The 288,358-nt window shown below is 40.1% G+C and overlaps 1 protein-coding gene and 1 non-coding gene across 2 annotated transcripts; both read left to right on the top strand.

Moving 5' to 3' along the window:
• Positions 1-81,409: 81,409 nt before the first annotated feature.
• Positions 81,410-277,775, top strand: LOC134331899 (inactive N-acetylated-alpha-linked acidic dipeptidase-like protein 2). Its single transcript, XM_063013437.1, has 13 exons — positions 81,410-81,897; positions 124,020-124,278; positions 130,741-130,860; positions 136,745-136,895; positions 169,307-169,450; positions 180,280-180,372; positions 187,140-187,345; positions 189,853-189,978; positions 206,415-206,558; positions 220,803-220,898; positions 253,744-253,837; positions 266,354-266,552; positions 277,589-277,775. Exons 1-13 carry the CDS (start codon positions 81,410-81,412, stop codon positions 277,773-277,775), a joined length of 2,307 nt encoding a protein of 768 aa, XP_062869507.1.
• Positions 277,776-286,974: 9,199 nt separating this feature from the next.
• LOC134331982 (U1 spliceosomal RNA) lies at positions 286,975-287,138 on the top strand. Its single transcript, XR_010015208.1, has one exon. It is a non-coding gene; the product is annotated as a U1 spliceosomal RNA (small nuclear RNA).
• Positions 287,139-288,358: the final 1,220 nt, after the last annotated feature.

The raw sequence follows: 288,358 nt of genomic DNA, 5'->3' as shown, positions 1-288,358 counted from the left end.
TGCAGAGAAATAGATGGACTACAGTCAGTAATTGTAGAATTACAAAGTGCTTCTATATGATAAGTGAAGCTGATAAAATGGACAGTGAGTGTAGAAACAAGGAGGTGGTTTTAATGTTATGGCTGATCGGTGTATAACTGATTTATAACTTCCCCTTTTTAATAATAGAGCTGCATTGCGGTAGACTACATTTCTTGTTGAAGCCGTGGACTTGGTTAGGTGACAACAGATTTCTGAGGTAATCCAGAGCACATGTGGTTAAATTTATCACAGTACCAGGATGGTTTCTCATGTAATGCTGACCGAGGGCTTGAAGGTCATGCCCATTCAATAGTGGTTTGCAGTTTGGCCTACATAAACTGATTTTTCTAGATTCCCAAAATCTTATTACAATAGTGTATAAGGTGGATGGTAAAATACCTGAATTATTTGCCTTAATGTTATAAAATGTTCTTTTAAAACTGATTGAAAATTCTCTCATCTTTGCTTGGAATACTAAGCCTCTGGTAGATCTCCTTTTATACCCAATGTTCTTATAAAATCTCACTTTTAATGCATGGATTTTTTTTACATTTAGCTCTTTTATTTAACCTATTGCATCTCAGTTGAGCTTGATTGAAGTCTTTAAAGCTGCAGGTATTGATCAGACAGAATCCAATGCTGAAGAGTTTTAGCTCAGACACTCCCAGGACTCTTTAATAGAAATGTATTACCATGAATTACAAGCTCATTTTGCGTGATTGATTATGTTGCGTGCCATTTACAAGTCACTGGCTACAGATAACAGGCAGAATTAATGCACATTTCCTTTTATAGAGCAACGACTGGTGGTTGATTATGTAAAATGTGCAACTTTGGTTTCACAGTTTGAAAAAAGAATATTTGAAACTGATCAGCTGTAGAAACAGAGATATTTTATTTGTTTATTGTTCTCCAGTCTGTGATCAGGCTCAGTACTTAATCATTGGGGTTCTATTTGTGCCTGAGAATAAAACCAGACAGTGTGATTTTATGTTCAGTAAAAACTGTTTACTGTTTAAGTTTGTTTGAATTCCTAGTCAGTCCAGTTATCTTAAATCAATAGAGATGGTGCCGTGGTAACTGGTAAATGATGAATTAATGGTAGTGTTTTTCATTAGTGGTCACACAGTTCATCTGTATGGTAGGTTTAGCTTATGAAATAATCACAAGAAATGGCAGATTGGTGCCTCTAAGTGTGCAGTAAATATGCACTACCATCCAGTCAGGGGGTATGCAGAACTAGACTGGCACTGTGTGCGCTGTGCTTGTGTAATGTGTTTTTAATATTTAGTGCCTTGACTGTATTACTGTATTCGGTAGCATGATTGGTATTGTAGTGGTTTGTCTATCACGCTTCTTCTCCACCAATGCCGATCCCCACTCTGATTGAGGAGAACGAAGCTAACCCACGCCCCCTCCGACACGTGGGCAGCAGCCGTATGCATTTTGTCACCTACACGTTGACGAGTGCAATGCGGATCAGCACTGGAGAGACACACCCTGACAGCACTCTTCTCGTCTCTGTGCAGGTGCCATCAATCAGCCAGCAGAGGTTGTAATTGCATTAGTTATAATAGACACCCTATCCAGCTTAATCCCACCCCTATCTGAACAACAGGCCAATTGTTGTTCAGGTGGCAGCTCAGCCCAGACGGCAGGCAGACCTGAGACTCGATACGATGTATTTGAGATCCCAGCTCTGGTGTTCCAGCGTGTGTCTTTAGCTCTGCGCCACTTTGGTTAAAATATTTTTTGAATTTAAGTTTAAGTTTTTTAAACATTAAATTGAACATTAAATACCAACAATTTTGTAATATATTTATAAATGATCCTAAATAAATTCTCTAAATTAATGTTCTTTTTAAAACTATTATTATTATTATTATTACTATTATTACTTACTAAACCTTCAATCAAGTGTATTGCACACAGAAATGTATATTAAATGTTCCTGATCATGAAAAGAAAACATTAATCAGACAAAGGGAATGAAAGCCAAAAGGGACAAAACGTTAGTGTTGTTTTAATATCTATAAAATGTGTATTATTTGTAAATACACCAACAAGGCATAATATTATGACCACTGACAGGTGAAGTGAGTGACACTGATTATCTTTTCATCTCGGAACCTGTTAGTGGGTGGGATATATTAGGCAGCAAGTGAACATTTTATCCTCAAAGTTGATGTTAGAAGCAGAAAAAGTGGATCTAAGGATCTAAGCGAGTTTGACAAGGGCCAAATTGTGATAACTAGATGACTGGGTCAAAGCATCTCCAAAACTGCAGCTCTTGTGGGGTGTTCCCGGTCTGCAGTGGTCAGTATCTATCAAAAGTGGTCCAAGGAAGGAACAGTGGTAAACCGGCGACAGGGTCATGGGTCGCCAAGGCTCATTGGTGCATCACCTGTGTGGTCCGATTCAACAGACAAGCTACTGTAGCTCAGATTGCTGAAGAAGTTAATGCTGGTTCTGATAGAAAGGTGTCAGAAAACACAGTGCATTGGCAGCAAAAGGGAGACCAACACAATATTAGGAAGGTGGTCATAATGCTATGCCTCATCGGTGTATATTTCAATGACATTTTTTCTGCATTCACAGTAAATACATAACTGTGTGCTGTGTCTGTGTAATATCAAACTAAACTCTTTTATGGTGTTTACCCATCAGCAGAATCAAAGTTACATGCCAGCTGTCCTGTAGTCACAGAAATGAATCCACTGCATGACTGGCACATCAGATAGAAACTGCCTATCAAAAGTTTGGTGATCCATGGCCTTTGAAGTAAAATATGTTTTGATGTATTGCAGTGAAAACAAACCAGTTTTATACTGAGGAAAAATGACATTAAATATCCTGAGACATATAAGCAATTGTCCAAAATATGTGGACACCCAAAGTATACTCACTCACTCACTCACTCACTCTCTTAACCGCTAGAAAATGTGTTTATATTTTCATTTCCAGTGACCTCTTCACAGCTGAGCTGTTGGTGCTCCTAAATATGTTAATGTGATGGTACCAGCGTTTTTAGTTAACCTGCACAGTTCTTCAAGGAGAACATTTGGCAGACTGAGTTCTTTGAAATTGCCAGTGTGTCTGGTACTGAACTGTTCAGTACAATCTGTATTTTTTATTTTTTGCATCTGATAGTTACCAAACACACTAATTACATGGGTGTTAGGGTTGGGCGATATTGCCGATTTTCATACCGTCATACCGTCTTCATAAAATACCGCGGTATACGGTATTACCGTGGGGTGGGGGTTGGGGGGGGTTGTGCGGACGTCTCTCTGTTAGTAATGGGTCATTCGCGAGCGATCCGATTTTATTGAACGGCTCTTTCAAATGAACCGAGTCGCATCTCTGGGAACCGTTGTATATATGTTTTATGTGTTCTTTTCATTTTTGCGCCGTTCTTATTGGCTGTAATACACCCATTCTGCTTCACATGAGCGCGACACACACACACAGATAATATTATATTGTATAAACTTGCACAAGTGTGTTTTTTTTGCAAGTTCGGGCTTGTTAGTGAATGTAACCGTATTCGGTACTCGGAGATGTTATGTTGACATGCTAGCGCGTTGTGCCACCCCATCCCATGGTTTTGAATGGCAAGATGCTAACTGTTAGCTTAGCAAGCAAAACCCGATGGAAATGCTGTCTAAGTAGCGCATTCGAATAACCTGCCTTATAATAAGTCATTGACTTATTAGAATCCTCTCTACTGAGGCAGCTGCCTATGTAGGCAGTAAGACAGCAAGGCAGCTCACTAGGTGTTTGAACACACCCTATGTAGAGCGCTCCCTAGCTTTTGTGTTATCACCTCAAACAGTGAGCACCTCCACAACCAATCAGTGAGCTCCAACCACCTACAACTCCCGCCCCTCCCTTATTGTGGATGCGCGCAGGTCTTAAAGTCTCCGTTTTCAAGGTGGACCTTAAGCAGAAATTTGGCGCTTCACATTTTTTAAATACCGTCACCATTTTTAAATACCGTCAGCATTTTTAAATACCGCGGTATACCGTAATACCTTCATACCACCCAACCCTAATGGGTGTTCATTTAATGTATATTTCACGCTGCCTCGTTCTGACTAAGTTCAGTGTGACTACTCTGAAACATACAGTCATGGTCATGAACATCATTTACTGCCTGAGAGGTCGCCTTGCCATTTAGTGCTTGCGTCACTGTTGGTGTTTGTGACGGCCAGTACAATGACAGATGCCCATGAGCCAGTAAACACGGCTCAGTAGAAAATATTCTGAAATGCTATTTTTTCATATATATATATATATACATACACTGGTCAGTCATAACATTAAAACCACCTCCTTGTTTCTACTCTCACTGTCCATTTTATCAGCTCCACTTACCATATAGAAGCACTTTGTAGTTCTACAATTACTGACTGTAGTCCATCTGTTTTTCTGCATGCTTTGTTAGCCTGCTTTCACCCTGTTCTTCAATGGTCAGGACCCCCACAGGACCACCACAGAGCAGGTATTACTTAGGTGGTGGATCATTCTCAGTACTGCAGTGACACTGACATGGTGGTGGTGTGTTAGTGTGTGTTGTGCTGGTATGAGTGGACCATTAGCATTGCTGTGTCTGATCCACTCATACCAGCACAACACACACTAACACACCACCACCATGTCAGTGTCACTGCAGTGCTGAGAATGATCCACCACCTAAATAATACCTGCTCTGTGGGGGTCCTGACCATTGAAGAACAGGGTGAAAGCAGGTTAAAAAAGTATGTAGAGAAACAGATAGACTACAGTCAGTAATTGTAGAACTACAAAGTGCTTCTATATGGTAAGTGGAGCTGATAAAATGGACAGTGAGTGTAGAAACAAGGAGGTGGTTTTAATGTTTTGGCTGATCAGTGTATTTGTATGAGCTAATTTTGGATGCACATATTTCTCCTCATTTTTACTTTAAGGGTTTTGTGAGGTTGTTCCTGCTGCTTTCAGGTCATCATTTCTCAGCATATCTCTCTGATGTCTTGTGTTGACAATGTGGCGTATACAGTGTCCTGTCCGCGTCTTCTTCCACGGCTAAGACAATGTCCTATCTTTTTACAAGCTAAGATCTACCCTTGCCTGAGGGGAGACGTGCTCTGCCAGGCAATAAATCATTTTTTTTTTCAATATTACCATTAAAAAAAGTTGTACATGACTCCAAGGACACAGAAAAGTATTTCACATATGCAAGGTGACATAAGATACGGCTTTTTGCAACTTTTAGCCCATGCTGCGACTTCTTTTTCCCACTGGTGTGTCTGGTTTCAACAGGTGCACGTGAAGTGTCACAGGGAGGAGAAAGCAGTGTCGATCAACGGCAGAACAGGTTGGATGAGTCCAGGTGAGGCAGGAAGCAGTTCAGGCTAATTTCTTGACTTTACAGGAACAAGTCTGTAGTGTTTTGGTTGAAAAGCGGGAAGTCGTCGCTACATGGTGACTATTAGATGACGTGTTCTGCTGGATAATAGGAGTCGAACAAGGATTTCATCTCAACTCGGCCCTGGGAGGTAAAAATTGGCATTTTTTTGTTTTTTTTTAATGTAATGAGCATGTCTTTTAGTGGCGGGTTTAAATAGATTGTGCAGGTGCAACAGGCTTTTGTTCAGGGCAGGTCTATATGCGAGATTCACACCGAGTACCATCTGTTTTAAATGGCTTTTGCAATGAAGCCTCCTGTGAGGTCTTAAATAACGTTCATTAGGTTAGACGCGGGATGGCACTAGCTGCGGAACAGCTGGTATTTCACTTTCTCTTTGTCAGAGTACTCTGGGTAAAGTCGGTTTGAAAACTGTAGTTCTGACACGTAGTGGTTTGTGTACGTTTCTCACAGATGCCAGTGTTGTTTTAGAACGCGGGCACATGGTTCCAGGCATTTCTCTGCAGTAAAACATGTGAGGGCAGGCACCTCTGGGATATTACTCGCAACTACAGGGTTCTTGCCAGCAAACATTAGGACAAAATAAATAAAACATGATGAATGTGACACATTTGTAAACTTTGGAGCTTTCAGAATATCTGCCTTCATTACCTGAAGCCAAAACAACAGGAAAACACATTTTACTTAAACTTCTAACACAAAAATTGTACTTTGCATGACATGTTTAAACACATTGAATATTCCTTCCCTACCCAGACTAACAACTTCTGTTCCACCTATTAAGATTAAAGATGTGGGTTGTTGAGGTGCCCAGCTCTATACAAAGGCCTTTTTAATGTTCTTCCTAATCAAAACAAATGTCTACAGTAATAAAAGTTGTGTGGTAAAGTACGTTGCGCCCACCACCGCTGACATTCAGGAATCCTGGGCCCAGGGGTTCGAATCTCAGCAGTGCCATTGGCCGGTCATGCATCTGCATGGACTTGAGATGGTTGAAAAGGCCTAGCTACTGGGAGGTGCACTTGTCAGCACGCTTCTAGTACCGAACCCAAGCCCTGATAAAATAAATAAATAAATACAATGGTTCATCAGAATGGTATCCAATGTAAAAACTGTGCCAAGTCTGGCATGTGGACCTTTTCTCCTTCAGACCAGCTTACTGAGTCTGTAGAGTGCCTGGTCGGGCCACTGGCAACGCTGAGATTCGAACATGGGCACTTGTAGGTTACGTTGCTGGAGCCTTTTCAATAAGCGCAAGGCACACAGTAATGGATGTGTTACTGGATGGGGCGCCAGTCCATCGCAGGGCAGACACACATACCCATATAGGGCAATTCAGTGTCTGCAATTAATCTGACTGCACGTCTTTGGACTGTGGGAGGAAACCGGAGCTCCTGGAGGAAAACCCACGCAGACATGGGGAGAACATGCAAACTCCGCACAGAAAGGACCCGGACCGCCCCGCCTGGGGATCGAACCCCGGACCTTCTTGCTGTGAGGCGACAGTGCTACCCACTTAGCCACCGTGCCGCCCCACTGAAATGTCTCAGAGGAAAAAAAAACAACATAAAACTGTGTAGAGTAAAAACCACCATTACCATCACATTTACCTCAGAGGTTACTTCATAAATCTTTTAACTGTTTCTTACAGAGGTGTTTTCTTTAAAGAACACAATTACACATAATAAAAAAATACAAATAAAAATAGATAAGAAAAAAAACAGAAAAGGCAACTAAAACCATAATAGGGACCTTAAACGTGATAAATAGAAGACGAGGGGCAATTAAGAAGCGGGTTGAAGGTGGTCTCACCCCTAGCTGGATAACAGAGTGTGTGTGTGTGTGTGTGTGTGTGTTTTGCCCTTTTCTGTTTATAAGACTCACCTTGTCCTTTCTTGTTAGATTGATGAAACACACCATTATCTTTCTGCCATGTCACTGCAGGTCAAAGGTGCCACCCTGATCAGTTTCAGCAGCCATATTATCTTTGTACCGTGTATTTTACTCTCACAGTTAACTCTCACAGTTCCAGCAGACTTACTGCGGTCCCTGTTCAAAATAACATGGTATTTTACACAAGCTTACAGGCAGCTAGCTGTTGTAATTTAAGTTTACAGTTAAATGCTTTTTAGGGACATGTGGTACCCTAGTGGATAGACTCGTGGGTTATCAACTGGAAGGTTGTTGGTTCGAATCCTGACTCTGCCATGCAGCTCCTGTTTGGTCCTTTTGGTTTCAGGGGCGCCAGATAATATTTGACCCTGCGCTCTGGAAAATCGTGTATATGTTTATATGTCGTTTATATGAGAATAGTCCACCAACCAAAAATATATCCAGCCAACAGCGCCCCATGGGCAGCCTCATGTGACCACTGATGAAGGTCTAGAAGATGACCAACTCAAACAGCAGCAATAGTTGAGTGATCGTTTCTGACTTTACGTCTACAAGGTGGACCAAATAGGTATGAGTGTCTAATAGAGTGGACAGTGAGTGGACATGGTATTTAAAAACTCCAGCAGCGCTGCTGTGTCTGATCCACTCATACCAGCACAACACACACTAACACACCACCGCCATGTCAGTGTCACTGCAGTGCTGAGAATCATCCACCACCTAAATAATATCTGCTCTGTGGGGGTCCTGACCATTGAAGAACAGGGTGAAAGGGGGCTAACAAAGCATGCAGAGAAACAGATGGACTACAGTCAGTAATTGTAGAACTACAAAGTGCTTCTATATGGTAAGTGGAGCTGATAAAATGGACAGTGAGTGTAGAAACAAGGAGGTGGTTTTATGTTATGGCTGATCTGTGTATATACTAATTAACATGAATAAAATCAGAAAATAACTCTATTCATTAATCAGGGTGTTATAAACAGCCACTTGTCTTTTAAGGTTTTATTATTAGGAATTGAGCTCTTGGACCTGCAGTGTGCCTGGGGGTGGGGGTGTAGATAGTTAAAGTCTATCCACCGAACACGGTGCTGTTATTACAGTTGATGCATGGTTACACGTCTGATGTGTAGTGAACTGAAACAGAGATGTAGTCCTCCATACAGGAGCTGTCAATAATAAAAGGGTACCACATTTCTCTCACAGTCTGACCAGACGTCTGCAGGTGAACCAGTGATGGAGAACTAATAACTTCCAATAAAGCCAACCCTGCCTTTATTTTATTTTATATCTATTTTTTGTACTCTCAGTCTGACATACGGAGAATCACATCATTCTTTTTTTAGCGTATCATTTCTCTCTTGTTCACATTTTCCTTTTGAAACCTGAATGTGTGAATCACAAAGGAAAGCGAGGCCCATTGCTGCGTGGTATCACAGTCTTGGTGGGCCGCCCTTTGTTATTTGGCCTCGGAGCGTTGTTCATTATCATCGACCCTTGAGCGGGCTTTGGATGACAATAGCAAGCTGATACCTCGATGTACCGCACTTCCTGTACGTCCGTTTCAGCCGGTCAGGCACACACAAGATGAGGGGCCTCTATGGTGTATGCTTCCAACCTCAAAGCAGAAGAGAGCATCTCTGCATTGAGCCTTGAAGAGATTAGATGCACTATATGATCAAAAGTATTATGACGTCTGACCATGGGCTTGTTGGACATCACATTTCAAAAACATTCATTCATTCACTTTCTGTTTTGGTGGGTACAATTCACCGAGTGAAAGGCCTTGGACAGGGTGCCAGTTCATCACAGGGCAGATACACACACATTTGCACACACAGACTTACCGGTAGGGCAATATTAGTAGCACCAGTTTACCTGACTGCATGTCTTTGGGCTGTGGGAGAAAACCGGAGCTCCCAAAGGAGAACATGCAAACTCCTCTTAGAAAAGGACTGGGATTCCAACCCAGGACTTTCTTTCTGTGAGGCAACAGTGCTACCCACCAAGTCACCATGCCACCCCATTTCAAATTTCAAACAAATAGTATTAAAACAGAGTGCCCTCTATGTGATCTTTTCAGTTATAACAACAGCCACTTTTATGAGAAGCTTATCACAAGATTTGGAAGTATGTCTGTGGTAATTTGTGCCCATTCAGTCAAAAGAGCTTGACATGGAAAAACATTGATGCCTTTGAACTTTGGTCCAGGTGAAGACTTGAGATTACAGAGGATTGCACAAAAGACCTAACCTCTCACTCACGGCCCAGATAACCAAGCTGAAGCTCTGTGATTTTGGACACATTATGAGAAGAAGCAATTTATTGGAAGAGACAATCATGCTCGGAAGAGTTGAAGGTAAAAGAGGAAGAGGACAGCCATCAACAAGACGGATAGATACAATTAGAGGAATTATAGACAAGCCATTAAGGAGGCTGATGTTCTGGAGAAAACACTATCCATATTGTCACCGGGAGTCAGAATCAACCTGAAATAGAAGTCATAGAGGGGCTGTTACCAAGAAAAAGTGGAAATGTTTTGACCTCCGTTTTGTTGATAACCCCCTCATCCTCCTTCTCTGTTAAGCTGAAGGTAGTAATTTTCTCTTTCTCGCTTGAGAGGCGTTCTTCAGCAGCACTTAATTTAATTAACTTTCTCTCTCCCGGTGACCAGCTAACTGAGTGCCTTGAACCATGCCCACATCTCTCACTCAAACTTATTCACACTCACTCGACTCGCCGACGTTTCGCCGGATGCATCAATGGTGGCTCTTCAGCAGTAATTAAGAGCTGAATAATGTATATGACTCAGATATCACACCTACGTACACTTTAAACAAACACGGAGCTTCTCTAACAGCTTGTACACCGTGTTCCATATTCACTGCTGGCTGAGTGAAACTTACATTATACAACGACACATGGGGAAGTTATTCATCTCCTGAACCGGTCCTGACCAGTCTGGTGGCCTGTGTGAGATATTTACTGGTGCTTTATTCATTTATCAGTTGTTGTGTTTATAGACTCACACAGACAGGATAAAGAAACTGTATTAACAGTAAAAACTTGATTAAAGAATTATATTAATACACATTATTATAAAGTACACTGATCAGCCATAACATTAAAACATTAAAAACCACCTCCTTGTTTCTTCACTCACTGTCCATTTTATCAGCTCCACTTACCATATAGAAGCACTTTGTAGTTCTACAATTACTGACTGTAGTCCATCTGTTTCTCTACATACTTTGTTAGCCTGCTTTCATGCTGTTCTTCAATGGTCAGGACCACGACAGTCAGATATTATTTAGGTGGTTGATCATTCTCAGCACTGCAGTGACACTGACATGGTGGTGGTGTGTTAGTGTGTGTTGTGCTGGTGTGAGTGGATCAGACACAGCAGCGCTGCTGGAGTTTTTCAATACCTTGTCCACTCACTGGCCACTCTATTAGACACTCCTACCTAGTTGGTCCACCTTGTAGATATAAAGTCAGAGACGAGCGCTCATCTATTGCTACTGTTTGAGTTGGTCATCTTCTAGACCATCATCAGTGGTCACAGGATGCTGCCCATGTGGCGCTGTTGGCTGGATATTTTGGGTTGGTGGACTATTCTCAGTCCAGCAGTGACAGTGAGGTGTTTAAAAACTCCAGCAGCGCTGCTGGGTCTGATCCACTCACACCAGCACAACACACACTAACACACCACCACCATGTCAGTGTTACTGCAGTGCTGAGAATGATCCACCACCCAAATAATACCTGCTCTGTAGTGGTCCTGTGGGGGTCCTGACCATTGAAGAACAGCATGAAAGGGGGCTAACAAAGCATGTAGAGAAATAGATGGACTACAGTCAGTTATTGTAGAACTACAAAGTGCTTCTATATGGTAAGTGGAGCTGATAAAATGGACAGTGAGTGTAGAAACAAGGAGGTGGTTTTAATGTTATGGCTGATCGGTGTATATAGAATACCTACAACATATAAACATAACATGGTATAACACAGAATATTATATTAATACTATACTATATTAATACTATTTTCTTTACCCTGTCCTTGTTGTTTCTGCAGCGAACTCATAATGGCCACTTAAATTTTGTTTATGTGTCCCAAAAACTCACTGGCACTCATTGGTCATTCTAGGGGCACCCTGATGGAGCTGCGGGATAATCCGCTTGCACACCAGTGCTGGGATTTTAATCTCAGCTCTGCTACCAGTCAGTTGAATATACCCTCCTTGAACTCAGTCGGCATCCCCAGCAGTGGAAGACTAATTGGCTACGCTAAAATCGGGAGAAAAAGGGAGAAAATGCTTAAATAAATAGGAAAAAAAGATGTCCACAAGATTTTAAAGTGGACCTGGGGAAATGTGTGCCTGTTGATGTTGGTTTGAGGTCAGAGCTGTGTGCAGGCCACAAAGCAAACTGGACGAGCCATGTCTTCATGGACCTTTAACTTTACAGCTGAAGTGTCCACATACTTGTGGCAATAGCATGTACATACAACTCTAGTCCGAGTACAGCCAATATCGCTTCAGCTGGCCGCCGATATACTTATAAATGCGTGCGGCCCAACCGCAGCACACACGCCGACATGCTCGATCGCTAATAGATCCGAATGATTCTTCTGCAGAGGAAAATCGAAGCAGACAGACCTGAACGTCTATCTAATTGTTGCAGATCTTGCAATTTTACTAAAGAAGAAACGTGAATGACGATAGAAAGTCATTTTCATCTTGCTTTTCATAGCTCTGCTTCAAGATCTGCGCCTGCAGTAATTATTAGAGAATGTAGGAAAATGTGGAGGATCATCAGAGAAAATTGACTTTTTTATGGCTCTACTGAACGCATTTTAGAAGTATGGATTCATGAAAATGAGCTGCTTCTATATAATTGATTAAGACGCTTGAGATTTTCATCTTTTCATGTAACACTAATTCTGAAGCTCTTTTAAATAAGGAGTAATTTGTGGGTGATTTATAAATAATAACTATTTAAGTCTACATGTTGATTCATTCAGTCATTTATTCATAGTCTGTTTTACTCCATTATTTTGGTCCGGGTTGTGGTGGGTCCAATGCATTGGGTGACTCACAGGGCACAGACACACTCATACTTAGGGCAGTTTAGTAGCTCCAATTAACCTGACTGCACGTCTTTGGACTGTGGAAGGAAACAGGGAGAACATGCAAACTCCACACAGAAAGGACCCTGTCCACCTGACCGGGGAATTGAACCCAGGCCCTTTTTGCTCTGAAATGACAGCACTATCCACTTTGCCACAGTGCCGAACCACATGTGCAATAAATGAAGTATTTACATGTGCTTGTTGTTTTTGGTAGCTATAGCACGCTTGGCTCTACAAGAGAAACAACTGGGACCCAGGAATCTGGGTTTAAACCTCTTTTTTTGGTATTTAATCATGCTGGGAGGTGGATTGAGTATCCCTCATGGGAGTGTTTGTGGATGAATCAGTTAGTGTTTGCTTGCTGCACTGCCTTTGACAGACATCCTGTAGTGTTTGACAGACATTAGTGTTCTCCTTTAATGTCTATTGATACAAAATGTGCATTAGATTATTATTCGCACTTCACTTCTATTGAAATCATCCAGCCACCATTCTCTTTATTATTTATTGTCACTTGCATTAGCAAATTTAGATATAATTATTAAACTTCAGTTCAAATATAGCATATACGTAGATCTAAAATGAAGGCTATTAAATTTGTTAAATATTTTTTTACATCCTGCATGTTGGTAAAAAATCTAAATGAGCAATATTTTATATGCTTAGTATTTTATTATACAGTATTTTATTATACATTTTTGGTAAAGTGTGGAAAACTGGTTGTGAGTGAGTGAGTGAGTGAGTAATTATGTAAATAGGTTCTGCCTTTAGTTTGGGTGGGTGGGGGGTAGCCTGTATTTACTTGCAAGGAGTCCTGACTAAAACTTTATTGCAAGCATTCAGGCCTTATTGTCCACCATCAGTGCCTGACTTTACAAAAACTCTTTTGACCAAATGTGCAGAAATTCCCACAGATACACTCCAAAATCTAGTAAGTGCAAGCTATAATAGCTGCAAAAAGTGCTGGCAACCCAATAAGAATGACCATGGCTTAGACATACTGTCCAAAAATCTTATAGTCAGGTGTTCATATGAGCAAATGTGTTATACTGTACATGCAAACCTTAGTAATGCAGGACATCACACTGACCCTACAATTTAATTAAACGATTAAAAAAATGGTGTTTTCAGTTTGAGGTGAATCTTCTCTGTGGGTGAACCCTGGGAGTCTGTGTCTAAAGCAGTTTAGCATTTGCTTCTGCCTGAGCCAAATTGTTCAGCCCATGCATCTTTCATGCTTTTCTGGATCTGGCTTTCAGAAAGGGAGAGGCTATCAGCTCCTGCATGCATAATACTGAGCGCACTGATAGTAGGATTTGACTTCATTTACCCAATAGCCAGGGGGGGAAATGCAGTATTTCCAAGATAGCACCCCCCCATCCCCCGTAAGTCTCTTCAGCCGTGACATAACAGGACTGAATTTAACACCTAGGTTCTCATAAATTTCAAGTGTGGTCCTAAATGCAAAGTAATGTAATAGTACCTGTGGGTAAAGTGTGTAATTTGAATATATCAAAAGTAAGAATATATGAGGGTTCTTTTAAAGTTCCAAATTTTTTATAACTCTATTTATTTTAACATTTTGACACAGTCACCTTTCCCAGCATCGTACCAACTTTTTAATGCCATCAGCAAAAAATTTTTTGGTTGAGCAGTACCCACTGATGCAGCGCTGCTTTCACATCATCATCACATGAAAATCTTTTTCCCCTTAAAGCTTCTTTGAGCATTTAAAAAGGTGGAAATCAGACGGAGCTAAAGCTTCTCTCAGTCTCTCGGACACGACCGATTAATGCTTGTCCCGCCCTCACCATGTGCAAATGTGTCATTGAGTATCAAAATCATTGAATATAAATAATTAAAGTCAGTGTTTAATTTTTAAACAGTAAGCATTCATTTAGGTAGGGGGTAGAGGGGTGGTGGTTCTCTGTGAGACAGTGAGAAAAGATACAGCTGATAACTATGTGTGTGTTGGTGGGGGGAACTAATAGTCTTCTAATAATACTAGTGTTCTGGACATGACCTTTTAACAAATATTTTAAATAAGCTATTTTATTAGGAGTTTACTCATTTGCCAAATACTACTTATGGAAACTTTTATCAAATATCAAAAGAAAAAGGACAGTTATTAATTACAATGTGAACTGAATTATGCAAATGATCATAAAATGGCCAATAATGGTGCATATTAAATAGGTGAAACCCAAACAGTTATATAGTCCAATTTTGACTAGATGGTACTAATCATTAACGTTTTATGGGTTTGTTCAACCATTTTACCAAGTAAATACAGGGCCAGTATCTCCGATACCGATACCAATACCGATACTTTTGAGTAATTAATGTAGATGCATCATTAAATTGCTAAATCTGAATGAATTTTCATGACCTTTAGGTGTATTATTGTAATACATACAGGGGTTGGACAAAATAACTGAAACACCTGGTTTTAGACCACAATAATTTATTAGTATGGTGTAGGGCCTCCTTTTGCAGCCAATACAGCGTCAATTCGTCTTGGAAATGACATATACAAGTCCTGCACAGTGGTCAGAGGGATTTTAAGCCATTCTTCTTGCAGGATAGTGGCCAGGTCACTACGTGATGCTGGTGGAGGGAAACGTTTCCTGACTTGCTTCTCCAAAACACCCCAAAGTGGCTCAATAATATTTAGATCTGGTGACTGTGCAGGCCATGGGAGATGTTCAACTTCACTTTCATGTTCATCAAACCAATCTTTCACCAGTCTTGCTGTGTGTATTGGTGCATTGTCATCCTGATACACGGCACCGCCATTGGATGCACATGGTCCTCCAGAATGGTTCGGTAGTCCTTGGCAGTGACGCGCCCATCTAGCACAAGTATTGGGCCAAGGGAATGCCATGATATGGCAGCCCAAACCATCACTGATCCACCCCCATGCTTCACTCTGGGCATGCAACAGTCTGGGTGGTACGCTTCTTTGGGGCTTCTCCACACCGTAACTCTCCCGGATGTGGGGAAAACAGTAAAGGTGGACTCATCAGAGAACAATACATGTTTCACATTGTCCACAGCCCAAGATTTGCGCTCCTTGCACCATTGAAACCGACGTTTGGCATTGGCACGAGTGACCAAAGGTTTGGCTATAGCAGCCCGGCCGTGTATATTGACCCTGTGGAGCTCCCGACGGACAGTTCTGGTGGAAACAGGAGAGTCGAGGTGCACATTTAATTCTGCCGTGATTTGGGCAGCCGTGGTTTTATGTTTTTTGGATACAATCCGGGTTAGCACCCGAACATCCCTTTCAGACAGCTTCCTCTTGCATCCACAGTTAATCCTGTTGGATGTGGTTTGTCCTTCTTGGTGGTATGCTGACATTACCCTGGATACCGTGGCTCTTGATACATCACAAAGACTTGCTGTCTTGGTCACAGATGCGCCAGCAAGACGTGCACCAACAATTTGTCCTCTTTTGAACAAAATATTCAAAAACTTACAATCTTCCAATGCCTTCCAATGTACTGATGGATTTTAACAACGTGACGGCACCACAACAAAACACAGCAGAGCAGGAGGGGAGGAGCCAGGTGTGCATGTAAGAAATGAGAGGAGCGGAGTCTGTAGACATGGTCTTTACTTCCTGACAAAACGGAAGAAACGTGCTGAATGTAGCGGAGAAAAAGTCAAACTAAAGTATCGATCCCATCACACTAGTATCGATCCGATACCAATACCAACGTTGGTATCAATAATATCGATATTTGGATCAATCCGCCCACCACTACTAAATACTACTAAAAAAAGCTGTATTTAAATAATTTTCTTTGAGATATATCTACTCCTTGGCTGATACGTGTTAAACTTAAAAATATTGGTAGATGACACTGGTTTTAAGAAAACAGCCTTTCTAACCTCTCTAGCCTTTCTAGCTCAACTGTTTGGTGGAGGCTTTTTTAAAAAAATACTGTGTGCACTAGTAAAAATATTAATTGTTTGTTTTTGGTGTAGTCCCAATAAACTACAAAATGCAAAGAAATAATTTTTTAAACATTATTTTGTTGGTTGGACCATTAAAGTGTTAACAAATTCTGTGTGACTGGTAATAAACACTTAAGGACATTTATAATATGGCTCTTGGGTGTTATCTTTTCTAAATACTCTAAAAATTCTTTCCACCTCTTTACAATACCAGCAGGTAGATTGGCTTCTATTAATTGCCACCAGAAGTTCATTGGATTGATTTAGGACACTGGCCAGAAAAAAAAGGAAAAAAACCTATAAGATAAACCCGTGAATAAATGAATGAATGAACTAGAATGGCATCTTTACTCCCTTTGTCCGAGAAGAAAATGGCTCATTTGATTGGTTAAAAGCAATTATAGTTCCATCAAAAATTCCCCGTTAAAAATATACTTATACTGTATATGGCATATATTATGAATGTTTTATTTAAAGCCCTCCAAATGACCCGCCTTTCACGTTAAACTGTAGGATATTATGAGATATGAAAGAGCGATTGGCCCATTATTCAGTCAGATTGAGCGGTGCGTGCCAGCGTGCCAGGTCAAGCTTTACAGCACCAGAAACTGATTGAGTCTTAGACCCGATGTTAATAATTCACATCAGAATTTTCCTGACCGTTTATGACAGGACGTTAGGATGAACGACACCCTCCGGGCCAGACGAGAGGGTTGACCAGTGCTCTTTGGCTGAACACCTTCAGGTTGTGGTGTTGAGCGTTAAAACTTGTGACACTTGTGTATTGGGCGTAGAGGACATGCTGCACAACACCAATAACTGAAGGAGACAATTTCTGTTTCCTCTTGATTCTTCCTGTTTATTGGAAATATGGGTCACCCTGTTCAATTTTATTTTCATGCTGTCTGTCCCTTATGCATTTGTGCCCATAATTTCTGAAGGACGTCAGAGCAAAGGCATGTCAGACCCAACTAGAAAGTTTCTTTTTTCTTTCCCTTAGGAGAGTCTGAATGAAGCTTCACATGCTGTTAAAAACAGAGAGTAGAAAGTATATTGTCCTCACACATGTTTTTGAAATAGAACACAGTGTTTCAGGTATTACTGTGCAAATGTAAAATGATAATCTGAATCAGAATGTGTTTGCACACACAAGGAATGTGTTTCCAGCTGTTGGTATCTCTCTACATTACACAGACTGTACAGTATAGAGACACAACAATATTGTCACGAATGGGCTAGACACACACGCAGAGATGTTTAATAATAACAAAACACAAGACCAGACAAACACATGACCTTTGCTAATAGCTAAGCTATCCGTTAATGCTACTCTAAACAGACATGAGCAATGCTAAAGCTAATCTAAATGCTACACTGCCATTGTTAATCTAAACACACATTAACAATGCTAACGCTAAACATGAACTAGACTACCACAAGACATGATCAAGACCAAACAAGACTTCTTAGCAAGAGCGTAAGCAAGAACATGAACATAATCCATGACATGAGCATGAAAACCAAAATCGTCTCTGCCGAAGGATCCATAGCTGCTCCCATAAATGCCGTGAGCACTAAACCTGAAATGAGGAGCAGCTGTGGATCATTAGCTTTATTGACCAATCATTGAGAAGGGATGTCTCTCCAACATGTGCTCTTCTGCTGAGATCCAGGGTTCAGGTCTTAGCTATCAGTTGGTCGGGTGTCTGTCCAGTCATGATTGGCTGGTATCCGAAGCGAGGTGGCCGAAACAGATTAATTGGGCGGAAGGCAGGAAACACCCTGGATAGGCCACCAATACATCACAGACCATTGCATATATATATATGTATATATATACAGTATATATTAACCAAGATTTTACCCAGTGCAGCTTGGGTCACTGTTTTAAATCAGCAACAGAGCTGATGAAACAATGGGATAAAAGCAAATATAGTATAATAGTAGCTTAAAAACAGCATCTGAAATACAAAAACTGGGCTTGTGTGTTTACATTTCTCGTGCTAATCACTTTATAGACATGGTCTGTAAATGCACCACACTCTTAGCTGCTTACAAAGGAAAACATGGCAGACTCTTTTGCTTTATGGTAGCATTTTGTGATACTACGATTGTGAGGAAAACATCTAATTTCAACTCTATGCATATTAATGAGACACATTTTAGCATTCTGTTCTTAAAAGGGAGTAAAAGAGAGTCACATCCAAGTGACGGACTAGAAATCCCAATATATTCCCTATGAATTAAATTGTAATACAGTGGTACCTTGAAACTCAACGTCAATTGGTTCTGGGACTGGCGTTCAGTTTAAAAGGCGTTGAGTTTCAAGGTATTTTTTCCCATAAGGATGTTAATGCGTTCCATGGTCCCATTGACTTGAATATATTTTAGGCTGATGTAAAATAATGGGGTTGTTTTTGACACTTATACACTGAAAATAACACAAATATAATATAAAAACACAAATAAAAAGCTGATTCTTACAATGTCTCAGAAGCTCAAGCTGTAACACAGGTTTAAAGGTGAAACAGAGGAAAATCCAGATAAACACAGACACATGTGGAGCTTTCAGAGTTAATCTGACGGTTATTCCACACAAATGTAGATTCGTCTCATATGCACACTTTGATTGTTTTACCACACCGCTCAAGTAGAACACTGAACAAAGCAACTGTTAATTTGAAATTAAATAAATACATTTAAAAAAAAAAAAACTGAACATGTTGAGCTTAAGGGAAACGTTGAGTTTAAGGGTACAAATTTCTTGACGAAGGGCGTTGAGGTTCAAAGATTACCACTGTAATTGTTTTTAACAATTGTTTTGAAAATATGCCATCAGCAATTTTTGGCAACTGTACTTTACCCCATCATAGGCTTTGGTCATACCTCGCTGACAGCTTTTTTACTTCATGGTCTGGAACTCCAGTGAAAAGGCTGTCCATGAAAGCAGTGCTATCCCCTGAGTGTCCAGGTATCCTCACACAAAACTATCCCTATTTTTGATCACACACTGTCAATCACACTCAATCCTCTTTTCACCTTTGTGGAGATGATGATTGGTTTGGCGTGTCTCAGGTGAATCCTATAACCCTTGACCTAAATATTTTGGTGGCTGTCAGACTTCTTTCATTCCGTCCGTCCTCTTTTTTTTTGCATTGACAGCACTTCTAAATTACAAAAAAAGAACCCTGCCCCACACAATAATACCAACCCCTTACAATGATTGACAAGCCCAGGTAGAAAAATATGTATCACACTTTAGCACCGCCGTCCTTTTTCTGAAATAGAAAAGCCAGGGAAAGCCTGTCCTTATCTCCTGCAAGCACCTGTGCATGGCCTACTTTGGCATTCAAGAGTTCACACATAAATATGTGCAAATGCTTTCCGTTGTGCTCTCAGGGCCGTCGCAGACTTTAGATACAAACCGTTTGTGACATTGTACCACACTTTTTTTTGCCATTCTCCTCCTTCTTCCGTGAAGACGACTTCTTATCTGCTGCACTTTTGCTTATATTTTATGCGGCGCTTGGTCTTTATTTGGCATGTAAATGGTTTAGAGCTAGCATGGTAAAGTGAAGGGTCACAGCCTCCGGCACACACAGAATCTGGATCACAACACCTTTGATAGAAAATCATGACGGGATTTTTCACAGGTGTTTGAGCGTCTTAAAATAACAAACGCTTTTTACATTAATAATATAATCACAAACTGATTTTTAAACCAGACATTACCATCGGGATCCGAAGCAATGTACTTCTTTAATTTCATTCAGGATCATTAAAGTATCTGTCTGTCCATTTATCTGTCTGTCTGTCTGTCTGTCTGTCTGTTTGTCTGTCTGTCTGTCTGTCTGTCTGTCTATCTATCTATCTATATGTCTGTCTGTCTGTATGCCTACCTATCTGTCTGTCTGTCTATTTATCACTTACCTACCTGTCGGTCTATCTCTCTGTCTATCTATCTGTCTGTCTGTCTGCCTGTCTGTCTGTCTGTCTATCTATCTATCTGTCTGTCTGTCCGTCCATCCGTCTGTACATTTATTTATTTGCCTGTCGATCTATCTATCTGTCTGTTTTTCTGTTGATCTGCCTGTCTGTCTGTCTATCTGTCTGTCTGTCCATGTATCTATCATTTACCTACCTACTTACCTAAATACCTGTCTGTCTTTTTGTCTGCCTATCTATCATCTACCTACTTACCTACCTACCTACCTGTCTTTCTATCTATATCTACTGTAAGTCTGTGGCTCTCAAACGATTATCACTGGTAGAACTTGAAACCCCCCTGTGTGGTACTCCAGATGACTTGTTTACAGTCTTGTTAAATCAGGTCATTTGAATACAGATTTTCTTTTTATTCTATTTTAATAAATGATGTACAGTTTAATATAAATCCTGTACGGGCTATGCAGTCACTACTTCATTAAAATAGTGCATTACGATCAGACATGGCCAAAAATACTTTTACACTTGTATTTTAAACACATTTAGGCCAGATTGACAACAAATGATTGGTGAACCCCATGGTGAAACACGGAGCAAGCTCAGTGAAATATCGGGGTTGCTTTGCTGCCTTAGGCATCTGATTCTTCGAATCTGTGCAGGGAATTAATGAAATCAGAAAAAGTTTTTCAACTCCAGAGTCTAAAACTTATCAGTTATTGTACAGCGCCCCCGGAGTCAAGAGAGTTTATTTATCTTTTACCTTTATCACCTTTATCATCTTAGCATTCTGTTCTAAAAAGGTGGTAAACTAGAGTCATGTCCAAGTGACGGACTAGAAATCCCAATCCCGTAAACATAATGAGCCCGGACCGCTCCACCTGGGATTCGAACCCAGGACCTTCTTGCTGTGAGGCGACAGTGCTACCCACCAAGCCACCGTGCCGCCCTTATTGGACACAATGCATGCTATTTTAAAGATCAACTAAAAGCGAAAACTGACTCAATGCTGCTTTAAAGTTTCATGTGTATTAAATGGACCTTGTGTTTACAGTTTAACATATAGAACGTGACGAGGTACAGGCCGGTAATAAACAGCCCCCCAGATTGGACTTAAATACAGTAAGCTGTAATCAGGGCATCTTTAATGATATTTCCTCTTCCTGGATCAATACAGTTATTTTTCTTACCCATCAATACAGTAATGTGAGTCAATACTGCGGTACATGTGGCATTTTCGGTGGTGTTGCAACACAAATGCTAAATAATTAATCTGAAAACCCACAGCAGTATATTTTAGGTCTGTTGTACTAAATTGCCGGCAACCTTAAAAACATGTGTATTACCCAAGTGTGGTGAGTGACATTTAGGTGTAAAAACTTTGCACTAAATATTTGTTCCCCCGTGTCTTTGTTTTTACTCAGTATTTCAAGTCACATACTTAGAAAAGGCCACATCCATGTAGGTTTTCCCCGGGTACTCATGTTTTCTTTTTCCTTCCAAACACATCTAAAACTTTTTATTTAAAAAAAACTTTACATTTTTTTACTCCAAAAAAAAAATCCAGAACTTTTTACTTAAAATAAATAAATAAATAAAACTCAAAAAGTTTTTACTCCCTAAAAAAACTCCAAAACTTTTTATTTAAAAAATAAATAAATAAATAAAACTCCAAAACATTTTACTCAAAATAAATAAATAAATAAAACTCCGAAACTTTTTACCAAAAAAAATTTAAATAAATAAAACTCCAAAACTTTTATTCTCAAAAAACCTCCAAATGTTTTACTCAAAAAATGTTTTTACTTTAAAATAAATCTCCAAAACTTTTTACTTAAAAATAAATAAACAGACCTCTTAAACATTTTACTAAAAAAACTTTTTACTTAAAAAAAACCCCTTCAAATCTTTTTACTAAAAAAAAAACTCCAAAACATTTTACTCAAAAACACAAATAAATAAATAAAAAAACATTTGCTCAAGAATAAATGAATAAAAACAACCAAACTTTTTACTCTAAAACAAAACTCCAAAACATTTTACTTAAAAAAAAAATCTTTTTACTAAAAAAAATATTTTACATGAATAAAAAAAATCCAAAACAGTTTATCCAAAATAAAAAAAATTAAAAAAACGTTTTACTTAAAAAAACCTCCAAATCTTTTTACTCCAAAAAAATAAAAAATAAATAAATAAATAAAATTCCAAAACATTTTACTAAAAAAAACCCTCCAAAACGTTTTATTAAAGAATAAACTAATAAATAAATATTTTTTTAAAATGCATGCAGCAATCAAATCATAATAATTACTTGCTTTTATGAACTGAATGTTCGTTTTAAACATTATAAGCAAGTAAGTACAAGTTCTTTTGTCACTTTTTATATGACTCGTGCTACCAAAGATCTATTTTTAACCTGCAGAATCTGAAGATGTTTTTTTTATCTTTTCTCACTCTGCCTCACATCACTACTAGTTCACAAACATAATATACAAAAAAGTGGTTAGTGGAAAGATCTGATTGTGCATAGGGTGTAATTTAAACGTTACCTCCCCATAACTAAAGGAGTTCAGTTTCCTCTGCTTTGTGACCTCGTCTCTGTCTGTTTTTTTCTGTGCATTGGTAGGTGCTTTGCCACCCATCAGTTCTGCCAAGAGTGGCATCACACATTCGACCTTTTGTTTTCATCCTGTGACACTGCCCCCTCCAGCCTCAGCGCTTCACAGGCTAGTCGTGGCTACAACTCCGGTCCTGTTTGTATCCGTCTGTTGCACCTCTAAAATGTCATCGTGGTTTCATTACGTTCATGTGGACAGATGGCAGCGGACGCTTTATAAACCGAGCTTCCATGCATGTAGGTCTAATTAAGTAAAGCACAGGAATAGTAAAATATATAGCCGGTTCCCAATTAACAAGAATCTTGTAATGGGGATCATATCTTCAGGGCACCACTTATTTTTATGCCGGTTACTTAAATCTAAGTGTTCCCTGGAAACTCGGAGAGATAAAGAATCATCCTGTTTGTGTTTGCCGTGGCTTTGGCAGGCGAATATTGCGCCTTCCTCCGAGACGTCCTCTTGACATCCGAAAACGAGCATATCAGGCTCCGACAAGCCCGTTTTATGACAGTGACTATTATGAGTGGGGTAATTTTATGATAATGCCGCCGTTCGGGTGATTTTCTGGAGACAAGATATGCACGGCTTATTGATGTATCTGTCTTCTTTTCTGTACCGCGACGCTACATATCTCCTGAAAAAACAAATAATCATTTGTACAAGTAATAAATCTGCTGCTGGAAAAAAGGCCAGTGAAACAATGTAATGCGCTTTGTGAAAGTTTACTTTTACAGCACTTTCAATCAGCTCCTTGTTTTGCCCGTGCGTATTACCTGAGCTGACTGGTCGAATCTGTTAGCCAATTTGCACGATTTTTAATCAGTCTGACTGTAATCGGATTTGGCCGAGTGTTAAATTAGAACTCGGGCTAATGTTTTTGTTCCTCTCAAATTAGTGTCCAAGTTCATCTAAACACTTATGAACTAGTTAGTGTTTCAGCCGCCAGAAGCCGGGGTTTTGATATTTAATAGAGTTGTACAGAACTGTGGGGGCCTGGATGTAAAATAATAATGAAAATATATATTAATAAATATGAAGCTGCACCTTCCGTACAGATTATATTTGTGGGTAAACAATTACTAATCTAATTCCAAAAAACTGCTATGACATGGTAGGGTGTGTTGTATTGGTATGAGTGTATCAGGTACAGCAGTGTTGTTGGGGCTTTAAACACCTTAATGTCAACTTAAGAGGAGAATAGTGCTCCAACCAAAAAATGTAAAGCCAACACCTGATAGACTTATACCAGAACAACACACATACAAGTTAAAATCCCAACAACACTGCTGTACCTGATACACTTGTACTAGCGCAATACAAACGCATGATAAAATCCCAACAACACTGCTGTACATTTATATTTTCGGCATTCAGCAGACACCTTTATCTAAAGCGACTTACAGAACTGTGACAGTATATTGTCTAAGCAATTAAAGGTTAGGGGCCTTGTTCAAGGGCCCAACAGTGACAACCTGGCAGTGGTGGGGCTTGAACCAGTGACCTTTTGATTACTAGTCCAGAACCTTAACTACTTGGCTACAACTGCCCTATATACTGTATCAGATAGACTTATACCAGAACAATACAACCAAAAGTTAAAATCCCAACAACACTGCTGTACCTGATGACTTAATAACATGTTAGTGTCATTTCAGTGCTATGAATGATCCCTCGCCCAAATAATAAACGTTTGGTAGGGTTCACGTGGGGGTCACTTTTGATTGTGGTGCAAGAGATTGGCAAAGTGTACAGACTACCAGATGGGCTACAGGCAGTAACTGTATAACCAAAGTGCCTGGTAGGTGCAGCGACTTCAACATGAGCTAGTTGGAGATGTAATTCCAAAACCACATAGGTGAGGTTGTTCACTCATCTGGCTCACAATCAAGTGTTTTTAAGGTTGAGATTGGGCTCTTAATTCACTCCAAACTTGGCAAACCGTGTCCCCATGGACCTCACTTTGTGTGACTCACGGGATCACAGACGGGCAAGGGCCCTGTCTAAACCGTTGGCACAAAGTTGAAAGCAGACCATTTACTGCATATAATTAAGGCCCTACCTTATTGAGACCCGGCCCTAAATATAATTCAACTATACACCTCTTGGGTATGGTTGAGCCACTTGAAGTCAATAAATAGAAGGGGCGTCCACATACATTTGTTCATAAAGCATTGTTATATCTCATCCTAAGTTTAACTGTCAAGGGTGAGAAGATAAGATAGCATGATATACCCGCTTCTTCTCTTTCATTTCTTTCAGCAAACTTGAAAGTAGCGGTACAGAGCCGCCCCGTACCCGCGGGGCCACGCTGCGGATATGACGCCGACCACAGTTGCGCTCGTAAGCAGCTCTGTACACATTCTGCATCCACAATAAGCCACCGTGAGTGATTAAAGTGGCCGGTGGTGAGCTGCGATATGCCCTGGGAAAGCATTAATCTTGCAGGTTCCTGGCCTTTCCCTAAAGAGCTCTGATCAAAGTGCGGCGCCGAGCTCAAGGACGGCCGAGGACTTGCTTGGAACCGGGTTGCTGAGAGGAGGCAGCCGGGATCAGCTGTAAGTTTCGGTGCTCGGCTTGTTTTAGCAAAATGTCAGAACTGTAAAAAAAAGCTTTCATGTGCCATCAATCATGTGCGGCCACCAGTCCTGAAAAAGTCAGGGGGTGATGGAAATTAGACCTGTCTGCTGAACTGTAAAGGTAATTACTGCAGCTTGGCTTGGGCGACTTCCTTCTTAGGGGAGCAGAGGGCAGCAAACCAGCTTTCGGCGTGCCAGGTGTGTGCAGAGTGCACATGGAGAGGGCTAGCTTCATTAAATAACATGTATACACGGGTATACACTTATATGGTCAAAAGTATATGGACGTCTGACCATGAGCTTGTTGGAGTTCCAAAACCATGGCTGTTGATATTATGGGAATTTGTGCCCATTTGTTTATTTGTTGATTTATTGATTTACTGCCTGCTTGTGGGTGGGTGCTACCCACCAAGCCACCGTGATGCCCTGTACCCATTTACTGAGTTTGTTGGACATTCAATTCCAAAACCATGGCTGTTAATATTATGGGAATTTGGAGTTTATGGGAATTTGTGCCCATTCATTCATTGTCTGCTGTATCACTGCTTTATCCTGCTCAGGGTTGCTGTGGGTCTAATTCACTGGGTGAAAGGTAGGAAACACCCTGGTCAGTCCATCACAGGGCAAACACACACACACACACACATACACAATTTTTCCATCTCTAATTAACCGGACTGCATGTCATTGGGAGAACATGCAAACCCACACAGAAAGGACCCGGACCCATCCACCTGGGAATCGAACCCAGGACCTTCTTGCTGTTGGGCATCAGTGCTACCCACCGAGCCATTACCCACACACACATACACACACACATCTAAGTGCAATTTTGTATAATCGAATTAACCTGACTGCATGTCATTGGGAGAACATGCAAACTCCACACAGAAAGGACCCAGACTGATCCACCTGGGGGTCGAACCCAGGACCTTCTTGCTGTTGGGCATCAGTGCTACCCACCAAGCCACTACCCACACACACATACACACACATCTAAGTGCAATTTTGTATCTCGAATTAACCTGACTGCATGTCATTGGGAGAACATGCAAACTCCACACAGAAAGGACCCGCACCTGTCCACCTGGGAATCGAACCTAGAACCTTCTTGCTTGAGGCGACAGCGCTACCCACCAAGCCACTGTGCCACTCTGTACCCATTCAGTCCAATAAAAAACACTTGGTAGGTCAGGTACTGATGGAGAAGAAGGCCTGACTCACAGTTGACATTCTAATTCGTCCTAAATGTGTTGAACGGAGTTCAGATCAGGGCTCTGTGCAGGCCACTAACGTTCCTACATTTGTTTGCTGGCTGTTTTAAAACTGCCACATTTGCTACCGTTTTTATAAATCTCTTCTTAATTAAAGTTTTTATTTTGGGGGGTTTTGTACCGCGGTGCATGTTACCGAAAGCCGAAAACTTTAGCAGTTACTCTTTTGAAGGAATATGTTCCAGTCATTGTGCTGTTTAGTCTGCCTTGTGCGCTGCAGCTGCAATTTCCAGTTCAATCAATCTGCAGAAGTTAGAGAGAACACGGCTTACCTTCGTGACTGAACGGATTACGTTACTGTTGGAGTAATTTCTTTATTTTTTATTCCACCACGGTGTGAGATTTTATTTGACATGCAGAGTGTTCTGGGCTTGCTTTACCGTAAGAATATTTTAGCTTGGTTTTGCAATACAGGAAGGCTGGAAGATTTTATTATCAGTTTGTGCTTAGGTTGATTAAGGAGCGCTTTACTGTGGCGGAATCACATACTGACGTCATGGCTTTGATTTAGCATTCAGGTCAGCTACTGGTCGCATATAATGGTAAATATTTTTACTTCTACCTGTGTAGTTTATTGTGATCGCTCACTATTTATTGACGCCCACATAACTCACATTTATCTATCCTACCTGTTCCTTAAGTGTTACGTACTGTACATACACACTGTGCCCTACATTAGGGTATTTTACTTTTTTTTCAAGCGACCCACATTTTGTCAATGAGCAAGGCATCAAAACGAAACACAAAACGAAATATACTTATTTAATAAAAATTGTGGCAATCTGGTCCCACTGTAGTTTACAAGATGTAACATAAAGCCTCCACAAGAGGGCATTTATGTACAAGTTCATTTATTTATTATTATTTTTTTCATGTATTATATATTTTATGTAGAATATGTATTTTATTATTTATTTAATTATTATTATTTTTCTCTGGGACAATTTTTTGGCTCGCTACCCAACCAAGGGCCTCGAAATTAAATAATTACTACGTTTTTAATCTGATGGAACAGTCTGGATGAAATCCTACCCTGTTCCAGCATGACTGTGCCCTGTGCACAAAGCAAGGTTTACAAGGACATGCAGAAGTTTGAGTCTGGTGTACACAAACTACAGTGGCCTGCACCGAGCCCTGACTTCACCCAATTAAATATCTTTGAAATGAACTTGGACATGGATTGTAAAACAGATGCTATAGGCTATGGGGACAGTGGTAGCCTACTGGGTAGAGCTTTGGGCTATTAATCAGAAGATTGTCAGTTTAAATCCAGGTTCTACTATGCAGCCACTGTTGGGCCCTTGAGCAAGGCTCTTAACCCCTTCTGCCCCAGGGGCGCCGTACAATGTCTGACCCTGCACTCCTTTAAACAATTATGTTTATTTGTTTTTTAGGATTTGAACGTCATGTTTTACACTTTGGTTACATTCATGACAGGAACGGTAGTTACTCATTACATAAGGTTCTTCAGTTCACAAGTTTATATCAAACACAGTCCTGGACAATTTAGTATCTTCAGTTCATCTCACCTGCATGTCTTTGGACTGTGGGAGGAAACCGGAGTTCCCGGAGGAAACCCACGCAGACACGGGGAGAACATGCAAAATCGAACCCAGGACCTTTCTGCTGTGAGGTGACAGTGCTACCCACTGAGCCACCGTGCCACCCCCATATTTTCCAGAAATGGGGTTTGTACATATAAAAATACGCACCTACGCAGTGGTTTTATACTAGTGTTTTTAGTCGTTTACACACCTAAAAGGATTTATCAATTCCCACTCTGTACCTTGTACCCTAAGAGCTTCTAATTTTACAATTTTTGCACCACCCTTCAGAACTAAAGGACGTTTTCGGGACCTGGGAGTGATGCTGACCTCCAGTCTCTGTCTGTGAGGGGTTTGGCTTGGCCTCTATTTTTTTTTTTCTTAATTCCAAAATCTGCAGAAGGTGAAGTAGCTGCTCTTCATTGCTCTTCAACGATGGCTTGGGAATGTACTCTGGTTTCCTCATATCTCACAAAGGCAAAAACGTAAGCAAGTAAAAGAGTGTGTGTGTATCAGTATTGGATGAGCATCAGTTTTGCTCTTTTCGGCTAGAGGGGTGTAAGAGTTTGACTCAGACTATAGGTACAAGAGGTAAGAAGGAGAGGGAGCCACACTAGTGAAGATTATAAGGAGCTGATAGGGAGAACCGGGGACTGGTAATGCCACAAAGTCTTTGTGGTTTTGCAGACACACTCGACTACACACAAACAGAGTCTCTCTCTATGGGAGAGGATTAGGCTTTGCTGTGGTACAAAGCACTTCTTACCTGATGAGCATGGGAAACCTGACCCCCGTCCTTCAACCTCCGCAGTAATACTAACAAGAATCAGGGACTATTGTGGGGACTCATTACGTATAATCTGCCTCGCTGCTTTCAGCCGGCTGTTACCTCAGCAAAGTGGGGTTTATACAGGATAAACCTTTTAAATCATCTGCGATGGCAGAAAAAAGAGTTTTTGTTCAGTTATGATAGAATAAATGATAGATGTCTGTGAAACTTCTCAATTAAGAGTAAATATTACAGATTCATAGCAAGCTGATGGAGGAAACGTGTTGAGAAATCACTAAACAGCTTCTAAAACATTGATTCTTTCACTCTTCAACAAACAGCCGCAGTGGCTGCATGTTTTCATACCAAGGAGACTGGAATTTCACCAGGTCTGTCTGGTCAGTGCTTGAAGACCAATAGCAAATCATCAAACAGATGAATTAAGGTAAGGCTTGTGTTTTGGGTTCTTAACTGGCACAATTGTCTGACGAAAAGGAGGCTGGATGGTAATTCACCTCTTGGTAACTCATAGTTCAATAATGACTTGTGTTGTCTGGCCAAAAATGCTGGTACAACTGGCCGAAATGTGTAAAAATCTAGATGGGTAGGAGCATAGTCCCTGGGTTTTGGTTTTGTGGTGTTGCAGGCAGAGGTTGCAAGCCGACGTCCACTGAAAAATTTGAGCAAATTCAAATTGAGTGTAAAGAAGGACGTTTGTGCTGCTCAGGTGGCGCAGCGGTATTAACACACGCTGTGACCAGAGCTGGGATGTCGAATACATTGCCGGCTAGGCTGAGTGGCCACATGAACAACAATTGGCCTGCTGTTCAGATATGGGCGGGACTAAGCCGGATGGGGTCTCTCTCTCTCATGACTGGTGCAATTATGACCTCTGCTGGCTGATTGATGGTACCTGCACAGAGACGGGAAAAGAGTGCTCTTAGGGTGTGTCTCTCTGTACACGGTGCTGAGCTGCACTGCACTCGTCAAAGTGTAGGTGATAAGATGCACACAGCTGCTGCCCACATGTCGGAGGGGGCGTGGGTTAGCTTCGTTCTCCTCAATCAGAGCAAGGATCGGCATTGGTGGAGAGGAAGTATGACACAATTGGGCAATTAGACGCGCTAAAAGGGAGAAAAAGGGAGAAAATGCATAAAGAAAAAAAAAAAGAAGGACGTTTGTGAGGTCAGTCATTGACGCTGGAATCAACATTCCAGTTTATACTAATGGGGTTTTGTGCATGCTGCTGGAGTTCCTCTACATGGTTCTTGTCAAGCCATGTTTTTATGGAGTGTGCTTTGTGTAAACGGCAAATAAGTTCAACCCCAAATCAGAAAACCTGGCACACTATAAGAAATGTTTCTTACATTTACTGTGACTTTTATTTCATTGCAGACAGTCTGAACCCATGATGTTTTAGGTTTTGTCTGGTCAACTTCATTTCATTTGTTAAGATACATCCATTACTGCATTTCAGGCCTGTAACACATACCAAAAGAATTTGGGACAGAGGCAATTTAGAGCTAATTATCAGGTAAAAAATAACTAAATAAATATTATGTGATTTCAAACAGGTGATTGTAAACATAATTTGGCACAACAGCAGTATCCACGAAAGGCCGAGACCTTGAGAAGCAAAGATGTTCTCCAGTTTGTCAACAAAAGTGTAAAAAATTACTAAAATGTGTAAAAACAGCGTTCCCCAAAGAAAGACTGGAAGTGATGTGCATACCCGTAACTAATTTGTGGTTGTAAGATGTTTTTATATAATTGATTATACACACCTGTTAGCAATGGGTGTAGCTCACTCACTCACTCAGTTTCTAAGCTGCTTATCCTAATCAGGGTCGCTAGGGGGCTGGAGCCCATCCCAGCTCTCAATTGGCGCAAGGCACACAGTAACACCCTGGACAGGGTGCCAGTCCACACATACACATAACACGCACATCTAAGGGCAATTTTAGCATCTCCAATTAACCTGACTGCATGTCTTCGGACTGTGGGAGGAAACCAGAGCTCCTTGAGGAAACCCACACAGACATGGGGAGAACATGCAAACTTCATACAGAAAGGACCCTGATTCCCCCGCTCCACCTGGGAATCAAACCCAGGACCGTCTTGCTGTGAGGCGACAGTGCCACCCTGGATGTAGCTAAAACATCTCAATTGAATAGTTAGTACAGGTGTCCACATACTTATAGCTACTTTTGGCCATCCATTACAAGCAAGATGAAACCTTTGACATTATGTAGCAATGTGAAATCACCAATCACTGTAGATTCCACTAAAACAAACCCTGCCTGTCTAGCACGCAAACGTTCTATTTACATCCTCTGTAGAAATGTCAGTGCTGGCCAGTAAACAACACACATCCTCTTCATCTCCCGGCCACAGGTCAATCATAAACAGATATTGAATTGAACTGTGCGTTGCGCGGCTCTGTTGCGCGGCCCTGGTACGCGGTAGTTACTGTAGCATCCGAGCCGGATTCACTTCAGTGCATCAGTGACCTGAAAGCAGAACGTAAGTGCCCGCATCAGCTCGTGAGTTACTGGACTGTACGCCGTGTGCCGCTGCCATGATTTATGACCCCCCCGATCCAGTCAATAACGGCCTGGGCAGAGACGCAGAGCTCCTGAGATTGGATTACAAGGCTCGGCCCTGTGTTTAGGCTTCTTCATTAAGGGATGTCAGCATCTTACAGGGAGGCAGTGTGCTTTTACATTAATCTGTTTTCCTGTGAGGACTTCACTTACAGCCTGGTACACTCTGTGAAAGCCAGTATATATACACAGCTGTATGCATAAGTTTGTGCACCCCTGGCCGATCCAACCTCATTTTTTTTAAAGTGCAAATGTTTTACCACCACTTTATCTTGGCCACTGTTACAGTGGATCCAGTTTCCCAGAAATCACTGGGTGCAATGCAGGACTCCAACCCATCACAGGGAATCACATTCCCCCACCTAGCCAATCATGTCTGCTGGGGATTAGTGTAATTCACTGATGCACCATTCAAGTGCCCTATTATTAGTAGTAATAATAATAGCATTGGTGTTGTTTTGTTGTTGTTTTATTTATTTTGTTATTAATATTATTATTATTATTAATTTTCATGTTTTACCACCACTTTATCCTGGCCACGGTCGCAGTGGATCCAGTTCCCCGAAATCTATGGATGCAATGCAGTAACACACCTCAGACAGGACCCCATTCCATCACTGGGCCTCACATTACCCCACCTAGACATAGCCAATTATGTCTGTACGTAGATGCCCAACCAGCTGAGGATTCAAACCCTGGATCCAAGCAGAAGTGGGTTAGTGTAATTTACTGATGGGCAATTCGGGTGCCCTATTATAATTATTATCATTAGTAGCAGTAGTAATAGTATTGGTGTTGTTGTTTTATTCATATTTATATTATTATAATTATTATTAGTAGTAATGATAATAGCATTGGTGTTATTTTGTTGTTGTTTTATTCATATTATTATTATTATTATTATTATTAATTACATTTTAATTTATTTAATTATCACCACTTTACCTTGGCTATTGTTACAGTTGATCAAATTTCTCAGAAATCACTGAGTGTAATGCAGTAACACACCCTAAACAGGACTCTAATCCATCACAGGGCCTCATATTCCAATCATGTCTATATGTAGACGCCCAACTAGCTGATACCACAGCTGGTGATTCGTACCCTGGATCAAACCAGTAGTGGGTTAAAGTAATTTACACTGCACTGTTCGGGTGCCCAGGATTATTATTATTATTATTATTAGTAGTAGTAGTAGTAGTAGTAGTAGTAGTAGTAGTAATAATAACATTGGTGTTGTTTTATACCAGGATTATTATTATTATTTGTAGTTGTAGTTTGATTATTATTTTGCAAATGTTAATGTGCAGTTTAAATGTGAAAATGTTTACTGTCAAATTATGAGGTAATATTACTTTTTAGAATACCTTAGACGCTCTCTGAGGGCGTACAGGGCCTGACAGCTCCCCTCTGGTTTACACTACCTGTTGGTTGCAATTAAGCTTAATTTCAGATCTTCAGTCAGCTGGTGATCAGGGTAAATCTGACTGTAGGAACTTGGAACTGTGTGGCAACAGCTCTGCTGTCTCACTTTGGCACCAGATAGGTCTTCTAACATTCCTGAAGCCCATATAAAGTTGGAAATACACCCTGAAAACAGTGGCGGCTGCTGGTCTTTCAAAGAGGGGAAGCTCATTGTTGGCCTACATCATAAAATTTGTCAATTTATTTATATATAAATTCTGCCCTTTGTTCCTTTTCAAGAAAATGAAGTTCCCAGTGATTAAGTAACGGTGTAGATCTCAAAATAGCTGTCAATCAAAATGGGATTCAGCCTTTTGACTGATCCTCCAATCATCTTGCAGAAGCTCAGCGTCCAGACCCGCCCACAGCTCCATTCACCCCAGAGACGCTCAGCGTCCGGGGGCGGGACAAAATCGTGGCATTTATCCAATGACCGGTGAGTTTCGAAGCCATGAAAAAAAACCTCCCATGCAGCTCCATTGAAGTGAAGAGACGCTCAGCTTCTGCAGCAAATGCATTGATGCTCCGGGAACGTATGAGTTAAGTTAACAAAATCGAGTCGATTCGTGATAAGTAGCTGATTCTGAACGAACTCGTCTTCGAGATGAACGTGTTCTAACGCATTTGTAGTCAATTAAATGTTAACACAACTGTACATATTTGACAATTTAATTTTTAAAATTTTAGGGGAAGCTGAGCTTCCCTTGCAGTCTTAGAGAAATCGCCACTGCCTGAAAAGTATTCCAGTCCATACCATCACATCACACAATTAGTCACTTTTCCCAAAGGGCAAATTGGAGCTAGACTACTTACTGGCATGCTAATAAGTTATACTTACTCCCATGGGGGATCAATTATAGAAGTTAGTCCAGCATCCAGCATGGAAGATAGAACCTGAACCTTGGCCTTGCTGCTGTAGGGCACAAATCACTACTCCTATATCACTGTGTCACCCCGATGACATACACATAGAGAAAATCTGGAGGAAAAAAGTACATTCGGAGTGTCAGAGAAGCACCAGGTACTGTGGGTCCTTGAGACCTGGGTTTGATTCTCTTTTTTAAAGGCATGCAGACAGTAAAGTGTATTTTATGAATTGTCTAGGTTAGAGTGTGTGTGTTGCCTGTGATTGATTAATGACCCATCCTGTGCATCCAGGTGGCAGCAGACGCACTGCGATCCTGACCAAAATCAAAATCCTATTAAAAATAACTGAGTGAAAGAATACGTGAAGACCTTGAGCTCATGTCAAACAGTTTCTAGCAGCCACCTAGCCGTAAAAATGCACCGTCATTAATTCTGCTGTAAATGGCATTTATGGTTCATTCAAAATGGCAACCCATTTATCCAGATCAATGACCCACACGCTGGATTATTATGGTAATACAATGACTTGGCCATTTTGCACTATACACATCATTGTAGCTGGTTTGTAGCTCTCGTGTTAATCTCTAGAACATAATGCTTGTTGCTGTAATAGCTCTCGAATAGTCCTTTGTCTCTGTGAAGCCTCATTCAGTTCGGCCCCAAAAGCTGGCAGTAAAGCTTCCTTTTCAGCATGCCTCGTTTAGCTGCCACCAGTATGGCAGATGTTCAGGGACACGTGTGGGAAAGTGATAAGGGCCACTGTACCGTGGTTATGGCAGGCATTACCTTGATGATTTGATTGGTAGTGGCTGACATGTCGAGGCATTTGACGCTCTCGCCTCGTGATGGCTGAACATGCTGGGCAATTAGATTACTGGCAAATTACTGACCCTGTCTGCCGTGTTTTCAGATAAGCAGGGGCCGCCTGAAATAGGTCCAGAATGTAGACACTGTGACCCAGAGTGAACCGATAGGATTTGTTGATGTTGTGGTAGTAGTCGGCTCAGCTAGGTTCATGCTACAATCGTACCCGCCAAAAAATTATGGTTTTTATCTAAAGCGACTTACAGTAGTGTGACAGTGTACTGTCTAAGCAATTGAGGGCCTTGCTGAAGGGCCCAACAGTGACAACCTGGCAGTGGTGGGGCTTGAACTAGCGATTATTTGATTACTAGTAAAATTTCTTTTTATATATTTCCTTTATGCAGTTTCTCCCCCTTTATCTCCCTTTTTAGCGCGTCCAATTGCCCCACTGCATCATGCTTCCTCTCCACCAATGCCGATCTCTGCTCTGACTGAGGAGAACGAAGCTAACCCACGCCCCCTCCGACGAGTGCAATGCAGCTTAGCCGCATGTACGGAGGGACACACCCTAAGAGCACTCTTATCATCTCTGTGCAGGCTCCATCAATCAGCCAGCAGAGGTTGTAATTGCACCAGTCATGAGAGAGAGACCCCATCCGGCTTAGTCCCGCCTATATGAAAAACAGGCCAATCGTTGTTCATGTGGCCACTCAGCCTCAGCCGGCAGGCAGAGCTATGACTCGATACGATGTATTTGAGATCCCAGCTCTGGTTCCAGCGTGTGTTTTTATCACTGCACCACCTCCCTCCAAGTTAGAACCTTGCAGCTACAACAGTATCCGCTCTTCTGAGATAGCCGTGTGTCTGTGGAGCTTCATATTTACTCAAAGCATTTGTGAGGTCGGGCCCTAATGTTTTTTTACAATGTACTGTCATTTCTCCTATTGCTGTTCACTGGGTTCATATATTTTCACATATTTTTGGTGGTAGTAACATTGCAGTTTTAATTAAAAACATCATTAAGAACAGTGCAATGTGCCGCTCAGGTGGCGCAGCGGTCAAAACACACGCTAGCGCACCAGAGCTGGGATTTTGAATACATTGTATCGAATCTCAGCTCTGCCATACGACTGGCCACATGAACAACGAATGGCCTGTTGTTCATATATGGGTGGGGTATTGAGCCGGACAGGGACTCTCTCATAACTGATGCACTACTACCTCTGTTGGCTGATTGATGGCACCTGCACAGTGGCGGGGAAAGAGTGCGGATCAGGGTGTGTCTCTCCGTACACAAGGCTGATTCGCATATATGTAATGCTGCTGCCCACGTGTCGGAGGGGCGTGGGTTAGCTTCGTTCTCCTTAAATCAGAGCGGGGGTCGGCGTTAGTGGAGAGGAAGAGTGACGCAATTGGGCAATTGGACGCGCTAAAAAGTTGGGAGAAAAAGGGGAGAAAATGCATAAACAAAAATAATAATAATAAGCGCCCATGTGTAATAATAAGCTCAGCGGGATGTTCCGCTTGCACACTCAACTCATCGGTTCGAAACTCGGTGTTGCCTTCGGTTGGCTGGGAGGCATCTAGTGGGCATAATTGGCAGTGCCTGCAGCAGATATTAATTGGCCACCGTATCTGCATGGTGGGGGCCGGACTATGTGTGGGTGGGTGGGTGGGTCTTCATACGCTGTGTAATTACCCTGATTGCCGGAAGAGATGCCTGTGCAGAAAGCAGGGGTTAGAAGAGGAGGGCTGTGCACGTGTCAGAAGAGGCGTGTGCAGCGATGTGCTCTCCTCTGATGCAATCTGGTATCTCTCAGCAGCGGAAGACAAAATTGAGTGCGCTAAATCAGGAAGAAAATGGGGAAAAAATGCATTAATAATAATAATAATAAAAATAATAATAAAAATAATATAATGAAAGAACAGTGTAATGTCATCTGTCCAGAAAGTAAATATAAGGCAGAAAATTTTAAACATTTATCAAATTAGACATCCCAGTGTCTAAATGCACACAGACTTTGGGTTTTGGAGCTGGCTCGTCAAATCCTTGTGTGTAATTTAATAGAAATGCTGTGGTGAGACTTAAAAACAGCTTCTTTGTTTAAAAAAAAAATTTGTTTGTTTGAAGTTAGTTTGGAAACAGTGGGCTAAACTTCATCTCCAGTGATGTGAAATGCTAATATTAAATAATATAAAGCATTTAACTGCAGTAATTTTGTTGCTATTGGTGGTGCAATTAGGGATTTTTTGTGTTTTTGCAAATATTATGTGAATTGAGGAAAAAAAATCTTACTCATAATTTACAGAACGCCTTGTTTATACTAAACTTCCCTCTGAATATTATCATGATTTGTTTTATCATCTAAAAATCATTCAGTGTGACGAATATGCAGTAACAGAGGCAATTATACCCAAAATGGTACAATTACTTTTGTTAATAGAAACTAGCTGCTAGTTCTGAGATGTAAAAACCAACAGCATCTTTAATCTGAAGTCTGTTGCCTTCTAAATTTCTCTTTCAAATCCAAACCACTTAGAAATGTCATACAGATCTTCCCATTTAAGAACCTGACTTGATCATGCACTGGTGTGGATCTGCCGTATGCCACTGTTGTAGATGTGAATCATTTCCTTTCCCCTTGGAGCTTGTTCTGTTGCATGTGAATGATCGCTGCTCTTTCACTTGTGGGATTCGGTGGCCTTTAGCGAGTCGATTGCAGGATGCTGTGTGTGCCAGATTAATTATCTGTCCTTGATTGGTTTGTTTGTTGTCGTTTCGAATGAAGCAGATATCGAAGCCACAGTGTTTGCTAAGCCATAAAAACGAGCTCTAATGGGTTCTAACAAAAGCACACCGGTAAACATGCACTAAAAGTATGTAGACACACCTCGTAATTATTGAGTGTACATCGAGGCAAAAATTTGGAAAAGGCTATTTCCTGTTCCGTCATGCTCAAACCAAGCTCCGAGCACCAAGAGATACTACGGTATAAGAGAGAAATCCACTTACTGTAACACAATAGGCGTGAATTGTAGCTTTGATGTTGGACGAGAAGACATGGCTAGCAATCACTGACTGACCCCACAAAAGCTATTTTGACTAAGTGGGCTCAGACACACTCTGAAATCCTGTGAAAATTCTTCTTGGTGGAGCAAAAGCCATTACAGCTGTAAGGGGGAGTAGAGCAACTTCATATTAATGCTCACGGTTTTGGAATTGGATGTCCAATATACCTACTGTCCATTGTCCACATACTTTTTTTTGTTGAACCTGTATGGATTAGTTTATTAGAATAATATATTTGTGTTAATTAAAATGAGTAATGTTGTTATCTTTATGAATGTGCTTTATCATCAGGGGTACACGAAAGAATACCTGGTCACTTTGCCAAGATCAAAAACCAGAAAGTGGTAGCTCAGTGGTTAAGCTATTGGACAAAAAATCAGAAGGGTGCTGGTTCAACCTCCTCCACCACCAAGTTGCCACTGTTGGGCCCTTGAGCATGACCCGCCATTGCTTGCTTTGGATAAAATCATCTGCTAAATGCTGCAAATGTAAAAGTAAAACCAAACTGCCACCCTATGCTAAGCAAAAAATGTCTCTTGATGGTCAACTGTAATCCAAGAACTACTAAAATGGGTCTTTCATGAATTAAAGGTGCCACTGTCCAAAATGAAGCAAGCTGTACATCAATCCTACATCGTCCTAGCAATCCTACGGCAATTCAGTTAGCAATCGGTTAGTCAAAATGTCCAATATCTATATCAGAGGGGGGTGTCAAAAAACTATTAAGGTAGACTGTGCATTGTAGCTTCCATTTATTTTATCATTCAATTAATGAGTGTCATTTAATGGGGCACTTTTCTTTAAAAATCTATGAAATCTGTGATTTTTTAAAACAATGTCCTTGCAATGAAGCATATTCAACTCTGCGGGTTGAAGATATTTATTGTCCCTCTAGACATTACACACATCTTTGTTCTGCTGCGTCTCTCACTGACCTCTCTAGCATGCTGTGCAGTGCATCACCGAGTCCCGGTGCATGCTGTGGTATGACAGTGTGCATGGATGACGTGCCACATGCTCCCAGCACTCAGCGCTGTCGGGGGTACAGACTTCCCTCCCGTCAGATGACAGGATTGGCGATAATGCGGCCAGAAGATGTAAGGCTGGTGTAGTCTTTTGGTGAGTTGTCAAACAGGGATTACAAGGAATAGTAGAGTGGCTTGAGCTGACAAGAATAGAGATAATGTAGTGAGGGTGTTGTTTGTCAATATAAAAGCATGAGCCGTTTAGGATTGTATATAAACATTGTGGATTTTTTTTGTTGTATCACAGCATTATAGAAACCCAGAGATCCACAAAAAACATGAGGTGAAAATGGCAAAGGAAATGTTCTAAAATACATAAGCTAAAAACCTACAAAGAAAACAGGGTCAAGAGGGTCAACACCAGTTGCTTATGTCCAATTTTTATACTAATAAAGAAGGGAATAGTATTGTGTATAAATATATATTAAAATATAGAATCTAAACCTCTACACTGATAATCCAAAACATAATATCCATGCCCCCAAAATGTGCCTCTCTACATTTTCAGCATTTAGCAGATGCTTTTATCCAACTAGACCTCCAATTATCATTGAATACAATTCAAGCAATTGAGAGCCTTGCTCAGGGGCTCAACAGTAGCAACCTGGCAGTGGTGGGGCTTGAACCGGCAACCTTTTGATTACTAGCCAAGTACCTTAACCACTGAGTCTTGTAACAGTGGTGCAACTCACAACTGTTGGGCTGATCACAGTTATTCATAGTCCAGCAGATATGAAAAGGCACAAAGACCTGAGCGACTTATGACTGCGTTGAAGTATCTCCCAAACATCAAGGGGTTCTTAGAGGCTCACGAACCACTGACTGGTTGTCGGGAGGCTAAGACTCATTGGTGCCAGTGGACATGAAGGCTATGGCATCAGATACCAACATACAGAAGGGTTACTGTGGTGGCACGGTGGCTTGGTGGGTAACACTGTCACCTGACAGCAAAAAAGTCCTGGGGTCTGGGTCTTTTCTGTTTGAAGTTTGCATGTTCTCCCCGTGTCTGCATGAGTTTCCTTCTGGAGCTCCGGTTTCCTCCCACAGTCCAAAGACGTGCAAGTGAGGTGAATTAGAGATACAAAATTGTCGTTAAAATTTTAAATAAATAAATAAATAACCCATACATTCTTTGTTTAGTCCTTATAATGTCCTGTCAGGATGGGTAGCCAAATTCAGCAGAGGTATTTCACCAAGTTCACTTGGTCTTAAAATCTAAATATAATCTACGACAGATTAGCGACCATTGTCATTTCTTTAGATAGAAAATGGCTTTTAGAGAATTGTGAAGATAAAAGTAGGGCTATTTTTTGTACTACATGGTCAATAGTATGGAGACTTAACAACATTCCAAAATCATGAACATTAATATGAATTTGACCCCCTTTGTTTGCTGTAAATACCTTTATACTGTAGTTCTGAATGGGCTTTTCAATACATATTGAAACATGTTTGGAGAAATTAGTTTATTTTTTATGCACAACAGCTTTAGTAAGGTTAGGCATGGATGTTCCAGACTGTAGTCACCATTGTAATGGTTCCCAAAGGTTCTGGATGGTGTTAAGGTCAGAGTTCTGTACAGGCCAGTCCTTGTATTGTAATACAGTGGTACCTTAAAACCCAACGTCAATTGGTTCTGGGACTGGCGTTGAGTTTCGAGGTATTAGTTCCCATAAGGATGTTCGGGAAACCTGTTAATGCACTCCATGTTCCCCTGGAACTGCATATATTTTAGGCTTATGTAAAATAATGGGGTTGTTTTTGACAATTACACTGAAAATACACAAATATAATTTAAAAAACACTGAAATAAAAAGCTGATTCCTACAATTTCTCAGAACCCCGAGCTGTAACACAAGTTTAAAAGTGAAACAGTGAGGAAAATCCAGATAAACACAGATACATGTGGAGCTTTCAGAGTGACTCTGACGGTTATTCCACACAAATGCAGATTCGTCTTATATTCGTCTCATAAGGGACGTTGAGTTATAAGGTACCACTGTACCAGCAAAGTATTTGTATAGAATGAAAAAGCTTGCTGCTTTTCTGCCAAGCTGTTCCCTCCTAGATGTTTCCTCTTCACAAGAACGGCACTTTGAGTCACTTCCAGTGTGTGTTAATGAAATTGCATGGCTGTGCGTTTGATCGTATGCTGTGGCTATGGCTCTAATTTGAAGGATACCACTGAATAAACAAGGGCCGGATCTGTGAAAGACACAAGATCCATGTAATAGAGGCCTGCCAGACCCCCTGCTATGCTTATTAATAGGTTAATTCAGAGGGGGGCACCGCTGTCATTTGGAGCTAATTTCCACAGGACACCGCATGCACGTTAAGTGCAGTAATTAGAAGCAGAAAACATCTTTGTTAAGGCGTCCTGACTGACAGCGCTTATGCTTCTGCCAACACATCCTTATGGTCATGTCTAAAAGCCTGGCAAGATGGAGGCGCATTATAAGCCACCTAATGATAGCATAAAAACAACAATATAGGGTCATTTGTATGCAGCGAGGACAGATACTGTATATGCATGAAGCAGTACTGAATATAGTTTGCCCACAAAATCACACATCCTTAAGTGAAAGTCAGCATATTGAATGCTCAAGGATGGGATTATTATGGGGGATTTTCAAATATTTCCTGTTTTTGGCTGCATAATAACGAGTCTCTGTCCCTGCATCTGAGAAGCTCCCTAATAGAATCATGCAGCCACCACCATGTTTCACAGTAGGGATATTATTAACAAGGTGAAGTGACTCTTTTTGCTTGCTGTTCTGCACTTAGAGTTCAGTTTCCATCTCATCAGACCAGATAGAATCATTTTCTTTCAAATTCTGATTAGCTTTACATTTATCTGCATTTATTAGATGCTTTTATCCACAGTGACTGAAAACAATCCAATCAGTTGAGGGTTAAGGGTCTTGCTCAAGGGCCCAACAATGGCAACCTGGAGGTGCTGGGGCTTGCAGCAACCACTGAGATTCCACTTTTGTTTAACTGTTGCTTCCTTCTTGACCGGTTGCTCAATTGGCCAGACAACAACTTGAGGAAGGTTCAAGGTTGTGTCAAGCTTTTTCTGTCAGAAAATAATTGAAGTCTTTGTGATCCTTGGAACGCTCAAAGCTTAGATGTTATTTTATTGTCTTGCCCCTGAATTTGATTGCACAGATACACAGGCGCTTTATTTGAGTTTACCTGTGTGTGCCTAAGAAACTATGGCCAATCTTCTTATATTGTCATTATTTTAGATGTTTTAGCACTAAAGTGCAGGCGTTTGTTTAATCAAATAATGCGAATTATAATAATAAAAAATAAAAAAATTAATAGCTTTACAAACAAAAGCAAAAAAAAACACATCTTAAAGCTATTACTTGTGCCGGCTGGGCTGAGCGGCCAGATGAACAACGATTGGCCTGTTGTTCATATAGCGGTGGGATATTAAGCCGGATAGGGTCTCCTCGTAACTGATGCATCTACGACCTCTGCTGGCTGATTGATGGCGCCTGCACAGAGACTGGGAAAGATTGCGCTGATCAGGGTGTGTCTCTCTGTACACAGTGCTGATCCGCATATGCACTCGTCAAGCGTAAGTGACAAGATGCATACAGCTGCCCACGTGTAGGAGGGGGCATGGGTTAGCTTTGTTCTCCTCAATCAGAGCCGTGGTCGGCATTAGTGGAGAGGAAGTGGGACTGAATTGGACGCGCTAAAGTCGGAAGAAAAAAGGAGAAAATACATAAAAACAAAATAATAAAAGCTATTACTTGGACAAAGTATCTTCTAGAATGACTTTTTTGGCAGCCATGTATCTTAAGCCGTGAGAAATATACATGCGGGACATTATTTATGTCCAGGCTCAATTTGCTATTTAGAATATAGCCAATTATTGTCTGTTCTTGGTACAAACATATTATAAAATAACTGCTGGATAATAGCACGTATAATACTCTGTTTTGTGTAATTTAGAAGATCTACAGTGTGTATTCTAGGGAAAAAAAGCTAACTCAGCCAGTAATGCACATACACTGAGATATAACTGTTTATTTTCCCTACATGGCCCTATAGATGCTTGGATACAGAAAGCAAACTGTTAACATTGTGGAAAATACCAGATGGGTTAAAAAACCAATAGTAATTTATTTAGCGAATAGGTCATTTTTGCAGTCCCTGTAAAAGCAACGTTATTTAAGTAAAGCATTTGTTTTGATTTTACCTATAAACCTGAATAATGACCGTGAATGATTAATGCAGGTAATTTAGTGTGTGTCATGAGGGGACCGCTTCAGCGGCCAGGCGACACAGATGTTAGGCCAAGAGCACAAAGTAATTAATAGATACTGCAGCATATGGACCACTGGACTAAACATTACTGAAGTGTACACTACTGCCAGCTCGGAATACATTTTTCTATTGTTTTACGCAGTCAAACTCAAACGTTTACATACACCTGTAGGGGACATGTGCACTACAACCAGATGAACTCATCATAATTGTGTCCGACATCCTATTTAATGGTTATTAATAATAAAATTCTGCACATATTTGCAAACGCCTCTACATATGAATTCACCTGATTTTGGAGTGTCTCAGTTAAAGGAGCATTGCGGTCAGGCATTGATGACAAATATGGCTCGCAATTAACATTCAGTTTCATCCCAAAGGTGTTTAGCTGGGTTAGGGTGCAGGCCACCGGAGCTCCTCCACACCAACCTCATCAAACCATGTCTTCATGGACCTGTTTTTCTGGAACATGAAAGTACCTTCCTTAAAGTGTTGCCATGAAGTTAGAGAGCATATTGTTCTATTTATAATATTATGAAATGTAATAAAACTTTAACAAAGGGTGTGGCTGAAACAATGAAACTTAATAGTGAAGTAGGGTGTCCACAAACTTTTGGCCATATAGTGTATGTCATGGCAATCATTGTCGCCGCACAGCAAGAATGTCCTGGGTTCGATCCCCAGGCGGGAGCTCCGGTTTCCTCCCACAGTCCAAAAACATGCAGTCAGGTTAATTGGAGACACTGAATTGCCCTGTAGGTGAATGTGTGTGTGTGTATGTGTGTCTGCCCTGTGATGACTGGCGCCCTGTCCAGGGTGTTACTGTGTGCCTTGCGCCCATTGAAAAACTGGAATAGGCTCTCCCCTCCCCCCGCGACCCTATTTGGATAAGTAGTTAAGAAAGTGAGTGAGTGAGTGACCCATACAGACACGGGAAGAACATGCAAAATCCACAGAGAAAGAAAGACCATTACACAACGCTCACATAAATAGGGCTTGTTTCACTGCACATAATAAGCGACTTTGGGTCACAATATTACTTGTTCAATCAGGGACTTACTGCCAAAAGTGAGACAGTAGTAGCTCAGTGGTTAAGGTACTGGAGTAATCAGTAATCAGAAGGTTCAAGTCCCACCATGACAAGTTGCCACTGTTGGGCCCTTCAGTTGCTCAAACTGTATTCAGTCATAATTGTAAGTTGCTTTGGATAAAAGCGTCTGCTAAATGGCACAAATGTAAATGGGAAGATGTCTGGATGGTCAGATGCAGTCCAGGAACCATTAAAACATAGTCCATTATAAATTAGAACCTGCTGAATGGCTTAGATATGACTGTCTTCAGTCAAGCAAGCTTTGCATTGCCATGTGTTTAGTGAATGCCACACAAAAAGAGGCACCTGCTAAAAAATCAACAATAGTGACTGTGGATACTGGTGTCTGTGTTTCACCAGACTCTAATTTATGACAGACCTGTTGTTGGAGCTTTTGGAAGTTAAACATTCCTTTAAGCAAAAGGTGAGTTTAGGTTTAATCCATGAAACCAGCAATTGCAAGCTCATTGAAATTCAAAGACCGTGCTGTATATGCTCCTACAGCTGCTATTAGAAAGATGAAAGTACTTTCTGGGGAAGCTTTTAAAGACTTTTAGAGATCTGGTGTAGCTTCCAGTGAGCGTTCAAATGTTTTGTGGGCTGAAATAGACTCTGGCTGATGGATATGATGGGTTTTTTTTTTTTTAGTTCTGCATCATGTCGGCAGTAGAGAGAGTACTGGAGGGTGGCTAGAACACTGAAGTATCAGTGGACAATTGCAGTTGTTGTAGAGTCTCATGGGTTTTCCACCTGGATGCATCGGGGCTATAGCAGATGAGCTGATGAAAAATTCACAAGCTTGCAAATACAGGAAATAGATGTGTTCGAGTGGCCTGGGAATTCAGGATTGACTATAATGGTGAAGGAAAAAAGAGGGGGAAAGAAAAATATAAATACTTATATACTATTCAGTTAGTTACCAGAGGTTCTGCAATTTTAATGAATTATTAATAAAGTCCATAAATATATGAACATTAAGCAGTTTGGCCTGCTCATGTTTTTTCGTTACTATGACACAAAAAGACTATCATTTATCATTTATTTGTACTAAACATCTACAAAAAACCCTGATGTTTATATAAAAAAGTATGTGGGCACTTCACCAGTTACTGAGTTCAGTCGTCTTAGCTGCATGAAGTGAGATCCATAAAGACATGGAAGAGTTTGATGTAGAAGCTCGAGCTGATCCCTGATCTCAAACTCATTAAACATTGTTGGGTAGAATTGGAACATTAATCATGTCTGTGCAGGCGCCCGACCGGCTGATAGCACCTCTTCCAAATTCCTTGGTCTCAGCGGTAGTGGGCTGGAGTACTTTTTACTGCTGCGCCACCCGAGTGGCCCGAATAAAGAAATTAGTAATTAAGCTAAATAAATAAATAATTAAAACATAAATAAATTAGTCAATTAATACATTAAAATAAATGAGTAAATTAATAAATAAAAATAAATTAGTCAATTAATACATTAAAATAAATTAGTAAATTAATAAATAAAAATAAATGTGTCAATTAATACATTAAAATAAATTAGTTCAATAATAAATAAAAATAAATTAGTCAATTAATAAATAAAAATAAATTAGTCAATTAATACATTACAAAATTAATTAGTAAATTATGTAATAAAATAAAATAAAAATAAATTACATTTAAAATTTCAAAACTGGCCAGTGGTAGTTTAATTGGTTATTGTACAAACATATTGATCAGAAGGATGCTAGTTTAAGCCCTACAACTAGACTACCAAGGCACCACTCTTGGGCCCACGAGCAAGGCCCAAAAATCTCTAATTGCTTGAATTGTAATTTGCACAATTGGAAATTGGAATGAACTTACCCTGTCTGTTCGGTCAGACAGTGAACATCTCTCACCATTATCAAAAGACGGTTAAAGACGTTCATCACCCCTTTACTGAGCACTTAAGCTGAGACCTGACATGCACTTATCTTCTAAAGCATCTTTTTATAGCACAAAAAGGTCTTCTACTTATTCGTTTGATCTAACAGGGTTCCAGAAAGGTCAGATCAGTAATCCATGAGCCACCAAAACCAAGCGTACCATGAATAAGAAGTTGGTGGGACATCACTGACACTAGCCACCACGGGTTTAGCACCACAAGAAAGACACCGCTGCTCCAAAACGGCACCTTAAAGCTCGAGTGAAGTTTGCTGATAATCACATGTACAAAAAAGAAGGAGCAAGGGTTTTTCATCCATCTGTAAAAAAAAAAGCCCCACTGTGCTAGCCGCAGCTTTTATCCGGGGTTGACCCTGACCTTGAGCAGTCAGTGTTTCCCTGCAGCTGTTAAAGATTGAGGGTCTGATAGTGGAATCAGATCGAGGGAAGATTTGTCCTTTTGTCCACTGTCACATCTTTTCCTTCACTCACAGCAATGTCACCTCTCAATTCGCCTCCAACTAAAGCGATCACAATGTGGTTCTTGCTGAAGCGGCTGGTCCACCAGGACCGTCTCTGAAGAGGAATGATCGATAGCTAGCATTGAACAATTGTCTCCAAAGTGAAACAGATAAGCAGTCCTTGAGCAGCGCTAAGGAGGCCACTTTGGGGAGTATTTAACTGAGAAGATCTAAAATGGTAATGCTTATGACCAGCTGGTATTGGCATGTGCTTTTGCTTTTCGCAGTGAAATTCAGAAGCCAGGGGATTTTCTCCTACACTAGCTGTTTTTGTTTTGGAGGTAGGTTGTTTATTTAAAACTGTACACTGATTAGAGAAAACATTAGGACCACTGCTCAAAACGGGAATACATTGGGAATACTATTTCGGGGGTCAGGGATATATTAAATACTTGGCTGATGGTTAGCTGTAGTTAGCCCACATGTGTTGAATGCAGCATATTTAGGTAACATAACATAGATTGACCATACATCCTCTTTTTTCCGGACACGTCCTCTTTTTTGGACCTAAAAAATGCATCCGGCCGGGATTCCTAAACCATCAAAAATGTCCGGGAATCGTCTTTTGTAGTAAGCTCATGCTGCCATTCTGCCAAGTGTCCTTTTTTTAAAAAACTTTAATAAGGTCACCGTACATAACAACCTGAGTAACTTTGATAATGGCCAAATTATTATGGCCAGACATTTGCGCTAAAGCATTCTAAAGCACCAAGAGGTGTCACAGGCAGCCTTAGCTGGTACCCACTCACAGTGGTCCAAGGAGGGACAAGCTACAACCCACTGACAGGTTGATGAGTGGCCAAGAGTCATCGATGCCAGACAGTAAAGACCACCGGAAGGGCTACTGTGGCTTAAATAATGGTGCAGATTATTTTAATACTGGTGGTGAGGTGAATGCATCACAACACACAGTGCATCAAATGGTCTGTGTAATCGTAGGCTAGTCAAAGTGCTCAAGCTAATTCCTGTCTGTCATTGGTCGAAAGCATCTATATTGGGTATGCAGGCATCTGAACTGGACATTGGTGCAATAGATGAAGGTCAGCTGGTACACTGTATGTATATACGAGAGATCTTCAAAAAGTTTCCTCACTTTTATATTTGAATAGAGTTGGAAAAAGTGCGGAAACTTTTTGAAGAACCCTTGTATATATGTACATTCAGAAGTATGTGGACACTAGACCATCAGCTTGTTGGACATTCCATTGTAGGACCATTGGTACTAATATTAATATGTAGTCACGCCTAAATTTGGTAATATAAAAGCGCCCCTAATTATTCCTCCCAATCTAGTCGTATCCAATTACTCAATTTGTATTTCTGCCTCTACTGCTGCGAAACTCCACTCCTGACCAAAGAGTGCCGTAACAAAGACACGCCTCCTTATACATGTGTGCAATGGCAGACCGCTTCTTTTCACCTGCATGAGGCCGGTTCATAATGAGCTCAGAGTCACGCACTGATCTCCATTATCCCCCGTCTCTCTGTAGGCACCATCAATCAGCCGGCAAGGGTTGTTACTAGAACAGCGTTCCTCCCTCAGACTAGCCAATCATTAACCATGTAGGTGTCTGACAGCCAATAGCAAAGCTCAAATTTGTGTAAAAATAAATGAATAAATAAATAACTGACCCCCAGTTAGTCAAAAGCCTGTATTTTATATAATTAATTTGATGTACTTGTTAGCAGTGGGTGTGGTTGAAACACATGGACTGCAGCACTAGCTCCTGAGTGAGCCAACATCACTCGGTAAGACCAATAATCTCAAACTTTTGCAAACCCACCCACTCTATCCTTAATTATTTTTATGTTTGGTGTTTCGTGTGCTTACGTCTTCATCGCACATCTCATCTGGAGTCACTGAGCTTAAAGGCAGAGCAGATGCTGTTTAGTTATGTGTCAAAGAACATCTGGCATGTGCTCTCCATGTCCCTCATAGGAGACTAATTAAGTCATTAGGACTGTATCATTAAAAAACGGACCAAAAAATATTAAGAAAAGTCATGCTAACCTGAACGTGTCACTAATTAGCCACCGTCATTCTGTTAAATGAGCTCTCTCATCGGCCCGCGGGGACGGAGCCGGTACAGGCTGCTGATACTGTGAGCGCTTTTACTTCGGAGCTTGTCATGACGAGGAATCGCACTCAGACTTGTGAGAAGTTTGGAACCACCAGCCTACATGAGAAGAAGGTTTCACTGTTCTACTGTAGTGTAGAATGAGCATGAGAGTGATGAAGTATAATCTGATACACACACAAAGACAGAAACATGGTGGTGTGATGTGATGTGATGGCATGAGGCACATTTCACATGAAAATGAGTGTGCCACACACTTATCTGCATGAATGTACAATGTCAGGCATGAATGATGCCACTGTTTAGTATTCGCCATGCACCAGCGCCACCATACAGCTCCTGCAGAAGCCTGTGATGTTGGGGGAGGGGGGATTTGAAACCATTAACCTCTTTAATGATTTGCTTTATGTACATTATGTGGTCTGTCTGAAAACTGATCTCTCTACATAGACACTTTCTCCCAAGAAGAAGGCTGTCTAAATTCTTTGATACCTTGAAATGCTGCCTATTAAGGTGCCTTAATTCAAACGAGGGAGCGTCCGATGCTTCCTTAGTGATGAAGGCAATCCCAGCATTCAGTGCAGCACAAATTTTTTCTCCAAAGATTTTGATGCGGAGCAACAAATGAAGTTCTTCTCAAATGTAAATAAATTCTCATTGATTTTTAACAGGGCGTCACGGTGGCTTGGTGGGTAGCACTGTCGCCTCACAGCAAGAAGGTCCTGGGTTCGATCCCCAGGCGGGACGGCCCGGGTCCTTTCTGTGCTAAGTTTGCATGTTCTCCCCGTGTGTTCGTGGGTTTCCTCCGGGAGCTCTGTTTTCCTCCCACAGTCCAAAAACACATGTGCCCATAGCACATATGTAGTCACCTGTATTTTCTTTTCACATATTAGAGATGGAGTCTCACAGAGAGCCGTATCTCGTACTGAGAGACACACTGTGCTGTGATTTGGCACTCTGCTGATTTGGCAATGAGAAACACAGTTGACCTTCCTCTTTCCGACTCCTGGCCAGGTTGATAGCACGGCTGATATTCAAACTCAACAGCTTGAGATCGCAGCATTGGGATCTAAGTGCTGTAGCACTGGACCGCTGTGCCATCTCAGTGCCTAATAGGAACAAACTCAACATAAAACTATATTAGTTATATAGAAGTGATCATTGAGATAGTGAATAGATGTCATAATGGAAAGAAATGTCTGGTTTTGAGTTGCACTTGTACAACATTAAGCCACATTAGGCTGTTAAAACCAGAATTACACATGATGAATAGATAAATAGTGTTTGTGCATTAAGGAAATAAATGAATGTATTAAATATTAAAGCTGCATGGCTACTCAGATGATAAAGTATATTTTTAAAGCTCCTTCTTGAAGGAACAGTGTGAGTGCTCTTATGATGTTAGTTTGAGTACTGTTCATTGTTGCTTTTCATGTAGGGTTTTATTCAAATGTTCCGTCAGATTGGGCGGTTCGTGTAAATGAATAAATGTAGCTTATAAGATATATAAGGGCCAGAGTGTATGGTAGATGTTCCTAATAAAGTGGCAGCACAGTGCATAATAATAATAATAATAGTAATAATAATAATAATAATAATGCATTTTGCACAAGGCAAGTTCATAATGCGCACAGATAATCACACACTGATCCCCATTATCCCCAGTCTCTGTTCAGACCATCAATCAGCCAGCAGAGAACAGTTATGTGGAAACCCTACAGCCTTCCTCCCTCAGACTGGCCAATCATTGTCCATGTAGGAGGCTGGCGGCCAATAGCATAGCTGATTTTAAAATTTTGCTGATATTCAAAAACAAGTCCCAAATTTATTCATGATGTTTCCATAATAATAATAAGTATTAATAATATTATAAATAATAATAATATAATAATTATAAATAATAATAATATAATAATTATTATTATTATTACTATTACTATTATTATTAATAATGTAATAATAATTATTATTATTATTTTATTTTCATTTATTTATTTATTATTATTATTATTATTAATATAATAATAATTATTATTATTATTGTTTTTATTATTTATTTATTCACTTATTTATTAATTCTTATTATTATTATTATTAATATAATATTAATTATTATTATTATTATTATTATTATTTTTTTTTTTTTTTTTTTTTTTATTATTATTATTATTATTATGCCTTTTAAAACTGTAGCTTTGTCTGGATCACATCAGCGTTTGCCCTCGCTACTTAGATGTCAGATGAGGATAGTAGTTTGTGGTCAATACAGCACTTAAAGATCACAAATCTCCGACTTAATCTGCAACAGGGGGAAATACTTTCTCCAAAATAATTAAATGTAGCATTTTATTCTTGGCTTGCAGACAAATGGCATGGGCAGAGCAGTAAATGAAATTGATCTCCACCATCAGGAGTTTCTCCATCACTATAGCAGTCTGAGCTAGCAAAGAGAATTGATTATTTGCAAGATTTGGCCATCATTATATTCCTTCCAGTAATAAAGGCATGAACTACAGTGAGTCACCGAATGAAAATAAGCCGCCCAATTAAGGCCGTCTAATCAAGCTTCGGCTTACGATCCGGCGAACCGGAGAGGTGTAGTAAAGCTTTCAGGACCGAGCACATCCTATATGAAACAGTACAGTAAAATGCTTATTTATTGCTGTACCTGAAAAGAACCATCATTCACTGTGGACTATAAAGCTTCAGCCTCCTGAGAGGAAAAGTTTTAAACTGTGAACTCATTAAACAAGCTGCTGGAATGAAGGCCAGAACTCGCCTGTAAGAACAAAATCCTGGTAACCCAAAGGAACAAGGCCTTAGGATTAGATTTAAGATGTACAGAACTTTATTAACCTATATCTTTTTTAAACTCTTAATACTATTAAATTGTAAGTGACTGATAGTACATGAAAACCCTGTGGTGTTTCAGTCACACCCATTGCTAACAAGTGGATAAAATCAGGGAGATACAATAATATGCTTTATATTTATATGTGCTATTAGTTTAGGTACGATTTGATTCCTAAGTGGAGCAGCCTGGGTCTTTTCTGTGTAGAGTTTGCATGTTCTCCCTGTGTCCAAGTGGGTTTCCTACGGGTATTCCGGTTTCCTCCCACAGTCCAAAGACATGCAGTCAGGTTAACTGAAGATACAAAATTGCCCTTAGATGTGTGTGTGTGCCTGTCCAGGGTGTTTTTGTGCTCCCATTGAGAGCTGGGATAGGCTCCAGCACCCCCTATGACCCTGATTAGGATAAGCAGCTTAGAAAGTGAATGAGAGTGAGTTTTGGTGAGACCGTTTCCTGTTCAGGCACGTCTGTGCCCAAATCGAGGTCCAAATTTGGAGGATCTTAAATGCTAAATTGAATGCAACTCTTTGAACACCTTAATTGCGAGCCATGTCTTTTTGTCCCACGTGAGAAAAACCCTAGTAAATTCATGGAAAAAATGTGCTTAATTTCATGGACCTCGTTATTTAGTGATTAAATATTTAGTTATTTAGTGGTTGTTTCATGATGGTCATTAAATTGAATGATTGACTAAATGGAAGCTACAATACACAGCACAGCTATCTTAATGGTTGAATGTAAACCTAGAACATCCAGCAATGGTCTCAAAGATGAAAATTCTTGTCTGTGTTTGGACACGTCCTCTGCATCCACAGAATTGGTTGTGAGTTTTCCAAACTCAGTTACATGGTTCGTGTTTTAGCTGCTTTAGGTTTCGACATTTTGGACATTTTGACTAAGCGATTGCTAACTGAATTGCTGTAGGATTGCTAGGACGCCTTATAGTGCAGATTAACCAGTAAATGTGAGACACTTGAAAGCTACACGAATGAAAAATGTTAAATTTGCGAAAGACACAAACCTTAAATTTAGATTTTCATGGCCGTGAATTAGGTAGGGCCTTACTCATAAGTATCAGTGCTTGTCCCCAAGTCTTTGCCCCCTTTTATTTGGGCACAGATTTTAAACAGATTTACTTTAAAATCTTGTGAAAAGTCTTCCAAGAACTAAAAAAGACCTAAAAGTTTACACTAATGAGCCATAACATTATGACCACCTCCTTGTTTTTACACTCACTGTCCATTTTATCACTTTGCAGCACTTTGTAGTTCTACAATTACTGACTGTAGTCCATCTGTTTCTCTACATACTTTTTTAGCCTGCTTTCACCCTGTTCTTCAATGGTCAGGACCCCCACAGGACCACCACAGAGCAGGTATTATTTGGGTGGTGGATGATTCTCAGCTCTGCAGTAACACTGACATGGTGATGGTGTGTTAGTGTGTGTTGTGCTGGTATGAGTGGATCAGACACAGCAATGCTGCTGGAGTTTTTAAATACCGTGTCCACTCACTGTCCACTATTAGACACTCCTACCTAGTTGGTCCACCTTGTAGATGTAAAGTCAGAGACACTCTGCTGTTTGAGTTGGTCATCTTCTAGACATTCATCAGTGGTCACAGGACGCTGCCCATGGGGCGCTGTTGGCTGGATATTTTTGGTTGGTGGACTATTCTCAGTCCAGCAGTGACAGTGAGGTGTTTAAAAACTCCATCAGCATTGCTGTGTCTTATCCACTCATACCAGCACAACACATACTAACAAACCACCACCATGTCAGTGTCACTGCAGTGCTAAGAATCATCCACCACCTAAATAATACCTGCTCTGTGGTGGTCCTGACCATTGAAGAACAGCACGAAAGGGGGCTAACAAAGCATGCAGAGTAACAGATGGACTACAGGCAGTAATTGCAGAACTACAAAGTGCTTCTATATGGTAAGTGGAGCTGATAAAATGGACAGTGAGTGTAGAAACAAGGAGGTGGTTTTAATGTTATGACTGATCAGTGTATATTACTGTCAGTAGTTTTGGTATGGAATATTTATAGACTGAGTAATGAATTGCTGTAGTAAAGTCTGGTGTCTGTACACAGATCTTAACATATTACTGTGCATGCATCACATTCTCCAAACTTATGTGACATACCCCCCGGTAAAGCTTCAAGTACCACCGATAGTACCCGTACCTCAGTGAAAGAACCGTCGGAATACAGAGCGTATTAGAGGTGGCAGGTAGGGTCAATCTTCTTTTGCCTACTTACCTCGAATATACATTACTTGGTTGTTCAAACAGTTAAAGCCATTTATTTTGTCAGTATTTGATTAAGGCACACATACACTACAGCTCTCTCCATCGTCATGGCAACAGCTGCTGGCAGGCAGGAAGTGAGGGATGACGTGTTATGTGTGGACTAAAATATTAAAGCCAGCGAAGATCTAATCCACCCCCATCGAGCTCGTTCTCTCCGGGAGATTTCATTACCGCTCCCTTGTCTTCTTGCTTCGCCGACATCTTACGCCGGTTTGAAGTCGGACCGCGTTCGTCTTCGCGCCGTTGTCTCTTCGGTTGCTGTTTATTCAAATGTATTTTATATAGTGTAGCTACAGCAGATTTCTGTCTGTCTGACACACTGTCAGTTCAAAACCTTCGTGAATCATTGCAGAAGTTCTGGTTCTAATGGGCAACATTAATTCCCTTTGTTGGAAGGACTTGTTTACGTAGATTTTACAAACACAGACAGAAAGTCAGACAAATATTCAAAGCAACACTTTGGTTGGATAGATTTTTCCTGTTGCTGTGATGCTAGATGCTAGACAGTTTTGGATTGTTCAAAGTTTATTATGAAGGTTGAAACACTGGCCAACATTGGCCAACTGGTATGTTCAGCTAGACCAGGGGTTTACAGGGGTTGTTCCAGGGGTCATGAGCTAAAAAATTGGTCGCAGAGAAACTTTATAATAATTAAATAAACAAATTTTATCAGCCACATAAACATAAAGTGAACTTGACACGTACGCCCTCTTGTGGAGGCTAAAGGTTACACATTGTAAACCACAGTGGGACCAGATTGCCACCATTTTCATTAATTAAGTATATTTCAGTTTGAGTTTCATGTTGATCCATCGTTTGTGTTCCCTAGGTCACAGTAAAAAATTGTGTTTTTTTGTTTGTTTGTTTATTAGGATTTTAACGTCACGTTTTACACTTTGGCTACATCCATGACAGGAATGGTAGTTACTCCTTACACAAGATTCATCAGTTCACAAGGTTATATAGAACACAGTCTTGGACAATTTAGTGTCTCCAATTCACTTCACTTGCACGTCTTTGGACTGTGGGAGGAAACCCACGCGGACACAGGGAGAACATGCAAACTCCACACAGAAAGAACCCGGACCACCCCACCTGGGGATCGAACCCAGGACCTTCTTGCTCGCAGTAAAAATCATAGACGACATGCGGGTCGCTTGAAAAAAAAGTTCTGAAAATCCTGAGCTAGACAATGGATGTAAGTCAGCTTGATTAAGTTTATTTGAACTCACTGTGACCCTGACCAGGATAAACTAGTAGTAAAAAAGAGCTCTGACACTACATAATTAGCATTCAACCTAATTTAACACACCTGATTCAACTCATCAGCTAAACACCAGGGCTGAATTCAGTGTGTTAGCAGAAGGAAAGCAGAAATCTCTGCAGGGCGTCTGGAACCTGGGTTCGACGCTCCCGCTCCGGTGAATAAAAGGCAGTGGACTTAAACAGTGACTGACACCAGCTCCCAGTTGAACAACGCAATTTCTTAAACGCATTGCTGAGTGATTAAGTGCCTAAATGCTGTCATTTTGTGCTAGGCACGGCATCTATGTTTTCAGTCCTGGAGGGCCCCAGCACTGCAGTGTTTAGCATTTGACCTCATTTAACACACCTGATTCATCTCATCAGCTCATTACCGAGGTCTTCATGAGTTCAATTTGGTGCATTATGCAGCATTCACATGAAATGGGAGTAAATGTAATTACCACCTTCCGAATGTGAAAAAAACCCAAAAAACATTAGCATCGACGTCTGGATGGCAATTCCAAGTGGGAATTTAGGGAGCTTTCTGTCTTGATTGCTTCCATCAAATTTGGAACTGGGTGGCAATGTGGTGCAGTGTGGAGAGTGGTTGACACATAGTTCGATCCTTGCATCTGTGACCACCCACTTGTTGAAAACATGCAAAAGGTAGGTTGGCTTGTCTAATTTGGGTGTATCCTGTTGTCCAATGTTTCTGGAACTATGACCATGATCAGGATGATTAAAATGAATAAACATCATCATCATCATAATCACCATTATTGTCATCATCACCATTATTATTGTTTTTTTTATTATAATTATTATTATTATTATTATGGTTAATATTATTATGGTTATTTTTAGTATTTTTATTATTAGTGTTTTTATTATTTTTAAAGTTTATATTATTATTATTATTTAATTATTATTATTATTATTGTTATTATTATTATTAGTTTAAGTATTTTTTATTAGTGTTTTTGTTATTAAAGTATATATTATTATTATTATTGTTATTATTATTATTATTATTATTATTATTTTAGTACTGTATTATTAAAAATGAATAAATTGATAGTATTTTAGGAGAAAGACCAACTTACTAGTCTTTCAAGATAAAATGATATAAAATAACTAAGTAAATCATTTCAGTTTTTACTCTAGTAAACTAATCAATTAAATCATTTTTGTTCATTATTTAAAACTGCTTTATCCTGGTCAGGGTCTGGGTGAACTGGACACACTGACTGCAGAACAGGAATACACTTTGGCCAAAACATAATCAGAACCTACCTACCTACCTACCTACCTACCTACCTACCTACCTACCTACCTACCTACCTACCTACCTACCTATCTATCTACCTACCTACTTACCTACCTACCTATCTACCTACCTACCTACCTACCTACCTATCTACCTACCTACCTACCTACCTACCTACCTCCTTCCTTTCTTCCTTACCTCCTTCCTTCCATCCGTCTGTCCTTTCTTCTTTCCTTACCTCCTTCCGTCACTCCTTTCTTCTGTCTGTCCTTCCTTCCTTCTATCCTTCCGTTCTTTCTTCCAACCGTCCATCCATTCTGTCTGTTTTTCCTCCCTCCCTCTCTCCCTTCCTATGCTTCAGTTATGTTGAAGATTTGAAAGAGATGATAATGTTTATTAGCTGTATGTAAGTACTGACCAATTGTTTAACCTTTAACGATATTTAGCTTGTGACTCAGGATACTGCTAGAGGTTTTTTTTATTTTCTTCACCCTCAGAATTTCTCCCATTTCACTCGAATGTGGCATTCCAGCAGGGCGACTATAAATCTTTGCAGGTCTGTGGCCATATAGGCTTCAAGTTTGGCACGCATCATCTTGAGTGCCATTCATCTTAAAGACAACAGTAATCAGAAAGAATCTATAAAAGAATGTATATATACAGCCGGTCTGCAGTAAAGAGGAAAAATCCATACATTGATATGACATGACATCAGTCATGTAGAACAGACAATATGCTGGAAGTGCATGAAAATCCAGGCATAGGTCACCCTGAGGGCTGAAATGCACCTCTTCTTACTATATGTTACCAGGACTTTAAATTTTAATAGTTTGGACAGTGAGCATACTTTGCTATTTTACAAGCCCAGTTATTCTCATATAAAACTATACTGTTCTGTACAAGCTGTTTAACAACAGTGGTGTAAAAAAAAGTCGTCACCTGTTTTTCTTTGGTATTGTATATGTGTCATCATAAATTATTTCAAATAATTAATTAAAACCTGCTTATACACAAAGATAACGAGTGAAACAACACAGGTTTTAAACATTTTTATCTGTTTTTTTTTTTTTTTTACTGTTTCACTGATTTAACCTGGTCAGGATTGTGGTGGGTCACGTCTTCTAAATTACTAGACACAATGCAGTAACACACCCCAAACAGGATGCCAATCCATTGCCGTGTCTCAACACCCCCTCTCCTTCCCCTCGGCTACCTAATCAAGTCTTGAAAGTCTTACAATGTCATTTCTAAGGCTTTGGAACTCCACCGAAACACAGTTAGAGCTGTTTTCTTTGATTATGACTCTTAAAATCAATGAGAGGGTAGCAAAGAGAAGAATCCAAATGACCCCCAGAACTTTTGACACAGATTTAAGGCATAAATACTAAGTTGTATTTATTTCTTCTGTATTTAGGGGTCACCACAGAGGACAGTTTTTTTGTCAGATACACTTCTTTTTTTTTTTTTAATTATTATTTTTCTCCGAATTTTATCCCCAATTTTTCTCCCAATTTTTAGCGCTTCCAATCTGTCTTCCGCTGCTAACAGGCACACCAGACCTGCATCCAAGGAGAGCACGCCGCTGCCCCACGCCTTCTTTACACGTGTACAGCCCTCCTCTTCTCGTCCGTGCATTCTGCACGGGCGTCTCTTCTGCAAATCAGGGTCCTTACACAGCGCATGAAGACCCACCCACCCTCCTATAGTCCGGTCCCCCACCCTGCAGGCACTGCCAATTATGCCCGCCAGATGGCGCCCAGCCGACCGGTGGCAACACCGAGCCTCGAACCGGGAGGTTCAGAAACTCGGTGCTGGTGCGTCAGCGGAATATCCCGCTGCGCCACCTGGGCGCCGTCAGATACACTTCTGATGCAACCTTCCTATTTTAACTGGCTTGAGATCAGCAGTCAGAGCACACTGACAAGTGCACCCCATTAACCAGTCACGTCTATGTAGACGCCTGACCGGCCGATAGCACCACATAGATTTGAACTCCTTGAATATACACCGATCAGGCATAACATTATGACCACCTAATTGATTCTACACTCACTGTCCATTTTATCAGCTTCGCTTACCACATAGAAGCACTTTGTAGTTCTACAATTACTGATTGTAGTCCATTTGTTTCTCTACATAAGTTTTTAGCCTGCTTTCACCCTGTTCTTCAAAATCATTGAGTGAAAAGTAGGAAACACCCCGGACAGGTCGCCACAAGGCGAGATATGATATGAGATCATGTCTTAATTTCATATCGATCAGAAGCTCGGTTGGTGTGTATTTAAAAACATGTCTCTGCGGGCAGGACTGTATCATGTTATAAACTGTAATATGTGATATAAGCCTGTTAGACTTTTTTGCTCCTCATGAAATGTAACGCAGGGTTTATCTTTGGTACATATCACGTACATGCCTTTACTAGCCCGGGGAAATGAGATATCAGACTTAGAGATCGTATCTGTCTATCTAGCTCACAGCAGTGGTGGAAAGATTGATCTCATTCTTTTAGACACCAGGGAAGAAAACCTTTCTACACTATTCTACATACAAATCTCGTCGTATCCAACTGTACCTCTCCTCCACTGCAGCAGACCCCCACTCTGGCCAAAGCCCTCTCCAACACATGTGCAGTTTCCAACCACTTCTTTTCTCCTGCACATGGTTAGTTCAAATCCTCCAAATTCCTGTGCAGGTGCCAGTCTTGTAGTTTTTGGTGATACCTGGTCTTAATTTTAATACCACTCTCAACAACACATGTTTAGGATGCAAGGAAGTCCTCCAAATGTTCAGAAACAGCCCTGGTATTCCCAGTCCAAACTGCCTTGGAGAACAAGGCGGACATAAAAATATTAACTGGGAGCTTTATGGATTATATTTTCATGGCGAAACAACTGCACACATAATCGAGTGGTATAAAGCATGCTGCCACCAGGCTCTGGAGCAATGGAAATGTATTTACGGCGTGATAAATTATTTTTCATCAATGTTTGCCAGTCTGTCAAACAAACGTGGCTTTAAGACTTCAGGAAAATTCTAGAGTGGACTAAAGTAGTACATGAATAAGAGCCATTAAAGGGTGACCAGCCTAAAATGTGGTTTGGATGTGACATTCAAATGTTTGGTGTCCATAAACTTTTTAATATACAGGATATATTACTTTTTTTTTTTTTTTACCACTGAGAACATGTCCCTCTCACTGACCTAATTCAAGGTAGAGAGAATCTGCAGGCTGGTTATAGAACCAGTCTCTTATCTTCCCTCTCTCGACATGAGCCCTTCCAGGAACGTAGATAAACTCCAAAAGTACATTTACAGCCGTACAAGCGTAGACTTATATAACCTTCCATCCCAGTTCCTCATAGAAGGAGTTTACTAGCTTTATATATATACAGTGTATCACAAAAGTGAGTACACCCCTCACATTTCTGCAGATATTTAAGTATATCTTTTCATGGGACAACACTGACAAAATGACACTTTGACACAATGAAAAGTAGTCTGTGTGCAGCTTATATAACAGTGCAAATTTATTCTTCCCTCAAAATAACTCAATATACAGCCATTAATGTCTAAACCACCGGCAACAAAAGTGAGTACACCCCTAAGAGACTACACCCCTAAATGTCCAAATTGAGCTCTGCTTGTCATTTTCCCTTCAAAATGTCATGTGATTTGTTAGTGTTACTAGGTCTCAGGTGTGCATAGGGAGCAGGTGTGTTCAATTTAGTAGTACAGCTCTCACACTCTCTCATACTGGTTACTGAAAGCTCCAACATGGCACCTCATGGCAAAGAACTCTCTGAGGATCTTAAAAGACGAATTGTTGCGCTACATGAAGATGGCCAAGGCTACAAGAAGATTGCCAACACCCTGAAACTGAGCTGAAGCACAGTGGCCAAGATCATCCAGCGTTTTAAAAGAGCAGGGTCCACTTAGAACAGACCTCGCGTTGGTCGTCCAAAGAAGCTGAGTGCACGTGCTCAGCATCACATCCAACTGCTGTCTTTGAAAGATAGGCGCAGGAGTGCTGTCAGCATTGCTGCAGAGATTGAAAAGGTGAGGGGTCAGCCTGTCAGTGCTCAGACCATACGCCGCACACTACATCAAATTGGTCTGCATGGCTGTCACCCCAGAAGGAAGCCTCTTCTGAAGTCTCTACACAAGAAAGCCCGCAAACAGTTTGCTGAAGACATGTCAACAAAGGACATGGATTACTGGAACCATGTCCTATGGTCTGATGAGACCAAGATTAATTTGTTTGGTTCAGATGGTCTCAAGCATGTGTGGCGGCAATCAGGTGAGGAGTACAAAGATAAGTGTGTCATGCCTACAGTCAAGCATGGTGGTGGGAATGCCATGGTCTGGGGCTGCATGAGTGCAGCAGGTGTTGGGGAGTTACATTTCATTGAGGGACACATGAACTCCAATATGTACTGTGAAATACTGAAGCAGAGCATGATCCCCTCCCTCCGGAAACTGGGTCGCAGGGCAGTGTTCCAGCATGATAATGAGCCCAAACACACCTCTAAGACGACCACTGCTTTATTGAAGAGGCTGAGGGTAAAGGTGATGGACTGGCCAAGCATGTCTCCAGACCTAAACCCAATAGAACATCTTTGGGGCATCCTCAAGCGGAAGGTGGAGGAGCGCAAAGTCTCGAATATCCGCCAGCTCCGTGATGTCGTCATGGAGGAGTGGAAAAGCATTCCAGTGGCAACCTGTGAAGCTCTGGTAAACTCCATGCCCAGGAGAGTTAAGGCAGTTCTGGGAAATAATGGTGGCCACACAAAATATTGACACTTCAGGAACTTTCACTAAGGGGTGTACTCACTTTTGTTGCCGGTGGTTTAGACATTAATGGCTGTATATTGAGTTATTTTGAGGGAAGAATAAATTTACACTGTTATATAAGCTGCACACAGACTACTTTTCATTGTGTCAAAGTGTCATTTTGTCAGTGTTATCCCATGGAAAGATATACTTAAATATCTGCAGAAATGTGAGGGGTGTACTCACTTTTGTGATACACTGTATATATATATATATATATATATATATATATATATATACAGTATATTTAATGTGTAGAATGTGTAGAATAAATAGCAGCATTAGAAGCCGGTACATCTGGCTGTGATACACAAACATACAGAAGTATCACTTAACAGCATCAGTTTATCCTGGAAAGGCTTTTTATTAGATTTTGGAAAATGACTGTGGGTATTCACTTACATTCAACGTCAAGATCTTTACTGACGTTGGACACAAAAATTTAGGGACTATGGGGGAATCTGATTCTATATAGTCATTGTTAGAAACCACTGTTGAGTTTGCGAGAAAGCATTTTGCTGTTATAAATCAAGCCACATGATGTTGGGAGTACTTTTAAAGTATTTAAAAATAATCAAAACTGACAAAATCTTGTGAGTAAAAAATTCTGTAAAAGCAATTTCACTTTAAAACAATTTTACCAACAATCAAACATGATAGTAGTAGTGTGTTTGCTGTATCAGGACTGGATGACTTGCCGGTATTCAGGGAAGGATTAATTTTACTCTCTATTAGAAAAGTCTGTAAGTCTTGTTTCTACACTCACTGTCCATTTTATCGGCTCCACTTACCATATAGAAGCACTTTGTAGTTCTACAACTACTGACTGTAGTCCATCTGTTTCTCTGCATGCTTTGTTAGCCCCCTTTTATGCTGTTCTTCAATGGTCAGGACCCCCACAGGACCACTACAGAGTAGGTGACATGGTGGTGGTGTGTTAGTGTGTGTTGTGCTTGTATGAGTGGATCAGACACAGCAGCGCTGCTGGAGTTTTTAAACACCTCACTTTCACTGCTGGACTGAGAATAGTCCACCAACCAAAAATATCCAGCCAACAGTGCCACGTGGGGAGCGTCCTGTGTGACCACTGATGAAGATCTGGAAGATGACCGACTCAAACAGCAGCAATAGATGAGCGATCGTCTCTGACTTCACATCTACAAGGTGGACCAACCAGGTAGGAGTGTCTAATAGAGTGGACATGTATTTAAAAACTCCAGCAGCGCTGCTGTCTGATCCACTCATACCAGCACAACACACACCAACACACCACCACCATCTCAGTGTGACTGCAGTGCTGAGAATCATCCACCGCCTAAATTATACCTGCTCTGTGGTGGTCCTGTGAGGGTCCTGACCATTGAAGAACAGGGTAAAAGCAGGTTAAAAAAGTATGTAGAGAAACAGATGGACTACAGTCAGTAATTGTAGTGCTTCAAAGTGCTTCTATATGGTAAGTGGAGTCCATCACAGGGCGAACACGCTCACATTGCTTTGTTGACGTTAAGCGTTGTTCGTACGGCCTGAGTTGCTTTTACCACGTCATATCTAACAGTTTGTTTCATTGGAGGCGCTTTGAAAAGGTCAGTGGCAAACTGGGTCAGAGTTCAATCAGCAGGTCCAACACACTCATGGAAGCGCAGTGGTAAGCTAAGCCACATTGCCACACTTCATAAGAAACAATGGCACTTAGGGCAATTTTAGTAGCTCCAATTAACTGACTGCATGTCTTTGGACTGGAGGAAACCCACACAGACACAGGGAGAACATGCATACTCCAAACAGAATGGACTCGGACCGCTCGACCTGGGAATCAAACCCGGGACCTTCTAGCTGTCGGGTGACAGTGCTACCCACCGAGCCACCCATCATCTAGATTTTACAGAACTACTATCACAATTCAGCAGAGACTCATTCAAGTTCTATTGTTTTTAAAACAACTCTCAGGTGATTACTGTTCATGAAGAGTACCGCGGTATTATTATTTGACAGGAGCTTTAACAGTTAATTCAGTTTACTGATTGTGATTCTGTCAAGACGTGTTTTTATTACACACAGTCTCATCGTATATCGTGATTGTGGGATCCGTTAAATATACAATGGGCGTGTGAGTCCGGTATTATTGCTTTTTCTCCTTAATGCACTTTCTTTATTGGCCCATTATTCTCCTTTCTAGTCACTGAGAGTTTACGCGTTCGTCTATAAAAAGCTCTGGGTGTTTGGGATTTCATTATTCGTGGCCTGTAAAATGGTACTGATTGCCGCTGCTTCTTTTTGTTTCGTTTGTATTGAAATGATCACAAATAGATTAAGCAATCTGGTGGGGATTTGAAATCCTGTGCAGAATAAAAGCAGTCACTGTTTGAACACAGGACGCAGTTATTAACCCAAACCGCCGACGTCTGTGCGGAATTTCAATGTCAGTTTTTACCCATTTTGTGTCGGTTCATTTTTTCTTCCTTCCATTCATTCCAGTGCCGGCATGTGCATTTAATAAAAGTGACTTCAAGCTGAATGCCATCCTTTTAGGAATGTTCTTTCACAATTTCCATAATGATGTTGTTGTATAAATGATTTTTTTTTACACCGGTGTGTCCCGGCATTCTTCAGTGGTTCAGTAGATTTACTTGTTGGCTTTATTTTCCTCCACCCTCGACCTGCTATAATTTCTCATGAAGCGGCACACAATAGGTGGGAATACGGCAGGGCACGAGTAAAATTAACTGTATGAAAGTTAAGGAGCCATGAAATTAAAGTATGGTCTCTTCTGCATTGCTAGAGGATTGTGCGTGTTTGCAAAAATAAAAGCTCCAGATCAGAAATTACACTATAATTCAGTTATGCCAGCGTTCCTAGGAATGGTCTGGTTTATAGATAAGCCATCAATTATTCGTTCATAAAATGTGAATTTTGTATTTTATTCACCTAGAAAAGACAAAATAAACAATTGAAGAAATGCATAAAATTGAATAACAGTGCATAAAGAGACATTTCATTAAAAACCAGCAGCCTGCATGAACAGATCTCCACAAACACAAAGGAGCCAGTAAAATGCAATTGTCTTTAACGTCTGCATGACTTTTTTTTGCAGTGTATCAAAGCACATCAAGCTTGAAGCTGTAAGTACATTTACATTTTCAGCATTTAGCAGACGCTTTTATTTAAAGCAGCTTACAGTACTGTGACAGTATATTGTCTAAGCAACTGAGGGATAAGGGCCTTGCTCAAGGGCCCAACAGTGGCAACCTGGCAGTGGTGGAGCTTGAACCAATGACCTTTCGATTCCTAGTCCAGTACCTTAACCACCTTAACTTCAACTTCATTTTTCTTTCACAAAATAATGCCTATAACGCTGAGCAGCTCACCATCTCTGGCTGTTCTGGTCATGGGATTTAGGTATTTTCTTTTTTTTTAATTGTATTTATTTCATTATTTATTTATGACTAAAACTTACTGGATACTTTTTTTTCTTTTTTTTTTAATTTTATTATTAATTTTATTTTAATATAAATTTATTTTATTTATTTATATATTTATTTTTTAACTTTTACTTTTTTTTGACTGGATACTAAAACTTTACCAATAACCAATAAAAAAATAAAAATAATGAAAAATAAATACTTCTATAAAAACTGGTGTGCTGGGTGTGTAGAATAAGGGATGCATAAAATGTTCTTGTGCAAGTTGCTCACAATATATACAGGTGCATCTCAATAAATTAGAATATTATCGAAAAGTTCATTTATTTCAGTAATTTATTTCAAAAAGTGAAACTCATACATTATATACAGTAGATTCATTATACACAGAGTGATATATTTCAAGCGTTGATTTCTTTTAATTTTTTTATGATCATGGCTTACAGCTAATGAAAACCCAAAAATACATACAAATATACAATTATTATTCTGACTCTTTGTTAAGGGACTTACCAGAGTGAAACCCCAGCTCACACAGTTAGCATTCAGCTTTGCAATTGATATGCTCTATAACACTGAATCAGCATTTCTTTAGTTATTTGGGACAAGTTTGTGATTTTTTTTAAAAACACTTTTGCTTGTAAAGAGTTAAAATAAATAAAAAATTAAACAAAGTTGGAATTGTGGGGCTCTACATTAGTTAATCATTAGTTATATGATCAGACAAGCATGCAGTGTCACCGGGCATCATCAGTTCATAACCTTGTAGCATAATCTCTTCTGGGCTGCTTTTATAACATCGGTGTGTTGTGCCACCAAGTGGCCAGATGTCAGTGATTTCATAAATGACTTACATTCCAAAAATCCTGACTGGCAGTTTTAAATGTACATTTAATTTATTAATCAATTAAACATAACTTAAGTCTACGCACTTGGTTAGTCATTGCTACCAGTCAATGCTGATGTAGGCTTATTTTGTGCTGTGATAATTTAATTTGCTCTCAAGCACACTGGATGATTAATAGTAGATCAAGTGTGCAATCTATCACGCAGTGAGGGAGGTGATTATTTCATTATAAACCTTTAAATAAAGCCATGGTCAATGATGCCCTATTTGATGTTGCTTATTCCTTCTGTCATCCTTCACCAGCCCGGCGTGGCTTCCTCTGGCAGGGTTTCTGAAACCGAGAGAATTCAGCTGAACACAGAGACTGTGTGTTGCAAATCTTTAATAGGTCAGAAGTAGTTAAAACACTGGTGACATTTGTGAAAACAAGGGATTGTGGGATTTTTCTGACTCTTTGCAGCACTCATAAATGGCCCACAGCAGAAAAGCACACCTGATCTGACCCCTACCATATTTCAAAGCAAACGCAGTGTAGGAAAACAGAAAAACATTTTTTATAGACAAAAACATCTAGTTTCTGATGGTAGAAGACATGAGTGGGTAGATTTCCCCAACAGATTTCTCTCATCTTTTGTACTAAGAACAAAGAACTGTGCGTGTAGTACATTACAAGAACAAAAGTATCAGTTTCCATACTTTAGCCACAGCCAAAACCTACAAAAATCAGTAGACAGTTGTGGTCCATTCACTAGCCCACCACTACCCACTATCCACAAGCGTCTACACGCACATGACTGGCTTTGTCTGAGGGAAGAGGATGGCCAAAAAAAATGCACAACCATGTGGCCAGACACAAGCTTAAGATCAGCATGTGTAATGTCTATTGCCAACTGAAGCGGTGTAAAGAATACCATCGTTGAACTTTGAACATGATTAAATTGGTGGAAACACATACTTTGGCTTGATTCAGACTTTTGTAAGGCTATTATGTTATGACCCTTTGACATCGTCAGTTTAAAACATTATAGCATCATCTCTTATGGGCTGCTTTTACAACATCAGTGTGTCACACCAGCCTGTGGCTATTAAACGTTCTCACTCACTCACTTTCTTAACCGCTTATCCAGTTAGGGTCGCTGGAACCTATCCCAGCTTTTCAATGGGCGCAAGGCACACAGTAACACCCTGGACGGGGCGCCAGTCCATTGCAGGGCAGACACACACACACACACACACCCATTCACCTATAGGACAATCTCCAATTAACCTGACTGCATGTTTTTGGACTGTGGGAGGAAACCCATGCAGACACGGGGAGAACATGCAAACTCCGGACCCGGACCAAGGACCTTCTTGCTATGAGGCGATGGTGCTACCCACCGAGCCACCGTGCCACCCTTATTAAACTTTCTAAAATTATGAAATGTTTTAGACACACATGGTACTGTACAGATGGCTATGAGCAAGCCGTAGCCTAGTGGATAAAGTACTAGACTAGTAACCAGAAAGTCGATGGTTCAAGCCCACCACTGCCGGGTTGCTGCTGTTGGGCCCTTGAGCAAGGCCCTTAACCCTCAATTGCTCAGACTGTGTGCTGTAACTGCAGTGTAAGTCATGTAGCAAGTCTTTGCTGTAAGGGCAGTTGTAGCCTAGTGGTTAAGGTGCTGGGCTAGTAATCGAAAGGTCACTGGTTCCTTGAGCAAGGCCCTTAACCCTCAACTGCTTAGACAACGCACTGTCACAGTACTGTAAGTCGCTTCGGACAAAAGCGTCTGCTAAATGCCGAAAATGTAAATGTACTAATGATGAATGATTGTCTTTATAAAGGATTTTTATTTAAAAGGTAGCTCTTGGGATGTAATATTTGTTCTCACAACAGAGTCTGAATTCCAGAAGGACCACCTAAAGATCTTTTTATAGAGCAGATATGTGAGCAGATTGTGTATGCCCTTTTATTTGATAGCACCCAGCACATCTGTAACCAATATTTCATGAATAAAAATAAATAAATAAAAATGAAGCCAAGCCCAGACGTTTGGATTTTTAAAGCCTTGACTGTCAATGATTTATTTATTAGGATTTTTTTAATGCATTTTCTCCAATTTTCTCCCAATTTAGCATAGTCAGTTTGTCTTCCGCTGCTGGGGGATCCCTGATTGCAGTCGAGGTGGGTATATTGCTGCTCACGCCTCCTCCGACCCGTGTGCAGCTTTTAGCGGAACCCCTTTTCACCCATGCACTCTGCACAGGCGCCTCTCTATCTGCTAATCAGGGTCCTTACACAGCGTTTGAAGACCCCACCCACATAGTCCGGTCATCCCACCATAGCAGAACCGTGTCTGCTGCAGGCACAGCCAATTATGCCTGCTAGATGGCACCCAGCCGACCGGTGGCAACACCAAGGAGTTCAGAATCTCTGCGCTGGTGTGGTAGTGGAATATCCCGTTGCGCCACCTGAGCGCCAATTAGGATTTTAATGTCATGTTTTACGCACTTTGGTTACGTCTTTGGACTGTGGGAAGAAACCGGAGCTCCTGGAGAAAACTAATGCAGACACGGGGAGAACATAAAAACCCCACACAGAAAGGACCCGGACCGCCACACCTGGGGATCGAATACAGAACCTTCTTGCTGTGAGATGACAGTGCTACCCACTGAGCAACCGTGCCACCCTACTGTCAATGACTGAATGCATTTAAAGGTTTTTTATACAAAACAATGCAGTTTCACTTTAGTTTGACTGGTTAGATAAATGCGATTGGCTGTTTTTAGCCAATCACATTGTAGGATTTAGAGAATCGCAGAAAAGACGCACTCTCATCTTTAACCAATGTGTGTTTTCTATGCCGTCATTGTTTGATGGACAGCTAAGTCCTAGAACTTCCTACAGTTTTGTTAAATCCTGAAAGTTCTAAGATGTCTTTTGTTGGTTTGCATAATTTTTGAAAGCATTTGGCAGCCTTAAGTGCCTGTACCCTGCATGAAGTCCCTGCGGTTAAATTAAAAGAGGTGCCACAAGGCTACCCTAATCTATTCAAACAGGAGCAGTGCTAAGTCAGGGATCGTTGAGGCTCAAAGTAACTCACAAGTCCAGTAGAGGTACGGCTTTGTTAACGTAATAGCAATCAATTGGTGTTGATTAGTCTATTGTGTGTACACTAGAGACCGCCTTGTACCTGCTCCACTGTATTCAAAGCTTTGCAATGCTACTTTTGCAATTTAGCAAAAGGCTTTGATCAAGATAACTAATTAACCACGCGGTTCGGGGGCTTAGCACAACCCTGAATAAACAATATGCTCGGGATTGCACTCTTAGCTTCTATTTTCTCTCTTTTCACGTTTTTTTTGGATCGGCTCCTTCCGGTGGTAAAGTGTTGTGTTGACACCGAGCCATTTCCCATCTCGCTCGGGCTAATCCTTTGTATGCATGCCCTCGCGACGGCATAATCAATTTGAGAGTTTGGCTGCGGTCATTATTACCTGCTGCAGGGCCATCTGTTGACGAGGGTTCGGGCGAGCGGATGCCAGCAATCTGGAGCAGTGCAGTGGAATGAAATGCAGAGGTTTGGATCGGAGCGTGGGGGAAGAACGACAGGAGAGAGCCAGATGGCTAGGGATGTAAACCCTCTTCACGATGGCAATAATTTCAGACATATTTATTAGAAATTATTTATTTTAACATTTATTTTTACTAACTGCTTCATCCTGGTCAGTGTCACTGATCTTGCATTACCCAAAAAACGCTGCAAAAGGAAAACTATACACACATTAATATATCCTCACCTGCTTAAACGTGGGGCGGTTTAGATCAACCAGTTCAGCCAGAGGTTTTAGGCATAAGTGTGGGAATCTGTGTCTATTTAGTCAAACACTTGTAAGATCAGACATCTCTTTACAGGCTTTGCTTTCTGAACACAAGCCTTTCCCAAAATACTGATGCTGTTTTTGAGGCGTATATGTATTTTTTGGTCATGTAGTGCACGCATACAGTGATTTGTTAACTGATCTAATTTATTTCTGCCATATTTATTGCATAATCCTTGTTATTATGCAAGAATATGGAAAAACAAGTCAGTTAGCAAAAGCCTTGGGGAAGCCTTGATGAAAGCCGTGGTCTGGTCAGTAGCCACATATGGACGTGAAGCATGGACACTAAGAAAAAGTAAATGATACACAATTAGGATTTTAACAGGCATTTAACAGGAATTTTAACAGGCACATGAACACAAAATTAACTTGCATGAGAACGCCCCCTTGTGGAGGCTTTATGTTACATCCTGTAAGCCACAGTAGGACCAGATTGTACAGAGCAAAGCAGCGAGAGTACGATTGTTTGTGTTGCCTGGGTTGTGTAAAAATCATGGACAAAAAACCCTGATCTAGCCCACTGGAGGCCCTGCAATGAATTGGTATCCAGGAAAATGGAGGAAACCTGCTTTAGAAGAAAGCTCTCAGTGAAAGTAATTTACCTTGTTTACTTGTGTAATTTGTGAAACCTATATAAAATAAAAAGTAAATACACATATAAGTAATGTATATAGTTTAATATGAATCTTTAGATGTATTACACTCATGCTTATTCTTTAAAAAACAGTTGCATTGTTGATTTTGCAATATCGAATTTCGGTACTGCTTGACTCAGCTCAGCTCAACACCTAAGAGTCGTGGGCCAAAAATAGGTTTCAGAGAAAAATAGTAATTAAATAAACAAATTTTAACTTGTGGAGGCGTTATGTTTCAACTTGTAAGCCACAGTAGGATCAGATTGTACAAAGCAAAGCAAAGAGAGTAAGATGCATTGCGTTGCCTGGATCGTGTGAAAAATAATAGGACAAAATGTAGCTCAGCGGTTAAGGTACAGGACTAGTAATCGGAAGGTCACTGGTTTAAGCCCCACATCTGCCAGCTTGCCACTGTTGGGCCCTTAAGCAAGGCCCTTAACCCTCAATTGCTTGCAATGTATACAGTCTTAGTTGTAAGTCACTTTGAAATAAAGTGTCTGCTTAATGCTGAAAATGTAAATGTGCCTAGGAAACTGGAGGAAACTCTACATTGGAACCTGTGTTGCTAAAGCTGTCCTTTACCACTACCTGCTTTGTGAGCCGCTTTTTTGGGAATTGTTACATGTGTAAAATAACAGTAACATACACCGATGGGGCATAACATTATGACCACCTTATTTAGGTGGTGGATCATTCTCAGCACTGCAGTGACACTGACATGGTGGTGGTGTGTTAGTGTGTGTTGTGCTGGTATGAGTGGATCAGACACAGCAGCACTGATGGAGTTTTTAAACACCTCACTGTCACTGCTGGACTGAGAATAGTCCACCAACCAAAAATATCCAGCCAACAGCACCCCGTGGGCAGCATCCTGTCACCACTGATGAAGGTCTAGAAGATGACCAACTCAAACAGCAGCAGTAGATGTGCGATCGTCTCTGATTTACATCTACAAGGGGGACCAACTCGGTAGGAGTGTCTAATAGAGTGGACATTGAGTGGACACGATATTTAAAAACTCCATCAGCGCTGCTGTGTCTGATCCACTCATACCAGCACCATGTCAGTCACTGCAGTGCTGAGAATGATCCACCACCTAAATAATACCTGCTCTGTTGTGGTCCTGTGGGGGTCCTGACCATTGAAGAACAGGGTGAAAGCAGGGTAAAAAAGTATGTAGATAAATAGATGGACTACAGTCAGTAATTGCAGGACTACAAAGTGCTTCTATATGGTAAGTGGAGCTGATAAGATGGACAATGTGTGTAGAAACAAGGAGGTGGTTTTAATGTTATGGCTGATCGATGTACGATCTCATCAATTGGTCTTGTGTGTGGCAACTTTGCAGGATAAAAGGGACCGTTCTTTATATCTGGTACTACTTGTACCAGGCTTGACAGGCGTCGTGGCGATCTATCACTGTGTCACAGATGTGGAAGACCTCATTTCCATGTGAAGGTGACATTCTGTTTGTGACAGCACCGAATGTTAATGACTGATCCTTATAAAGCAGAACACCAGCAAACGTCTCTATATTTAGACGCGCCCTCCTTGTTTTGTGAGTGACTTTCACCAAAACACATTTCCATCAGGTACAGATTTTAAGGGAATCTAGGCCATTGTTTTTTACTTTATAGGATGTTTGCTAAAAAGTTTATGTGCTAATGCTGCACGCTTCCAGGCAATTTTAAAATTCGTTCATAATAATGCTTCATGGTACAAAAATAAGTATCATCTATCATTACACAGTGAACAATGCACTGTCAGCAGTATGATTAGTTTTGAGTTCCCTGCCTTTGAAAGAAGGTTTTACACACACACACACACACACACACACACACACACACAATAAAAATATCCATAAGATGCTTAATTTTTGAAAACCTCATGGCACAGTGACTAATAATTAGATTCATACCTTACTTAACTCTAAACCCAAGTTAGTTGCTTATGGCCTCCTTATGGAGATTATTACATGGACCCAAGATATAGACTAAATTGGATGTTGGGGAGTACACCTACCTTGTACTTGAGGATGTTTTATTCATTAATCAATCAATAAATGAATGGGCGGCATTGTGGCTCAGTGGGTAGCAGTGTTGCCTCACAGCAAGAAGGTCCTGGGTTCGATTCTCAGGTGGAACAGTCTGTATGGGATTCCTACCCATAGTACAAATACAAAGAGTCAAGTTAATTGGAGATACTAGATTTGTCTTAGGTGTGTGTGTGTGTGTGTGTGTGTGTGTGTGTGTGTGTGTGTGTGTGTGTGTGTGTGTGTGTGTGTGTGTGTGTGTGTGTTGTTTTTGCCCTGTGATGAACTGGCGACCTGTCCAGGGTGTTTCCTGCTTTTTGCCCAGTGAACTCACCACGACCCTGAATAGGATAAAGCAGTGGTAAAACAGACAATGAATAAATAAATGAATGAATGAATAAATATTATTATTATTATTATTATTATTATCTACAGTATTATTATTATTATTATTATTATCTACATTGTTATTATTATATACGGTATTATTATTATTATTATTATTATTATTATTATTATTAAGTAGTAGTAGTAGAAAGTAGTATTAATTAATTAAAATTAAGTACAAAATACATTCAAAACATAGACCTAGATTATTAATTTAAGTGTATAATTAAGCAATAGAAGACAAGAATGCTAATTCTCGTAATTAACTGTAATTAACATCACAGCTGTAATTCTGTCTTATGCAACCATAAGTGTTCTGTTGCTTTCATACAACAATTTTGCAAATAGAAACAAAACAAACCACAGCACTGTTTTTTGTCTCATTAAACATTACAAGTCTTGGCATCTGGGGGAAACGATTCGAGTCCTTTGACAGTCTGACTTTTCTGATTCTCTGACTTTTTGCTAGCACTCTTGCTAAAGGTTTCAAACTCTTTGGCTCGCTCCATGTTGCTGTTTTTGTTTGTGTTATACGACATACGTCAGCAGCGCGTCCTGTATGGGCTTAGCATGCGTCGCAAACTAATTAAAGTGAATGTATATCGGCCCCATGGATCGGTTTAATTATCCGATATCCGATCCATCTCATTTTGGTAATATCGGGACCGATATCCGATCTTAATATCGGATCGGTGCATCCCTAGTAAAATCATGCATGTAAGCTTCAGCCGAATAAGCTTCTATGAATCTTCACACTTATGTTGTGATCTATCCTCACTAAACAATGTTTATTTTTATCCTCAGTGCACCTTACTGAGATAAATAATTATAACTCTGAGTAAAATTACATTTTAAATGATTGTTTTGGCTTTCGTTCATGCACAGTTAAAGCGTTCTCATCGTAGCTGTCTGGCTGCTGCGTTTAAAAGTGTGAATTTCTACATATAGCAGAGCTGCAACACAAACTTCAGCTGCTACGTCTGATGGCTCTGACGTTCCTACTGAGTAACCTGCACATTTCATTTAAGGTTTAGAGGCTTTAAGGTTTGGTCAAATCAGAGATGCTGTTATTCTAGTGAAGGCATTTACACAGATGAGGAATGACTGATTGCAAGCATCCTGTCTCCCCACGTACAAATGAAATCTGTCAGAGTAAACATGGCATTACAGAGAGAGACTCAGTCTTGCTTGGCATTGTGCACAACAATCAGTTAACACCCGGGGATTTGTACTGTTAAAGTCAAAAGTTTACATACACTATAAAGGAACTTGTTTCTATGTTTTGGGATGTGAATGATAGAAACATGGACATATTTTTTTCTATTTTATTTAAGCATTTTCTTCCAATTTTTTTCTTCCGCTGCTGGGGGATCCCTGATTGCAGTCGAGGAGGGTATATTGCTGCTCACGCCTCCTCCGACCCACGTGCAACCCTTAGCGGAACCCTTTTTCACCTATGCATTATGCACAGGCGCCTCTCTATCTGCTAATCAGGGTCCTTACACAGCGTTTGAAGACCCCACCCACATAGTCCAGTCATCCCGCCCTAGCAGATACGTGTCTGCTGCAGGCACTGCCAATTATGCCCGCTAGATGGTGCCCAGCCAGCCAACTGGTGGCGACACACACGAGCATCTTTAACTAAAACTTTTAAAGACTTTGTAGAGTTCTAAACATAAAGTAGGTGGACACCTGATCATGAGCTTGTTGGATGTCCATTTCCAAAACCATTGGCATTAACACCTGTTGCCACACAGCTGGAAGCATATATCATTTATTGTATATAATTATCTATTTTACCCCTTTAAGCATCGAGTATGGGGTGTTGTGAGGTGTCCACACACATAAAGCTTGGACAGTGATCGATGCCACATGTGGCAGAACCTAATCTTTCTTTCAGACTTACTTAAAGTAGACACACACACACATTTGAGGAAAGAACATAAATACTGTAAATTAAGCCAGTCAGGCATCGACAAACAGACTTGATTTGCAAATATAATTTATTGTCTAGCCTGTGAAGGACGGGGGTGAGGTGGCCAAGATCCTGGGATGGATTGTTGTCCTTTCTGTAATACGTTACTACTGCCCAGTGATTCTGGGGAAAATGGACTTACCATGACCCTGACCAGGATAAAGTGGTGATCAAAATATTGTCAAAACATCAAAAGTTTTTTTCTTCATATAAAATCAAGTCGTGTTTAAGTCGAAGCAGAAGACTTCAATAATCTCAGCACAGACTATAATTTGTTATCTGTTACAAGTCGGTGCGACTGTCTTTTTACCCATCGTCACATTCTGTACTTTATTCCCTACAAATGGATGCAATATCTCTCATTGCAGTTTAGCCTGATAGATGGACGCAATAAAGTCTGATCCTGCTTTAGAGCTGCTGAAAACAAATGTTTTCTCCCACTCTTTGTCTGGTTCTTTCTCTTCCAACTGAATATAATGAATGTGAGCCATTGATCTGTTGCTCTGGTTTATCTGTCTCAGCAACAGGTAATTTGTCTTTTGAACCAATTCTGTCTTCATCAGGACGCTCTCGTCTTCACCTTCACGTATTGATCAGGATGCTCAAATTAAGCACTTCTGTGAAAGCTTATTGTCAATATGGGAAGTCCTGCCATCTTTTACCATTTGTTTTGGGAACTATTAATGGGACCCACGGCGGAGTTCTTTTCATGTTGTGTTGAATGCCGTGCTTTCCAAGAGGCCTTGTTTGTGGTGACCAGCAGGGCTGTAGTGCATTCACTGAAATCACAATATAAAACCATGTTTATAATGCCATCGGGTTTTATATAGCGTGGCTACAGAATAGACACATTAATCGGCTTTCAGGGCAGACTGGGTCATGCCTGTTCAGCCTGAATTGCTATATTTTCAATAGTGTTTTTTTTATTTTTATTTATTATTTATTATTTTCAGACCCGGGAATGTCATGGAAACCAACTAAATACAGAACAGGGGGTGTTAATTTGGTTCTGAATGTCATACATTCGCACATTTGCTGGGCATTCTATTAGTAACACCGTGCTGATACTGGGTGCAGTGAGGTACAGTGTAGCCTAAGGGTTAAGATACTGGACTAGTTAGCAGAACGCTGCTGGTTCAAACCCCACCACTGCCAAGTTGCCACTGTTGGGCCCTTGAGCAAGGCCCGTAACCCTCAATTGCTTAGACTGCGTACTGTAAATCACTTTGGAGAAAAGCGTCTGCTAAATGCCGAAAATGTAAATGGGTAGGCATGCTTTTTGGCATGGATTTCACAAGATGCTAAAAACGTTGCCCATATAGAGTGTTGGATTTAAACAGTGCTCATTTGGCATTTGGGTGCCCAATTTGCAATTGTCCAGTCCTTTACACTGCCACCACTAACACAACTGTTATCACAAGTCAACAAAATGAGTCCATGGATTCATACGTACCATCTATATATGGCAGAAATTAAGATTTATCAGACCAGGCAAAGTGTTTTTTTTTTTTTTTCAGTTTTGGTGAGCATATGCCCACTGTAGCTGTAGATTTCTGTTCTTGTCTTACAAGAGTGGAACCTAATGATATTCTATCGTAGCCGATACGCTTTATGGTTAGACAAGTTTGCATTAAGATGCTGTTTTGTTCACCACAGTTGTAACAAGAAGATATTTAATTAACCAAATTACCAGTGCATATACTTTCAAACTGTACAACATTCAGCTTCTCATGTAAACAGTACATAGTAAATACACCGATCAGCCATAACATTAAGACCACCTCTTTGTTTCTACACACGTTGTCCATTTTATCAGCTCCACTAGTTCTACAATTACTGACTGTAGTCCATCTGTTTCTCTGCATGCTTTGTTAGCCCCTTTCATGCTGTTCTTCAATGGTCAGGACTCTCCCAGGACCACTACAGAGCAGGTATTATTTGGGTGGTGGGTCATTCTCAGCACTGCAGTGACACTGACATGGTGGCGGTGTGTTAGTGTGTGTTGTGCTGGTATGTGTGGATCAGACACAGCAGAGCTGATGGAGTTTATAATATGGAGTTAAATAATATCTGCTCTGTAATGGTTCTGTGGGGGTCCTGACCATTGAAGAACAGCATGAAAGGGGGCTAACAAAGCATGCAGAGAAACAGATGGACTACAGTCAGTAATTGTAGAACTACAAAGTGCTTCTGTATGGTAAGTGGAGCTGATAAAATGGACAGAGTGTAGAAACAAGGAGGTGTTTTTTTTCGAGCAATGTCATTAGCAGATTTGAGAACTGTTATGGCTGTATCATTATCTGTGTGCTTTTTGTAGAAAGAAATGTATAGAGGAGAGCATACAGCCTTGAGGGATAACAAACTTGACAATTGAAGGTTCTGACATGTTTTCTCAGACACAAACACATTTTTTCTCTTAGCTAGTTGATAGAAAGTCTGTAATCTTTTACCAGATAGACGTGGGCTGAAGAAACACTTTTATTTATTCATTTTTTATTAGCTGATTCATCTGGTTTAGGGTAATAATGGGTCTGTTGTTACACAGAAAAATAATGCACAAAGCAAGAATACACACCGGACAGGATGCCAAACTACTGCTGAAACTGTATCAGACTTTGTGCATATTAAAAGTATTTTTTTTGCATGGATAAGTGTTTTTTAGAAGTTTCATCTGTAATGAGAGTCTCAGGCCAGAGGGAAAACATTCTGCCTGCACTTCTCCTGAAGCGTGGGCTGTTCAGATGGGTAAAAAAGTTTTGCTTTCTGCAATATCCTGTTTTCTCTAATATCTGCACTTTTTTATTCAGACCTCTGACTCCGGGTCACCTCCTTTGATACTGTGCCATGGGTGCGATGCGGGCAGTTCATTGAGCCGCATCATGACGACGAGTTGAGTTTAGTTTTGGCTGATACCTGTCTAGGGTGAGCTTGGATTCATTTCCTGATAGATGTTGTTAGTCTTGCTACTACTACATCTACGTGGCATGTTGTCTTTCCGCCGTGAGCGACACCCCGGCGCCCCCCTGCTGAGAGTGCCACAGCCCACAGTGTCTGTCTCTTCCAATTTTAACCACTTCTGTCAGGAGAGGTTTTATAAATATTGATTACGCTGACTATAAAATGCACAAAACATGAAGCACTCACAGCCCGGATGAAGCATCTTCTATCTCCAATGTGTCAATCACTAGAATTTGTGACTCACAATCTCTTATGATCCAAATATCATGCAACATATCTAAAATCCAATTTAACATAATGTAACCTAATGCTGTCTGTATAAATTGCTGCTCAAAATCTGTCTTTTGGATGTTGGGAAAATTGATTTAGCCTGGGCTAAATGTGTAGAGGGAGTGCACTCCGGCGGCAGATTTTTAGTGTCACTGTCAAATCAATCTCAGAGGGAAAAGTCAAAGATGGTGCATTCCATTGGCCTTTAATTGATGGCTCTGTTGTGGAGCTGAGAAGCGTTAAATTGCTGACATTTCTGGTGATTGAATGTCAGCTGTCATTCTGCTACAAAGACAGCTCGGTCTCTTTGTCACCTGAGAGAGTGATCCGAGAGGCTAGGTTGGTAAAAGAGACCACAGAAGAGGGTCGGTCCTGCCCTGAAAGTTTGACAAACCGGTATAATTGTGATGGGTCAGGAGGTAAATGAGGACCTTGTCTCTGTATGCACGTCTAAATTGAGAGAAGGTTTGTGGAGTGTAGAAGATTAATGAAGAGAATCACCATTCCGGACCACCTTTATATCCCTCTCTATAGTCCTGTATCATTATCTGTCAGTGCTTTGGTGCTTCAAAGCCCAGCCTAACAGGCTTATTGACTGTTGGCATTACAACCACTAATTACAACTCCCCATGAAGGACTTGGGGATGGACTTAAGAGCTTGAGAGACAACCAGGGATGGGAAGATCAGAATCACAAATTGCCACCCTGAGGATTGTTGTGAAACAGTCGATTGAATCAAACTCTGTAGTCTACATGAATTTGTGATAGCTTTAGACTATAAGAAAGCTTTCAAGAGAGCAGACGGCTTACTGTGGCATTTCAACCATTTTTTTTTACATCACATGTAAAATATATAAGATAATGCCGTGTCTGATTGTTCATGAAGGTATTTTACTTACAAATGTAAAGTTTTAAGGTTTTGAGAGTAATCCAAAGATGCTTCTTTTTCATTTTCCTCTTTCTGCTGTACATTGACTGGATAGTGAGGCAAACAACATACAAACATTTACTGCTATCATTGGTCAACAATACTCAAGAACTAAAGATGACAAGACTCAACCACATCAAGAAATGCAAGAAAACACTCACTGGAATATCAGCACAGGTTAAACTCTCCATTATCACCAAAAAAAGACAAAATTCCTAAGACAAATGCGCCCAGGTTACTTGTGTAACCAGTAACTACCGTTTCTGTCGTGGATGTAACCAAAGTGTGTAAAACATGCTGTTAAAATCCTAATAAATAATTAAATAATAAATGCAGTGTAATGACAAAACAGAAAAAAATAATGATTTGTTTATTAGGATTTTAACGTCATGTTTTACACTTTGGTAACATTCATGACAAGATCGATAGTTACTCAGTTCACAAGGTTATATCGAACACAGTCATGGACAATTTTGTATCTCCAATTCACCTCACTTGCACGTCTTTGGACTGAGGGAGAAAACCGGAGCACCCGGAGGAAACCCACGCAGACAACATGCAAACTCCACACAGAAAGAACCTGGACCTTCCCACCTGGGGATCGAACCCAGTACCTTCTTGCTGTGAGGCGACAGTGCTACTCACTTAGCCACCGTGCCGCCCTGCAATAATAAACTTCTCCTACACCCACAAGGCTACCCAAACATGTTTTTCTCTCAAACTGCTGTGTTGACAGTGTGCTTTAAAAATAAAAATGTTGCCTTTTCTAACACTGCTTGATTTGAATCAGCGATGGCTTATTTTGTCCACTGTGAAATTTCATGTTTGTGCTACAGTAATAACCAGGTTGGGTTCATGACAATCATTTTTAAAGGAAAAAGTCAAATTTGATGACGTACTCTGAAACTGAACTCTTTTTATCAATTTGACCTCGGCTCCATTATCCTTTATAGTACTTTTCTTTTAGCAGCGGCTGTGAACTCCTGCGTACCTGTAACTGACCTGTGTAAAAAGATTCTGATCTAACTATGCCTATGATAGCTGTGGCTTTATGCTACTATATTTATGCATATCGGTAAATGAGCTGATTTATTAAAGCTAACAGACCCAAACTATGATGAATCCAAATAAAACATTGTATAATATTAATGGTAAGTTATACCACATCATAAATAAAGTGATATAATTATTAAACAATACTGTGTTGGTAATTACTGCATTACTACATTGTTATTACAGTTCATTCTTGTTTTATGTACTGTGGTGGAACCTTTTCTGTCAGAAAGCAAATTCAAACACAAGAGATTCTTTTTAGCTGGATTGAAATGTGATGAAAGCACAGTTGTGGATTCTTACATACAGCATAGAAGCATACCGCAGCAAGAACAACTAATTGATTTTACATCGAAAACACAAAGAGAATCATTAAGATGCCGTGAAACATATTCAAAAATAAGAAAATACATCTTGGCACCATAGAGTCTGCTATGTTCTAAATAATTCTGGTCTTGTGATGTGATAGCTTGTCCTTGTTATGTTTATCTTTGCATGTTCTGTTCTCTTTTGTGACCTCGGTCGTGCTCGAAGTGCTCTTAAAAACCTTTTTACTGCATATGTGAAATACTTTTATATGCTTTTATAAGAAGCCCCTTACTCATAATTTTCTATCACAGTATCCCTCAATATAAAAACAACGCATGTTAATTTAAAAACAAGGCGATACACGTTTGCCAAACCCCTGCATGTTATAAAGCAATTTTCCAGAATATGCAGAAATTTAAGTGTAGTGATTAATACCATAATAATAATAACAATTTATTATTATTAATAATAATAATAATAATAATGCTGGGGTGGCGCAGCGGGCTATTACACTAGCCCACCATTGTTGAGATCCGTGTTTGAATCTCATTGCTGCTATCGGCCAGCTGGGCATCTACACAGACATGATTGGCTAAGTTGGGGATGGGGGATGAATGAAGCACCACACTGGACTGTTAACTGGTTCAAGGAGTTCCTGCCTTGTGCCCAATGTTGCACGGTGAATCTGGGCCTGCCGTGACCCTGACCAAGATGAAGCAATTAATAATAAATTATAATGTTTAAATAAAAAAAAAGTGAAAAATGTACTCTAAAATCTTTATTTATTTATTTATTATTTTTATTCATTAATTCTTATTAATTCAGTCATGTATATACTGTACATATAAATATCAGGCTAAATTTGTAAAGCATCGTAAAGCAAAATCCAACCACAAGCTATTTGTTCCTGTTTCCTTTGACCTGTGGTTGTTTTTATTTTAATACAGTTTGATTTAAGTGCACCATTTAATGTTACTGACGACCGTTCTGTTGTAACAGACAGAACATCTTCAGTTTAGATAGATTACTGCCTGACTTTATTTCCTGTTTAACAATCTAAAAAGCTGCCTCTGTTTTATTAATGTCTATAAAAGTCTTTTAAAGAGAACAGCATGGTGTCTAACGAGACCTGTCTGAGGTTCCTAATTGTGGTTTTTCAGATTCCAATAAATAAGTGAATAAAACAATACAATTATTGCTTAATTTATGTTTACCTTTCTTTTAGGTCTCCAAGTTTATGTAATTTTAATGAAACAGGATAATTTAAGAGCTTATTATAATATGTTGTCTGCATTTTAAAGTTGCATTTTATTTCTTTTAAATATGACGTAAACTTGTCATACTGTCTTTATCCATAGTAATCTGTGTGTGTTTTAGGTCTTAACATGGCATTTAGGAAAGCACATGCCAACCACAATAGGTCCATGCTCCTGCAGGACCTGGAGAGCAAAGAGCCCACGTCATTGGACCTGGAATGGGACATGGAGAAGGAACTTGAAGAGCCAGGCTTGGACAGCTTCAGACCCGTATGTGTGGACACACGGTCTTTTGAAAACCCCTCCAGTGTGGGAATGAATCCAGACCAGGACACCATTCAGCCCTCTGTATCCCCCCACGGGCGGTTCGAGAGGCTGCAGGAGGACCCAAATTATGTTACGCACTTCAGTAGGACTGGACCCAAAGAGCACAAGATGAGTGCGTCCTGCATAGCCAAGTCCCTGCTGGCTGGGACAGGAGTCTTCGTTTTGGGACTGCTGATTGGTCTTTATGCACATGGAACAAAGGAGCAGACGACTCCGCCCAAAACAAGCTCGGATATAATGGAAAAGGTTTTACAGAGCATCACAGCTGAGAAGATCCAGGCAATAAAAAGGTCAGTGGATTTATTTTTATATTTATTTAAATTTTTTATATTCAATTAGACCAGGACTGAAATTTACTAGTACATGCACTATATGGCGAAAGTGAATGCCTGATTATGAGCTTATTGGACATTAAATTCCAAAACTTTTGGCGAGCAGCCGGTTCGCTGATAGAAAGGCAAGGGACTTTCCCCTTTCTGACGTTGTCAGCCGTGGGAGTGCGGTGTAATAAAACCGGTTAAAACAGGTTTAATGTTTGGAATAGTGTGGGAAGCGTTTAGTGAAAAGTTGTTATGATATGATGTGATTTATGGTGTATTTTATGTTCGTGTTTATGTTAAATTTGTAAGATACCATATTCGTTAAGTGTGTTGTGTTTGGTGACCTCTCTGTTCTGTTCACTTGTTCAGCATAGTGGGGGGGGGGGGGGGTATCTAGTCTCTGTCTCTGGGGGGGTCTGCTGTATTCTGCAGTGTATCTAGTCTCTTCTTCATGCTTTTGTAACTGGTTTAAGAGCAATTGAATATAATAAGCGCTGCCTTGTACAGTTTAAAGAGCAGAAATGTTTCCTTATGTCTCGCCAACACAGCAATATTGGGCTGTCACCACTTGTGCAGCCACCTCCATAATAATGACCATAGTTTTGGAGCTGAATGTTTAACAAGCCAATGGCGAAGTGTCTATATATAACTGCAGTGGTCAGTATCTATCAAAAGTGGTCCAAGGAAGGAACGGTGGTAAACCGGCGACAGGTTCATGGGCGGTCAAGGCTCACTGATGCATGTGGCACGAAGGCTGGCCCGTGTGGTCCGATCCAGCAGACGAGCTACTGTAGCTCAAACTGCTGAAGAAGTTAATGCTGGTTCTGATAGAAAGGTGTCAGACTCCATGCCTCGATGGGTCAGGGCTGTTTTGGCAGCAAAAGGAGGACCAACACAATATTAGAAGGGTGGTCATAATGTTATGCCTCATTGGTGTATATATACTGTATATATAAATCAGTTAATAAGTTAAATAAATCAGTTGGCACTTGCATCATTTGTACCAAACAGAACCTTGTGGGTTACATAAGTTAAGCGCAGTAGTTGCAGCTTCAAGGGCACTGTAGTCTGCCATAGCAAAACATCCCAAATAAACAGATGTGGCTTTGTCTGAGGACAGGCTCTGTGGGACCGGTTTGTTCTGACCAAGACAGTCCTGCAGCCAAAATACATCACAGCCTATCCCCCAAAGTGACAGCACCTGCTCTAGACTGTGCAGGTACTACAGTTAAAATTAAATGCCTACAAGCCTCGAGTGGCCCGACACTGTTTCAGAGCGAGGGATTATGGAAAGCATGTGTATTTGTGTCAAAATAATAACTCGCTGTTCAATTTATGCTAAACTTAGGTAACCTCGGTCCTGCAGCGCTCTGTTTGGTATCGCTGATTCATTGTTTATTTAACCAGATATAGTTTTGTGCTGCAGTGCTTGTTCAGAACGAAATACCAGCAATACTGTAGCAGAAAAAGACAAAGCAAAGATGTCACAATATTGTATTCACTCATTCAAGCTTGGTATTGAAAACTAGAATATGAATATGAATATTTACAAAAGAAAATGATTGCATTATTTTGTCCTTTGTGCAGCAGAAATTTTGCTCTCTGTTGTAGGAAATAATAGAATTTATTGTGGGCACTTGTGGAAATGAAAAAGAGTTTTAGTGAAAAGAGACAGTGCTGAGTTTCATCTCCTACATTAAGCTGAAGCCTTTCCCTCCCGTCCGTCTGAGGTGCTTGGGTGAAGATTGGAAAAGGTTTTAAAGATCGTTCCTGAGCTGGTTCAGTGCACATGCTAATAACCTCATTAGAACTAATTCAGGACACTTCAGCTCTACTTTGACTCGCTTCAGCTTTTCTCACCTCATTTTTTCCTGTAGATGTACTGAAAGACAAAACAGTGACCGTGTTTAAAGTAAACATTTTGGTTTTTATGTAGAGCAGCATAAAAAAGAAACGGTAATAATCAGTGATGGGATTGTAGTGTTGATGGGACTGTTGAAAATCATAATTTTTTGGGTTAAAAAATACATAGAGCACAGCTCATATATGGTTTATATTCTTTTATTTGTCATATATACATACACGTGTACAGTTTAATGAAATTCTTTTTCTGCATATCCCAGCTCCTTTGGAAGTTGGGGTCAGAGAACAGGGTCAGACATTGTACGGGGTCCCTGGAGCCAAAGAGGTCAAGGTGGCTGCATAGCAGAGCTGAGATTTGAACTCTCAGCCTTTCAAATAATAGCTAAAGACTCGGCCCACTAGGCTACCCACATGCCCCCTCCTCTTCTTTTTACCTGTGTGAGAGGGTTTGTATGGGGATCAGTAACAATCTTTATTATCCCGCCCCACTGTGCAGGAACCATAGATGAGCCAGCAGAGGTCATAATTGCAGCAGTCGTAAGAGAACACAGTTGTGAGGGATCAGCCATTGTCCCGCCCCTTACACACAGAAACAGCCAATATTATTTAACCAGGTCATTGCCACTGCTGAGACTCTGTAGTGGACATATTTGCCATCTGTCACCCAATCAGAAACAAGGATTTTTGTCATGGTCTTGGTATGAGCTCTAATTAACAAATGTGATCTTAGGCCGCTCAGGTGGCGCAGCGGTAAAAACACACGCTGGAACCAGAGCTGGTTTCTCAAATACATCGTATTGAATCTCAGCTCTGGGCTGAGCAGCCACATGAACAACGATTGCCCTGTTGTTCAGATAGGGGCGGGATATTAAAACCCGGATAGGGACTTTCTCATAACTAATGCAATTACGACCTCTGCTGGCTGATTGATGGCGCCTGCACAGTGCTGATCCGCATTGCACTTGTCAAAGTGTAGGTAACAAAAATGCATACGGCTGCCGCCCACGTGTCGGAGGGGGTATGGGTTAGCTTTGTTCTCCTCAATCAGAGCGGGGATTGGCATTGGTGGAGAGGAAGCATGATGCAATCGGGCAATTGGACGCGCTAAAAAAGGGAGAAAAAGGGGAGAAAATGCATAAAGAAAAAAAAAGTGGTCTTAATTTCACTGTTCCTGTATCTATACATTCCTTACTTCAGTTTCTTATATTCTCTCACCGGATCCACAGTTTCTCTACAACCCCTTTTTTTTTACTATAGATTATACTCTTAAAAACAGTTCCAGCAAACAGGATTAGCCAGAGGAAAAAAAATACATTTCCCACTGTTTTGGCCTCTCTAATGGTATTCTTTATCTCCCACTGACACTCGCTCTTAATTAGGGGGCCGTAATTGATACAATGTGGGCTCGGCGTGCATTTGTCATTCCATGCCGTTTAACTAGTGGATCCCAAGGTCAGACTGGGGAGTTCACAGTGGGAGGATCCGAATATAGTCGTGCTGTGCTTCCTGAGCCATGAGTCTGCCCCACACAGGAGACTCGGTGCGCAGGTCAGCACGTCTAATGACCGGCTCGGCTATTAAAACTAATAGCGGAATGATGGGACGGACTGTTGATACGGACACAGAGTGAGATTCGGCTGTTCGGACGTCGTGCTTTGAGAAGGGTGGTGATGGATTGTAGACGCTGTAGCTGGAGTGTTTGGTGCTGAGGGATTTTTGGGCTGTGCAGCGAGGGGAATTTATTGTTCCGTTAGCATTGAAAGGTCATTAAGAGGTCTGTTTCATTTAAATAGAAGTCACACACATTTATCACTGTAGGTCTTGTGATTTTTTAAATCTGCTGTTAAGATTCCCCTCAGCATCTTTGGGCTTTAAGCTGGAGATTTTAATAACCGTGTTCAATGTCAATTGAAAAGCTTCCTATGGGAACTGAGCATGTCTAAATCACAGAACCGTAAAAATTGCCAATATAAATAGGCAGTTTTTATTTATTGTTACTTCAATACATTTTATAAAGAACGTTTGAGTGGCACAGCTGTAAAATATGCCAGTCCACTACTGTTAAGATCCATGGTTTGAATCACCAGCGGTGCTATTTTAATAAATCATATGTTTCCAGCTTTATGGACTAAGTTTGGGGATGGACTTTTCCTGTTACAGCACTTGTAAAAAGCAAGGAGCATAAATGTCTGAGTTTCAGGAAGGAAGTCCACTAGCCAGCAAAGAAATCTGACCTTAAGCTTGTGGATGAATTTAAACATCGATTCTAAGCCAACACACTGCCTGACCTTAATTTTTATACTCAAATAAAACTTAGATAAATATCCACAGGTACCTTTCTCTTACCTTGTGCTGAGAGAAATATTGTCAGGATGAAAATATGGTGGAACTTTGTTGGTTCTGTTTACAGTCAAGTGAGCTTTGAGGCTTGTGTGCAGGAAAAGATCAATGCTACAAAGTTGTATGGCATTATAAAGCGCGACTACAGCTTATCTGTTGTTGTACACTTTGTCAGTACTGTCATACAATGCCAACATGGCATCACTTACACTGATCAGCCATAACATTAAAACCACCTCCTTGTTTCTATACTCACTGTCCATTTTATCAGCTCCACTTACCATATGGAAGCACTTTGTAGTTCTACAACTACTGACTGTAGTCCATCTGTTCTTCAATGGTCAGGACCCCCACAGGACCACCACAGAGAAGGCATTATTTAGGTGGTGGATCATTCTCAGCACTGCAGTGACACTGACATGGTGGTGGTGTGTTAGTGTGTGTTGTGCTGGTATGAGTGGATCAGACACAGCAGCGCTGCTTGAGTTTTTAAATACCGTGTCCACTCACCGTCCACTCTATTAGACACTCCTACCTGGTTGGTCCACCTTGTAGATGTAAAGTCAGAGACGATCACCCATCTATTGCTGCTGTTTGAGTTGGTCATTTTTGAGATCTTCACCAGTGGTCACAGGACGCTGCCCACAGGGCGCTGTTGGCTGGATGTTTTTGGTTGGTGGACTATTCTCAGTCCAGCAGTGACAGTGAGGTGTTTAAAACTCCATCAGCGCTGCTGTGTCTGATCCACTCATACCAGCACAACACACACTAACACACCGCCACCATGTCAGTGTCACTGCAGTGCTGAGAATGATCCACCACCTAAACAATACCTACTCTGTAGTGGTCCTGTGGGGGTCCTGACCATTGAAGAACAGCATGAAAGGGGGCTAACAAAGCATGTAGAAAACAGATGGACTACAGTCAGTAATTGTAGAACTACAAAGTGCTTCTATATGGTAAATGAAGCTAAAAAAATGGACAGTTGGAGAAAATGGAGATTTTTTATTTATTTTTGTACAGCACTTTGGTCAGCCTCCGCGTTTTTTAAATTTAAAAGCATGTAACATTTTTTGATAATATTTGGTTGTTATATGGTGATATGATTGGCAGTGTGAGTTATTAATTAGTTACATATGCAAGCCTCTGAAGGAGGTTTAGAATCTTGGCGAGGCTTGGTTGTGTGTTTTGGGTCTGTACCAAATTTAATATATATAAAGACTTTTCAATTAATCATCAACTCAGTCTGTATTAAGCTTGCTGGTAGGGTGCCAATCAGCAACTCAACAGGAGAGATGACTAGCTAAGTACTGCATTTAGGGATAATTATCCCATCCACAAATGAGGGTGGCGGCTGTATTGATAAAATTATTCCAATAGGATTTCTAAGCTAAGGCACTTCGTGTGTTTGGAATGCTAATTATGTAAATATAATTATTTCATATATATTATGGACATATAATTGTGGTTATGATCAGTATTGACTAATACAAGCAAAAATACTGTGGAGATTATTAAGGGGCATTGTTGGTACTGTTGGTACTCACGATCTGCAAATATGAATATAATTCAAATATCATTACTAGTAAAGGGCAATTCCAGTAGTATGGATGTGACATTTGTACTTTGCTGTCTGCTCAGGACTGGTCCGATGAATCCTGTGTTTGTTTATCCAGGCAAGCAAAACAACCAGGGTGGCACGGTGGCTTGGTGGGTAGCACTGTCGCCTCTCAGCAAGAAGGTCCTGGATTCAATTCCCAGGTGGAATCCTTTTTTTAGATCCTTTTCTTCAGGAGCTCCAAGTTGCTCCCCCAGTCCACAGTGTGTGTGTGTGTGTGTGTTAAGATACGAATGTGTTTGTGTATGTCTGCCCTGCGATGGACTGGCACCCTGTCCAGGGTGTTTCTGTTCTCCCATTGAGAGCTGGGATAGGCTCCAGCACCCCCTGTGACCTTGATTAGTATAAGGAGCTTAGAAAGTGATAAGTGAGAGTAAGGAACCAGGATGCATTGTAGGACAATCCACCTAGCAACATACCAAAATTAAAGGACCTGCTGGTAATCAAGTCAAGTCAGTTGTATTTGTATAGCGCTTTTTGCAATGAATATTGTCTCAAAGCAACTTTACAGAATCCAGGACCTACAGACCAAAAATCCTTGTTAAGCAAGCCGAGGGCAACAGTGGCAAGGAAAAACTCCCTTAAAATTACAGGAAGAAACCTTGAGAGGAACCAGACTCAGCACGGACCCATGCTCATTGGGTGGCCTGGAGGATAATTTGAATAAATAGGTTAACAGATACCACAGCAAGTTTGTGTTCTCAAACCCCTGTGCTCAAAGCTTGCTTAATTTTCGGCATTTAGCAGACGCCTTTATCCAAAGCGACTTACAGTACTTTGACAGTATACAGTCTGAGCTATTGAGAATTAAGGGCCTTGTTCAAGGGCCCAACAGCAGCAACCTGGACGTGGTGGGGCTTGAACCAGTGATTACTTGTCCAGTACCTTAACCACTAGGCTACAACGGCCCAAATTAATACGTTTGATGTGGAGGATCTCCAGTGGTCTGATTTTAAACCCATTTAAAAAATGTTTGGGATGAATTAGAACATAGATTGTGATCCAGGCCTACTTGTCCTAAAATGTCTTATGGAAAGCCTTCTCAGAAAAAAATGGAGCCTGTTAAAGTCACAAAAGGAAGAGGGAAACGGCATCTTATTGCACATGGTTTTGACACAGCATGTCCAGCATGCTTATGGTCAGGGGTCCGGATGTAGTGTAGCTGTAGTGTATTCTGGAAGAGTAACACCCCCAAAAATTAAATGCTCCATGCACTGTAAATCTCCACAGAGAGTGATAAAATGTCCTCTTGTATATAAAAAACACCGCATTTTTCTTATTCACTCACATGCAAACAGAATCTTGTAAAACGCTGCATCCCATAAAGCACATGACAACGTGATGGAATGCTCTTGAATAAATAGAGTTGTGTATTGTTGTGTGGAATATTGCACTCGGCTATAAGATGCACTGCAGCACCCGTTCAGTGAGGGAACTCTATGGGAACTGAGTAACGGCACAACTTGGCTTCGACACGCACATATTCTCCAGGCAGAACAAAGCTATTACTGTATGACGCTCATTTCAATAATGGCACATTTACAAGCGCCAACAGTGGCAGCTATGGGAGCAATGTGCACAATCAAGGAAACCGAAAATGTGTGTTCCAGCGCGATGCTCTTTTGTTTTTAAATCACGGGAGTATTTCTCATTGTCACAGCTTTGTTTCCTGCAGCGGGCTGCTGAGTCTGCACTGAGCCACTCTCGCCAGTCTAAGCTCCATCATTAGGATATGTATGCAGCAGTCAGTAGCACTGCAACAAAATCGATATTCCTGAGGTGGAAATCAATATTAATATCCAAGTGTAACGGTGACCATCTAATAAGTGCCATTGTACTTTCAGCTCAGAGGAAAAAAAGATGTCACCATCTCCTCCGGTAATTTTATACAGAGCCAGACTCAAACATACAGATAAAATGTCGTTCTCCTTGGTGTCGTTTTTTATTTTAATTTATGTTATGAAACCTGGTAAAGCAAGCTGGTGAGGGATCATACCTTCAGCTCCAGGATTATTGCCACCCTTGGTAATATGTGTTTGTGTGCTGTTTTTCAATGTGAAATCTGAGACAACAAAAGACAACACTTTAGACACTTATTGTCATGGAAAAATAAGGTCAGATGATGAAAGAAAACAAATTACAGATTACTGGATTGGACAATTTATTGGCACGATCGTGGGTTCTTACAGCAGTGAGCTGAAGAAGAACAAAGAACAGAACTGTGGGCCTGTCTTTATACTGCTCTAGTCACGTCACATCACATTGGGTGTTGGACTTTGGATCCTCCATTCTGTGCTAACTGTTGTTTCTTATCTGCTTACAACATTTTACAACAGCTTAAGGACAGACATGTTTCTTATTTCTGTGCATTCCACTCCCAGACGCACCTTAAACACCGACAGGACTAAGGATTTAATGACAAGCAGCATAATACTTAATATTCAGATTATATTAAGCATATATATTATGTTATATCCATCTATTCTAAGTCCTGTTTTAAAATATTCATTTATTTTTAATTCTACATCTGGGTTTTCTAAGTTCCTGTTTATTCCTGCTTTTACCATATTGCCTGTTTCAATAATAAGCATACAGTACATTGACTGTGTTAAGTGACAATGGTTTTCTGAAGCTCTCTCAAATCCATGTATATCATAAGTAGCATAACGGTTTTCCATGCAGTGATGTCTGAGAGCTCAAACGTAACACATATTCAACAGTAGTCTGTGGCTTTGCCCTACACAAATTGAGATCTCTCTAGATTTCCTGGATCTGTCCACAATATTATGAACTGTAGATGGTAACAGTTTTTTTTTTGTTTTTTTTGTGTGATGTGATATGTTTCAGGCATTAAATTCTAAATGTGTTCCAAGTGTGTTCACATCACAAAAAGATAAAATAAATAAATTAATTAATTAATTAAAATAAATTAACAAATAAATAAAAACATCCAAACGTTGAGACAGAGACAAAATAAAATAAAAAAGTTCTTTAATTTAAATACAATATTTAAATTATTGTATAAACTTTTTTTTATTTTGTCTGTTATTTTTGTTCATTTTTTTGTTTTTTTTGTGATGTAATGTGTTTCAGGCATTAAATTCTAAATGTGTTCTGTGTTCACATCACATCACAAAAAAACAAATAAATAAATAAATAAAATTAATAAATAAATTTTAAAAAAAAAACACTGAGACAGAGACAAAATAAAATGAAAACATTTATAAAATATTTAATTTAAATACAATATTATTTTTATTTTAATTTAAATATTGTATAAACTTTATTTTATCTCTGTTATTTTATTTATTTATTTATTTTTTGTGATGGGTTTCGGGCATTAAATTCCAAATGTGTCCATATTTACAAAATACAATGATCAGTAAAAAAATAAAAAAAAAACACTGATTTTTTTTCTTTCCACTTTGGTCAGTTAAGTAAAGATTCATGAGAATGAACAATTTACAGATTCTTCTACAGATTTTTTGACTAAATTCTACACTTTATTTAATTATAGAACAATCTGCCCCTCAGAGAGCGTCTATCTAATGACTTCTAAATGAAGATCCAGCCACATTTCCTGAATATCTTTATAGCTGCAGGAGCTCCCGGAGGAAGAGCTATTTTAGGCAGTGAAAGTTTTGAAATCTTAATGGCGAGAATAGATCAGTGGTGTAGGGATGAGTTCTGATGTTCACTGGACTCTGTTGAACTCACTGAGCTTCTGTAAAAGATTGTGTGAAGCGTAAGGCTTTGTGGGACAGAGACCAAGAATGGAAGCACTTCTCTGTCTCTGTAGGTGTTATTAGGACGCCAGATGATACGTGGGCCTGCAGTTCTTTCAGGTTGTTTCACACATAGAAATGTGTGATCACGTCCCTTCTTTCAGCTGCTTCATCAGCTACTTAAACCCAAATTTTAAGGCTTTATTTTTGGGTTTGTCGTCTTGTTAAAATGTTTCTCTTCTTTCTAGATTTAGTTTCCAAGTCATGTAGATTAAATTCTTCCATAATATATTGAGGTACAGCTCTCCATTCTTGTTTTCATAGTTGAAGCAGCCTTATACAGTGATACCTTGTAACTCGACGTACGCTAAACTCAAAATCTTTTAAACTTGACGCCCTTCGTCGAGACATTTGTACCCTTAAACTTGATGTTTACCTTGAACTCAACATGTTTAAAAAAAAAACCTTTTTATTTAATTTTAAATTAACAATGAACTGCTACTTTGTTTAGCGCTCGGCGTGAGCGGTGCAGTAAAATATTATGAAAGTGTGAATATGAGACAAATCTGCATTTGTGTGGAATAACCATCAAATCCACTCTGAAAGCTCCACATGTATCTGTGTTTAGCTGGATTTTCCTCCGGTTTCACTTTTAAACTTGTGTTACAGCTCGAGGTTCTGAGAAATTGTGAGAATCAGTTTTTCTGAAAGCGTTTTATATTAGATTTGTGTTATTTTCAGTGTATAAGTGTCAAAAACAACCCCATACATCCTTATGGGAAAAAATACCTTGAAACTCAACACCAGACTTTGAAACTTAACACCAGTCCCAGAACCAACTGACATTGAGTTTCACGGTACCACTGTATCTTCAAACAACGCTTCAAACAAACAAGCTAATTCATTACTGTCTTAATTTCCTTTAAATATTATTATTATTCAATTTCATTTTCATGTTTTACCACCACGTTATCCTAGTCAGGCTTGCAGTGGGTTTGGTTTAACTGGATAAACACACCAAAGAAAGAATTTTGTTGTACTGTACACATGTATAAGTATATATGACAATCAAAGGCATTCTATTCTATTTTAAGTGTCAGTCATTATAAACTGTACCACTTATCGCGCACTTCTTGTTTTAAAAAAGTTACTGAGTAACTTATTTGAGTTTTGGGCTTTCATTTGATGTTACAGAGGGACAGTGGTAGCCTAGTGGGTAGAGCTTTGGGCTATCAACCAGAAGATTGGCGGTTCAATTCCAGGCTCTGCTATGCAGCCACTGAGCAAGGCCCTTAACCCTCTCTGCTCCAGGGGCACCGTACGATGGCTGACCCTGCGCTCAGACCCCAGCTTCCAAACAAGCTGGAATATGCGATGAAATAATTTCATTGTACTGTACACCTGTATATGTATATATGACAAATAAAGTATCTTCTTCTTTATTTGTTTCTATTCATTTTGGCCATATTGTGAATTTATTATTTGTTATTTTCTACCTCTGAAACAGTTTTAGTCTTTATGAAACTCGAATGCTAATGCAAAACACATTTGTGCATAAACCACTAATACATAATGTTTGGAAGCCCTATAGGTTAATGAACAGCATTAGCATCCTTCCCGGCTGTGCTTTCCTCCGTTCATGGCTCATCTGCTTTTTGTTATTTTTCTATGGCCAACAATACAGAAATCAGATATGCTGTGTGCAGATAAGAAAGTGAGCTAAGCCCAGAGGCAATGTCATCAGGGAGCGTTACCACTTTATTTAACCGTGGTCTCCGATGCAAGATAATGCAGAGGGAAGAGAATACAGCGGGAGATAACAATATAATGTTTTCAACATCATGAAGTTATCTCTGCCCCTTTTCGACCTTCATATTAAATTAGTGTTGGCTCACCGTCGCCGTCTGCAGTGCACCTTGTCTTCATCTTCTGTTCTTTCTTTAGACTGAGGACCTTTTAGCTTCCTGAAGCTTTGCTATTGTTACTTTATCAAAGACGCTGAACATTTTTGGACCTTTTTGATAGCACTTATAGAAAAAGTTGTCAGGATGTAAGTTTGCGAGTCACTTTTATAATCGGAGACAATAAAATTGACAAAGAAGTCATTATGACCTTTGCAAGGGACAAACTAAAAAATATAATTTCATAATCTCATTTTCACTATTTAATTATTCTGGCCATTTGCGTGTCATCATTCTCCATTATGAACTTCAGTCTGTTACTTTTTGGAAGCGTACCAATTCCATAACATCTGTTTATGCAGGTGTTTGCTTTAGAGAAAGAATTAGAATAGATACGTTACTGGGCCAAAAGTATGTGGACACCTTTTGGCATTAGACATTTCGTAGACTTTTGTTCAAGGTGACTTGACATTGGATGCAGTTTGAGCAATCAAGTGTTAGTGGCCCGTTGCAGCTTTGTGGTGGTAGGGCTTGAACCCCCAAGCTTCCAATTAATAGTTTATTTTCTTACAGGTTTATAAAACAAGCATATACCTGTGTAGTCCCTTAACATGCTGAAAACATAGGTGACTTTAGGTAGGTGAGTAGTACTGTTGTCTCACAGTAAGAAGGTTCGATTCGGTGAGTGGTGTCTGTGTGGGTTTCCTCCGGGAGCTCCGGTTTCCTCCCACAGTCCAAAAACATGCAAGTGAGGTGAATTGTAGATATGAAATTGTCCATGACTGTGTTTGACAATGAACCTGAGCTGATGAATCTTGTGTAACCATTAATTATCTGTCCCCAATGTAATCAAAGTGTGTAAAATTATGTTCAGATGAAAGGTCACAGTCCAACAGCAGCTCAGCAGTGGAACAATGTCTATAGGTGCTAAAGCTCACAAAACGTGACCTGTCCTACAGAGTTCTCAGCTTCATCTGGTGCCAAAGAAGTCAACACCACATGGATCCATAAGGTAGCAACACAGAAGCCTATGGTCACCATATTCAAGGTCCAGTGTCAGGTCACTAGACTCTTTACTACTGGAAACAAATTCCATGCTATGTTATCTGGAATTCTGGAAAATTCTAAAGATTTCTGCTCTTTTCGTGATTGACTATATTTTTGAATTAGTAGTAACTATGGATGACTTAGAAAATTAAACAAACCATAGTGCACAGGGTTTGAATCCCAATCAGTGCAACGGCCAGTAAGGTGTCTACATACAGACATGATTGCCATCAAGTCTGGGATTGGGTTGGGCTTGATTTCTGAGGAAGGGGGGTGTCTGGAAGGGGAATTGTCAAGGCCCCATTATGGATTGACATTCTGCAGAGTTATTGCATTGCACCCAATGATTCTGGAAAAACTAAACCCGTCTGAAGCCGTAATCAGTATAAAGCAATGATAAATAAAAATGAAATAAAATGAAATGGTTAATTATTATAACACACAAACAAGTGTTTGTCCCTTAGTTATGCAATCAGCAAGTTTACCAAACGTATGCTACATCAGTTTAGCTAATTAAACACCACAAGGCCTGATTTCATCCAGTTGCCGTTGTGTAAAACATAAATCCTACTTCTCTTGAGCCCTACTATCATCTCAGACAATCACCTCAGAGATCTTACATGAACATCATGCCATAAAAAGGATTCCAGAAGGACTGAGAGGGGAAAATGTGTTAAAATATTTCATTCTTAGGGCTACAAAGCCATTTCTAAGGCTTTATGACTCCACTGAAACACAACGTGTTATCCATAAATCAAGGGAGCTTGGAAGAGCGGTGCATTTACTCAAGAGGGTCGGACCTGCTGTAATTTCTCTCAGGGCTTAGCCATAAATCATGCATAAAGCCGAACAAACATGTAAAGAACTATAGGCACTTAAAGCATTAGCAAAGGTGAGGACTCTGTAATGGACTCAGAGCTCCATAATGTGAGACTGGGCGATGTGACGGCACTCGGAGACAAAAGATGGAATTACAGGTCGATTTTATTTACAGTCCGGTCAAAGGGACCGACAAGGACAGTCCTGAACTGTAGTCAACAGGACAGGAATTGGTCTACAAACAGGCAGGGGTTTAACCCTTGTGTGGTGTTCATAGTTTTGTTACTCAGCCAATGTCTGCGGGTCTGGTGGACCCACCGCATTACTGCGTATCATGTTTACTTTGAACAACCTTAAGAAATGTAAAACATTCGTCAGTCTAAGAAACACCAGCTTGAACAGATACAGTATCTATATCAGTCTACACATCAGTCCCATTGAAAACACTCACAGCAGGACATGTTGTAGTAGGACAGAGTAAAGGGACACACTTTTATACCTGTGTAATATAATTATATTTATTTATATATGTGTAGGGGGGCGTGTACAGTGTAAACGTGTTAAAAATGTGTTATTTTATATGTTTTTCACACAAAATAAGCCAAAGGCAAGGAGTCTGAGGTTAAAATAATAATAAGTAACATCATTTTTCTTTTGGTAAACAATGAAAATGGGTCCCAAAGACCCAAACACCACACAAGGTGTTTAAGTACTTGACTAAACAAGACAGGTGAAACAAGCCACAGGTGAATGGCTAAACGTAATCAACGTGAACAAAAAGTGGGTGGAAACAAAACAGAACACACATGGCTGAAACCAGGTGGAAAAAACAGTCAGGCTTGAACCAGCGCACTAACAGGCAATGATGCGATTCGTGGGAGGGGGGTAGCTAAGCAAAAATCACTGCTAACCAAGGGCAATGATCCAGAAACCTTTTGGATACCATTTCATGACCAAATAAATCAATACTGTTTTTTGTTATTATTCTGGAGAAATGCCAATAAAGCGTTTCAGTGTTAAAACACCAAAGGTTAAGCATGATGTTGTGGGTGGATTCTGTAACAGGACCTGCTGGACTTTAAGCTGTTTTTGAGTAATGATCAGTTTACTTGCTATTGTGGTGTTTTTAAAGGGAACGTGAGGTCATTTGTCCATCAGGTGAAGCCGAGGTGTAATTGTGTAAGTCAAAAATAAGCAGAATTGGGGTTTGGAGAGGCCTAGTCTAAGCTTTTCTTTGCAGAAGAGCTTTATTTTGTGCGCAGATTTGGATGGAGTGCACGTGAAAATGTTCTTGTAAAAAAAAACTGCTTGTATGATAATGAGTGCAATCAGGAGAACTTTGCAGTAAGAAAATCAACAACCTGTTTTGTATGCAGGCGCGCCATGCACCACTTAGTTCCTCGTAGAGGGCGATGAATTTCATTAATTTGTCAACTATCAACCGACTGAGTAATGAGAGAATGATCCGGGGAAGCTGTCCTGGGTCCTGGGAAACAGCTTAAATGTGAAAATGAATTCATATGTAACCAATTAGACTATATGATATAAGGCCAAATGTATTTGGACACCTGACCATGAGCTTGGACCACCTCCTTGTTTTTACACTCACTGTCCATTTTATCAGCTCCACTTACCACATAGAAGCACTTTGTAGTTCTACACTTACTGACTGTAGTCCATCTGTTTCTCTGCATGCTTTGTTAGCCCCCTTTCATGCTGTTCTTCAATGGTCAGGACCCCCACAGATCAGGTATTATTTAGGTGGTGGATCATTCTCAGCACTGCACTAACACTGACATGGTGGTGGTGTGTTACTGTGTGTTGTGCTGGTATGAGTGGATCAGACACAGCAGCGCTGCTGGAGTTTTTAAATACCGTGTCCACTCTATTAGACACTCCTATCTATTTGGTCCACCTTGTAGATGTAAAGTCAGAGACGATCGCTCATCTATTGCTGCTGTTTGAGTCGGTCATCTTCTAGACCTCCATCAGTGGTCACAGGACTCTGCCCACAGGGCGCTGTTGGCTGGATATATTTGGTTGGTGGACTATTCTCAGTCCAGCAATGACAGTGAGGTGTTTAAAAACTCCAGCAGCGCTGCTGTTTCTGATCCACTCATACCAGCACAACACACAGTAACACACCACCACCATGTCAGTGTCACTGCAGTGCTGAGAATGATCCACCACCTAAATAATACCTGCTCTGTGGTGGTCCTGTGGGGGTCCTGACCATTGAAGAACAGCATGAAAGGGGGCTAACAAAGCATGCAGAGGAATAGATGGATTACAGTCAGTGAGTGTAGAAACTAAGAGGTGGTTTTAATGTTATGGCTGATTGGTGTATATAGAGAGTTATTTTACACTATATGGTTATTAATTATATTAAATACATGACCTATTGGCGTTGATTCATTGAAATAGTGGCCCAAACTAATTTTGCATAGTTTCATATACAAAAATACATACGCATATCAAAAATACATACGCTAGGTATACTGTGCCTAATAATTTGGCCCATGAGTAATTTTGTTCGTTCTACATTTAGACATTCTCAGAATTTGAAGTGCAAAAATATTTAAATAAATAAATAAATAGATAAAGTAACCATCTGTGAGTAGGTGGTTAAAACTTTTTGGTACTTTGCATATTTATCTGTAAACTTTTAAAGTGAAGAAGACGTCGCTGCTTTTGAACTTTCACACATTGTCCTACTCATCTACATTCCGGAACAAACATGCATGCACCCCTGTCAGGTCAATCCAGCTTCCTTTAACACGGCTTTGACATGACAAGACCGACAGGCGTCGACCAAAGGTCACGGCCGTGGGCTAAGACACACAGCTCCTGAGTGAGTTGTGCAGAACGTTTCCTTGAAACCGCAGCAGAATTGTTAACATTCATTATAGTGTACAGAGCATCTGAATTTAACTAACGACCTCTCCCAGGTTTGGTTAAATACTGATGCAGAACAGGGTGGGAATATGTGCTAGGCTAAAGTCTAACCATAACGGAAAAGCTCTGTTAGTTAGTACGTACATACTGCTTAGCTTCACACACACACACACACACACACACACACACACACTGATTAACACTAATGCAGCATCTGCTGCTCTGTCTAGTGAGTGTGTTATAGATATATCCTTTACCTACTCTCTGCAGACTATTTATTGTACACTGTATGCCCAAAAGTATGTGGACACTTGACCAAGAGTCACACTTTCTGTTTTGCGTTATTGTGATTGTGTTTTTGGATTTGCTGTTGGATTTTTTTAATGATGTGTTTTTGGATTTTTTTGATGGTGTGTTTTACATTTCGCGGATTATGAAAGGATAATGAAATGCTTTTTATGATATGTTTTGCATTTAAAGAGACAGTGACCAATAAAGCCATTCTATTCTATTCTATTCTATTCTAAAAAAAAACATGTAAATCATCATATTTAAATAAACCTAAGTGGGTCCTGCATTTTTTTGGATGGGGCGATTATCCATCCATAAACCAGTCAAAATCTTTTTACTGCCTCATAATGTTTATACTTTTATACTAGTGGCATGAGAATGGTGTTCTTTACGAAGTTAAAATGAAGCCAGTGTCACTGATATTGATACACAGATATTCACATTTCTAATTCAAAGCTGTTGGGTCATCACACTGAAACCATACACATGCTGGACGCTCTTAAAGCATGGTGCTAAATACCCCCAGGTACCCCCCGCACCGTCAGTAGTTAATGTCATCAATGCTGTTAATAAATCAGCTTTTGAAGTACACAAATCAGACGTGTCTTACATGCAACATTGTATTTCCACACCAGCTTTGTGAGGCAGGTAACTCATGTCTGTCCAAATAAAACCTCGTTCCTTTCTCTTTATTTTCTTTCTTTTTTACGAACAGAGTCTTGCACAAACAAATGAATCATAAAACGTTCTAGAAATCAATTCAAGTCTGACATTTACACTTCCTGTACATCATGGACTATATTTGAAATCAGAACGTGCACATAAAGCACATATGCTGGATTTTTTTCCCTATTTTTTTATTTATTTCATTTTTTTTTTTTTTGGTGCTTTTTCATGTCATTCAAGTGGTGCCGCGCTAAATTATGGTAGTCAATGGTTACTGTGCTGGGATCTACAGCTTGAATCCCATTGGTGCTATTAACCAGTTAGGTGTCTACATACAGACATGATTGGCTATGGCTGATAGAATCAGGGCCCTACTATTGATTTGGGTGTGTTGCATCGAAATTACTAAATAAAGTACCACACCCAGTTTGTAGGAATAAAATACACAAAGAAAAAAAAGGGAAAGAAGAAATAACTCAGAACCACAGATGCTTTCTTGACGGTTGAGGAACATAATAGTTTGCAATATACCATATATCATTGTTAAGGTTTATTGAAAACAGAGGCAAACAATCCCTCAAAAGAAGTTGCAAAATGACCTGAAAGCAGCAGGAACAGCAGTTAAGCAGAAAGCAACACTTGATGAGCGCTTTGCCAGTGAGAGACCATAAGCCAACACCTGAATTGGAGAGAGGATAGAACAGGTAGTTAAACACTTTTGTCAGAGTAGAGATCACCACACTCCAAGCAATCACCCTGAAAGGGGAGACGTTCGACCCACAGCGGCATGGCCATAACTACTCCCAGTGCCAGGAAATACAGATGGCCATGCAATCATCCCAGCACGGCATCATCCTTAAAACCCCAAATGATTGCAAGACCACACAGAAAACAGATAGACAGAGAGAGAGACAACAAGAGAGAGACAGGCTGGATGGATCAAGCAGTGAGTGGCAACCCAAGCTCTCAAAATTGAACAAAGAAAGGGAACTCACACCGGCAGCAGCTAAAAAGTAAAACAGCGGACTGCCATTCCATGACCTGGACACCACCCAAGTCTAAAGTGGACCTCTTGTGGCAGCTGCATAAATGGGATGCTGCCACCACCGCACTGAAGGAAGGTCATGTCCACAGGGCAGAAAAGAATACTAAACCACCAGCTGAGTTCTCAGAAAATTAAAAAGAGCAACAACAAAAGATCCATAAGACGTTCAGCCTGGCGTATTGACCTTAAAAACAAAATAAGAGCGTCAAAAGGCAGGAAATGACAGAGGCCAGCCACAAGCTGGTCAATAGGCCAGTAGATATAGAACCATAAACTGCTGTAGCAAATTAATACTTAATGAAGCGCAGAGACTGCACATGAGGTACTGATTAAAGTAATCGGCACTGTCAGTGATCTGGGTTTCCATGCTCCCCGGCATGGCAGGTGGGCATAATACTGTAATCCACACCCCCTGCCGATCTATACAACCTCAGTTTTCATCATTCCTGCACCCCAATCAAAACTCGTCTGCTAAAAAGAAGCACAAAGAGAATTGTAGAAAATATCAGAGGAAACTTTGTAACTTTTCGAAATTTAGGATGGTTTGCCAGATGGAATTGAATCACTTCTGCAAAAAGCTAATTATTTCTAACCAGAGATGTCTTAATCTTACAAATTAAATCTCTAATAGGAGCTTATTCTAAAGACTTTCATTTATTCATTCATTCATTTTCATGTTTTACCATTGCTCTATCCTGGTCAGGGTTGGGGTGGGTTCGTTTTTCCCAGTATCACTGGGCACAACCCAGACAGGACGCAAATTCACCCTCTCATCAAACATCAATCACGTCTGTATGTAAATGCCTGATCAGCCAATAAAACCAGTGGCAATTCGAACCCTGGACCCCAGCGGTGGTGGGCTAGTGTCATTCATCCCTGCGCCACACAAGCGCCCCTTTAAACACACTATATCTATAAATGTGAAGTACTGGAACTGTATTAATAACAAAAACAAAGTGTCTAAATATTGGTTTGCCCCTCATGTTTGTACTTCAATGCTTATAAGAAACAACCTGCCATTTTTAAGGTCTGCACCCTCACCCACATTCGACATCTACAAAAATGTCTGCTTATGTTTCATACTAAAGAGATGAATTGATTGCAATTATGGTCCGTGACAGCCACAGTTGCTGTTGGTCAAATTGGATTGTAATTACCACGTTACAAGTGTAAAAGTGTTTTCAATTAGCCCGAGCCTCTTATTTCAGTCATTATGTCTGGGTCTATAAAAATAGCAAGCCATTTAGCATGAATTAACACATAACGTCTTATGGCTTTACATTATGATGGAAATTAATTTGATCACAGAGCAGCCAGAAATGATGTTTGAGGTCAAAATAAAAGCATGTTAAGAAATGCAGTAACTACACTAGATGTCTTCAGTGTACATCGCTTTCAAACTGATGTGGCTCTAGTACTGATGTGCCAAGATTGGCAAAATATTAAAGAAAATGGGCAGTTGTATCCTAGCGGTTGAGGTATTGGACTAGTAATTGAAAGGTTGCTGATTTAAGCCCCACCACTGCTAGGTTGCCACAGTAGAGCCCTTGAGCAAGGCCCTTAACCCTCAATAGCGTAGATTGTATACTGTCACAGTACTATAAGTCTCTTTGGGTGAAAATGTCTCCTAAATGCTGGACATGTAGACAGTTAACACAACGTGACCGAAAGCATTTCGTTCTCTGCATTTCAGCAGGTTTTTTTTTTACTTAGAGTGCATGCAGAAGGTGGATTACATACTCCAAATTGCCCCTAGATGTAAGTAGGGGGGCGGATGGGTGATAGTGGGTTGCCCTGTGATGGATTGATCCTTTCAAGTTTAAATTTTAGCTCTGATATCAGCTTATGATTGGCTATGTCTGAAGGTGGGAGGGCTGATGGGATTTCTCGATACTGCTGCAATCTTGGTCTCTGCTAGCTGGTCATTCATTTAATGGATTATAAGACAAAAATGTAATTAATAATAATTGTAATATTTATAAGAAAATTAATAATAATAACCACTATGCATCTTTTGTTACTTTGACCCTAGTTAATACATAATTAATACTAAGCAGCCAGGGTCACTTTGGGTTAAAGACAGAAGTACAATCAGTAAAGCTTGAAATCCTACCGTGGTAGGTTAGAGTATTAGACCTCTCTGGCACTCACAAATAAGGTCATTTCTAACTACAATATTCCTGGTTTGCACATGCTCTGTGCTAAATCACACTTATAATTCTAGCCAAATCCCTAAAATGCTTATAATTGTAATAAAACATTTCAATTATTACACAATATAAGCAGAGGATAAATGAGAAACCAGGGGTTTCTTTTGCATCCAGTGCAGTAAACCCATCACTCAGCATCCTGATCCATGGCAGGTAACTCATTAAGCTCTGGAGTGTCTGCTCTTGCACACATCTCAGCTATAAAGCAAATCATACTTATTTACCATCTGAGAATCGTCCTATCACAGGCTGCTTCTGCTTTATTAAAGTTCCCTTTGCTCAACCGCAAGGCTTGGCTAATTAAGCCCCACTCAGAGAGTAATTTGGTGTTTTCTTTGCATGTGAAAGGGCATGATGAGGCGTCGTTAAGACGACTGACGACGGCAGAGCTGCATTTCCAATTAATGGCACACTGTGATGCCTCTGCCGTGCCCTATATTTAATCTTTTAGCCTCCTTTGAACACCTAATATTGGCTTTATTTCTGTATTGTAAGTATTGTAATATTGAAGGCTGTCAGAAACACACACACACACATGCACATACACTCCTCACCCCATGGTTTCCCTTCAAAACCATGCGACTGTGGATTTTGCTGTGGATAAATGAGCAGCTGTTTTATTAGTATTACTGTTGTTATTATTATTATTATTACTATTATTATTACTATTATTATTATTATTATTACTGTTATTATTATTATTACTAATATTATTATAATATAGTTAATATAGTTATAATATAGTAATATAGTTAATTCTTAAGGTGTTTAATGATGTTAAGGTTAGGGTTATGTGCAGGCCTGTGGAGTTCCTCCACACCTAACCTTTAAAACCACGTCTTCATAGACATTCCTTTAGGCTGAGGAACACAGCTCAGTTATGCTAAGACATAAATTGGCTTTTCCCAGACTGTTGCCACAAAGTTTGATTTTCTATTTGTGCCTGAACTCAATAACTCCACATGCTTTCGGCTTTATAAAGTACCCGCACTGCTGTGATCACTATAAACCCGCTATCTCTGAAAGCTGCTTCTTCATGTGCTGTTCCTGTTGGTTTATCCACCACCTGCACATGCACTAGGTGTAATACAGATGTCTCATTGAACTCTTTTGATGTGTAATGTCTCACAGTGCAATGCTGGATCATCCACTTCCAGGTGTTACTGCTGGGATAAAGAGGCAGCAGTAAAGAGTACCTGCTCCCCACTGGTGCACCCACTGTATTTACTGAGCTAACCGGATTGATTGCGTGAGGGAACAGGAAGCTGAGCCTTTATATTGAGGAGCTATTTTGATATCTGTACGCTGAGAACACTGCTGCTCTTACTGTTTGCTTCTGTCCGGATTTTTTATTTTCCCTCTCTTTGTTTATTGCACACCCAAGGACCTCTGCATTCGCGCTCAAGCCCTATCGGATTGATTCCAGGTATCAACTAGCTGTGTTGTGTTTCAGAGTTTTAAATTCAATTGGTTTATCCTGGTCAGGGTCTTTGGAATCACTGGATTCAATGCAGTAACACACCTCAGACAGGATACCAACAGCGCAGTTGTAGTCTAGCGGTTAAGGTACTGGACTAGTAAGCAGAAGGTCGCTGGTTCAAAACCCACCACTGTCAAATTGCCACTGTTGGGCCATTGAGCAAGGCCCTTAACCCTCAATTGCTTAGACTGCATTCTGTAAGTACTGCTAGATGCTGAAAATGTTTGCTGTGTGGCACAAATTTTGCCAGCTGTCCCATTGTAATAATAATAATAATAATAATAATAATTATTATTATTATTATTACTATTCTTATTATTGTTATTATTAATTATTATTATTATTTTAGTTATTATTTCTATTATTTTTTTTATTTTTTTATATCATTTATTTTATTATTATTATTATTATTATTATTATTATCATTATTCTTATTAATTATTATTATTTGTATTAGTTCTATTATTTTTATTACTATTATTATTACTATTATTATTAGTATTATTACTATTATTACTATTATTATCATTATTATCATTATTAATCATTTATTAATGGCTGTTGTGGTACCTCTGGACCTTCTGAAATCACTGTGCCAAACTGATGCAATGCAAAAGTCACACATTCACTTTCCTATGACTTGTAATGAACTACAAACCCCAAGATGAACTGCACACCACATCACCTGACCGTCCTCTCATCACCTGACCATCCACACTTGAAAAGTATTTTGTAGTCTGTTTTTCACATCCCCAAGTTTACGCACACACACACACACACACACACACACACACACACACACACACACACAGCTAGTTTAGTACATATTCACCTCCTGCATGTTTTTGGGAGAAGGGAAATCATATATATAAAATTACACACACTGTTTCTGTATTTGTGTGCCTGTGATTTGTAAGCACTGATGCTCTCTGTCCTAATGGTCAGCACTGGCACACCTTTACTCATGAAGCTGTGATGCCGGGCTGTGAGGTTTGCTCTGATTTTGGCTAATGATGGGTGTCAGCATTCTTTGTTTTCCTGAAAACTCGCTCTGGTTTCTTTGGTTCGGGCCTTGCGCCATGCTTGTCTTGGTAGAGCGGAGTGTCCCAGTTTCCGGAGGTGAGATTCGCCCTGTAAATGCACCACAGTGGCACAAGGGAGGCGCGAGTGGTCCGGGGGATGCTCACATAGTGCCGAACCGAGAGGAGCAGGAAGTTTGCCTGTCCTACTTTTTGAAAGTATGAAATTTGCCATCCAGCTCTCATCTTTTTGCTATCCTTGTGCTATCTCCTGTTTCTCTGGAGCAGGTTACCAACCTTATACCTTTGTATTGTATTTGTATAGTATTTTGTTACTTAATATTATACACCGATAAGGCATAACATTATGACCACCTACCTAGTATTGTGTTGGTCCCCCTTTTGCTGCCAAAACAGCCCTGCAACTGTGATGCTCTGTGTATTCTGACTCCTTTCTATCAGAAACCAACATTAAACTTCTTCAGCAGTTTGAGCTACAGTAGCTCGTCTGTTGGATCGGACCACACGGACCAGCCTTCGCTCCCCACGTGCATCAATGAGCCTTGTAATAAAGGGTAAACCCTGTCGCCGTTTTACCACTGTTCCTTCCTTGGACCACTTTTAATAGATACTGACCACTGCAGACCGGGAACACCCCACAAGAGCTGCAGTTTTGGAGATGCTCTGATCCGAGTCGTCTAGCCATCACAATTTGACCCTTGTCCATTTTTCCTGCTTCTAACACCAACTTTGAGGATAAAATGTTCACTTGCTGCCGAATATATCCCACCCACTAACAGGTGCCATGATGAAGAGATAATCAGTGTTCTTCACTTCACCTCTCAGTGGTCACAATGTTATGCCTGGTCGGTGTACACTGGCTGTTTTACTTTCCAAATGATCCTTCTTTAAGTTCGTGGTTATTTAGCCACAGTATTTCGGCCACAGTATTATTTCATTTGAGATTTTGCATTACAGGTTCAATTTCTTCTTTACTAAGTCTGTGGGGATTTGCCACGCTCTCTCTTTAGTGATGCGCGTAGTTCCTCGTTAGACCAGATGTAATAAAAAATAAATTTTACCATTTCTCAGAGGTCCAATTTTCCTGCTCTGTATGCCAAATTGTTTCTTTATGAATTGCTCTTGATTAAAAAAAGGTTTCCAAATGGTCGCTCATTTATTGTTGAGGTTTTTTTGACATTTAACTATTCAGTGGTAGCCTAATGGGTAGAGATTTGAGCTATCAGTTGAAGGTTGAGAGTTTGAATCCCAGTTCTGCCATGCAGACACTGTTGGGCCCTTGAGCAAGGCCCTTAACCCTCTAGGCTCCAGGAGTACCGTACAATGGCAGATCCTAACAAGCTGGGATATACGGAATTTTTTTTTAATAGTACTATACATGTGTATGTGTATATACACTGATCAGCCATAACATTAAAACCACCTCCTTGTTTCTACACTCACTGTCCATTTTATCGGCTCCACTTACCATATAGAAGCACTTTGTTGTTATACAATTACTGACTGTAGTCCATCTGTTTCTCTACATACTGTTTTAGCCTGCTTTCACCCTGTTCTTCAATAGTCCACCACAGAGCAGGTATTATTTGGGTGGTGGATCATTCTCAGCACTGCAGTGACACTGACATGGTGGTGGTGTGTTAGTGTGTGTTGTGCTGGTATGAGTGGATCAGACACAGCAGTGCTGCTGGAGTTTTTAAATACCGTGTACACTCACTGTCCACTTTATTAGACACTCCTACCTAGTTGGTCCACCTTGTAGATGTAAAGTCAGAGATGATCGCACATCTATTGCTGCTGTTTGAGTCGGTCATCTTCTAGACCTTCATCAGTGGTCACAGGACTGCCCACGGGACGCTGTTGGCTGGATATTTTTGGTTAGTGGACTATTCTCAGTCCGGCAGTGACAGTGAGTGTCTGATCCACTCATACCAGCACAACACACACTAACACACCACCACCATGTCAGTGTCACTGCAGTGCTGAGAATGATCCACCACCTAAATAATACCTGCTCTGTGGTGGTCCTGTGGGGGTCCTGACCATTGAAGAACAGCATGAAAGGGGCTAAAAAAAAGCATGCAGAGAAACAGAAGGACTACAGTCAGTAATTGTAGAACTACAAAGTGCTTCTATATGGGAAGTGGAGCTGATAAAATGGACAGTGAGTGTAGAAACAAGGAGGTGGTTTTAATGTTATGGCTGATCGGTGTATGATGAATAAAGACATTCTATTTTATTCTTTTCTGTATTTTGTTGTCATTTCCTGTCAAAGCTTCAATTTGTGACTATTATTCTTTTCTGACGAAGTCACTTGTTCATATCTGACATGCTGACATGACCGCAGAGCTACATGGTAGCTACAGAGGCTAACATGCTAACAGCAGGTCTCAGACACAATTTACACTGCAAATGAAAGTTTGGAAGCTTAAGAAAGTAATATTAAAAACTTTGTTTATTTTACAAAGTAAAAGCGTAGATCTCTGACCTCATCCATTCTTATCCATGATGCACTTCTTGGGTCACGACTCAAAAAAAAACAACTCTACAATATAGAACTTCTTAAAAAGTATAATAGGTAACTACTTTCTCTGAGTCTGCAGTCCACCCACCTATGTGTAAGCCTGTGCCCTTCTTCACCTATATACTGATTTTAGTGTGGGCTCACTAGTGAGTTATTTAATTAGTATAAACATGGAGAGTATATAGCTAGCATGCAGCATCAAGGTAGATAACTGGCTGTTTTTTACGACCTGTATTAAATAAAGCTGTATCCAATAAAACACCCACAATGACAAAGTGTAGAGGTGCCTGGTTCAGGTTTTTGACGTGAGTCCTGAACTGCTGAGATTAGAATAATAACTGCCCCCACACACATACAGAACATAAGAAACTATCTAGGGCAGGAGAACTTTTTGCTTCCTCTGGCATTTCTTCTGTAGCCGGAGCTGCTACTGAAAAATATGCAAAACTGCTCTGATTTATTTTTTATCAAACATTTCGATTCATTCTAGTTGGGGTCAGGGATGGGGCTGGTACCACTAATAAATACATCATGGTCAAGGTACCAGTTCATTACAGGGAGACACACATATTCACTTGTTTGACATTTGTTTTCACCCCAAAAAACCCCCATCCCACACACACACACACACATACACACACACACACACACACACACACATACACACACACACACACACATTAACATTTTCGACATTTAATAGACACCTGTATCCAAAACGACTTACATTACAGTTACAGTATACAGTCTGAGCAATTGAGGGTTAAGGGGCTTGCTCAAGGACCCAGGAGCAGCAACCTGGCAGTGGTGGGGCTTTAACCAGCAACCTTCTGAATACTTGTCCAGTACAATAACCGCTAGGCTACAACTGCCTACATGTAGAGTGTGTCTGCGAGAATTTCAGAGGTTCAAGTTTGGTGGGGTTGAGGTCAGGGCTTTAATTGTAAAAATGGAATTGGTCAGTGAGTCACATATTATTATTATAAACTAGCAAATTGACATATTTTAATTGCATTTTACCACATTTCCCTACTTTTCCAGGTATGGTGTTCATATTTTAAGCAGTATGAATATTTTGAAGATTAAAATAGTCACTCTGGTGATGTGTAACATGTTTAATTATAACCTATCTGTTTTTTATTACACTCGATGTAATCTAATAGTCTCAGTGCAGATGGAACTTCCATGGGCTCATGTCTGGTATTCTAAGGCCCTCCGATCTAACCAATGTTTCTGAAACTATACCAATTACAACAAGGGCTGCTCTATAATGTGTTTTTGAGTTTACAGCACTCATGTATTATTTTAAGTGGTTTGATTATTGGCTGGAATGAAGTAGTTTCATATCACAGAAGTAATACTGAATTACATTGTATGGTTTGAATAAGCTATACGACTTAATAATGCAGACACCTTTTCCTAATATTGAATTACCTTCGTCACATTGATTGCATTGGAAATACAATCTCCACAGATAAATACTGGCAGCACAACCGCTCATACTGACAGATCATTTTAACATGGTGCTGTTATCACAACATAATACCCAGCTAACCAGTAATCAGATATTTGTAATTAAAGGTTAAGTAAATAAAGTCGAGGAACAACGGTGCAGTTATGAAGCAGTAGACCAGACAAGTCTGAAGAACTGAAATGGACCCAGACCGCCCCACCTGTGGATCGAACCCAGGACCTTCTTGCTGTGAGGTGACAGTGCTACCCATCAAGCCACTGTGCCCCCCACAGTTCTAAGTGTCGATCAACAACAAACACACCAAAGCTGCAGCTATGAACTAAACATTTGCTATTCTAAAACCACCACCCAAATAATACCTACTCTGTAGTGGTCCTGACCTTTGAAGAACAGGGTGAGAGCAGGCTAAAAAAGTATGTAGAAAAACAGATGGACTACATTCAGTAGTTGTAGAACTACAAAGTACTTCTATATGGTAGTGGAGCTGATAAAATGAACAGTGAGTGTAGACACAAGGAGGTGGTCATAATGTTATGTCTAATCGGTGTATATCACCCCTCTCTTTGATTTTGTTAGATGTTTAGCTAATGGCCTACAGATGCATTTTGTTCCTCTTTAGCTAAAGAGGAGGCTTTTGTGTATCATGCTGCATACAGCTGTGTACAGTACGCTCTGTATGTGCAGACACACATTATGTCCACTTCACTGATCAGTTACTTCACACTCTTATTCATACTCAAGAGCCAGTAACCTTGAGCTCAGTTGAATAGGGTTTGATTCTAGGAAGCTCAAGTATGGTCACAGATGTGCTCTTATCTGTAAGTGGATTCAGGGTCGAATACAAAGTGTATGAAGCCCTCTGCATGATGCCACAGTGGGTAGCACTGTCACCTCCCAGCATAAAGGGCCTGGGTTCGACTGTCACTGTTAATTAATTGGATTGTATTCAGTCACTATATAACACACTCAGTTGGCGCATCGGTCTAATGCGCTGGGCCAACACCGCTGGGATCCGAGTTCAGATTTCAGTCGTGCTTTGAACCAGCTGAACAAAAATTGGCTGTGTCTAGTGGGGGTATTAGTTCAAGGATTTTCTCATTTCTGTTGCAACTACGACCTCTGCTGGCTGGTGGAGGCACCTGCACGAGAGATAGCAGTGTGCACTTTGTGCACGACACTGCTCTGTCTGACTCCATCTCTGACAGGTGAAAAGAAGCCGTTAGATGGGACTCATGATAGTCTGCAACTCTCATCGGCCAAGGTGAGAATCTAAAGCAGCAAAGATTATTAAGATATGGGAAATTAGATACAACTAAACTAAGAGAAAATGAAAAAAGAATTAAAAAAAAAAATGAAGCTGAGGCAGATTACAGGGTAAGTTAGATTTTTTTTGTGAAATTTTACTGCAGAATCTACTTTTTTCATACAGTCACACATTTCTTAGTGTATCATACCCTTCAATATCAAATATTTTTGTGACATCATTAATTTCTGTTAATGTAAGTTTGAGAGTTGGTGAGCATGTAATTAGCTACATCTACCTGCTAAACCAGTAGCCTCAATGGTTATACCGGATGTTTACTATTAATTAGCTGGTGATTTATCCATGCTGCTTTTTGAATGCACTAACCTGTTTGGCTTGGCCAGACTTTCCACCTGTTGATTTTTACCTGTTTGGCTTGACTACACATGGTTGTTTAATTTTCACCTGCATTGCTTGGACACAGAAACAGTTTCTTATATTTTGTTTGGCTTGGCTGGAGTTAGATTTGTTGGATTTTTACCTGCCCTGCTTTGTTCGTTCATTCATTTGTTCGTTTGGCTTGGCGAGGCCTAACTGGTAATTGGATTTTACCTGTTTGGCTTGGCTAGAATTAAATATGTTGGATTTTTACCTGCTCTGCTTGGCAGCAATTTTATTTTATTTTTTATTTTTTTTGATTGGCTAGGCCTAACTAGTCTTTAGATTTTACCTTTTTGGCTTAGCTAGAATTAAATTTGTTGGACTTTTACCTGTTCTACTTGGCTACAATTTTGTTTATTTATTTATATTTTTTAATTAATTTATTATTTTTATTTTTTATAGATTTGTAAATAGATTTTTTTATTTTATTTATTTATTTATTTTTTCGCTTGGCTAGGCCTAAATGATTATTAGATTTTAGCTTTTTGGCTTAGCTAGAATCAAATTCATTGGACTTTTATCTGTCCTGCTTGGCTACAAATTTATTTATTTATTTATTTATTTATTTATTTATTTATTTATTTATTTATTTATTTATTTATCGATTGATTGATTGCTTGGCTAGGAATAACTGGTTATTGGATTTTACCTGTTTGGTTTGGCTAGAATGAGATGTAATAGATTTTTACCTGCTCGTCTTGACTACATTTATATTTATTTATTTATTTATTTGTGTGTTTATTTCTTTCTTTCTTTAATTTATTGATTAATTGATTGATTGGCTAGGTTTAACTGGTTATTAGATTTTACCTGTTTGGCTTGGCTAGAATTAGATTTAAAAAGATTTTACCTGCTCTGCTTGTCTACAATTTTATGTATTTATTTATTTATGTTTTTATTTATTGATTGATTGATTGGTTGATTGATTGGTTAGGTTTAACTGGTTACTGAATTGTACCTGTTTGGCTTGACTAGACTTGACTGTTTATTTGATTTTGTTTTTTTGGATTGTTTTTACTGAAGCCTCCCTTCTGTAAAATCATTTCTGTGTATCTGAAATCATTCAGTGAGAAATCTGCAATCGGCATTAAAATGTGAGCAGTAATGTTTCCACATCACTGTAGGTGGGTTAATAGATGAAAAGATAAATCACTACCTCTGCACTCGCTGACCCTTTACTTACCCTCCTAATATTCCTCCGCCCCGTTATGTGGACACTGTTCTATTTTGAGACATTGTGGTCATAGGCTTTGAGGTGCTAATGGCCTCATGAAAGCCCTAATCTCTTTTTTTCCCTTTAATGCATTCTGTATTGCTACACACACACACACACACACACACACTCACATAGGGCTGTTTGCATTTCATTTACTCTGTCCTTCTGGTAAGATCGCCTCTCAGAGCTGTGTATTAGTGGCGATAAAGAGAAGAGATGCGCTCTGTATGCAAGGTGGCAGTCTGGTAAAGCAAACAGGAGGGCTCGTCCGAGAGCGGAGGAGGGTGGCAGCAGGGTACGAAGGGATGTCAGAGACTCAGAAGCATTGCTAGGCTAAGACTGTGTGTTTACAGTCGGTTCCTCAGGGCATCACACACCAAGCTGCTGTTCTGAGACCATCAATCAGAGCCATTTCACCAGCGCTCGCCTGCAGCCTGCGAAACCCTAGCAAAGAACCCAACATAACGGAACGCTTCTCGGAAATACAGCTGCATAAATTTATAATGGTGTCTTCCAGTCCTGTTTGGAAATTTGCCGTGTTGACCTGATGATTAAACCTCAGCTTGAACTTGTTATTCTCCTATAGGGCAAATGCTGCAGAAAACATTGGTGGCTCGTTGTAAAATGTTGCAGCAGAAAGACTGAACTGTTCTGCTCTCTGTAAGCAAGGCCATACATCACACATGACACGGGAGAGAAGAAATAAAGCCGAGCTCCCGAGCTTTGAAATCCCTTTTACCCAGTGGGTTTAAATTCAAGAATAATCTAATTGTCCTGATCTACTGTTTGTAATCCGGTCCTATATACAGTACATACAAATTATAGTCAGCCATTTGTAAGGGTTTTGTTTATGGCTTCAAATGTTTATTTATATTTCAAACTGATATTTATCTGTGACCAAATAATAAAACTGAAACAATATTTGAGCTCTTGTATATGCTTATTGTAGGTTTTGTAAAATTCGACTGATCAGCCATAACATTAAACATTGGTTGGTTTCCTCCTACAGTCCAAAGACATGCAGTCAGGTGAACTGGAGATACAAAATTCTCTGTGACTGTATTCAAACATGAACTGATGAATCTTGTGTAACGAGTAACTACCTGTCCTGTCATGAATGTAACCAAAGTGTGTAAGACATGACGTTAAAATCCTAATAAATAAATACATATAAAAATGCAGATTAGCTCTGCAGTCTTAGACAAGTACCTTAAATGATGGAGCTCTAATGAAAGTACTTTAGCGCCTTTTATTCCCCATCCAGTGTTGGTGTAGTTTAAAACCCAGTATGTCAAGTTGCTCTCCGGTAGGTGAAAACATTACACTCATTAAGGAACAATATTACACCCAAATGTTTAAAAATTGCGTGATTCACATATAGATAAATGGGTACATGTATCCACTCAAGGAGACCCACAGTGGTGGTAGTTTGTTCTTGTGAACCATTGATTTATGCTGGTAATTAGGATGCTGGAGCTGCGGAACAATGGCTTTGTTTCATTGATCACGGTGGTGGCAGCTGCAGCTGGGAGAGTTGGAATTAATTAGTTAGGGGTTTAACCTTACAGTTTAAACACTGACCACCGGATAGGACCTTTGAGGTGTAAAACTGGATAAGATATTGCAAATACATTCACAGTCTTGATAATAACCCAGAAAATTAAGACTAATACAATACACTAACAGCATTTAGCAGAGGCTTTTATCCAAAGCGGCTTACATGACAGTATACAGTCTGCGCAGTTGAGGGTTAAGGGTCTTGCTATCTTCTCTATACGACTGATCGGCGATAGGGGGTTTCACACTACACCATCTATCACCAACTGGAATCGCAGGCGAGCTTCTCTGGTCTCCCAAACTACGTTTTGTCACGAGAACAAACGCGAGAAGTGACGAGGGGTTTAACGATACCACGTCCAAGAACACACATCAACAAGTAGCGAGCGATCAAAGTTTGTGCGCTGATGTGCAGCGTAAAATTGAAGAAAAAAATAAATGAATCTGAGTGGATTTGGCTTCTCGAGCAGCATGGATTGTTCTATAGTGAGTTGCAGGTTAATAAATATCTTTTTTGCAATGCAGTGTGGGTATTATGTTTTGTAGAGAACGATAAGGTCAGAAATACTGTAAAACTTGTGTGTGTACCGATGTATTCTGATATAAACTATATTATGCCCCTGTCCCACCTTTTTACGCTCCTCCCCTGCGTTTCCCCTCACACCGTATCTTGCGTTCTCATTGGCTGTTCGACATAGCACTCATTGCCAGTTGGGCGACTCACATCCAGATAATTGACAAGCTAGATATCTCTCTTCGGTCGCCGAGCCGCTCGGATCAAGTTGTTGAGTAGTTCACACATAGCGATTGAGAGCCGAGTTTTGACCACCGAGCAAACGCCGAGTTGCTCCCTAGCTGGCAAATCTAGCGCCGACCAGTTGGCGAGTGAAAAGCAGGGCAAAAATCGTGTAGTGTGAACTAGTCATAAGCAGTGTCCATGGTTTATTATTCACCTGAATTAGGTTTTGTACCCATAACACTTAGTGTTTAGCTCTGAGAAGAAAAAAAACCAGCTCTGTATGTGCATGAACTTGGTTTCGTGAGAACGTTTGACAGCGAAGGCTGACCCAAAACTGTAGTGAACAGCTTCAGATAAACTTTAGGTGTTTTTTTTTTTTTCATTTTGAAGTAGAGCTTGAATTCCATATTGTATGTATTTGTTTATTTAGACGTGTGCTCAAAAATGATCCCCACACTGAGATCTAACTCACAAACTGTCATGATCAGAGCTGCCAGACACAAGTGACAAAACAAGTCCAATAAAAGACTGTAAAATGATTTGATAAATTAACTGATGCATAAAAATATCCCAGACGGCAATCTGGGAGGAAAAATCCAGCATGAGTCATAAAACTAATAAAACTATAGGATGAGTCAAAGATTCTTAACAACACAGCTGTGGATTATTTGCACTAAGTTTTGGAAAGTAGAACAAATTGCTTGCAAAATAAGCCACCACTAATTGCGCAGACTTTATTCAAACAAATACGTATGATATGTTTACATGTTAATTAGGGCGCACATTGAGGTCAGGAATCTGATTAGTACAGGTTTTCAGCCTAATTGTGCCTTAAACTGGAAACAAAATGATCAGTACATCCAGTAAGTGTGTTTTTGTGAGGTAAAAAGTGTAAATACATGAATGCAAAGTCAGTTTGCATAACGAAGCATGTAGTGTGTATATATATAAGCTGAGATTTGATGGTTAAATACTGTTACGACAGAGAGAAAGTAAAGCAGAGTGGCCGGCAGTGAGCTAAAGCCTGTCCTGAAGGCCGAGAGTCACTGTAATCCTTGGATCAAAGACCTTAAGACCCTCTCCCTTTACAAGCAGGCTTTTCTGGACACTAGTCTACAGACTGGCCTTTAAGCACTGCTCAGGAGATTGAGTGCAGTACTGCTGATACTACAAAACAGGGCTGTGTCTCATTCACAAACTGGCAGTGCCAAGTGCTTTAGAGATTATGTGGATATAGTGCTCACAATTATTTATTTATTTATTTATACATTGTTTCATTGTAAAGGTTTTTTAAAGATTCAAATAGCTTGGCTGAATGTATATAATATATTTAATGTATAAAATGTACAACCCCAAATCAGAAAAAGTTGGGACAGCATGGAAAATGCAAATCATAAACATTTACTTTGACTTTTATATTATTGCAGACAGGATGAACCTAAGATAGTTTATGTTTTTTCTGGTCAACTTCATTTCATTCCTGTATTTCAGGCCTGCAACACATTCCAAAAAAAGTTGGGACAGTAAAGCATTTACCACTTTGTAATTTTTGCCATTTCTTTTCACCACACTTAAAAGACGTTTTGGCACCGAGGAGACCAAGTGATTTAGTGTTTCAGCTTTTATTTTGTCTTGTTCTTCCTGCAAACACGTCTTAAGATGTGTAACAGTACGGGGTCGTCGTTGTCACATTTTTCCTTTTAAATTTCTCTATTGGGGACAGGTCAGGACTGTAGGCAGGCCAGTCCAGTACTCGTACCCTCTTCTTCTGCACCCAGGCCTTTGTAATGTGTGCAGCATGTGGTTTTGCATCGTCTTGTTGAAAAATGCATGGACGTCCCTGGAAAAGACGACGTCTTGAAGGCAGCACATGTTGCTCTAAGATCTTAATGTACTTTTCTGCATTAATGCTGCCATCACAGAAGTGTAAATGACTTTTGCCAAGGGCCCTGACACGCCCCATACCATGACAGACCCTGGCAGTCTGGATGGTCTTTTTTCGTCTTTGGTCCAGAGCACACAGCATCTATTTTTTCCAAAAAAGACCTGGAATGCTGAATACACGTTTCCACTGTGTGATGGTCCATCCTAGATGCCTCCGAGCCCAGAGAAGTTGACGCCGCTTCTGGACATGGTTAACATCTTTTGGCTTCTTTTTTGCACAGTAAAGTTTTAAGTGGCATTAGTGCATGTAACTCAGTATTGTAGTGCTTGACAAAGGTTTGCTGAAGTATTATCATTTAACGGCTTCTGCATGGATTAAGAACTAAATGGGGTAGAGGGTAAACATTAGCATTAGCTGCTAGCTGTGAGGGAATCTAGTGCGGGTTCTGTTCAGAAGGCTCATACATCGTTCAGTAGAGAAACACTTTATTTCTTCATCTAACCACCTGCTGGTGTTTTTCTGTGCTGACGTATATTTGTGCCTTTTCCATTTTAGCACATAAAGCTTCTTCCTCTCTCATCTCTTGCTTTTCATTTTCACTTGACTTTATCTCCACGTGAGAAAGGGTCTTATTTATCTCCTGAATCTTTTCTTCCTTCATTCCTCCATGTTCTGCTTTGCTACATGCGCTAAGAATCTACAAATGAATGGAATGCACGCATTATTTCAGGGGTAGATAATGTGTATTTCTTTAACATTAGCAAGTAAACAGCAGATGAGTCAAGAATTGGGCATGCTGACCCGCTACTGATGTGATTTGGGGTCTGAATCTCAGCAGTGCTGTGTCTGAGGGGGGATGGCCAAGACCCCACGATGGATTAAATTTACTTATTTTATTTAATTTGTTTTTGTTTATTTATTTGTTATTGAATTATGTACTTATTATTTAATTAAATTAATACACTTTTATTTAATTTAATTATTTAATTTTTATTTATATATTTGGTAATAATAATAAATTATAATTTTAATAAATTTTTTATTTATTTTTATTTATTTAAATTTATTTATTTTTATTCATTATTTGCTGTATTTGTTAATTTATTTATTGACTATTTATTTATTTATAGATTTATTATTTAATTGTATCTATTTTAAATTTTTGTTAATTTTTTTTATTATTTATTTTATTATTATTTTATTTATTTATTTATTTATTTATTTTTGGTGATGACCTTGTATTCCACACACCCTTTAGCCACGCTGAATAAACACAGCCTGTGTTCCAGTCTATTGGTTATTCTGTCCAGTGGAGATCATTTGCTAGCTGGCAGGGAGCAAACACCTCAGACTTAATCTAATGCATTGTAATGCAGCGTGACCCATGTAGGGTCTCTAAAGGCTTTACACACTTTTTTCTCCATTTCTGAATAATGACCCTGTCTTACAGTAGCAAAAAAAAGACCAGATTTTGTGCATACAGATATGCTTTCCTTGCTCGTAACAAATGAGCGAAGCTTCTAGTCCCCCCCACCTGTCATCTTATTTTAAAGGTAGCTCAGTTGGGCTTTAATAACACATTTATAAGCATTAAATAACATAGTAACATCATATCTATTTGTTGCCATTATTTTTTACAGATTATTGGCCAATAATGTGGCTTTGATGCAATCTGATTTCGATTTAAATATCCATTAAAAGAACTTTAAAATGCACACTGTGAAAAAAAAATGTTTCATATTTCTTGTTTCCAAACAGTTAACAAATAAAATGATACACTTTGAATTAAATCTTTCATTATTGTTCGATGTGTGAAGCTGAAGGTCAGCGAGGTTGGACATTTTTTTTTCTCTAGCTTAATATGCTCTCAAACTCTGCTGGGAAAAGTAAAGGCTGAGCATGTTCATATGGAGGAAGCCTTATTGCTGTTTTTCTGTTGGTATTATCATCTATAATAGCATTCCGCATCAGTTCAATAGCCACTCAGACAGCTTCTGTTAAACAGGATAGTCCCTGCCTTAGCTTTCACTGGCGACCACCTTTACCAAGAAAAAAAAATACACCTGCCAATCAACTCCACTCCATTGCATTTAAATAACTGGCTAAAATGACAACATGAACTGTAACACATTTTCCCTTTAACTTCACAGTACCAAGAGGAAGAAATCATCACTCTCAAACTTCCACCAATCGACACCAAACCCCTCATAAACGAATACAACAATATATGGCAACTCGAATGGAACACACAAACAAGCAATAAACTATATAACATGCAGCCCAATGTCAGGAACAAACAAGAAAAACACTATGGACAGCGAATAGTAGAAAAAGGCCATTCCAGACTGACACACCAACACCTAACACATAGAGACGACTCCACACTTTACGAATACTGAATACTGTCAGACATCCATCACCACAAAACGTATCCTAAATAAATACCAAAATTATAACAAATTGCCGTCATCAAAGTGCGAATATGAGACGAATATGCATTTGTGTGAAAAAGCTGTCAAATTTACTCCGAAAGTGTCCACATACTATGTCTAGCTAGTTGTACAGAATGTTACAGGAACACTAAACTTCTTAATTATTCTTCTCATAATTTCCCTCCACTAATACAATTCCTCGCTTTTTTTTCTTCTTCTCTAATCTAGTCGTATCCAATTACCCTAATTGCGTTACGCTTCACCTCTACCAGTACAATCCTCCACTGCTGACTGAGGAGCTTCGCAACTGACACACGCCCCCTTCAAAACATGTGCAGTACCGACTTCTTTTCACCGGCATAAGGCGAGTTCATATGCGGATCAGCCTTGTGCACTGAGAGCCACACCCCAATTAGCATTATTCCCCAACTCTGTGCAGGCGCCATCAGTCAGCCAGCAGAGGTCGTAATTGCATCAGTTATTGGAACCCTGGTCCGGCTCATCCCACCCTGTGAACAACAGCCAATCTTTGTCCAGCCAGATTCACTTGTTGCTTTAATACAATAAGTTAGGTTAAGTTTTGTTCATGTTAAGCATTGTTCATACTTGTTGAGTCGCTTTTACCACGTCATGTGAAACAGTTCGTCTTATTCGAGGCACTTTGAAATAGACAGCAGCAAACTGGGTCAAAGTTCAATCAAGTGAATTTTGAGTCCAGCGGCAAGCACAAAAATCGTAAGCACAATGTGGCCACTTCATAGGAAACGGCACAGCAGGCGCAAAAACGGTTTTCTTATGTGAATGTGCCCTAACAGTACCAGGATTTCTTTAAGACTTTTGTTAAGCATTAAAGCGTTTGACACAAGGCAGTACAAAGTCTTTAAAATATTCAGTCTAATCAATTCATGAATGCCTCAAGACAGGTTTACTAGTGGGGTTTATTTTCTTTTCTTTCTTTCTCTCTCATCACAAATAGAGAGATGCTTTAGAGAGATATCTATATCTGCCCCAGCAACAGATGGCACAAAAAAACTGTGCCATCCCGGAAAACTCTGGTTTGTTTTGGCCCATCGGCAGCCATTAGACTGAGCTTGTGCGACAGTGGTGGTTTTTCTCCAGGCCCAGAAGTGGGTATTCATCATCATGGCAAGCTGTTGAGAGCGTTACCCCGCGGTATGGGCATCAGCTCTGCCAGTTCTGCTTTCTGTCTGTATACAGTGCCATCAGCTCTACTGGCCTTGTCTCTGAGGCATTCCTGACTTTGACGAAGTAATTATGACTGTGCCACATGTTTTTATAATGAAATATCTGTTATGTGTAAGAAAACAGATTGTTGAGAATAGCATTTGCATAGTTCTAAACCCTATGGCCAAAAGTATGTGGACAACCCTTCTGATTATTGAGTTAAATACCAGTCAGTCATACCTAATACTAACAAGTGAAGAACATCAGTTACATAAAATGAATTATGATGAAATTAACACAAAATGAACTGCCAACTTTGTGGCAACAGTTTGGGGAAGACTTTTTTTCCTTAGCCATCAACACTGCCCTGTGTACAAAGTAAGTTCCATAAAGACACGGTTTGACAAGTTTGCTGTAAAGGAACTCCAATAGCCTGCACTTAGTCCTGACCTCAGCCTTATTGAACAACATTGGGATGAATTGTAATGCTTTTGAAACCTTAAGTGTGTGCCAGGCTTTTGCGTCCAACATCAAGGTCTGACCACACATGACCCCCACAGAGCAGGTATTATTTAGGTGGTGGATGATTCTCAGCACTGCACTGACACTGACATGGTGGTGGTGTGTTAGTGTGTGTTGTGTGCTGGTATAAGTGGATCAGACACAGCAGCGCTGCTGGAGTTTTTAAATACCGTGTCCACTCACTGTCCACTCCTACCTAGTTGGTCCACCTTGTAGATGTAAAGTCAGAGACAATCGCTCATCTATTGCTGCTGTTTGAGTTGGTCATCTTCTAGACCTTCATCAGTGGTCACAGGACGCTGCCCACGGGGCGCTGTTGGCTGGATATTTTTGGTTGATGGACTATTCTCAGTCCAGCAGTGACAGTGAGGTGTTCAAAAACTCCAGCAGTGCTGCTGTGTCTGATCCACTCATACCAGCACAACACACACTAACACACCACCACCATGTCAGTGTCACTGCAGTGCTGAGAATGATCCACCACCCAAATAATACCTGCTCTGTGGTGGTCCTGTGGGGGTCCTGACCATTGAAGAACAGCATGAATGGGGGCTAACAAAGCATGCAGAGGAAAAGATGGACTACAGTCAGTAATTGTAGAATTTTTTTTTTTTTAATGCCATAAGCAAAAAAAAATTGGTTGAGCGTGTAGCCACTGATGCACCACTGCTTTCACATCATCACATGAAAATCTTCTTCCCCTTAAAGCTTCTTTGAACATCTACATACATCTACATACTTACACATAATTCTGTAAATACTCATAAATAATGTATTTACTATTGAATAATTGATGAAGTTTTATTCCCTGATGTTCAGCATTTGTATTGAGTAATAAAAATGCACAGAAATACGATGGAATTTATCGATGGCCTCCATCGTGTTGGCAGCAGGAAAAGCATTTCCAGTCTGTTTGATTGAAATGTTTTGAAGGTTGCTGGATTTCTGTCATGTCTGGGGTTTTATTGTACTGAAGTAAAAACAGCACAATGTCCTTGTGAATTATAGGAAGTATAATAAAAAGCTGAATGCAAAATGCTAACAGCAAATGTTCTTTTCTGCAGTGACTTTTTATGGTTGTTTTTTTTGTGCTATTGTATAGAATACCTTTTATTCAAATAAAAATGCATTATGTGTACTGAGGATCATAAAGCATGTGTAATGAATGGATGAATGAATGAATGCACTCTGATGTATAAAAAAGATAATACAGTAATAAAATGCAGATACAATATCAGGTAATTTTACAATTTTTAAGTAATTAGCTTCTTTATGTTATGTTTACTGTGCATTATCATGTTGCTTTTGATAGTACTACTATTATGTACCACCAAATAATGTGCACATTTAACCATGGTCGTGATAAACATACTGTTCTAAACCTATACGCATTTATTAAAGTTTGCCCCCACCCCCTTTTTATTTATTTATTTATTTATTGGTGCAAAGGACATGCCCGTATATATTCAAATATGCTTAAATGCCCCCCCCCCCTCCATATACTGATGTAAGAATTATTAATAATACATACATTCCTCTCATTAGCTTTGCGTAATGTTATAATCTGTCAGTTTAGAATAGCAGGACCCCCCACCATCACCCTGTGCCCATAGATTCAGTTCCTCAAATATTCAATTCATAGCTACGGCCTTGATTCCACAGATGTTCAATAAGGTTGAAGTTAGGGTTCTGTGCAGTCTGCAGAAATTCCTTCACACCACACACATTATGTGTCTTGCTGGAACAGAAAAGGGCCTTCCCCAAACTTTTTGCACAAAATTAAAAGCAACTATATACTTTTTAGTAGTGGGTAGCAATGAGGACCTGAACTTTTTTTGGCCATATAGTGCAAGGATTTTAAACCCAGGGTGGCGACCCACCTAAGGGCCGAAAAAAATGGGTTGCAGAGTAAAATAATAATAATGAAATACATTTTTAGACAAACACCCCCTTGTGGAGGCTTTTGGTTACATCTTGTATAAAGAGAGTAAGATGCATTGTGTTGCCTGGGTTGCGTCAAAAATAATGGACAAATTGTGGGTGGCTTGAAAAATAGTTTGAAAAACCCTGTTGTAGTGTAATGAGCAATTTTACAAGCTTATGTCAGGCATTGTTAGATGTCATTTACACTTTATAATGATCTCTAAACATATTTACATTGTTTTATGGGCACATGATTCGTAGCTGGAGTGCAGGAGTGTTTTTTTTTAAGGGAAAAGTTTTACCCCAGTTATGACAGTCATGTAATTGTAAGTAAATAAATGGTTGTAATTTGGTGCTCATCAATAACTATATACATTGATGTGCTTTTTTTCCTATCTGCCATTGTTAACCTCAGTGCTTTGTGCCACACCTGCATTGGTACTTTTCAGCAATTGCGTACCAGTGTTAAAGCAAATTAGTGGGTAAAGCTGTCACTTAGCTGTCCTAGAATAACAGAATGAGTCTTTATACTCTAAAAAACACAAAACTACAAAAATAAGTCGATAATTACAGACTTCCTTGTAGGTTGTCATAATATATGTAAAGAACTGACATGCCATGCTGGCACATCTTCATCTCCCTGTAATGTAAAACTCTGTAATGTAAAACTCTGTAATGTAAAACTCTGTAATGTAAAATCATTCTTCTCCCGCTCTCATTTATAAAACACTGCATCCGTTGGTCTGAGGACTAATGCTTCAGAGTACAATGATATTTATCATCACGTTAACTAAAGCTCATCTGAAGTCTAATGACGCAGGTCTGTGTTAAGTCCCAGACTCCTTGCTATGACTCATAAGTGCTGTCTGGATCATTAAAGGCGTCTAACTCTTTGAGAAATGCCAATGTTAACACAGTCAACAGCGTACTAATTACTCTAACGATGATGAGCCTTGTGCGTAATTATCTGGGTTTTGTTGACTTGTCATTGAGACTGCTATTAATATGATAGACACCTGTATCGTTTACAGTTTTATCTACAGTGGTCTGAGAAAGTAAACGCACCCTTTCTGATTCTTTACTTGTCAGACTAAATCATTTTAGATAGGAGAAATGCCAGAGTCCTGCAAAATGACCTTCAGAAAGCTACCAAACTGTCAGAAATAGACTCAGTGAACGGTTTAGCGGTGGGGCAGTCATGGTCTGGAGATGCATATTCTTGGACTTTTACACAAACCTTCACTTGATAGCTATTGATACCCTGGCTGCTGTTAGGTACCGGGATAAAATCCTCAGAGCATCTGTCAGACATTACGCTGATGCAGTGGGCCATGGGTTCCTCCTGGTGCAGGACAATGCCCGGCCTCATGTGGCCAGAATGTGTAGGCCGTCCTGGATGATGAAGGCATTGACACCATTGACTGGCCCTGAATCCAACTGAGAATCTCGATGACATTATGAAACAGTGCACCCGATGCTGCCAAGTAGTGCCACAGACTGTTTAAGAGATCAATGATGCCCTGATCGAGGTCTGAGAGGAGATCACCCAAAACACAATCAACCGTCTCATCCCAAGCATGTCTAGACATTGTCTGGAGTGCGTACAGTTATGTGTGGGCCTTAGTGGGTTGATGATTTTATTTTCATTGACTGTCATGTCAAAACATGTAAACAAAAGTTATGGTAACTAGTTTGTTGTAGTTTGAGGTTAGCCAATCTACTGTCAGGGGTAGCAAGTGCCATCCTGGCAACCATGGTGTAGTTTCTGATGATCTGAAGTATGACTAAAGTTTGGGGTGTTACCAAGGTACAAAAAACTGAAAAATATGGATGGACTCAGGGTGATTAATCAGTGTAAAGTACTGCCAGTGCCATCTTTGTCACTAAAATCTTGGTTGTTTAGTGGTTCCCAGGAAAGTCAATTAGATATCAAGGAGATCTTACTGCTACCATGACCTCCCCACTTTTTCTGATCTGTATAAACATTTTTGATTCTTTATCTCTCCCACAGAAATTTTGACTCCCTGTCTGAGCTCAGCGTGGAGGACCGAGCAAACCACATTGTCCAGTACTGGAAAGATATTGGCTTAAAGACTGTCCAGCTGATCAATTACACTGTCCTCGTCGGTTCACCTGGACCCTCCCCAAACACTATTACTGATATGACCGATGAGAAGTGTTACCTGCCCAGTGGAGGAGACTGTAACACCAAGCTTAATGGAGACGATGGGTTTGCCTTTGCAGCCTACTCAGCTGGAGGAAGTCTAAAGGTATAAATATGTATTGCACACAGGGCTACGTGACACATACACTACAGAGCCAAAATTATGTAGACACCTGACCACACACGTAAACACCCATATCTAAAACAAGATATACATCCTTTTAAGAACCTCTGGGTCTTTATGCATCAGTGCACCCAACACTGCCAAGTACTGCCGACTGTCCAGGAGCTCATTGATGCCCTGATCCCGGTCTGGGAGGAGATCCCACCATCAGTAGCATGCCCAGTCAGGAGTGCATATGTTCGTGGGAATTTGTGCCCTCCCAGTTAAAAAAAAGAGCAGTTTTGTGGTCAAGCACTGGACATCCACCATACCGAAGTCATTAAAACATGACCTTGCTTTGCTCACAAGGTCACAGTCATGCTTTGTTGCCACAAAGTTGGATGCACATAATTCATGTTATACAATTGATTGCATACTCAATAATTAGGAAGTGTGTCCACATACTTTTGGTCATATAGTGTGCATGAACCTACTTATTCCACAGGCAACAGCTGTCATATTGACTCTTATCAGTGTTGATGTCAGGCTTACATCAAGGTCAGTTGACAGATTTTTGATGATATAAGGTTTTTGTGTGACACTTTACAGACTGACGTACCTCAGAACATCTTGACAGCTGATATTGTAGCTTAGTGATGTGACGTGGCTTGAAGAAACTTGCAGTATAACACGTGTTTTATTGATCATTACACTGTAAGACTGTGGTAGTGATCTTGAATGAGAAAGCCTGACTTTAAATCACTGTTGCAGTTCATTTAAAGTGTTCAGTGTGGTTAAGGCCAGTGCTCCATCCAGGACAGAGTCTCTCCACAAAACCAAACCTCCAAAAAAATCTAACTCTCTCGATTTCTTGTTCCTATGATCTTCAATCTGTTGCCCAAAAATCATCTGAATGGGCCATCTATAAGGACATCTTAATTTTTAGATGCCTATATACACCAATCAGCCATAACATTAAAACCACCTGCTTGTTTCTACACATATTGTCCATTTTATCAGCTCCACTTACCATATAGAAGAACTTTGTAGTTCCACAATTACTGACTGTAGTCCATCTGTTTCTCTGTGTACTTTGTTAGCCCTTGTTCATGCTGTTCTTCAATGGTCAGGACTCTCCCAGGACCACTACAGAGCAGGTATTATTTGGGTGGTGGATCATTTTCAGCACTGCAGTGACACTGACATGGTGGTGGTGTGTTAGTGTGTGTTGTACTGGTATGAGTGGATCAGACACAGAAATGCTGCTGGAGTTTTTAAACACCTCACTGTCACTGCTGGACTGAGAATAGTCTACAGACCAAAAACATCCAGCCAACAGCGCCCCGTGGGCAGAGTCCTGTGACCACCGATGAAGGTCTAGAAGATGACCAACTCAAACAACAATAAGCAATAGATGAGCGATCGTCTCTGACTTTACATCTACAAGGTGGACCAATTAGGTAGGAGTGTCTAATAGAGTGGACAGTGAGTGGACACGGTATTTAAAAACTCCAGCAGCGCTGCTGTGTCTAATCTACTCATACCAGCACAACACACACTAACACACCACCACCATGTCAGTGTCACTGCAGTGCTGAGAATGATCCACCACCTAAATAATACCTGCTCTGTAGTGGTCCTGTGGGGGTCCTGACCATTGAAGAACAGGGTGAAAGCAGGCTAAAAAAGTATGCAGAGAAACAGATGGACTACAGTCAGTAATTGTAGAACTACAAAGTGCTTCTATTTGGTAAGTGGAGCTGATAAATGGACAGTGAGTGTAGAAACAAGGAGGTGGTTTTAATGTTATGGCTGATCGGTGTATGGGGCAATAGACGTGTTGTCACTGCAAATGTCTTTTTGCATCCTAGCACGTGGTGGAGTTTAAATTCTAACCTCATGCCTGAAAGTGCTTTTATCATTGTTTTGTGTAATATATTATTTTATATTATTATAATTAATATCTTACACTGTCTGACACTGAGCACAGCCAGTAACACCAGAAAGCAAAGCAACATCAAGCGACTTCATTTATTTTAAAGAAAAAAAAAATTACAGAAAAAATGCAACAACATAAGAATAAAAAAGTAAAAATAGTGCCTAATAAAATTTAAAATTTAGTAAGAACAAGTATTAAGGTCAAAATAAAACTTGAAAAGCAGTATTGTGCATGATATTAAAAGTCTCATTTCTGTGCATTATTTGAAAAAAGTAATATTGCATATAATATAATATTGGAAAGTATATTGCACATGATATTGATGTGATTCTCAGTGTCCATTATTTCAGCTGTCCTATTTACAGAAGGGGGGGAGGAGGTGTACAGACTGATACCTTCTGGTAGAAATGAAATCCTGTGACGTTCTGTAGTGCGCCTCGGCAGGTAGTCTCAGTCCACGACTGTAGGTGCCTTGATGTGACCCATTGCTCTGACCCAGTCGTCTAGCCATCACAATTTGGCCCTTTGTTAAACTTGCTGAAATCCTCACGCTCGTCCATTTTTCCTGCTTTTAACATCAACTTTGAGGATAAAATGTTCAATTGCTGCCTAATATATCCCACCTATTAACAGATGCCATGATGAAGAGATAATCAGTGTTATTCACTTCACCTGTCAGTGGTCATAATGTTATGCCTGGTCAGTGTATGAATTTAAAAGTATGTATTTCAATCACGAAGCAAGAACAGTTGCAGAAATCGTTGTGATCCCAAGACTAGCATGACAGACGATTTACTTTAGGCGTATGTAAACGTTTGACTTCATCTCTAACTAGAGGAGAGATTACCTGGCAACACTGATTAATGTACGTGAGCTCACAGCTGCCTTTATTTTAAACGAGGATGAACTCGTGCAGGGGTCAGTGAGACATTAGGAGTGTAGTTATGGTGCTCGCTTGGGCCAAAGTGTCTCCTGGGTAATCAGTTTCGATGAGCTTTATCCTTGGCTCTCTTTCTTCCCACAGCAGATTAGCAACGATCGAGTCCTGACACAATGCAATTACTGGTTTTAATTTCAAAAGGAGAGCGGACGCTTGGCCAGCTAAGCTTTACTTTTATGCGCTTTTAAATTGGATTTAGCTTTTTTGATACGGACCAGCGTCTTTTGAGAACGTAATAGTTTGCTTACTTCATTCACTGGGTTTTATTTTAGCCTGATTTTGCATGTTATTTAGCTATTGTTTCCACTAAACCAGCCTCTAAATCCATCCGCTGCTGTGTTAAAGGATGAGAGCGATTCTGACTCTGGTTGGGTTTATTTGAGATAAATGTTCTTTAGTGAATGGGGTTTGTGCCAGAACATCCTCCTGGAGTCTGTAGAAGAATGGAGCTTACTGCAGGCATTATCCATTTACATTTGGTTAGTAGATCAGCCAGAGACCCAGAAGAATCTCATTAACTCCACTTTACCAAAGTGCAATTGTTCTTTTTACTCCACTATTAATCAGCGTGAATACCTGAAGCTATGCTTGTTAACTGATCTAATTTATATATTTGCTTGTAGCTCACGTTGGTGCTACTACACACAACCTGTGGTGGTTTTGTGACTCTCATCAGAACATATGTAGACTTTGTAAAAATGTATACTGTATACACTGATCAGCCATAAGATTGAAACCACCTTCTTGTTTCTACACTCACTGTCCATTTTATCAGCTCCACTTACCATATAGAAGCACTTTGTAGTTCTACAATTACTGACTGTAGTCCATCTGTTTCTCTGCATGCTTTGTTAGCCCCCTTTCACCCTGTTCTTCAATGGTCAGGACCCCCACAGGACCACTCCAGAGTAGGTATTATTTAGGTGGTGGATCATTCTCAGCACTGCAGTGACACTGACATGGTGGTGGTGTGTTAGTGTGTGTTGTGCTGGTATGAGTGGATCAGACACAGCAGCACGGATGGAGTTTTTAAACACCTCACTTTCACTGCTGGACTGAGAATAGTTTATCAACCCAAAATTTCCAGCCAACAGCACCCCGTGGGCGGCGTCCTGTGACCACTGATGAAGGTCTAGAAGATGAGCGACTCAAACAGCAACAAAAGATGAGCGATCGTCTCTGACTTTACATGTACAAGGTGCACCAATTAGGTAGGAGTGTCTAATAGAGTGGACAGTGAGTGGACACGGTATTTAAAAACTCCAGCAGCGCTGCTGTGTCTGATTCTCTCATACCAGCACAACACACACTAACACACCACCACCATGTCAGTGTCACTGCAGTGCTTAGAATGATCCACCACTTAAATAATACCTGCTCCTGACCATTGAAGAACAGGGTGAAAGCAGGCTTAGTGTGTAAAGAAACAGATGGACTACAGTCAGTAATTGTAGAACTACAAAGTGCTTCTATATGGTAAGTGGAGCTGATAAAATGGACAGTGAGTGTAGAAACAAGGAGGTGGTTTTAATGTTATGGCTGATCAGTGTATATCTACCTCTTTTACAATAATAAATAATTAAATACTGACCAGTGCAGCTTCACTAGTATTTGTAAAATAACGCTCACTTGTTAGTTGTTCTGTTCTATTCTCGCTCTCAAACATAAAAGCATGAATTTATTTTTCTCTCTTCAGTGAAAAGCGTCGAAGTGTTTTGGAGATGAACGGTTCGCTGTTATGCATGCCCTCGTTAACTTCATTACCTTAATGACAGCTTCTCAGCGCACATCTCATCGTTTTCTAATTTATCCGCCTCTAGCATAGAGCCAGACAGAACGCTTGTATGATGCCAGCGCTGACGCGTGTGATAAATCTCCCATTTCTGCCGCGCTGAAGTCCTGCCAAACCAAACGAGATGCACTTTTCTCTCTGGAATTGCATTTAATTTGCTGCTGGGCCTACTGACAAATAAATTGAGGACGGATAATGCATTGGCATCGGAGACTCCAGGCCCTAACTAGCATCCTACTTTTGCTACCCTGTTACTTCTTTACAATTATTTATTTATTTATTTATAAACAGAATGTAACTACATTATGTCCTCAGTTATATTTTATATTTTTGGCCCACTTAAGACATTTGTAATTTTGAAGTGGTTATCCACTATTATTATTATTATTATTATTATTATTGTTATTGTTATTGTTATTGTTGTGGTTTTGTTGTTGTTATTATTATTATATTATTATTATTATCATCATGATCAATAAGCATCATTATTATTATTATTATTATTTATTATTGTTTATTATTATTATTATTATTATTATATTAATATTATTATGTTATTATTGTAATTATTATTATTATTATTGTTATTATTATATTATTTTTATTATTATTGTCATCATCATGATCAATCAGCATAATTATTATTGTTATTATTGTTATTGTTATTATTATTATTTAATTTTTTAACAGTGGAATAATTAAAGAAGGGTCAAATAAAATTAGATTAGCATATAATAGATGCAGGTTTTATTTATGTAATTAATAATGTATCAAAAACAACCTTATTATATTATCTCCCATTAAAGTTTTTGGACATGGATTCATTCCTCACTTTTTAGGCAGCCTGGTATGTACTAGATGGGACATGCTTGTACCCTGGTTTTCTGCCACCTTCAAAAACAACCCCTATGTAAATTGGCTGATCTTTTGGCCTCTAAGTATGAGTGAGTGAGTAAAGGTGTAAGTGTGTGTTGCCCTGTGATGATTGGTGCTTAATCTAAGGTGTATTCTTGCTTTGCACCAGTTTTGGGTGGCACCAGTTCCACGGCAACTATAACCAGAATGAAGCAGTTAATAAAAGAATGTTGTTAGACAGCTGTAGCGTTCCTCTGTCACCTCACTGTGTGATAGTAAAGCATAATTGGTTACACTAAAGAACATATTTTCACTGCTCCAGAGTCCAAAGCTTGGCTGCTTTACCTTAGTCCAGACGATGATTGTGATTGGGCATAATGGTTTTCAGTCAAAATCCCAAGTTCTTGTGTTGACAGTACTTCCACAGGCAGTTTGTATCCCAGTAGTGAAAGTTAAAAAAAGAAGTATTACTTAATTAGCTTAATTAATTCATCTTCTTGTAAGTTATAACAGCCACCACTCCTCAGGTACGGCTTTCCACAGCATTTTAAAGCATGTGCCTGGAAATTTCAACCCTTTTAAAGAACGGAAAAAGGATTTGTAAGGTCAGGCACTGCTGTTGGATGGATGGGCCTGATTTGGATTCATCCCAGAGGTGTTCAGTGAAGTTAAAGTCAGGGTTCTGTTCCGGCTTGCAGTCTGCTCGGAGTTCACCAAACTACGTCTTTATACACCGTGCTTTGTGCGCTGTCATGCTGAAACGAAAGAGCCTTTCCCAAACTGTTTACACAAAGTCTGAAGCACATTTATTTTGAATAGTTGATTTCTCAGAGCTGTTAGCGATGAGTGTAGCTGAAATTAGTGAATGTGATCATTAGGATCGGCGTTTATGTATTTCTATCATGTTTCTAACCCTTGTGAATCTGTTTTGTTTCTAAGGCAGAAGTGGTGGACGTGCAGTACGGAAGCTCAGAAAATTTGAGACGGATCAGAACTGAGATGAATGTGACCAATAAAATAGCTTTGCTGAAACTAGGACCCACACCCTTACTGTACACAGTATGTAAAAACATTTCTCTCTTCAATTAGTGTTAGGGGGGTTTATTTACAGTATTTTATTTTATTTTATTATAAGTATTTTCAAAAGAGCAAGGGAGGAATGGTGAATACCCAGTTACAGTGGTCAGAGGTGGGATGAGCCACAAGCCTCCGACAGGTTGTTGGTTGGCCAAGACTCATTGATGCCAGAAGACATGAAGGCTTTATGTTAGTTTGTTTATTGGGATTTTAACGTCATCTTTTACACTCTTTGGTTACATTCATGACAGGAACGGTAGTTACTCATTACACAGTAATGTTACAAAGTTCTTCAGTTTACAAGTTTATATCGAACACAGTCTTGGACAATTTAGTGTCTCCAATTCACTTCACTTGCACGTCTTTGGACTGTGGGAGGAAACCGGAGCACCCGGAGGAAACCCACACAGACACGAGGAGAACATGCAAACTCCACACAGAAAGGACCCAAACCAACCCACCTGGGTATCGAACCCAGGACCTTCTTGCTGTGAGGCGACAGTGCTATCCACAGAGCCACTGTGCCGCCCCACGAAGGCTTTAACATCCGGTACATTGAATTAAATTACAAATAATTTTAATACTAGCAATGAATTGAATGTATAACAACACATTGTGTCAAACCCTTCTGTGTGTGGGGCTACGAAGTCGCAGACCAGTTGAAGTACCCATGCCAACTCCAGTCCATTGAAAAAAGCATTAACTATGGGCACGCAGGCCTTGAAATTTTACATCAGAGCAATTGATGAAAACTGTTTTTTATCATCCTAGCCAGTATGTGTAAATTGTTTACCCACAGAAGAGAGGGCATCATAATGCACTGTAGTTGTAGTTGCTTTTTTAAAAAGCTTGTTTGTTTCATACATCAAAAAGGCATTTATTGTTATCTGCAGACCACAGCATCCCATCTCTAGCATTGTGAAACTTGTAATAGGACATCACATACCTGTCAAAAGACTCGTAAGTGTACTGATTTAACCCAGGGTGCAGTCTGGACCCGAAAGTCAACCACAGGCCAGTGTTTTAGTTCCACCTGTAAACAGTGTCCATATGGATTTAATATGGTGTACTACTTATTCACTGAGGGGCGGCACAGTGGCTCGGTGGGTATCACTGTCGCCTCACAGCAAGAAGGTCCTGGGTTCGATCCCCAGGTGGGGCGGGCCGGGTCCTTTCTGTGTGGAGTTTGCGTGTTCTCCCCGTGTCTGCGTGGGTTTCCTCCGGGAGCTCCGGTTTCCTCTCACAGTCCAAAAACATGCAGTCAGGTTAATTGGAGACACTGAATTGCCCTATAGGTGAATGGGTGTGTGTATATGTGTGTGTCTGCGATGGACTGGCGCCCCGTCCAGGGTGTTACTGTGTGCCTTGCGCCCGTAGGAAACCTACACAGAAACGGGGAGAACATGCAAACTCCACACAGCTCTACCTGGAGATAGAACCCAGGACCTTCTTGCTGTGAGGCAACAGTGCCTCAATCGGAAAACACAAATCTTTGTAAAATAAATAAATGATGTAAAAGCTACACAGACATACACCGACCAGGCATAACATTATGAGGATGGTCAGAGCATCTCCAAAACTGCAGCTTGTGGGGTGTTACCAGACTGCAGTGGTCAGTATCTATCAACAGTGGTCCAAGGAAGGAACAGTGGTAAACCGGCGACAGGGTCATGGGCTGCCAAGACTCATTGATGCATGTGGGGAGTGAAGGCTGACCCGTGTGGTCCGATCCAACAGAAGTTTAATGTTGGTTTCTTATAGAAAGGTGTCAGAATACTCAGTGCATCATCACAGTTGCAGGGCTGTTTTGGCAACAAAAGGGGGACCAACACAATATTAGGAATGTGGTCATAATGTTATGCCTCATCGGTGTATGCTGTATAATATCCATTATGTTTGTGTTAAGTTCACAGATGCTAGTCATTCAATCTCAAGGAACTTGAAAGGATTTGCAATGAAGAATGGAATAAATTACACAAATCCAGGCGTAAAAAGCTTTCAGAGACGTATTGAAACAAACATGCAGATATAATTGCTGCCAGTGGGGCGGCTACATGCTGAAAGCATGTTTTCACTCTGTCATTATGGGTAACTTTGTGTAGGTTGATGGTAGGAATGACATCTGTATCCATTCAAAATTACATTCACAACACAGTAAAGTGTGTAAAAGGTCAAAGGGTCTGACTACTTTCTGAATCCCTGGTGTATCTTCACTGTTTAAACGTAGCTATTATTCCTGAATAGAGAAGGAAATATTGACCTTCTGATGTTTTTGCTTCTGCTTTAAATTCCATCCTTGCACGAGGTCCTCGCGGGCAGCATTTGTTCAGGAGGGTTATTGATTTTCTTTAAAATAAGTGCTTAGTCCTATAGTCCATGTGGATCAAGATTTTTAACTGCTCCTCTTTAAATGATCAGTTGCAAAATGATGATACTTATCAGCTCTTATAACCAAGTAAACCGGATAGAGCAAAACAACCTTTGATGTAGAAGCAAACAGAGAAACATCACAATTTATTTATGATTTTTGTATATACTTTATATCTAATTAATTCATCGCCCCAAACTAGGATTTTTTTAATCGATCTTATAGTGCATTAACACTTCAGAAGAGACTTTTGTTTTCAATAGAGAGATAGCTGAAGTCAAACCTTACACACACTTAACTCAAACACTTGTAATAGATATTTTATTTCCCTTTTAAAATGTTAATGATTTCTGCAACTACCCGGTGACACTGTCCACAGTCAAGCAAGCTTAACCTTGGTATAGGGTTGGAAGCTCCCACACAAAAGCCAAATCAGCAACTTAAAGCTCAACTTGGCTAACAAAGCACAATCAGTGTTCATAATAATGCAATTGTCCCTTTTAGCGAATCCAATTGCCTGATTGCGTCATGCTTCCTCTCCACCAATGCCGATCCCCACTCTGATTAAGGAGAACAAAGCTAACCCACGCCCCCTCCGACAGGTGGGTAGCAGCCGTATGCATTTTGTCACCTACACTTTGATTAGTGTGATCAGAACAGCACTGTGTATGGAGAGACACACCCTGATCTGCGCACTCTTTTCCCGTCTCTGTGCAGGCGCCATCAATCAGCCAGCAGAGGCCGTAATTGCATTAGTTATGAGAGAGACCCCATCCGGCTTTAATATCCCGCCCCTATCTGAACAACAGGCCAATCGTTGCTCATGTGGCCGCTAAGCCCAACTGGCAGGCAGAGCTGAGACTCGATGCGATGTATTCGATATATAAGATCCCAGCTCTGGTGTTCCAGCGTGAGCGTGGTGCCACCTGAGCGGAATATGCGAAGCTTGTTTGACTGTGCGCAATGTTGCATGCTGCATTGCAGCCAGTGTTGGGCCCCTGAGCAAGGCCTTTAACCCCCTGGGCTCCAGGCGCACCACATGATGACACCTCACCTTATTTTAAAACCATTGCTTTTCACATGGAGGTGCCCTCTTCCCTCTGCAGCTATAACAGCCTCCACTCTTTTGAGAATGCTTTTCACACGATTTTGAAGCATCATATAAATGTTTATATCCCATTTACATGTACAGCCTACAGCCTGAAAATGCAGTAGTACAACAATCATGCTTAGAAAATATTTCTTCATTTTGATGATGCTTTCTTTTATACCAATTTATAAAAAACAACATATGGACAATTGGAAGATTCTTCATGTTGGGGTAACAGTATGTCAGCGCTGTAATGTGTGTCAGGAAATGTCAAGTCCTTTGTGTTCATTGTTCCTCTTATATTTTTCTTTGAATAACAAGGTGTTAACACTTAACATACGGTTCACAGGGCCATGAACGGGACCGCTGTTTTCTGTTGCTTACAGCAGCCACAAAGCACTCACACGGTCCTCATTATTATCAGTAATCCTGCCTCGGTGATTTTCAAAACGGATTCCATTTATCTTTATCCCTGAGAGAAAGGTCATTTTCATCTCTTTATACAGATGCAAGATGCCAAGGGTCTTTTATGCTACATCCCCCAATGGCATGTGCGTCCTTGTACCGAATGTCCTCACAGCATTATCCGGAGACGAACGCGCTACTGTTGGAACTTGATGATGTGCTAATGCGCCTCAGCCGATCCATTAATCTCTGCCTGTGGGATTATGTACTAGATGCTCAGGTGCCTTTAAAGTCACCCCAAACTTGTTTTGATTACAAAATGTTTTTGTTTTCTTTCCCACGATGAATAATGAATCGACTTACCTGGCAGTTTAAAATTCCTACACGTTTACCCTATCAATAAATCCAGACTTTATGAATATGTAAATTGGAAATGCCCCCATCCTAGACATGCCTAATCACCTGCAAGCCCTCTAAAAAAAGAAAAAAAAGAGTAGGAAAAAAAGTATCTGTCCTGTTTTTACACGTTAACATTATTGGATCTGATGCTTTAGACGCCTGTGATGTTATCTTAAAATAAGCTGAGCTCACGTGCCTTCAAGCTAAATTTGTTAACCTGGAGGTATGTAGCTTGATAAACTCAAGTTTAATGTTAATTCTAATATTATGTCTAATGTCTAATATTATGTCTAATGTCTAATATTAATTCATTAGTAATTAATTAATTTAAAAAAATATATTTTCTTTATGCATTTTCTCCCCTATTTCTCCCTTTTAGCTCGTCCAATTGCCCAATTGTGTCATGTTTCCTCTCCACCAATGCTGATCCCTGTTCTGATTGAGGAGAAGAAAGCTAAACCACGCCCCCTCCGACGCGTGGGCAGCAGCCGCATGCATTTTATCACCTACACTTTGACGAGTGCAGTGCAGCTCAGCGTTGTGTACGGAGAGACACACCCTGAGAGCACTCTTTTCTCATCTCTGTGCAGGCACCATCAATCAGCCAGAGGTCATAATTGCACCAGTCATGAGAGAGAGAGACCCCATCCGGCTTAGTCCCGACCATCTGAACAACAGGCCAATCGTTGTTCATGTGGCCGCTCAGCCTTAGCCGGCACGATACGATGTATTCGAGATCCCAGCTCTGGTTCCAGCGTGTGTTTTTACTGCTGCGCCACCTGAGCGGCCCCAATAATGAATTAATTTAAGGGTCTCAGCGGTTCCACTGGGCAACACTAGGCACAAAGCATGAAAACCCTGAACAGGGTGCCAATCCATCACTTCAACCATAACACCTCCCTCCCCTCCAGTTATAACCAGTTATGTTTGTGTACATGCCTGACAGGCCGATAGCACCCTTAAGAGTTGAACCTGGATCTCAGCGATGGTGGGCTAGTGTAAAAGAGCGCTGCGCCGCTATGTGTTATTTATACCACAATATTCTTCAAATTCCAAAATGCTTCAATACATTTTAGAAATTAATTTACTATATATATATATATATATATATATATATATATATATATATATATATAATATTTTTTAAAAGCATTATTTACATTTTAAAGCCATTCATCAGTCCATCCTGCCTCATGACAGACCACCATTGTTTGAAGTAGACTTTTCCTGTATGTGTGCTCACTCATTGTTGAGGTTTTACAGAGTTATACATGCAGCAGGGTGCATGTGTGTGTGTGTGTGTGTGTGTGTATGTGTGTGTAAAATATACAGCCTGAAGGCTAGCACTTTTCTCAAGTGGCTTGCTTTGCCAGGCTAAACTGTTCTGCTTACCCACCAACACAGCAGAAACATGCTCTCCATCCCTCTGTACCCAAAAACTTTTCACTCCAGTTCACTCACATTTATAAACATTTGGATTCTGACAGCAGCCTGATGCACATTTTCTTGACATGACAACCAAACCGCTGCATGTTGAAGCTCCTCGTCAGGTTAATGAGCAGTGGGTACAGTCAAGCTAGAAATTTCTGACCTTGTCTCAACAGCTTTCTCGTATTGCTGAAATGGGCTTTGGTGGCGCTCTTCTCTATGTGGATCCTTGTGACGTACCTGAGGATCAGCAGATCTGGAGAAAAATATTTGGGGTGTCTTTAAACCCAGGAGGTGATCCTAGCACTCTGGGCTACCCCAGCACAGGTGAGTTCTTGTTAAAGCCTTAACTCAGGTTATTATTATTGCTGTAATTGTTGGCATTAATAGACTCATTAATAGATTAATAGACTTGAACGTCTAATTCAGGTGGAGTCCTACAAGAAATAGAACTATCTGATTAAAAGAGGGTAAGTAGGGAGTAGGAAATAAAAAATAATACACTAACAGTGTCTAACACTAACAGTATGGGAAAAAAGAGACAACAATGTGACACTTGGTTTGTTTTCCACTGTTTATCTTGAAGTCTAAAGATCTGGGATAGAATTAGAATTTCCAGGATTGGAACACCACTTTACAGGATCAGTCATTTCCACTCGCTTGTGCACATTCATTTTTTACTAGTTTACAGATTTAGCAATATCCCACGAGTGTCATAACATCCGGTTCTGGAAACATAAGCCAGCCATTAAGTCATAAATAAAAGGATTTTAAGCTTGTGAGTCCCTCCAGATTGGTTTTCCAATGCTGTTTCCGTGCTGAAGTCCCAACGCACTCAATATTTCAGAGCTCGTTTTGCTTTACTCACTTATAAAAAGCTTGTTGATCTGTGATATTGTTGATATGTTAAGGCAGGTTTGTTAGCAGAGAAAATGATTTTGTTTTCCTCATGGCTTTGGTAAGTAGAGGTCAGCTTTTTATTACAGACACACACACTGTATGTCTAAAAGTTTGTGGACACCTCATTATCTTGCTAATCATCACATTCCAAACCCATCGGCATTGATATGAAGTAATCTCCTGTCTTCCGGTAAGACTTTTCAAAGATTTTGGAGTGTGTGTAAGAATTTGTGCCCATTTAGTTAAAAAAAATTATTCTTGAAGAGGAGCACCTGACCTATTAATACTGGATATTTATTGACTTACTATTTTCCTTTGGTCAAATTAGATTTTGTTATATCTCTGGTATTTCTCATTTTGTTGGAGACCCTATTTTGAAACCATGATGAGCCCTTGCTTCCTGTAATGTTGTAATCAGTATTTAAAAACTCCAGCAGCGCTGCTGTGTCTGATCCACTCATACAAGCACAACACACACTAACACACCACCACCATGTCATTGTCACTGCAGTTCTGAGAATCATCCACCACCTAAATAATACCTGCTCTGTGGTGGTCCTGTGGGGGTCTTGATCATTGAAGAACAGGGTGAAAGCAGGCTAAAAAGGTATGTAGAGAAACAGGTGGACTACAGTCAGTAATTGTAGAACTACAAAGTGCTTCTAGATGGTAAGTGGAGCTGATAAAATGGACAGTGAGTGTAGAAACGAGGTGGTTTTAATGTTATGGCTGATCAGTGTATATTGCAAGAGTTATGTGGACACTGATCTTGAGGTTGTTGGACATCCCATATAAAACCAGGGGCCATAAGGAGTCCTTCCATTGTGTTTAAAACTCAATGGATTCCTGTTCCTCTGCTGGTGTAGCCCATTTTCTCTCAAGGTTTATTGTGTTCTGTGTTCTGAGGTGCGTTTTAAATTGCCATATTTAATAATAGTGGTTAGTTGAGTTTCCGTAGCCTCTCTGGTGGCTCTAACCAGTCTAGACTTTCTTCTTTGACCTTTATGATTAACAGGACTTTTTCTGCCTGCAAAGCTGCTATTTAGTGGGTGATTATTTTTTAACATTAATTTGTGTGACATCTAGAGTCTGTTACTGATGAAAATCCATAGAGATGATCAGCTTCAGACACACCCAAACCAGCCTGTCTGGTCACTTTTTTTTTAAGTTAATGTCCTCACTGATTTCACGTGTTGCACAACGAATGCTGTTAGTGTCAACAACCTAAAATTTTACCCCATTATGTACCTATGCTACTTGGTTCTGAAGGTCAGTGTACTGTATTTAACACACATGCCTATGACAGCCGACCTCACCGCTGCCCTGCTGTCCCCAGCGTGCTGCGTACCTGCCGTCACTGGGACGTGTCATTACCGGAATGATGGCACGGACTCACAGAGCCCGGGCACAGCCGAGGCTGCAAACAGATGTCTTAGCAGATGTTCCGTGTCTGTTTCCTCTCCAGCGAAACCCCTGCGTCAGGTATTCAGAAAGAAAGAGAACCCAGTGCACTTAAGGAAAGCTCGCAAGGGAGCATAAATTATTCAGCTGGCTGGAATATTGTCCTTACATTTGTTTTGCATGACAATGAGAGCAAGTTTGAGCAATTCGGGTTTCGGCGGCGAAGGTCAAAGCCATGTCAGATGATTTTCTTTACAAATGATGGTGTGGATTAGACTGGCTGGTGTGGTGTAAATTGGTTAAAGATGAGTTTTTAAGACTCGAGGCATTGCAATTTACATATTAACATATTTACAAAAAAGACAAAGGACTAAAGGAGGAAATTAAAGTAGTCCTTATGTAAAGAATTATTTTTGTTTGAAAATAGTGTTTTTTTTATCATTATAAGCATTTTAGCACTTTACCTGCTACAAAAGACAAGTCCCGATGTTGTACGATTTTAAATGTTAGTACCAGTTTGCATAAAGAGGCACTGCCACAATTCATTGTCCCACTGTTTTATCACTCAAGCTAGAACATTTTAACGACCACATTTCCCAGACACCCTTGCGCTGTATTGTATAGTGTATACAGATTGTGTTTTTTGAACACTTTACAGTATACACCGATCAGCCATAACAGTAAAACCACCTCCTTGTTTCTCCACTCACTGTCCATTTTATCAGCTCCACTTCAGTTCTACAATTACTGACTGTAGTCCATCTGTTCTCTGCATGCTTTGTTAGCCCCCTTTCATGCTGTTCTTCAATGGTCAGGACCCCCACAGGACCACTACAGAGCAGGTATTATTTGGGTGGTGGATTATTCTCAGCACTGCAGTGACACTGACATGGTGGTGGTGTGTTAGTGTGTGTTGTGTTGATATGAGTGAATCAGACACAGCAGCGCTGATGGAGTTTTTAAACACCTCGCTGTCACTGCTGGACTGAGAATAGTCCACCAATCAAAAATATTTATCCAACAGCGCCCCGTGGGCAGCATCCTGTGACCACTGATGAAGGTCTAGAAGATGAGCAACTCAAACAGCAGCAATAGATGAGCGATTGTCTCTGACTTTACATCTACAAGGTGGACCAACTAGGTAGGAGTGTCTAATAGAGTGAACAGTGAGTGGACATGGTATTTAAAAACTCCAGCAGCGCTGCTGTGTCTGATCCCCTCATGCCAGCACAACGCACACTAACACACCACCACCATGTCAGTGTCACTGCAGTGCTGAGAATCATCCACCACCTAAATAATACCTGCTCTGTGGTGGTCCTGTGGGGGTCCTGACCATTGAAGAACAGGGTAATACAGGCTAAAAAGGTATGTAGAGAAACAGATGGACTACAGTCAGTAATTGTAGAACTACAAAGTGCTTCTACAGTATATGGTAACCTGTCACCTGTCTGAGAGTGCGTGTGCTTGTGCTTATCTGCTGTTTTTCTCAGCCAGCATGAATGCTGTGCATAAGATAGACACTCAAGGGGGGATTAGACTTATCTACATTATTTAAAATAAAAGAAGTAGGTAGTCATAAACAGCAGATTTATCGATGATGAATAAAAATAGGCCACGTTTATCAGGACCAGGTGGTAACACGCGTGCTGTTTTCATACCCTTATTTTTTTTCCTCTCATTATTTAATAAACAGTTTATAACAAAGACAGGGCGCTGACGAGTACATGTGCTTCTCCACTTCATGTGGTGCTTTACCCAGTGGCTCCACATCTGTTTTTATGTGTCAGAGAGGTGCCTTCATTTCAGTTTTGCTTTAATTAATGGACAGTCAATACCAGCAGTGCCGGTTGATTTTAATTTGATCTACACAGCATTGTTCTGTTGTTTTGCCTGCTGGCACAGATAAAGTTAAATTAAAGATGTGGCTTTAGAAACATGTTGTTTAGTTCCCTGCTGAATAAAAAATGCTGCTGCTGTCCTACTGAGAACCAGGATGTACTTGGAGAAAGAAGAGATTGTATTTTTCTTAGGACAAAAGTATGTGGACACTTGGACAGAAAAAACATGGACATCAATACAGAGCTGGTCTCCATTCTACTAATCCAGCTTCTTCACTATAACAGTGAAGGCAAAACCTTCTTTTGCAGCATGGGCCGGTTTCATATGAGATATAATTTCACAGACCGGCGGGGGGGGGGTGGGATTTAAAATAGAATAACTATAGAATGGAAAATCAGTGTGAATCCTGAGCTTTTTTCGATGCAACGAGACACTGCTCCCATCTAGTGGTGATTGGAGACAATAACACCCGAAGAGTATTAGAAATTTAACTGCCCTTGTAGCGATCTCTAATTATTTATTCTGTGCGGCCCGGTAATAAATGACCCACGGACCGGACCACTGCTCTATAAGGACGGATTTGTACTAGATATTGAGACGCGACTTTCAATATTTAGTTTAATTCAGCAATGAAGCCTGGTTGTCATTTACTGTTCTAATTGATCTCAAGGGTGCTGGACGTTGGTCAGGATCCTCCACACCAAACTCACCAAACCTTTTCTTTATGATTATTACTCTGTGCTTGGTCCATAGACATGTCGAAACAGGAAAGTATATTGTGTAAATGACAAAATATTGGAAATGGCTATCAATATGCTTTATTTATTTGAAGGACCTAATCAGAAGTATAAACATTTAAACTCTTTATCCAGTGATTTTAATTAAACATAGGTATATAGCACACTCGCAGAAAAAAATAAATAACACATTCGCACAAACATGTACATAAACACGAAATAAACTTGTCTTTAACATCACCAGGTCATGATGCTCCCTGCACCATGCTTCACAGTAAGAATAAGGCTTTGGTGTTTGGTGCCTCTGCACTGCACAACACTGACTCTGAAGTGTTGTTAAACACTGAACAGCAGTGGTTTTCTGTAAATATTTTACTGTTACCTCTGGCTTGTGTTTAACTGAGTAAAACATTCCACATTCTGCTCTAGACTAGCATCAACAGTACTGACTTTCTACCAATTATTGACAGCATGTCATATGGTGCATTGCCGACTTTTATAGTCTATTCCAGATTAATGCATCTTTGCAAATTTTCTTTTAAGGTCCTTTAAAATGATATGGTTGAAAAGCTTAGAGAGATTAGAAAAGGATCAGGACACATTTTTAAGCAATTAATGTGAAATTCAATTTCTAAAAGGTTTTTTTTAAATGTAGGTCAGTGTTTCAGGGCTAATTTAAATTGTGTGATTACATTAACCTTCAAGGCAGGACTTTTGCATTCAGTTTTTTCATCTTCATGTATCAGAGATGGCAGAAATAATGTAAGCAACTGTAAATAATTTTCACATGTTCATTTTAAGCTGCTGGCAGGTGGGTTCATTCACACAGAAATAATTGTATCTCCTGGGTTATTTAACAACCTTGTTAAAGGTAAAATATACTTCTGAAAGATTTTTTTTTTTTTTTATATGAACATATCTATTTAAAGACGCAGTAGCTGTGGGACCCGTGCCGTTACTGCTTTCCAAGAACTCGTCTGTCTCATCTGTCCTTGTACAAGAATCAATTTACAATTTACAATTGGCTCATCTTTCCTATCTTTTTTTTTTTTTTTTTTTTTTTTTTTTTTTTTTTTTTTTTGCATTGTGAAGGTTTTATTATCATTTTTTTTTTTTTTTTTTTTAATCTTTTTTATTGGTTTTTAAAGTTTAACAACATATAAGTCAGACAGCAAATATATTACAAACATGCAAACATTGCAACTATGTAACAAAAAAAATAAAATAAAAAGCACCCACAAAATAATAATAATAAAAGAGAGTTAGAAATATAATTAAGTAATAGATAAATAAAAAATAAATAAATAAATAAATAAAATAAAATAAATAAAGAGTAATAAAAAAATAAGGGGGGGGGGGGGGGGGGGTTAGGAAGTAAGGTTACCCGAGTCCTCTGGAGGAAGCCGTGGAAGGGATTTGAAGAACGCTATAAAGGGAGACCAGCACCTATAAAAGTTGTCTGTTGAACCCCTCAGACTAAACTTTATCTTCTCAAGGTGTAGAAAAAACATAACATCCTTCAGCCAAAGTGAATAAGAAGGGGGGAACTTAGACTTCCAACTAATAAGTATTCGTCTTCTTGCCAACAGGAGAGAGAATGCTATACTATCCAATTCTCGGAAGTTCCATTGGGATATGTCGGAAGGTACGCCAAATATAGCCAATTGAGGGCATTGATTTAACCGTTTATTAAACACTGAAGAGAGGGAGGAGCACACAAAATCCCAAAATGCTCTCAGTTTGTGACATGACCAGAACATATGATAGAGTGTCGCTGGGTCAGCATTGCAACGGGGACAATTGGGTTTTACATCTGGATAAATTTGGGCCAATTTGGCATTACATAAATGAGCTCTGTGTACGACCTTTAATTGCATCAAATTCAGTCTAGGGCAAGAGGATGAGGAATTAATCCTAGCCAGAGCACCCACCCACCAATCATCCTGCAACTCAAAACCCAGCTCCTCCTCCCATTTAGCCTTTGCATCAGAACCCACCGTTATACTCAATGAGAGAATTTTGTTATACAAAGCCGAGATGGCTCCTTTCTCCATATGCAAGGTGAAGAGATCTTCCCAGGGAAGAGATGGAGGACAGTCTGGAAATGTAGGAAAAAGGGCCTCCGCACAGTGACGAACCTGAAGGAAGCGAAACATATCAGTTCTGGGGAGACCAAACTTTATACTTAATGTGTCAAAGCTACAGAATACATTCTCATAAAGATCTCTAAATGTACCAATTCCAGACCGTTCCCAAACCCTGAATTTAGAGTCCAAAGCTGCTGGCTTGAACAGGTGGTTCTTACAAATGGGACTTAATATAGAAGCTTTAGTAAATTTAAACATCTTACGAAATTGGATCCAAATCTTTAGGGAGGATATGACTAACGGGTTGTTGGAAAACCGGGAAGGAGAAATGGGAAGGGAGGAGAAGACCAAAGCACGAACAGAGGTTGAATGGCAAGAAAGGGATTCCATGTTACACCAATCTATGAGAGGGTGTCTAAGCCAGAGGGCTATTTTCTGTATGTTAGCTGCGAAGTAATAAAATAAAAGGTTGGGAAGGGCTAAACCACCAGAAGAACGGGAGCCCTGAAGGATCCCTCTCCTAATACGTGGGACCTTACCCCCCCAAATAAAACTAGTCATAGCCTTATCCAAAGATGAAAAGAAGGATTTGGGCAAAAAAATCGGAAGACATTGGAATAAAAATAAAAATTTCGGGAGAACATTCATCTTAATACACTGCACCCTTCCTGCTAGAGAAAGGGGAAGACTATTCCACCTCTGAAAGTCATTATTTACTTTAGCAACTAAGGGAGAGAAATTAACTTCTTGAAGGTGAGACATTTTACAAGTAATGTTAACACCTAGATACTTAAAGCCGTTTGTTGCAAGATTAAAGGGGATGTCCTTTTGTACTATTGTGAGAGCTGCTGTGTTTATTGGGTAAAACTCACTTTTTGAAAGATTGAGTTTATAACCAGAGAAGGATCCAAATTCTTTTAAAATGGCAGCAATGTCTGGGATAGCTGTAATGGGGTTGTTTACATAAATCAGGAGGTCATCAGCATAGAGAGAGACTTTGTTTTCGATTCCATATCGAGTTACTCCCCGTATATTAGGGGTCGATTTAATAGCGATTGAGAGGGGTTCTATTGCCAGAGCAAAAAGCAATGGTGATAGAGGACATCCTTGACGTGTGCCTCTAAATAGGGGGAAATAGTCCGAGTAGTTTGAGTTAGTATGCACTCGGGCTGACGGTGTCTTATAAAGTAGTTTAATCCAAGATATTAAAACATCTCCAAACCCGAACTTCCCAAGAACTGAAAATAAATAATCCCATTCTATACGGTCGAAGGCCTTCTCTGCGTCTAGAGAAATGACTGCTTCTGGAACTTGTGAATCATGGGGGGCGTATAATACATTAAGAAGTTTACGAATGTTGGAGGACAGTTGCCTTCCTTTAATAAATCCAGTCTGATCTTCTGATATAACAGAAGGCAGGACATGTTCTATACGTTTAGCCAAAATCTTGGCCAAAATTTTGTGTTCATTGCAAAGTAAACTTATAGGACGGTATGAACTGCAAAGAGTGGAATCTTTATCTTTTTTGGCGATGAGTGTAATAGTGGCCTGAGACAGGGAAGGCGGCAGACAACCTCTGCTTAGAGACTCATTGAAGACCTCCAACAGGACAGGAGACAGCAAATTATTGAATTCCTTAAAAAATTCTATTCCAAAGCCATCGGGTCCAGGAGATTTCCCACTGTTAAGGGATCTGATTGCATCTGATAGTTCGCTTAAGGTAATGGGGCGTTCTAGCTCCTCAGTCTGAGCAGATTCCAACACAGGAACTCTTAGCCCATCCATGAAAGAGTGCATGGCAAAAGTATTGGCTGGACCCTCTGAGGTATAAAGTGAGGAGTAATAATTCTTAAAAGCCATATTAATATCCTTGGGATAGGTTATTACGTTACCGAGGGTGTCCTTAATTTGGTGGATCAGCCTGGAAGCCTCCTGCCTCCTTAACTGATGAGCCAACAACCGTCCACTTTTTTCCCCATATTCATAAAAAAATCCTTGTGACTGCAAAATGGAGGCTTCTGCGTGTTTGGTGGAGAGTAGGTTAAATTCAGCCTGGAGATCTAGTCTTTTTTTAACTAACTCAGGGGTAGGACTAGAGGACATCTGGCCATCCAGACAAAGTATAGATTTAGAAAGTTCATGAAGTTTCTTCGTATTGGACTTCCTAATGTGTGATGCATAAGAAATTATTTCGCCCCTGATCACCGCTTTAAGCGTCTCCCAGAGCACTGAGTAGGTAACTGAATCTGATTTGTTAGTATCAAAGAAGAAACGGATAGAATCGGAAATCTTAACACAAAAATTTTCATCGGAGAGTAGGCTTGGATTAAAGCGCCATTGAGGGGGGTCTCTTTGGTAATGAACAAAAGTCAGTTCCATTAGCAAAGGGGCATGATCAGAAATGACTATTGCCAAATAATCGATCCGGTTGAGTTGTTGCATAAGCTCATGGCTGATAAAGAAATAGTCTATTCGGGAGAAGGAGCAGTGTACCTGGGAGAAAAAAGAAAAAGATTTTAATTGGGGGTGGAGCTCCCTCCATGGATCGATACAGCCACTTTCCTCGACAAAGAAAGATAACGAAGATGCCATATTAGACAATTTAGTGGACGTTTGTTTTGAACGATCCAAAGTGGGATCAATTACACAGTTAATGTCACCTCCTAAAATTAATTTGTGTGTATTTAAATTGGGAATAATGGACAACAATCTATCCATAAAGTCCACATCGTCCCAATTGGGAGCATATACATTAACCAGTACAACTTGGGTGTAAAAGAGAGTGCCCACCACTATGATATATCGTCCATTTTGGTCAGATATAATATTAGAGGGAATAAAATGCATTCTTTTGTTGACCAGTATGGCTACCCCCCTTGCTCTGCTATTGTAGTTAGAGTGAAACACTTGATTAATCCATGGTTTACGGAGTTTGGTGTGCTCAAGTTTAGAAAGGTGAGTTTCTTGTAGGAAAGCAATATCCGTGTCCAAAGATTTAAGATGATTAAACATTCTTATGGCCTTGTTTCGGGATTGTAGGCCCCTGACATTCCAAGAAATAAATTTAACTGTTTTGCTCAGATTTTGTACCATCTTTTAAATGAATAGTGCCTAAGTAATAACTGAGGCCAGACAGTACCGCTGAAAGATTGAGGGCTTTTGAACCTTGTGGCAAGAGGACGAAGGTAGGGAGAAGGGAAGAATGGGGAAGAGGATGGGAGGAGGAGGGGAAAGATAGAGAGGGGAGAGAAATAAAAAAATAAAAAATAAAAAGAAAATAAAAGAAAATAAAAATAAATAAAAATAAAAACAAACACCCTAATGTGAACCCACTGTGAACGTACTTCCAATATGCGACCACACATTCGAAACAACTAACTACAACTAAACCGAATCTAGTCTATTCACTGCCAAAACATATCCCCGCTCCCGAACAAACACACCAGGGGAAAATATTACCAATAACAGAATTAGCGTATATAGCGACCCGCAGAAATGTCAGAGAATAAAAAAAAAGAAAGAAAATAAACACAAACACAAAATACCCCCAAAATCCGTTTCTGGAGAAAGATCTTAACCCTTGGCATAGTCACCGACCGCAGTTGACAATACCAGCAGTATCAGTAATGTCTAGATTTAAGTCCTTGACACTCTATTAAAAGAAACATAGGGCCCGAAGTCGATGTACATAGTCTGTAAATTAACAAAATCTGATCACAATCAAGGATCATGCAGACAATGTTTTTTTTTTTTTTTTTTTTTTTTTTTTTTTTTTTTTTTTCAAATTCCGGGCCCCAAAAAAATTACAAACACGTTTCAAGTGTGGAAATTAAAAAGCATGGTTGAATGTGTAATAACTCCATCCACAATAGTAAAAGAAAGTAAAAAGAGTGCTCGTTGAGAGTATCACCCACAGCTTTTTTTTAAAAGTGCTCTAAGAATACAAGTATCAGATCAATATTGAACTCCATCAACAAACCCGAGATTCAGCGATTGTAATGATCTTTAAAAAAAGCTTGGGCAGCCTCTGGAGAGTCGAATAGCTTATACCCGTCCTTCAGGGCCACTCGTAGCCGTGCTGGGTACAGTAAGCTGAATCGGGCCCCCTCTTTATACAGCGCGGCTTTCACTGCACGAAAGGCGGCCCGACGCCGGGACAGGTCCGCACTGAAGTCATGAAAGAATCTCAGATTGTTACCTCGAAAGCACACACCGTCTCTGCTCTTTCCGAGAACGTACATCTTATCCTGGAATGAGTGAAAAAGCATAATAAAAAGCCTTGGTCTGTTGGTGGTCTCACCGCCCGCCGCAGCAGACCGACCCAGCCGATGAGCTCTTTCCAGGATTGGCCGGTGTTGAAAATTATCTGAGCCGAAAACCTCCAGTAGAAGTTCGGACATGAAACGAGTCGGATCGGGGCCCTCCATGTTCTCTGGAATTCCGACAACTCTTAAATTAGAGCGTCGGGAGCGGTTTTCAATGTCATCAATTTTGTCTGATAATGTGGAATTTTTCGCAATGAGCGACTTACATTGTATTTCCAGTTGAATAATCCTGTCACTGTGGTCCGAAGCTGCGGCTTCCAGAGCTTTAATACTCCCAGAGTGAGCATCCAGTGTCTGTTTAATTGAATCGAGGGTGTCCTTAATAGGCTGTACAGCATTAACAAGAGCTGTCGTGTGTTCCGAAATTAGGGAGCCTTTCAATTTTTCCAGCGCTGGCTGAAACCACGCCGGAGCATCGGACGGGTTAGCTTCGGTGCTAACCGATGTAGCAGGCCTCTTTGGAGACCCCCCAGAGTCGTAAACAGGGCTGCCCGAAGCGGCGGTGTTAGAATCGGGCGGAGGGTTAGCTTGACGTCCTGCGTTAGCGCCGGCCGCTAGCGATTGTTCCAACGTGGGTTGAGTACGTGTGGTATTAGGCGTAGCTTTTTGTAAACACCTTTCTCTCAGCGGTCGCGACATCTCTCCGTGTTTTATTAAAAAATAAAGTTAACTGGGGTTTTTTTTTAAAAGAAATAAACTAAATGGTCGCTAATTTTATTACTTTTTAGTGTGTTGTCGCGGGAGCGGTCCTAACAAGCGTCTATACGTGGCGCATTACAAACCGGAAGCCTCATCTTTCCTATCTTGAGACAATGTCAAAATAAACAATAAAGTATATTTAAAGCATTTGGAGATACCCAAACATGTATTATATGGCAAAAATTATGTGATCAGCTGACCATGAGCTTGTGGGATAATTCCAAAGTCATGCATTTAACATGGTGTCCATCCTCTAGATGATTTTTTTATTTTCTACTTCACAATAACACTTACAGTTGACTGGACAGATTTAGCAAATTAGATTATGTAGTGCCATATTACACATTACTTGTACAGTACTGTAACGGCATACTGTCTAAGCATTTGAGGGTTAAGGGCCTTGCTCAAGGGCTCAAGAGCAGCAACCAAGCAGTGGTGGGGCTTCAACCAGCAACCTTTCCAGTACTTTAACCACTAGGCTACAACTGCCTTTATCTCCAATCTAGTCCCAACAATGAATCTGCTGCCCCTTGCAGAACCCCCAAACTGATCAAAGAGAGCCAGATCACCACACAGCCCCTTTGACATGTGTACAGTCTGCATCACACACAGAGAGCCAAGCTAAGCGTCATGTGACCCTACCCCTACCACACACACACTCCAAGAATTGCCCCGACCAGCTAGAGATCGCATATTGCAGCAAGAAGAGACACTATCCGACCTTTCCTCCCTTATACATGCCCAATTGTGTCTGTGTGGGCACCCATCTAGATCGGTGGCTCTGCTGAGGTTCAAACCCTCTGTAGTGATGTCCTACCCAAGCGCCCCATCACAGGGTTCTTTTACCACAGGGTTCTTTTTTCCATGCATATGTTAGCATCTGTGGTTACTTGTTATCATCTGTCAGTGTTGGGTTTTCCAAATAGCTATATGACATACGGAGAGATACGCTAAGCTTCATGTGATCCCCCCCCCACACATACACTCATGCAGGTGCCCGAGGGTTTCATTTAGCAGCAGCAGCGGGAAGAGACCTATCTGACCTTTCCTCCCTCATACATGCCCAATTGTGTTTGTGTGGGTGCCGGGCCAGGTCGGTGGCTCTGCTGAGGTTCAAACCCTCTGCAGTGATGTCTTGCCCAAGCGCCTCACCACAGGGTTCTTTTAGGGTTTCCTGGAAAAATAGGATTTCCTTTTTCCAAGCATCTGTCAGTGTTGGGTTTTCATATGTAAGGAGAGATACCATAAGCTTCATGTGACCCCCCCCCACACACACACTCGCACTCATGCAGGTGCCCGTGGGTTGCATCTAGCATCTAGAAGAGACCTGTCCGACCTTTCCGCCCTCATACACGCCCAATTGTGTTTGTGTTGGTGCCAGGCCAGGTCTGTGGCTCTGCTGAGGTTCAAACCCTCTGCAGTGATGTTCTACCCATGCGCCCCATCACAGGGTTCTTCTACCACAGGATTCTTTTACCCCCATGCATCTGTTAGCAAGAGGTGCTGCTAAAATAGATACATGTGTATTATAAGGAGTGTGTATATATATTGTAAAAACCTCCTGCTAGGTTGAACATGTCCAGGCCTGTTTGTTTAAAGACTATTTATAACAAGCCATAAATGTAATAACACGCCAGCGTTACTGTTAGAGGATCTGACATTATTAATGAGTCACTGAATAATGAATCCAATTGTAATGGGGTTAGTTAGCAAATGGGATCAAATGCAATTCCATCAAAGCCATTATATGTGAATTGTCTGGCCTGCACACAGGGAGGCTGTTAATATTTGATTATTTGATTAAGAGAAGCATTTTTGATTGTAATTTGATTAGGATTTTTGACTGTCGCCGCTTTGGTATTTAACACTAATCCTCTGAGCTCTTAAACAGTCAGGTTGACAAAACGTGCCAGGAAAACTGCTGTCATGTGGAGTGACATTTCAGCTACAAATCCAGCAGAGTCAACAGCATTATGGAAATGCTCCAGCATCCTAGAGCTCTGCGTTTCATATTGATGTCACTTATGCACAAGCATGAGTTGGTTTTCATGTATAGCATGCATTGTGCCGTCCGGAGTAACGGTTGCAGTATATGCATCAACGTGATGTGTAAATTCCTTACGTGATATGGACTGAAGCATGGCCTTGTTGGGCACCTCAGTTCCAAAACCCTTGGCATTGATAAGAAATAGCCTTTCCATTGTGGCTATAACAGCTTTGACTTTTCTGGGTCTAATGCTTTAGAAGGCCTGACTCACACGTGGTGCTGGGCTTGGTGCGTTTCTCAGCGCCCCGAGCTGCATAACAAAAGTTTAAAAGTGAAACAGCTACACAGTGAAGATAATACACCGATCAGCCATAACATTAAAACCACCCCCACTTTATCAGTTCCACTTACCATATAGAAGCACTTTGTAGTTCTACAATTACTGACTGTAGTCCATCTGTTTCTCTGCATGCTTTGTTATCCCCCTTTCATGCTGTTCTTCAATGGTCAGGACCCCCACAGGACCACTACAGAGCAGGTATTATTTGGGTGGTGGATCATTCTCAGCACTGCAGTGACACTGACATGGTGGTGGTGTGTTAGTGTGTGTTGTGCTGATATGAGTGGATAAGACACAGCAGCGCTGATGGAGTTTTTAAACACCTCACTGTCACTGCTGGACTGAGAATAGTCCACCAACCAAAAATATTCAGCCAACAGCGCCCCATGGACAGCATCCTGTGACCACTGACGAAGGTCTAGAAGATGAGCAACTCAAACAGCAGCAATAGATGAGCGATCGTCTCTGACTTTACATCTACAAGGTGGACCAACTTGGTAGGAATGTCTAATAGAGTGAACAGTGAGTGGACACGCCGGCATTTAAAAACTCCAGCAGCTCTGCTGTATCTGATCCACTCATACCAGCACAACACACACTAACACACCACCACCATGTCATTGATGCTTTCAGAGTGGATTTGATGGTTATTTCACACACACTGATATTCGTCTCATATTCTTGTATCTGTGGCCACTCGGTTTTCCTCATAGAATCGTATGACGAACGGAGAGCTCACACACACACTCACACTCATGCAGGTGCCCGAGGATTGCATCTAGCAGCGTCAATGGAAAGAGACCCGTCTGACCTTTCCCCCCCAATACACGGCCAACTGAGTATGTGTGGATGCCCGATCAGTTTGGTGGCTCTGCTAACCTTCGAATTTGAGTTAAAAACTGCTGTGTTAGCTGCAAACATCAGTCTTTGCTGGCAAACAAATGCATTAGCACGAGTAAGCAGTATGGATTTTAGAACCACTCTGGCATCTCATTCTGCATTTGATGAAGGAACGGCGGCAGTACCACTGAACGCTGTGAGTCATCACCCCGAATCTAAAAAAGGTCACGGCAATTTTCAGTTTGGCAGACAGGGACACGCCGGCATCTCATCTGCACTGTGAGGCCCACTTTGTCATTATTTAGGAACCCCTGGTGTTCAACATGCTGCTCGTTTAAAGCATTTTATGCTATATGTTGACCTTCGTTGCACCAAGACCTGGAGCAGATGAAAAATCCTATCATTAGCATGCGAACTGGAAATAGCAGCCGGCCATGTGTACAGACCTGCAGACAGAGCCGGGTTTATTCATCTGTGTATGCAAACACGAGTACACATGGATGTTTAGCCAAAGTACTGATGCACTGGCTTGTGCTTTAAAGGAAAGTTTAAATAGAAGATGAAAATGTAGTCATTCTAAATTGTAATACCATTTTTCTTTTACCCAAAATGTAGCCACTCTCTTATTCAAAATGTAATATAATTTTTCTTTTACCCTCTCAGTGCTCCTGGAGTTTGTTTATGTGCCACGCCCCTCTCTCCAGGAGCACATGTTTGGGGTGTTTGTTTTCAGGGGCAAGCCAACACCCACTTACTGTGATTGATCCCCTGCTAATTAGCCACAGCTGCACCTTGTTTGAGCTAAAAAGCTCATTGCATTTAAGAAGGGAGCTTGGGATCAGTCAAGGGGAGACTATTATGCAACAAATTGGGCTAGACATGGTAGACAAGACAAGACCAGACAACCACACAACCTAAGCTAAATGGTAATTCTAACACTAATCTAAACACATGAACAACGCTAAAGCTAAACTATGCTACACTAACAGCTGACATGAATCTAAACACACAAGAAACAAGACTAAACTATAGTAGACCCTAAGCTAAGGCTAAAGATGATCTTAGACCAACACAAGACTAGATTAAACAAGATTAAACAAGCATGGACTATTAGAGCATGGATTAACAAGGGCATGACGAGTAAAATTCAAAATAGTCTCCCCTTGACTGATCCCAAGCTCCCTTTTTAAATGTCATGAGCTTATTACCTCAAACGAGGTAATACCTCAAAGAAGCATCCTAGAAACATCTGAACTAAATAGACTTAGGTTTACGTGGGTTTTTTTTTATTATTATTATATTTCTATATTATACAGGGGCACTTAGAGGGACACTCTAATGCGCTACCCCCCACGAGTTCAGATCCCAGGTGGTGCCATTGAAGGAAGGTCAACTGGGCTTCATTGCCAGCGTACACTCGCGACCTTTGCTATCTGGTCAAGGTGCCTGCACTAGTAGTGGGGTATTAGCAGAGTTTGTAGAGTGTCTCTCTATGCACACTGCCTAAGGAGGCCAAACCACCCTAAAGCCAGAATCACCCCACAGATTCTCCAGACTTTAATCTTGTCAGAGCAAAGGTCTGGTCCTGTGAGACTGGGTGTGCACATACATGATTGATGGAAGTGAGTGATTGCTGTTCTCATAAAACTTAAGGTTCAAAGTTTTGAAGCTTCATTACTTGCCAGAAGTGAACTTTAGTCACCTAAGCTGTCTTGGATGAGTGACCACATTTAGGGGCAGGGGGGAACACTGTATACACTGCATTTTTTGCTCAACTTATACTTTAAATCCACCCCGCTTGCACCCTGAAGTTCTGTGGCTTGGCAGCCACTGTTCCTCTTTAGTCTTTTGTCTTGGCAGATTTAAAAGCTGGAGTGCAAAGGGTGGCTACTGCTTGCTCCTCTGTTTATGTTTGATGTTATTTACCTGCTGTATATTTTAGGCCTGTTGGCTTGAGTCTGTGTCTACCAACTTCTCTGGCATCTCTGCCCGCGTTTTCCCCAGGCCGAGCTGTATTTCCTGGGAGACATGGGCGCAGTTTAGCCTCGGCCAATGGGGAATAATTTTAGCCGAAAAGAATTTACTGTTATGCCTTTGTGTTGGGCCTCTGGTGCAGAATCCATTCATCTGTTAGCATGGGGACACAGGCGAGATTAAAGCTGCTGCAGGATTTACGCAGGCCTCTGACAGCCTGGTCCTGATGAAGAAAGCACTGTGTGTGTGTGTGTGTGTGTGTGAGTGTGTGTGTTTGCACAGGGTTGCCAGATAGAAAGCATTGCCCTGGCTTTACCATCAGTGCTGGTATATCCTGTCCTGTATAGGAATTTTAGGCTGTACCACCCTTGCCCCTTAAATACAGTAACATTGCTTAAAAATACTAACCTGTTCCAAACCGATGGCGACTTTCATGGTATGAAATCTCAGCTCTCAGCTCCACATATGGCCATGTCTTTGGGAGGAGGGAATAAACCAAAGTACCCAGAGGACACAGTGAGATCATGCTACACCCCACAAAGTACCTGTGCTGGAGTTACAGCCCTCCTCGGTCCAGTCCGACACATGCACAGTAGCCGAACACTTCTTTTCACCTGCACGAATCAGGTTCATAAGGAGATCTATATATATTCCTCCCACAGTCCAAAGACGTGCAAGTGAGGTGAATTTAAGATAGAAAATTGTTCACTGATGAATCTTGTGTAACCAGTAATTACCTGTCCTGTCATAAATGTAACCAAAGTGTAAAACATGACGTTAAAATTCTAATAAATAAATAAATATTAAATTTGGTCTGACAGTGGAATGGCTGGAGAGGCCTTTATGATTTCAGCTTCTATTCACAAGACCGTCCATACTGGTGCAGTTAATGAAATCTGTGTATTAATGTTGTGTTTGTGTGGACTGTGTTTCAGTAGCCACTGTACACCTCAGGGATGGCTTGCTCCAACCGCATATTCTGCAGGGCTTCTATACGCCGCTAATTAATCACCCTAATTGTGCACTTTTATCGATCCGTGCCTGAGTCAGCTTTAATGTAGCACAGTTTTAACAAAAGAACAAACTGATCACACAACCGGTGAGAACTCAAGAGAAATAAGAACGCTTGTTTTACACTATTTGCTTACTTTATTTACTTCAGCTTTCTCTGGAGGAGGTCCAAATGATCTCAAGAAACAAACACATCCAACATATGTGCAGAAAAATGTCAATTTATTTTAGATCCAGTCCAGCTATTTAAACCACACCCACTCCCAATGGGTGTTTAAAATACGTTGCAAAATTTAACTATATTATGTAATTTTTGTGGAAACAGTTTGGGGAATGCCTGTGTCTGTTCTAGCTTGACAGTAGACCTGTGCACAATGTGACTTTGACAAATATTATATGTTTTGTTTATAGTTACATGTATAGATAGATAGATAGATAGATAGATAGATAGATAGATAGATAGATAGATAGATAGATAGATAGATAGATAGATAGATAGATAGATAGATAGATAGATGATAGATACTTTATTTATCCCGAAGGAAATTATTGAATTATTGAATTACTGAGTATGACATTTAGCAGATGTTTCAAGGGCTAAACAGTGTCAACCTGGCAGTGGTGGGGCTTCAACCAGCAACCTTTTGATTATTTGCCAGAACCTTAATCACTGAGTTGCCACTTTTAGGAATAATAAGGTCCTCTCAGAATTGTGATTGGCACTGCTAAACCTGCTACACTCAAACATGTACAACACGCATGTTATTACCATGATACAGTAATTGCTCTACGAGCCATATAACATTTGGTCAGTGGGGTGTTCTGCCCCACCCCACCTCCATGAATGGTCAGGAGAGGCTGAACTTTCCCCGTAGATGAGGATCTCTGTTCCAGCCATCGTCCCCTCCCCTACAGCCAATTGTGTGTCTGTGTAGGTGCCTGGCCTGCTGATAGCAGAGCTGAGATTCGAACTTGAGAGCTAAAGATATCAGCACCGGTGGGCTAGAGTGTTTTTACCACTCAAAAATGTATTTTACAAAAGTGGGTATGAACGCAGTCAGATAATCAAATACTTGTAGAACATTTTGCTCTACTTCTAAACACAAACTCCTGCAGTCCTCGCTTTATTTCTAATAGACATCCACATGATCTGTGTGTTTTATCCAGTTCTTTTTAGCGACTGTATGGTAACAGCGAGTGCCATTAAACCGTCATTAAACTGCAATCACCATTAAATAAGCATTTGCTATTCCCCAGGTCTGCTCCGGCACTCTAGCCTAAAACACAATAAGGAGCAATTAAAAAGCAATGGGACGTTAAAGATCCTTCACGTCTTAGCATGTGTCGTGGACAGTGAGCCTCAATTTATAGCCCGTCTGTCTGTCAGATGCTAACGTGGGCTGTGTGTTTCTCTAAATGAGTTAGCTCAAGTATCTTAGACCTTGACTTGGAAGTTCACATCTGTATCTGATGAATCAATCACAAGTGGGCATAGATTTTCAACAGACCACCACAGCTGTTAAATTGTAACAAAAGGGGCCCAGGGTCACATCTGGATAAGCTTAGAACAGGTAAGTATTAAATGTTGAGCTGATGGTAGTTCATAAAGACATGAGTGACTTACCACAGTCATGGTAAGTACCCACTGACAGTGGTCCGAGGAGGGACGAGCCACAAACCATTCACAGTTTGCTGGGCGACCAAAAATCATAGATGCCAGATGACATGAAGGCTATGGCATCGGGTATGGATCAACAGAGGGGCTACTGTGGCTTAAACTGCAGATAATTGGGCACACAGACATGGAAGCCGACTAGTCCAACGGATGATGTTTTCATGATCATGTACTGTAGACATGCAGAGATGACACCAGAAGATACACTGTGGGATGAGTTACCTCACAAGTTACAGAAGTTGAAGGACCTGCTTGTAATATCCTAGTACCACATATCAAAGGATGTCCTCTGTGTTGTGGAGTCTTTTTGACAGCATCTTAGGCAGGTGGATCTAATGATTTAGCTCATCAGTTCATATAACACTGTCTGATACTCCTGATCTACTAGTTATGACACCCTACAGCTACATTGCATGTCCACACTTTGATTTGAAGACCTTGAGCCCGCAGAAAGACTCGCCATGTTCACGGCACTGTTTATTATCCTCTTTTCCACTGACTGCTGTCTCCTCACAGTTCGCACCGTGTGCTTAGATCAGTGGGCCTCGGTCCGAGAGAACGAGCTGCTGTCAAAGCCGGTGGGCACTTAGGAACTGTCTGTGAAACACTCCTCTGTATGTCACTCTTTTCATTTGAGCCGTGCCAGCCTCACTCCAGTCTGATGCTCGGCAACCAGTCCTATTAATTTTAATGCCCAGTTCTTCAGCCTCGCTTTGATCTCTCACTGAACAGCAATGTATTCCTCCCCCACTTTTTCAGAGTGGCACTTTTCTATTCAATCACCGCCTGACCATTATGTGGTGGAACAGGGCGGGCACGAGGATGCTCGTGGGGCCAAATTGTGCCCGGGCGACACTCCGGTAATGAGGCTAAAATGAAGGGCCGTGCTTGCGCTTCATGCTCGGTTCTGGTCTCTGATTCACCCGGGAAGCTCATAGAAGCACAGCAAGCCCACTTCTATTGGTCTGACTGATGCCCGTTGTTTACCACTCAGTTCAAAAGATTGCAGGCTGTGTCCAAAATGGCACTATAATTAAATATTTTATTTGTATGTGTTAGTTCATGCATCATGGAGCATTTTAACTATCTGCTTTCAGACCATGCTAATTTTCCCATTAACTTTTATTTGTAGCTTATTTCAAAATTGTAGGCCACATGGTGTGTTTCCGGCCTCTCTTTCGCTCTTCATCGATAAGGCCAAAAGCTGAGACTTGTTCTACTCTTAAGAGTGTTTTTTTAAGAACATGTGAATATACTGAGACCATTTTGCAGTGCCAGCGATGCCTTGTTCAGTCCAACGCTTTTGCATTTCAAAGAGCTGAAAGCTTTGATGGCTTGTTAGAAAGCGTTTGTACGTGCACTTTACAGGTGAATCACTTACCACATGTTTTAATGTGGAAACTTTAATTATTATTTTAAATTTTTTACTGATACTTGTGCAGATACTTGTTCATTTTATTTTTCAGTCTGGTTCTGTTGGGAAACATGGGGTGCAAGAGGAGAATACCCTGGTCACTCTTACCCCTCAGACATACCTACCGCTGAGATTCGAACCCAGATCTCAGAGGTGGTGGGCTCTAGCGTAATCAATTGTACTGGATCTTATATTGTGCTGTGCATATACCAGTGAGCCAAAACATTAGGACCACTCCAAGTGTGCATGGCAATGTCTGTTTCATAACAGTTGTGCATGACCCAAGTAGGGATTTGGTCACTCTCACCCCTCAGACCCAGCTGGTCAACAGCACTGCTGAGATTCAAACCCAGATCTCAGAGGTGGTGGGCTCTAGTGTAATCAATTGTTCTGGATCTTATATTGTATAGTACTGTGCATATACCAATGAGTCAAAACATTAGGACCGCTCCACAAAAGTGTTCATAGCAGTGCCTGTTTCCTAACAGTTGTGCATGTCCCAAGCAGGGATTTGGTCACCCTTATCCCTCAGACATAGCCATTCATGTCTGTATAGACACCTGACTGGTCGATAGCATCACTGAGATTCGAACCCAGATTCAGAGGTGATGGGCTAGCATAATCTGGATCTTATATTGTACTGTGCATATACCAATGAGCTAAAACATTAGGACCTTTACAACAGTGTGCATGGCAATGCCTGTTTCCTAACAGTTGTGCATGTCCCATGTAGGGATTGGGTCACTCTCACCCCTCAGACATAGCCAATTATGTCTGTATAGACACCTGGCTGGTCCATAGCATCACTGAGAGTCGAATTCAGATCCAGAGGTGATGGACTACCATAATCTGGATCTTATATTGTACTGTGCATATACCAATGAGCCAAAACATTAGGACCACACCACAAAAGTGTGCATGGCAATGCCTGTTTCATAACAGTTGTGCATGTCCCAAGCAGGGATTTGGTCACCCTCACCCCTCAGACATAGCCAATCATGTCTATAGAGACCCGGCTGGTAGATTGCACTGCTGAGATTCGAACCCAGATCTCAGAGCTGGTGGGCTAGCAAAATAGACTGCTGTGCCATATGTAAGCCAGACAAAACACAATTCTATGTATCCTTGTAAATCCATTAGAGGAAAAGCATGCATAATTTTTGTGCATGTATGTACATTAGCCTAACTATCATACTATGTTTGTTTTTCACATTATCCTGGTCATGTTCGCGGTGGGTCCAGCAGTCCATTACAGGGTACCACTCACTCATATATTGATTTACTCACAATAATCGTCAAAGGTGATTTAAAGCAGGAAATTCATGTGTAAGAGGTAAAAGAAAACCTGAATGGGAAAACAGAAGGGAACCTACTGTAGGTGTACATACTTATCAAAACTCTGTACAGGCTTTGATCTTAGTTTTGGATTGACACCAGGTCTCTAGAACCCATGTTGCACAACAACTTGCAACAACTATATTATAGTTAATATATTATGTACATCAGACCGCACACAAATGAAGCTACAAGTGTATGTTCTACAACATTTGGTATCAGATGCCTAATGAGCTTACAGCTAAAATCCATGAATGCAACATCAAGCAAATCAGATCAGGCCTCGTGCCGTATGCCATCCATGGCTAGAATTTAATTTGATCCAGAGAGAGAACAATTGAACTGCTGAGATATTTCACATTCATCTAATTAACTTCAGTCAAAGCTGGGTCATCGTGCACTGAGGCAAATGGTTAGCACTCCACTGCACATGCATTGAGAATTTAGACTCTAGGTGCCTGCACCTCAAGATTATTGAAAATAGGTCCACCTTCATGATCAATGGCTCAGAGTAAACATCTGTCCAAAAGCAAACCTAAACCAGGTACTGTGTTGGACATTCTAGGCTAACACATGTCCACTTAATAAATGGGGAAGAACTTCTATAGTGAACATGCTGTGAGTGCTTATAATCATTAAGCATATTTTATTAAATGTCCTAAATAACATAAATAACATAAATAAATAATCTAAAACCATGATGGACATAACAAAGCATCAACCACAATGAAGCAGCGACTGTTATTAAGTCCCTCAGACACATAAAACTAAAGATCCATATTTACACCCAAAAGAAAGAATTACTTAGACAAAGACATTTATGTTTTAAGAACTAAACCCAACCTTTCGTGAAAAGAAATTATAAGAACTTACACCAATTAGGCATAACATTATGACCACTGACAACTGCAGTGAATAACACTGATTATCTCTTCATCATGGTACCTGTTAGTGGGTGGGATATATTAGGCAGCAAGTGAACATTTTATCCTCAAAAGTTGATGTGTTAGAAGCAGGAAAAATGGGCGAGCATGTTCCAAGGAAGGAAGAGTCTTAAACCGGCGACAGGGTCATGGGCGGCCAGGGCTCATTGATGCACGTGGGGAGCGAAAGCTGGCCCGTGTGGTCCGATCCAACAGACGAGCTACTGTAGCTCAAATTGCTGAAGAAGTTAATGCTGGTTAATGGTGGAATCTGTTCATTTCTTAGTGATAGCAAGTTCCTATTCTAAATCATCAGAGCATCTTGATTATTCTACCATAGTTATCTTACTGTAAAATACTGCACTTTTTTAACATAAAACTTTATTTTTGCCCCACTCAGGTTTTTTTTTTACATTTCTTATCTAAAGCAGAGGTCAGTCACGCGTCCCCTTACAGGCATCCCATGGTTAAGGGATTTGTTAAAGAACCCAGTAGTAGCAGCTTAGCTATTTCAACTCTTAACCCTGCAGTTAGAATCAGCACCTCCACCTCGCTGCTCAGTTTTAATGAGTGAGAAGTTTGTTTGCAACATCTTGAGTGTTTACAGTCTAATTGTGGTACATATGGTCGTGCCATACGCACATCTTTCAGCTCGAAAGCTTCTCTATACAGTATGTACAGTGCTTTCAATTATCCCAGTTTAGCAGATATTTGCATTCTGGAGAGAGTTTTCTTATTATTGCTGCCAACGCTTCACTGGTAGTGAAGTGACAAGTCACACTTTTTTATACTTTTTTATCTGCACTGCCTGCAGCATCACAGCAAGAGCAAAGCATATAGTTGTATGTGTGGTGGGCTGCACTGAGGTTCTTATCACCACTGTCTGCGAGGTGTTTTGCATGGGGTTTCTACAAATGTAAAAACTTTTTTGGCTTGACTGCTTAAAACAGTGGTGTCCAAACTTTTTTCTAGTAGGGCCAGATTTGATAATGTGAAAGTGCCCGAGGGCCAACAGTCCCTGATGACCATATTTTAAACAATAAAATATGCATATAAATTCACTGTTATTTAATAATTTTATTTTCACACAGCGAACAACAAACAAATGTAAGCATTCAGCTGAATACATCGGGATCAATAAAGTCTTATCTTATCTTATATACAGAACAAGCTATTTGAATTTCTAACTGAACTTTAAAACATAAGGCATAAGTTCTCTCCACTCAAATTCTTAGGTTGTTGTTTTAGTACAATAAGTCACGTAAAATGTTGTCCATGTTAATCGTTGTTTGTACAGCCTGTGTTGCTTTTATCACGTCATATATCATTCACGGTTTTGCCGCTTCTCATGTGCATGTGTACTTACACAGGGAATTGCATCTTGAATTAGTATAATTTTTTTTTTTTTTCTGTTTGATTGTGCTGGCAGGCCACAAGTAATGCAATTAAAGACAGAAGACGCAGGCCTTATAAAATCCGACCTCGGGCTGTGATTGGCCCGCAGGCCGGACTTTGGACATGCCTGGCTTAAAATAAAGTGAATTGAGGTGATTGGTGCTTTGTATTGATCCATTGCCTCGTCTTATATTTCTGTTTCCATTTTTCTACTCTGGCAACTGAATACAATTTGAGCAAGTGAGGGTTAAGGGCCTTGTTTAGGAGCTCAACAAGGGTAACTTGGTGATGGTGGGGCTTGAAACGGCAACCTTATGATTAATAGTTCAGTACCCTATTCGCTGAGCTACCACTGGTAGTGGCTTTTCAGAATGAAGTGGCTACTGAAGTATAAATATATTATTTTGGACCTCAGGTGGTGCAAGGGTAAAGCATGCTAGCACACCAGAGCTGACATTTCAAACTTATCGGTTCAAAACGGTTCGTAACTCAGCTCTGCCATCCGTCAGACCGGGCGCCTACACAAACAACGATTGGCTGTTGTTTAGAGGCAGGGTGCCGGAGGGGACCTCATAACTGATGCAATTACGACCTCTGCTGGCTGATTGATGGCGCCTGCACAGAGACGAGAGATAACGTGTGATCAGGGTGTGGCTCTCCTTACACAAAGCTGATCCACATATGAACTCGCCTCATGCAGAAAAATGAACTACTGTATATATAAATATATAATTTTAAATGTAAGATAACATGAAAGGTGTAAAACGCCCCTAATACCTTTATTAATATCCAGAAATTTCTCAAATGCATTTAATGATTAGGTTTAAATCAGTGTTTGGGTAGGTGAGTCAGTGTTTCCTCTTGAATTTTTTTTTGCAGCGGTGGCAGGCACCCTCAACCCCCCCACACACCCACGGCCCCCATCCAGTGCAGTGCAAAATTAATTAAATAAAAGTTCGTGTTAAAAATTAACACATTAGCCTTGACAGCACTGTTTTAAAGCTTAGAATCTAAGCAGGCTCCATTCATTAGGCAGTATGTGCATAAGCAATCAGCTCGGACCGTGACGTCATCTGTGGGCGTGTCACAGTGTAGAGGCTGTGAAACTGCTATTGCGCTGTTCTTTCATATTTTAGAAGTTCATCTGATTAAATGTTGATATTTTTAAAGCGATGAACTGTGTGATATGAGGTGGTAAAAGTGCTCTAGACAGAACGAACAACGCTTAACATGAAAAATAAAGCTTAACGTGACTTATTGTATTAAAACAATGACCGATGAATTTGGACAGTACAGAGCACTTATAACCAGTACAGAGCACTTACAACCAGTAATAACGGAGAGAAATTTAGTGTCCCTGTGTGGTACTTTTAGTACTCCAAGTTACGCTTTTTTTACGTAAAGCTTTTTTGATTCTCCCGAGAAGACGATTTTTTAAACCCCCGAGCTGCATAACCACCACACAAGAAGTGAATACAGCTAAACACAGATGTATGTGGAGCTTTTGGACTGGATTTAATGGTTATTTCACACAAATGGATGTTCGTGTCGTGGAACTTTTGTGATGTTTTATCGCTCAAACGGAGAACTGAGCAAATCGGCTATTTGAGCCGAGGGTCGCGGTGAGAGCGAAGCGCAAAACGATTCTCACGTGATGCACTAAAGAAAACAATAACTACGACAAACACGTCTACGTCTTCTTATCACCAATAGTTATTCGATGCTTTTGCATAAAAATGAACATCTGTAACAACAGCACAAATGCTCACATAATCTACACGCTCCGCATTACTCCACATCACTACTCTTGGCGCGCTTGGTTCCCAAAAATTGGATTGTAAGTGCTTTGGGACGGGGGTAATTGCAGTTTCATGTAATTATATAAATTCTGATGGAGCGGTGGCAATAATTAAGCAGCGGCGGGCCGCCACCGCAAAGTACATGTAGCGGAAACACTCTGAGTTTAAAATGCTGAAACCAGTTACTTGCATGTTACTCTGTTACACACTCATGAATTAGGCTGTCTAGTATAAATTAGGGCGAATTAGGGCCACAATAAATGCAAATTATATGTACATATACAAACCCGCCACACGCAAACCTGTAGCAAAGCAACTTGTCTGAAATCGAGCTTTCTTGATGTATGAAAATGTCATGAATTAAACACACAACATTTTGGACATTTCTCTGAGTGGATGGATCTAGACTCGGGGATTAGAAGGTCAGTGCGGGTTTATGTGCAGACGTTTGTGAGAAACAAAATAAGAAAAACAGACAGAAAAATCTAGTGAGAATCTACCCAGCTGCAATAAAGCATTGGTACAGGTTCTTGTTTTCCACTCACAAAGACTAATAACACACAAAGCATTATATCACCTTTTTTTCTCACTGCCTATGGCCCATCAAAAAGCATTTCCAAGGACAAGACCATCTTTCTTTGATGCTGGAGCACTCTGATGCTGTGGATGCTGTTTATCTTGTTCTTTTTTTCTACGGACTGTTTACTTTGTGTTTGTTCTTAGCTGTGCAAAATGCAGAACTAATTGGCCAGTGTATGATAAGAGCTGCTGGCCATGTCCCTGTTTGTTTTTTTTGTATCGAGAGAAATACAAGTAGCCTTAGAAAACTTTTAGAAAGTGCAGAGGAAGTGGGTTTTTAATGCATGACTGTGGCTTCTTTTCAAAACTGCTTTTCTTCCTGGGTCTGGTGTTTTTGGGTCGGCTGGTTGAACACTTCCTAATCTCTAGTCTGGGGAAGGTTCCTCCAGATGTTGGTCAACCAGGGGCCGGCTGTAGATGGGGGTACAACCGGTGGACATACGCCTGGACAGCTTCCTATTTTGTAAAATAATCAAATGCCAGGAAAACAAATCATTTGCTCCCCTCACAGATGGTTAATGGTTAAAGTATGTCCACAACTACATTCTCCGTGGGTGCTCAGGACTGTAGCTACTGCAGTACCGCTTGTATCTGGCCAGTGGGAGTTTTCTTGGCAGGGCACGTATCACACCTCCAGCACAACCTCTCCGTGTCTTGATTCCCCTCCCAGCAGAACCGTTGTGCAAGCCGTCTCCATTTCTTGGTCACGCCAGAGTCTCCTTCTCTCATTGATCCTATTGCTCCCATCACTTCATGCACCAAGTTTAAGACTTTCTGCTTTCATGCTTTCCGGAACCCCTAACTTTGGGCAAGCAGTGTTGACAGATGACCGGTTCTTGGCAGCATCGTTGTGTCCTCCATATGCATTGTGTTCTTCATCTGCTCCTGCAAGGACAAAACAGTGTGTTTATCTCTATAGCCTGACCTTAGCTGTACACCTTTACAGCCCAGACGTGACTGTTTAGAATAAAAGTGTCCAAACTTTTCTTGTTGGGGGCCAGATGAAGTAAAAATATGCAAACACAGGCCACAGGCTCTTTATTAATTAAACAACAAGACACTGACATGGTGGTGGTGTGTTAGTGTGTGTTGTGCTGGTATGAGTGGATCAGACACAGCAGCGCTGATGGAGTTTTTAAACACCTCACTGTCACTGCTGGACTTAGTCCACCAACCAAAAATATCCAGCCAACAGCGCCCCGTGGGCAGCGTCCTGTGACCACTGATGAAGGTCTAGAAGATGACCAACTCAAACAGCAACAATAGATGAGCGATCGTCTCTGACTTTACATCTACAAGGTGGACCAACTAGGTAGGAGTGTCTAATAGAGTGGACAGTGAGTGGACACAGTATTTAAAAACTCCAGCAGCGCTGCTGTGTCTGATCCACTCATACCAGCACAACACACACTAACACACCACCACCATGTCAGTGTCACTGCAGTGCTGAGAATCATCCACCACCTAAATAATACCTGCTCTGTGGTGGTCCTGTGGGGGTCCTGACCATTGGAGTACAGGGTGAAAGCAGGCTCAAAACGTATGAGAAATAGATGGACTACAGTCAGTAATTGTAGAACTACAAAGTGCTTCTATATGGTAAGTGGAGCTGATAACATGGACAGTGAGTGTAGAAACAAGGAGGTGGTTTTAATGTTATAGCTGATTGGTATATACTGTATATATAATAGATCTACGTGATTATTAACAATTACACTTCCTTTTAATTTGAGTGACTACTTATCTATCTTTCACTTACCAGTTTATACTAATATGAAGATTATTATACTTCTTTAAATTAAACATACCCACTTCCCTCTGAAGTCATATTCATTTTTCCAACGTGCCTGAAAGAAGACAGTTCAAGCATTTTTTGCACCTGCTTAATAGCAAGGTAATTAAAATTTTATTCTTAAATACCTTACAAGCTGTTTCAAAACTGACAATGGGTCGCAAATGGCCCGCGGGCTGTGGTTTGGACATTCACCTATAGGGCAATTCAGTGTCTCCAAGTAACCTGACTGCATATTTTTGGACTGTGGGAGGAAACCGGAGATCCCAGAGGAAACCCACACAGACACGGGGAGAGCATGCAAACTCCGCACAGAAAGGACCCGGACCGCTCCACCTGGGGGTCGAACCCAGGACCTTCTTGCTACGAGGGGACAGTGCTACCCACTTAGCCACTGTGCCGCTTTGGTTTAGAACATGAAACACCGTTTAGTTGTAACAACGTTTAGACTAGATTACATAAACTCTGCACACATACTCAACCAGTCCCTTCCCCCCCCCCCCCCCTTTCTGGTCAGGCAGTCTAATAACTCTTGAAGATGTCCCAGAGTGTTGTTTTATTCCATGGCTAGGTTGTGCACTCTGCTGGGCTGGGTAAGAATCATAATTCTGTGATTCCTTTTGTCAGATTGCTTATTAAGTCTCTGGTTTCAATGAAAAAGCTGTATTTTGATGTGTGATAATTGCTTGATTTGACCCCAAACCACAATATAATCTGAATATTTTATACAAAGCATTTTAACCGTTTTTAGGAGTACCTATAAATGTGTTTTCCTTGCATCATAATGCAGCTTTTTTCCATTTTAAATGTGCATATTATGACCGCATTATAAAATCCCTGGAGAGAAAATTCATTTACGATATCAGGTGTTGGATTATCCTTTCAGATATGAATACTTCAGGGCAAATTAGGATATTACGCTGTTATGGGGCGCTCAGATAAAAATATGGATTGATATCAATGCACATTCATATGGGTTAAGCTAATTAACTCCAATTATCCTATTTCTCTTGATGCAATCATGATTTCTGTAGGTAATTTCATTACAGAACTTATCAGAAGACCCATTTCAAAACTCGACAGTTTGTCCCCATTTCTATTTCAAATGAGCAAACGTTCGGCTCATAATGACATCCACTACCGTCCTGGCTCAGTTTCAGCATTTAATCATTTTTGTTTTGTCCTCACCAAGGGAACGTAGCCTAATCAAGTGGTTGCAGAGCTCCCCGGTCTCCCGATTGTTAACGGCATATGACTCCGACCCATTACACCGGTGTGGGAGAGCTGCTGGAAAATTGAAGCCGCTAAATAAATTTGTTCCTAAAGTGGGATTAGGTGAGCCGTTCCTCGCTTTTAATGAGGCTGAATCAATGAAGCATTGCACCCACCTAAATCCCCACTGAGTTCCGCCGGAGCCATTACTTCAAACCCGAAAATCCTCCGGCGCATTAGCACAGCACCAGTGAGCCACAATCAGCAGCGGGAAAAAGCTTTGATACAGACGCAGACACCCGAGTCAGGCTGTGGAAACCGTCTGTGTATTTTTTTGGGTTCTCCTGTGCTGGATTTAAGGTGGATTATAGCCCTCTCATTCAGCCCACAAATTTCACACTAACGCACACACACACACACACACACACACCTAGGGGTAGACAGCACATCTATGGACACTTCAAGCTGTTTGGCTTTCCTCTCATAAACACAGTTCCTGGATATAATAACCAAACAGAGAGCTTCTAGATCGGGCTAATTATCTTGCTAACATGCTGTTTCAGCTTCTCTTTTCCTGATGTGTTTGCAGAATAACAAACCTTCAGACCTTGAGTCCCCCTAAATGTAGTGTTTAACTATTAAATCTATGTAGGCTGAGACAATGTTAAATCTGTACCTATGAATATAGAATGTAAAGTGGCAGACAGCTAAACTATAGCTAATAAATATTTGTATGTTAACTTGTATGCAGTGGATTTAAAAAGTATTCAAAGCCCTTGAATTTTAACATGCTTTATGTTGTGGATATAAATGGGTCCGTGTACCTTTGGTCATTTGTTTTTCATTAAAAAAAACAAAAAAACAAAATAGAGCCGCTCAGATGGCGCGGTGGTAAAACACGCTAGCACGCCAGCGCTAACATTTTGAACTTAGCTTTGAACTTTAACATTTGAAGTCATTTAGCTTTGCTTAATGTATTCCAATGCTTATACATGTGTAATTAGGACCTAATGTAGATCCCCTTTAAATAAATTACTAGGCATAACATTATGAATACCTTCCTAATATTGTGTTGATCCTTCTTTTGCTGCCAAAACAATTGTGATGCTCTGTGTATTCTGACACCTTTCTATCAGAATCAGCATTAACTTCTTCAGCAATTTGAGCTACAGTAGCTCGTCTGTTGGATCCCTTCGCTCCCCACATACATCAGTGAGCCTTGGCAGCCCATGACCCTGTCGCCCATTTTTCCTGCTTCCAACATCGACGTTGAGGATAAAATGTTCACTTGCTGCCTAATATATCCCACCCACTAACAGGTGCCGTGATAAAAAGATAATCAGTGTTATTCACTTCACCTGTCAGTGGTCATAATGTTATGCCTCGTCGGTGTATGATTGGTATATAAAATCCTTGTTAATAATTGATTTGGATGCCTGGTGTGTATTTACGCAGTATTATGGAATAGATTTAAAATAGACCCACAGTCACATTTTTGCCGTCACATCACAGAATAACAATAAGGAAAACTGGTTGTCATGGATTTTATCATGAGAAAGTAGAAATGTTGAAAAATGCAGTTAGAAATAAGAGTTCGCTAGAGAAAGAAATCAATACAACTGACGATAAGGAGGTTGTGAGAGAAAAAAAATCAACACAACACATTTTTAAGGCTTTCTTAAAGTAAATCGACATTGTAACAGACTTTGCTGCGTCCCTAAATGTCACATCTAAACGTAGTGGTTATTATCACAAAGGTGAACTATATAGTCAGAAGTACTTCAACACCTGACCATGAGCTTTACCATGAAGTTGTTTGATACTTGGTGAAAACCTACAGACACAGAGAGAATTTAAATTGCTCAGAGAGTAAAGGTTTGAACCCAGGACACTGGGGCCATGCAGCACTCACAGTATGCATGGTGTCAGTAAATCTGTGTTCAAAAAAACTTTAGTATGAATCGTTATTTATTTATTTATTTTTTCCAACCTTTTCCTCCCAATTTTCTCCCCCTATTCTAGTCGTGTCCAGTTCCCCTGATTGCATCCTCCACTGATTCAATCCTCCACCGCTGACTGAGGACGCTTCTCAACTGACACACGCCCCCTCAGACACATGCTCAGTACAGACTGCATTTTTCACCTGCACGAATCGAGTTCATATACACCGATCAGCACTGTGCACGGAGAGCCACACCCTGATGAGCATTATTCCTCAGAACTGTGCAGGCACCATCAATCAGCCAGCAGGGGTCATAATTGCACCAGTAATGAGCACCTATGATCCGGCTTGTCCCTAACCCTATTAAAAACAGCCAATCGTTGTTCATGCAGCTGCCCAGCCGGATGGCAGAGCTGAGATTTGATAAGATGTATTCAAAAACCCAACTCTATTACATTTTAAATCAGTTAGTTTTAACTGTCTGTTGATGTTTCTAGTTTTTTAATTTTTTTATGTTCCTTCACTTCAGGTGGCAGCTTCAGGGATGATCGTCACAACCTGACGTCCTTGCTGGTTCAACCAATCTCTGCTGAGCTGGCGAAACTGCTCCTATCTGCGGTCAGCGTCGGTCATGGCCAGCCTTGTGTCCCTTTACAAAGGTCTTCAGCCTCAGGTAAAGCACAGGATAAATATCCACAAAGTTAAATCAGTTCATCTGGACAAGAGATATGTTTCATCACTCATCCAAGTGTCTTGTTCAGTCTGAGCTGGTGGTGAATACAAGGAGGAGGCTGGTTTGAACGAGGAGTCAAAGAGGCCAACTATGTAAAGAGGGAATGACCATCCCTAAACCGAGGGGGAAGGGGGGGGGCAGCAGAGAGTATATCTCTTGCCATCTTATAATGCCGTGATTTGAGCTATACCCCAATCATATGTGAAAGGCACACATGGCCATAGTAATTAATGGTCATTGTGATTTGCATATGGACCTAATTACTGGATTGTTATGCAAATCGTCTGCATATAAGGTTGAGGTATTCACCACCAGCTCAGACTGAAGAAGTCACTTGGATGAGTGACGAAACGTATCTCTACATCAAACTTGTGTCCAGATGAACTGATTCAACTTTGTGGATTTGTGTAATTATTGAGCATGCGTCAAGAGACACAGGATAAATACTTTACATTTACATTTTCAGCATTTAGCAGACGATTTAGCAGATTTTTATCCAAAGCGACTTACATTATACAGTCTAAGCAATTGAGGGTTAAGGAACCTTCTGCTTACTAGTCCAGTACCTTAACCGCTAGGCTACAACTGTCCAACTTTACAGATAAATACTTTACTCAAACCTCTGGTCATAAGACTGACATTAGCACGTCATAAACCTGTCATGTCAGATGAGCACTCATAACAATTGATCATTTTACTAAAGTATGTAGCGAGAAGGCGAGTGTTTGTTTAAGGACTGAACGAGAGGCAGACGTGTAACGAGGTCTATAAAGACATGGTTTGACGAGTTTATATGGTGTGCAGGTACTCCAGTGATTTGCACAAAGTCCTGGTCTGACCTTCTTGTCCAGAAGAGGCTGTTATTGCCATGAAGAGGGTAAAACTCTATAGGATTAGGTTTTGTTATAGGCTGTCCAGCTAGCTCATGGCCATATAGTGTACTTGAAATAGCAACCAGTACATTTGTTGCAGAACTACATCATATATAATTAGGATAAACTGCACTGTTGTTCCTAATATACCAAAATCTAATATTATTATTATTCTTTACTAGGATTTAAAAGTCATGATTTACACACTTTGGTTACATTCATGACAGAACAGGTAGTTACTGTTTACATAAGATTCATCAGTGAAACACAGTCATGGACAATTTTGTATCTTCAATTTACCTCACTTGCACGTCTTTGGACTGTGGAAGGAAACCGGAGCACCTGGAGGACACCCATGGGGAGAACATGCAAACTCCACACAGAAAGGAACCACAACACTCCACCTGGGAATCGAACCCAGGACCTTCTTTCTGTGAGGCGACAGTGCTACCCACCAAGCCAAAATCCAATAAAAGGAATACATATTTATATGAGCAAAAAAAATATGCCCAAGTAGATCTAAGCCTAAATTCAGCGAGGCCTGTGGAGATTGTGTCATGTGTGAAGCTGTTCTCCTGAGCTCCTATTCTCACAAAATTCAATTCTGGTGCCTTTCCCTTGAGCCTTTACCACAATCCTTACAGAATGCAGCTGGCTTTCACACAGTACATGAAATAATCTCTTGTAAGGCACAGCCACTGATACTAGCTAGTTCACAGCTAGCAGAAGGCCTGTGTGCCTCAGGTTATCGTGTTACAATGCTTGCTACTCCAGAGACAGACTTGCTGTTCCTGTGGGCACGAGGATTTGCTGTGTCGACCACAGTTTGCTGTGATTAAATCTGGTTTAAATAAGCCCCATAATGCTTCAGGAAACTGATCAAAGACATATACGCTAAAAGCGTGATAATTCCAGTGCCTTTATTTACTTACCCTTTTGGAAATACAAACAGCCTGTTATCTCTCTGTTGCGTTTTTCATTATTAGTGATTAGTGCGACTCTTGGTGACTAATTCACTGATTACCCATTTTGTCAGACCCAATACAGAGGCCTAAATTAGGGGATAATTAACATTTAAACCCTTTACATTAATTATCTATCTGATTTATCTGCCAAGTAATTATTGGCAATGTTTCCCAAACGTGCTTCTATACAAAACAGAAATCTGTATTATAAAAGCAGATTATTAAATCTTATTTAGCAATGTGTTATATTTATCAATTTAGCTAATGTTATTAAGAATTCTATTCTGACTCCTGGTTTTCATTTGGATCCCGTGTCTCCAGGATTCTCTTTGGGTCCTTTTTAATGGCTTATTTATTATTCCTTTAATTGTATCCATCTATCTTATTGCTGGCTGTCCTCTTCCTTGTTTACTTTCAACACCTTCCAAGTGTAACTGTAGTCTCCAATGAATTGGTTCTTCTCATAATGTGTCCAAAATAAGAGGGCTTCAGTTTGGTTAATTGGTCTTCCTAGGTAGGGTTAGGTTTAATTTGATCGGCAATCTATTTGTCCACTGTTTGACCTGCTGCAGCTCAGTTACCAAAATTGCTGAGAACCACCACTGTAGATAATTGGGGAAAATAGGAAAAATTGTCCAGTTATTAAATAGAATCCAAAAACCATTAATTAAAATCTACTGGAACATTGGTGACACTTTTTGCTTTCAAGCAAGCTTTTATCTTCATGTGCTAAGAGGCAGACATGCATGAAACCCAAGAGTTATCCATGAAACAACCAAAGCCCAAAAAATATTCACTAACAAGGATCTAGAGGGCCATGGCACAACGGTAAACTACATTATAGAACTGTGTACACCATCATATTAATAGTCCAAGTTGATGCATAAACAATAAATGACCAAAATCATTGTACACCACAATTTCAAGCTTAATTCCAAAACAAAATTAAATTCCTAAACATTGAAGGGTTTCCACAAAATTTTACAGTGTGTTTATTCAGTCACAATAGCATTTATGAAGTGATACTTGACAAGAAAGTCTGGTTCGCAGTCAGTTTTAAATGTTAAATGAGGTTGAGGTGACTTCTTTGTTCAGGCTGCTCTTGTTTTTTCTACACCAAACTCATCAAACCACATTTTTATGGACTCTATTTTGTGCACAGACACACTTCCACAAGGTTGAAAGCATGCTGTTTATATGATATTAATGATTTCAAACGCCTTTTAGCAATGAGTGTGGCTGAAACACCACACTCAATGATTAGAATGAGCGCTCACATACCTTCATCCATACACAAGTATACAAGTCTCTTAGAAGTGCATGTTAACTTTTGACTTGAACAGTTTTTAGTTGTTCAGTACCACCGAAAGAAATGCTTACAAGGCTTAATTAAATTTGAGTGGAAGGTTATGGAACTACATTACAAATTTCCCCCCTAGCAAGCACCCCAGGAGGTCAGATTTAATAATCAATGGTTGGCCGTGTAGCCACCAGTGTTTGAACTCAATAAAGATGTCTCATTAAAAGAGGAGTTCAGTGTGGAGCAATTTTAATGAAATAATTCAGGCCATGGTGAAAGGTCGGAGTTTAAATGCAGCAGTGTTTTTCATCTTGCTATGAAAGATGTCTGCGGAGTGCGATGCTAAATAGAGCACAAAACTGCACCCTGTTAACCTGCCGAAGATTTTATCAGCTAGACTACATGGGCATCTGAGCTCATTACATACATCAAGGAATTCTTCTAATCAGTTATTTAATCAAATTGATTGTATGAACCTAAACTTAGTCGTTAGGAGGAGTCTCTGCATACTTCTGTCAGTATAGTGGCATATCCTGGGTAATGTATTTTGTCCATTCACATATACACAAAACTGGGCAGCACGATGGCTCAATGGGTAGCACTGTCTCCTCACAGCCAGAAGGTCCTGGGTTTGATTCCCAGGCGGGAATTCGTGGGTCACAGTTCCTTTCTGTGTGGAGTTTGCATGTTCTCCCCGTGTCTGTGTGGGTTTACTCCAGGAGCTCTGGTTTCCTCCCACAGTATAAAAACATGCAAGTGAGGGGAACTGGAGATACAAAATTGTCCATGACTGTGTTTGATATTAATCTTGTGAACTGATGAATCTTGTATCACCATTAATTAGCTCAGTAACAGTGTTGCAGTGGTAAAGGTACTGTAAACAAAAGGTTGCCAGTTCAAGCCCCACTATCGCCAAGTTGCCACTGTTCGGCCCCTGACCAAGGCCCTTGAATTGTATTTATTGATAATTGTACATTGCTTTGGATAAATGTGAATGTAATGATTTGGGCAGTCGTAGCCTATCAGTTACAGTACTGGACTAGTAATCAAAAGGTCGCTGGTTTAAGCCCCACCACTGCCAGCTTGTCACTGTTGGACCCCTGGGCAAGACGCTTAACCCTTAATATATATATATATACAGTGTATCACAAAAGTGAGTACACCCCTCACATTTCTGCAGATATTTAAGTATATCTTTTCATGGGACAACACTGACAGAATGACACTTTGACACAATGAAAAGTAGTCTGTGTGCAGCTTATATAACAGTGTAAATTTATTCTTCCCTCAAAATAACTCAATATACAGCCATTAATGTCTAAACCACCGGCAACAAAAGTGAGTACACCCCTAGGAGACTACAACCCTAAATGTCCAAATTGAGCACTGCTTGTCATTTTCCCTCCAAAATGTCATGTGATTTGTTAGTGTTACTAGGTCTCAGGTGTGCATAGGGAGCAGGTGTGTTCAATTTAGTAGTACAGCTCTCACACTCTCTCATGCTGGTCACTGAAAGTTCCAACATGGCACCTCATGGCAAAGAACTCTCTGAGGATCTTAAAAGACGAATTGTTGCGCTACATGAAGATGGCCAAGGCTACAAGAAGATTGCCAACACCCTGAAACTGAGCTGCAGCACAGTGGCCAAGATCATCCAGCGTTTTAAAAGAGCAGGGTCTACTCAGAACAGACCTCGCGTTGGTCGTCCAAAGAAGCCGAGTGCACGTGCTCAGCGTCACATCCAACTGCTGTCTTTGAAAGATAGGCGCAGGAGTGCTGTCAGCATTGCTGCAGAGATTGAAACGGTGGGGGTTCAGCCTGTCAGTGCTCAGACCATACGCCGCACACTACATCAAATTGGTCTGCATGGCTGTCACCCCAGAAGGAAGCCTCTTCTGAAGTCTCTACACAAGAAAGCCCACAAACAGTTTGCTGAAGACATGTCAACAAAGGACATGGATTACTGGAACCATGTCCTATGGTCTGATGAGACCAAGATTAATTCGTTTGGTTCAGACGGTCTCAAGCATGTGTGGCGGCAATCAGGTGAGGAGTACAAAGATAAGTGTGTCATGCCTACAGTCAAGCATGGTGGTGGGAATGCCATGGTCTGGGGCTGCATGAGTGCAGCAGGTGTTGGGGAGTTACATTTCATTGAGGGACACATGAACTCCAATATGTACTGTGAAATACTGAAGCAGAGCATGATCCCCTCCCTCCGGAAACTGGGTCGCAGGGCAGTGTTCCAGCATGATAATGACCCCAAACACACCTCTAAGACGACCACTGCTTTATTGAAGAGGCTGAGGGTAAAGGTGATGGACTGGCCAAGCATGTCTCCAGACCTAAACCCAATAGAACATCTTTGGGGCATCCTCAAGCGGAATGTGGAGGAGCGCAAAGTCTCGAATATCCGCCAGCTCCGTGATGTCGTCATGGAGGAGTAGAAAAGCATTCCAGTGGCAACCTGTGAAGCTCTGGTAAACTCCATGCCCAGGAGAGTTAAGGCAGTTCTGGGAAATAATGGTGGCCACACAAAATATTGACACTTCAGGAACTTTCACTAAGGGGTGTACTCACTTTTGTTGCCGGTGGTTTAGACATTAATGGCTGTATATTGAGTTATTTTGAGGGAAGAATAAATTTACACTGTTATATAAGCTGCACACAGACTACTTTTCATTGTGTCAAAGTGTCATTTTGTCAGTGTTGTCCCATGAAAAGATATACTTAAATATCTGCAGAAATGTGAGGGGTGTACTCACTTTTGTGATACACTGTATATATACGCCAGGACCGTCACATTTACATTTTACATTTTCTGCATTTAGCAGACGCTTCTACACAAAGCGACTTACAGTTGTGACAGTATACAATCTAAGCAATTGAGGGTTAAGGGCCTTGCTCAAGGACCCAACAGTGGCAACCTGGTAGTGGTGGGGTTTGAACCGGCAACCTTGTGATTACTGGTCCAGTACTTTAACCACTAGGCTACAACTGCCCTATTTATGAACTCTGTGCACAGAAGCACAGTCATGCTGAAGCAAAAAAAAAGTCCTTTTCCAAATTATTTATTTTCTAAAATTACTTGTGCTGTATATGTCTTAGCAATAAACCTAAAATCACCAGTTTGAAGGGTGTTCACATAGTTTAAGCAGCAGCTCATGAAGGCCCTCTTCTGGTCGTGCTCGTGTTCTGGGAGAAATGTGCTGCAGTTTTAATGGGGGTTATTAAGCTCTAATTCCAGCTATTGAGTGAAAATCCCTTCTTATCTTTGCATCATCACCCTGTCGATCCCACCAGCGCAGAGGCTCCACCATCTCGGCTTGATAGACAGTAAAGGATTTTCAGCTCCAGCGACAGAATGAAAGGAACGAGGCTTTGAAGCAAATCCCCCTGCCGAGGTTCCAATGAAGAAGTTAAAGACGGGTATTGGGGTGATTAGGAGTCAAGCGGCTGCTGTTTTGGTTGAGAGTGGTTTTAATTGGAACTCGCCAAGGTCCATAAGGTCGTGTGGCCGTATGTGAGGGTGTGAGTTTGCGTGTTTGTGCCTTGTGGAATGTTCTGCTAAAGCAAGAAATATTAATTTGGCAAAGGGGCTGAACAGAAGAGCCAATTGTATGTCGCCTTTTTTAATTATGTTCACATTTACATTTTCGGCATTTAGCAGGCGCTCTTATCCAGAGCGACTTACAGAAGTGCTTCCATAGTAAACATTATCTTACTTTAGTTTAAGTAGACAACAGTCCAAGAACACAAAACTGCTGAAACCCTGTTAGAACCAAAGTTTTTTTTTTTTTGCAAGAAATTAATAAGAGTGTTAGTAAGTAAGTACAAGTCAGCTTAAGTGCTTAGTAAAGAGATTTAAAAGACAGCGAGAGACTCAGATGTTTGGACAGACGGGGGAAGTTTGTTTCACCACTTCGGTGCCAGTACAGAGAAGAGCCGTCTTCCTCAAGTCCTGAGTGGAGGATCAAGTCGAGCCAGACTAGTGGCTCGGAGGTTGCGTGGTACAGAGCGTTGGTTAAAAAACAGACGGGCAACTGCGTTTTGGATGAGCTGCAAGGGTTTAATAGTGGACATTGGACCAGGAGGGAGTTGCAGTAGTCCAACCATGAGATTACAAGTGACCGCACAAGAATGTGGCTTTCATGGATAGAAATGGCCGAAACACCTACACTACATGTTGTTCATATGGAAATGCATTATGGCCAATGTTTAGGTGTTTCAGCTTTACCTGTCGCTAATAGGTGCATAATGTTATATGTTTATAACTTTGTGACAACAATTTAGCAAGAGAAAGGCTATTTCCTGTTCCTATTTGCACAAAGCAGTTCGGTTTGATTAATTTCGTTTGCCTGCAGAAAGCAGCCCTGACTTCAACCCCACCAACTTCATATGTCAGGTGCTTCTTCAGTTCCTGACTTCTCAAGTGCTTGTTGAACTAAATGGACTCACATTTCTACAGACACAATGCAAACGTTCTCCTAGGAGAGTGGAGCCTGTTATAGCTGCAACATCATTAGCTTTAGTTCATGGATTTAGAATTGAAGATCCAACCATCTCATGGTCAAGAGTCTACATTGCTTTGGCCATATAGTGTAATTGGCTACTCTTTGTCCAAAGGGTTCAGTAGCAGAGATTAAACAGTGAGCTGAATGCATTTCCATGTGTACAGCATGTATTGTAGGTGGTGTGCAGCTCTAAAATCTGAGGTTCATTCCTTGGCTGCAGTTACAGTCCATGTGAAGTTGCTATGTTACTCCTGACCTCCCAAAAATATCACTTGCATATTGTCTGCACTTTACCCTTAGTTGTGAGTGGGTGTATATAAATAAATGACTCCTACAATAAAGTAGTGGCCTGTCCAACCTCAGGGTTGATGGTTTGATCCATGTCTAAATGTAAATCAATATGAGAATGTGAGTCTGCAATTGAGAGATGCCCAATTCTGGGTGTGTTGACCCTTCATGCACAGCTTCTTAAGTTTGTAGATCCAAGCTAAGAGTTTGATTCATAGTCTTCTTGGAGCTGGGCATCTTCCGTCTTGTTCTGGTTCCCCAAGGTACCTTGATTCCCTTCCATTTCAAATAATGACTGAATAAGCAAGCTAAGCGATGGATTGACACCCTATCTTTGGTGTATCAGGATCTTCCAGGATCGATCCCAGCCTTGGGCTTAATGTTTCCCAGGTAAGGTCTGGAACCTACCACCTTGATGAAGTGTTTATATGTTAAATGAATAATATAACGTGGACATTTTGTTGACCGATTCACATCACTTCTCACCAGTTCAGTGTCCGGCAATCAATGCAAGCCGTAAAACCACCTGAAGTGATGACATGAGCATCATCGATTCCCCCCAAAGCGGGATCTTTCCCCGGTGTCTCCAACGTCCCCTTAGCTCAGCAACTCCCCAACCATGACCTGATGTGGTCCAGTTTGAGCCATGTTCCATTAGCCGGATCAAACATTGAGAAGCTAGTAATCTGTGCTGTATTGATTGAACCGAGCCCTGACCACTCAAGAGGTTTCGAATCGTTTGTTTCCACCCGTCTGCACCCTCTCGTTTAATTCCCTTTCAATTAAGGCCCACTATATTGCTCCAGCATGCCCTAATCATATCAGTCCCTGCCTGCCATGGAGACCAGGCTTCATCAGGACATGCCCACAAGACACATCACAGCAGTAATGTTAGGTTTTAAACCCAGGCAAAGAACAGTCCATGCGATGTGGAATGACAATTTCTTTGGTTTGTTTCACAGTAAATCCTCTTTTTGATTTTCATCTCGCTTTTATTCACCATAGAAAAAAGCAATCAAAAGAAAAACGGCCCAAACGAATCAGTGTTTACTGTGAATGCCTTCTCACTACCACATTGGGTCAGTTCTCCTAAGCATCCCAGATGGATTCCATAAGTATAATAAATTGCCTGTCCAATTACAGCACTCAAGCAGAGAAGCTGCATGAAATAGCTTTATCGAAACACCTTCAATTACAGTGCTATCGATCGGCGTGAGCAGGTAGCTCGCACCAGAGCGTGGTGGTTGAATATTTGTTTCCCCCACTGTACAAAGTTCTCATTTATTTCGTACTCAGTTCAGTCACTGTAATCATCCCTGTCGGTGTGCCATATGCATCCTCTGTGCCAACTTCATCTTTATTTCTCTCTGATATTCACTGCATGAAATATGTGGCTAATCAAAAATGCGTCCGCATCCAAGCACTGCACCCCAAGGCTAAAATATCTGCCAGGGTTCCGGGGGCCTTCTCGAAAAGGATTTTTCAATTCTGGCTTCACCACATACCTGATGCGAACCTGCTTTTTATCTGGCAGTGTGTTGTTTGAACACACAGACGAAAGTGTTGCGGTACTTTTATCCGCTGGGATGATGCAGGTTTAATATTCACCTTGCGTCTTTTAGGTGCGATGCCAGCTGAGAAAAAAACAGTCATCGTGGTGCCCTACCTGTTCATTTCCCTGATGCATTTGTTGGCGTACGGTAGATGCTGAGTGCTGTGCGGAGAGGCTGGAAGTAGTTTTATTTGCTTTTCTTGTGGATCCTCTGTGCTGTAACGGTCAAATACAAAGTGTGAATGGTACTGATGCACTATATGGCCGAAAGTGCTGTAGATGGTCGTCCCTCCTAACAACTGTGTTCTGGTTTAGCCTTATTCAAAAAAACAATAATAATAATAAATTACTTTTGCTGCAACAATACAAAATACTCCTTTTTCTATTCCAGCATGCCTGTGACACTGTGCACAAAGTGAGCTCTATGAAGACATGGTTTGATGAGTTTGCTGTTGTTCACCCCATTTAACACCTTGAGGATAAATTGGAACATTTATTGCAAGCCAGGTTTAAATCTAAGTGTCTAACCTTACAATTGTTCCTTACAAATTGACTAAAAGGGCATACATTTTTACAGATACACTGTAAATCAATAAATGCAAACGCTCATGGTCAAGTGTTTACATACACCGACTAGGCGCTAATTACCTCTTCATCACGGCACCTGTTAGTGGGTGGGGTATATTAGCCAGCAAGTGAACATTTAATCCTCAAACTCGATGTGTTACAAGCAGAAAAAATGGGCGAGCGTGAGGATTTGAGCGTGTTTGACGAGGGCCAAATTGTGATGGGTAAACGACTGGGTCAGAGCATCTCCAAAACTGCAGCTCTTGTGGGGTGTTTCCAGTCTGCAGTGGTCACTATCTATCAAAAGTTGTCCAAGGAAGGAACAGTGGTAAACCAGCGACAGGGTCATGGGCGACAAAAGGCTTATTGATGCACGTGAGGAGTGAAAGCTGGCCCGTGTGGTCCGATCCAACAGACGAGTTACTGTAGCTTTAATTTTTGAAGAAGTTAATGCTGGTTCTGATAGAAAGGTGTCAGAATACACAGTGCATCACAGTTGCAGGGCTGTTTTGGCAGCAAAAGGGGAACCAACCCAATATTAGGAATGTGGTCATAACGTAATGCCTGATTGGTGTACTTTTTAGTGTAACAGAGCTGAAGATAGAGACACTTTCTGTTCATTTTATTGTTAAACCAAATAAATCATTTGTGTATATTGTATATTTTAATTGTAGCCATGTTTATATATAAATATTTTTTCTTGTTTTTTAGGAACCAAGATTATAAAGCTGCACATTAAATCCCAAACCTCCTATAATACTGTGTATAACGTCATTGGGTACCTAAAAGGAAGGAGTAATCCAGGTATGAAATTCTCTGTATTTATATATATATATATATATATATATATATATATATATATATATATTTATGTATATTTTTTGTGTATTTTCTGTATATTATTAACTTTTCTGTAAAGTTTTTGCATTTGGGGATACTACATTTAATTTATACTTCATTTCATATTTTAGTTCTCGGTTCGAAACTCGGCATTGCCACCGGTCGGCTGGGCATAATTGACAGTGTCTGCAGCAGACATGGTTCTGCTAGGGCGGGATGACTGGACTATGTGGGTGGGGTCTTCAAACGCTGTGTAAGGACCCTGATTAGCAGATAGAGAGGTGCCTGTGCAGAATGCATGGATGAAAAAGGGTTCCGCTAAGGGCTGCATGCGGGTCGAAGGAGGCGTGAGCAGCAAGCAGCAATATACCCACCTTGACTGCAATCAGGGATCCCCCAGAAGCGGAAGACAAATTGACTACACTAAAATTGGGAGAAAATGCATAAATAAAATAGAAAATACAAATAAATAAAAAAATTAATCGCTAATTTTTTCGCTAATGAGGTAGAGCCAGGCATCATAAGAATACATATTTTACCTTATACCTGTATGAAAAACGGAAGACAGAAAGCAGTGTCTTAATTTTGACTTCTTGACTTTTTACAATTATGATTCAAAGAACTGACTTACCTCTCATGCCGGGCGGCACGGTGGCTAAGTGGGTAGCACTGTCACTTCACAGCAAGAAGGTCCTGGGTTCGATCCCCAGGTGGGGCGGTCCGGGTCCTTTCTGTGCGGAGTTTGCATGTTCTCCCCGTGTCTGCGTGGGTTTACTCCCACAGTGCAAACACATGCAAGTGAGGTGAATTGGAGACACAAAATTGTTCATGACTGTGTTTGATATAACTTTGTGAACTGATGAACCTTGTGTAATGAGTAACTACCGTTCCTGTCATGAATGTAACCAAAGTGTAAAACATGACGTTAAAATCCTAATAAACAAACAAACCTCTTATGCCTTTTATACTGTATTAAATTATTTAACATTATGTTTTAAAATATCAGGAAATTAAGTAAAAAAAAAAACCTAAAACCTTAATTTCCATCACATTTTTATTTATTAATTTATATATACAGTGTATCACAAAAGTGAGTACACCCCTCACATTTCTGCAAATATTTCATTATATCTTTTCATGGATCAACACTATAGACATGAAACTTGGATATAACTTAGAGTAGTCAGTGTACAGCTTGTATAGCAGTGTAGATTTACTGTCTTCTGAAAATAACTCAACACACAGCCATTAATGTCTAAATGGCTGGCAACATAAGTGAGTACACCCCACAGTGAACATGTTCAAATTGTGCCCAAATGTGTCGTTGTCCCTCCCTGGTGTCATGTGTCAAGGTCCCAGGTGTAAATGGGGAGCAGGGCTGTTAAATTTGGCGTTTTGGGTACAATTCTCTCATACTGGCCACTGGATATTCAACATGGCACCTCATGGCAAAGAACTCTCTGAGGATGTGTGAAATAGAATTGTTGCTCTCCACAAAGATGGCCTGGGCTATAAGAAGATTGCTAACACCCTGAAACTGAGCTACAGCATGGTGGCCAAGGTCATACAGCGGTTTTCCAGGACAGGTTCCACTCGGAACAGGCTTCGCCAGGGTCGACCAAAGAAGTTGAGTCCACGTGTTCGGCGTCATATCCAGAGGTTGGCTTTAAAAAATAGACACATGAGTGCTGCCAGCATTGCTGCAGAGGTTGAAGACGTGGGAGGTCAGCCTGTCAGTGCTCAGACCATACACCGCACACTGCATCAACTCGGTCTGCATGGTCGTCATCCCAGAAGGAAGCTGACGCACAAGAAAGCCAGCAAACAGTTTGCTGAAAACAAGCAGTCCAAGAACATGGATTACTGGAATGCCCTGTGGTCTGACGAGACCAAGATAAACTTGTTTGGCTCAGATGGTGTCCAGCATGTGTGGCGGCGCCCTGGTGAGAAGTACCAAGACAACTGTATCTTGCCTACAGTCAAGCATGGTGGTGGTACCATCATGGTCTTGGGCTGCATGAGTGTTGCTGGCACTGGGGAGCTGCAGTTCATTGAGGGAAACATGAATTCCAACATGTACTGTGACATTCTGAAACAGAGCATGATCCCCTCCCTTCGAAAACTGGGCCCTCGTTTGGGATAACGACCCCAAACACAACCTCCAAGATGACAACTGCCTTGCTGAGGAAGCTGAAGGTAAAGGTGATGGACTAAACCCAATTGAGCACCTGTGGCACATCCTCAAGTGGAAGGTGGAGGAGTTCAAGGTGTCTAACATCCACCAGCTCCGTGATGTCATCATGGAGGAGTGGAAGAGGATTCCAGTAGCAACCTGTGCAGCTCTGGTGAATTCCATGCCCAGGAGGGTTAAGGCAGTGCTGGATAATAATGGTGGTCACACAAAATATTGACACTTTGGGCACAATTTGGACATGTTCACTGTGGGGTGTACTCACTTATGTTGCCAGCTATTTAGACATTAATGGCTGTGTGTTGAGTTATTTTCAGAAGACAGTAAATCTACACTGCTATACAAGTTGTACACTGACTACTCTAAGTTATATCCAAGTTTTATTTCTATAGTGTTGTCCCATGAAAAGATATAATGAAATATTTGCAGAAATGTGAGGGGTGTACTCACTTTTGTGATACACTGTATATATATACAGTGTATCACAAAAGTGAGTACACCCCTCACATTTCTGCAGATATTTAAGTATATCTTTTCATGGGACAACACTGACAAAATGACACTTTGACACAATGAAAAGTAGTCTGTGTGCAGCTTATATAACAGTGTAAATTTATTCTTCCCTCAAAATAACTCAATATACAGCCATTAATGTCTAAACCACCGGCAACAAAAGTGAGTACACCCCTAAGAGACTACACCCCTAAATGTCCAAATTGAGCACTGCTTGTCATTTTCCCTACAAAATGTCATGTGATTTGTTAGTGTTACTAGGTCTCAGGTGTGCATAGGGAGCAGGTGTGTTCAATTTAGTAGTACAGCTCTCACACTCTCTCATACTGGTCACTGAAAGTTCCAACATGGCACCTCATGGCAAAGAACTCTCTGAGGATCTTAAAAGACGAATTGTTGTGCTACATGAAGATGGCCAAGGCTACAAGAAGATTGCCAACACCCTGAAACTGAGCTGCAGCACAGTGGCCAAGATCATCCAGCGTTTTAAAAGAGCAGGGTCCACTCAGAACAGACCTCGCGTTGGTCGTCCAAAGAAGCTGAGTGCACATGCTCAGCGTCACAACCAACTGCTGTCTTTGAAAGATAGGCGCAAGAGTGCTGTCAGCATTGCTGCAGAGATTGAAAAGGTGGGGGGTCAGCCTGTCAGTGCTCAGACCATACGCCGCACACTACATCAAATTGGTCTGCATGGCTGTCACCCCAGAAGGAAGCCTCTTCTGAAGTCTCTACACAAGAAAGCCCGCAAACAGTTTGCTGAAGACATGTCAACAAAGGACATGGATTACTGGAACCATGTCCTATGGTCTGATGAGACCAAGATTAATTTGTTTGGTTCAGATGGTCTCAAGCATGTGTGGCGGCAATCAGGTGAGGAGTACAAAGATAAGTGTGTCATGCCTACAGTCAAGCATGGTGGTGGGAATGCCATGGTCTGGGGCTGCATGAGTGCAGCAGGTGTTGGGGAGTTACATTTCATTGAGGGACACATGAACTCCAATATGTACTGTGAAATACTGAAGCAGAGCATGATCCCCTCCCTCCGGAAACTGGGTTGCAGGGCAGTGTTTCAGCATGATAATGACCCCAAACACACCTCTAAGACGACCACTGCTTTATTGAAGAGGCTGAGGGTAAAGGTGATGGACTGGCCAAGCATGTCTCCAGACCTAAACCCAATAGAACATCTTTGGGGCATCCTCAAGCGGAAGGTGGAGGAGCGCAAAGTCTCGAATATCCGCCAGCTCCGTGATGTCATCATGGAGGAGTGGAAAAGCATTCCAGTGGCAACCTGTGAAGCTCTGGTAAACTCCATGCCCAGGAGAGTTAAGGCAGTTCTGGGAAATAATGGTGGCCACACAAAATATTGACACTTCAGGAACTTTCACTAAGGGGTGTACTCACTTTTGTTGCTGGTGGTTTAGACATTAATGGCTGTATATTGAGTTATTTTGAGGAAAGAATAAATTTACACTGTTATATAAGCTGCACACAGACTACTTTTCATTGTGTCAAAGTGTCATTTTGTCAGTGTTGTCCCATGAAAAGATATACTTAAATATCTGCAGAAATGTGAGGGGTGTACTCACTTTTGTGATACACTGTATATTTTTTTTTTCCTGTGGCCACGTCTTGGTTTATTTATCATCAATCTGAAAGCATGTTGAGAAATGTATAATTGTTATTGTTCTTCTTATTATTACAAATTATTGTCAATACAATTTTGACAATATTTCTCCACAATTTTTTACAATTATTATTCTTACATTTTTTATGCTTAATATAAACCTGAACAAAAATACAAATGCAAAAGACAGTGTGTGTAAATATAAAGTGGATCTATGCACTAAATGTACATTAACCCTTTCAGACCCTGCGTACATTGCAATGTACATTAAAAAAAAATTCATTTCAAAGACAACAATTTGGGGTTAAGACCCTCCTCAAGGGCCCAACATTGACAACCTGGCAGTGGTGGGGCCTAAACCAGTGATCTTTCAAGTACCCAGTACCTTAACCACTAGGGTACAGACATTCATTTATGTTTTCCTTCACTAGAACATCATTTGGGTCTGAAAGGGTTAATTAACAAAGATAAAAATGGTTGATTACTGAATGTTGTTTTTACTCACTGTGTTATTTGACTGGTCTCAGCTGTAACTGGGACGTGTTGGTAATTGGTGCACTGGTGCACCTGTATCAGACACTGCACTAGTACACAGGTTGGTATATTAAAGGTCCAGCTAAAATAGTTTCATACTTTCTCCTAAAACTTCTCTGTAATGTAAAATAAAGAGGATAAAACAGGGCAGTATAGAGACTATACAAACCTCCGGGTGCTGAGGCAGCTCTTTTTTCATACCATGATAAAGTACTCTCTTAAAACAATGTCTGCCACTGGTGTCCAAATGCAGGTCACTTGGCTGCTGAAAATAGCCATTTAATTACTGACCGGCATTTGCCCTCACTGTCCAGTGTTAAAAGCCCGTATGGAATTACTTTGGAGATTTACAGTGCCTTTTTTACTACATCATAACTGGCTGGCCTGTTATGAAATACGATCCAGAAGTTCCTCTCCTTGTCCGGTGACTTTCCAGCTAATGTTTGCTTTTAATTTGGCTGGTTGTTCTTGTTCTTATTTATTGGTTCCTTGAAATGTAATTACTTCCCTGAAGACTCCTGTCCACTAGTGGCCGAGATGAAGCATATACTTTATCAATATTGTTAGTTCATTTACAGCGGCTTGGAAAAGTATTTAGTCCCTAAACTGTATAAAATAATAAACTGGCCGTTTGTAATGACCTAGGATTAATTGTTTGGGAAAATAATCCATGTGGTGGAGGCTGTTTAATCAAAATAAAGTAATTGAACCGTTTAAAACAAGTCAGGGATCTAATCCTAGAGCTGTATTAGAAATACAATAAGAATTCTGTGTGGCTCAGTTCAGTTTTACTTCATAATTATGTAAAGAAAATCTGAAACTACAGCCACACTGCCTAGAACAGGCAGATAATTATTTACACGTGTGTTTTAACTAAAAAAGACACTCAATAGAATGATTAATGGGACACTGCACTGTGACTGAGATGCAGAAGTTATTGGTCACCAATGGTGATGCTCATGGTTCTTATGAATCATATTAGCTGTGTTATGTGGCTGCTTTTCAGCAACAAGGACTCACAAACTCGTCCACATTTATACTTTAATCTTTCATTTTAATCTAGGAAAGTCTGGCAACCTCTTTCTGTCAAATAATGCACTGTTTGGCCAAGGCTAGCAATTGTTTCCTCCAACACATGTAAAGGTGTAGAGGTGAATTTATAAACAAAGCCAAAGCACATAATAAGGAGGACCACGCTGTACTCTTTATGTTCTTTCACCGCTCGCACCTCGACCTTGAGATTTTCATTTGCTTTTGTTTTAAAATGGGACAGTGGTAGCCTAGTGGATTGACTGTCAATCAAAAGGTGGAGAGTTCGAGTACCGGCTCTGCCATGCAGCCATTGTTGGACCCTTGAGCAAGACCTTTAACCCTCTCGTCTCCAGTGGTGCCGTTCAATGGCTGATCCTGCACTCTGACTCCATATATATGTATACATGACCAATAAGGCGTTCCCTTTAATTGCAGTGACACTGTAGTGAATCCTCAACTGTCAATTCTGTCTGTTGAGTGCCTTGACTGTGCTGGGCTAAAATATTAGACCATATGCCACCCATACGAAGAAAGTCTGGGTTTGGATCAGCCTGGGTTTTGATCCTGACCTCAATTGTTAACCTGATGATCAGATAATTTAGCTAAATTATTTGAGAGTACTTCAAGATGACTGACTAACATCTGCCAGTGGTTATGCAACCAAGTTTTAAGGGGGTACAAATATCTAGGAAGTGTCGATATTTCAGGCAGATTCCATTTGTGTTTTTGTTACGAATAACTCATGTGTCAGTTGCAAAAGTAGTTCTTTATCAAAGACCATGGCACTGCCTGCATTTGTTTAACTAAACCTTCTTGTTCTTGACTCTCTTGCAGATCGATACGTACTGGTAGGTAGTCCCCACGACAGCTGGTTTGAGGGTACCCAGGCAGACTGGAGTAGCGGCGCTGCGGTCATGACTCAGATCATAGCCTCCATGACAGCACAGGCCCGTGCAGGCTGGCAACCCGACCGTACCACCGTCTTCTGCTCATGGGGAGGCTCTGCACTGGGAAACATCGGCTCCTTTGAGTGGGGGGAGGTAATATTTTCAACATTCCTGCCCTTAGGTCTTTGATTCTTCACAAAGTCATCACATAACACAAAATAATGATGTTAACATGCTGCTTTTTTAAAACATACGGATGAATAGAGGACATACAAATTCCCCTAAGATACTCATTTACCAAATCAATGGGTCTGACACGCTCATGGGAGCCAGGATTACACTTAATTGGAGGTGAAGAGTGTTTATTTAGTGTTTTGGCGGTCTTCATAACCAAAGCGAGGGAGAAAGTGAATCATACAGGCTAGCCTGAAGGCTGCAAGCCACAGAACACAAGCAACAGGAAAACATACTGCGCTCGAACGCAACCAGCAAACCGTGCTGAATTGATTCCGACAGATGGATGCCAGTGACAGTGCTGCAGATTTTATATGAATGGTTTGGCAGATTGTGTTTTTTATATCAGAAGTATATTTATTACAGCTAATTAATGCCAAAAATTTTTTTAATGTGCATTTATTTATTTATTGTTTCATGCTGCTCAGAATGCCAGTCCACCACACTGCTTTCATTTTTTTTACATCTATTATATGAGAATTCAGTCTCGGGCTTCATTTACACAGACATTCTTGGTATCCGCTCGAAAACGATAAACATACGTTGCTGGTCTGGTTGTGGGTGAATGATTTCTCTTATTTTTCCCACATTAATGGCAAACTTGCATCTTAAACCACATGCAGTTCACTAAATAGTATCAAAATAATAACACTGTTCATTGTTTTTAGTAATTTTAATGAATTTAGTGGGAAACAGGGTTAAGGGCAGTGATAGCTTAGTGGTTAAGGTACCGGACTAGTAATCAGAAGATTGCTGGTTCTAACCCTATCCCTGCCAAGTTGCCACTGTTGGGCCCCTAAAAAAGGCCCTCAGCCCACAACTGCTCAAAATAGTGTTCAGTCATAATTGTAAGTCGCTTTGGATAAAATCGTCTGTGAAATGCTGAAAATGTAAACAATATTATATAAATAAAGTCAGTAAGAAATGCATAACTATAAAATAATAATAATAAATATGCATTTAAACACTAACCTTTAACATCATTTCAGTTTCAGGTCACTAATGTAGAGGAAAAAGTAGATTTTAGGGGCCGGTTTGTGCAGTTTGTGATGAGGACAATGATAAGTGTCATGAATCAAGCCTCTCTGCTCCTGGAAAGTGCCTAGGTGCCACGCCCCACTCTCCGGGAGCACTCACAGTGTAGAGACAACGCCCCTTTTTTGATTGGTCCCCGGCTAATCACCATCAGGGATATAAGGAGGCAACTGGGACTCATGGGAGACTATTTGGGTTTTGGATTTGAATTGAACTGTTTTTCATTTATTTGTTTGCTGTTGCATTTGATTCTGTCCGTCCGTCCGTCCATCCATCCATCATTCTGTCAGTCAGACGGTGAATCTTTGCCTTTGCCTTGTTTTGGTTTGTTTTGTTTGCCCTGTTTGTCCTGTTAGTTCCTGCCTTGTTTTTGTTCATGCCTTGGTTTGTCTTCTGTTTTGGATTTTGTTTGTCTTATTCATGCCTTGTTTAGTTCTGTTCCTGTTTGTCTTAAGTTTAGTTCTTGTTTAGCTTTGTTTATGTTTGTTTAGTGATTCTGTTTTGATCATGAACCTTAAGTTTTTTGATATCATATGAGCTTTTGCTCCTGTTTGTTTTTGATAGTAAATCTAAAGTTTCTTCAACTGAGTCTCTGCACTTGGGTCTGTTAGTAGTGTAGTGGTTCCGACTTGGGGTTACCACTCAGGGGGCCTGGGTTCAATTTCACCCTTGGCCTTGACAATAAGCTTTTTCTTTATTTTATTTAACTCTGATAGACTGCATATGATTACGTCATGGCCCTTTTCATCAAACCTGGTAAACATTCTGACGAACGATGCTGTGTTATTTTCACGCATCGTCCTGCTTTGGTGTGTGTGTTCCGTCATCGGTTGCTTAATAAAATCAAAGGCATGACAATATGCTCAATGTGAAAGCAGCCCAAGAAAAGACTGATATCTTCTCCTGTCTCATTCAAAATGTTAATGTTAAAGTTAACATCATTGTTTTGGAGGAGACAGCACACATCACCTCGTGTCCACACTGGTTTACCAGTAACTTTAAAGCCTGAAATCTTAAATCTATTACAATAAAAAAAATTAAATTATTTACATTAAGGTCCTTTATTTTGTATGAAACAACTTAAAGTTTTAGAGAGGCGAATATCTGCTTATAAATATTGAATTTGAAGTAAATAAATGCAATAGCAAGAATACCTTGCTCATAAATGTGACCTACATAGTTTAGCTGGTGACTTTTGTGCCTATTTAAATAGTGCTAGTTTGACTGCACCATTATAAAACATGTAGCTATGTATACATGACAATACAGTTGTAATTATTGATCAGTAATTGTCTGGGTTAACTAAAAATAATTCATGTTTTGATTAATAATGGACTTTTGCAGATTAATCGCTGCACTTCTTTTGCTGATCTGTTGTAATGTGCTTGCAGGAGAACAGGGTGGTTCTAGAAAGCCGGTCAGTGGCCTACATCAGTCTGCACAGTCCAGTTAGAGCACTCGGACCACAATCTACAGCATCACCATCGCTGCTGCAACTTGCCTCCGACATAAATAAGGTAACCTGCTTCTTACCTGTTAAAGATCTCACTCACTCACTTTCTTAACTGCTTATCCAATTAGGGTCGCAGGGGGGTGCTGGAGCCTATCCCAGCTTTTCAGTGGGAAAATTAACCTACAATTAACCTGACTGCATGTTTTTGGACTGTGGGAGGAAACTCACGCAGACACGCAGAGAACATGCATACTCCGCACACCCAGACCGCCCTGCCAGGGGATTGAACCCAGGACCTTCTGTTGAAGACCTTAAAGATCCAATTTATTGATTGTCACGATTAGTTAGTGCTTTAATTAACTAATTAATTATAACCAAAAAGGATGCTCAGGTGGAGCAGTGTTCTAACGCACAAGCCCACCATCGCTGAGATCTGGAGCCCTTGAGCTCAAATATTAGCTGTGCTGTTGACCTGGTTGGGTTTGAGGAAGAAAGATTGACTGAGTTCCTTTGCTTGCTGGTTGAGGTGGGGAAATCATGAAGCAAAATCATGAGTTATTGGTGAGTGAATTATTTAATAGACCTAACTCACACACAGTTTAGTGTAGGTAACAGACTTCCTCTGGATTTTATTTCCCACTGACAGCCCGTTATCTGGTATAATCACTCCTGGTGCCTGAGAAGCTGGTAAAAAGGTTAACTTATTTAAATATCGCCAGTGTATTCCTTCACTAATAAGCCCCTGAGCTATAAGCAATGACTAGTTCAAAGGGGTCAAAGGGCACGTTCCAAGGACAGGATGCCCTATTATTTCTATATGAGTAATAATCCTCTTTATTAACCTAAATGCCAGTCCACCTGTGACATTTTAGTGTAATAAAGAGGGTCCCGACCTGTTCGGCTTGCATGCTCACGGAGGTTTTAGCTCACAGAGGTAATTATTTCTTCCTTTCATTTGGATGAGCAGAAAAAATTTAGAAAGTTATTAAAAAAAAATGTTAAAGTACATCAAATAAAGTAAAGCACAGGAAGCCGTATATTCTGAAAATGCTTCTATGAAATTACTGTATTTTTTTCTCTTTTTACAATACATAATAAACCAGGAATGTTTTAGTTCGTCACACTTTTACACTAACCAGGTAATTTGGGACATTCATGCACTTCTATATTTTCTATATTTTTGTCTCTTCTTAATAACTACCATCAATACATAAATAGGATCTTCAAGGGCAGATATTATTTGGTGTATATACATTGAGGCACTTTAGATTTTCCAAATTATTTTCTTAATAAACTGACTTGAACATTCAGGGCTGAATCTATGAGGGCGAATAGACGCGGCCTCAAATTTGTTTTGATGTGGATGCAATCTGCACTTCAAACATCTCTAAAAAGGGCGCTGGTGAAACGTTGATACAACTGATAAGACATTAGATGCAGGGTAAAGCACCTCAGTGTAGAAATTAACATGTACCAACCCCATTTCTAGAAAAGTTGGGACATTTTGGGAGAGTTTTTTAATTATTTTGAAGCTTTAGAAATTACAGAAGGTACAAAGAGAAGATTTCTAATGCTTTTAGCTTGAATTGTATTTTAAAAATCTAAACAAATGTAGAATGTAATGCCTGCAACACACTGAGGCATGTTTACCTCTGTGTTACATCACCTTACTTACACTTTTACATGTTTTAATCATTTGAGAACTGGGGTGCTAATCATTGTTGCAAGTTGAATTGCTTGATACAAGACCTCATCTGCTTTTCTAATTCTCCTATTTTCCTTTATGTGTAGAGACTGACCCTTTAATGTAACCCTCACGTTTTACGAAGTCAAAGGCTCATAATGTTGTAACCCTCTGTAAGCCATTTATCAATCCAAGGAACCCCAATTGGATTCCCACTGACCAGATGTTATGAAGTGATAGACCATTCTCACCACTGCATTGACTTAAACATTGTAATTACATGGTAGTGTTTGTTAGTGTAGCATGTGCAGCAGTGTTGTTGGGTTTTTGATCACCTCAGGGTCAATACTTGGATAAGAATAGTGCTTTAACTAAAAGTATAAAACAAGTGTCCTGTGATCAGAAAGTGCCCGTTGATATTGTGTATGAAAAAGAAAACAAATACAGTCTCTAACTGTACACATACAATGTGTGCTTACAGGGTTTGTGTTCCTAAAAGAAGAGGACAGTGAGTTTAAACAGCTCATAAAAATCTCGACAACACTGTTGTAGTTGAGACACTCCAACCAGAACAACACACACTACCAAATCATTATCATGTGACTCGGTTCAAGAGTCATTGCAGTGCTGAATATGGTCCACCACCCGAATCAATAAAACCCAATCATGTGGACAGTGGGGGACCTATGGGGGATCTGTTTTGATTGATGAATGTGTTACAGAAGTGTGCAGAGCCTACAGTCAGTAACTGTATACCCAGAAACTTCATCTATATGGTAGGTGTAGCTCATAAAATGACTAATGGATGTTCAAGACAGTGACTGAGTGTGTGTTTTTAATAATGTTGATGTTGTGTTTGTGTGTATGTGTAAACACATTTGCTCACACATATGTACACACATCTATCACAGTATTCGGAACACACACACACACACACACACACACACATATATTTAGTCCACTCAGTCACTTTTTCATGCTGAATCAGGCAAGTGTATTCTGTATTCTGAAACCTGCCAAACAATTTTTGTATAATGATGAATATTTCATATATCATCAGAGCCAGACTGAGATAAAACACCACACTAGGAATAAAAAGCTGATTCTGAAAGTTTTCAGACCCACAAATTTTTGCATACTCATTGGGGGTTGAATTTTATATGGATGTAATTGCAGTTTTTACCCACAGATGTAAACACATCAATCGCTCATAATGACAAAGTTGTTTTTTTCATTAAGAGATTCCAGATCCTTTACTGTGGCACTCCAAATGGTCTGTTGGTCAGGTGTACCCAATGTCCTTCCATTTATTGTTTCCCACTGTTGAGTTAAAGGTCTGTAGGAGACCCGCAGATCACAAACACTTCCCATCCAATCTTCTGGAGTTTAAAAATATCTGCCATTAATAATGGGATAAACTGCCTAAATCAAGATATGCAAAGTTGGGAAAAACTGCAATTAAAAAAAAAATTGCAAATAAATAAATAAAAATTGGGCTGTTGGCAAATCAGGAATGTGGTAAAATTGTCGAAACAAGCAACCAAAACAGGTAATGCTGTAATGATTGGGTATATAAGCAGAAAGTTATTCATTGACAAGGATAAGGATAACAGCATAAGTGAATAGTCCAGCAGTTTGAGAACAACTTTTCTCCAAGCACAATGTCAAGGAATTCTGCATCAGTTACAATAGCGTAGCTTTGTAGCAAAAGAGTGCAGGTGTTAAAATAACCTGCCTGCAGTTCACTCCTGTCTCCTGTTAAAAACACGTGGCACATTATAATGCACAATATACAAACACAGTCAGTTTTGTCTTCCACTGGGGGGGGGGGGGGGTCCCCGATTTCTTGCAGTTGAGGTGGGTATATTGCTGCTCACGCCTCTGCCGACCCACGCACAGCCCTTAACTGAACCCTTTTTCCCCATGCACTCTGCACAGGTGCCTCTATCTGCCAATCAGGGTCCTTACACAGCATTTAAAGACCCAGCTCACATATTCCGAGCATCCCTCCCTGCAGGCACTGCCAATTATGCCCGCTAAATGGCGCCCAGCCGTCCAATGTCAACTCCGAGATTCGAACCAAGGAGTTCAGAATTTTCGCGCTGGTGTGCTAGCGGAATATCCCACTGCACCACCTGGGTGCCTCATTATTGTATTTTTGATATTATTATTTTTGGTAAATTATGCCAACATTCATAACAAGAAATACACTTTCACAACTATAAAAATTGGTGCCCTTAAATGATTACAGAACATTGTTAAAATAAAATGAGATTCAGTAATACAGTGGTGAACATGCATTTGTGCCAATCTTTTTAGAGAATGTTGCGGCCATCAAATTTTAAATAAGCATAAAAAAATTTATTGTTTATTTAAAGCATTACAAATATTGTAAATATATTCTTTTAATTTAATACAGATCAAGATGTGTTTTGTCCAATTTTCCAAGCTAAAATGATTTGCATATCAATTCATTTACATTTTTCCTACTTTTTTGCTCTGGCATTAGAGCTGTAGTGCAGTAGGATGGGGTTACAACCTTTCTGGTCTGGTAAGAATCCAAAAAGAAGTGTAAAAAAATACTGTGGTTTATGGGCCTTTTGTGCAGCTTATGTCAGTTTGTGTGGGATGAATGGAGGCAGCTGACTGTATTCTGGCCATGGGCCTTGAGTTAAACACATCTGCTCTAAAGAATTCTCTCACCTTAAATGTACTTCACTTTAAATAACCCGGTAACGAGCATAATAATCGACTTCAGAGCTGTTCTGACTCTGAGGTTTATTGAGCTTTAGCAGAAAAACGTTTGATTTTGTAGAGAAATACATATTTCAGCCACAGCATGACTTAAGTTTCAACAGTAAAACAAGTCTGCCATTCAAACACACAAACTAATCCTAGGTAGTAGGTGTACTAGGCTACACTCCCACAACACATACCCATAACCCCCACAGGAACTACACACTGGGGAGGGAAGGAATCTGGTTTGTGGTCAGATAGTTTTTTTTATTTATTTTATAGGTTAGTAAAGTATGCTGTACTGCCATGGCATTTGCTTTTTTTGCTTGGCATTGTTAAACCATGGCAACCAAACACACACACAGGCAATGATGACACTGCTGATGTGAACACAGGGTGATAAGCGATCAGCGATTCAGGCGACAAGAGGCACAAAATCACTGCTGATCTAAACATAGGGTGCGGTACTGCAGTTACTACAAGACTTTTTTTTTTTTTTATGTTCAAGGGGTTTTAAAGTTTGTGGTTAAAACCTGTCAGTATCACAGTCCATGTTGCTGAATGTGATAAAGAATGCAGAGAATCTCAACATCAGCACATTCATCACATTTTATCAAAAACGTGAACCTTGTCAGCCTTAGAATTTTAGCTCCTAAAAAAGTCATCCTTGCTCAAGGATTCAAGATCAAAAATGTTAATTAAAGTCTCCATCCATCCATCATTTACAGAAATGCAAATGTAGTTAGTAGCTAGATCTTAACTCCAGTCACTGTCTAAGGAGTTTTGCATGCTAGCCTTGTATCTACAAGGGTTTTCTTTAGATTCATATTCAAACACAGAAGAGAATCCTAAATAGTAGGTGTACTAGGCTCCGCTCCCACACCACACCACACATACACTAAGTATACACACACCCATAACCCCCCACTATTTACAACAGAAGATGTAGATGCAATGCATCTACAATATACTGCAATACCCACAGTGCAGCGACTGATGCCACAGCGTACTGCAGTACTCATTACACAGTCACACAGTTTAAGTTCTTACCCTATGTTCAGGCAACTGATGTTCAGGCAACTGAACATAGGGTATGAAATGTTATGTTAATTGAAGTGTCCATCCATACATCAAAGAACAAAATCAGAAATCTGACAGGATGTCTAACCTTTTCATGTTTTTTGGAAGAAATAAATAACTAACTGAAAATTCACATATAATAGAATTGTACAACTATCATTTTTTGCAGCTGTCTGTAAAATCCAGGTTAACAGTGCCGTCACGATCTAACGGCTGCTTCAGAACCTGACAGCAGCATTTCTATGTGTAGTGTTTGAACAGATTCTGTTTAGGGATGAAGCAAAGGCATGAAGATCTTCAGAAATGTCGCGTGTTGCATGTTAAAACCTCTTGTCATGTTGATTTTGAAGGCTGCGTTGTTAAAAATTAGCTCTGCCATCTGTCCACATGCTTCCAAATGACTCAGCTGAACTAGAGTTAGCCGTGTGTATTAATCCTGCTGATGTTTGATTGACATTGAATTTTCTCATCTTTGATATTTAGTTATTTATTTTTATCAGTCTTTTTTTATTGAAAGCTAGGCATCCAGATCTAGTGTAAATATTCAATTTCAAGCCACACAGCTTCTACTTTTCTAGTTGAGACTAGCTGTTAGTTCAACAGACTCATTTAATGGTGCAGCCGTTTATCCCCAACCCATTATCTATGCTGTCAGCCAGTCAGGCATCTAATATGCTAGCCCACCACCCATGCCAGTGGCAAACTGGGCATCTACACAGACCTCATTGCCTGTGTCTGGGGGGGCCAAAGCCCTAGGATGGACTGGCACCCTGTCCAAGGTTTTCCTGCCTTGACTCCAGTGTTGATAAAAATAACGGATGGAAATTAGTCCACGTCTCACAGTTTAGTGGGAACTTCGTGACTTGACAATTCAGATGGTTTTAATACAGTTGTATGCAAATATTTGCACACCCTTGGTGAAATGATCAGTTTTGTCTCCTTTGAGGATCTTAGTACTTGTACTGTCATTTATTGTATGAGGTAATTCACTGTTTCTCGGGTCCAGTCCTGCAGGCCCACTGTCCACACATTAGGCCTTAACAGTGCACTTTTTATTGTTCACATGAGCAGGGCAGTGGCTCGGTGGGTAGTGCTGTTGCCCTTACAGTGAGAAGGTGGAGCAGTCCAGGTCTTTTCTGTGTGGAGTTTGCATGGGCACATGTCTGCATGGGCTTCCTTGCACAGTCCAAAGACATGTAGGTTAGATGTATTAGAGGCTCAATGATAGCTCAATGGTTAAGGTGCTGGACTAGTAATCAGAAGGTTGCTGGTTCAAGCCCCACCAGGTTCAAGCTTAAAATCATGTTCAGTCATAACTGTAAGCATCTGCTAAATGCTGAAAATGTAAATGAATCATGTGTAACATGTAACTTCCTGTCCTGTCATGAATGAACAAAAGTGTAAAACATGGCGTTAAAATCCTAATAAATAAATAAATAAAATAATTCATTTTAGTGCTATAATGAAATAGGACTGGACCTGAAAAAATGGGAACTTGACTGCCATTCCCAGCATGATACAGTATCTGTGGCTGATTTACACCTAGATTGGGGAAAAGATTTTACCTCAACCTTTGTAAATCAGAATAAGAAATGAGACAGACTTTTTATATCCTCACAATTTTCCGCTCGCTTTCTATTTGTCAGTTTTCCAATCTGTCTCTTATTATGGAATCAGATCATGAAATTCTAAAAACTCAGGGTGCACAAAGGGTAAAATGCTGGCTCTAGTGGTTATAGGGCAAGTAGTGTGACAGACTGTGTTTTTCTCCTGCAAACTTCAGTTTTATAGAGATGTGGATCATCTAGCCAGGCAGTTTGTCATGTCTTCATTTGTAAGCTGTGTGTGTGTGTTTGGGTGGTGAACCACTCTCGGCGCTGCACTGACACTGAGATGGTAATGACATGGTAGTGAGTGTTGTACTTACATGAGTGAATCAGGTGCAGCATTGTTACTGGAGAAAAGGAAAGTGGAGTGATGGGCTCATTAGGAAGTGTAATAATATATTGTGTGTCTAGCAGAACAAAGTGTCTGTGTTTCAGATACAGTTTCAGTCTTCTCGTGATATAATTGTTTGGATTGCGTTGACTTACTTTCAGTTCTGGTTCATTGTGTTCTCCAGATGTATCCAACATATTTGGGAAAGTATGAGCACAGAAATATTGATCAGAGAGAGTGTTTGTATATTACAGAATGACACAGAACTATCCAGCTTCACTCAGTTCCCAGTCCATCTGTGTCGCTTTTATTAGACTGTGGTAAACTGACCTGTATAAAACCAGACAGGATTGTTTTAGTTACAAGAAATGATTTATGAGAAACAATGCGGTGTATCGTGTGATCTCCTCAGTGATGGCAAATCTGATAAAAAAGCAAAGGCAAGGTTACAGGCCATCAGATTGTAAATACCAAAGTCCAGCACTGTGTAGATTACAGATCGCAACGTATTTACACTATATGGACAAAAGTATTGTGAGGTCTATAAAGACAACAAAAGCTTGGTTTAAAGACACTTCAGTGACCTGCAGTGAGTCCAGACTGAACTGAACCTACTGAAGCCCTACCGAACTGCTCTGGAAAGAACCAAGACATCAGTTGAGGCTCAGTCGACCAACATCATTGCCCAGCCATACAATTGCTGCCATCTTTTGACTGAATTCCTACAGACATACTTCAAAGACATGTGAGAAGCCTTTTTAAAAGAGTTGGTTTGGAACTCATTGGTTTAAATCTCAGTTCTGCTACCGGCAGGCTGGGCGCCTATTGCATAATGCGGTCTGGTAATTGGATACGACTAGATTGGATGGGAAATTGGGGGGGAAAATGCGAGAATAAAAGGGATATCTAACAAGGTTACGGTCAGGTGTCCAAATACTTTTGGCCATACAGTGTGTGTATGTGAGTATATATTTATACACATTCACAATCACACACTTTAATTATTTTAATAGATGGACCCCCCCATAGGATTCCTACTGATCAGATAATGGGTAATGAACCATTCTTAGCACTGCAATAACTCTTACATGATAATATCTCAGTAGTGTGTACTCTAGTATCAGGTGCAGCAGTGTTGTTGGGATCTGTAAGTACTGTTTAAAAGTTCTGGCCTCTTTATTAGGAACACATTGTGTAAGCATTCGTTGTATGCAGTATACAGTTAGAGAATAGAGCTGTTTTTATGTATTTTTTATGCAGGGTGTATGTACATCATCTGCTAGTCTTCTATCGGTGGCTTCATAGTTTTGTTTGGAGCACTGACATTAAGGGTTAAAAAAACTGCTACACCTGATACACTCATACCAGTACAACACACACTACCATGTACTAGTGTCATTGTATGCTGAGAACATTATTATTGTTATTATAAGTTAATATATTTATATGCATTTTGGGGTATAATGGAGCAAAAGACTGAATTTTAGTTTAATTAATCCAATATTTCAGACTGAGGTTCTGACTGTCTTCAAAGCTGTAGCTCGTCTTTGCACACAAGGTTGTCTTACCACGTTTGCCTTTCAAAAATCTCTCGGCCGGATCTCGAGAACGATAACATCTCCTTCTCCACACATTAGAGCCTTTTTCCCCTGAGGATTTGATCTAGATAATGCATGTTTTTGCATTTGCGCCATGATGCTCTAATTAAGAGCCATCAGAGAAGACATTTGGCAGCTTGAGCAGCGGGACGTCTTTTGAATACAATCTCGGATCTTTGTTACACTGTCAAGTCGTGTTGTCACATGAGGCTGTTTGATACAAAAAAGTGCTCGCTATTTTCCACCATGTGTTTAAAGCTGTCAGAGAAAAATAAGCCATATGATTTGGAAGAAAATTTAAATTTTACCACTTATGCAAACATACGCTGGTTTTGCCATGATACAGTAGAAAGTGTTTACTTTTCTTGTTCATTTACTAAATTTTTGGTAAATTAATCTATTTTAAATCTGCAAGCATGATGTCTTCCTTAAGTAGTAAGTAAAGAGAAAGCTAAAAATTACTGTAAAGGAGTTGCAGGATGACCTGAAAAAAACAGAAACAACAGTTTCTCAGTAAACAGTGCAATGAACTGCACCACATTCACTCCTAATCATTGAAGAAGGAAGGCATGAATGAAATAAAACAGATTTGGAATGAAATGGAACATTAGGCTTTCATAACCAACATCATTGGGTAGCACTGTTGCCTCACAGCGAGAAGGTCCTGGGTTTGATTCCTAAGTGGAGTGGTCACGGTCCTTTCTGTGTGGAGTTTGCATGTTCTCCCCGTGTCTGTTTAGGTTTTCTTCGGAAGCTCCAACTTCCTCCCACAGTCCAAAGACGTGCAAGTGAGATAAACTAAAGATACAAATTTGCTAGAGACAGTGTTTGACATTGAACTACAGAACTACATTTCAAACAAACAACAGGACTAACATCAGTGCCCAGCCATACAATGCTCTTTTGACTGATTGGGCACAAATTCCCACAGACAGTCATGTGAGAAGCACAATGCACAATGCAGTAACCTGACCAGATTCCAATCCATTACAGGGCTTTATATGTACTTGTATTTACTTTTCTATTTATTTATTGATCTATCCACGGTGGCACGGTGGTTCAGTGGGTAGCACTATCGCCTAATAGCAAGAAGGTCCTGTATTCGATCCCAGGATGGGACGGTCCACGTCTGTGCAGGCCACTGGACTTTGTCAACTCGTCAAACCGGGTCTTTATTTTTGTACACCAAATTGCTGTCACAACGTTTTTTACATCATTGATTTTATACACCTCTTAGTAATGGGTGTGGCTGAAACACCTGAACTCACTATTTAAAAGACGTGTCCACATACTTTTGGCCATATGTGTGTTTTTTCGACTGAAGATTCTAAGCTAAATGCAGCCCAATACAAATATTATTTTACTGCTTAGCTGCTCTCAGGTTCCTGTTTATCACAATCACTGAATAAATCAGTGGTAATAAACAGAGAAATGAGGGTTGCTGTTAGGGTCTCGATGAACGAGGCTCCGTCTGGCTGTCTATGACTTTTTCATAATGCGCGTGAACACACGGCGTGTGTATTTTCTCAAATAACGTCTGACACATTCCTGCCTTTTTGTTGCCTTTGTCTTTTTTAAATGCATGTACTGTTTCCATTCCACTTCTCTGCAAATGTAATTTCCAAAGGTCACCTTGTCTGGGAATGAATTATCTCCACAATGCAATGTCATTTCAGAGTCACCGACGCGCTGTGAATGAGAAGTTTGATTCAGCGATCCACCCCCCCCCACACACCTCTTTTTTTCTAATCATTTATAGTCTAATGTAAGGAAAAGCTTCATGTCAGCTGGTATGTGTACAATATGTTTGTGAAGCACTTAGCTGACAGGTTGTTTACTTAGTTATTTATCTTGTTTGGTCATGCTGTCTGCAGAATAAAATTATTTTTTTTGTTAAACACTCTAAACACGCAACACTCCAGTGTTGCAAGCGCAACACTGGAGTGTTTAGAATAAAGAAAATGAATTTCCTTTACGTTCTGCCCTACACCATCATTGAAACATCTATAGCAGGAACTCACCTACGTACCTGTCAGAATTTGGAGGATTTATATATATATATATATACAGTATATATATATATATATATATATATATATATATATATATATATATATATATATACACATTTTGTCTTCTGCTGCTGGGAATCTCCGATTTTATTGAGGTGGGCATATTGCTGCTCACGCCTCCTCCGACCCGTGCGCATCCCTTAACGGAACCCTTTTCCACCCATGCACTCTGTACAAGCGCCTCAATCCGCCAATCAGGGTCCTTACACAGTGTTTGAAGACCCCGCCCATATATTCCGGTCACTGCCAATTATGCCCGCTAGATTTCGCCCAGCAGTTCAGAATTTCCGTGCTGGTGTGCTAACGGAATATCCGGCTGTGCCACCTGAGCACCGTCCATCCATTTGTTTGTTTGTGCAATTATTCATTAATTTATTCATTGTCTGTTTTACCACTTTATTTTTTGGTTTAAATATCGTCTCCAGTTTTTCACAATCATTATTATTATTATTATTATTATTAATATTATTATAATTTTTATTATTATTATTATTATTATTATTATTATTAATGTTATTTATTTATTTATTTTTAATTTAAAAGCAGATTTGAATATTTCTCTACTTTTGGTCTTGGAAAATAAGTAACTTTTTTTTCTTCCTAATTTTAGGTTTCTTTTAAACTGATGCAAAGCTCAGGGCATCATCTTTAATTAATTGTTCATCTTTTACTTGCACTTTCATCCTAATTACAGTCTTAGTAAAATACACCCTGGACAAAATGCCAACCAACCAATTTTTTACATGATATAACAGCAGCCAATGAACTATTTACATGATTATTTGTTTCGAGGGGAAAAACCTGAAGTGTTCGTGGGAAACACACAGAAAAAGAGAAGAAAAAACAATGTAGGACCTTAAGATCCTGGATCTGTGTTGTATCCACTGTTCCAGCTGCACCACTGCGCCACCCTGTGACAATCATTCATGTGAGACCAGTTGAAGATAAATGCTGGGTTTTTTTGGTACTATTTTTAGCCTCACTATAGGGGTGAATTTGCTAAAGTAAGTAATACACTATGGATGATCGCCCTCTCCATGGCTCTGTTCCAGCCTCCTGCATATCACCACTACAGATTTACTCAGGTTCCACTGTAGAAATGTTGCTGTTTGCTTGTTACCAAAGACGAATAAGAACAAAAAATTAAATATTGATTTCACTCTCGGCGGGAAAAAAGCATCAGTGAGTAGAAGTAACCTGAGGATTTCATGGCTAAGGTTTAATTTAATAGCTTTGTCTGCTTTCAGAGATAAAGTGATTCACTGGTTCACCCGCACAGCTCAGGAACCGAACCATACGGCTGAACATGTGTTGCATATCAGTTACGACTGATGAATTGCCAGTTAAACTGGGTTTGGACAATAACATGTTTAGCAGATTAATGGCTCAAGGGCAAAAGATGTCTGATCAGGCCAAGATTAATGAAAAAAATAAATAATAAAAAAAAAATACATAAAGAGTTCTCTCTTTCTGTATATATAAACATTAAAACCACCTCCTTGTTTCTACACTCACTGTCCATTTTATCAGCTTCACTTACCATGTAGACACACTTTGTAGTTCTACAATTACTGACTTTAGTCCATCTGTTTCTCTGCATGCTTTGTTAGCCCCCTTTCATGTTGATCTTCAATGGTCAGGACTCTCCCAGGACCACTACAGAGCAGGTATTATTTAGGTGGTGGGTTATTCTCAGCACTGCAGTGACACTAACATGGTGGTGGTGTGTTAGTGTGTGTTGTGCTGGTATGAGTGGATCAGACACAGCAGCGCTGCTGTAGTTTTTAAACACCTCACTGTCACTGCTGGACTGAGAATAGTCCACCAACCAAAAATATCCAGCAAACAGCACCCTGTGAGAAGCGTCATGTGACCACTTATGAAGGTCTAGAAGATGACCAACTGGTTTTAATGTTATGGCTGATCTGTGTATAGTGACCATGAGGTAAGAGCATCTTTGATTAAAAGATCTGGTTCGCAATTGATGTTCTGATTTCTTTCTAGGGAGGTCAGCCGCACTGAGGTCAGATCTTTAAGTAAAGCACAGATTTAAACCATGTCTTTAATAATCTTAATTTGTGCACAGGGGCACAGTCAAACTGGAACAGGAAAGGGCAAAAGCATACAATTATTTTATTTCAATAATTCTTTATACATCTTTTAACAATGAGTATGACTATAACACCTACTCCACATACTTCTAGCTATATAGTGTGAGAGTGTGTACACACACTGATTTAAAATCTACTACTAATATTGGATTTCTGTTCTTTCTATTAATTAATTGTTGCTGAATATTTTCAGCATATGTCTTTTATTATTTATGAGTGTGTGTTATGAGCATGTGTTAGAGATCAATAAATGCCCCACATTTTGAGGTGAAATGTGCCACACGCTATCACACCACATCATGCTTATTAGTCTGAAGTCCAGTAATTAAAGCTCTTGTCTGGGTTCAAACACACAGACACACAAATCAGAATGTGGTAATCAAACACTGTAACATCACACAGACGGGTCATAAAAACCAGAATAAAAATAAGAAAGTTGTGTCATTTTTACACAGAATAATTAACACCCACACAGGGAATTTAATGTGGTGCTAAAACAAAGACTAATTATGGAAAACAAGGCACAGGTGAGACTAATTAACCAGCATGTCAGGAAATTATCTATAAAAAAGGCAGAAGCAGAAATGCAGATGAAAATGACAGTTGATGTGCGTAATATGTACAATATGTACTACCCCAGTTGGGACAGTATGGAAAATGTGAATAAAATAAATAAATAAAATAAAATAAATGTATGTAGATTTTTATTTTTTATGGAGACTTTTTTCTAACCAATGGGTCTGGCTATTTATATATATAATATATAACATACCATAACATTAAAACCACCTCCTTGTTTCTACACTCACTGTCCATTTTATCAGCTCCACTTACCATATAGAAGCACTTTGTAGTTCTACAATTACTGACTGTAGTCCATCTGTTTCTCTGCATGCTTTGTTAGCCCCCTTTCATGCTGTTCTTTAATAGTCAGGACCACCACAGAGCAGGTATTATTTAGGTGGTGGATCATTCTCAGCACTGCAGTGACACTGACATGGTGGCGGTGTGTTAGTGTGTGTTGTGCTGGTATGAGTGGATCCGACACAGCAGCGCTGCTGGAGTTTTTAAACACCTCACTGTCCCTGTTGGACTGAGAATAGTCAACCAACCAAAAATATCCAGCAAACAGCACCCCATGGGCAGCGTCCTGTGACCACTGATGAAGGTCTAGAAGATGACCAACTCAAAAAGCAGCAATAGATGAGCGATCATCTCTGACTTTTCATCTACAAGGTGGACCAACTAGGTAGGAGTGTCTAATAGAGTGGACAGTGAGTGGACACGGTATTTAAAAACTCCAGCAGTGCTGCTGTGTCTGATCCACTCATACCAGCACAACACACACTAACACACCACCACCATGTCAGTGTCACTGCAGTGCTGAGAATGATCCAACACCCAAATAATACCTGCTCTGTGGTGGTCCTGTGGGGGTCGTGACCATTGAAGAACAGGGAGAAAACAGGCTAAAAAAAGTATGTAGAAAAACAGATGGACTACAGTCAGTAACTGTACTTATGTAGAACTACAAAGTGCTTCTATATGGTAAGTGGAGCTGATAAAATGAACAGAGAGTGTAGAAACAAGGAGGTGGTTTTAATGTTATGGCTGATTGGTGTATATATATAAATAAGTGTACATCAAAGTTACATTTTTAATATCCATGTCAGTTAATCAAATGTTTGCCTCTCTAGACCTTCTCCAGACGACTGAAAGTGCCCTTGTGAACATTTTAACAGAGGAGAACGAATAGTCTAGGGCAGGTTTTCTTATTTTAGATTGGCCCCTTTAGTTCCACTCAGGAAAAATTACAATCTTACGGGACAGAATGGCATTGTAGATAACTGTGTGCTTTCAAATGTTTGGGGTAAGCCCTTTCCTTAAAATGGTCTATAAAATGGTTTTTAAAGTTGAAGGGAAAATGTCTTTGAAATAGCCTTGACTTTAACCCAACAAAAATACAAGCCACATATCAATGCCTGACATCAGTGCCTCACCCTACTAATGAACGTTGATGCTGAAGACTTTTGAGAGTCCCTTAAATGGCAAAACAAATAAATGAATCATCCACCAAATAAACCTAACCTCACACATTATGAGAAGAAGGTTATGCTTTTTACAAGGTAAAAGAAGAAGGGCAACATGATAAATACAAATAAAAAAACAGTAAATGAGCCATTAAGAAGCAAAATACCAAATCTTACCAGGAGTCAGAATTGAACTGGCAGAAAAACTACAACAGTTACAACAGTGGACTGTAGCAGCTGGTGGTTGCTCTATAATAACATGGGGTTTGTTTAGCTGGCTTTCCATGGGTTTTTTGGTATATCTTCAAACATCTCTGAATGGTGAACGCTATGTGTGCCTTCTAACTGACGAGTTACAACAGGACAATTTGCCATCACACACATCTAGAGACGCCAAATTATGGTTAGAGAAACTAACTCATCTAATAAAGCAATAAGCCACGAGAGACGGGAAGGATGTTTTGTAAAACGTCTTTCCCCGTGATAAAATCATAGCAGTAATGCACGGTCTCGAGTGGCTTATTGCTTTTATAAAACGGCGGTCAACATAAAATATAATAAAATACAACAATGTTCAATAAATAAATGTTTTTATTTACAAAAACACTTACAAAAAGCATTCTTCCACGAAATCACGTAGTCCGTTAACAGTGTTGCTAGGCAACATGAGGGCGAACATAACATTCACTTTTTCTTTTCAGTGGCGTGTTAATATGGAATGATGTGAGGTGGTCATAGGTGTGCGTATATCAGGGATTTTACAACGGCTTCAAACGCGGCTCAGCCTATCAGATTTTAGGACCGGAACTATCCGTTTTATAAGTTTGGGTTTTGCCATTCCCACCTAAGTCATCAGATCTCAATGGTATTAAACACATCTGGGATCACATGCAATGCGCTTTGGAACACAGAAATCCTACACCTCCTCAGTACAACAGAATTGTGGACCAGATTGGGTACAGAATATTTCCATCATATTTCTGCAGTTCTACGCTCCTGACGAGGACCTACCAAGTATTAGACTGGTGTACCAGTTATTCTGGCTCACATATATCAAAGCTGGAAGCATAGAATTTACTGTTTTGCAATAGGTGTGTTTAAAAAACCTGAACTCGAACATTAAGTGGGGGGGCACCTGTCTACTGTTTATGTACATACATACTGTTTATGTTTCATAGTTGACTTGACATACATGTTTTAGACATGTTTAAAATTTTGTGTGATGTTAATTGCAGGTGTTTTATATTTCAGAGACAGATAAAGAGTTGCCATCATGTTGAAGGTTGTTCCAGCCTAAACATCAGCTCAGTTCAGTCTCCAGTGGTCATGGACTTCTTCACCAGTCAGCTCGCTGTTCCAACACTGGAGTTTACATCATCCGCCAATTCGTCAGAGGTACAGACACACACACAAACACACACACACACACACACACACACACACACACACACACACACACACACAAGCAAACACACATATAAACACACCACACAATTACTCCACATCCAAATAGAGTCTTGATAGGATCTTAATAAAATAATTCCATCGATTCTGAGCTGGAACTGTGCAACACTTTTTTGAAGCCCATATAAAAGACTTATAAGTCCTTATAACTATATATAAATATGCTTAGCATAACTTGTAAGTTATTAACAAGTCATTCTAGTTATTAAATATATTTTAAAATGCATTATAAATAGATAGATAGATAGATAGATAGATAGATAGATAGATAGATAGATAGATAGATAGATAGATAGATAGATAGATAGATACTTTATTTATCTCCAGGGAAATTATTAGTCTCCAGTAGTTTAACAAACAAAAGAAGAGAAACTAATACAAATACAAAGTAAGGTGTAGCGAATACTAATAATAATAGAAGCAGTAGTGTATATTCCTACAATATATACAGATATATAAGTATAAATATAGAAATAAAGATATCATTATGGTTATAAATATATACAGTATATCAGGTACAGGTGTATTTATAGACAATATGACCAATAGTATACACTGTCTAATATCCCTCTAATATTTTCCCCTCACATCTTCAGTTCCTTGCTTTTCTTGTTGTGTTTAACTGTACTTTGATTCTCATAAAAACATGTCTTATACCTCCTGTTTTTATTCAGATGTGTATTATCCAATAGCAGAGGTTTTATTCTCCCGGTAACTTTCCAGCCCCTACATACCCAACTGAGACAAACATCTGCTAGTGTGAACCACGGGTAGCCCTGTTTACACCCTGCTTTACACACTGTTAAATGACCCCTTCTATAGACGATTGACACTTGCGTAACATGCAAAGACTCCAAATCTGGTTCCTTTTCACAGCCCTCAGAAGCTAACGATGGTGCCCCGGGGATAGATGTAGATGATTTGCTTACAGATCGCTACCTATATGGGCATGAGTTACAGCACCTGCAGCCATTAAGGTGGCATTACTTTCATGCAGAATGGCTGCTTACATTGTGAATGCAGCAAACGTAGCCACCCTAAACACAAGGCAATGATGCAGAAGTAAAGTGGAAGACCAAAAGGAGCACTTTAACCAGATAACAAGGTTTAATTATGTGGAAAGGATGAATGGGAAGCATGAATACGGTACAGACATGCATGGTGGGCTGAGTGGCAGCAGGGGTGCAGAAGAAAACACAACCTTAACAAGGTCAGGCTTCATTCTGCTGGAGGAGAGTAAATACAATAAATACAAAGGAGAGTAAATGAAGAATACAGGGAAAATAGAAAAGACTCTTAAATGATTGTAGGTAAAGAAATGATATTTTCCCTGATACATTTAGAATTAAACATTTGATTTCCTTTTACTGAAGGTATTAATGGTATAGCACTTTTACACATCTCAAAATACCTGAGTATACATGTAACATTGTGGACGCCGTCCAGGAGCAGCTTTACGTTGGAGTCGTGTCCCTCTGCATGGTCTAGTTTGGTAAGTAGTTGGGTGCATGGAGGCGCAGTAGCGTGTGGATCTGTCAACCTCTCTCAGCTTTGCTTTGTATCTGCAAGCCAAACTAGGCCATTTAAAGGAACACGACTCCTTACGTGGAGCAGCTCTCCTCCACTTTATAATTTATGCTCCAGATAGGGACCTTTTGGAGCATAATTTTTCAATATTTTATGTATCAAACATAATAGCATAATACATTGATCAGGCAAGACCCTGTTGCCGGTTTACCACTGTTCCTTCCTTGGACCACTTTTGGTAGATACTGACCACTGCAGATCTGGAACACCTCACAAGAGCTGCAGTTTTGGAGATGCTCTGACCCAGTCATCTAGCCATCACAATTTGGCCCTTGTCAAACTCACTCAGATGCTCACGCTTGCCCATTTTTCCTGCTTCTAACATCAACTTTGAGGATAAAATGTTCACTTGCTGCCTAATATATCCCACCCACTAATAGGTGCCGTGATGTGTTCTTCACTTCACCTGTCAGTGGTCATAATGTTATGCCTCATCTGTGTAGTTTTTATGCATTAAAAATCTGTAGCCTAGTGGTTAAGGTACTGGACTAGTAATCAGAAATTCGCTGGTTCAAGCCACACCACGTCCAGGTTGCCACTGTTGGGCCCTTGATCAAGGCCCTTAACTCTCAATTGCTTAGACTGTATACTGTCACAGTACTGTAAGTCACTTTGAATGAAGGCGTCTGCTAAATGCCGAAAATGTAAATGAAACACACAATATTGAATATATTATTAAAGTATGTGGACACTCCTTTTAAGTTCAGGTTTGTAGCCACACATTGCTAATAGGTGAAGAAAATCATTTATATAAAGTACAGTAAATGATAAGGTTCCACCTCCAGCATTGGTTTGTTTAATGTAAAGGGTCTCCAATAGCCTGCACAGAGCACTGACCCACTAAATGGCTTTGAAATGAATTAAAATTTCAATTATGAGCCAGGACTTCTGATCCAACATTAGTGCCCAACCTCACAAATGTGGCTGTCAGTTGGGTTCTGGAAAAAAAACACTATTTTGCTGTTATGCTTCTATACAATTACTATAGCACTGGGACCTTTTAACAGAACAGGATAATCACTGACAGGGTTAGACAGCCCCTTACAGGATAATTACACAATTTCCCAAAAGTACAACAACCAAAATAAGACCAGAATTAAATGGGCACCTCAGTGACTCAGTTTTTTACATACACTGTACCTGATAAGCTTCATATAGCTGAAAATCATAGAAAGCCTGTTGTTTAGAAACCTTTTGGGAAAGTTTACCTTGTGGGAAAGTTTAGAAAGGAAAGGACCTTTTTCATACTGATGCCACAGAGTTGGAAGCCTATAAGGTATTTTATAGATTTGATTGTACACACCAATGGATGTGACTGAAAAAACAGCACTCAGTAATTAAGATGTCCACATATTTTAGGCCATGTGGACTTTATTTATATTTTAGCATCATTATTTAACCAACATACTGCTGAATAATTTAAGAGGTGTTTGATGAACATGAGGATGAATTTGACACTACGAATGTGGAGGGTGTAACTACCTATTAATAATTGAAATAATGTCATTAAAGTGACTAAAAACATTCAACAGTTATGATTTGCAAGTTAGGCAAATTATTATATTTATTATTTCAAGGCTTTTTAAATGCATTTTTCCACAATTTTCCTTCCAGTCTAGTCGTATCCCCTTCGACACGTAGGCTTTTTTTCACCTGCTCGAGGTGAGTTCATATGGGGATTCGTATCACATACAGAGAGTCACCCACTGATCTCCATTATCCCCCGTCTCAGTGCAGACACCATCTATCAGCCAGCAGAGGTCGTAACTTCATCTGACAAATGAGCCCTTCATTGTTCATACAGGCGTCAGGCTTAACAGCAGAGCTGAGATTCGAACTCAGCAGTTCAGGTTGTCAGCTCCAGTGTGCTAACATGTTTAACCGCTGTGCTACCCGAGCACTGTATATAGAATAGAATAAAATAAAATGCCTTGATTTGTTATATATACATGTACACGTGTACAGTAATCATTTGGAAGCTGGAGTCAGCCATTGTACGACACCCCTGGAGCAGACAGGGTTAAGGACCTTGCTCAAGGGCCCAACAGTGGCTGAATGGCACAGCCTGGATTTGAACTCTCAGTTTTTTGGTTGATAGCCCAAAGCTCTACCCACTAGGCAACCGCTGCCCTATCTGTCTTTATCTGTGTGCAAATTTGATAGAGCTTAAGTTTAATTAATTGTTCATTCTCAATGCCTGAAATCCAAGAATTCAATTTTTTCGTGTTTGTTTGTTTTTTTCACTCAATACACAGCTTTAGAATTTGATAAGCATACAAACCGTACCGTTTGTTTGTTCTTGAATAATGCACTGCCCCCTTCTGTACATATCAGCATATAGACATCGACAATTAAGACAGAAATCCCATCAATTCAGAAAGCAGAACCAATCATTATTTACCAGACTGCTGGTCACTGGATGACTGACACATCATCAGAAAGTAAACTTTCAGTCTCTTCCTGTTTGTTGTTTTGTGGGCTGTGACAGCTCAGCGGTTAAGGTACAACCAACTGCACCCAGTAATATTACTATAATATTACTATATTTTGTCATATCCAAAAAAAACCTGCAAAAATAACACAACTGTTTAATACAGTGCGCATACAGTCCTACTGCGTATAAGTGTAAATGTGGTCAGTCTGTTTATTTAAACACACAGCTTTATTGTCATTTATAAAACGGATAGTTCCGGTCCTAAAATCTGATTGGCTGAGCCGCGTTCGAAGCCGTTGTAAAATCCCCGATAAACGCACACCCATGACCACCTCACATCATTCCATATTAATACGCCACTGAATCGAAAAAGTTAATGTTATTTTCGCCCTCATGTTGCCTAGCAACACTGTTAATCGAACTATTTTGCGTCGCGGAAGAATGCTTTATTGTAAGTTTATACACGATAAATACATTTATGAATTAAACATTGTTGTATTTATTATATTTTTTGTTGACCGCCGTTTTATAAAAGCAATAAGCCACTCGAGGCCGTGCATTACTGTTATGATTTTAGCACAAGGAAAGAAGTTTTATGCCAAAAACGTCATCCCCGTGCTAAAATCACAGTAATGCACGGCCTCTCGTGGCTTATTGCTTTAATATACAGATACACATGTACAGCACAATGAAGTTCTTTTTCCACATATCACAACTTGTTTGGAAACTGGGGTAAGAGTGCAGGGTCAGACATTGTACGGTGCCCCTGGAGCAGACATGGCTAAGGGCCTTGCTCAAGGGCCAAACAATGCTGCATAGCAGAGCCTGGATTTGAATCGGCAATCTTCCGGAAGCCCAAAGCTTTACCCAGTAGGATACCACTGTCCCCAGTGGTAAGATGAAACATATTGTAAAAGAAAGAAAGACAAAGTAAAAAAATAGATGATAGAAATGAATATTTCTCTGTTTTAGATATAAAGCTCAGTCTGATGCTCTGTAAAAGAGTTGAGTTGAGTTTATTTATTTATTTTTATGCATATCCATTTTCTCCCAATTTAGCGTAGTCAGTTTGTCTTCCACTGCTGGGGGATCCCTGTTTGCAGTCGAGGAGGGTATATTGCTGCTCACGCCTCCTCCAACCTACGCGCAGCCCTTAGGCGGAACCCTTTTTCACCCATACATTATGCACAGGCGCCTCTATCTGCTAATCAGAGTCCTTACACATCAGTTGAAGACCTCACCCACATAGCCTGGTTATCCCGTCCTAGCAGAAACGTGTCTGCTGCACACACTGCCAATTAAGCCCGCTAGATAGCGCCCAGCCGACTTGTGGCAACGCAGAGTTTCGAACTGAGGGGTTCAGAATCTCGGCGCTGGTGTGCTAGTGGAATATCCTTTGAGTTTATTTTTAAAGTGGTCTCAGGTGGTTTTACTTTTTTCAACCCCTTGTATCCCATGTACTGTATCAGTCAAATATAATCCTAGTGAGTTTTCTAGTGGAATGTATGATGGTTTAAGACTGCTACACCTGAAACACTCATACCAGTATTCACACTGGCCATAATACAGTCTTCACTTCTATTCGTCAATCCAGCTACTCACAATGTTTATTTGCCAACAATTGGTACCAGTATTGAATCAGAATTCTCAATACACATCACATAATTAAGGCACTTTTGAATGCCCTGCTACTGAACAGATTGACGATTATGGCTTTTTAGAAAAGTCTTTGAATCTTTTGATGATGATATGTGCTGTAGAGGGTAAAATAATCAAAAATATCTGCGGACTCTGGTGACTGGTGAGCCTTTACTGGTTTATTTTATTGTGAATCATAGTTGCATCACCTGTGTAGTCTGTTTTTATTTATTTAACATTTTACAATGTCTCTACTTTTTACCTAAATTGCCCTTTTCATATTTTTGTAATGCTGCAGGCAGTCTTTTTTGTGAATGTATTAATTACTAATTAAGCATACAATATATTTTGTCTTTGTGTTGTTTCTAATTAAATAAGTTTTACCAGACGTACAAAGCCCTGATTTCTGGGAAGTTTAAAAAATCCTATAAAAACACAGTTTACAGAAAGTGTGACTTTTGTTATTTTCAATGCCAGCAATATTTCCAGAATTGCTCTGAAAAACCCAGAAAGATCAGCTTGTTTTCTCGCCTGTAAAAAGCAAGGTCTAGTCTAATACAATGTGTCAGGTGAGCCAGCCTCCCTGGCATCATTCAACTTTTGCTACTATCTCTCCCCCTCAACATATGGCAACCCACCCTCTCAGTCGACAGCTCTGATACGACAGTTCACATCCAATCACCAACTAAACCAGATGCCCAAATGTTCCCTGACTTGTCAGTAAAAGACCTTGAGGGTCACTTTTCTTTTTTGGATTAAACCTGGAAGGATGTGAGTTTGTTCACCATGAACAGACCAAACGTTCAGGTTTCGAGGTCAGCGGTGCTCCTGTGGTGTATGCAAGGCGAATCAGATCAGCATCGTGTGGCAACTCTGTGCATCACGGCATCGCCTGAAATTGACAGTTGAGCACAAACCATATCAAGCCGCTAAATCCAGCCATCTGGCTCTTATACATTGACGTGTCTCAGATTAGAGTGTGAAATGTACATGTGTTACAGGACACTTTGTAACAGTCTACCAGGGTCTGATCTCAAACCATGAATAATATACATTTTAAATGTAAATTTAACACACACACACACACACACTACAAAGTTGTATTCTCATTACTGCCTACATAAAATATTACTGCCACTGTTACCATTTTTATTTGCACTGTTTTTTATTATAATTATTTTAAATATTTTCATATCTTACATATCTGTAAGTATTTTGTATATATTGTACATTTTTATTGTAATTTTTTTCTAAAACAGTAATTAAGCTTTGGTAAAACAAATGTCCTCATTCATCATGCCAGTAATGCTTATAATAATATCATAATATCATAATAATAATCATTAGTTAGACTTCTACAGCGGCTTTAAAAGACTCTGTACAACATCACACACACACAGACAGTCAGTAATTGTAGAACTACAAAGTGCTTCTATTTGGTAAGTGGAGCTGATAAAATGGACAGTGAGTGTAGAAAGGTGGTTTTAATGTTATGGCTGATCGGTATATATTAAAACATATATAGAAATCTCACCATTAGCTCTTTTGACATCCTATTCCAAAACCATCTGCTTTAATACCAGTGAGCATCTATAACAGTGGGGTTGAAGGGAGGGTTCTGTACAGGCCACTGAATTTCTAACCATGTTTTTATTGACTTCACTTTTCTGTGCAGGGTCACAGTTATGCTGGAAAGGACCTTTTCAAAACAGTTACCACAAAGATGAAACCATATTTTCTATATGATTGACTTTATAAACCTGTTTGTGTTGGATGTGGCTGATACACACGAACTGGATGTTTAGAAAAATGTCCACATACATTTGGGATATATTATTTAAATTAAATACTCGTCAGTGTGTTTTGTTTCTTCTTGCTTACATAGTATGTTTTCTAATTTACCTACATCTAATTAGCTTCACTTGTGCTTTGTTTACCTTAATAGTCTGTATATTCATCCTGTTTTCCCTAATGCCTAGTTCACACTACACGATTTTTGCCCTGATTTTCGCTCGAAGACAGGTTGCAGCTAGATGTGCCAGCTCGGAGGCAAATCGGCGTTCGCTCGGGACTCGAAAATTGGCTCTTGATCGCTATGTGTGAACTGTTCAACGACCTGATCCAAGAGGCTCATCAATTGCTCGCAGACTCAAGAAAAATATCTAGCATCCTAAATATCTGGACCTGTCGCCAACTCAAAATCATGTTTGTTTGTTTGTTTGGATTTTTAACGTCATGTTTTACACCCTTCAGTTACATCCATGACATGATCTCATTACACAAGATTCATCAGTTCACAAAGTTATATCGAACACAGTCATGGACAATTTAGTGTCTCCAATTCACCTCACTCGCATGTCTTTGGACTTTGGGAGGAAACCGGAGCACCCGGAGTAAACCCACACAGACATGGGGAAAACATGCTGTTCCACCTTGGGATCGAACCCAGGACCTTCTTGCTGTGAGGCGACAGTGCTACCCACTTAGCCAGGTGTTGCGATCAGGTTATAATTGTTATGAATGCACGATACAGATGGGAAACCCTGGTGGAGGAGTTGTAAATGTGTGGGGCAGGGGCATAATATAGATCAATCAGAATACATCGGCACACACAAGCTTTACAGTATTTGTGACATATTGTTCACGCCAAACCAAAATGTAGTGTGAACTTGGCATTAGCGAGACAGAAAGATATGCTTGTAATGCACAGCTTCAGAATCCTGGGTTTTATCCTGTGTTTACTTTGTAACGGTTCTGTCTGGGTACTGTGGTATCCTATCACCTTTCAAAACAGTGTGTTTTGCCCTGTGATGTACTGGTGTTCAGTCCAAAGTAAAATGTTATCTTGCATTTAGTCTGCTCTGTTTCGATTTTTGGGTTCATTTTTCTGTGACTTAACATAAAACACATACATCTTTTAAACTTTTCCCTTTCAATAAGTCAATTTTTAAAAACCTAATTTGATCCATTCCCCTTAAAGCCTAGTCCACAGATTTCTACTGCAGTGTGTAGCAGTGCAAAAAAATTATGCTATTTTTTTGAAGAAAATTGAGTTCTACCCCTGCACAGCAGGTACAAGTGAATGGCAGACATAACAGCACCGGTCAACTGAGTCTTTGTTGACGGATTTCTTAATATACTGACGTCCCGTTGTGTCCTGCTCCGGTAGGGAGCAGTCTGATTTAGCCGAGTCCTTCTGAAGTCCACCTCAGTAAGGAAACCCTGAAGCAATGAAATAGACTTACACAACTCTCGCGGTCGAACTGATCACTGTCTCCACTGCCCGGGTCCAAAATAGCAAACAGAATAGCTGCCCGGCTGAACTCATCTGTGGCTTCCCGTGGACAGATCAGATAGAGGCTGCTGAGTCCGGGTGAAAGGAAAACTCTGAGCAATCATTAGCTCACCTCAGCGTCTTGCCCTATTTGCTTGTTTGAACTGGCCTGGTCAGGAACAGACACAGCTGTAGTGGTCAGATCAGAAGTGCAGATCCTGGGTTTGTAGATGTTATTAACCCAGGTTTACATGTGTATACATCTGAGCATTCAGATCAGAGGAGCTTGCCTTTTTTCTGGTGTACATGTATTGTACTACCTCACCATTAGCTTTAATAAGCTGTTAAGATAGTTACACTTACTGATAAATAACACTGTGATTTTGGGGGTTGTGCAAGCGGTAGTGGATTTACAATAGAGAATTGGAAATGACTATTTTGTGAGATAAACTGGGGGGGCTGCTCTGGGAAAAAATGTCTGATGTTGCTTCCAGGTACATTTTGGAATATAGTAGTGAGTGTTGTACTACTAAAGTAGGTATATCAGTGGCTCCATTGTGCAATCTTGTTTGGACTAAAGATGAGCTGTTGTTTTTCCTAGACTTTACATAGGGTGACCAAATTTTGTTTTTCAAAAAAGAGGACACTTGGTCTAAGGAGAAAGTTTGGGGTGGGGGGTAATTTTGTGTAATTGATGGCACCATGGCAATGTGTATGGGTTAGAGTTTCAAATATTTGACAAATGCTTCAATAACCATGTAACTATGTTATTGAACTTTAATAAATAAGCAGATACTCTTTAACAAGACAACTAATTAATGCAAGTATGACCAGATAATCATATTCCTTTCTATTCAGCGTTTAGCCCTAAACAATAATAACAAATTAACCTATAAATTAAAAAATAAATTTTTTAGTTTCTTTAATGTATTGCACAATCGCATCAGCTGACTTATTTGAAGTGTTTTTAACTTTAATTTAAGAAGAAGATATACTTTATTTGTCATATATACATATACAGGTGTACAATGACATTTTTTCTTCGCATATCTTGTTCTATGGCACCCCTGGAGCAGACAGGGTTAAGGGCCTTGCTCAAGGACCCAACACTGGCTGCATAGCAGAGCCTGGATTTGAACCGCCAGTCTTCCGGTTGATAGCCCAAAGCTCTACCCACTAGGCTACCACTGTCCCAAGAGTCAAAATAAAACATTTACTTGCTCCCATCAGGGGCGGCACAGTGACTCAGTGGTTAGCACTGTCGCCTCACAGCAAGAAGGTCCTGGGTTAGATCCCCAGGTCTGGGTGCTTTTTGTGTGGAGTTTGCATGGGTTTTCCCCAGGTGCTCCGGTTTCCTCCCACAGTCAAAAGACTTGCAAGTGAGGTGAACTGGAGATACAAAATTGTCCATGACTGTGTTTGACATTAAGGTAAAATCAGTGCAAACACACACACACACACACACACACACACACACAGAATAGCAAGTGCATACTGGAAATATCCCGACAGAACACATTTTTAGGTCCCAAAAAGAGGACATGTCCAGGAAAAAGAGGACGTATGGTCACCCTGCTTTACAACAACAGCGCAACTTCCACAAGGAGGTTTAATCAGGGCAGAAATGTAATTAAATGATTAGTGTAAAAGACATCATTCCATGACAGGAAATCACTGAGTGCTTTAGCATGACCCATTCTACTGCCGACATGTTTCTATTGAGATTGCATAGCTGTATGCTTGAGGCAAGGCCACTAATTGAAAAGGGCGCTCTCATTTAAGCAGTGTGGTATATATTTTCCTTTTGTCGTCGCTATCAAAGAAGCTTTTCTATTAAATAATTACTTTTTCTACTGGCTCACCCAGGCTTGAATTTCCCTTTGAGGTGTGTGTCTGATGAAATTAGCGATAGCTGCATGATAGAACAGCTGATTCTTCTCCTTTAGCCTTTCACATTGCTAAGCACCTCCACATATTGCTCTTTCATTAAGGATGAATATTCATACCGCTCGGTACCAACAACGGTGCGTTAGTTCCAGTTGCTGGGAGATGATGTTGAACTAAACGGCTCCAGGCGCACTGCCCCTTGCTTTAAAGCCTGACTTTTTGAAGCAGACTGATATATAACCACATGCTGATTGCTCCATTCAAAACCTCGTTTTCCAGCTTACAGAAACAGCGTGTGGTACGCTGAGCATGGCGGTTAGAGTATGATTATTTCTCTATGCTCGTGCCATCAGCCAGGAGCTCTGACTGGCTCTCTAGACCTCTGTTGAGCCCTGGCGTTCCACTGTGGGCAGGCTTGCTGGCGCTAATGTGTTTGATGTTTATACTAAGTGCTTCACAGGTGTTGATTCCATATTGCTAAGCTATATTGCAATGAGGTAAGGGAGGCATAACAGCTACTGTGCTGCTTTGCTGCTGTGCTGGTCCCAAACCAGCCGACTCATACAGCGAGTGCTGTTGAGTTAAACAATGCTTAGCCTGATATACCCTGTTTTAGTACTTTACAGCTGGCCAGGGATCACTAGATTGAATTATGGAGGTATCCTGCACACCATGTAAAGCATTAAACATGCTAGTATTTTTTGAGTACCATATAATCCATGCACGATGCTTCGGAATTGATTAATGAGTAAATATTATCTACATATTTTGCAATCAGCAGTCAGTATTACAAAGCACGTTTTATTGAGATCATCAGCGCTAATGATTAGCTGTTGGATTTTAATTACCTGTTGATGATTTGGCCAGAGATATTTCAGTCCACCAAAAACACAGCATTGACTGTCTGGAGATTAAATTGAAGCAAGTTTCCCTTGTGTCTGTACAGTTGAGGCTGTGTGCTCAGGGCTGGCTGACATATCGTGTCGGTTTTAACCGTTTATTTTCTGGTTTATTGGCAGCATTTACCCTCTTAGGATTAGGTCCAGGAAACTAGTTCTGTAACACTGCACTAGACGGACTCACACCCCCAACTGGAGGTCCTTAGGGCTGTTTTCTCAGCCGGCTATAGATCTATAGTCCCCTCATTTTCAGTCTTAAAACAAAACTTAATTTAACCAAGGACAGAGCCCTGAGGAACCTCAGCACAACCCCAAGCACACTTCAGTTCTCACATGCCTTTTTTTACCCTAACAGCTTTAGTCTCCTCTAGACTTCTAGAACACAATGGGGCTTTATTTAAATTGCCCAGTAAAGAGTTCAGCTCTTCATGGTACTCATGTAACCAAACAGCTCGGTAAAGAGGAAGCACTCTGCTGAAAATAACCTCAGATGAACTATCAGAATACCATAAGAGTATTATTACATAAAGTGGGTTATTACTGAAAATGTCCTCTGCTGGATCTGACGAGACGTAGCGCTTTAAAACATCAAGGTCTGGTCTTCAGAGGAGAGAAGAGTGGAATGGCAATGTGGTGCTACTCCTAATGCTTCTAATCTACTACTGGGACTCTTGTTTTTATAGTCTGTAGAATGGGAAAAAAAGAGACTGATGGAGTGGCACATATTTGTGGTGTTGTTCTTCACAGCCAGAATGCCATAAACCATACACAAAGTCAAAATACCATATACAAACGTACATACAGTAGCCAAACCTTTATTTACTGTAATTTACTTAAATGTAAATTTACACCGACCAGGCGTAACATTATAACCACTGACAGGTGAAGTGAATAACACTGATTATCTTTTCATCACGGCACCTGTTAGTGGGTGGGATATATTAGGCATCAAGTAAACATTTTACTCTCAAAGTTGATGTTAGAAGCAGGAAAAATGGATGAGTGTGAGGATTAGAGCGAGTTTGACGAGGGCCAAATTGTGATAGCTAGACGACTGGGTCAGAGCATCTTCAAAACTGCAGCTCTTGTGGGGTGTTCCCGGTCTGCAGTGGTCAGTATCTATTAAAAGTGGTCCAAGGATGGAACAGTGGTGAACCGGCGACAGGGTCATGGGCGGCCAAGGCTCATTGATGCATGTGGGGAGCGAAGGCTGGCCCGTGTGGTTCGATCCAACAGACGAGCTACTGTAGCTCAAATTGCTGAAGAAGTTAATGCTGGTTCTGATAGAAAGGACTGTTTTGGGAACAGCACAATATTAGGAAGGTGGTTAAAATGTTGTGCCTTATATATTACTGAAACATATGGACAAGAAAGTATTGACAACCCTTCTAATTACTGAGTTCAGGAATCCTTCAGGCCACCCAAGAAGAACTTTTGAGTCTGGTTCCTCTCAAGGTGTCCTCCTTTTACTTTAAAGGGAGTTTTCTCTTGCCACGGTCGCCCTTAGATGGCCACAATAGTTGGTCTCAAAGCAACTTTACAGATCATCAGAACATCCACGATCAACCAAAGGAGAATGGGTTGGTTCCTCTAGATGATCCTAGATGCTGTAAAGTTGCTTTGAGACTATCTAATGTAACTGGACTTTTCTTGACTTGAGGTGTTTCAGCCACACCCACTGCTAACAGGTATTGCTAAGTAAATTATATTTGTGGCAATGGTTTGGTCAAGGCCCCTTTTTTCCAGCACTACTGTCCCCTCTGCACAAATCAAAGTCCATGAAAAGCAAGCCCTGTCCTCAACCTTAATGAACATTTCAGGGATGAGTTGGAATGCTGACTGTAAGCTTGGCCTTCTCATACAACATGGGTGCCTCATTTCGCAAATGCTTGCTTGATTGAATGATTTGGCACCAGTACTAACAGACACATTGCATCTAAGCGTCAGCATTGAACATACTTTCCTAACTTTTTGGGATTAGTATTTATATACAGATTAAAAATATGAAATAGTGATTAATTGATTTATTACTTTTTGGAAAGAGCATCTTATGTTCAGTAGAAATTAATGCTGTTTAACTTTCAGATCAGAAAACACTTCTGGAGGCTGCTTGATCCGTCAGAGGCCAAATCGAATGATAATATTTATAAGGTTTGTTTTGTCAAATTTGAAGTACATCTCTGCCGGGTTGTTGTGACCCCATTGAGATGGGGCATTGATATTTCAAAATGCCCCCCTTCCCCATGTCTCTAACGGCTATTCAGGTGTCCTTGGAGGGGAAAAAAAAATAAAGCATGATATTGAAATGAGAGGCTTAAGGTGTTACCGCTATGAGAAAGGCATTTCAAATGCCCGACATGGTAATAGAAGAGATTATCCATGCAGGCTCATGATTTGAAAGGTCATCAGTTATATTTGGAAGGGCTCACATATTTTTCTTTCTGTTTTAAATCTAGAGAACTCATTTCCTGTCGGAGGCTTTTTTCCCCTTCGAGCCGTCATTAGCAGCGACCTTGGACCCCACCTTCAGACTCCACGAGACGATTGCAAAGGTACGTTTGTCCGCTAAATCCTAAGTTGAGTGCATTAATATGTTAGATGTTTGTCGGTTTGCTGAGTGGTCAGTGTTAAAAATGAACTACCGTAGGATTGATTAAGCAGACAGAAAAATAATGACAATAAAGTTAAATATTGCTGCTTATTCTAGTTTATGCAGGAATAAAACATATTTTTATTTAACCCCTATATACATTCATTTTTTTTATCATGCCTTACTACTGTTTAATACCAGTTAGTGTCACAGCTGGTCCGGTTTTCCTCAAATGACTGGGTGAAATGTAGTAACAAATCTTGGACAGGATGCCAAACCATTGCAGGGCCTTGCCAACCCCCTCAGACATAGCCTGATCGGCCGATAGCACAACTGCACAACTGGCGATTCAATCCCTGGACCCCAGAGGCTGTATAAAACATATACCTTTGTTTATGCAGTCTAACAGATGTACATATTATGATTTACTCAGGATTGCTGTGCAGATTAAAGAATAACAATATAATAAAGAAATTAATACATTTTAGAAATGAGGCGCCCAGGTGGCGGAGTGGGATATTTATCTAGCACACCAGTGCTGAGATTCTGAACACCCCGGTTCGAAACTCGTGTCTGGGCGCCATCTAGCAGGCACAATTGGCCGTCAGTTCTGCTGGGTGGAAAAAGACTGGACTAATAAAGTGGGTGGGGTCTTCAATCTCTGTGTAAGGAACCTGGTTAGCAGACCGAGGTGCCTGTACAGAAGTGGACGAGCCTCATGTGTGAATCCATCAATGCTTAGGCGAAAAAGAAGGAGTCGAGGGACTGTGCACATGTCGGAAGGGGAAGTGGAGCCGGCGAATATACCCTCCTCAAACGCAATCAGGATCCCCAGCAGTGGAAGACTAATTGCAGCAAAGTGCATTGTTACGTATGTTATTCGTTTGGGGACTTTTGTTTTTAATTGCATTTTTATGCTGTTGCTTAGTTTATGATTAGAAATACATCCGTTTTTTATTTACACCATATGGGAAAAGTATATAAACACCTGACTGTGAGCTTGTTGCACATCCTGATTCAAAACCACTGGCATTAATCTAAAGCAAACCCATCCACATGAGTAAGTTTAAAGTGAAGCTGCACTAGAAGTATATTAAAGAACAAATTTAAAGCTAGTTGAATGCTTGTAAGTTGATGATGCGTGTGCTTGAATAACGTTGCAGTGTATAAAAGACTTCCTGTTTTCCGTATCTGAAGGCTTATATTTTTTTCTCACTTCATTGCGCTTCCAAAAGTGAAATGCATCACTCTAGAACAGAAGCTTAAAGTCAATGGTGTGTTTCCTTTTTTACCAACATGAGCCTATAAACAAAAACATTATTCTAGAGACAGCAGTCATTATTTATAAGCGTAATCCATTCTTCACCCAAATGCACCCCCAGTGGTGCACCAAAATTTAGTTTAGGCACAAATCTTCCAGATGCTCTGATTTACTTACTGACGGGTGGAGGTACAATCATGTGAGACCTAGACAACAGCTGCAGGATAATTTACATTTAACTTTAGGACAGCTGTGGAATTTAGCAGATACTTTTTTTTTCCTGAAGCAACTAACAACTGTGGCCAAATATAGTGCACACATTTAAGGGTTAAGGTGCCCCAACAGTGTCCACACTGTTAATCACACTAGTATTCAGGCTTGAATCACTGAGCTAATGCCTAAGTTAGTTAGTTATACCAAGAAATCGGTTTATTTAATTATTTTATTTAATTATTCTAGTTATATCACTTATTCATTCTCATCCTCAATAACCCCTTTATTTTGATTGGGGTCTTGTGCCACCTTAAAACAGTGGCTGTAAAACAGAAAAACACCCTCAGCAGAGCGCCAGTCAGTCACACTACACATTCATTCATTCACTCAGAGTGTATCAGAGGAGGTTTTTACACAAAATTACATTCATAGAGTGAATGCCATTTATTCCTGATCGCTAGTTATAATAATAATGTTACCAAATTATTTATACATGTGTCCAACATAAAAAACATACACATTATGGCCAAAACTACATGGACGCCTGAACTTCCCCTTATTCCAAATATATTGGCATGGAGTTTTAATTAATAGTTGCCTTCACCCCCTTTCACCCCAACTTTCACTCTTTTGTAATGGGTTTACACAATATTTTTAAATGTGTTTGTGGGAATGTGTGCCTTTTTAGATAGAAAGATTACTTACCTACTTACTTAAGTACTGTTTCATGTGAAGACCTGGCTTACTATTGACATTCCTTTCCTTCCCAATGGCATGGATGGGGTTAATGTCAAACCTCTGTTCAAGCCACTAGAGTCCCTTTAACAACTTGTTAGACCATGTCTTTATGGACCATGCTGTCTACAGAAGTGTACATTCATGTTGGAACAGGAAAAGACTTTTATGGTAGTGAGTTACTGTGTGGCTGGAAAAACTGGAACATATTAGTAAATAGGGCTCGCCACATTTCTCTGGCTATAAAGCGTGTTTTTAAATCATTCAGTCACAGGAAAAAGTATTTCAATTCCACTGGCGTAACCTACATTTGCCTTGAGTAGGTCACATGTAAACATCTGACTTTAACCCTTGACACCAGGTCTCTTATGTGCATGTCTATGCATTGGCAGTATGCAGTCCTGCGAGTGGCCTCAGCTCTGCAGCATCACTTTATTAAAGTTCATCGCTCACCCCGCTTGTCTCCCACAGACAATGATCACTTGTCTAAAGGGTGGACCCTGACAGCTCATTTTTCATGCTCTCTGCTCTTTGTTTTAAAGTGACACAATATGTATTTTTCGTATGTTTGGACAGAAAAACGAGCCCTTGAAAGCTTGTCACAGCAAAATAAGAATGTGCGGTGAGTTTTTACCCCTTTTAGTCTTTAAGCAATAGACAAAATGACTACAGATTTTTTTTTTTATTTGCAAGAGCTGCTCAAGGCTGTCAAGGGCACATAGTTCTGCACAGTTTACTATATAGTGACACTCTTCTGTCACTTTATTAGGAACACCTGAACAACTGTTCATTCAGAGAATTATCAGTCATGTGGCCTGCAGACGGGTTTCTGGTGCCAGACAGGCTGTTAGATGGCAAAGGGGCTGATTTTGCACCACAATCTCTATATGTTACACAGAATAGGCAAAGATAATTAAATATATACATCAATAAAAACCTTAACTAATTCAGGCTTGTGGTGGTTTAATTTGGTGTGGGATGTTTTCTTAGCACATATGGGCTGAGTGCATCAGCCAACTAAGTACTGTTGTTGACCACGTGCATATCTTTACGTCCACAATCTATCATTTTGTAATAGTGACTTCTGGCATGATAATGCACCATTTCACAAAGTACACGTCATTTCAAACTGGTTTCATGAGCATCACAATGAGTTTAGTGTTCTCTAATGGTTTCCTTAGCCTTTGAAATGTGGTAGAATAAGAGTTTCACTGCATTAATGAATTTTTAAAACTGCATCAGCGATGACCTGATGTGTTCATGTCAGCATGGACCAAAATTTCATGAAATGTCTCCAATTTCTTTAGAAATCCATGCCACAAAAAGCTGTGATGGTTTAAAAGCAAAGCAGTTAAGCTGCCTGTAAGAATATATTAATTCCAGTACATTTAGCGTGTCTGTGATGGGAGGTTTCATATAAATGTGTGTGTGTGTACGTTGGTGCCAATGCTTTAACCTGTTATGAGGGCACAATTACAACTGCTTTAGTGTAAAAGATACGGTCATGGTTGGAAGACTTTAATGCTGTGAGTAGCACTGTGGTGAAGATCTTTCTTTTTCTTTCATAACAAACCAAAAAAAGAGGAAACAGCTCTTGAATAGAAAAACTACTGAGCCATAACAAACATCTCAGTCTGATTTAATAGCAACCGGTTAGATAATTCACAAGTAAGAAGTTTATGGAACCAGCTGTGGCACAAGATTTCACAATGTTCTCTCGGCCTAATGATAAGCTAGATAAAATAGTCAGCAGTCATTTGAAGTGTTGCAGGACGACCTAAAACAGCAGGAACAAGAGTTAGTCAACTATGAGCAATCTACATATCAAAACTTTGCTAAGGGTAAATAATACCTGCTCTGTGCTGGTCCTGAGCATTAAAGAACAGGGTGTAAGCAGGCTAAAAAGGTATGTGGAGAAATAGATGGACTACAGTCAGTAATTGTAGAACTACAAAGTGCTTCTATGTGGTAAGTGGAGCTGATAAAATGGACAGTGAGTGTAGAAACAAGAAGGTGGTTTTAATGTTATGGCTGATCAGTGTATATTCCTGAATGATTTGGGAATGTGAATGTGAATTCAGTGAGCATTCAGTCTGTTAAATTATTAAAAACAATATTTAAATCTATTTTAATGACATCTTTGACTAAATATTATGTAATGTATAATTGTGTTAGAAACTTCTTGGTAGTAGAATTTACTGCGGAGACATCAGTAAAATAAAAAACTGATCTTTAAAGATCAAATACACTCACCTGGATTATCTAACCTTCATCTTGATGTGAGCTGAACCTGAGATTATGGCTAATAAAACTGACTCTAATATTTAATGTTCTCTGAAAACATCCCTCCATATATTCAAATGACCCCAAACCTTTGTCTGAATAGATAAATTGATAGAAGCTTGTATTCCTTCTATACAGTTCCTCATCTCCAGTGTTGATTCAAATAAAACCGCTGAGCTGCTGCTAAAGTTTTATAAAAGTCAGCCTTACCCATTCCTTCAGGTCTCTGAGGACTTCACCCAGAGGCCACATTTGCTTTTCTTTATCCTGCTGGTGCCAGGGGAGTTTTCACCCAGACTTTCCAATTCCTGCACTCATTTTTCACCGGGCTTTACTGTTTTCAGCTGGGAAGGGGTAGCAGTCAGCTAAGCAGCATTGCTTCCTAGACTACAAGGTGTGTTTGAGTTGGTTTCCCTCAAGACTGCCAGCTGGCATCGATCATATGAACGACAAACACACACACATACACACTCAATCACTCCCAGCAGCCCGAGTCCCTAAAGAGCACGGAGGCACCTCTGGGATGCGTAATGCTACTGCAGATACCTGGATTTTTTGAATTCAGAGGAATTTGTAATGGCAGGTTTTGTGCGAGTCCTCAATGTGTCCATCTCGGGTAGGAGCGGTGACAAAGCTGATGCAATAACTGAGATAGACTGGCTGCCTTTAGAAGGATTTGTGCAGGATCTTTATTCTTAAATCTAGAAAGCTGTGTGTCACTTGGGATCCTCCAGTCCCCAGGCTTTGAGTACTTACTTTAGATACAGAAACTGACATGTACTTTTTTCCCACACACGGCTGGATTTATGCACGCTAATGGCAGGTGCATCATGCCATATGTGGATTAATTGGGGTGCAGATAATGTAGGGGTGATTTAAACAATTTAGAGTGAATATTAGGTCAGCAGACCCCCATAATGGAATAATACACTGGTGTATGGTCACTGGAGTAAAAGACCTGATTATTGGGAAGCCAATATGCCTGGTAGGTGTCATACATTGACTTAACTTCATGATTTGTTTTAATAAACTAAAGTTTCCTGTGTAGATAAGGGATTCAAACATACCCAAAAACTTAGCTGTGTATTGGGACAAATGTAGAGCTGAACATTTCTTCTGATGGAAGTTTGCACTGACACAACTTTTCACATCCCAAATGATTCCACAGGCATAGCGTAGACAGGGATTTAAAGCCAACCCCTGTAGTAGTTACCCTGTAACCTGTCAGAGAGCAGAGTGGTTTGACTGGCATCAATGACTGGCATAGTGATAGTGGACTACACTGCCTCAACATTACTTATAAAAAGCAGTGCCCAATTTATATCGGTACTAAGTGGTCTCTCAGACAAGAAAAATGTCTGGTGTAACTAAATTTCTGCCCTAACTTGTTGCTGAGGTGGAAGGGGGGTCCACTTGGATGTTGGATCTACCTTCCCTTATATTACTGGCCTACACTTATGTAACATAATCCATCACCTGAATGAATCCTAGGTTCTTAAGTACCCAGACAATTTCAGGTTCTTGAGTAATCCTTACAACTGAATTGTTTAGTGTAAGTGTGGGTGGCAGTGCCTTGACAGATGAGAGAGCCCATTATTTCTCCTGGCACTTCAGGTAATAGAGGACTACACTGTGCGACATTATCCATCCACTGGATTATTCCTAATACCAAGAGGGGACAGGCTTTAAGCAAAAATGAATAGTGAAATGAGATGGAGGTAGTGCCCAGAAATTTTCAACAATACCTTCATTGCATTATTATCCATCATCTGGATAAGTTTAATGGCCCCAACTAGGCAAGCAGACCCTTGGAACCCTTGTGCAAGCACCTAAACCCGTTATACTGGCACACAATAGCATGGTAATAGTAATAGTAGACTGCACTGAAGCAACACTATCCATCATCTGGATGATTCCAATGGCTCTGTGTAAACAGGGCTTCCCAGCAGACATCTGAAAATCGAATGTATCCAGTGAAAGAGCGGAGCTGGTAGGCAGCCTGTAACGATGCCCAACATTTCTCCTGGAATCAATCTTTTGCAGGCCCTGGAACAAAGTTGTCCAGTGGGAGAGTGTAGATTGGCGGCCGTGCTTTACCCCTCTAGGTGGCCCAACAATTTAACTGGCACTTCTGGTAATAGTGGACCACATCGACACATCATCATCTGTCTCCAGGATAATCTTAGATAGACTGAGAGTCCAAGTGGACGCTCCGGACCACATCTGTCTAGTAGTGTTGGAGGCAGTGCGGAAACAACGATGGCTAAATATTATTAAGTCTCTGTATACAACTTATAGGTCTTTGATGTGCACTTTGTAAAGTAGAGCCTCTAATGGAAGACTGTGATGAAAGTATTGTGTATATAATAGAAAAAAGAACTTTTATATTAAGGGTTGAGTTTTTTTGTGAACTTGACAGCTTCTTTTTTTGGAAATCAGTTGGCCAGCAAGATCAAGGTTGGTAATGTAGAAAGCCATGAGGTACCACGGGTAACTGTATCAAAGCCACTGGTGCATGTTCAGAAGTAAAATACGTTTACTGTTTGTTTATTAGGATTTGAACGTCATGTTTTACACTTTGGTTACATTCATGACAGGAACGGTAGTTACTGGTTACACAAGATTCATCAGTTTACAAGGTTATATTGAACACAGTCATGGACAATTTAGTGTCTCCAATTCACCTCACTTGCACGTCTTTGGACTACGGACGGAAACCGGAGCACCTGGAGTAAACCCACACAGACACAGGAGAACATGCAAACTCCACACACACCCGGATCACCCCACCTGGGGAATCAAACCCAGGACCTGCTTGCTGTGAGGCAACAGTGCTACCCACTTAGCCACCGTGTCGCCCTACATTTACTGACCTCCAACTATCCTACACGATATGTGATTGAGTTAAAAGAAGCTGGTTTGTGTTTATACTGTGTGACTGTGCACTACCTAGACTTTCTAGCTTTGTCGTCCATGTGCTTTATTTACCAGTGACTATGACTATGCCATATCTTACAGGTTTTCAAACCTAGGGTTGTGACATTACATGGGTTTGCCTTGGATGCAGATAGGGTTGCTATATATCACAAACTTTTAAAGTATTGTTAAAGTATCAGGTGACTCATGGACTATTTTAGGATGATAATATGATGTATTTACATTTATGGCATTTAGCAGACGCCTTTATCCAACACGACTTACAATACAGTTACAGTTTACAGTCTGAGCAATTGAGGGCTAAGGGCCTGCTCAAGGGCCCAATAGCAGCAACCTGGCAGTGGTGGGGCTTGAACCAGCGACCTTTTGATTACTAGTCCTTTATCTTAACCACTAGGCTATGACTTGCCTGTATGTATGTATTTCAGCATGCTCATAAATATGTCAGGTATAAAAAAGTGCATTTAAATGTGTCCCACTGGCTAAAGGCAATGCGGAGGCTGATCTACATTGGATAAAGTGACGCTCTGCTGAAATTCAGCCCAACCTCTCTGGCCTCTATCCACCATAACACAACCATCATGTACTAAAATATACAGGATGTGACCATAGACTGTAATATGTGAGGGTTTATGTTTACAGTGGGGTCACAAAAAGAGTATGCCACTGAAATAGCCACTGGCCACAAAAGGTTAAAAACTCTGTCCTAACTATTCACATTTGGCTATTTTAATCCTGATCTGTGGCAGTTAAGACCTTCTTGTTTGCGATTTCATGGATTCAAGCAGCCTTTCTCAAACCCCTTTTAATGTTTCTGCTCAACCAGGCGAAGAATTCTGAGTCACCCAAACACACACATGAGCAGCTTTAAAACCTTGTTATTACTTTAAAATATATAAATCATTTACTAGATTAATCAATGTAAAATGAATACAAATTTTCCATACTCCAATCCGAGTATTAGGTCAAATAGATTTGTCTTTGTGTAGACTGGACATAACTCACTCACTCACTTTCTTAACCGCTTGTCCAATCAGGGTGGGGGGGGGGGGGGTTTGCTGCAGCCTAGCTGGAGCCTGTCCAGTAACACCCTGGACGGGCCATCAGTCCATCGTAGGGCAGACACACATACACACTCACACACACCCATTCACCTGTAGGGCAATTCAGTGTCTCCAATTAACCTGACTAGAAAGGAAAGAAATAGAAAGGACGTATGCAACTTATCACCTACACTTTGATGAGTGCAGTGCAGCTCAGCGTGTGTACGGAGAGACACACCCTGACAGCACTCTTTTCTCATCTCTGTGCAGGCGCCATCAATCAGCCAGCAGAGGTCGTAATTGCACCAGTCATGAGAGAGAGACCCCATCCGGCTTAGTCCCACCCATATCTGAACAACAGGCCAATCGTTGTTCATGTGGCTGCTCAGCCTAGCCAGCAGGCAGAGCTGAGATTCCATACAATGTATTCGAGATGCCAGCTCTGGTTCCAGCGTGTGTTTTTTTCCGCTGCGCCAGGCTGGACATAACTTTTATTTACATTTTTATTGAACTCTTCAGTCCATTTCATTTGCCAGCCACATGAATTAACCACTGTAGTGTTAATCTTCATTACATTTTTAAAACTCTGAAAAATTAAAGGCTTTAGGGCTACATCCACTACCAGCAAATCTGAGCATTGTTTTTGCAATTTACACTTCAAGATAAATGTTGGTTTAGCTAGCAAAGCATTTCATAAGTACCCCTGCTTTGATTGTAAAGTGCCTCAGAATTAAACTGAGCTGTTTCTATTGTGATCTTGGCTGAAGTGCTTCCATACTTGAGTGGGTTGTGCATGAAGAAATCCTTTTTGTAGAAAGTGCTGAATTTGAAATGGTACATGACCACATTATCTGTCAATCCTACTGCCTCAGAACCCTTTGTTAAAGTTAATGCTAATTTGAGTTTTTTTAAGGTTTTGAACTGGTGAATAAAAGGATTTTTCCATTGCAACTGTAATTAGAGGTTCCTATAAAAGCACTTTTCTGTCATTTTTGGTCTGACGTGATAAGCACTCATTTTTAATAATTACTTTTGCAAGAAGATAGCTTTGACATATCTGACCAAATAAAGTCTTTGACATGGACTTTAATTTTAGTTTAAAATAAGGGCAGGTCTTATATGAGTGTACATATGGAAATGCTACATAACTCAGGGTGTGTAAACCTTTTTCGTCCCACTTAGTTCTAGCTATTAAAACACTGGCTCTGAAGCATTGTGGAATAATCATGTGTATTTTGCAGTTGCCTGTTAAAGGAGTAGTGCTTTACAGTTTAAGGTAAGGTAGCCATCATCTTAATTTTACTCCTTTTCTATTTTTGTGGATTAACAAGCACCCAGGGCTTAACATTTATTCTCTCTTTAATCTCTATAGATCATCTTCTCTTCTCAAAAATGTGTTTGGAACATTTCTGAGAACAGCCTTTGTTTATCTTTATTTGTTTCTCAGGGATTCTCAATACCCTGAACTCATTAGCACAGAGCTACAGGTATCTGTGAATCATGTTAATGTTTGGCATGGAGGAGCTCGATGACCTGGACAGAGGTTGAACACCTTTGGGATAAATTTGGGGTGAATTAAAAAAAACTCAAGTGCAGATGTGGCCTTTCTTTTTTAACATCAGCCTGACATCACAAATGCTTTTTTGACTGAATGGGCACAAAATTAAACTGACACTTCATTAGTTTGTGAAAAGCCAATTTGGTAAAAGTGGAGGCAGTTGTAGCCACGAAGAGTGGAGGAATGAAGAATAGTCCAGATAAATGCCCAAGATTAATGTCCAAGCTTATAGTCCACATGGTCATATAATGCAAATAGTGGTAATAAATGCAGACATCCACGGTTCAAAATGTTTAGTCTTAATTGTATTCTATCAATGCATTGATAATTTTTTGTTTTTAATGTTTGTTACTACCAATCTTGTACACATACCTTCTTTTCTGTTCTTAAAGGCAGTGAAGCAGAAGTTTGTGAGCCACTTTGCAAGAAAAGGTCAGCTTGTTAATACCTTAAGCACTTATTCTCCTGCTGGGAATGTGTCAAAGTCCGGGAGGAGATTTAATCACACAAGACAAAGTGCCATGTCGATTCCTCAACCTGAATCAGACTCGGCTGTGCTGATTCTGTCTGGCACTGCTGTCCTTATGTTGCCATATGTTGTGTGTATTGCAGATGAGTCTCTGTCCCAAAAAGACCCAGAGACTAGGATAGATAAATAAACAGGCGGCATATACGACTGAAGAGGCAGATGGTTCAGCTACAGAAAACAGGATTAACTTTTTTTCAAACGATGAGGGTTGAGGGCCTTGCTCAAAGACCCAAAAGTGGCAATTTGGTAGCTGTGGGGTTTGAACCAGTACCTGAGCTGAGCTACCACTGCCCTAACTTTTGCCACTTTTAATTTTTTACATTATCGAACATCAGCTTAAGTGCTCCCACACAGCAACACAGGTCTTGGTCTAAAATGCCTCATGGTTTAAGTGAGTAATAAGTATGTGATGTTGCCCTGTAATGGGTTGGTATCCTCTCCAGAGTGTATACCTGCCTTGTGTCCAGAATGCAAGCCTGACCAGGATTAAGTGGTCAGACATAACTCTAGCAAGAATTTTGGCTTTTTTGCTGAGGAGCCTCGTGTGGATATCCCTGATGGAAAGTGAAATGTCCAGGCTGGTAGTTGAAAACTGGACATCTGTGTCAATCATCTTGGGCTTTCTGATGATTAACCACCTGCTGGAGGTAGACATGAACAGCTTGCCAGGTCTCCTTGCCGTATCTGAATTAATCCAGCATGTCAGAGGGTTTCCCTAGACTACAACGTTAGGAGTGGTAATCAGCCTGAGGCAGGAACATGTTTTAGTGCTGTGGTGAGGGTTGGTATAGCTGTGTAACAACCTAAACATATCCAAACCAGTACATACAGTGTGTGTGTGCTGTACTCTTAGTGTAGTAAATAGTTTATGGGGGGGATTCTGTTTTGGAGCTGTAAGTGATCCATCCAAGTGATTACAGGCATTAAAACTACACTGTATGGTCAAATTGAGATTTACAATGTGAATATTCCCTCTGCTGAAGCTAGTACTCATAGGCCATACAGTGGCCATAACAAAGTTCTAATAGACACTTTAGAACAGTGGTCTCCAACCACCGGGCCACAAACTAATCATTTATTACCGGGCCGCGCAGAAAGAATAAATAATTAGAGGTCACTACAAAGGAAATAAAAACACTGCTGCCATTTCCAACATCCTATCTTTATGAAGCGGGATTTTAATCAGTGACGGCAACCAAAACAAAGCTACGGAGTAGACTGGACATAAGGAACACACTTCGGGTGTTATTGTCTCCCATCACCCCTAGGTGGAAGTGTCTCGTTGCAGCCAGAAAAGGGTTCCTACTGATTTTCCATCATTAGTGAGTAGTACTGTTATGCACTTTGTGTTTTTTATTATGCTCTTGAACCCCTCTGCCGGTTCATGAAATTATATCTTATATGAAACTGGTCCATGGTGCAAAAAAGGTTGGGGACTGCTGGGCTAGAAGGTAACACCTCAGTGACAAGAATGGTACTACTTAGTACCATTACTTAGAGTAAACTCTACTATTCTCTCTGTTCTCTCTGTACAGTCTTGATGTTAATATGCTTTCACTATTTTTCTATTTTTTAATATTACTTGCAGTCTTTTAAACCTGTTTGCATTCTCCAGTGGAAATTTTCTAAAAAGGCCCAGTTATAGATTTTCACCACACTATTTACATGCTATTAATATGGAACAGGCGCGCTGCGGCAAACTTCCCTTGCTGATTGTCATTTATTGGCTTCTTTGTTAGCGCTACCCGGGAAAGACTGAAAAAGGAACAAAAAGGTTTGATTGTAAATTTCACACTTGACCGAGCTTTTACATTTTCCTGCTATCTATTAAAGCGACTGCCAGTTGGACCGTATATAAGTGAGAACTAAGAGTGCTATGCTACGCAGTGCTGAGCTTATTATCCAGGTTAATTCCTTATTATTTAATTTTATCCAACATTTTTAGATATTGTGTTTTAAAATGTGTAATGCTTATGTATGACTTTTTCTTACTAATTTAATAAAAAACTGTATGTTCCTCTAGTATATTTTACCTAATGCAAGTTCCTGGCTTAGTGTCCCCTACCTAATTACGTTTCACAATTTACTTCAAGAAGCCCTAAAAAGAGGAAAGAACCAAACTAAATAAGAACTGGCTTTAAAACCGGAACATTGTTTTTACAACTGCCTCAGAAGTTGTCACCCACTTTTGGGCCTTGAGTATCCTTAGTACAATTCTCACTCACTCACTTTCTTGACTGCTTATCCAGTTAGGGTCACGGGGGGATGCTTTAGTCTGTCTCAGCTTTTCAATGGGCACAAGGCACACAGTAACACCCTGGACAGGCCACCAGTCCATCGCAGGGCAGACACACACACACCCATTCACCTATAGGGCAATTCAGCATCTCCAATTAACCTGCCTGCATGTTTTTGGACTGTGGGAGGAAACCGGAGCTCCTGGAGGAAACCCATGCAGGCACAGGGAGAACATGCAAACTCTGCATAGAAAGGACCTGGACCACCCCGCCTGAGGATTAAACCCAGGACCTTCTTGCTGTGAGGCGATAGTGCTACCCACCGATCTAAAGCGACTTACAGATACAGTTGAAGCAATTGGGCGGTTAAGGGTCTTGCTCAAGGATCCAACAGTGGCAGCCTGGCAGTGGTGGGGTTTGAACCAGCAACCATCTAGTCCAGTACCTTAACTGCTAGGCTTCAACTGCGCTTCATGGTTTACATAAAGAGCGTTCTAAAGTTCTGAAAAAACTATAGGACATCCATTTTAGTAAAATTAGTTTGGAGTGGCACGGTGGCTCAGTGCGTAGCACTGTCGCCTCACAGCAAGAGGGTCCTGGGTTTGATTCCTAGATGGAGCGGTCCGGATCCTTTCTGTGTGGAGTTTGCATGTTCTCCCCGTGTCTGCGTGGGATTTCTCTGGGAGCTCCGGTTTCCTCACACAGTCCAAAGACGTGCAAATGAGATTAATTGAAGATACAAAATTGTCCACGACTGTGTTTGATATTAAACTTGAACTGATGAATCTTGTGTAAGCAGTAACTACCTGTCCTTTCATGAATGTAACCAAAGTGTAAAACATGATGTTAAAAACATTTGTTTGATAATCTGCAAGTGAAAAGTCAGGTCGGGTGTCCACATACTTTTGGCCATAAAGTGTACCTTGTGCAAGTTCTTGGCTCACTTCATTAGGTTTAACAATTTACTGCAAGAAAAAGCCCAAAACCAGAAAGACCTCACAAGCCTTTCATGCTTTAAACCAGGCCAGGCACGAGTGCAGAACTTGAGCGCTCATTCAGCCACCCAGTACCATCCACCTCCAGCCTGACAGGCACCACTTGCAGAACAGGGGAAGTTTATCACATCCTAATATATAACATGACGAGGTGTCACGGAGTAATTTTCCCTGACACTCCAGGGTTTAACTCAGTGTTTTGATGGCCGACTCGCCGACGTGCTCCTTTATCACCCAACCCGCCCAACTGGCGTCTCATTGTATGAGAGCTGACACAGCCACTGTCTGACACGCATTGTAATGCAGGAGTGTAATTTGGCCGTGGATCGGAGGCTGTCTGGGCATCCCACACTTTCCTTCGCTTGTTCATCCCAAGCGTAGCGAAGCCTCCCACCTCATCCATCACTGCTAGTGATTAAAAAGCCCTCCTGCACTTCTGTTGAAAAATTGAAAACTTAAAATGTAGACAGGATGACATGAGGGAGCTACCCTGGCACTTTTTAGGATAGATTGTCTTTTTCGGGTGTCTTTGTCTCAACTGCTGGTCATCAGGGTGCTGTTTCTATCACCGCTTTTCAAATGTTGACTGAAAAGGGTATAGGGAGAGCGGTCGGGTAGCGCATTTGGACAGGTGACCTGGACATGAGTGCTAATTTAGTATAGCTCCTGCTTGCATCAGCGATTTCTATTGATAATGAACTGTATATATATATATAAAATCATTGCAAAATACACCGATCAGGCATAATATTATGACCACCTTCCTAATATTGTGTTGCTCCCCTTTTTGCTACCAAAACAACCCTGACCCATCGAGGCATGGACTCCACTAGACCCTTGAAGGTGTACTGTGGTATCTTGCACCAAGATGTTACGTGCCTATTCTTGGCGCTTTTGGCGGTGGAGAGGGGTCAGCATGGGCACCCTGACTGGTCTGCATCTATGCAGCCCCATACGCAACAAACTGTGATGCACTGTGTATTCTGACATCTTTCTATCAGAACCAGCATTAACCTCTTCAGCAATTTGAGCTACAGTAGCTCGTCTGTTGGATCGGACCACACAGGCCAGCCTTCGCTCCCCACATGCATCAATGAGCCTTTGGCCGCCCATGACCCTGTCGCCGGTTTACCACTGTTCCTTCCTTGGACCACTTTTGATAGATACTGACCACTACAGACTGGAAACACCCCATAAGAACTGCAGTTTTGGAGATGCTCTGACCCAGTCGTCTAGCCATCACAATTTGGCCCTTGTCAAACTCGCTTAGATCCTCACACTCGTCCATTTATCCTGCTTCTAACACATCAACATTGAGGATAAAATGTTCACTTGCTGCCTAATATATCCCACCCACTAACAGGTGCCGTGATGAAGAGATAATCAGTGTTATTCACTTCACCTTTCAGGGGTCATAATGTTATGCCTGGTTGGTGTATGTAAACACATTATAATTACAGTTTTATGTAGATAACAATAGCACACAGCTAAAAGATATGGCCAAAAATATGTAGATACTTCTCCATAAGCTCATTCAAAGTCAAGCACTGATGCTGGACAAGAAGGCTGGGCTGACAATAGACTCATCCAAAAAGTGTTTAATAGGTGTTGGGGTCAGGGCTCTTTGCTGGTCACTGAAGTTCCTTAACAGGAAATTCATCAAACCCTGTTTTTATGGATGTTGCTTTGTACACAGGTGCACAGTCATCAAAAATCTACCCCAAGCTTTAAAGTTGTATGATTGATTCAGATTGTATGGAGTTGATTTGGGAACTTTGAGTGCAATTATTCATCACATGCCCAATTCAAATAATAATGAACTTTAGATGAGATCTCTAAAATTCTGATGCATTCTATTCATGACCATAAGAGAATCTAAGCTACTTAGACTTTTTGCTAACATTTATCCAAAGGAATGAATTTTAATTTGATATGATTTTTTAGGATTGAATTAACAAAATCATCAGATGTTGAGGCAAATCATGACTCCTTATGAAATCAGCAACCAATGCAAAGAAGTTCATTAGGGATTATCTTTGGCTACAGGCTCTTCAGAAAACTGGCTAGCTGTCCAACCTGCTGGCTGTGTGCTAACATTATGTGCATAATATTACCACTATTATAGATATTCATACATCAAAATACAGTTTCCATTTCTAAAATTCCCCTAATTTGTACTTTAATCTTGGCAACCCAGGCTTATCAGCTGCCAGAGAATCTGGCTGATTGCATTAGCTTTAGGTTGTTGTGCTACCTAAAATAATATAACCATCATGTGTAGTGCATTCATTTGACATTCTGTTTAATATAGTTGTTTAATAAGATGTCAATATGTTAATAATATGGAGTTGATTTGGGAACTTTGGGAAAATATTCACCACAGTGCCCAATTAAAATAATACCTTTAAATAATCAGTTTTAGATGAGATCTCTAAAACTCTGATTCTTTTTACTCATTACCATAATAAAATCTAGGCTACTTAGAATTGAATTAACAAAACCATCAGATGTTGAGGCAAATCATGACTCTATACATGATACTAAAATATGCAACCAATGCAGGGAAGTAAATTAGGGATTACTGGATCTTCAGCGTTTTGGCTTGCTGTCCAACCTGCTGGCTGTGTGCTAACATTATGTGCATAAAATCACCACTACTATAGAAATGTATGAAATACAGTTTCCATTTCTGAAATCCCCCTTATGTTTAATTAATTTAATTAATCTTGGCAACCCAGGCTTATTAGCTGCTAAAGAATCTGGCCGATTGCTTTGGCTTTAGGCTGTTGCGCTACCTACAATATTTTCATATCCAGGAATATTTTCTTTAACATTTTTAATATTTTTAATTGAATTCATTGATATGCACTTGCCCATAATAGTTATGCTGAAAAGAATGCTAGGTTGCTTTTTCCAACTGCGACTGATTGCATAATACATATAAGATTCTACATGTCAGAATTCGAAATAATATCACCATCATGTGCAGTGTGTTCATCTGACATTCTGTTTAATATAGTTGTTTAATAATATGTCTTTAGGGATGCAACCAGAATAGTGGATGTTGTACCTCATGGTACTTAGACAAAAATATGTTGCAATCTTTCTAGACTGATTTTATTGTCTTTGTACCCCAGTAATACACTGTTCTCTGTTAAAAAGAGTTTACAAAAATATGGACTATTATTTCATAAATAATGTAAGATGGCACAGAAAATGTTGAAGAGTGTTGGCGGTGCATTTATGGCTTGAGGGCCTCAACAGTTGTCAGCATATTAATCTTATTGCTGTTGACAGGCAGACTAAGTTTAAGTCATGTGTACAGCTGAATAGCAGGAAATCACTGTTTTACTCGTGTTTTTAACCAGCTTGTGTACATTATATTTTAATGAGCCTTAATGACCTCTGGGTTTATTTTTATTTTTATGTATGAATAATTTGTAAGCCTAAAAGCTTGGAAATTCTTTGACGCTAGAAGATATCTGCTCTTTCCTCATCCTAAAAATCTTTCATTTCCTTTCCTGAGATTGCTTTATTAGTGGGTTTTTTTTGCTAGTCTGGCAGTGGAGCCTAGCAAAGAATTATTTATATAATATGGTGATGAATTTATCATTTATTAATACTGTCTTAAAGTTGTACTATATATATATATATATATGTTTTTTTTTTTTTTTCCCCATGTCCACTCACTGTCCACTCTATTAGACACTCCTACCTATTTGGTCCACCTTGTAAATGTAAAATCAGAGACGATCGCTCATCTGTTGCTGCTGTTGAGTTGGTCATCTTCTAGACTTTCATAAGGAGGCTGGAGCCTATCCCAGCTTTTCAATGGGCGCAAGGCACACAGTAACACCCTGATTGGGGCGCCAGTCCATCGCAGGGCAGACACACATACACATTCACCTATATGAATGCATGTTTTTGGACTGTGGGAGGAAACCGGAGCTCCCGGAGGAAACCCACACAGACACGGGGAGAACATGCAAACTCTGCACAGAAAGGACCCGGACCACACCGCCTGGGGATCAAACCAAGAACCTTCTTTCTGTGAGGCGACAGAGCTACCCACCGAGCCATCGTGCCGCCCAGAATGCGTAGTTGCTATTTCTCAAATTATTCAGTTGAGTATTTTAATTGAGTACTTTGTTCTGAAGTAATCATCACATTTACATGAGAATTGTTTGGTTTTTTTTACATAAAAACAAAAATACAGCTTTGATTACTGTAAGTAAAGAAAGACGAGGCAATAAGGTTGTTTTTTTAGTGTTTTTTTTCTTATGAATTCTAATATGATGCTAAAAACGGCTGGATATGTTAGTGTTTATTAAACAGTTCTGCCTTTTGTGCTCACAGTGTTTTTATCATCATTAAAATCAGCAGCAGTCAAAACCAAAAAAGAGGAAACATAATGCTAATAGGCTGTAATAATGATCTGCCCTATGATGCCAATTTATGCCTCAAATTGGCTTATTTTCCTTTTTAAATACAGGACTCTTAAATAGCCATTTTTAATGGCAATGTTTTTGTACTTGTCCTTACAAGTTTGGCACTTGTATCTTACTGCGCTGCCTCAGACTGCAGTGCTCTTCTAATCATGCTCAAATTTGTCGCTAGACCATATAGTTCTGACAGAAGCAAAAAAAGTGCATTTGATCCTTTTAATGCCAGCCTGGTCTCTGAAGCAGGAGAGGCAGAGAGGAGATCGATAGTAGCTTTGGGATTTGACAAAATTCGGTGTTCCCTCAGCTTTAAATTGTGGAGCAAAGGATTCTCATCAATAATTTGTGATTTTCACCCTGTTTTATAGAGCTAGTCCTTGGAAGGTCTTGCTTCAGTTTTTCTTGTATAACTGGTTTATATTCACTATTAAGTCATAATTCAACTGTTTCACCTCGGTAGTAATATAAATTTTGAAGTGTATTTTAAAATACAAAATATTCAATTAGGGTCACGGGGGAGCCTAGGGTGCTTAGGGTGCTGGAGCCTATCCCAGCTTTTCAATGGGCGCAAGGCACACAGTAACACCCTGGACGCACATACACATACATACACCCATTCTCCTATAGGGCAATTCAGTGTCTCCAGTTAATCTGACTGCACGTTTTTGGACTGTGGGAGGAAACCGGAGCTCCCGGAGGAAACCCACGCAGACATGGGGAAAACCTTCTTGCTGTGAGGCGACAGTGCTTCCCACCAAGCCATCATGTCTCCCATGATAAGAAGTGATTTTCTAATTTGAAATGATTAGTATAATGACACTTTAATGGAAATTAGCTGTTAAAATGTTATGATGAATAAATCGTTACATATTGTTTAGTATTAGTGTATTAGTAATATTTAGTAGTACTGTATTTAGTAATAGTAGTATTTGATATAGTAATAAGACCATTAATGACCTCACTCACTCACTCACTGTCTTGACTTGGAGCCTATCCCAGCTTTTCAATGGGTGCAAGGCACACAGTAACACCCTGGACGGGCCACCAGTCCATCGCAGGGCAGACATACACACACACCCATTCACCTACAGGGCAATTCAGTGTCTCAAATTAACTTGACTGCGGAGCTCCCAGAGAAAACCCACGCAGACACGGGGAGAACATGCAAACTCCGCACAGAAAGGACCCGGACCGCCCCGCCTGGGGATCGAACCCAGGACCATCTTGCTGTGAGGCGACAGTGCTACCCACTGAGCCACCGTGCCGCCCCCATTAATGGCCTAAACTATATAAATGCAATTTGTATACATCAGCAGTTAATCGTGACTCTTAAACCTCGGCCCTCTGACAGCCCCCCACCCCCCTTCGGATTTAAAAAATCCCAGTCTAGTTTACTGTGTCCTTCCCTAAAGTACTGCAAAAGTTAGGAAACAAAAATGAAGATCTATAGTTCAGCCTTAGAAAAGCAACAATCAAATAGCCCAGAGTTATCAGGTAAAAATAATAGCTCAATTCTTGAGCAAAGTGCAAATCCTTCTTACAAATATCTGCATCATCACACAGTGGGCGGAACTTGTCATAAAGTGCCATAATAATCCACTCATAGATGGAAGATATGAATTTTAAAGCAGCAAAATTGTAATAAAGAGACAAAGGGGCTTCTAAGGGTTTATAATTTAACCCTTTACATTCCACAAAAATTTAATGGGCAGGTATGAAGGATTTATTTGCTATATAAGATTTGCATTTGTATAAATGTTGATTGTTAAATTATTAGTAGATCAAATAAAATCAGAAGGCATATAGGACCATGTTGGTTCCCCTCTGGTATACATTTATAAAATGCCTGTGTGTATGTATGTGTGTGTGCATGTTGTTTGGATGGCACTGCAAATTAACACTAGCCCTCCATTTGGCAGACCTGAGTTTAAGTCTTAAATTGCCAACAGTCTTCTCTGGGACAAACTAAACACTGTTGGCTATGTCTAAGGAATGGGAATGCTGGATGGGGAACCACATGTGTCGTGGGAATCCCATCTACTGCACCCAACTTTATATACAGTTGTTCTGACTGTCTAGTCACTGGAGTCAGGTGATGAAGGGAAGGAGGTGTGACGAGGATGCTACAAGAGGACGGTCGTTACTGAAAACAACAAACTGTCATCTGTTTGTGTGTGTTTTTGTGTGTGTGTCCTCCTGGGAGTCTACAAAAACGAACATCTCCGCTCTAGCAACATGTCACTGCAGTAAATCCATCAGATCGGTAATGATCTTTATTTTTTAGCTCGAACACCTGCACTATTAGAAAACATATGCAATGCTTTAATTAGCATTTAATAATTAGAACGACAGGGTCTCTGCTGGGTGCAAAACTGTGGACTTGCAATTTTTCGTGACAGTTTGGAATAAGTAGCTGAACTGATTCCTGCATCTGCCAGATGCTTGTTATAGAGTATTTCCTTTCTGCCAGTCCTCATTGCTCCAAACTGTATCAAGTTTTCATCTTCCTCTCTGCTTTTAATGAAAGGTACGAGGGAATATAATGTGATTTTTTTTTTTTTTTTCATTTGTGGTGATGAATTGAGCCCACGGCCTGTCAATCAGCATTGAATGGCAGCACCGTTCTGTGGATTATAGCTGAATAAAATAGAGGGTAACATCTGCTTCATGGTATGGTGCCTTGTCAAGGCACGAAGGCTCGCATGCATCAGAGATGCAGAGAGCTATTCTGCCTGCAGTTTTATCTTCCATCAGGGTCTCCCATGACAGAGAGATCTCAGAAGAGGTGCCAGACTAAACCTACCACCTATATTGAGCAGCATCAATATAGGAAAGTCACAAAAGTGACAGTGACATCAATTCGACTACGTGGAAGAAGGCAATTGTAAACGACTTCTGTATTCTGCCAAGAAATCTAAATGGAAAGGAACAACAACATGACTGACTATAGTTTCAGTAATAGGTCCCCTAGGCTGAAAGGCACTCAGCTTATTACTGAGGAAGAGCTGAGGAATCCTCTGAGTACAGTTTGTATGTGTGTGTTTGATGCGACCAGGTTAAACCTTTCTGCATGTCTGGTTCCTGATGGTGACAAGTGAGAACAGAGAATTCAAGGCTGCAAAAACTAAATTACAATCGGAGGTCTTGAAGTCATGAAGATCAACATTCTTAAGGTCAGCAATTTAAAATGGACAGAATCGGGGGAACAAACACGAGTCCATAACCAAAAAAGAGTCTTGACCAAAAAAAGAAGAAGTGGAGTGGCTTTCGTAGTTAAGAACATTGTCAACAAGACACGTCAGTTAAATGTCAGTTTGATTTCATGCACAACAATTCAACATTACATTTGTTCTGGTTCAAGTCAAACTGAAAAGAAATGTAATTAAGATCTTCTTCTAACATTTTTCTGTGCTGTAGTGTGTTGACAATGTTTGATGTATGTATGTGTTTACGTATTGAGTGCATTTTGTCCCCTTGGGGATTCCATAATCAAGGGAAAAGCATGCTTCTCGTGCAGTTTATTTCCTTTATAAACTCAGCAAACTCTAAAGATGCTCTAAAGATGCTCGGTTACACCAGCAATCAGTCAAAATGTACAAGATGTTGAAGTCTAAAGCAGCTAAAAATACAACTCAGGTAACTGAGTTTGGAAAACTCCCAACCAATTCTGTGGATGCAGAGGGGATTGTGGGTCAAAACGGACAAGTATTTTGGTCTTTGAGAGGGCGCTATTAAGGTAGGCTGTGCTATGTATTGTAGTTTTCAGTGATTCTATCATTCAGTTTATAAGTGTTATTTAATGACTGCGAGGTGGCACGGTGGCTTAGTGGGTAGCACTGTCGCCTCACAGCATGAAGGTCCGGGGTTTGATCCCCAGGTGGGGCGGTCCGGGTCCTTTCTGTGTGGAGTTTGCATGTTCTACCTGTGTCTGCGTGGGTTTCCTCCGGGGGCTCCGGTTTCTTCCCACAGTCCAAAGACGTGCAAGTGAGGTGAATTGGAGATACAAAATTGTCCATGACTGTTTGATATTAAACATGAACTGATGAATCTTGAATATTGAGTAATTACCTGTCCTGTCATGAATGTAACCCAAGTGTGTAAAACATGACAGTAAAAACTAATTAATAAATAAATGTTTTTTGACTGCTATGAAATGTGGCAAATTTTCTTTAACAATCTGTGAAATCTGTGATTTGTGAAAAACAAGGTCTGTGAAATTAAGCATATTTTCATGTGAATTTAGTAGGGCCCTAGTTACAGAAGACTGAAATGCCAAGGTCAGAAATTAGAAGGATGGAAATACAGTTGGAAAACATCGTCTTGAAATTAGGAATAAAGTCAGACAATAATATTTCCCCTGCAAAGCTGGAAGCATCTAATTTTCTTATGTAACTGATTTTATATACCTGTTAGTTTTGGGAGTGACTGAAACACCTAAATTTAATGAATTTAATAATAAAGAGGGGTCTGCTATAGCTGCTGGTGGACAATAAGTATTGTTATTGTACAGTGGAAACGTCTAGGAACAAGATTACTATACCAGTCCAGGTCCGCAAAATAAACAGGCCACGTAGAAAATCAAGAGCCACAAAGAGTGCTTTGATTTGGGGAGGAATTCAAACACAGGCCTTGCATCTTAATCAAACATAAATCACACCAGAAATTCGCTAAACAGCACGATTTTTATGTAAATAATAATACTTGTGTTTTAAAACAATGTTTTTAAAATAAATCCAGAATAAATGTATATCCATATATCGTTAATAAATTCAATAATTACAAGACTTCTTTAATCAATATCATTTCTAAACAGGATCATCATTGTTGTCACTCACAAAAATGTTAGACACTGACCTAAATGAAAACCTTTTCCTAAAGTTAATGTTTTTTTTGCAGTAGCACATCATGTGCAGCTAAACTTTTCTCCATCTGATGCATTAGCCTTGAAATATAAAACACTTATCGTGTCGTAAAAGCTCCAGTCTATTCGGGCGGTGTCACGTTCTTGAAATTTATTGTTTCCATATACAATGTCGTTTGTTCATTAGTTAGCACATTATAAATACAGTTCTTAGAAGCTTCGGCCTCTTCAAAATGTACTTATAGTAAAGCAGAACTCAAAAATGGGATGTTTATCTGGTTCCTGTCCTTTAAAAGGCTGCTTTTCATGTTGGGTCAGTGACTTGACGTATTGTTTTGTTAATAAGAACAGAAACTATAGAATACACCACATTCTTCTACCTTTTAAATGTTTAAACATATATTGTTGTTGGTTTGAACTCAATTACCTCTTTATTATAAATACATACCATGTTAACACTCTTGCCAGGCAGAGTTTGTGTTATTCTGTTAATCTTCCTCAGGTTTTTATCTGTACTTGTTTATCACAGCAATGCTTCACCTGATACACTCATACCGGTATAAAACACACCACCATGTTATGGTTACACGTCATTTCAGTGCTGAGAATGGTCCACTACCCAAACGTAATCTGGTCAGTGGCGTCCTATGGGGGTCTTTCAGTTGATCAATTGATACATGAAATGTATGATAGGTGTGGCTTATAAAATAATCAATAATAGTACATACCAGTGGTGTTCCTAATAAAGTGCTTGCTGAGTGTACACAGTCCTCTCCACAATTATTGGCACGGCTGGTAATGAGGGGTAAAAGGGTGATGAGCAAGCACTGGCTAAAACATTTAAAGCTTAAAACAAGTGAACGTTAAAGAAGTGGAAACACATGATCTGCAGTGTTAAGTATGCTTCACTTTTTGGCAGTCTGATAGATAAATCTTGGTGTAGCAGATGCCAAGAGAACGCTGCCTCACTGAATGCATAATGCCACAGTGGACAAGGACTTGTGGTCTGTGCTCCTTTAATTCAGTGATTTTTTTAATGGTACAGTATTTAATTACATATGTTAGAATACATGCAATACCACCATGCAAAAAGTAATGTCTATACCATTTCCTGACCATAACCTCATCCAGCATTTTTTAAATTACTTCAAATACCCGCTCCAGGCCAGGCTTTTCAACTTAGACCACAGGCTAGCTCAAGACTGCTGAAATCTGGGTCTAAATTCAAGCAGTGCTATCACCTGGCCGGGCATTTACACAGACGTGATTGCTGTGTCTAAGTGAGAGGGGGAAGATGGCCAAAACCCTACAATGGACCACCTTACTAACCTTACAACCTTGCACCTTACTAAAACCCTAAATAGGATTAATAGAATAGAATGCCTTTATTTGTCCTATATACATATACAGGAGTACAGTTTAACGAAATTCTTTCTTTGCATATCCCAGCTTGTTTGGAAGCTGGGGTCAGAGATCAGGGTCAGCCATTGTAAAGTGACCCTGGAACAGAGAGGGTTAAGGGCCTTGCTCAAGAGCCCAACAGTGGCTGCATTGCAAAGCTGGGATTTGAACTCTCAACCTTTCAGTTGGTAGCCCAAAGCCCTACCCACTGAGCTACCACTGTCCCTACAGTGTGTGGATGAAAATCAAATGAAATAAAAATGAAAAAAAAAGGAGTCTGCATTAGTATTTCAGCTTTGGATGAGATTAGCAGATCACACAGCATCAATATAAAACAGATGGAATGTTTAGTTGTCCATATACTTTTAGCCATATAGGGTGTGTTCGAAAACCTAGTGCGCTCTCTACATAGACAGCATTTTACATCATCATACGTGCGCTCCCGAGAAGGAAGCTGTTTAAAATCCTAGATGCCTTAATATGCTCACTAGTAAGGTATCTTAAAATTACAACTGTATTTTGACTCAAGAACAAGTGAGCATCCGATGCTGCCTTAACGGCGAAGGCAATCCCAGCATTCAGTACAGCACAACTTTTCTCACAGAAAAATAAAAAATCTGGCAGACGGTGCGGAGAAACAAACTGAGTTCTTTTTAAACGTAAATAAATTATTATTGATTTTTAATTTGTATAAACGTGTACAAGTGTATTTATTAGCAAATTCGGGCTCGTCAGCGAATTTAACCATTTTTGGTACACAGAGGGAGATGTTAGTTGACATGCTAGCGCATTGTGCCACCCCATCCCATTGATTTGAATGGCATGAGGCTAACTTTGTTAGCTTAGTTAGTGAAAACTGATGGAATCGCTGTCTGAGATACACGATCGAATAACCTGCCTTATAAGTCAATGACTTATTAGAATCCTCTCTACTGAGGCAGCTGCCTGTGTAGACAGTAAGACAGCAAGGCAGCTCACTAGGTTTTCGAACACACTCATAGTGTGTACAATTTACAGTGTGTTTAGGATTTTATTCTGAAATGTATTTTTTCTTAGTGAACCTTAAACGAATCTCTGTCCCCTGAACCTCAGTGCAGATATCAGTCGTCACCAGTCGCTGAAGCAGAAACTAATTAGCCGTTGGAGCTGTTGTGTGATTCACCAAAGAAAAAAATATTTAGTAAACTTTATCTAAGAAAATAATGCTCAGACTTTGATGCTTATGACAAACTCCAAATGTAAAGCGTCTGTCAGTTTTTCTGTTTTTAAAAGGACTCTGTGTTTTTTTTTTTTCGACTTGTCAGTCTCATTTAATTACGTGTGTTTCAGTTTGATCAAGCAGCAGAAGCAAGTATGCATATACTATTATTTATTTCCAATTTTCAGCTTGTTTAATTAAAGAAAAAAAACATCACATACATGTCAACCAAAAACACTATGAGGCCAAAAGTATTTGGACACCAGACAGTAATAATACTTGCTTCTATATAATTAATATATAATCTACACTGATCAGCCATAACATTAAAACCACCTCCATTTTATCAGCTACACTTGCCTTATAAAAACACTTTGTAGTTCTACAATTCCAACCAAAAATATATCCAGCCAACAGCGCCACGTGGGCAGTGTCCAGCAATTGTCTCTGACTTTACATCTACAAGGGGGACCAACTAGGTAGGAGTGTCTAATAGAGTGGACAGTGAGTGGACACGGTATTTAAAAACTCCATCAGTGCTGCTGTATCTGATCCACTCATACCAGCACAACACACACTAACACACCACCACCATGTCAGTGTCACTGCAGTGCTGAGAATGATCCACCACCTAAATAATACCTGCTCTGTAGTGGTCCTGTGGGGGTCCTGACCATTTAGAAACATGGTTTGTATGAGTAGACCCATGTCTTTCTGAAATGTATTTTTGTGTTTGGCACATGCACTGTATGACTAAAGTATGTGGACACCCTTCTCATTTCAGCAAAGAAAATAAAATGCGTATAAAGTTGTGAGTTATTAAAGCTGCGTGGGTTTACATTAAAACCATTCATTTAAGGTTCAAGTTTTTTGTCAAAGGTTTATGAAAGGGGAAAAATTAAATACTTTCAGAACAAAAGAAGCTACAGAGGTGGGCGATCACGGTTCAGCTCAATAGGAACATAATCATCTTTTTGTTTTAGTCATTGTAACCTATAAGTTACTTTGTGCTGCTGCTTCAGAGGTAGACAGTCTCACCTTGAGCTTAGTGATTGCAGACATTTTGTACAGCTCTAATTAATGTAATTTTTACTCTTTTATGCCGGAGTGGCTTTACTGAATGGTCAGCAGAATAAATAGGCCACTTAGAAAATCAGGAGCCACAAAGAGTGCTTTGATTTTGGGAGGAATTCAAACACAGGCCTTGCATCTTAATCGAACATAAATCACACCAGAAATTCACTAAACAGCACGATTTCTTTACATTTTTTGTATATATAATGGTAATTGCTTCTATATAATTTGTTTAACATAATAATTTGTTACTATCTATCTACATATCTGCCTGTCTGTCTGTCTGTCTATCTGTCTATGTACATATCTATCTATCTGTCTGTCTATATGTCTGTCTGTCTATCTATCTATCTATCTAATAATTACAAGACTTCATTTTGAATCAAGATCATCATTGTTGTCACTCACAAAAAAGTTAATGTTTTTTTGGAGTAGCACATCATGTGCAGCTAAACTTTTCTCCATCTGATGCATTAGCCTTGAAAAATAAAACACTTATCGTGTCGTAAAAGCTCCAGTCTATTCAGGCGGTGTCATGTCAATACACATTTGAAAGCAATGTTCTTGAGATTCATTTTTTCCTTATACAATGTCGTTTGTTCATATGTTAGCACATTATAAATACAGTTCTTAGAAGCTTCGGCCTCTTCAAAACGTATTTATAGTAAAGCAGGACTTAAAAAGCACTGTTCTCTCCCAGCATTAATACTGAGGTGTTTAAAAATCCCAACAATGCTGCACCTAATACACTCAAACTAGTACAAAACACACTACCAGGTTAATGTCATTCCATCTAGTCAGTGGGGGTCCTATGGGGGTTCCTTTCAATTGATAAATAGAATGTGCAGTAGGTGTAGCTTGTAAAATAACCAATAATAGTACATACCAGAATTGTGTTCCTAATAAAGTGCTTGTTGAGTGCACACAGTCCTCTCCACAAGTATTGGCACACCTGGTAATGAGGGGTACAAGGGTGATAAGGAATTCACTTTATCCTCACACTGATAAAATTCACTCACTTTCTTAACCGTTTATCCAATTAGGGTCGCGGGGGGGGGGGGTGCTGGAGCCTATCCCGACTTTTCAATGGGCACAAGGCACACAGTAACACCTTGGACGGGGCGCCAGTCCATCGCAGTGCAAACACACACTCACACACATACATCCATTCACCTATAGGGCAATTCAGTTTCTCCAATTAACCTGACACGGGGAGAACATGTAAACTCCACACAAAAAGGACCCGGACCGCCCTGCCTGGGGATCGAACCCAGGACCTTCTTGCTGTAAGGCGACAGTGCTACCCACCGAGCCACCGTGCCGCCCCCAGTGTGTAAAACATGACGTTAAAATACTAATAAATAAACAATTCCCATGTTGAATAATGATTAAGATAATCATTTTACCACTTACCATATAGAAACTCTTTGAAGTTCAACAATTACTGACTGTAGTCCATCTGTTTCTCTGCATGCTTTGTTAGCCCCTTTCCATGCTGTTCTTCAATGGTCAGGACCCCCACAGGACCACTACAGATTAAGATAATCATTAAGAATAATGATTTATATATACTTCCTGCTGAAACAGGAAGTCATTGACTACCGTTTGAACATTCCTTGACACTCTGATCAACTTAAAAATTACGTCTTAAGGAGGGATGAATCGTGCCCAAAAAAAAACACCCAAACCTAATGATTAGGAGGGATGTCCATATACTTTTGGTAATATAGTAAATGACACTGTGAGATACAATATATGCTGTCTGTGTTGAGGTCAACATTAGATGTCGCATATACATTCGCCCTCCTCATTCTATATTTGTGCATCCTATCTGTATATCACTATAGACGAGGCGTGATCTTATGGATGCTCTACCTGCCCGAGACCCATCAGACAGTTCAGCTAGATCTAAGATCGAATGTATAAAACATGCAGGCATCTACATGTCCGATATCTACACCCCCCAAATCTCTGAGCGATTCATTCCAGCATGCATTGCGATGACCTTCGAAATAAGATAACATGACAGAGCAGACTAATCTCCTCAGCATAGCCCAGACTGCTTTTATAGTGAGAGTGCGATTATCCTGTCTTTGCTTCTCACTGTGAATTAGTGTTCATCACTTTATCAGCTGGGCTAAACCTCTCCGAGAGAGCCCTCTGCTGTCAGAAAAGCCTGGATCTTTTACAGCAAGGTGACTTCTAGTGTATACATCTGTGTATTTGAGTGGATGTTTATATAATTGGTTACATCTTTTTTATATTTGTTGTGTGGACAACCTCAACCATATTGATAGACATGATATATATACAGTATATATATTTACCAATCAGCCATAACATTAAAACCACCTCCTTGTTTCTACACTCACTGTCCATTTTATCAGCTCCACTTACCATATAGAAACTCTTTGAAGTTCAACAATTACTGACTGTAGTCCATCTGTTTCTCTGCATGCTTTGTTAGCCCCTTTCATGCTGTTCTTCAATGGTCAGGACCCCCACAGGACCACTACAGAGTAGGTATTATTTGGGTGGTGGATCATTCTCAGCACTGCAGTGACACTGACATGGTGGTGGTGTGTTAGTGTGTGTTGTGCTGATATGAGTGGATCAGACACAGCAATGCTGCTGGAGTTTTATACACCTCACTGTCACTGCTGGACTAGAATAGTCCAGCAACCAAAATATCCAGCCAACAGCGCCCCGTGGGCAGCGTCCTGTGACCGCTGATGAAAGTCTAGAAGATGACCAACTCAAACAGCAGCAATAGATGAGATAAATCTACAAGGTGGACCAACTAGGTAGGAGTGTCTAATAGAGTGGACAGTGAGTGCACAGGGTTTAAAAACTAAAAACTGCAGCAGCGCTGCTGTGTCTGATCCACTCATACCAGCACAACACACACTAACACACCACCACCATGTCATTGTCACTGCAGTGCTGAGAATGATCCACCACCTAAATAATACCTGCTCTGTGGTTGTCCTGTGGGGGTCCTGACCATTGAAGAACAGCATGAAAGGGGGGTAACAGAGCATGCAGAGAAACAGATGGACTACAGTCAGTAATTGTAGAACTACAAATACGGCCAGATTTGGATGAAAATTGGGGACGTGTAGTGGAACAGTTTGGGTCCTAACCACATCCTTTCTGTAAAATGTGGTGGTGGGAGCATCATGCTATGGGGGATGGAACTGGCAGCATAGTCGAGATTGATGGGAAAATGAACAGTGTGTTATACAAATTGATCTTTACATCCATTTTCCTCCACCAGAGAGCTTAAACTGGTCAGGAAAGTTTAGCACTGTGATTGAAAGCATACTACCAGGGTGGTTTAGTCAGAGCTTAGATTTAAGTGCATTGAACATCAGTGGCAAGACCTCAAAAATGCTGTCAATTAGCACTCCATATATAACTTGACAGAATCTGAGTTTGATAAGGTAAATTGGATTCAGTTGGATAATAATACAAATCTATTAAATAATTATTTTTCTCATTATTTTGACTAGTAATGATGGTCAGAGAAATCTCCAGCCCACACATTCTCCACACACGCTCTCTACATATGTTCTTCTGTCCATCACTACATTGACAAGAATGTTAGATGTCACAAGATGAAAGCTCATATAGTAACATGTCTATTTTTGTCATGGTTTTCGCTTCTCCATTTTACCCATGAATCCCTCTCTGCGCTTCACTTGGCACAGTAACATCTCTTCCACATCACGTGATCTCTCCTTCAACCTTCTCAGGAGAAAGAGCTTGAAAGCAGCTCCAGAAATACGGCCATAAATAAGAAATCACAGGCTTTTTTCACTCTTTGTGCTTTTTTGGCCCTGATGAATACTCTTTTTGTGGCATTATTTCTCTCTCCACTCAAATCAGCGCTCAGATTCTTCGCCCCTGTAATTGATTCCCCAGTAGTTCAACTTACCCTGCCAGAGATTTAATAAGGCGCCGAAAAATTTGCGTCCACACGAAACTAGGAGAAGAAGAAAATATGCACCCTGCAGTTTTAATGGCAGCGTGTTGTCAACAGGAGTGCTGTTAAAATGAAACAAAGAGGATAATAGGGGTTTTATACCTCAGGGTTTAGATTTGTTTAGCTTAAGCTTGCGCCCTTGACCTTTACGCACTGAAATTCCTCCCGATTCCTTGAATGGTTTAATGATATTATGCACTGTAGAGGGAGAAATATGCAAATCCTCTCTAATCTTTCTTTGAGGTTCATTGTTTTTAAACATTTCAATCATTTTCTCACACATTTGTTGACAATTTTCTTTTGCTCATCAAAGACTCTTTCCTGGATGCTGCTTTTGTACCAAACCATGATTACAATCACCTGTTAACATCACCTGCTTAAAATCGCATCATTATTTAGTTTTTTCACCTAATTACTAGCCCTAAATTGCCCCGTCCCAACTTTTTTGGAACATCTTGCAGGCCTGAAATGCAGGAATGGATGTTTATTAATAAATGAAATGAAGTTGAGCAGATAAAACATGAAATATCTCAGGTTCATTCTGTCTGACATCAAATAAAAGTCAAAGTAAATGTGAGGAACTGCATTTTTATTTTATTTGCATTTTCCATACTGTCCCAACTTTTTCTGATTTGGGGTTGTAAAAGCTTTGCTTATTTGTTCTTACTGATTCTAATTAGACCAGCTGTTGATTTCTCTGTGTCCATATAAATAGAGACAGCACGACAGCAGGCATGAAAAAGCATATAGAACAGTCGGCTCTGTTTCAAGGTGAGGAAGAAAACCCTAAAACTGGGAAATTATACTAAGATTAAAAACTGTCCAGATTGTCAATTGAAATCCAAACAGAGGTGCTCAGAAGATAATCAGTATCCAAGAATAGCTCGAAACAGATGTCGCTGTGCTGTAGAGGAACGAATCTGCACAGCAGGTACTGGAGTGAAGCCTTGGGGCTGACCTACAGCATGAAACACTGACTGACTGTAGAGCTACGACAGGCAAAAATAACCAAACCGAACACTCCAAACACCTTCTGTTCAGGGATTACAGTAGTACAGGGAAAATATGTTGGTTATGATAAACTAGGACCTGAATATGAGTTTATTTTGTACATCTATTTATTTTTTTCATTGTTCGTCTCATTTTCATTGTGATTTTATCAGTAATAGTATTATAGTTTTTATAGGCTTATTATTAGCATGGTGGAGAAAATGGCTTAATAATACTAAATACTGAAGCTGGCTTTATCATTACAGTGCACAGTGGTAGCCTAGAGCTTTGGGCTATCAGTTGAAGGGTTGAGAGTTTGAATCCCACTGTTGTGTCCTTGAACAAGGCCCTTAAACCTCTCAAGTTGACCCTGCGCTCTGACCCCATCTTGCAAACAAGCTAGCACATGTGGAAAAAGAATTTAATTGTATTGTTCAAGTGTATATGTACACAGATGAAGCATAACATTATATTGTTAAATAATGTTAAATAATGTTAAAGTGCTTCTATATGGTAAGTGGAGCTGATAAAATGGACAGTGAGTGTAGAAACAAGGAGGTGGTCATAATGTTATGCCTCATCGGTGTATATACTCTACAAAAACAGTAAGATGGTAGAAAAGATAATTTATTGTGTTTGGGTGGCGCAGCAGTTTAACATGCTAGTTGAACACCACCACCCAGTTTCAGCCAGGGCACTCAGCAGACCCAGTTAATTGTGTGAGATTGGGGAGGCAAAATGTGGCAACAGCGACTCTTTTTGCAGAATATGAAGAGAACAACATGGTCGTCTTTACATTTTTTGCAGCAGACAGCTTTACACAGGTTGGAGTGTGTAAGCTTGTGGCCCCAAGATGGCAATGGTATTGAGTTGCCAGTGTGCAAAAGGGAACTGAGAATATTCAAATTTGGTGCTATAAAAATAAATAAATAAAAATAAACATTGATTTATGGTCTTTTTAAGTGAGCTAAATGCAGGTGCACTTTTTAATCATTAGTTTTAATTAACCATAATAACCCAGCTAAACAGTGATCATGTTCTTGTTTTGGTCTTTTATTGATCTAGATGAGTGCAGAGGCAATTATGCGACTCGTTACTGATCCTGTCCTTCCATTTTCCCCCCTGGACATAGCGCTGGACATTCAGAATAACCTCAAAGGTAACACGGCTTTACTTTTACATTTACTGCATTTAGAAGATGCTTTTATCCAAAGTGACTTACAGTACTGTGACAGCATCGAGTCTAAGCAATTGAGAATTAAGGGCCTTGCTCAAGGGCACAACAGTAGCAACCTGGGTTGAACCAGCTACCTTCTGATTACTAGTTCAGTACCTTAACCACTAGGATGTAAATTTTTGATGTAAATTTATATTTCTTCTTAGTGTGCTTTGGTTTTGTAACGAAGGCTTGTCCACTCTTTAGGATGCAAATGCAGGTTTTGTTTGAGCATGTTCAAGGCAAACAAATCCAAAGATAGAATCCAAAATCATGGTCAGGTGATCTACAATCAGGTTTAATAGGCAAGTCAAAACCAAGATACAGATAAAGCAGGCTATGGTCTAAACACTAGGCAGTAAAATTACAAAAGGCTTGTTAACAGGATCATGTGACTTATAATAAACACTGAACTAAACCATAAAATGTGTATAAATAGAGAAACACAAGGAGAGGAACAAACTCAAAATAAGTGAACATAGGGTAATTAGCGAACACAACACAGGTGGAAAACACATATATGACACTGAGAATGAGTGGGAATTGGAAACTGGAATTTGAGCTGTAAAGTACTAACATATTTCCACTTATTTTTCTTTTTAGCTGTAAATGGGGGGTTAGAAATGACAATAATACTGTTTTTAAGGAGATTTATCAACTGTTTCCCTTTTTTTAATTCTAAATTGTCAGAATTAAGTGAAATATTACAAGTTTAGTCATAACAAAATCCCTAAAAATACTCAATACATTTGTTAGAATGAAGGAAAAGGTCTTAAAGCCCTGCGCATTCTGTTTTGTGTCTTTGATGTTCTGTATAGTTAAACCTCACAGAGGCCAGAGATTTAGAGTTATTGACTTGAGTTCAAAGACGAATCATAATGTAAAAGCATAAATATAAAAAGTTTTGGGTTTTTTGCTTTTATTGTAGTTTATTCTGAGCAGCCTTTTAATTATTAAAAAAGTCACATTTTCACACATAACTCATAGTTTCTACTACACAAACAAAAAACTTTACAAAGTTGTTCCCGTACTTAGAAATTGCCACAGCAGATCAGGTCTGTATACCAGATTTGGGACGATTTTTATGCTGAATGCCCCTATTTCTATCCAGGCTTGGGACTGGCACTGAAAGTGTAACGACAAGTGCCCCTCTCAATGGCTAGACTGTTCTGGTCATCCTGCCTCAACCCTTTGGACATTATCCTATTATGTCTGTGCAGATGCCTGACTGCCCAGTAGCACCACTTAGATTCAAACCCTAAACCATCGGATCTCAGCAATAGTGTGGGCTAGTGTACTTTCATATATATATATCATGTATATGTATATGTATGTACACACACACACATATATATATATATATATATATATATATGTTTAAATGAGGCAGGTGCATTTCTTTTTCCCATTCGTGGTCATTAAGAATAAGCAGGATTATCAGACCTTTTACAATGTCTTTGGAAAGGGAGCCATTAATTAAGTCTGGTCCAAAATGACAAAAAAATAGGGTTGAACTCTGTTCATTTATTAAATAACTTCATCAAGAGGAATCCAGAAGTCGTGACCTCCTACTTAATTTTTATTAGCGAATGCCTTTTTGACTTGCAGTATTAAATTCCTTCCAATCAAGTGTGATTATAATGCCGAGGGTCTCAAAAATGTGTCACTCCCACCTCCCAGTCTGCACACGGTGTAACGAAGGGTAAGGACTCCCCCCTGAGACGTCGCTCTCTACACGGCTGTGCTTCTGACATTAAATATTCATGCAGACAAAAAGCAGGACAGGTGAGCTGCATAATTGCCACATAATCCTCTCTTACCCAGCCAGCATGTGAGGCCATAAAGATCTGGGCTATTAATATATCATCCTCAACAGCAGGACGTAGACATGCAGCTACACACACAGGCAGTAAAACACCCATTCACTAGCAGGTAGCACTAGCAAGTAGCACTAGCAAGGCTTAGTTGCTTTACAGTTGTAGGTCACTTTGGATAAAAGCATCTGCAAAAAGTCTTAATTGCAAATGTATACACCAGCACACACACACACACACACACACACACACACATTCTTTAATAACATGTTCAAACCCATACAATGCTGGAGATGCTCGGCCAGGTCAAGGTCACAGAAGCCCCAGTTCAACCAAAAAACACTGGGTGCAAGGCAGGAAAACCTTAGACCGGGCGCCAATCCATCCCATTCCTCCCTAGCCCCCCTTCCCTGCCCAGACATAGCCAATCATCTCTGTGTGCACACCCAGCCATCCAGTCTGGGATTCAAACCCGGATCTCAGTGGTGGTAGGCTAGCATATTAGACTGCTGTGCTACCCGAGCACCAAATGATAACTTAATAATTTATTTATATGATTATTTTCATATTTATATTTAAATTTTACATGTATTTATTTTATGATGAGTGATACAGTAAATGGTGTTGGATACTTTTTTATCTGCTTGCTGATGGTCACAAACACATTCATTTAGTGAGGCAACAGTTCCACCTTAATATTGCACATCACACAATATGGATGACTTAGGCTTAGCTAAGAAAGTGTGACTGCTGGGCCTTAATTTTACAATTGACATATTTATTTTATGATGAGTGGTAGAGTAAATGGTGTTGGATACTTTTTTATCTGGAGTCCATTGCTTTTGTATAAATAAATTCACATCATTAATCCATGATTATTTGTGGTAAAGCATGTTAATAAATAATAATCATCATTAAGTAATTATGAACAGGCCAGATTATTCTGAAATGCTAGTTCAGAGTCTTTAGGCAATTCAAAAAATGTTTGGGGAGATATGCAAGATTTGCAGAAGCCAAACCAAAGCATTAAAGGTCATTAGCAGGACTGTAATCAGGGCAGAATTTACCAATCAGCCAGTGTAAATGAGATAAAGCAGAGTTAATAGGATCAGATTTTTATTTTCCAGTAACGACACCAGCCGCAGCTGAACTAGCTAAATCTCATAAAGAAATGGGCTGTTTTTATTTATATATTTATACCCAATATATGTGGATATTACACAACATTTAAATATAAAACATATACATGAATGCCTGAAAATAAGACAAATCATATGTTGGCATACAGCCTTTTTTGTATATGTTATGTTAATAAAATTGCATATATACATTAAATATATATACTAACATATATGGATAAAGCATATAATACCAAATAAAAAATCATCTTTTTTATTAAAGATATGTTTAATATATGTACATACATGCATTTTATTATGGGTATTTCATATATGTTATAAATTTATATCTACATATATCCAGTGGATACATGTATATTATGATAATATGTCACCTTACAGGTAACATATGTGGAGAAAAACATTATTGATATAGGGGCATACAGTGGGGGAAATAAGTATTTGATCCCCTGCTGATTTTGTAAGTTTACCACCTTACAAAGACTTGAACAGTCTATAATTTTTATGGAAGGTTTATTTTAACAGAGATACACAGAATATCAACAAAAAATCCAGAAAAAAAACATTAAATAAAAGTTATAAATTAATTTGTATTTAATTAAGGGAAATAAGTATTTGATCCCCTACCAACCAGCAAGAATTCTGACCCCCACAGACCGGTTATGTGCCCATGAGGCACACAAATTAGTCCTGTCCCTGTATAAAAGACTCCTGTCACAGAATCAGTTTCTTCTGTTCAAATCTCTCAACCACCATGGGCAAGACCAAAGAGCTATCAAAGGACGTCTGGGACAAGATTGTAGACCTGCACAAGGCTGGAATGGGCTTCAAGACCATCAGCAAGAAGCTTGGTGAGAAAGAGACCACTGTTGGTGCGATAATTCGAAAATGGAAGAAATACAAGATCACAGTCAATCACCCTCACTCTGGAGCTCCATGCAAGATCTCACCTGGTGGGGTAAGAATGATTCTGAGAAAGGTGAGGTCAGCCCAGAATTACACGGGAGGAGCTTGTCAATGATCTCAAGGGAGCTGGGAGCACAGTCACCAAGAAAACCATTAGTAACACACTTCGCCGTAATGGATTGAGATCCTGCAGTGCCCGCAAAGTCCCTCTGCTCAAGAAGGCTCATGTACAGGCCCGTCTGAAGTTTGCCAATGAACACCTGAATGATTCAGAGAAAGCTTGGGAGAATGTGATATGGTCAGATGAGACCAAAATTGAGCTCTTTGGCATCAACTCCACTCGCCGTGTTTGGAGGCAAAGAAATGCCCGGTGGGGATGGTGTTCTTGGGGTCATATCCAGCATTTCTCTGCTCCCAGCTCCCTTGAGATCATTGACAAGCTCCTCCCGTGTAATCCTGGACTGACCTCACCTTTCTCAGAATCATTCTTACCCCACCAGGTGAGATCTTGCATGGAGCTCCAGAGCGAGGGTGATTGACTGTGATCTTGTATTTCTTCCATTTTCAAATTATTGTGCCAACAGTGGTCTCTTTCTCACCAAGCTTCTTGCTGATGGTCTTGTAGCCCATTCCAGCCTTGTGCAGGTCTACAATCTTGTCCCAGACGTCCTTTGATAGCTCTTTGGTCTTGCCCATGGTGGTCGAGAGATTTGAAAGGAAGAAACTGATTCTGTGACAGGAGTCTTTTATACAGGGACAGGACTAATTTGTGTGCCTCATGGGCACATAACCGGTCTGTGGGGATCAGAATTCTTGCTGGTTGGTAGGGGATCAAATACTTATTTCCCTTAATTAAATACAAATTAATTTATAACTTTTATTTAATGTTTTTTTTCTGGATTTTTTTGTTGATATTCTGTCTCTCGCTGTTAAAATAAACCTTCCATAAAAATTATAGACTGTTCAAGTCTTTGTAAGGGGGTAAACTTACAAAATCAGCAGGGGATCAAATACTTACTTCCCCCACTGTATATGGCATATATTACATTTCAGTGTGGGAAACTACAGGGCAGTCAGCTAGTAGCAACAGTTCAGTTCTGAGTTTATTGTAGCATGTAGTTTATGAGCACCATTCAGGGGTGATACTTTACTGTTTTTAAAATGATAATATTCACATATATTTTTATGATTCACTTTGGTCACAGTGGATCCAGCACCACTGTCAAACACTAGCCACAAGGCAGGGCCATCAATCCACTGACTGGCTCACATATTATACAGATTTTAAAATGTTACTTAAATAAGAGTCACAGGACTTTACAGCAAGGTCCTGTGTAGCTTTTATATTTAGTATTACAGTAGACCGGGAGCATGAGGAGTAAATAAGCGCCCGTATCTTGAGCACACCTAGTTTTAGTTGACTGGAATTTAAAAGAACAAACTTTTCACCTTTTATGTTTTTAACACTGTTAAGTTTGAATAAACTAATGACTTGGTATTGTTTACATAAATGTAAAAGTCAGTGAAAACAACAAGGACCCCAGAACAGAACCTAATGGGATACCATATCGCTACTGTTGTTAAATAAATAATAAATCAATAAATGAATCATGCTAAGTAACCATGTCTAGAAAGACAATGAAGTCATGTGGCCTTTGGATCATATGTCATATTTATATTATTATAAGCATGTCACAATGGTATTTATCGTTGTCTAGCATTTGATGCATGGCAGTCGCAGCATTATGGTTTGTTCTAGTCAATCATAAATCACACAGTCCTGCCGGGAGTAACATTTTATCAATCTATTTCTCATCACACGCCCAGCAGTCACACTTCCTTAGCTAAGCCTAAGTCATCCATATTGTATGATGTGCAATATTAAGATGGAACAGTTGGCTCCCTAAATAAATGTGTTTCGTTTGTGATCGTAAGCAAGCTAAATAAAACACACAAATCCTTTACTTATTTACATTCAGGATAGGTGCAAAGCAGGTGAACGTTTCCAAACAAAAACAGACTTCATAAGAGACCACATCACATGGCTGATCACGTATGCTGTAATACATAGTTAATTTAATCTATCTATGCACACACTAAAAAGAACTCAACCTACGCCTGGAGTTACTTAGTCTCACAGCTTAATAGGCTAATTCTGGCACCTGGCAACCGCTCCCGTGAACACGACTGTGGCTGATTTACAGCTTTTTTGTTTTTGTTTCCTTTTTTCTTGTAATGTACACACAAATATTATTAATATTATTATTATTAGTATCATCATCATATATTAATAAGAATTATTATTATTATCATCTATACATCATTATCTATAAAGTGTATATACACCATGTATAGGTAAATGCCAGTTGACAGCACATTTCACAAACAAATGATAATAAAACAGAGTTCAGTTATAACAACAAACATTTTTAGAAACTATTATTATTTAACATAAAACATGCTTTAGTCACATTTTGCAGGGTAAATTGTGTCAATATTTTTATTTATTTATTTATCCAAGTTTTTTTACTTTTCTTAAGCAAAGTTATAGATAAAATGCCTGTAAATAGTTATTTTACATTTTTGGTATTTAGCAGACGCCTTTATCCAAAGCGACTTACAGTACTGGGACAGTACACAGTCTAAGCAATTGAGGGTTAAGAGCCTTGCTCAAGGGCACAACAGCAGCAACCTGGCAGTAGTGGGGCTTGAACCAGTCCAGTACCTTAACCACTGAGCTACAACTGCCTATAAAGTTATTGATTGGTTATTGATATTGGTTATATTTCCTTTCCTGATTCCTTTCATGGGGTTTTGATATAAACATGTATGTGAGATGTAAAACAGTCTGTGAATAGAGAATGAGCAGTGCATGAGAAGTAGACGAGGAAAACTGCCGCTTGCTTTCCTGCATGTAAAGAAGAAAGCGCAGGTGCGCACCACCAGGATGAAAAGGTGCAGAGCCAGATAACGACGTCCTTGCAGAAGAAAAGGGCGTTTGCACAATGAATTTTCCAAATGCCATTTCAGAACCTGCATGCCAATTTCGCTCACGCCTGCCCGGGGCGTCCGTGCATTGTTTTTCTGCGTCTTGCTTTCCTGCCTCGTGTCCTTGGCCGAGGTCTTTTGCACATCCTCGGCCGGCTTTGGAGTGCGTCTGCGCGCGATATTTCAACTTCCTCCTTTCATTTCTTAGACCTAAGGCTGTGCTGGGCTCATGCCAGCGCCACTGTCCCTCTACGTCCCTTTGTGTCAGAACGGGTGATAGATTACAGCGTTCCTCCCACATATTTCATAAGAGCTGCTCTCCCCGCACAGCCAGGAGGGACCTGCAAGTTTGTGGAGTGGGAATGGCTTTTTTTTTGCTATATTTATCTTCAGATTCTTTCTCTCCTCATACAGCATGCATATTCTCTAGCGGCTCGCAGTCGCTCCTTGCTAGCGTCACTTCTGCTTTCTCTCTCAGATATATTTACTGCAGAGCCACCTGCTCAGACTATAACACATGAATATTATTCACAAGTGCACTTCATGCTCTAAGGTTCTGGGCACCCGAACATCAGGGGGCAGTAGTTTTTAACCTGTGGCCTTTGGACCGTTTGTCTGCAGTGACACATGAAGGTGCGGCAGGCATGTTAATGATGTTGGTATTTTATTCCTGTGCATGAATTCATGTGTTCAACTGTGTCCTGTTGCTTGGTTTAAACCAGCGGTCCAGCGGTAAATTATACGACTAACATAATAAAAAACACAAAGTGCATAACAGTACTACTTAGCAATGATGATGCTCCCACCTAGGGGTGAAAGTATACAATAACACAATGTTATGGTGATGTCTGTACCACAATGGTAGTCAAGTCAAGTCAAATTTATTTGTATAGCGCTTTTTACAATGAACATTGTCTCAAAGGGCAGTGATAGCTCAGAGGTTAAGGTACTGGAAGTAATCAGAAGGTTGCCGGTTCAAGCCCCACCACTGCCACTGTTGGGCCCCTGAGCAAGACCCTTAACCCTCAACTGCTCAAAATCATGTTCATGTCATAATTGTAAGTCGCTTTGAATAAAAGCATCTGCTAAATGCCGAAAATGTAAATGTAAAAGAAGCTTTACAGAATCCAGGACCAACAGACCAAAACCCCCTGTTGAGCAAACCCAGGGCAACAGTGGCCAGGAAAAACTCCCTTAAAATTACAGGAAGAAACCAGACTCAGCAGGGACCTCCATCCTCCTCGGGTGGCCTGGAGGATACTTTAAATAAATAGGATTCACACAAATCATACATACTCAAAATTAAATTAAACTAAAAGTTATAACAAGCAAAGATAATTGGAGCTCTTCATTATTTGTCTGTGATAAAGTCCGTAGCGAGTTCTTGACATTTTTGGTGCAAACAAGCCAGGCCTCCATCACATCTAGCAGGAGCAGCATTGTGGGCACAGCAGTCTCGACTTGCAGGCTTCAACCTCGGGGTAAAACAACAGAAGATGTAGTTAAAATGTGAAATCATTAAGAGTAAAATGCATAACTTAAAGGGAGAGCGAGCAGGTAACAAAGTCATGAGGGATTTTACAGGACATCAGCGCCCACCTCCCCCACCATCATCAAACCTGAGTGATCGGACAAGAGAAGCAGAACCACAACAACCCAACATCCCTGATCACCATAAGTTTCTATGACCAAGAACCCCCAAGCTCTGCGCCTTTGTCTATATTCAGGGTAGGCAGCTGGTACTTAATCTCTACTTACAATTATAAATAAATACAATCTAAGCAATTGTGGGTTAGGCTCAGGGGCCCAACAGTGGAACTTGGTGGTTGTGGGGTTTGAACCAGCAACCATCTGATTACTAGTCCAGTACCTAATCCATTGAGCTACCACTGCCCACTGTTTTATCAGATCCGCTGATTTTTATTTCTACCTAAAAGCAAGCAAACTCAGTTTTAGATGCTTAGGGAGCTCTTCTCTAAAAGAATCTGGCAACCTCAGAGGTGTTTAAAATCTAACTTTCTTACATTTTGCTACAGCGTTTGTTTGTTTTTTCTCTAGCCTCGCTTTAAATGGATTCCCAGTTCATCTGGTCATGGGTCAGGAGGAAATATCATCCTATAATATTTGCAGCTTGTAATAATTCATAAGAGTGTTGCATAATTAAAGTGAAACAGCAGGATTGAAAGCAGTGTGTTGCATTTTGATTTGGTCATGGCCTTGCCCCTGCCTGAACAGCCTTCCTAATTGCTGACCCTGCTGAAGCACGCGTTGGTATTGCTGACACTTTAAAATGCAATATGCAGATGCGAGCATGTCAGTATCAATAAATATTTATAGGTTATTGAATGCTCATTTCACCTGCTACACTATAATATCATAACAACAAACTCGGACACGGGTACTTGAGGATCCGGGAACTTCTCCAGCTACATGGATATGAATTATTATGGTATTAAATTCAGTCAAATCATACACTATATGGACAAAAGTATCCGGATACCACTCTTGTTTATTAAGTTCTGGTGTCTTAGCCACACCCATTGCTAAAAGCTTTATAAAATTCATTCGAAAAATAAATTCTAAGCTTTTTTCTATTTTATTTATGCATTTTCTCCCAATTTAGCGTAGTCAATTGATCTTCCACTGCTGGGGCATCCCTGATTGCAGTCGAAGTGGGTATATTGCTGCTCACGCCTCCGACGACCCCCACGCAGCCCTTTTGCTGAACCTTTTTTCACCTATGCATTCTGCACAGGCGCCTCTCCATCTGCCAGTCAGAGTTCTTACACAGCGTTCGAAGACCCCACCCACATAGTCCGGTCATCCTGCCCTGGCAGAACCGTGTCTGCTGCAGACACTGCCAGTTATGCCCAAGAGATTGTGCCCAGCCGACCGGTGGCAACACCGAGTTTCAAACCGAGGAGTTCAGAATCTCGGTGCTGGTGTGCTAGCGGAATATCCTGCTGTGCCACCTAGGCACCATACATTCTAAGCTTTTTTTGTTCCATGACAGTGCCTCTGTACACAAAGCAAAGTCTTTACAGACACAGTTTAATGAGTTTGGTGTCAAGGAACTCTAGCGGACAGACCTGAACTCGACCCCATTGTTCACCTTTGGGATGAATGGAAACGTGGATTGTAGGTCAGACCTTTTATTGTAATATCAGTGCCTGACCTCACACACTTTTTGACAGAATGGGCACACACTTCCACAGACACACTGGTGGAAACTTGTTGTGGACGCTTTCTTCCCAGGTCACAAATGCCGCTGCACAGTTTCTCTTTGTTTATGTCTGGCAGACATGTATATCAGGTTTGTTTGGGATTGGTCGTGGCCAATCAAGCTGGCTCTTTATTGGCTAAATTAAGGTCTGCCTTTTTTTTTTAACAGCCTTTCTACTTAAAGTTTGCTGGAGGGCAGCCGGTATCGTGGGGCTCTGGCTGCACTGTTAATTCACATAAATACGATGTAGCAAGATGAATGAAAATAATGAAAACACTGACATCTGAATGAGGCTTATTATAGCAGTAAGTGTACTAAGATTTAATACAGTGAGGGCAGTTGTAGCCTAGCGGTTAAAGTGCTAGACTAGTTCAAACCCCACCACTGCCAGGTTGCTGCTGCTGGGCCCTTGAGTAAGTAACCCTTAATTGCTCGGACTGTATACCGTCACAGTACTGTAAGTCGCTTTGGATAAAGGCATCTGCTAAATGCTGAAAGTGCAAGTGTAAATGTACTACCAAACCCACTAGCAAACAGTGATTCTTAAACTTCACTCTCATGGCAGCGGCTGATTGGCAGAGCTGGATTTTGAACCCACAACCTTCCGAATAATACTCCAGAACCCTAGCTACTGAGCTGAAGGAAAAGCACTACTCTAAAAGAATGTATTGGCTGGGAAACTTTGATTATTTAAGTTAAAATTTTAAAGACTTTAAAGGCTTAGAGCTTGGGTTCTTGTTGTGGCATTTTCTTAAACACTCTTGTAGACTTCAGATACAGTATAATACAGTAATACAGTACAGTATAATATAGTATAGTATAATATTAAAATATCTTCCACCAGATGAATTGAAAATGACCTTTTAGATAATAACAGTAGGCCTGATTCAGCTGCACTGCACAAGTACTGTGGTAAATGAGTCCAGACCAGAAGATATAATTGTGCAAAGTACTGGAGGGTGTGAAGGGGTGGTTATTGTTTGTAGGGGTGTAGAAGGAGGTGCAGTATAGTGTTGACAATAGTAAATAGATGCATGGATAAGGATGGTACGGGATCAATCATGGATAATAACATGCATACATTATGCAAATATGATAAAGGAGACACTGTATGTAATATCATCTCATTATCACAGTTACAGTATTGTGCAGATTAAGATAAATGGATGTAAAGATTACAGCTGGATGAACAGGGAGCCTACAGAAGATGGGTACTGCTTAATGTAGTTAAAAAAAAAATAAACTTGATTAATGTATTCACTTAAACTAAGTCAAGTTGATCTACTGCCTATATATATACTGTATATATACTGTGTATATATATATATATATATATATATACACACTCATCAGCCATAACATTAAAACCACCTCCTTGTTTCTACACTCACTGTCCATTTTATCAGCTCCACTTACCATATAAAAGCACTTTGTAGTTCTACAATTACTAACTGTAGTCCATCTGTTTCTCTACATACCTTTTTATCCTGCTTTCACCCTGTTCTTAAATGGTCAGGACCCCCACAGGACCACTACAGTGCAGATATTATTTCAGTGTTGAGTCATTCTTAGCACTGCGGTGACACTGACATGGTGGTGGTGTGTCAGTAATTGTAGAACTACAAAGTGCTTCTATATGGTAAGTGGAGCTGATAAAATGGACAGTGTGTGTAGAAACAAGTAGGTGGTTTTAATGTTATGGCTGATCGGTGTATTTTAGTCTTAGTTTTACTTTTAGTCACATAAATGCTATGGAAAAATAAAAGCTCTGGTTCTGTAAGTGTACTGACGTGTGATTCCTGTGTAAAATCTAATACATTGTATTAAAATTAAGTTGGTATAATGTGAACGATTAGTAATGTTTGCTTGTGCAAATTGCTTTATTTAAAAATATATATTAATTATTAATTAATATATTAATTACAGTGAGCCAAACCTCTTCTGTTACACTTCACTTTCTTATTAAAATTTAATTAATTTTTAAAATAGGACAAAAATTTTTTTTTTTAAAGTTTTTAAAGTTATAAAACATTTGTAATTCTGGGCCTTAAGAGTTTTTCTGTGTAATTTTAATACAGTCAACTTCAGACGTCTAAATGCCATTGGGTAAAAAGTGTATGAAAAATGTCTGAGTACTTAATTAACTTTCAGTGAAAAAATATAAGAAATACGAGCTTCAGATCATGCACATTTATCTCAAAGTTAAAATGTCTAAACTAAATGACATCACAAATTGGCACGCCTGCATGTATTACTTTATACGTTCTATTTATACTTGATCAGATTAAGAATACAAAAATAAATGTGAGAGCACAGATTTATTTCTTTTCTGTTCCCTTTCTATGATCTACTCTATCCATCTCTCTCTCCTCCATCTGTCATTCCACAGATGACCTGTTAATCAGGCCTGATCTTCTGGCTGCCGCAGCCACTTTCAGAGAAAGTTCTGGCTTCTTTCAGTCAGAGATCATGCGACCAGCCAACGACCCAAAGGAGCGCGACCCTTCCCATGTGCGCATGCTGAACGATGTGCTGCGAGACCTGGAGAAGAGCTTCCTCGTTCCAAACCCACCACCGGGAATTTCACGGTGAGAACATGTACAGGAGTTATTTTAATACTGCATGATTTTAGCTGTCGTTTTACATCAGATCTGCATTATAACAGGAGTTATTATGGGATTTAAAAAGACACAGCAGGGGATTACAAAGAATGTGTGAAATGTGTAAGAGGAAATGTTTTAGACTTCTACATCCATACATGAAAAATGAATTGAGAAGCTCGACTGTGCCATGAATAAATAAGATGGTGAGTTCTGTTAGGTGAGTGAAAATACACAGATCAGTCAGTGGTGGACAGGGGTCAGCATGGGCACCCTGACTGGTCTGCGGCTTTGCAGCCCCATATGCAACAAACTGTGATGCACTGTGTATTCTGACACCTTTCTGTCAGAACCAGCATTAACCTCTTCAGCAATTTGAGCTACAGTAGCTCGTCTGTTGGATCGGACCACACAGCCGGCATTCGCTCCCCACGTGCATCAATGAGCCTTGGCCGCCCATGACCCTGTCGCCGGTTTACCACTGTTTCTTTCTTGGACCACTTTTGATAGATACTGACCACTGCAGACCGGGAACACCCCACAAGAGCTGCAGTTTTGGAGATGCTTTGTTGTCTAGGTCACAATCTGGCCCTTGTCAAACTCGCTCAAATCCTCACGCTCATCCATTTTTCCTGCTTCTAACATCAACTTTAAGGATGAAATGTTCACTTGCTGCCTAATATATCCCACCCACTAACAGGTGCCGTGATGAAGAGATAATCAGTATTATTTACTTCACCTGTCAGAGGTCATAATGTTATGCCTGGTTGGTGTATATGCTGTAAGTGAACCATGTATCTAAATTAAATCCCACTGTTGGGCCCCTGAGCAAGGCCTCAATTTCTTTTATGGTATTGAGTCACAACCATAAGTTGCTTTGCATAAATGTAAATCACACATTATTATTTTGATTAAAATACATAGCAACTTAGAGTTTTGACTGAGTACAGTGCAAGCAGTTGGGGGTTTGGCAGTGGTGGGGCTTGAATCAATGACACTGTAATCGCTAGTCTAGTAGTTTAATTGCTGAGATCACTGTGCCCAAATGTAACAGCGTCTCTCTAAGTCTCTCAGTCATGACCAATTACTACTCCTCCTCCACCCTCACCGTTTCCAACCAAAATATAAGTGTGGAAACTTGTCATGTTTTACACTTTGGTTACATTCATGACAGGAACGGTAGTTACTCATTACACAAGGTTCATCAGTTCACAAGGTTATATCGAACACAGACTTGGCTTTTGGAAGAGACTTTTTATTTCTACTATTAGACACCATAGAGTGAGTGGTAATCATTTAAGGCTTGAACAGTGTTAATATAAACCGGGTACACTGGTTTGCTTGATGACAAGCACATTTGGATATAATATAAGAAATATGTTTTTAAAGTGCACATGCGTTCTCTCTGTCCTAGCAGATGGCAGCAACTACAAAATGTGATGAAGAGTTGTTTTCTGTTTGCACTAAAATCTAATCCTGGATTAAACTGGATCAGTGTCTGTTTAATGTCAAGAGCAGAGAAAGTCAAGCACATAAATGCCTGATTAAAGAGGAGAAATAATAAATCTCTCCAGTTTCAACATATGTGCACTTTAGCAGGAGAGTAACCACACATGGTGGCAATACAGAGTAAAATTATACAGTAGATGAAAATTTGAACAGTTATTTAAAAAATTATGTCAATAATTAATAACAAAAGTCATTCACTCATTCATTGTCTGTTTCACCACCATCTCATCCTATTTAGGGTTGCAGTGGGTCTGTTTCACTGGGTGAAAGGCAGAAAACACCACATACAGGTCACCAGTTCATCACAGGGCAAACAAACCATACACGCTCTCGCACACACACACACCTATTCAGGGGCAATTTTAGTTGCTACAATGAACCTGACTGCATGTGTTTGGACTTGTGGGAGGAAATCGGAGCTCCCTAAGGAAACCCATGCAGAAATAGGGAGAACATGCACACAGAAACTCCACACAGAAAGAACCAGGACAGCTCCAGCTGAGAACTGAACCCAGGCTGTGAGGCACTGTGCCACCCTGACACCCTAACAAAAATGTCCTTATGTTATTTTTTGTATGTCTGGCTTATAAATAGTCAGAAACTAATGAGTAAGATTAAGAGCCAGTTGGAAATTTTCTCTCATTAACTTTAATTCATTCATTTAATTATTTAAACTGTTAATAAGTGTCATTAGATGTCTGCAGCAATCCAAACTAATGATACTAAAAGGATTTTTGCAAACTGCCTTCGCTAGACAGCTAGTCCGAGCTGGTATTGATTGCTAATGAACTCTGTAAAATCAATAGCACGAAAGTTTATTTAATGATATGCATGTATGCGTATTTTTGCGTTGTCATTGACAAATGTGTCGTGCCAGCATGCGAACTCATCGAGAAGAATGGCCTCTGAATGATGGGAATGCTAATATGCAATCAGTACCGAGTCCCGAGCTTTCTGTGGATTTCACAGTGCTTCTGTCCTTGCAGTGACTTTTGTCTAAGCCAGTAAGCCGTGTTAGATAGTTCCACACAGAACGGGCGGATTTATGGATAAGGATGATGAGTGTGGCCAGGGCTACAACGGAAAAAGACACATTTTAGACTGTCCCTCCTGGTTATCAAAAGAAAGACTTCAAGTTTAAGAACATTATACTTAAACTCTAATATACTTAACCCTCCCTTAGCCGAAAAAAACCCAAAGAATCTTTATCAAAGTTTGACATAACTGCTGTAGTAAAGTGGAGCAATAACAACTGAACAAAGACGATAAGCCATTTGGAATTTCCTTGAAAAAAGTGCTCACAAACAAGCCTAAAACCAAATGTTGCCTGGAGTGATGTAAAGCACAACAGTAACGGACTCTAGAGCATTCTGATTAAAGTGAGTTTTAAGACAACAATACCTGGTTAAATGAATGGAGCCAGCTGTAAAGTTTAAAGGAGAAGATTTAATGGTCTGTGACTCTTTTTTTTTTTGATGATTTTTGATTGGCTGGTCTTCTCAGTCTTATTGCACATTGCTACACTATTTAATGTCTAGGACAAATCTGAGTGCAGGAAGACGACTAGGTGTTACTGATCAGAACGATTTCTGATCATAATTATGATCTTGTTGCTAGATGCAGTTCCAAAATCTATTAGAAAGTCTTGGAAGTCATAAAATATGGGGTCCTATTTTTGACTATATTAAGGATAACACAGACACACTGGATCCAAAGGATTAAAAATATACGATGAATACTTCCATTTGCTCGATTGCGTCACGCTTCCTCTCCACTAATGCCAACCCCGGCTCTAATTTGAGGAGAACGAAGCTAACCCACGCCCCCTCCGACATGTGGGCAGCAGCCGTATGCATATTTTCACCTACACTTGACGAGATCAGCTGCGGATCAGCTCTGTGTACAGAGAGACACACCCTGACAGCACTCTTTTCCCGCATCTGTGCAGGCGCCATCAACCAGCCAGCAGAGGTTGTAATTGCATCAGTTATGAGAGAGTCCCTATCCGGCTTAATACCCCGCCCCTATATGAACAACAGGCCAATCGTTGTTCATGTGGCTGCTCAGCCCAGTCGGGTATTCGAGATCCCAGCTCTGGTGTCAGCGTGTGTTCTTACCTATACTATGGATACTTAACACGTTGCTGTTCTGGAGAATGGGCTTTTTTCCCTTCCCTTTCTCTCTTTTGCATTTTGGTTAAAGGGAAATGGACGGGAGGGTAGGATAATGGGACTGGGTGAGCACAAGTACTTGTTCTTATGTTCTAAGCATATGTTTTTTTTTCCTGAATGTATTGTTGCATCACCTTGTTGCAAAACACAATAAAAAGAAAGAAACTAGGAAGCCTTGGAGGGAGAGTGGAGCCTATTGTAGCAGAATATCTATAAAGTTCATATCTAGGATTGTAATATGTACATTAGTCCTCACCCTAATGTACCTATTAGTTTAAACTGGACTATGTTACTGATTTCTGGGAACAGCTGGTGGATCTTTCCCTATAACCACTGGCAGTAAGTACTTTTTCATGATCTGCTCATGTCCATGTGGCTCGTTCTGCCAGTCCGGTTTGCTCCCAGCAGAAGCTGAACTGCAGGTAAAATGACTTTATTATTTCTTGAGGCATTGGTCATCAGTAGAGGAAAGCTGTGTTAATTTGAGTTGAAAGAAGCACCTAGTATTGTCTAAATGACAGGCAGTCATAATCAGAAGCTAATCAAAATTTTGTGGAGTGTTCTTGATTAAATTAGCAATGGGTGAATGGAAAAGATGCACACGCAGCTTCCAGTGTTCTCCATCTGTGAGTTTTTTGAAAATGAGCAATTAGTGCCATCTCACCAAGCTCCAGATATTTTTTTCTTCCCGTGTGTTTTGTAGTTTCTTATCTGGCTTAAACAAAGTTACTGCAAGCACTGGCTTTACTGCAAGCATTGGCTTGGTGCCTAGTATAACAAGTTTGGCAACGGAAAGAAAGAAGAAGGAAACACGAAGAGTTTTATTGTCTGCAGAGGGAAAAGGATTTTTTTTTATGCATTTTCTCCCCATTTTCCTCCCAATTTAGCGCACAAAATTTTTTGTCTTGCACTGCTGATAGATGCCAGATTGCATCCGAGAAGAGCACATCGCTGTACACGCCTCTTTCGACACGTGCACAGCCCTCCTCTTCTCGCCCATGCATTCCGCACAGGTGTCTCTTCTGCCAATCAGGGTCCCTACACAGCGTATGAAGACCCGCCCACCCACACATAGTCCGGCCCCCACACTGCAGATACGGTAGCCAATTGGTATCTGCTGCAGACACTGCCAATTATGCCCGCCGGATGGCGCCCAGCCGACCGGTGGAAACACCGAGTTTCGAACCGGGGAGTTCAGTAACTCGGTGCTGGTGTGCAAGCGGAATATCCCGCTGCGCCACCTGGGCACCCGGGAAAAGGATTTTAGAAAATTATGTTAAATTTGTTTGATTATACAGGTGTGGGACATACAACGAGGTGCAAAGTCATTAAACAAAAAAGCTGGGATAGGCTCCAGCACCCCCACACAACCCTAAGTGGATAAGCAATTAAGACAGTGCGTGAGTGAGTGTATTACTTGTGTATTTCTCTGCTTTAATTTCTTCCTATATTAAGTCCAACTTTCATGTAAATGTCTATTCATGGGTTGTAAAAGTGATTAGCTATATTAATTTCCACTTTTGTAGAACAATTTAAAGTTATGTGCATGTAGTGAAGAGTTCATACAGAATTTTAACATCAGTACTTTTACTGCACAATTCATTCTTGCATTTTTGTTCCAGATCTAAATTTGTTAAGACCTTTAAACGTTTGGAATGTTTAACTCTGTAGCAGCCTTCGCTATTCAGTGAAGGCTTTCCACAAGTTATTGAAGTGTATTTGTGCAAATTTGTGGCTATTCAGATGTAATAAGCATTTCTGAGGCCATGTGCAGATGTTAAAAGTAGAAATCAACAAATATATATGGTCATATATGGCCAAACTCAACGTACCATGTCATGCTAAAATATAGCCAAACTGTTGCCACAATGTCATTCATTTTATATACTTGTTACGAATGACTGTCGCTAATACACCTGAACTCAGGATGGCAGCCACTCCAAACTGGCAGCTTTTGATACATGAAGGAAGGAAACACACATTACTACCGACATAATACCAATTAAACGGATTTTTCTGCACACAGTTTTGACACAAATGTTTGTAGGCCAGTGTTAATAAAACAATTCCTAGATAAAGGTCTGATGTGTCAAGGTTACAGTCACCTTTACCCTAAACCTAAACCATTTACAGATAAAGAATGGTCCTTTTTATTTATTTATTTAGTTCAGGTGTGTGCATCCAGTTAAACCAGCGATCCAGCAAAAAATCAATGCATGGTCCAGAGCCATTAAGAAATGGCAAAGCTTCTTATTTTCTTCCTTACAAAAGTTCAACTAATAGCTCTGCAGCTTTACGCTTCAACTGTACCCATGTCCTTCAAGGTTGTTGAAGACGCACTTGCATTGATTTTTGTGTGTGTGTGTGCTGTTGCAGAAGCACTTATACAGTATGTAAGCACATGGCTGTTTGTTCATAGTGGGCAGCTCTGGTAAGATGTTTACTTTATACACATGCTTTGTGAACATAGAGCGAGCTGAAATACAAAACATTCAAAATTGTTGCTGATCTTGGGTGTCAAGCGTCATCTAACTTGTCATCTAACTGATATCCGTCCTTGTCCTACTGTATCATTAAACTTCTACTAATCTTTAATTGTAGTTTGTCCCTCTGCTTCACTGTTAAAATGAGGTTTTATTTTTGATGAGTAGTGACTTTTCTCCTCAAAACATTTCATTCTGCATTATGTTAGAATGTATATTCAGCATTTTGGAACATTCAGGAAAGTCATTTAACCAGTTTAGACATGCAACCTATTTGTGCAAAGCAGTAAACAAATCATAACTTTCATTCCAAAGTTTACATACATGTGAGTGACAGCAGTGCTAATATTTTAGCAGATTTTTTTGCAACCATTCTTGTTGTTGTTTGTTTCAACCCATTGTAGTTGTACCCAGTTCCCCAGTTCTAACTTTCTCTGCTAGTGCAGATCTCTAGCTCGAGTGAGAAGAGCCACATACAGTGTATCACAAAAGTGAGTACACCCCTCACATTTCTGCAGATATTTAAGTATATCTTTTCATGGGACAACACTGACAAAATGACACTTTGACACAATGAAAAGTAGTCTGTGTGCAGCTTATATAACAGTGTAAATTTATTCTTCCCTCAAAATAACTCAATATACAGCCATTAATGTCTAAACCACCGGCAACAAAAGTGAGTACATCCCTTAGTGAAAGTTCCTGAAGTGTCAATATTTTGTGTGGCCACCATTATTTCCCAGAACTGCCTTAACTCTCCTGGGCATGGAGTTTACCAGAGCTTCACAGGTTGCCACTGGAATGCTTTTCCACTCCTCCATGACGACATCACAGAGCTGGCGGATATTCGAGACTTTGCGCTCCTCCACCTTCCGCTTGAGGATGCCCCAAAGATGTTCTATTGGGTTTAGGTCTGGAGACATGCTTGGCCAGTCCATCACCTTTACCCTCAGCCTCTTCAATAAAGCAGTGGTCGTCTTAGAGGTGTGTTTGGGGTCATTATCATGCTGGAACACTGCCCTGCGACCCAGTTTCCGGAGGGAGGGGATCATGCTCTGCTCAGTATTTCACAGTACATATTGGAGTTCATGTGTCCCTCAATGAAATGTAACTCCCCAACACCTGCTGCACTCATGCAGCCCCAGACCATGGCATTCCCACCACCATGCTTGACTGTAGGCATGACACACTTATCTTTGTACTCCTCACCTGATTGCCGCCACACATGCTTGAGACCATCTGAACCAAACAAATTAATCTTGGTCTCATCAGACCATAGGACATGGTTCCAGTAATCCATGTCCTTTGTTGACATGTCTTCAGCAAACTGTTTGCGGGCTTTCTTGTGTAGAGACTTCAGAAGAGGCTTCCTTCTGGGGTGACAGCCATGCAGACCAATTTGATGTAGTGTGCGGCGTATGGTCTGAGCACTGAGAGGCTGACCCCCCACCTTTTCAATCTCTGCAGCAATGCTGACAGCACTCCTGCGCCTATCTTTCAAAGACAGCAGTTGGATGTGACGCTGAGCACGTGCACTCAGCTTCTTTGGACGACCAACGCGAGGTCTGTTCTGAGTGGACCCTGCTCTTTTAAAACGCTGGATGATCTTGGCCACTGTGCTGCAGCTCAGTTTCAGGGTGTTGGCAATCTTCTTGTAGCCTTGGCCATCTTCATGTAGCGCAACAATTCGTCTTTTAAGATCCTCAGAGAGTTCTTTGCCATGAGGTGCCATGTTGGAACTTTCAGTGACCAGTATGAGAGAGTGTGAGAGCTGTACTACTAAATTGAACACACCTGCTCCCTATGCACACCTGAGACCTAGTAACACTAACAAATCACATGACATTTTGGAGGGAAAATGACAAGCAGTGCTCAATTTGGACATTTAGGGGTGTAGTCTCTTAGGGGTGTACTCACTTTTGTTGCCGGTGGTTTAGACATTAATGGCTGTATATTGAGTTATTTTGAGGGAAGAATAAATTTACACTGTTATATAAGCTGCACACAGACTACTTTTCATTGTGTCAAAGTGTCATTTTGTCAGTGTTGTCCCATGAAAAGATATACTTAAATATCTGCAGAAATGTGAGGGGTGTACTCACTTTTGTGATACACTGTATCATGCCTTCCTCCAACATGGGCACAGTCGCCAACTGCTTCTTGTTACCTGTTACATACGGAGAGGAGTATTGTATAACAGTGCTCTCCGTGAATCAACCTTCTCTCTCAACCAGCCAGCAGAGACCACAATTGCAGCAGCAATGACAAGCCAGTTTGACCATTTCTCCCTCAGAACACAGCCAATTATGTCTGTGTGGACGCACGACCGGTTGACAGCACAACTGGAATCGAACTCAGGAGCTTGTGATTTCAGGGGTTGTGAGCTAGGCATTAAACTGCTTTGCCACCTGAACGCCTGCAATAGTAATTTTTGGTCAAATAACCTTTACAGATTTAAAGCATTATTTATAAGGCATTTTGAAAGCATTTATTGGGTAAGATCTGCTTGGTTAATTGTACTTATTTTACAGTTTTAACTCCTAATTCCTAATAAAGTAGTGAATAGCACTGACTATAGCTGGTGACCTTTTTGTACCCATATAAATAATGCCTCTTAAAAATAAATAAACAGCTGTAAATGAGAAGGTTTTAGGACTCAGGTTTCACTGTTTACAGTTTTCTAACTAGCTTTAGCAAACATGAACATGCCGAGTTACTGTATGTATGTTTTGACCCAGAGTTTTATTTTGGGGAAGGAAATATGTGTCTAATGATTCAGTCACAGAAAACGTTGCAGAAATTATAAAAAAATCACCATCACATACATGTGCCTTAGAAAGGTACTCACCTCAGCTGTAATTAAAGAGGGGAAAAATACAGGCCAGAGAATATGATGCCATTCGCTAGATATATTTTGGTGGTGGAAAATCAATCTATCCTGAACACTGGGGTGTTTAACAGTTCCAATCTACACTGCTACACCTAAGTTAGTACAAGTCATGTCAGCAATATTCGATTAGTGATGTTCCTGTGGCAATACCTTTAAAATAACAATAAATGAAGGAAAATGCTATAGTATATAATTGTGTCATATATTTATGATTAATATTTTCCATTTAGTATTCTAAGAGCAGACTTGACCATGCTGTAAAATCTAGCACTGACCATTTATCTTGCAGTTAATGTACAGTGTATCACAAAAGTGAGTACACCCCTCACATTTCTGCAGATATTTAAGTATATCTTTTCATGGGACAACACTGACAAAATGACACTTTGACACAATGAAAAGTAATCTGTGTGCAGCTTATATAACAGTGTAAATTTATTCTTCCCTCAAAATTACTCAATATACAGCCATTAATGTCTAAACCACTGGCAACAAAAGTGAGTACACCCCTAAGAGACTACACCCCTAAATGTCCAAATTGAGCACTGCTTGTCATTTTCCCTCCAAAATGTCATGTGACTCGTTAGTGTTACTAGGTCTCAGGTGTGCATAGGGAGCAGGTGTGTTCAATTTAGTAGTACAGCTCTCACACTCTCTCATACTGGTCACTGAAAGTTCCAACATGGCACCTCATGGCAAAGAACTCTCTGAGGATCTTAAAAGACGAATTGTTGCGCTACATGAAGATGGCCAAGGCTACAAGAAGATTGTCAACACCCTGAAACTGAGCTGCAGCACAGTGGCCAAGATCATCCAGCGTTTTAAAAGAGCAGGGTCCACTCAGAACAGACCTCGCGTTGGTCGTCCAAAGAAGCTGAGTGCACGTGCTCAGCGTCACATCCAACTGCTGTCTTTGAAAGATAGGCGCAGGAGTGCTGTCAGCATTGCTGCAAAGATTGAAAAGGTGGGGGGTCAGCCTGTCAGTGCTCAGACCATACGCCGCACACTACATCAAATTGGTCTGCATGGCTGTCACCCCAGAAGGAAGCCTCTTCTGAAGTCTCTACACAAGAAAGCCCGCAAACAGTTTGCTGAAGACATGTCAACAAAGGACATGGATTACTGGAACCATGTCCTATGGTCTGATGAGACCAAGATTAATTTGTTTGGTTCAGATGGTCTCAAGCATGTGTGGCGGCAATCAGGTGAGGAGTACAAAGATAAGTGTGTCATGCCTACAGTCAAGCATGGTGGTGGGAATGCCATGGTCTGGGGCTGCATGAGTGCAGCAGGTGTTGGGGAGTTACATTTCATTGAGGGACACATTAACTCCAATATGTACTGTGAAATACTGAAGCAGAGCATGATCCCCTCCCTCCGGAAACTAGGTCGCAGGGCAGTGTTCCAGCATGATAACAACCCCAAACACACCTCTAAGACGACCACTGCTTTATTGAAGAGGCTGAGGGTAAAGGTGATGGACTGGCCAAGCATGTCTCCAGACCTAAACCCAATAGAACATCTTTGGGGCATCCTCAAGCGGAAGGTGGAGGAGCGCAAAGTCTCGAATATCCGCCAGCTCCGTGATGTCATCATGGAGGAGTGGAAAAGCATTCCAGTGGCAACCTGTGAAGCTCTGGTAAACTCCATGCCCAGGAGAGTTAAGGCAGTTCTGGGAAATAATGGTGGCCACACAAAATATTGACACTTTAGGAACTTTCACTAAGGGGTGTACTCACTTTTGTTGCCGGTGGTTTAAACATTAATGGCTGTATATTGAGTTATTTTGAGGGAAGAATAAATTTACACTGTTATATAAGCTGCACACAGACTACTTTTCATTGTGTCAAAGTGTCATTTTGTCAGCGTTGTCCCATGAAAAGATATACTTAAATATCTGCAGAAATGTGAGGGGTGTACTCACTTTTGTGATACACTGTATATTTATTGGTCGGTTTTTCTCTGTTGCAGGAATCTTCTTTATGGCTTAAATAAGAGAACATCAGGCTTTGCTATCTTGAACGCTGTTAAGGAAGAGCCCAAACCAAGTCATGTAAATCATTCTTTATCTCAGGTGTTCAGCTCCATCTGCTCTGCTGGAAAGCTTATCGAAAGTGGACTTGAGCTCTTTGAGTATGATTCAGATGACTCACGATGAATCAAGTGCTCTACAAGCATCAGAAGAAGCTTACAAATAAAGGTAAAGTCAAGTATCCAGTTCTCATTGGTTATACTTGATCTTGTAAAAGAACTGGATATTAGGTTACACTGGTAAACATCAGCGGTATTAAAAGGCCATTTTTGGTCACAATACTGTATGTATCTCAGCTGGATTATGGTGAAAAGCCAAATTGGTGGACCTGTACTAAAGGTAAGCTGTTCAAACATGGTGAGGACAAACAGAAGCACTGTAAGATATCGTATTATTAAGACCTTAGAGTTTTAAGGATTGACATTTAAGAAGAAAGAAATGTTATATAAGGCAAATAAAGCCTTTTAATAACCTAATTCACACACAGTATGAACAAATTGACTTGATGTAGTTTAAATAATGTAGTTCTGCCAATTAAAGCCAACATAATAAACCAGAAGCTTAAGAATTGACTGCATTGGATCAGTTGACAAATTATATATAAAATAAAAAATAGCACAATAGTGTGTGGACATCTGTCATAATGCCTCTTTCAGCCACATCAATCACTTATATGTGCATATATTCAAGCACACAGCCATGGAGCCAAGACAGACACTAACATTAGTATTTCAACATACCATTTTATTAATGACCTGGACAACTGGTGTTATGTTAAGGTAAAAACATGAAAACATCCAAGAGCAAACCAGCTCAGTCAGACCAAGTTCCAAACTGCTAGTAAAAGTAGGGTCAGAATAAAAAACGTTACTTATGCTCTGAATGCTGAAATGAGGAAAATCCCTGGAGGGTGTTTTAAAATGAACTCTTTTTAGTATTTAGTCTTACCAGTAGAGTACAGGTTTTATGTTTGTAAAGTAAAATATTTAGCAATAACACATGTATGTGTTTGAGTGTACACTGGGTATTTTAGTATTTAGTAATTTAACAATTACTTTAACATCCTGCTACTGTCTAAATGATATCAGTGAATTGTCAGTTCACATAATAAAAAGGGCAGATTTGATGAAATGCATTTGATTAAGTTAAAATAGGTTTGACCTTTTACAATACCTTTTGTTTGTTTTTTATATTGTTGTTTTCTTAGTATTTGCACTGCTGCAGGTTTGTAATATGCAAATTCTATTCCTGGGACTCGTCTTGCCTTTTCAAGGATGATAAATCAGCAAATAAGAAATAATTCAGGAAATGAATCTGTGAATATGGATTTATTCTGTGCCTTTAAGTGAGTAATACATGTGTAGTGGTAGAACTTGTATATATTTAATACTGTATATGGTTTCTATTGTGGAGAATTGTGTGCACTATTCGGTTTATTGTATTTCTATTTATTTGCTGAGTAACTAAATATTTAAAGAAACCTGTAGCTATGGATAAAATCTTTTGTATTTTATCCACAGTGGAAATAAATATGAACAGTTCTTGTTTTTCACTTGAGCAGGTTTTTACTAAAGATAAAATTAGCTGTAATAGAAGAAAGTGCTCCAGCAGTTTAGAGATTCTGCAGTTTAGAGATACACTGGGTAGAATTTTTGGTCAGTTTGTTCTTAGTACACTGGTACCTTAAAACTTAACGTCAGTTGGTTCTGGGAGTGGCGTTGAGCTTCAGAGTATTTTTTCCCATAATGATGTATAGGAAACCTGTTAATGCGTTCCATGGTCCCGTGGAACTGCATATATTTTTGGCTAATGTAAAATAATGTGGTTGTTTTTGACAGACACTGAAAATAACACAAATATAATATAAAAACACTGAAATACAATTGAAAAACAGTTAAAAATTAATATTAAAATACAATTAAACTGGCACATTACCTTTACTTCTTTATCGTTTTCTTATGCTTCTTAATTAGTGGAGAGAACTGAGCAGTAATAATTAGTGTTTCTATGTCGTTCTTTTAATACATTAAGTCACATTAAGCTTTTTTTAATGATAAGTGTTTTAGACTCTCGGAAAAGCTGATTCTCACAATTTCTTACAACCTCGAGCTGTAACACAAGTTTAAAAGTGAAACATTGAGTAAAATCCAGATAAACACAGATACATGTGGATGCTTCCAGACTGGATTTGATGGTTATTCCACACAAATGCAGATTCGTCTCGTATTCACACTTTGATGACGTTTTACCGCACTGCTCAAGCCAAGCGCTGAACAAAGCAGCAGTCACACACACGTTGAGTTTAAGGGAAACGTTGAGTTTAAGGGTACAAATCTTTGATAAAGGGCATTGAGTTTCAAAGATTTTGAGTTTAGGGGACGTGGAGTTACAAGGTACCACTGTATTTGAAATTGTAAACGTGAATTAGATCTTTAACCACTTTTGTTCATTTTTTAACATGCTTCTAGTGTATATTTTCATCAAAAATTTACAGAATTAGTATTTTTTAAACATTGTTTATAAAAATATGAAAAAAGTATTCCGAACTAGATTTTTAAATAAGAACATAAGCATTTAGACAACACAAATTACAGCATTTGTACTTTTTGTATAGCAGTTGTTTGTAATTACAGCTTGGAGACATCTACAGTTGGGAAACATGTCTCTTTGCAGCAATGGGGTTCAATTTTGGCTTTATCTGTCTTGGCAAATTGCTTTTGTCTTAATATTCATTTTTAAAAACCAGTTTTGAGCTATTTGGCATCATGTTTGAAGACATTGTGTTGTTGAAATTCTTCTCTCCAGTTTAGTTGAATGGTTTAAATTCTCTAACACTATGTCTTGGTGCATTCCTTCATTTATGCCTTTTTCAGTGCCATGTTTTGCTACAGTACCGTTTGAAAAGAAGCAGTCACAAAGCTTCCACCTCCAACGTCACTGAGGGTATGACATGCATCTCTGTGCATTTTCTTTCTTTTACTTGCAGTATTAAACCAATTTCTATGAAAGGAATCGTACTGACAGAGATGTTTAAGGTGTTTGCCACTGCTCCGGTGCATTTTTCATTCCAATGTGATTTGATCATTTTTAAAGAAAAAAAGCTGTAAATGTGATCAAAGCAGTTCTGTGCCTGGAAAAAAAGCATCAGCAGATAAAATCAGCCCTGAGACGGCACAGCAGGTCTTGTTTACACCCCTTCTGTCAGTCACTATATAGATGCAACCCCAAAAGACTTTCTTTTAAACAAAAGCATGGCAGGCATTGCTTAACTGCAGGCATGTTGTGGGGAAAACATTATCTGCTATGAAACAAAAATATAATATAACTATGCCAAACTGAATAAAACAAGTGGAAACTAAATTGGCTACATTTGTCCTGGTGAGGAAACATCAAAATTAAAACTAGGAAACTGTTAGGAACAATAAATACAGTATGGATTGCACTGCAGGTAGACTGGTCTAGCACCCGCACAGCTTTGAAGGCTTGGTGTTGTCCTGTTGAAATAAGAATTGATACTGTTACATTCTTAAGACATAATTGAAAAGACACCATATGTTGTAAATATCTTTAAGCATTACTTCATTTTATTTCATAATTATTAAGTCATCCATGCTATGGGCATGGCATTCATTATTCCCAACAATAACTTAAAATGCGGACACATTGCAGACATTTTACAAAACAATGGAATTATTCAGGTAAAACATTTGTCTTTGTTCTGTTTTATGTGCATTAACACATACTTTAGTCTGGTATTATTTACATTTTACAAACTGTTCCAACTTTTAGGTTTAATGTTTGTATATATAGATGCTGTTTTTCTTTTAATACTTGCTGTAATTTGTATTAAAATGTGCAGTGTTTGTGTGTTGTATGGAGTGTTCATGTACTGTAATCTTTAGATTGCATGTAACTGCATTTTAATATACTGTATAAATAAAAAATATATTTTGGTAAACTGAATATTGGTCAACTGAGCAATAAACTTGACTGGTATGTCAAATAAATAATATCACATAGCATAGCATATAGCATAGCTTTTAATTATTATTTTCATACATTTATCAGACTGTAGAAAATAGTCTTAACAATTGAAAATGCATTAATGGGTAAGTAGCAATCCATGCTAACTGATTTCATACAGTACAGGAGTGTCAGAAAAGAAAGACATAGATAAATAAATAAACCATCAGTCAATAGCAATGTCATCAGCTTGGCTTAATTTCATTGTGGTGACTTTTGTGCTCTCCGATGTCAAACATGATCTTCTGTGCTTTTAGTTTTCCCAGCACCGTCTGCTCACTGACACTGGGCTAGCCATTACTATTCCTGTTAAGCTTTTTTTCCCATTTAAAATAAGCATTTAATTAGTTGTTATAAAATACTGCATCTATTTCCTCATTCCCACATCACCACGTAAAACAGTTCTATAGCTTTTATTGTAAATTGTTTTAAGGTGCATTTAAAAGCCTTTTAATCTATTCTTTAAGCTACTGGTCAATTTATACCCTAGAATATTGCATTTCTTCAATCCACTCAGTTTTAGAGCCTGATAGGATTTCTTGTCTTGGTTAAGACATTTTATAGGTGGGTTATATTAAAACTGTAATGAAATTAGTGAAAGATCAAAGCTGCCAAATTGAAAAAAAAAAATCAAAAATAAATGCTATCATATGCAGATGCTTCCAGACAGGTGTAGTGCATAATAGAACTAAGTAGTTAACATCCATTCTTGCTTCGTGGTGTGTCCAAAAAGGCTAAGCTGGCCTAGGTGTTCTTAATTTTTGATTAAGACTCTAAAAATAAAAAAATCTTACTATTAGGCTGAGTGATGCAAAACAATACACTCAGCCTAATAGTAAGATTTTTTTTTTTAATAGTAAGAGTATTCACTAGATATTTTACTCACATGGGCAATTCAGATGAGCCTGTCTACTTTTCACATGGATTGAGGTGGTGGGAGGAATTTGGAGGAATGGACATGAAACTTCACTAAGATTTTTCTTTATTGACCTTAAGCAAAATTTTAATCCAGATCTCCAGAGTCAAATACAGATCCATGAGATCCAGAGTCCATGTAGCTGTGCAGCTGTACTCTGCCATCTGTGCCACCATTCTGCCTTATTATAAAGAATCGTTGTATAACAAAATTATATTTATCATCTAAATAGATAAATAAATAATAATAGTAGTTATAAATAATAGAATATTACCAAGTTGCTAATAATTAACATTATTATTGATATTACTTATTGTTTTAACATTAATTAATGATTAATTTGTTTATTGTCGTTGTTGACCTGTATAATAAGTATTATTATTAGAAATATTACTATAATTGTTTTTGTTATCAGTGTTTATTATTATTATTAATGTTATTATTATTGTGGTGCTGATGTATTATTGGTGTTGTTTTTGTATTTTATTAGGATTACTTATTATTAATAATAGTATTATAGCCTAACTGTTGGTGGTGTTTTGTTGATTAGTTTTATTGTTCATATTATTATTATTATTATTAGTAATAGTAGTAGTAGTAGTATTGGTGTTATTTTGTGTTGTTTTATTCATATTACTGATTTTATTATAAATTTTATTAATATTACTAGCAGTGGCATCAGTAGTAGTAGTGATGTTGGGTGTTATTTGGTTGTATTATTATTATTATTATTATTATTATTATTAGGTATATTAGTAACATTTTTAATCTATATATAAATATCTATTTACCCGTCCTTTGTGTATTACTTTGCTTGTATAAACTGTAATCTACGGTATATGTTATGTATACGCATAGCTTATGGCTGCGTCTTAAACCGCATACTACTATACTAAATAGTACACAACAGCAGCGCGTTACACTGTTTACATACTATTTAGTATTCTTACTGAAGCATGCGGTTTGGAACACAGCCAGTGTGTAGTCGGAGGATGCTAACACTGAGCTAATGCTAACAGACGCGTGAATCGGACTGTAAGTGTAAAAATAATAGAGGAGACGGTGTAATGATGGCGAGTGCAGCAGCAGAGATGTACAAGAGCAGTGGAATGGCGGAACAGAGCAGTGAAGGAGTGATGAGGTACAGGAATAAACAGATGAGGAAGAACAGCTGGAGGAGAAGCTGTGTTTATCTGCAGTGCTGTGAGTATCTCACCAATGTTCTGCACATCACATCCAGCACCAATGTTCTACTTCACAATCCTACACACATCCAGCACCAATGTTCTGTTCTGCACATCACAATCCTACACACATCCAGCACCAATGTTCTGTTCTGCACATCACAATATTACACACATCCAGCACCAATGTTCTGTTCTGCACATCACATCCAGCACACATCCAGCACCAATGTTCTACTTCACAATCCTACACACATCCAGCACCAATGTTCTGTTCTGCACATCACATCCAGCACACATCCAGCACCAATGTTCTACTTCACAATCCTACACACATCCAGCACCAATGTTCTACTTCACAATCCTACACACATCCAGCACCAATGTTCTGTTCTGCACATCACATCCAGCACACATCCAGCACCAATGTTCTACTTCACAATCCTACACACATCCAGCACCAATGTTCTACTTCACAATCCTACACACATCCAGCACCAATGTTCTGTTCTGCACATCACATCCAGCACACATCCAGCACCAATGTTCTGTTCTGCACATCACAATATTACACACATCCAGCACCAATGTTCTACTTCACAATCCTACACACATCCAGCACCAATGTTCTACTTCACAATCCTACACACATCCAGCACCAATGTTCTGTTCTGCACATCACAATCCTACACACATCCAGCACCAATGTTCTGTTCTGCACATCACAATATTACACACATCCAGCACCAATGTTCTGTTCTGCACATCACATCCAGCACACATCCAGCACCAATGTTCTACTTCACAATCCTACACACATCCAGCACCAATGTTCTACTTCACAATCCTACACACATCCAGCACCAATGTTCTGTTCTGCACATCACATCCAGCACACATCCAGCACCAATGTTCTACTTCACAATCCTACACACATCCAGCACCAATGTTCTACTTCACAATCCTACACACATCCAGCACCAATGTTCTGTTCTGCACATCACAATCCTACACACATCCAGCACCAATGTTCTGTTCTGCACATCACAATATTACACACATCCAGCACCAATGTTCTGTTCTGCACATCACAATATTACACACATCCAGCACCAATGTTCTGTTCTGCACATCACAATCCTACACACATCCAGCACTAATGTTCTGCACATCACATCCAGCACACATCCAGCACACATCCAGCACCAATGTTCTGTTCTGCACATCACAATACTACACACATCCAGCACCAATTATTTAAATAAACAGCCTGCTGCTTGCTTAAAATTGCTTTTTTTAATTCTGTGGATGGAAAATGTTGAAAAGAAGTAAGAGGTCATTGTGGATGGAAACGTTTTTGCTATTAAAAAGGTATTTTCAAAAGTATCTGGTGTAGACCAGGTCTCAGCTAGTGGGAGGAACAAGTAAAAAAAAACTACATTTCCAAAATAAGCTAAACATGTCTTTTAAGGTGTAAAGATCCATGAGCTGATTCATGCTGATAGACACAGAGATACAGCTTTAAAGTTTAAAAGCTTAATTGTTTGAACATTTATACTTTTCAGTGAAACATACTGGTCAAAATGAGCAAAGCTGATATCTAAACATTCTAAAATCAATCACAGAGGTCTAAAAGTCAAATAAATAATGCAAAAGGTACAGTACATATTTAACTGAGAACTTCACTCACACACTAAATTCCTGCAAAATTTTTGGTATTTGTTTTGCTGATGCTGTTATAATAAAACCAAGATTTTAGTAGCCAGGGTCTAGGCCTCAGCTCAGTATGAAGCAGACAAAAGTCATGACAATTAAAAATACTAGTAAATTTTACTGTTTACCTTTTTGCATTAACAGTAAAGGATTCAGCAATTAGGAAATACCACAAACTGGTACTTGGTGGAACAAGAATGAAGGAACTGGGGAAGATCTTCATATGTAATGATTTGTCTATTCAAACAAATATCAGAATTGTCCAGAATATGGCCTTTCTGTGGTTCTTTGTGGATGCAAAAGATGGACAATAACAAAGTGGGAGAGAAGGTGTAACGATGCCTTTAAACTTTGGTGTGGGCGAAGATTTTGAGAGTACCTTGGATGGCAAAGACAACTAACTAATTGTTCCTTGACATATCAGAACGAACCTCTTATTTGAAGCCCAGATAACCAAAAAGAAGGCTCTCTTTTGGACTCATTATGTAAATAATCAGTATATTGGAAAATACAATTAATGCTAAGAAAAGTTGAAAATAAAAGAGAAAGAGGACGGCCAGCAACAAAATGAAATGGGCCATTAAGAAGCCTGAAGACCCAAACAGAAAACAAGACATTCTGGAGTAAAAACTTGGCAGTAAAAAGAATATGATATTGAAAGTTCAAAATCTGTCAAATCTCCATTCGACAGCCACCCCAATACAAGTTACACTGTGCCAGACGTACAGATGTGGTGCAGCAGGCCTTGAATGATCAAAATGCATCATCTGTAATACAGATAATTGATTGAAGTCACCAGAAATATCTGCACCACAGCTCCCGAACAACACAGTATGTACTGTACATGACAATCAATGGTCCATTAATGAGATGACTCAGAAATCCGGCATGCTCTTATAAAATTTTGGTGGCATTTTAATTAACCGACTATAAAGACGTCACTCATGCTGGCAATTTGCCAGAGAACAGATATGAGCGTCATTAAAGTACCATTAGGGTTACTCTGCTTCTGCTCACTTCGTCATCAATCATCTTGACGGGGAGAGGAAGTGTCATCTAGAGTCGCCAAATGTCATTCACAGTACACATGCCAAGCAACTGCTTAATCATCTCACCACGTCATTGTGTGTTTTAATATTGCATGCCATCTATTTCCTTTCCTTTCTTTTAAACAATGAGTTAATAAGGTCATGCAGTATAATATATTTTTAAATTCCATGGTTTTCTTTCTCAGCTGAATCAAACAGGGATTAATTGAACTCTTATTGTAGTTCATCCTGTTGGAAATATTTACACTGATGTCGAGAAATCGTGTGGTATCGGAGCTGTCAGCAGTGCCAGTCTGCATGCAATGCTCTTTTTTAATCAAGAACATCTTATTACTATGCAGCAAAGATGCTCTGCTTCATGTTTGTAATTAGGTCAGAGTAGATGAAGTTTGGTGTAAAATGTTTTAGTCTGAATGCCACATAGCTACAGAAATACAGAAATACTTACCTGGCAGGGACGAGACCATGATCAAGAAGGTGGTTCACCCAGGGCGAGGCTCAGCCATTGCACTCCGGTTGTGCTGACCGCTGCGAATTCCCCAAATGTGGGAATCTCGACTGCATAATTTCTGATAGTGGGGGACTGCGTTCGCACTCTCCTCTGATCTTTAATTTCCTTCGGGCTCAATAAAGTACAGTATCTATCTATCTATCCATCCATCCATCCATCCATCCATCCATCCATCCATCCATCCATCCATCCATCCATCCATCCATCTAAATAGCACACTGTATGTTGCCTGAAGCGCATTATAAGATATAAATGTGATTTGGACTACATGTGGGTGAAGTTACCTGTGGTCCAGAATTCAGTCTTTTTCATAGACATTTACATTTTCAGCATTTAGCAGACGCTTTTATCCAAAGCGACTTACAGTACTGTGACAGTATACAATCAAAGCAATTGAAGGTTAAGGACCTTGCTCAAGGGTCCAACAGTGGCAACCTGGCAGTGGTGAGGTTTGAACCAGCGACCTTTTAATTACTAGTCCAGTACCTTAACCAGTAGGCTACAACTGCCCTTTGCCTCATTTGATCTTCATTGGTGTTGTGAGCTACTTCTGCATCTAGACGGCAATCAGGAGTAATGGGTTACTAAATAATGTAAAAGCTACAGTGTTTACAGCTTTGCATTAACTGCACATTACCAAACACAACTACCTAGTAACTATAATACTTGCATCTTTCCACAATATTGCAATTTGCAATTCTTTAATATTTTTGCTGCTATATAAACCCCATGCTGCTAACTGTAACTGTATATCAGGATATTTTTTTGTCACTTATTATTTACTCAGTACCATGTACTGGCCAACTACTCGTCTTTGGTTTCACCTCGTAATTTATTTATTATTTAGTATTTATTGGTCTTATTTTATTGTAGTTGTTAAGAAAACCTACAGTTATTACTCTACTTGTCTCATTGACTTTGCATTTAGCATTCATTGACTTAAGGTTTTTTGCACAGAGACTGTGTGTCTATGATTTTCTTTTTTATTCATGGATTTTTATGTCATTTAAATATTTGCTTTTTTTTAATGTTTGGTTGGTATGATCCATATGATGTGCAGTTGCTGTTTTATATGCTTACTGTTCTGCCCAAATTGTTCAGTTTAAAACTCATCAGTCCAGAGAGTCTTTCTTTCTCTTGGTGCATCATTTACATGCAGTTTAGCAAACTCCAAATGGGCCGTCATAAGCCTTTCACTCAACAGTGGTTACCATCTTGCCATTTTGTCATAAAGGTCTGATTAATGGCTTGCTGCAGAGATGATCGTCCAATAGATTTTTACATCTCTGCACTGGACTTTTTCAGAGTGACCG

This window comes from Trichomycterus rosablanca, chromosome 17 (assembly GCF_030014385.1).
Source record: "Trichomycterus rosablanca isolate fTriRos1 chromosome 17, fTriRos1.hap1, whole genome shotgun sequence".
NCBI lineage: Eukaryota > Metazoa > Chordata > Actinopteri > Siluriformes > Trichomycteridae > Trichomycterus > Trichomycterus rosablanca.
Note: the sequence above shows the minus strand (reverse complement) of the source record. Positions and strands in the feature narration are given on the sequence as shown.

Coding starts and splice junctions, on each gene's coding strand:
- LOC134331899 (XM_063013437.1), top strand. CDS start 81,410: ATGGCATTTAGGAAAGCACATGCCAACCACAATAGGTCCATGCTCCTG. Junction 81,898..124,019: donor AAGATCCAGGCAATAAAAAG/GTCAGTGGATTT, acceptor TCTCTCCCACAG/AAATTTTGACTCCCTGTCTG. Junction 124,279..130,740: donor CAGCTGGAGGAAGTCTAAAG/GTATAAATATGT, acceptor TTTGTTTCTAAG/GCAGAAGTGGTGGACGTGCA.